Here is a 288358-nt window from a genome sequence, read left to right on the forward strand (position 1 = left end):
TTCCATTTGTATTGATAGTGTTTATGGTCCACCTTCAGGGAAAAAAAGTGCATTTGGAAATCTCCCTTGCACATCTTTCATTTACCACACTACAGTGACTTGGGAAACTGTCAAATGAGGTCAGATCCCTTGTTCATTTGATAATTTAGGTAGAAGACTCATGAATATATTTATGCAAATAGCCCTGGAGGCAGAATAAGGGCTCTATTAGAAATATTCAAGATTAGATGAGGATTCTTAAAATGTTTTTAAAAATCTATTACCTTGATTTAATGATTCATTGACTCCAAGGTATTCACTCTTAGGTGATCCCTAAAGGGAAGATCTGGAGAAAGGAAATGGCAACCCACTCCAGTATTCTTGCCTGGGAAATCCCATGGACAGAGGAGCATGGCAGGCCACAGTCCCTAGGGTCACAAAAGAGTCAGACACAACTTAGCAACTAAACAACAACAAAGGGAGGATACACAATGGAACAAGCACAGGTTTTTTGATTTACAGACCTCTCAAACCTCTGTTTTCTCATTTGTAAAATGAGGTGGTTTTGACTATTAAATGAGATATGTCCCAAATTTGCTAAGTGTGCTTATTGTTAGACATCTCTAGTGACCTTCACAACGAACTTGCACTTGGGAAATCAGGCTGGTTTAGAAATGGGCCCTGGTTCAGATTATAGTTAATACAGATGCCTTTTGGAGTCCAGAAGACCTGGATTTGTATTCTAGCTTTGTGAACTTAAGAAAATTACTTATTAGCTTCAATTTCCTTATCTGTAAAAATACTTCAGTGGTAGTATTTTGAGACTAAGTAAAAAAAAAAAAAAAAAAAAAACAAAACATAAAGGGCTTAGCACTGTGCCTGGCACATAGTAGGTTTGCTCATATAACAGTAACAACTCCTGAAGGGACCTTACATATCACTAAAGAGAAGAGGAAACAGTCATAGAGATGTAACAAAGCTGAACCCAATCTGCAAGTCAACAGGAAGTCGGCTGGGGAACGATTGAGTATTGGCTGCAATGATAGATGATGTAAAGTGAGGTTCAGAGATGAAAATATTTAAGTTGGGGGATAAAACACCATAAAACCCATTTAAAATGTGCCATCATTAATGAGCATTATATAAAAGAATGAGATGACATAATTAAGTCTGTGACTAAAGAATTTAGGAGGAGCTCAAGTAGTAGGAGTTGAAGAAATACAGAAGGTGGGTCTTAAGACAGGAGCTCAAGACACAAATGAAGTACAGCATAGATGATAGTCTGAATAGGAAGAGGACTTTGGGATAAATAGATGAAGAATTAGAAAAGACTAGCTCACATGCATGTTACAAATGAGGAAATAGACTCAGGAATTTAACCAGTATTTGTAAGATTTCTCCATTCCAGCTCAGAGGTTCTTATCCCTGTTTGCATATTAAAATCACCCCGGAGGTATTTTTAAAAATTAGTGCCTTGGTTGCACAACAAAGTGAATATACTTAACACTACTGAACTGTATGGCAAAAACCACTACAATATTGTGAAGTAATTAGCCTCCAATTAAGAGAAATAAATTAATTTTTTTAAATGGTTAAGATGGTAAATTTTGTGTTGTATTTTACCAGAATGTAAAAGAAAAATAGTGTCTGGGCCCCATCCCTCTATTTAGTATTGTTTTAAAAAGCTCCCCAGATAATATATTAGTATCATATTAACCTAACTAGGGTTGAGAACCACAGTCATTGTTTTCTTTACTAAGCAAATGACCTCCCTGCTATTATTGCTGGTTTAAGAAACAGAAGCCTCATTAGACCTTCTAATGAATTATTTCCTATTACCATTATAAGCTTACAGCCTCTCAAACAGCCCCAAAGATTTGGGTAATAAAGAAGGCTAAGTGGGGCCCTTACAGAAACTAAACAGCTAGTCAACTACTTAGGTGGAAGATAATAAGATTTAATCCAATGTGACCTCTCCATGCAACCTCTTTATGCTTCTCTCTACCTTTCACTTTAATGATTAAGATTTGTTAGGTGCTTACTGTGCCAAACACTTTATTATATCATTAAATCTTCACAAGCTTCTGAGGTAAGTATCATTAACATCTCCTTTGTAAGCTCCTTGACTGTCTTGAGAACTCTTTACTCCCAGCCTAGTGTTATTCCTGGCACATAGTGGGCTTCCCTCATGGCTCAGATGGTAAAGAATCTGCCTACAGTGTGGGAGACCCGGGTTCAATCCCTGGGTCGGGAAGGTCCCCTGGAGAAGGAAATAGCAACTGACTTCAGTATTCTTGCCTGGAGAATTCCATGGACAGAAGAGCCTGGTGGGCTAAAGTCCAGGGGTCACAAAGAGTCAGACACGACTGAGTGACTAACACTAACTTAACTAAAGTGTTATTCCTGGCACATAGTATGTACCAAATAAATCTGCTGAAAACTTAATGAGTCTATGTTTCACAGATACATTAAGGGCTCAAGAGGTTAAATAACTTGTTGATGTTATATAGCACGTAAGGGGTTGAACAGGTTTTGGAGCCCAGATCTCAGCTCCAAAGCACACACTTTAACCACTATTCTGTGACATTCACTGTCCCTTTTTATTTTCAGGGCTTTGGCCTCTGTTTACTGTACTCTCTCTATGGCCTATATTTAGCATAAAGTTTCTCTTGTGCTCTATGTTTCTTGTTTTTAAGTAACAGAAACCCAATTTGAACAAGCTTAAACAAAAAGAGGAATTTATTATAAAGTTGCTGGTATCTGACAAAACACAAGGATAATGCAGATGGCCCTTAGGAACAAATAAATTAGGTGCTGAAATGAAGCCAGGATTTATCATCTTTCCTCCTCCAGCTCAATCCCAAATTCTCTGGGAAGGTACATAAAGAATGGCTTCTGATGCAACCATGAGAGTAAGGTAGAGAAAAGGGTAGCAGAGGGGTATAGAAGAGACAAAATAGATGTTTACATACAGTCCTCCTTTTGATTGCCCTATAAACACATATGCCATTTCCCCCATATCTACAATTCCAAAATGCCCACACCTAACAATCTATGGACAACTGCCAATCACATGCAGCTACTGCATCCAGAGCAACAACATGGCATGGACATGCCCCTTCTTCATCTAGTTCAGTGCAATCTAAATGTGGATCCTGCAACCTCTTTATAACTTGACTGCCACCAATAGATCTAACATGCAATAATAGAGAAATATTTAGATTAACCACAAAGTTTCCTATTAGGAAAGCAAAGGGGCACACCTTTATCCAGTCACCGGTCCGAGTATACACCATTCCACCTGGATAGGAAAGAAGGAAGGAAATAAATTACAGGTGTAGAAAAACTTATGAGAGTCAGTTATACTGATGGTCCTTCTTGTTTTACCAGTCTGTACTTGGGCCTTGGGATTGCTCTAGAAGAGCAGTGATTCTCAAACTTAAGAGTACATAAGAATCATCTGGAGAACTAGTGCAACCTGCAAAAACACTCAACACAAACACTCCATTCAAACACCTGCACTAAAGAGACTAGACAAAACTTGGCTTCTAGCCTTTTAAGTCTCTCAGTTCAGTTCAGTCACTCAGTTGTGTTCAACTCTTTGTGACCCCATGGACTGCAGCACACCAGGCTTCCCTGTCCATCACCAAATCCCGGAGCTTGCTCAGACTCACATACATTGAGTCGGCGATGCCATCCAACCATCTCATCCTCTGTCATCCCCTTCTCCTCCTGCCTTCAATCTTGCCCATCATGAGGGTCTTTTCCAATGAGTCAGTTCTTTGCATCAGGGGGCCAAAATATTGGAGTTTCAGCTTCAACCTCAGTCCTTCCAATGAATATTCAGGACTGATTTCCTTTAGGATTGACTTGTTTGATCTCCTTGCAGTCCAAGGGACTCTCAAGAGTCTTCTCCACCACCACAGTTCAAAAGCATCAGTTCATCAGTGCTCAGCATTATGGTCCAAGTCTCACATCCATATATGACTTCTGGAAAAACCATAGCCTTGACTAGACGGACCTTTGTTGGCAAAGTAATGTCTCTGCTTTTTAATATGCTGTCTGGGTTGGTCATAGCTTTTCTTCCAAGGAGCAAGCATCTTTTAATTTCATGGCTACAGTCACCATCTGCAGAGATTTTGCAACCCAAGAAAATAAAGTCTGTTGCTGTTTCCATTGTTTCCCCATCTATTTGCCATGAAGTGATGGGAACAGATGCCATCATCTTAGTTATTTGAATGTTGAGTTTTAAGCCAACTTTTTCACTCTCCTCTTTCACTTTCATCAAGAGGCTCTTCAGTTCTTCTTCACTTTCTGCCATAAGGGTGGTATCATCTGCATATCTGAGGTTATTTATATTTCTCCTGGCAATCTTGAGTCTAGCTTGTGCTTCATCCGGCCCGGTATTCCACATGATGAGCTCTGCATATAGGTTAAATAAGCAGGGTGACAGTATACAGCCTTGACATACTCCTTTCCCAATTTGGAACCAGTCTGTTGTTCCATGTCTGGTTCTAACATGTTCTAATATGTTAACATGTCAGAGTCTCTGGGATGACCCAGTTTTCATCTGGAAAAGCTTGGGGCTGTAAAAAGAATGTGTAGCTTGTTCTAGCTGACATCTGACAATAGACTCCTGACCTCTCTTTCTTAAGAGTGTTTACCAAAAAGGGCTTACAATTATGAATTCTTCCCCTGTGTGTGTGTCTCAAGGACCAATCCTTTGAAATGTAATCATTATGAAGGCTAGGGCCTCTGTCTCTCAGGAACTGTGGGAGGATATAATACTGACTTCAATAATTGCCAATGAGCATACACAGCTAGCCTAATTGCATTTACACTGGCCAGCCCTTTGTAATTTTTCCCTTTCCTGCTTCTACTTGAGCCCCGCCTCACTCCTCCTCCCTCCTCCTCCCTTTAAAATGCTGTCACCTCTGCACAAATGGAATGGAGCTCTGCTCTTTCCCCTACTGTCAGTAACTGAATAAAATCTGTTCTCACTGCTTTAACTAATGTCAGCCTTTGTTTATCTTTGACACCACTTAAATCACAGATTGGCCTTCCTCAATGGCTCAGCAGGTAAAGAATCCACCTGCAAAACAGGCCACAGAGGATCGATCCCTGCGTCAGGAAGATCCCCTGGAGGAGGGCATGGCAACCCACTCCAGTATTCTTGCCAGGAAAATGCCATGGACAGAAGAGCCTGGCAGACTACAGTCCATGGGTTGCAAAGAGTTGAGACACAGCTGAAGCAACTGAGCACACAGACACAAACCACAGATTACTGGCCTCACCCCCAAGAGTTTCTGATTCAGGAGGTCTGGAATGAGGCCCAAGAACTTACATATCTAACAGATCCTAGGTGCAGATGTGCTAGTCCATGTACCATACTTTGAGAATCACTGCTGGCTCATGGTCGCTGTTCACTAAATATGATTTTCATCTTCAAAACCTCATAGGACTGCTTGTTGATTTCATTTGAGGGGACTCACAATGCTAATAAGTGCCAAGAATCTAATCAACTTATGCACTTTGAATCTTTAGATTTGCTAAACAGAGTAACCTGACTCATTCTGTTGCAGCTCTATTTCTTATATCTGTACCTAAGGACTTGCGTCCTTCTCCCTGGCATTCTGCTCAAGGTGTCCAGTTCAGAGCACAGATAGAAAACAGTAGGCTGATTTAAAGGACGTGACGCTTCTCTTTTTTGACCTGCTCTGGGAATGTTACACTTACCGACTTTCTCTTGTATTTCAGCTGAATGCATGTACAGAGGAAGAGATCTTCACATTTGGGGGCTTTGGCTTATATAGATGGCTTCCTTGGTGGCTTAGATGGTAAAGAATCTGCTTATATAAATAACCTCATTCCAACTGCCTGGATGCCAGTTTCCTAATTAGTGAAATATTTGAAGTGAGACAGAGTTCTACTACTATAAGTCAGCAAAGCCGATGAATATCTGAACGTCAACAGTTGCCAAACTCTTGATATATGCAGAAGGGCTGCTGTTTTTGAGTGTCAAGAGCAATAAGCAACTATTTCATTGCCAAATAACAGAATGCAAACTCCCAATTAATGATACGAGAGATCTCCAATCTCTGCCAGTCCTACAGTTTAGGGTTTGTAATTTGACATACCCCATTTCTGGTACCAGTTCTTGAATTAATATTTTTTGGTCATGAGTAGTTTCTAATTCAATTCTACCTTAAAAATAGTAAGGGTATGAGACTGCTTCAGAGAAACCAAGGACAAGAATATCTAAAGAATGATCTAAAACCTGGGACTTAAACATGATGAAGGCTTCCTATTTCCCATCTCTTTTCTGAGTCTGCATCTTTCTTCCCTTCCTTCAGACCAGCATCTTTTACTTTTGTTCATCTAATGGGAAAATTGACTGCTGATAGTGTCCAAGATTTAAATTTCAAGAAAAACTGGTCTCTTTGGTCCAGTTTCAAATTTCTAGAATGAGATTCTGATCGACCCAGCCTGAATTCATTATCTGCCTTTGACCCAGTCAGCTATGGTTATGGTTAACATGACAGTTTTTGTTATAACTGTAAATGGGGAGAGGGTTAATTCTTAGGAAAGGAGGGCTGAGTAAACAATCATTTAGGTATCCATTATACTAGAAAAACCTCTATTCTTTCCATCCGCCATCCTTTCAAGGCACTATTCTCTCTTTCACTGCTTGTTTTCTCAAGAGTTATTTATGTGCATTGCTTCAATATCTACTTATTCTTTGCCAACCTGGCTTGTTCTATCTCCATTAGTCTTTTATGATGACTTTCTTTATGGAGTTTGATGCTTTTTCAGCTTTTGCATCCCCATACACTTTTCTCAATGGGCTACTTGTCCACGGGGCTGCAAAGAGTCAGACACGACTGAGTGATTAACACTGTCACACTTTTCTTGGGCTTCCCAGGTGGCACTATTGGTAAAGAACCCGCCTTCCAATGGCAGGAAACGTGAGTTCCATCCCTGGGTCGGGAAGATCTCCTGGAGGCAGGCACAGGAACCCACTCCAGTGTTCTTGCCTGGAGAATCCCATGGACAGAGGAGCCTGGCAGGCTAGAGTCCATAGGGTCACAAAGAGTCAAACACAACTGAAGCAATGTAGCATGCACTCACACTAGTCTCAGACTTCATTTCACCTGGACTACTCTTGGGTTCTGCACTTTTGTGTTCTTATTTAGCCTGCTTTTATCTCCTGCCTTGTATTAAATTCCAAGACAGATCTGACTACTACTCACAGAACAGAATTAATCTTCTTTGCTACCCTCCTCCTATTGAAACAGTGGGCTCTAAAAGCCAGTCAGCCAGCCAGAAGACTGGCACAATATCATAATCAACCAAGGAGAATGCTAAAAATAGTTTTTTCAAAAGATGATTCTGTACTGTTAGGGGAAAAACTGAAACCGCCTGCCCTAGCCAGGCAAGATAGTAGCCACTTGCATGAGTTATCTTAACAACAGGAGATTCCTGGTAAGGACCATGAAACTAACAAGCTACCACCAACCAGAAGAATTCAGGAAAGGTCAAAAAGAGAAGATGCCAGTCCATATGTCCTACCAACCTCCCAGAATCCTAACTGCACTCCATCTTGGCTGAGCAATTCACACAACACCAGTAAGAGCCCAGAGTCAGAATGATTGGCCAGAGACAAACTGGAAACTAACCCCATCACCATAAACTCCAAGGCTGCGAGCTACGTGGCAGAGCACTTCTCCTGGGTTCCCTTACCCTATTGTTCTCTGCTCTGGTGCCCTTTCCTGATAAAGCCTCTTGTTCTGTCAGCACATGTCTCCTCAGACAATTCATTTCCAAGTGTTAAACAAGAGTCCACTCTCAGACCCTTCCTTCATTATGTCTGGAATTGGAGCCCTTACTGCTATTTTCTCAAGAGCTCCCCAACAAATTAATTCATAGTGGTTGCAAATAAATGTCCTAACTATATGACATTGTAGCTCAAAGAGTACCAGAAGGGTACAACTTGTAGTTTAATTTGTGTTGATGCTCATCTCCCTAAACAAAGAGATCCCGAGTACATTGGATATCCCATTTCACTTTGTCTCTGCATTACCTTGGGCAAATAAATAATATAAATCTCACTGTTCATAAACTGGGGCCAAAAAACTCTTCCTCAAAGAATTACCTTAGCTAAAAAGTTATGTGGCTTATTACAGAACTAAGGTTATTTTACAACCTAAGATTATATTGTTATTGTTATCCAGTGGCTCAGTCATGTCCAAATCTTTGCAACCCCATGGACTGCAGCACGCCAGGCTTCCCTTTTACTATCTCCCAGAGTTTGCTCAAATTCATGTCCATTGAAGTCGGTGATGCCATCCAACCATCTCATCCTCTGTCCTCCCCTTCTCCTGCCTTCAATCTTTCCCAGCATCAAGGTCTCACAGAAATGGTGGTGGTGATCACTTTTACCTTTCATATGTGTCCTTTTCAATAATGTGCTACCCACGTTATTCCTTCCCCCCAAAGGAAAATTCTTCCTTCGTGGGAATCTTATAATACTTAAGGTGAATTATAATAATCCACTTTACTTCCTTTCCCATGATGCATCACTATCCCCCAAACTCCTTTTCCTGGGAAAGGCGATGAACAGCCTGAAGCAACTCGGTGGATGTAGAGTTGGAGTGCAAATCCTAAATGCCTATCACGCCCCGCCCCTTGATACCTAGTGAATACAAGGGTAGACGAAGGTGGTAATTTAGTTCCAACTCTTTATCCTGAAGCCTTAGAAGAGAATACAACTCCCAGGATGCCCCGCTTCCCTGCCCCGCCCCCGCTACTCCCCCACCCCCGCCTCCGACTGGAAAGCGTGTACCACAGAGAAGAGGCAATATGGCTCCCGGAGGTGGCAGGAAAAGGCTTTACCCCTTTTGAAGCGGTGAAGAGCGGCGGCAGAGGAATACAAAAGTGACTAGAGCCTGTCATCGATTTTATCCTCCCAGCCTCTCCTGAGTCCGGTCGGCCTCTCCCCTTCTCTCCTCCCAAATCCAGTCAGCTGTCTCCTCTTCACCCCGCCCTCGTTCCCTCTCTAGCTCACCCTCCCCTCGGGAATCCTTTCCCCGCCCCCTCGCCCCCCGTGGAGTGCGCACGCGCCCGCCCCCAGCTTCGCGCCCAGATCGCCGCCTAGCTTGCTCGCGCAGCCGCCGTCTCATCTGCCCACCGACGAAGCATGGGCGTCCAGGGCTTCCAAGAGTTCCTGGAGAAGCGCTGTCCTGGGGCCGTGGTGCCCGTGGACCTCCTCAAACTCGCGCGCACGGTCTCGCGCCAGCAGCAGCAGCACCAGCATCGCCAACTGCCGCCTACGGCAGCCCTAGCGCCCGGGGCTCCACGCGCCGCCAGGGGCTCTGCGCCTCAGCAACCGCCATTCCCGCCCGCCGCCTTGGGCGCCTACTCCGGGGGCGCGGGGCCTACTCGGCACCATCACCCCGCTCACCACTTCCACCATCACGGCCAGGCGCACCCCGGCCTGCACCCGCCGCCGCCGCCGCCGCCGCCGCCCCCTCCGCTGCCCGGGGCCCGGGTGCTTGTGGACGCGGGCTCAGCGCTGCCGCGGCTTTATGGCGGCTACCAGACGGATTGGGTGTGTGGCGGCCAATGGAACGCCATGCTGGGCTACTTGTCAGCGCTCTGTCAGGCTTGTGCCTATCCCGGCGGCGACGGCCTGGAGCTGGTGGTCATGTTCCCCGGGGGCTTGGGTAAGGACCGGCTGGCCGAATGGGGCCGTCGGTGCCAGGCCGAGCGGCAGACAGCGCAACTGATCGTGGGACACGTGGGCAACAAGGGCACCCCTCCTCCTCGGGCCTGGTTCCTGCCACCGGCCTGCCTGAGCCACTGCGTGAGGCTAGCACTCATCCGCTTCCGGGTCAAGGTGAGGGAGGGGCCGGATCTTAAATAACTCGCCCCACACCTATTCCCTCAACTAAACACCTAACCACCCACCCACTTACCTTTCTCCCATTTACCCACTCACCGCCCAGTCAGCTAACCCACTTGCCTAAGCACCCTTGATCATTTTATCCATCTACCCAACCCTTCATACCACCCCCTACTGATTCGCTCACCTGCATAACCACATCTCTCTGCCCATGTCCTCCCAATAACCCCCTTTACCCAGTTGGCCTATCTCTGGATTTTAGCAGAATTTCTTTTGTAGCTCCATCTTTCTCCTGCTGTTTTCTGCCTCAGGCTGAAATGCCCTTTTCAAATTTTACAGTTGACATCCTTCTGTTTCTCTTTCCAACCCTGCAGCAGATCAGTTAAACATGTTAATTGAACACCTTTCTTCTACAACTTTTCCCCGAATTTTGAACCATTGCTTCTTTTGCACCCATCTGTCCATTCAACCATTTTCATTTCAACCTGTTTCTATCTCATCCTTCCTTAGCCTAAACAAACAAACAAACCGACTGGTTCACTTTACAACAAGTATTAACCCACTAAGAGTAAGGTGTTTAAAAGACATGTGAGACATGGTTCCTGCCCTTGGAAAATCAGAATATACACATGAAACATTTATTCAATGATATAAATGTGTTATGTGATTACGCTTTATGGTAAAGATTGTAAGTATAGTACTTGTTTGGTGTATGTGTGTTGGGGGGCAATATTTGGGCTAAAATGCTCAGAGGAGGCTTTCTTGAAGTTGGACCTCACCTGGATCTTTTAAGAATGAATTGGATTTGAATTACTTGCAGGCTTGGGAAGAGGCTTCTTTAAAGGAGAGAAAGAAAGTGAACAGAAGCAAATGGGAATATCAAGCATGTGAGGCCTCATGGGGGCCAGTCTAATCTCTGCATTGGGTCACTGCATATGGAGAGGCCTGGAGAACAGCTTGGCAGCACCCCCCAGTTCTTGGTACAACTGCTGTTGCTTTGTTTCTTTCCCATACTCTTAAGTTTCAAGTTCCTACGTGTAGGGAATAGCAAGGCTTGAGAATTAAAGGAGTTGGGCAGGAAAAAAAAAGTAGTACAGGGTTGAGTAGGACAGAACCACAAACCTATTCCCCAACCAAGGCTCTTGAGGATGTACACACAGTCAGAAGACGACATGGAACTGGAATCATAAACTAAGGAAATGGTGCTGGGTGGAGTAATGAGGAGGGGAAAATCTCAGCTGAGAGATTGAAAGACCCACGTAAAGAAACTTGCAGTGGTCATACAGCTTTTGGCTGAAGTCTAGTCATGCTAGACTTCTTGTGCTCAGCATCTAATACGTGCCTAGGCTGGGTAGATTATAGCTGTTTTTAATAATTTTTTTTTAAATTCAATCATAAGCTATCTCAATACAAAGTGGAAGAAATATATATATCAGACTCCATTTGCTTGCCTTCCTGACGGGGCATTTTTTCAGTAGTTTGTCCATTCATGGCCATTCTTTCCAGTTTGTTTTCACTGCTACCACTCCATCTTTAAGGACTTTTTACCTCATTGTCATTAACTTGGTTGCTGTCAACAGTGACTAAGGTTGATGGAATGCTCACTGTGTGCCAGCTGCTAATCTGGGTGCTTTATCAAATGAAAATTATATCATTTGATCCTCACAATAACCTGTGAAACAGTATTATCGTTTTTCAAACTAGGGAACTGAGGAACAGGAGGTTTAGGAACTTGCCCAGAGTCACCTGGCAATAAATGGCAGAGCTAGGATACATGCCCAGGTGATCTGGCTCCAAAGCTCATGCTCTTAGCAACAGTGCTCTAAGATGAAGCCTTCTAAAGTGCCAGATTAAATCATTTCCATATTGGACTAACATCTTCTCTGGCTTCTGGGTAAAGACAGGTTTGGGGCTGTTTGTTGTTATTTGTTGAGTACCTATAGGCTAGTAATATGTTGATTGCTGAGGATTCAGAGTGAGGTCAGGGGATCACTACCCTCAAGAAGGTTAGATTTTAGTAAACGAGACAAGCTGAAAACAAAGTTGCAGATACTGTGAGCTAATTGCTCATGATTGAAAAATATGGTCCCTGTAGGGAGTATTGGTTAATTCTGGTTGAGAGTGAAAATTGAGGGAGGTTTCACAGATTGGTACTGAGCCTTGAAGAGGTCTGGAAAGGGTGGTTCAGAGAGTGGACACAGATGTGGAGACATAAAATGGCCTTTAAGCTCTGAATAGATTTTGATTAGAGGTTGGCAGGGTAGTTGAACGCTGGGTTTGTGGTTTTCCAACTTCTTTGTTCATGCATATCATCAGCAAACATTTTTGAGAGGCAACCCTAAAATGACCTACTAAGATTCTTCAATACACATAGGCTCACTTTTAAAATCCCAGCAGTTCATAAAAAATATATCTTGGATTGGATAGATGGATTCCCTGGTGGCTTAGATGGTAAAGCGTCTGCCTACAATGCGGGAGACCCGGGTTCAATCCCTGGGTTGGGAAGATCTGGAGAAGGAAATGGCAAGTACTCCAGTACTCTTGCCTGGAGAATCCCATGGATGGAGGAGCCTGATAGGCTACAGTCCATGGGGTCGCAAAGAGTTGGACACGACTGAGCGACTTCATTTTCACTTTTTTTTTTTTTTGCAAAGCAAATGTAGTAAACATGGTAAAGTCTCAGTCGTGATTAGTTTAATGTTCACTATGAAATTGTTTGAACTTTGCTATATGTTTAAAGTTTTTTGTAACAAAATGTTGGGGGGAAAATTTCTCAGTAGTCATAAGCACTACTGTTTGCAAAATATGTCTTGTTTCCCATGCTAGATTATAAACAACTCTTTGATCTTTTCATAGTCTCCATAATAACTTGTTTATTTTAGGTGCAGGATATCTTTTTTTCCTTCAATGAAGAGGTTCAGTTCAGTTCAGTTGCTCAGTCGTGTCCGACTCTTTGCGACCCCATGAATCGCAGCACACCAGGCCTCCCTGTCCATCACCAACTCCCAGAGTTTACCCAAACTCACGTCCATTGAGTCAGTGATGCCATCCACCCATCTCATCCTCTGTCGTCCCCTTCTCCTCCTGCCCCCAGTCGCTCCCAGCATCAGGGTCTTTTCCATTGAGTCAACTCTTCGCATGAGGTGGTCAAAGTATTGGAGTTTCAGCTTCAGTTTCAGCTTCAGCATCAGTCCTTCCAATGAACACCCAGGACTGATCTCCTTTAGGATGGACTGGTTGGATCTCCTTGCAGTCCAAGGGACTCTCAAGAGTCTTCTCCAACATCAACGTTCAAAAGCCTCAATTCTTCAGCGCTCAGCTTTCTTCACAGTCAAACTCTCACATCCATACATGACCACTGGGAAAACCATAGCCTTGACTAGACGGACCTTTGTTGGCAAAGTAATGTCTCTGCTTTTTAATGTGCTATCTAGTTTTAACTTTCCTTCCAAGGAGTGAGTGTCTTTCAATTTCATGGCTGCAATCACCATCTGCAGTGGTTTTGGAGCCCAAAAAAATAAAGTCTGCCACTGCTTCCACTGTTTCTCTATTTCCCATGAAGTGATGGGACCAGATGCCATTATCTTTAAGCCAACTTTTTCACTCTCCTCTTTCACTTTCATCAAGAGGCTCTTTAGTTCCTCTTCACTTTCTGCCATAAGAGTGGTGTCATCTGCATATCTGAGATGAAATGAAGAGGTTAGTGATCTTAATAGAATGCATTGTGGGAATGACTTTTTAAAAGTGTGTAGTGTGGCTTTTAATATGGTGGATTTAAGACTGGCTCCAAACTGCATCTATAAAGTATCTGTAGATGTAATCAGTGACTGAAGTTTTCTCTCCTTGCTCTGGTCAGTGGTTGTTGTCGGAGTGATGGAGAACTTCTTGGTTTCTAACACAGACGTGAAAGGTGTTGGTTAATAACTGATTGTGGTTTGCATTTTCAGGGGGGGTGTTTCACTGTCTTGAAGATAACAGTTTTTCACTTGAATGATTTGCATGCTTTCCATTTCTTTTGACTGAAATGCTAGTGATTCAGTCCAAAACCCACTAGTGTATTTCTCCTTCCCTTGGTTCTGTTCTTGAGTCTAGGTCACAAGTTCAGCCTTTATTCCCAATCTGACTTTCATTTGTGATAGAGAAAATAGAGGGATTAAATAAAAGATAAATTGCCAGATTGTCTGTTTAGGTTTAAACAATTTAGGACTTCCCTTGAAAATATTCAGTGTTATATTTTACTGGGATGAATTTTTGTTATTTGGTTGGTTTCAATTGTATGTTCTGCAAACCTTTGTACGTGATCATTGCCAGTAGCACAAAAATTAAGTAAAACCACAAATCGCTACCTAATCTCTTCCCAAGGGTCTCAGAGCAACCATAAAGCAGTTTTAGAATGTGGTTTCAAAGGTGATGTAGTGTGGTTAATGGTACGAATACTTTGTTTTAATGGTTAGTATATATATATTACAAAAAATAGAACACATGAAACCCGTAGTTTCATAGGTATAACTCTTTAGAATGAGGCCAATTTTTAAAAAGTAAGTTGATTTAAATAAAAGTATTAAGGTACAGCACTTGGATATAGTACTTGGAGGGGCTTCCCTGGTGGCTTAGTGGTAAAGAATCCACCTGCTAATGCAGAAGATGTGGGTTTGATCTATGGGTCAGGAAGATCCCCTGGAGAAGAAAATGCCTAGCCACTCCAGTATTCTTGCCTGGCACATGCCATGGACAGAGGAGCCTGGTGGGCTGTAGTCCATGGAGTTGCAAAATAGTGAGACATGACCTTGCGACTAAACAACAACAGTACTTGGATGTTGCGGAAATCATGTTGATAGTAAATGAATAAAGTTTGAGAAATCTGACCAAGAGCATACACCATTTTGTGCTTCTGTTCTCTAGAATACAGTATAGCAGTGGCTGCTGTGGCTCCTGATTATTATTTTCTTTGCCACTTTATTTTTAATTGAAGGATAATTGCTTTACAGAATTTTGTTGTTTTCTGTAAAACATCAACAAGAATCAGCCATAGGTAAAACCATGTCCCCTCCCTCCCATCGCCCTCCCCATCCCACCCTTCTAGATTGTCACAGTTTGAGCCCCTGTTTGAGTTCCCTGAGTCATACAGAAAATTCCCATTGGCTGTCTATTTTACATATGGTATTGTACGTTTCCATGTTATTCTCTCCATACATCTCACTCCTTCTTCCCCTCTCCCCATGTCCAAGGTCTGTTCTCTATGTCTGTTTTTCCACTGCTGCCATGAAAATAAATTCATAAGTACCATCTTTCTAGACTCTGTATATATGTCAGTATATGGTATATATATTTCCTCTTACTACACTCTGTATAATAGGCTCTAGGTTTGTCCACTTCATTACAATGGACTCAAACGCATTCCTTTTAAGGCTGAGTAATATTTCATTGTATATATGTACCACAGCTTCCCCGTCCATTCATCTGTCAATTGATATCTAGATTGCTTCCATGTTCTAGCTATTGTAAATAGTGCTGCAATGAACATTGGGGTACAGGTGTCTTTTTCAGTGTTGGTTTCCTCAGGGTATATGCCTAGGACTGAGATTGCTGTGTCATATGGAGGTTTTATTCCTAGTTTAAGGAATCTCCATACCGTCTTCCATAGTGGCTGTATCAGTTTACATTCCCACCAGCAATGCAAGAGGGTTCACTTTTCTCCACTCCCTCTCCAGTGTTTATTGTTTGTAGACTTTTTGATGGCCATTCTGCCTGGTGTGAGGTGGTATCTCAGTATAGTTTTGATTTTCATGTCTCTAATAATGAGCAATGTTGAGCATCTTTTCATGTGTTTGTTAGCCATCTGTATGTCTTCTTGGAAAAATGTCTGTTTAAGTCTTTTCCCCCACTTTTTGATTGGGTTGGTTGTTCTTCTGCCATTGAATTGTATGAGCTGCTTGTATATTTTGGAAATTAATTCTTTGTCAGTTGTTTCCTTTGCTATTATTTTCTCCCATTCTGAGAGTTGTATTTTCACCTCACCTTGTTTGTAGTTTCCTTTGCTGTGCAAAAGCTTTCAAGTTTAATTAGGTCCCACTTGTTTATTTTTGTTTTATTTCCATTACTCTAAGAGGTGAGTCATAGAGGATCTTGCTTTGATTTATGTCATGAAGTGTTTTTCCTGTTTTCCTCTAAGAGTTTTATAGTTCTGGTCTTACATTTAGGTCTTTAATCCATTTTGAGTTTATCTTTGTGTATGGTGTTAGGAAGTGTTCTAATTTCATTCTTTTGCATGTAGCTGTCCAGGTTTCCTAGTACCACATACTGAAGAGGCTGTCTTTGCCCCATTCTTTATTCTTGCCTCCTTTGTCAAAAATAAGGTACCCATAGGTGCCTGGTTTTATCTCTGGACTCTCTATCTTGTTACATTGGTCCCTATTTCTGTTTTTGTGCCAGTGCCATACTGTCTTGATGACTGTAGCTTTGTAGTATAATCTGTAGTCAGGAAGGTTGATTCCTCCAGCTCCATTCTTCTTTCTCAAGACTGCTTTGGCTATTCAGGGTCTTTTCTGTTTCCATATGAATTGTGAAATTTTTTGTTCTAGTTCTGTGAAAAAATGCCATTGGTAATTTGATAGGGATTGCATTGAATCTGTAGATTGCATTTGGTAGTATAGTCATTTTCACAATACTGATTCTTCCTACCTAGGAATATGGACTGTCTCACGATCTGTTTATGTCATCCTTGATTTTTTTTCATCAGTGTCTCATAATTTTCTGTATACAGTTCTTTTGTTTCCTTAGGTAGGTTTATTCCTAGATATTTTTTGTTCTTGTTGCAATGGTGAATGGGATTGATTCCTTAATTTCTCTTTCTGATTTTTCATTGTTAGTATATAGGAACGCAGGTGATTTCTGTGTATTGACTTTGCTAAATTCCCTGATTAGATCTAGTGATTTTCTGATAGTATCTTTAGGGTTTTTATTTATAGTACCAGTCCATCCTAAAGGAGATCAGTCCTGGGTGTTCATTGGAAGAACTGATGTTGAAGCTGAAACTCCAGTACTTTGGCCACCTGATGCGAAGAGCTGACTCATTTGAAAAGACCCTGATGATGCTGGGAAAGATTGAGGGCAGGAGGAGAAGGGGACGACAGAGGATGAGATGGTTGGATGGCATCACCAATTCAATGGACATGGGTTTGGGTGGACTCCGGGAGTTGGTGATGGACAGGGAGGCCTGGCATGCTGGGGTTCATGGGGTCGCAAAGAGTTGGACACGACTGAGCAACTGAACTGAACTGATGTATTGTCATCTGCAAACAGTGAGAGTTTTACTTCTTTTCCGATCTGGATTCCTTTTATTTCTTTTCTCTAATTGCCATAACTAGGACCTCTCAAAACTGTGTTGAATACTAGTGGTGAGAGTGGACACGCTTGTCTTGTTCCTGATGTTAAAGGAAATGCTTTTATTTTTACATCATTGAGAAGTGTTTCCTGTGGGCTTATCATATATGGCCTTTTCTATGTTGAGGCAGGTTCTGTCTATGCCGATTTTTTGAAATGTTTTTATCATAAATGGTTGCTGAATTTTGTCAGAGGCTTTTTCTTCATCTATTGAGATGATCATATGGTTTTTATCTTTCAGTTTGTTAATATGGTGCATCACATTGAATGATTTGCATATATTGAAGAATCCTTGCATCCCTGTAATAAACCTGGCTTGATCATGGTGTTTGAGCCTTTTGTTGAATTCTGTTTGCTAGAATTTTGTTGAGGATTTTTGCATCTCTGTTCATCAGTGATATTTGCCTGTAGTTTGCTTTTTTTGTGTTGTCTTTGCCTGTTCTTGGTATCAGGGTGATTGTGGCCTTGTAGAATGAGTTTGGAAGTGTTCCTTTCTCTGCAATTTTTTGAAAGAGTTTCAGAAAAATATTCATTAGCTTTTCTCTAAATGCTTGATAGAATTCCCCTGTGAAGCCATCTGGCCCTGGTGTTTTGCTTTTGGGGAGATTTTTTATCACAGTTTTGATTTCATCGTTTGTAATTGGCCTGTTCATAATTTCTATTTCTTCCTGGTTCAGCCTTGGGAAGTTAAACTTTTCTAAGAATATGTCCATTTCCTCTTGGTTGTCCATTTTGTTAGCATATACTTGTTCATAATATTCTGTTATGATCCTTTGTATTTCTGTCTTGTCTGTTGTAACCTCTCCTTTTTCATCTCTAATTTTGTTAGTTTGATTTTTTTCTCGATGAATATGGCTAGTGGTTTGTCAGTTTTGTTTATCATCTCAAAGAACTAGCTTTAATTTTATTAATCTTTGCTATTGTTTTCTTCATTTCTTTTTCATTTATTTCTGCTCTGATATTTATGATTTTTTTCCTTCTGCTGACTTTGGGGACTTTTTGTTCTTCTTTTTCCAGCTGCTTTAGTTGTAGTTAGGTTGTCTATTCAGTGCTTTTCTTGGTTCTTGAGGTAGAATTGTATTGCCGTAAACTTCTTTCTTCGAACTACTTTTTCTGAGCCCCATAGGTTTTGGGTCATTGTATTTTTGTTGTCATATGTTTCTAGAAATCTTTTTATTTCCCTTGTTTCTTCAGTAACCTCTTCATTATTTAGTAGTGTATTATTTAATCTCCATGATTTTGTGTTCTGGGCAGTTTTTTCCCTGTAGTTGATAACTATTCTCATACCGTTGTGGTCAGAGAAAGACATTTGATACAATTTCAGTTTTCTTAAATTTCCTGAGGCTTGACTTGTGACTCAAGATGTGGTCTATTCTGGAAAATGTTCCATGTGCACTTGAGAAGAAATTGTATTCCTCTGCATTTGCATGGAAAGTCCTGAAGATACCAATTAGGTCCATTTGGTCTAATGATTCATTTAAGGTTTGTTTCTTTATTGATTCTCTGTTTTGATGATCTGTCCATTGGTAAACGGTGTGTTGAAGTCCCTTACTCTTATTGTGTTACTGTTGAGTTCCCCTCTTATGCGTGTTAGTGTTTGCCTTATGCGTTGAGGTTCTCCTATGTTGGGTACATAAATATTTGCAACTGTTACATCTTCTTGGATCAATCATTTGATTATTATGTAGTATCTGTCTTTGTCTCTTATAATATTCTTTATTTTGAAGTCTATTTTGTCTGAAATAAGGATTGCCACTCGGGCTTTCTTTTGGTTTCCATTCACATGGAATATCTTTTTCTATCCTTTTACTTTCAGTCTGTATATGTCTCTAGGTCTGAAGTGTGTCTCTTGTAGGCAACATATATATGGATCTTGTTTTTGTATCCATTCTGTCAGTCTGTATCTTTTGGTTGGTGCATTTAATACGTTTACATTTAAGGTAATTAGTGATATGTATGTTCCTTAATGTATGTCAATACATTAAGAGAATGTATTGACATTTTCTTAATTGTTTTGGGTTTGTTTTTGTAGGTCTTTTCTTTCTCTTGTGTTCACTGGCTATGTAATTCTCTTTAGTATTTGTTGTAAGGCTGGTTTGGTGGTGCTAAATTCTCTTAACTTTTGTTTGTCTGTAAAGCTTTTGATTTCTCCATCAATTTTGAATGAGGTCTTTGCTGGGTATCATAATCTTAGTTGTAGATTTTTTTTCTTTCTTTCAGTACTTTAAATATATCTTGCCATTCCCTTTTGGCCTGCCACATTTCTCCTGAAAGATCCACTGTTAATCATATCAGTTTTCCCTTGTATGTTAACTTGTTGCTTTTCTCTTGATGCTTTTAGTATTCTTTCTTTGTGCTTAATCTCTGTTAACTTAATTAATATGTGTCTCAATGTTTTTCTCCTTGGGTTTATCCTGTAAGGGATTCTCTGCGCTTCTTGGACTTGATTATTTCCTTTCCTGTGTTGGGGAAGATTTTAACTATAATTTCTTCAGAAATTTTCTCAGTGCCTTTCTTTTTGTTTTTCTTCCTCTGGGACCCTTATAACTCAAATGTTGGTGTGTTTAATATTGTCCCAAATGTCTCTGAGGCTATCCTCAATTCTTTTCATACTTTTTTCTTTATTCTGATCTTCAGCAGTTATTTCCACCTTTCTGTCTTCTAGCTCACCTATCCAGTCTGCCTCAGTTATTTTGCTATTGATTCCTTCTAGAGTATTTTTAATTTCAGTAATTGTGTTTTTCATCTCTGTTTGCTTATTCTTTATTTCTTCTATGTCCTGATGATTGTATTAACTGTGTTAATTGTTTCTTGCATTTTCTCCAATCTATTTTCAAGTCTTTGGGGCATCTTTACTGTCATTATTCTGAATTCTCTTTCAGGTAGATTGCTTATTTCCTCTTTGTGTATTTGGTCTTGTAAGTTTCTACCTTGTTCTTTCATTTGTACTGTATTTCTCTGTCTTTTCATTATTTTCCTAACTTGCTCCACTTGAGGTCTCCTTTTCCCAGGCTTTGGAGTTGTATTCCTTCTTCCTCTTGGTTTTTGCCCTTGGAGGGAAAGGTTGGTTGAGTGGTTTGTGTTGACTTCTTTTTAGGGGTGACGTCTGCCTGTGTTCTAGTCAGAGGAGACCAAGCTGATCAAGCAGATAATTACAGAAATACTGGGACATATACACACACTTCCACACATAAAGTTACAAGCAAAGTATTCTAAAGAAAAGAGTACAGGAGACTGACTTCGTGAAGAAGGGAAACGAAAAATGATATCAACCAATTAAAACCAGAGCTAGCTAATGCTCAATCTGAAAAACTGAGCCTGAGCAGAGTGCCAACTGGGGAATATAGCAAAGAGAGCTCAAGAATTTAATGTACTTGGTGAAAAAAAGAAAATGAAGGAAAATAGGGAAAAGAAAAAAAGAAAAGAAAAGGGTGGAAAAGAGGGTAAAAACAAGAGAAAAGAAAAATAGAAAAGCAAAGATAAATAGACATATGTGAAAGATTTATACATATTCAGGAATAGCTACAACTGGTAAGGAACTATAAGAAAAGCAGTCAAATATAGCAAAAACAAAATCCAAGAAATCCCCTAAAAAAGGGTTGAAAAAGGAAAAATAAATCTTAAAATGAGTTTTTTGTTTACAGGAAAAACAGAGGAAAACTCCACACCACCACAAAAGGCTAATGTGAAGGTAGAAATATGTAAGTGGAATAAACTGTGATTTATAAGAAAAAAAAAGTTTTCAAGGTCATAGTTCTTCTTGGCTGTGGATTCTGCCCCAGTGGATGGGGGCTGGATTAGTGTACTGTGATGCTTTCCTGGTTGGGGGAGCTTGTGCCTGTGTTCTCATTGATGTACCTATATCTCATCTCTCTGAAGGGCAATTCAGTTTCCACTAGTAGGTTTTGGGGTGTCTGGGTCCGGTATGTCTTTGGGCAGTCCGTCTAGCTTTAGCAGTGTTACACACATCTATTTCCACAGCTGTGTCAAAGCCCTCTCAGCATATCTTCATTGCCGCCAGCCCCCTACTTGTCCCTGGAATCTTTGCTGGTGCTTCTGTTCCCCAGTCCTGCCCTGCACTGCACTGCAAGACAAAGCTTGATAGATGGGGTCTTATGTGGATCTTTTCTCGGCTCCCAAACTGTGCACTCTGCTTTGCAGAGACCTGTGTGGGCTTCCCTCAGGCCCCTGAGGTCACCCTCTGCTTCGTGGGGCTTGTGTACACTTGTCTTGGCTCCCTGAGCCCACACTCTGCATTGTGCTCCTTGTGTTCACTTGTCTCAGCTCACCAGGTCTGCCCTCTATGTCTCAGGGCTTGTGTTCACTTGTTTCCGCAACCTGGGACCACCCTCTGCATCCTGGGGCTTATGTGCACTTGTCTCGGCTCCCTGGACCCGCTGTCTGGGTCTCGGGGCTTGTGTGCACTTGTTTTGTCTCATCAGTCAGCTCTCTATGTTGCAGGTCTTGTGTGCACTTGTCTTGGCTCTCCAGGCCTGCCCTCTGAGCTGCAAGGGTTGTGTGCGCTGGAGAGGTTTGTATGCTGCGCCTTGCTCGTCACCCCAGGCCCACCCTCTTCACTGGGGGACTTCTGTGGGCTTCTCTCAGTTCCCTGAGCCCACCATCTGCTCAGGGCCAGAGTCCGTGAGTTGTTTATGGGCTGAGTAGTGCAGCTTTTTCTGTTTTCTGCCCTCTAAGTCCTTGCTTTGCCAGTTTTCCCAGATTCTGCATCTCCCCCTTGGGCCTGCCTGTGAGGGAGGTTCCCAGCACACAGGAACTCTTCCTGCTTCAGGATTCCCTCCCTCCCTCGGGCACAAGCTCCCATCCAGAAGTTTTCTGTCTTTTCCCTTTTTATGTCTCCCGTTCTCTCTCCTACCTCATTCTAGGGAGCTTAACCTATCCCCCTGGAGGCCTGGAGTCTTCTGCTGTCACCTAGAAGTTGCTTTGTAGGCGTTGCTCTTTATCTTGATGAGTTTTTTGATGTATTAGTGGTAAGGCTGGCAATTTCCCTGTCTTACTCCTCTGCCGTCTTCTTGCCTCCTGATTATTTAGTTATCCTCAGTCATTGACACATCCTGAAATGTTAGTGACTCTTCTAGATGCACCAGTGGTAGGAAAAATTACCACAATAGTAATTACTTCTGTTCTTGAGCACCAGGTTGTATAGCAAGTGCTTTTTATCTTGTTTAATCCACATAAGCTCTCAAAATATGTGCTTTTCTGCCCATTTAACAGTTGAATAACAGATGCAAAGAAGTGAAATGATTTTTCTTTGGTCTAGATATTAGTACTGTTCATGGGGTTCAAGCAAAAGGCAAAGGAGAAAGGGAAAGATATACCCTCTGAATGCAGGGTTGCAAAGAATAACAAGGAGAGATAAGAAAGCCTTCTGAAGTGAACAATGCAAACAAATAGAGGAAAACAATAGACTGGGAAAGACTACAGATCTCTTCAAGAAAATTGAAGATACCAAGGGAACGCTTCATGCAAAGATGGGCACAGTAAAAGACAGAATCGAAAAGGGCCTAACAGAAGAGATTAAGAGGAGGTAGCAAGAATACACAGAAGAACTATACAAAACAGCTATTAATTACCTGGGTAACCCCAATGGTGTGGTCACTCATCTAGAGCCAGACATCCTGGAGTGTGAAGTCAAGTGGCCTGAGGAAGCATCGCTATTAATAAAGCTAGTGGAGGTGGTGGAATTCCAGCTGAGCTATTTCAAATCCTAAAAGATGATGCTGTTAAAGTGCTGCACTCAGTATGCCAGCAAATTGGTAAAACTGAGCAGTGGCCACAGGACTGGAAAAGATCAGTTTTCATTCCAATATCAAAGAAGGGCAATGTCAAAGAAAGTTCAAACTACCACACAATTGCACTCATTTCACATGCTAGCAAAGTAATGCTCAAAATCCTTCAAGCTAGGCTTCAACAGTATGTGAACTGAAAACTTTCAGATGTGCACGCTGGGTTTAGAAAAGGCAGAGGAACCAGAGATCAAATTACCAACATCCATTGATCATAGAAAAAGCAAGAGAATTCCTGCAAAACATCTGCTTCATTGAATATGCTAAGCCTTTGACTGTGTGGGTCACGACAAACTGTGGAAAATTCTTCAAGAGATGGGAATACCAGACCACCTTATCTGCCTCCTGAGAAACCTGTATGCAGGTCAAGAAGCAACAGTTAGAACCAGACATGAAACAATGGACTGGTTCAAACCTGGGAAAGGAGTATGTCAAGGCTGTATGTTGTCACTGTACTAATTTCACCTATATGCAAAGTACATTATGTACTTACATGCAGAGTACATCACGTGAAATGCTGGGCTGGATGAAGCACAAGGTGGAATGAAGATTGCCAGGAGAAATATCAGCAACCTCAGATATGCAGATGACACCACAGAAAGTGAAGAGGAACTAAAGAGCCTCTTGATGAATATGAAAGAGGAGAGTGAAAAAGCTGGCATAATACTCAGCATTCAAAAAATGAAGATCATGGCATCCGGTTCCATCACTTAATGGCAAGTAGACGGAGCAACAATTGAAACAGTGACAGATTTTATTTTCTTGAGCTCCAAAATCACTGCAGATGGTGTATGTAGCCATGAAATTAAAAGACGCTTGCTCCTTAGAAGAAAAGCTATAACAAACCTGAGAGGCATATTAAAAAGCAGAGATATCACTTTGTCAGCAAACATACATCTAGTCAAAGCTATGGTTTTTCCAGTAGTCGTTTAAAGATGTGAGAATTGGACCATAAGGAAGGCAGGGTGCCGAAGAATTGATTCTTTCGAACTGTGGTGCTAGAAAAGGCTATTGAGAATTCCCTGGACTGCAAGGAGATCAAACCAATCAATCATAAAGGAAATCAAACCTGAATATTTATTGGAAGGAGTGATGCTGAAGCTGAAGCTCCAATTCTTTGGCCACCTGATGCGATGAGCCCACTCATTGGAAGAGGCCCTGATGCTGGGAAAGATGGAGGGCAGGAGGAGAAGGAGTCGACAGAGAATGACGTGGTTGGATGACATCAGCAACTCAATGGACATGCATTTGAGCAAACTCTGAGAGATAGTGAAGGATAGGGAATCCTGGTATACTGCAGTCCATAGGGTTGCAAAGAGTCCGACATGATCGGGTGAGTGAACAACAACAAAATATACAGTAAATAGTGTGTAAAATTCTGTCCTGGATTTGTATTGCTTAAAGTCTGTTTCCACAGTTTCACATGGTTTCCTTTTTGTACATTCTTGTGTCAAATTGTACACTTTCTAGCCAGATAATATGCAATAAAATTTTGAAGAAGATTTATTGGGCACTTCTGTTCATTTGAGAAGGCAATGCCACCCCACTCCAGTACTCTTGCCTGGAAAATCCCATGGACAGAGGAGCCTGCTGGGCTGCAGTCTATGGGGTCGCTGAGGGTCGGACAGGACTGAGCGATTTGACTTTCACTTTTCACTTTCATGCGTTGGAGAAGGAAATGGCAACACGCTCCAGTGTTCTTGCCTGTAGAATCCCAGGGACGGGGGAGCTTGGTGGGCTGCCGTCTATGGGGTCACACAGAGTCGGACACGACTGAAGTGACTTAGCATTAGCATATGTTCATTTGCTAAGTGGACAGTACTGCCAGTACAAGCAAATGTGTAAGCTCAGTGCCAAATGAGTGACTCATATAATGATTTTATAGGAATTCAAAAGTAGCAGTCTCTCTTTTTTCCTACATTTTAAGTCTCTCCCTTTCTGGTTTCCTTCATTTATAAGTACATATGCATATATAAATAACCTTTAAAGAATAAAAACTTCCTCTTTGTTTTGTAATTCCCTTAATCCCTCTTCTTCCCTTTTAACCATCATTCTTGAAGATATAAGATTTTATTAATTTCCATTCCCTAGCCTATTGCCACTTGATTTGTGATGTCACCATTCTGAAGCCACCAAAACCATTTCCATTCTTACCCTTTATTAATGCTCTATAAGATATCCTTTCTTTGAATTTCCTTTCTTGGATTCCATAATGCAGCTTACTGCTGATTCTCCCATATAAGTCTCTAGTTGTTTCTCCTCCTCTTACTGCTTCCTTAAGCATTGGTGCTCTCATGATTTCTGCCCTAGCCCTATTTTTCTACATACATATTCTGAGCAATCTCATCTGTTATTATGGCTTTAAGTGTTAACTGTATTATGATTATTCCTATAGCTGTTTTTCTCTAGCCCAGCCTCTCTCATAAGCTTTCAACACACCTTTTCAATGTCTTGTAGGTCACTTATATTAAAAAATACCCAAGATGGAGTTCATTATTTTCCACCAAAACTTGTTCTACTTATGATGTTCTCTTTTTCTATGAATGTCATCTTTCATCCATTTCAAGCCAGAAACCATGGAGATCTTCTCAATTCTTCAGTCTTCCTGTCACTTCTCCTATCCACTTGGTCACCAGATCTTGTCACCTCTACCTCAAATATGTCTCCTGAATCCAGCTACTTCCACCCCCATTGCTGTAGTTCAGGCTGCCATCATTTCTTATCTGAACTGTGAAAATTGCCTCACTCTTTGTGCCATAGTCCATCTTATACATTTCTATCAGATAAGCTGACGTTTTCCTATGCCCAAAGATACCCAATGACTTTTTGCCTAACCTTACTAAACTCAGACTTGTGAGCATGGCAGACAATGCCATTCACACAGTCTGATCCCAAACTCTCTCCAGCTTACTTGGTGCTTACCTTTGCCCACACCTGTTCCAAACATTGGAAGGTCCCAACCATTCTGAACTTTCTTTTTTTAACATTCTAGACATACTATGTCTTCTCATATAGTGCTTTTCTTATTTAACTCTCACTCTTTGTGTAGCAGATTCCTACTTATTCTTGCTAAAATGTTGTCACTATGAAACCTTTCCCAGCCAAGGTAAATGATGCCTTCCCTAGTGCTATCAGAGTGCTTTAAAAAAAAAAATTCTCATTTTTTTTTCTCATAGTATTTTCATATCACATTATGATTCTCTTTTTTTTTTTCTCCCATGCCATGTACACTGTATCCCTAGAACTTACTTACCTTATGACTGGAAATTTGTATGTCACTCAGTTCAGTTGCTCAGTTGCGTCTGACTCTTTGTGATCCCATGGACTGCAGCACGCCAGTCTTCCCTGTCCATCACCAGCTCCCAGAGCTTGCTCAAACTCCTCTCCATTGAGTCGGTGATGCCATCCAACCATCTCATCCTCTATCATCCCCTTCTCCTCCCCACTTCAATCTTTCCCAGCATCAGGGTCTTTTCCAATGAGTCAGTTTTTTGAGTTAGGTGCCGAAGGTGTTGGAGCTTCAGTTTCAGCGTCCACCCTTCCAATGAATATTCAGGAGTGATTTCTTTAGGATTCACTGGTTTGATCTCCTTGCAGTCCAAGGAACTCTCAAGAGGCTTCTGCAACACCACAGTTCGAAAGCATCAGTTCTTCAGTCTCAGGTTTCTTTATGGTCCAACTCTCACATCCATACATGACTACTGGAAAAACCATAGCTTTGACTAGATGGACGTTTGTTGGCAAAGTAATGTCTCTACTATTTAATATGCTGTCTAGGTTGGTCATAGCTTTTCTTCCAAGTAGCAAGTGTCTTTTAATTTCATGGCTGCAGTCACCATCAGTGGTGATTTTAGAGCCCAAGAAAACAAACTCAGTCACTGTTTCCATTGTTCCCCATCTATTTGCCTGGATGCCATGATCTTAGTTTTCTGAATGTTGAGTTTTAAACAAGCTTTTTCACTCTCCTCTTTCACTTTCATCAAGAGGCTGTTTAGTTCCTCTTCACTTTCTACCATAAGGGTGGTGTCATCTGCATCTGAGGTAACTGATATTTTTCCTGGCAATCTTGATTCCAGCTTTTGCTTCATCCAGCCCAGCATTTTGCATGATATACTCTACATATAAGTTAAATAAGCAGGATGACAATATACAGCCATTAGGTACTCCTTTCCCAATTTGGAACCAGTCTGCTGTTCCATTTCCGGTTCTAACGGTTGGTTCTTTTTTTTTTTTTTAATTATTATTTTTTTTTACTTTACAACATTGTATTGGTTTTGCCATACATCAACATGCATCTGCCACAGGTGTACACGTGTTCCCCATCCTGAACCTCCCTCCCCATACCATCCCTCTGGGTCATCCCAGTGCACCAGCCCCAAGCTTCCTGTATCCTGCATCGAACCTGGACTGGTGATTCGTTTCTTATATGATATTATACATGTTTTAATGCCATTCTCCCAAATCATACCCCCCCCCCCAGCCATTAAAAAGAATACACTTGAATCAGTTCTAATGAGGTGGATGAAACTGGAGCCTATTATACAAAGTGAAGTAAGCCAGAAAGGAAAACACCACTACAGTATACTAACGCATATATATGGAATTTAGAAAGATGGTAATGGTTGGTTCTTAATGACTTGCATACAGATTTCTGAGGAGGCAGGTAAGGTGTTCTGATATTAGCATCTCTTGAAGAATTTTCCAAGTTTGTTGTGATCAATACTGTCAAAGGCTTTGGTATAGTCAGTAAAGACGAAGTAGATGTCTTTCTGGAACTCTCTTCCTTCTTCTATCATCCTATGGATGTTGGCAATTTGATCTCTGGTTCCTCTGCCTTTTCTAAATCCAGCTTGAATATCTGGAACTTTTTGATTCACATATTGTTGAAGCCTCACTTGGAGAATTTTGAGCATTACTTGGCTAGTGGGTGAGATGAGCACAATTGTGTATAGTTTGAACATTCTTTGGTATTGCCTTTCTTTGGGATTGGAATGAAAACACCTTTTCCAATCCTGTGGCCACTGCTGAGTTTTCCCAATTTGCTGGCATGTTGAGTGCAGCACTTTCAAAGCATCTTCTTTCAAGTTTGAAATGGCTCAACTGGAATTCCATCACCTATCAGAGATCAAATTGCCAACATCCACTGGATCATTGAAAAAGCAAGAGAGTTCCAGAAAAACATCTATTTCTGCTTTATTGACTATGCCAAAGCCTTTGACTGTGTGGATCACAATAAACTGTGGAAAATTCTGAAAGAGATGGGAATACCAGACCACCTGACCTGCCTCTTGAGAAACCTGTATGCAGGTCAGGAAGCAACAGTTAGAATTGGACATGGAACAACAGACTGGTTCCAAATAGGAAAAGGAGTACGTCAAGGCTGTATATTGTCACCCTGCTTATTTAACTTATATGCAGAGTACATCATGAGAAACGCTGGGCCGGAGGAAGCACAAGCTGGAATCAAGATTGCCAGGAGAAATATCAATAACCTCAGACATGCAGATGATAACACTCTTACGGCAGAAAGTGAAGAGGAACTAAAAAGCCTCTTGATGAAAGTGAAAGAGGAGAGTGAAAAAGTTGGTTTAAAGCTCAACATTCAGAAAACGAAGATCATAGCATCTGGTCCCATCACTTCATGGAAAATAGATGGGGAAACAGTGGAAATAGTGACAGACTTTATTTTGTGGGGCTCCAAAATCACTGCAGATGGTGACTGCAGCCATGAAATTAAAAGACGCTTACTCCTTGGAAGGAAAGTTATGACCAACCTAGATAGCATATTCAAAAGTAGAGACATTACTTTGCCAACAAAGGTCCGTCTAGTCAAGGCTATGGTTTTTCCAGTAGTCATGTATGGATGTGAGAGTTGGACTCTGAAGAAAGCTGAGCACCGAAGAATTGATACTTTTGAACTGTGGTGTTGGAGAAGACTCTTGAGAGTCCCTTGGACTGCAAGGAGATCCAACCAGTCCATTCTGAAGGAGATCAGCCCTGGGTGTTCTTTGGAAGTGTTGATGCTAAAGCTGAAACTCCAATACTTTGGCCACCTCATGTAAAGAGTTGACCCATTAGAAAAGACTCTGATGCTGGGAGGGATTGGGGGCAGGAGAAGAAGGGGACGACAGGATGAGATGGCTGGATGGCATCACCGACTCAATGAACGTGAATCTGAGTGAACTCCAGGAGTTGGGGATGGACAGGGAGGCCTGGCGAGTGGCAGAGAGTCGCAGAGAGTCGGACACGACTCAGCAACTGAACTGAACTGAACTGAACTGAACACTTGCTTTGTTCATAGTGATGCTTCCAAAGGCCCACTTGACTTCACACTTAGGATGTCTGGCTGTAGGTGAGTGATCAGACCATCATGGTTATCTGGGCCATGAAGATCTTTTTTGTGTAGTTCTTTGTGTTCTTGCCACCTCTTCTTAATATCTTCTGCTTCTGTCAGGTCCATACCACTTATGTCCTTTATTGTGCTTATCTTCACATGAAATGTTCCCTTGGATCTCTAATTTTGTTGAAGAGATCTCTAGTCTTTCACCTCTGTTTCCTTGCATTGTTCACTGAGGAAGGCTTTCTTATCTTTCCTTGCTAATCTTTGGAACTCTGCATTCAGATGTGTATATCTTTTTTTTTCTCCTTTGCCTTTAGCTTCTCTTTTCTCAGCTATTTGTAAGGCCTCCTCAGACAACCATTTTGCCTTTTCGCATTTCTTTTTCTTGGGGGTGGCCTTGATCACTGCCTCCTGTACAGTGTCATGAACCTCCGTCCATATTTCTTCAGGCACTCTATCAAATCTAATCCCTTGAATCTATTTGTCACTTCCACTGTATAATCATAAGGGATTTGATTTAGGTCATACCTGAATGGTCTAGTGGTTTTCCCTACTTTCTTCAATTTACGTCTATATTTGGCAATAAGCTGTTCATGATCTGAGTTGTTCATGATCTGAGTTTTTCATGATCTGAGCAACTGTCAGCTCCTGGTCTTGTTTGTGTTGACTATATAGAGCGTCTCCATCTTCAGCTGCAAAGAGTATAATCAGTCTGATTTCAGTAGTGACCATCTGGTGATGTCCATGTGTAGAGTCGTCTCTTGTATTATTGGAAGAGGGTGTTTGCTATGAGCAGTGCATTCTCTTCACAAAACTTTGCCCTGCTTCATTTTGTACTCCAAGGTCAAACTTGCCTGTTAACTCCAGGGATCTCTTGACTTCCTGCTTTTGCATTCCACTCCCCTGTGATGAAAAGAACATCTTTTATGTATGTTAGTTCTAGAAAGTCTTGTAGGTAGTCATAGAACCACTCAACTTCAGCTTCTTCTGCATTACTGATTGGGGCATAGACTTTGATTACTGTGATATTGCATGGTTTGCCTTGGAAATGAACAGAGATCATTCTGTCATTTTTGAGACTGCACCCAAGTACTGCATTTCAGACTCTTTTGTTGACTATGAGGGCTACTCCATTTCTTTTAAGGGATTCTTGCCCCAATAGTAGATACAATTGTCATCTGAATTAATTTTGCCCATTCCTGTCCATTTGAGTTTACTGATTCCTAAACTGTTGATGTTCACTCTTGCCATCTCTTGTTTGACCACTTCCAATTTACCTTGATTCGTGGACCTAACATTCCAGGTTCCTATGCATTAATGTTCTTTACAGCATCAGACTTGACTTCCATTACCAGTCACATCCAGAACTGGGCGTTGTTTTCACTTTGGCTTTTCATTCTTTCTGGAGTTATTTCTCCACTCTTCTCCAGTACCATACTGGGCACCTACCGACCAGGGTAGTTCATCTTTCAGTGTCATGTCTTTTTGCCTTTTAATGCTGTTCATGAAGTTCTCACGGCAAGACACTGAAGTGTTTTTGCCATTCCTTTCTCCAATGGACCACATTTTGTCAGAACTTTCCACTATGACCCATCCATATCGGGAGGCCCTATTATCTCTTAATTGTGTTCAAAGAGGGCAGAGATTTTGCTGCAGGGCTTGATGAATTGTGAATAATAATGGTTATTGAAAGAGAAAGAGGTAAGTTGATAGACTCATTTACTGTAGAAGGCTTTGAAAGGCAGATAAGGAAGAATGTAGAGCCAGTGTTTTATAATTTTATAGGTTCGTTCCATGAAACTTACTCAATTTCAAATGTAATTGCCACAATTTGTTAAGGAAAAGTAAGCTTTGTAGCTGTTTAGCAATGCATTTATGGAATAAATTTCCCCTTGGTCTTAGTAATGATAGCTACCACCTGTGCTAAGTAACTTATATAGATTCATTATGTTAATCTTATTTACAGACTTTATTCGGAGAAAGCAATGGCACCCCACTCCAGTACTCTTGACTGGAAAATCCCATGGATGGAGGAGCTTGGTAGGCTGCAGTCCTTGGGGTCGCTAAAAGTCAGACATGACTGAGCGACTTCACTTTCACTTTTCACTTTCATGCATTGGAGAAGGAAATGGCAACCCACTCCAGTATTCTTGCTTGGAGAATCCCAGGGACAGAGAAGCCTGGTGGGCTGCTGTCTGTGGGGTCGCACAGAGTCAGACACAACTGAAGCAGCTTAGCAGCAACAGACTTTATTGTGAGTATTAAATTAAGTTCAGTGCTTAGAACATTATATGCAACATAGTAAATGCCATATAAATGACAGCTTCAATTACTTTGACCAAAATATATTGTATGCCAAATAAGTTGGACATTGACATTTCACTCTCATGCCTTAAGCTTGACATGACATGGAGGGTACTTCTTGATCTGCCTACCATTCTCTGGCCTCATTTAACCCCATTTTTCTCATCAGAACAATGAATGCTTTTTAGCATTTTTTGAACACCTGTGTGAGACCCTGTGCTCTGCACTATGAACAGTGGAATTTATTCCTTAAACAAATGTTTAATGGGCTTCTACTGTGCTCTAGGCACAGTTTAATATTGAGAGGATAAAGCAGTGATCAAAACAGGTTTCTTACCTCATGAAGTTTATATTCTGGTAGGAAGGACAAACAATAAACCAGATAAAAAGACAAAGTGTATAGTGTTTTAGGTAGTATAGTAAGCGCTGTATGGAAAAATGAACTAGGAAAGTGAGATCAGGGAACACTGCAGTCAGTGGAGTGGTACTCTAATCCTCCAGGAGCTCATAGTCTAGTAGGAAAGACAAATAAGAAAATACTAACAGTAATAGCCCTGAGGATCTTTTCTCTGACCCTTGTCATAGGCCCAAGGACATAGTGAAGGTGGCAGGACCACAATTTGCATTTCAGATACCAAAACTTTTGTCTTTTCATCTGTACCACAAAGAAAATCACAAGGATTATGGCAAGGATGGCAAACTGGCAGCCCATAGCACCACACATTTTTTAAAAGAATTCCATTGATTTTCATTGATCAGTAGTGTTCATCAGGATCTAAAGTCACATTGTGGGTTTGGATTGAATATTAAGGCATCATCTAGTTGGATGGTTTTTCATTTCCCTCTATCATTTAACTTGCATTTTACAAACTCATTTCTTTTTTAATAAGTATGGATTTGTTGCCAACATTTTAAAAATTGTGAAATATTACCAAGAATTTTAACATTGTAGCTGCTCTTGAAATATCATCCTCATGCAACACTGACTTGTCCCTTTTATCAAGCCACATGGTCTTCATTTATTGGAGTCTGTACTACTCCATGGTGTCTGACCAAGTGCCACTTGCCTGTCATGATAGCCATTTTCTACATGGCTCCCAGTCCCATCAATTCACAGTAGGTAGGTGGGGAAACAGTGGAAGCAGTGGCTGCCTTTATTTTTCTGGGCTCCAAAATCACTGCAGATGGTGATTGCAGCCATGAAATTAAAAGACGCTTGCTCCTTGGAAGGAAAGTTACGACCAACCTAGACAACATATTCAAAAGCAGAGACATTACTTTGCCAACAAAGGTCTGTCTAGTCAAAGCTACAGTTTTTCCAGTAGTCATGTATGGATGTGAGAGTTGGACTGTAAAGAAAGCTGAGCACTGAAGAATTGATGCTTTTGAACTGTGGTGTTGGAGAAGACTCTCAAGAGTCCCTTGGACTGCAAGGAGATCCAACCAGTCCATCCTAAAGGAGATCAGTCCTGGGTGTTCATTGGAGGGACTGATGTTGAAGCTGAAACTCCAATACTTTGGCTACCTGATGGGGAGAGCTGACTCATTGGAAAAGACCCTGATGCTGGGAAAGATTGAGGGCAGGAGGAGAAGGGGACGACAGAGAATGAGATGGTTAGATGGCATCACTGACACAATGGACATGGATTTGGGTGGACTCCGGGAGTTGGTGATGGACAGGGAGGCCTGGCGTGCTGCAGTTCATGGGGTCTCAAAGAGTCAGACACGACTTAGTGACTGAACTGAACTGACATGGCTCCTAGTAATTCCCACTTCCTGGTATTCACACTCTTGTTTAATCTACCTCCACCTCCTGTGTGTGGGCTGGACTGTGACTTGCTTTTAATGAACAGAATATAACAAAAATGATGAGATGTCACTTCCAAAATTAGGTTATAAAAGACTGCAACTTCCATCTTGTTTGCACTCTGTCTCCCCCTTGGATTTTTTGCTTGATCACTCTGGTGAAGCAAACTACCATGTTTTGGGCTGCCCTATGAAGAAGCTCACGTTACAAGTAACTGAGGGCAGCCTCTGACCAACAACCAGTGAGGAACTGAGGTCCTCAGTGCAACAGCCCACAGGAACTAAATCATGCCAACAGCCACTTGAGTGAGCTTGTAAGCAGATCCTTTCCCAGTCGAGCCTTGAGATGACTGCAGCCTTAGCTGACACCTTGATTGCAGTCTGTGAGAGACCCTGAGCCAAAGAACCCAGTTAAGCCACATTCACAGACACTATGAGAAAATAAATGCTCTTTAAGCTACTAAATTTGGGGGGTAATTTGTTATATAAAAATAGAAAACTAAAACACCATTGATTGTTGTGCTTGTATTATTGTTTTGTTTTGTTTTCTTTTTTGCTTGTCCTTTTTTTATAGTAGTTTTGAAGAATATACAATATTTCTTCTACCCATATCTGAAAAGTGGAGAAAACATACAGAAGGACAAATATTTAAAGGAAAATTAAAGGGAGCCTATTTCCTAGTGGAAGTGATGATGTATCTAAACACAGTGTGTTTGTTGAAAGACTATAACTTAAGACACCATTTAAAAATAAACCATTGTAAGAAATATGACGAGTATACAAGAATAATAAGTGCTGAATCAAAAAGAATTTTTAAAAGGGATTGGAATTTCATTAGGTCGTTTTTTAATACAGACAGAATTAAATAATACTGCCATGAAATGTAACCCATTCCAGTGTTCTTACCTGGAGAATCCCATGGACGGAGAAGCCTGGTAGGCTGCCGTCCATTGGGTCACACAGAGTCGGACACGACTGAAGTGACTTAGCAGCAGCAGCAGCAGCAGCAGCAGCCGTGAAATGTGATTATATATTACATGAAAAAATTGCCAGGGCTTGAAAGCCTTTTGTAGGTAGTGATTTAAGAAAAGAGTGTTGAGTACAGCAGAATTTTACATCATGAATAAACATTTGCAAAAGTAGTAGATACTGTTGTTCAGGATGTTTAAGACTGGTGGCTGAACATTTTTGTGACAAATTGTGTCAAGCAGTTAAATTATAAAGTTTTAGATTACAGTTGGTTACAACAGATATAAACACTGTACATTTAAAAATACACTTAATTATGTGTCTAGCCAGTAGTTCTCAAAGTATGGTCCCTGATCAACAGCACTGTACCACTTGGGAACTTGTTATAAATACACATTATCAGGCCTTACCCCAGACCTACTGGAAATGAAGCTTGTCAATTTATTCTAATAAGCCCTCCAACAGATTCTGATACACTCTAAAGTTTGAGAACTGTACCTAGATATATAATTTATATGTTAATAATTTTGATGCAATCTAACTCTTTTGGAGTTGCTTGTGATGGGTTCATCTACAAATATCTGGATTTTGTATGTTGAGAAAAGTCTTGAAATTTTTAGTATAGATTGGTCAAAATTAATGAATATGACTACAGATGGTGCTTCTGCAATAATGTTAAACTGTTGGCCTTAGGAAGCTTCAATTCTTTTTCAGAAACATTTTACAAAGACTTAAGGCTGTTCATTGTATCACTCCTTTGGATTCCGTTTTTTATGCAGAAATGTTCAAAATGAATCATGTCAGTAACTGGTAATTAACATTTTGGTTTGCACCAAACATAGTTGAATACTTTGCTTGGTGAATTTTTAGATTCATGTCATGGAAATCTGCCCTATTATGGAGATTAATTGACCTAGTTGAGGTATGGTGCTGAAGATACTGGAGAAAAACAACTTACTTGGCCTCCAAAAGGCATTCAGCACACCAGCAAAGACTAAAATAAAATATTTGGCCTATTTGGTTGACATTACAGTTCAGTTTGAATAAAAGTAAGGTTGTTCAGAAATATGTTCCAAATGTGTGGCTGTATTTGCTCATTCCTAGCAAAACTATCAGAGAAGGCAATGGCACCCCACTCCAGTACTCTTGCCTGGAAAATCCCATGGGCGGAGGAGCCTGGTAGGCTGCAGTCCATGGGGTCGCTGAGGGTTGGACAGGACTGAGCAACTTCACTTTCACTTTTCACTTTCATGCATTGGAGAAGGAAACGGCAACCCACTCCAGTGTTCTTGCCTGGAGAATCCCAGGAACAGGGAGCCTGGTGGGCTGCCATCTATGGAGTCGCACAGAGTTGGACACAACTGAAGTGACTTAGCAGCAGCAGCAGCAAAATTATGCCTTAGGACCACTCATTTGGCAGAAGATAGACTGGCTCACTTTGCTGAAATTGGTTTCCAGTAAATGAACATGATGGCCTGAATTACATTCCCCAAATTGTGGAGTTGTCTACTGAATTCCAGTAAAAGTTTCTCTGACCTTATATTCTATGAAAATAACCTTTTCCAATTGATTTTCATGGTGTGAAAGAATAGCTACAGTTGTTTTTGGTCAGTCCCTCAGTTGGGTCTTACTCTTTGCCACCGTATAGACTGCAACATGCCAGGCTTCCCTGTCCTTCACTCTCTCATGTCCATCCATTGATGGATGAGTCGGTGATGCCATCCAACCATCTCATCTGTTGCCCTCTTCTCCTCCTGCCCTCAATCTTTCCCTCCTTCCCTCAGTCTTTCCCAGCATCTGGGTCTTTTCCAATGAGTTGGCACTTTACATCAGGTGGCCAAAATACTGGAGCTTTAGCTTCAGTCCTTCCAATGAATATTCAGCGACAGTGGAGATAACTGATGTAGTGTTCTGTGGTACTGAAATTGAAGCATGATGTCATTCAAATGCCAAAATTCTACAAATATCTGAGGAGTAGTAATCCTAAATATAAAAAACACTATGCAAGACATCTATTTATGTTTGGAAATTCCTACATTTCAAAGCAGCTGTTTTCCATTATGAAATAGGATAAAATTAATCATTCCCAGTAAAAGGATTCAAGGCTAAATTCTTTAGTACCCATGTAACACAAAAATATAAGACCTAACATTGACCTCTTGGTACATTAGAAAGGCATCAGACCTCCTGTTCTAAGTCAAAGGAGCAGATGCAAAAATGTAATGGTTAAATTTTCCTATGTTTAACTTTTTTTTTAAATTTTGAATTTATAAACTCTAGTATTTTAGTTGTTCATATTGTTAACACCCACAGTGTAGTTTAGGGAAAATTTTTTTCTGGTGGTTGATTTTCTTAACCATTTTCATTTATGTTAGCTGCAACCCCTAATTCAAGGACTGTTAGAAATTTCTCAGCATCATTGTCACCTCTCCAGTTCCTGTCCTTGCCAAGGTAACCCAAAAGCTACCTTGGACTGTTGTTCTTCTCTTATTTCTTTTTTTTTTTTTTTAATATTTTTTATTCTTTTTGGCTGCACTGGGTCTTTGTTGCTTTGGGCAGGCTTTCTTTAGTTGTGGTGAGCAGGGGCTACTCTTTGTTGGGTGCACAGGCTTCTCATTGCAGTAGTTCTCTTGTTGCAGAGCACAGGGTCTAGGCACATGGGCTCAGTAGTTGGGTCATGCAGGCTCTAGAGCATGTTGCCTTCTGTAGTTGTGGTGTACAGGCTCAGTAGTTATGGAGCACAGGCTTTGTTGCTTTACCACATGTGGAGTCTTCTGGACCAGGAATCGAACCCATGTCCCCTGCAGTGGCAGGCAGACTGTACCACCAGGGAAATCCCTGTTCTCCTCTTATTTCTAAGATTACCTTTCATCGGGCCTTCTGATTTTTCAATCCTAAAGATGTTGCTTTGGGTAGAACAAGTGCCTATTCTGGAATCTACTTGTTTCAAATATTCCTGAGGACCTGCAGAGAGTAATATGTACCATAGAATTCATCTTCGTAGAAGAAACGGACTGGGCTTTATTTCATAATGATAATTTCAAAGTCTTACAGTTAGGTAGGAATATAACAGAATCTCTACTTTATAGATGAAGAAGTTAAATGACTTGCCCATGATTTGCCCCACAACTTCAGTTTGAGCATAGGTCCATTGAATGCTGAAGTTTCTGCTGATTACAACAGTTATGCTCAAAATAGTCTCCAGCCCCCAGATGAGCCACAACAAATTAAATAAATCTAAGTTATTGTTCTTATATTTGATAGGCAGTTTCACCTACAGAAATGAGCTGGCTCTTGGCAGCCTAAGAGCAATTTAAGGGTACTAAAATTGAGTATTCACAAATTAAAATGACCATCTTTAATAGCCTTTGGTAACTCTGGATCAGTATTTACCACCTCTAGCTTGACTGCACTATTTAATGGCAAAGACTCTACCAGTGTGTGTGTGTAGATAACTGATATTCCTATAGTTGAGAGAGAGGACCACTTTTTGAATGTTGCCTTGAATTGGCTATGATTTTGATTGCTACTATTCTTACTTTTTAAAAGAAGATTGATTGATTGATATTTGGCTTCACTGGGTCTTCACTGCTGCATACAAACTTTCTCTAGTTGCAGTGAGTGGGGGCTACTTTTTGTTGCAGTACCCAGGCTTCTCATTGAGGTGTCTTCTCTTGTTGCAGAGCATGGGCTGGAGGGTGTGTAGGCTTCAGTAGTTGTAGCATGTGGACGCAGTAGTTGTGGCTCACAGGCTCTAGAGCTTGGGCTCAGTAGTTGTAGCACAGAGGCTTTGTTGCCCCATAGCATGTGGGATATTCCCGGAGTAGGGATTAAACCAGTGTCCCCTGTATTGGCAAGTGGATTCTTAACCACTGGACTCCAGGGAAGCCCTATTCCTACTTTTTAATTTGACATTATTCTTAGCTTTGTGATTATCAGTTTAGTTTTTTAATGGTTGTTGAACTCCACAGTATGCAGTGGCACAAATTTGCATCAACAGTAGTTTTAGTCTGTAATTTTAAGGTAATTAGACTTCAAGGCACATAGACCTTGCAGTTGAAGTATAAGGCCATCCATATTTCTCCCGATAAAGCACACTTACACATAATCCATACCTGCCCTTTACTTTTCTTATAAAGTGCTGCTTCCTTGTCATCTCTGATTTCTTCAGAATTGAGAACAGGTGGACCACAGAGCCCTGTCTGAGTCTGACACCAGTTTCATGTATTAAACATGGTAGGGAAATGAGGCTAGTATCCCAGCAGAATTTGGGATGAACTGGAGAAAGTCATATTGCAGAGGTCAGAAAGCAGTATTACCTCTGGATTAAACCTTCTGTGGTCAGGCAAGATTCTAGAGATAGGTATAATATAACCATTGTAACTAGCAAGCTTGGACTTCTCTGGTGACTCAGTGGTAAATAATCTGCCTGCCAATGCAGGAGGCAGGGGTTCGATCCATGGGTGGGAAGATCCCCTGGAGTAGGAATTGGTAACCCACTCCAGTATTTCTGCCTGGGAAATCCCATGAACTGAATCCCTGGCAGGCTACAGTCCATGGGATTACAAAAGAGACAGACACAACTTAGTGACTAAACAATTAACAGCTAGCAGGCTTACAATCTAGATATTCTCTATGGCTCTGTGCCTATTGTGAAATATTAGCACCATGCTCTACCAAACTGAGCTAACTGACCCCCCACTGTGAAATATTAATCACTAGAATGTCAGCTTCATGAGGACAGGAATGTGGGGCTCTTGTTCACTATTGTATCTTAACACCTAGGTCAGTGCCTGGCATGTTTCAGTGCTTGGCTCAGTAAATATTGGTTGAAGCCCTAAATGGTTCACTGATGTTCTATCCACTGGAGGTATACCAGTAAACAAAACAGACGAAGAAATCCTGGCTTTATTGGAGCATGCATTCTAGTGATAAATACTTACACTTGTTTTTAAATGCAAAATGTTGTTCAGTAAGATATTTTTTGAAAGAGCCAAAATACAAAATAGATAAGATGGAGAATATGAGCTCAGGTTGAAGAGAAAATAGGAGCACTTGCCCTGTCTGGTTATTTGGTCCACTTCTCCAAATCCTGGTTTGGGAAGCACAATTTGAAAGCCACTGCTGTAGAGTATGGACAAGGCAATGGCAACCCACTCCAATACTCTTGCCTGGAAAATCCCATGGAGAGAGGAGCCTGTTAGGCTGCAGTCCATGGGGTCGCTAAGAGTCGGACATGACTGAGCGACTTCACTTTCACTTTTCACTTTCATGCATTGGAGAAGGAAATGGCAACCCACTCCAATGTCCTTGCCTGGAGAATCCCAGGGATGGGGGAGCCTGGTGGGTTGCAGTCTATCGGGTCACACAGAGTCAGACACGACTGAAGTGACTTAGCAGCAGCAGCAGCTGTAGAGTAGGGGCTTCCTGGGTAGCTCAGCTGGTAAAGAATCCACCTGCAATGCAGAAGACCCCAGTTCAGTTCTTGGGTCGGAAAGTTCCCCTGGAGAAGGGATAGGCTACCCACTCTAGTATTCTTGGGCTTCCCAGGTGGCTCAAACAGTAAAAAAAATCTGCCTACAATGCGGGAGACCTGGATTGATCCCTGGGTTGGGAAGACCCTTGAAGGAGGGCATGGCAAACCACTCCAGTATGCTTGCCTGGAGAATCCCCATGGACAGAAGAGCCTGGCGAGCTACACTCTGTGGGGTCGCAGAGAGTCAAACACGACTGAGTGACTAAGTACAGTAAAGCTTTAGACTACATGTCTACATTGGAAAATGAGACATTAAACTTTTCTCAGGGAGCTGTTTTCCCTTGAATTTTATAAATAGGTGTGCTTCTTCTAGAAAGCATTACCTCACTGACTGGTTACGTGTCTTTCCTCTGTGTTCCAGTGGTACCGTGCTTATAGCTTTTTGTGTTCTTTTTAAGTGACTTACTCGGTGCTATCTGCATCTTGACATTTGTAGTCCCTCAATTCATGTTCGTTAGACTGAACAGTAAGCCAGCAATTAAAAGCTGTAGATAGTTGTTCAGAATCTCAACTCCTACTTTCTTTAAAGCTCAAATGTGCTCCTTTTCTGATTAGTTGTTTGCATATATTGTTGTTTAATCTCACCTAAATAATTTTAGTCTCCTGGAAAATTGTAAGGTTAACTGAACCGGCCCACTTTAGACTAGGAACTCATTGTGCTTCAGAGGGTAGTAGTCATCATCTTCTTTATTCATTTATCTGCTGGTGGACATTTAGGTTGCTTCCATGTCAGTTCAGTTCAGTCACTCAGTCGTGTCTGACTCTTTGCGACCTCATGAATCTCAGCAAGCCAGGCCTCCCTGTCCATCACCAACTCCCAGAGTTCACTCAGACTCACGTCCATCGAGTCAGTGATGCCATCCAGCCATCTCATCCTCTGTCGTCCCCTTCTCCTCCTGCCCCCAATCCCTCCCAGCATCAGAGTCTTTTCCAATGAGTCAACTCTTCGTATGAGGTGGCCAAAGTACTGGAGTTTCAGCTTCAGCATCATCCGTTCCAAAGAAATCCCAGGGCTGATCTCCTTCAGAATGGACTGGTTGGATCTCCTTGCAGTCCAAGGGACTCTCAAGAGTCTTCTCCAACTCCACAGTTCAAAAGCATCTGGCTATTGTAAACAGTGCTGCAATGAACACTCGGGTGCATGTATCCATTTAGACCATGCTTTTCTCTGGGTATAGGCCCAGGAGTGGGATTACATGGTCATATGGCAGCTCTATTTTTTAAGGAACCTACATACTGTTCTCCATAATGGCTTTACCAATTTACATCCCTACCAACTGTGTAGGAGGGTTCCCTTCTCTCCACACCCTCTCCAGCATTTACTGTTTGTGGATTCTTTGATGATAGCTGTTTTCGCTGGTGTGAGATGATGTCTCATTGTAGTTTTGATTTGCATTTCTCTAGTAATTAGCTATGTTGAAAATCTTTTCACATGCCTCTTGGCCATCTGTTTGTCTCCTTTGCAGAAATGTCTCTTTGGGTCTTCTGCTCATTTTTTGGTTGGGTTGTTGTTATATTAAGCTGCATGTTTGTAAATTTTGGAGACTAATCCCCTGTTTTAAAAGTAGAAAAGGAAATATATACCCATTTGAATGCAGCATTCGAAAGAACAGCAAGGAGAGATAAGAAAGCCTTCCTCAGTGATCAGTGCAAAGAAATAGAGGAAAACAGTAGAATGGGAAAGACTGCAGATCTCTTCACGAAAATTAGAGATACCAAGGGAATATTTCATGCAAAGATGGACTCGATAAAGGACAGAAATGGTATGGACCTAACAGAAGCAGAAGATATTAAGAAGAGGTGGCAAGAATACACAGAAGAACGATACAGGAAAGATCTTCATGACCCAGATAGGTGATCACTCACCTAGAGCCATACATCCTGGAATGTGAAGTCAAGTGGGCCTTAGGAAGCGTAACTACAAACAAAGCTAGTGGAGATGATGGATTTACAGTTGCACTATTTCAAATCCTAAAAGATGATGCTGTGGAAGTGCTGGACTCAGTATGCCAGCAAATTTGGAAAACTCAGCAGTGGCCATAGGACTGGAAAAGGTCAGTTTTCATTCCAATCCCTAAGAAAGGCAATGCCAAAAAATGCTCAAACTACTGCACAATTGCACTCATCTCACATGCTAGCAAAGTAATGCTAAAAATTCTACAAACCAGGCTTCAACAATATGTGAACCGAGAACTTCCAGATCTTCAAGCTGGTTTTAGAAAAGGCAGAAGAAGCAGAGATCAAATTGCCAACATCTGCTGGGTCATCGAAAAAGCAAGAGAGTTCCAGAAAAACAACTAGGTCTACTTTATTGATATGCCAAAGCCTTTGTGTGGATCACAATAAACTGTGGAAAATTCTGAAAGAGATGGGAATACCAGACCACCTGACATGCCTCTTGAGAAACCTGTATGCAGGTCAGGAAGCAACAGTTAGAACTGGACATGGAACAACAGACTGGTTCCAAATAGGAAAAGGAGTACGTCAAGGCTGTATATTGTCACCCTGCTTATTGAATTTATTTGCAGACTACATCATGAGAAAGACTGGGCTGGATGAAGCACAAGTTGGAATCAAGATTGCTGGGAGAAATATCAATAACCTCAGATATGCAGATGACACCACCCTTATGGCAGAAAGTGAAGAAGAACAAAAGAGCCTCTTAATGAAAGTGAAAGAGGAGAGTGAAAAAGTTGGCTTAAAGCTCAACATTCAGAAAACTAAGATCATGGCATCTGGTCCCATCAGTTCAAGGCAAATAGATGGGAAACAGTGGCAGACTTTTTTTTTGGGGGGGGGGGCTCCAAAATCACCACAGATGGTGACTGCAGCCATGAAATAAAAAGACACTAATTTCTTGGAAGAAAAGTTATGACCAACCTAGACAGCATATTCAAAAGCAGAGACATTACTTTGCCAACAAAGGTCCGTCTAGTCAAAGCTGTGGTTTTTCCAGTGGTCATGTATGGATGTGAGAGTTGGACTATAAAGAAAGCTGAGCACTGAAGAATTGATGCTTTTGAACTGTCGTGTTGGAGAAGATTCTTGAAAGTAGCTTGGACTGCAAGGAGATCCAACCAGTCCATCCTAAAGGAAATCAGTCCTAAATGTTCGTTGGAAGGACTGATGCTGAAGCTGAAACTCCAGTACTTTGGCCACCTGATGCAAAGGGCTGACTCATTTGAAAAGACCCTGATACATGGGAAAGATTGAGGGCAGGAGGAGAAGGGGACGACAGAGAATGAGATGGTTAGATGGTATCACCGACTCAGTGGACATGAGTTTCAGTGAACTCAGGGAGTTGGCAATGGACAGGGAGGCCTGGCGTGCTGCAGTCCATGGGTTCACAAAGAGTCAGACATGACTGAGCAACTGAACTGAATCCCCAGTTGGTTACCTCATTTATGAATATTTTCTCCCAGTCTGTGTTGTGTTCTTATTTTGTTTATGGTTTCCTTTGCTGTGCAAAAGCTTTTCTGTTTAATTAGGTTCCATTTGTTTAAGTTTGTTTTTATTTTCATTTCTCTGGGAGATGGATTGAAAAAATCTTGCTGCTATTTATGTCATAGAATGTTATGCCTATGTTTTCCTCTAATAGTTTTATAGTGTATGGTCTCACATTTAGGTCTTTATTCCATTTTCGGTTTACCTTTGTGTATTGTGTTAAAGTGTTCTAATTTCATTTTTACATACAGCTGTCCTGTTTTCCCCAGCACCATTTGTTGAAGAAATTGTCTTTCCCATTGTGCAGTCTGGCTCCCTTTGTCATAGATTACTGACCATGTGTGCTAGAGTTTATTTCTAGACTTTCAGTCTTCTTCCATTGATCTATATGTCTGTTTTTGTACCAGTGCCATACTGTTTTGATGACTATAGCTTTGTATTATAGCCTGATCTGGGGGAACCTGATTCCTCCAGCTCCATTTTTTGTATTCAAGACTACTTTGAGTATTCCGGGTCTTCTTTGTCTCCATACAGATCTTAAAGATTTTTCCTTCTAGTTCTGTGAAAAATGCCATTGATAATTTGATGGGGATTTAATTGAATCTGTAGATTGCCTTGTATAGTATAGTAATTTTGACAATGTTGATTCTTCCAAGCCAAGAACGTAGTATATCGTCTCATCTCTTTGTGTCCTCTTCAGTTTCTTTAATTAGCACCTTATAGTTTTGGGGGTACAGGTCTTTTGTCTGTTCAGTAGGTTTCAGATCAGATCAGTCGCTCAGTCGTGTCCGACTCTTTGCGATCCCATGAATTGCAGCAAGCCAGGCCTCCCTGTCCATCACCAACCCCTGGAGTTCACTGAGACTCATGTCCATCGAGTCAGTGATGCCATCCAGCCATCTCATCCTCTGTCGTCCCCTTCTCCTCTTGCCCCCAATCCCTCCCAGAATCTGAGTCTTTTCCAATGAGTCAGCTCTTCGCATGAGGTAGCCAAAGTACTGGAGTTTCAGCTTTAGCATCATTCCTTCCAAAGAAATCCCAGGGCTGATCTCCTTCAGAATGGACTGGTTGGATCTCCTTGCAGTCCAAGGGACTCTCAAGAGTCTTCTCCAACACCACAGTTCAAAAGCATCAATTCTTCGGCGCTCAGCCTTCTTCACAGTCCAACTTTCACATTCATACATGACCACAGGAAAAACCATAGCCTTGACTAGACAGACCTTTGTTGGCAAAGTAATGTCTCTGCTTTTGAATATGCTATCTAGGTTGGTCATAACTTTCCTTCCAAGGAGTAAGCGTCTTTTAATTTCATGGCTGCAGTCACCATCTGTAGTGATTTTGGAGCCCAGAAAAATAAAGTCTGACACTGTTTCCACTGTTTCCCCATCTATTTCCCATGAAGTGGTGGGATCGGATGCCATGATCTTCGTTTTCTGAATGTTGAGCTTTAAGCCAACTTTTTCATTCTCCACTTTCACTTTCATCAAGAGGCTTTTGAGTTCCTCTTCACTTTCTGCCATAAGGGTGGTGTCATCTGCATATCTGAGGTTATTGATATTTCTCCTGGCAGTCTTGATTCCAGCTTGTGTTTCTTCCAGCCCAGCATTTCTCATGATGTACTCTGCATATAAATTAAATAAACAGGGTGACAATATACAGCCTTGACGCACTCCTTTTCCTATTTGGAACCAGTCTGTTGTTCCATGTCCAGTTCTAACTGTTGCTTCCTGACCTGCATACAGATTTCTCAAGAGGCAGATCAGGTGGTCTGGTATTCCCATCTCTTTCAGAATTTTCCACAGTTTATTGTGATCCACACAGTCAAAGGCTTTGGCATAGTCCATAAAGCAGAAATAGATGTTTTTCTGGAACTCTCTTGCTTTTTCCATGATCCAGCGGATGTTGGCAAGTTGATCTCTGGTTCCTCTGCCTTTTCTAAAACCAGCTTGAACATAAGGAAGTTCACGGTTCACATATTGCTGAAGCCTGGCTTGCAGAATTTTGAGCATTACTTTACTAGCGTGTGAGATGAGTGCAATTGTGCGTTAGTTTTAGCATTCTTTGGCATTGCCTTTCTTTGGGATTGCAATGAAAACTGACCTTTTCCAGTCCTGTGGCCACTGCTGAGTTTTCCAAATTTGCTGGCATATTGAGTGTAGCACTTTCACAGCATCATGTTTCAGGATTTGGAATAGCTCAACTGGAATTCCATCACCTCCACTAGCTTTGTTCATAGTGATGCTTTCTAAGGCCCACTTGACTTCACATTCCAGGATGTCTGGCTCTAGGTGAGTGATCACACCATTGTGATTATCTGGGCCATGAAGATCTTTTTTGTACAGTTCTTCTGTGTATTCTTGCCATCTCTTCTTAATATCTTCTGCTTCTGTTAGGTCCATACCATTTCTGTCCTTTCTCGAGCCCATCTTTGCATGAAATGTTCCTTTGGTATCTCTGATTTTCTTGAAGAGATCCCTAGTCTTTCCCATTCTATTGTTTTCCTTTATTTCTTTGCATTGATCGCCAAAGAAGGCTTTCTTATATCTTCTTGCTATTCTTTGGATCTCTGCATTCAGATGTTTATATCTTTCCTTTTCTCCTTTGCTTTTCTCTTCTCTTCTTTTCACAGCTATTTGTAAGGCCTTCCCAGACAGCCATTTTGCTCTTTTGCATTTCTTTTCCATGGGGATGTTCTTGATCCCTGTCTCCTGTACAATGTCACGAACCTCATTCCATAGCTCATCAGGCACTCTATCTATCAGATCTAGGCCCTTAAATCTATTTCTCACTTCCACTGTATAATCATAAGGGATTTGATTTAGGTTATACCTGAATGATCTAGTGGTTTTCCCTACTTTCTTCAATTTAAGTCTGAATTCGGCAATAAGGAGTTCATGGTCTGAGCCACAGTCAGCTCCTGGTCTTGTTTTTGCTAACTGTATAGAGCTTCTCCATCTTTGGCTGCAAAGAATATAATCAATCTGATTTCGGTATTGGCCATCTGATGATGTCCATATGTAGAGTCTTCTCTTGTGTTTTTGGAAGAGGGTGTTTGCTATGACCAGTGCATTTTCTTAGCAAAACTCTATTATTAGTCTTTGCCCTGCTTCATTCCCTATTCCAAGGCCAAATTTGCCTGTTACTCCAGGTTTTTCTTCACTTCCTACTTTTGCATTCCAGTCCCCTGTAATGAAAAAAACATCTTTTTTGGGTGTTAGTTCTAAAAGGTCTTGTAGGTCTTCATAGAACCATTCAACTTCAGCTTCTTCAGTGTTGCTGGTTGGGGCATAGACTTGGATTACTGTGATATTGGATGGTTTGCCTTGGAAATGAACATAGATCATTCTGTCGTTTTTGAGATTCCATCCAAGTACTGCATTTCGAAGACTTTTGTTGACCATGATGGATACTGCATTTCTTCTGAGGGATTCCTGTCCACAGTAGTAGATATATGGTCATCTGAGTTAAATTCACCCATTCCAATCCATTTTAGTTCGCTGATTCCTAGAATGTCGATGTTCACTCTTGCCATCTCTTGTTTGACCACTTCAAATTTGCCTTGATTCATGGACCTGACATTCCAGGTTCCTATGCAATTTTGCTCTTTACAGCATTGGACCTTGCTTCTATCACCAGTCACATCCACAGCTTGGTATTGTTTTTGCTTTGGCTCCATCCCTTCATTCTTTCTGGAGTTATTTCTCCACTGATCTCCAGTAGCATATTGGGCACCTACTGATCTGGGGAGTTCCTCTTTCAGTATCCTATCATTTTGCCTTTTCATACTGTTCATGGGGTTCTCAAGGCAAGAATACTGAAACGATTTCCCATTCCCTTCTCCAGTGGACCACATTCTGTCAGACCTCTCCACCATGACCCACCCGTCTTGGGTGGCCCCATGGGCATGGCTTAGTTTCATTGAGTTAGACAAGGCTGTGGTCCTAGTGTGATTAGATTGACTAGTTTTATGTGAGTATGGTTTCAGTGTGTCTACCCTCTGATACCCTCTTGCAATACCTACCGTCTTATTTGGGTTTCTCTTACCTTGGGCGTGAGGTATCTCTTCATGGGTGCTCCAGCAAAGCGCAGCCACTGCTCCTTACCTTGGACGAGGGATATCTCCTCACCGCCGCCCCTTCTGACCTTGAACGTGGAATAGCTCCTCTAGGCCCTCCATGCTGCTTTTGGGAACTCAGTTCCCTGACCAGGGATTGAATCTCGGCCATGGCAGTGAAAGCCTGGAATCTTAACCACTAGGCCACCGGAGAACTCCTTGAGACAGGGTATTATTAAGAAACTCTTGTTAATTTTATTCAGTGAAATAATAGCATGTTTGTCATTTTTAAGTCTCTGTTACAGGTACATAATGAAGTATTTAGAGGTCATTTGATATCTGAAACTTGCTTTCAAGTGTACCAAAAATGACCAGTGATCATATGAAAGGATGATCAATATCACCAATCATTGGAAAAGTGCAAATCAAAACCACAGTGAGCTATTACTTCATACTCATTAAGATAACTACTATTTAAAAAAGGAAAATAAGTGTTGGTGACGTTGTAGAGAAATCGGAACCCTTGTGCACTGTTGACAGGCATCTAAAACAATGCAACCACTATGAAAAACAATATAGAGTTTCCTTTAAAAATTAAAAGTAGAATCGCCATATGATCCAGCAATTCCACTTCTAGGTCTTTATCCAGAACTGAAAGCAGAATCTCAAAGGTATATTTGCACACCCATGTTCATAGCAGCACTATTCACAATAGCCAAGAAATGGAAGCAACCTAAATGTCCATTGATAAAGAAAGAAGATGTATATACATACAATGGAATATTGTTCATCCTTAAAAGGAATAAAATCTTACTACATGCTACAACATGGATGAACCTTGAAAACATTAAGTTGAAATAAGCCAGTCACAAAAGGGCAAATACTGTTTGACTGCCCCCAAAAGTAGTAAAATTCATAGAAACAGAAAGTAGAAAGGCGATTGCCAGGGGCTGAGGCAGGGGGAATGGGAGTTGTTTAATGGGTATAAAGTTTCAGACTTTTAAGTTGAAAAAGTTCTAGAGCTCTGTCTCAAGATGAGTATATTTATCACTGAATTATACACTTCATAAAATGGTTTAAGATGGTAAATTTTATGTTGTGTGATTTTTCTTATCACAGTAAAAACTTATATTTAAAAAATGCCATACAAAAGAAAGCAGATGAAAGAAGAATGACTTAACATTGATATATGAAACTGGATAATGGTGTCATGAAGGTTCATTATGCTAGTCTCCTTACCTTTCTATTTTGAAATTTTCCATAATCAAAAGCTTTTAAAGTGCATTAGTGAGCTTAGGATTTGTGGGCAGAGCTAAATTTTAATCCTAACTCCACTTTTAAAAAACTGAGATAAAAAAAAAAAACTGAGATATAATTTACACACCATAAAACTCACCATTTTAAAGTATACGATTCAGTGTCATTTAGTTACTTCACAGAATTGTGCAACTATTACTACTATCAAATTCCAGGACTCTTTTTATCATCCCCAAAAGGAAACCCAGTATCTGCTAGCAGTCATTCTCCAATTTTCGTTCCTCCAGTCCCTGGCAACCACTATCTTTCCATCTTTGTATATTTCCAATACTGGACAATTTATTGGAAATAAGTCTGTTTGTGGGACTTCCCTGGTGGTCCAGTGGCTAAGATGCTACACTGAAAAAGTAGGGGACCAGGATTCAATACCCAGTCAGGGAAGTAGATCCCATATACCACAACTAAAGATTCCAAGTGTATTAACTAAGACCTGGAGCAACCAAATAAATTTTTTTTTAAATATGTATTTGGCTGCTTTCACTTTATAATTTTTTCAAGATGCATTCATGTTGTAGCATGAATCAGCATTTCATTCCTTTTTATGGTTGAATAACATTCCCTCTTATTAATATACTCTCTTTTGTTTATCTGTTTTTTAGTTGATGAACATTTGGGTTGTTTCCATTTTTTACTTTTGTGAATAATTCTTCAAACACTCATGTACAAGTTTTTGTGTGAATGTATGTTTCTAATTCTCTTGTATATATACATCTGTGAGTGCAATTATTGGATCGTGTAATAACCCCATGTTAGCCATTTGAGGAACTCCCAGACTGTTGTCCAAAGTGACTGCACCATTTTATGCTTCTACCAACAATGTATGGAGGATTCGTTTCTCCACACTGTTGTTATTTTACATTTTAAAAATTATAGCCATGTTAGTATGTCTTAATTGGTTTCTCATTGTGGTTTTTTGATTGGCATTTCTCTAATAACTAATGATGTTGAACATCTTTTCATGTGCATATTGGCTAGCTTCATTTTTTAGCTGTGTGACTTTGGTCGAGTTCTTCAACCTCTGAGCCTTGTTATTCTGTCATCTGTAAAAGGGAGATAATAATGCATCATGATGTTATTGGAAGGTTAATAGACATGAGGTATACTTGGAACAGTGCCTGGTACATAGTAGGTACTCAGTTGATACCTAATATTACTTTGCTACTTGATATCTAAATAACCTGCGGTCCAGGAAGACTTTTCCCAGTGACACTGGTACATCAATTGTTGAAGTCAAATACTCAGATGATAGTGCCCTATTATTTGCCAGAGCTGCTTTCCCTTTTTACAACCTGTGTAGGCCTTTCTTTGCTATTCTGTCAACCCCAGCTCTATGTCCTCTCTAAGTGTTGGTTAGGACTGTGGAGGATACACATGAGAGTACCAAGGAATCTGTGGTCTTACAACTTGGCAGGTGATGATATTGTTGAGTTACTTCTTGATGGTGTCAACTGTCTCGGTGCTGTAAGAGTTAAGAGGAAAGAAATGTAAGAGGGGGCCTATGGAAAGTATTTGGAACATTGGAAAAGAGAGGCAGTATGGTATTCTAGGCAGGGAAACCAAGGGAGCAAAGAAAAGGAAACAGTAATCTTAGAGAAGGGTAGCTAGGAAACTAGCCAGGTAGGACCAGGGTGCTGGGGAATTATGATATTATTGTTCTCTTGTTTTCCATTATTTACCCCAGAATATGCAGTGAAAGAAGTTTTATACCTGGCATCATGAGACTTTTGTTCTAATCTTGGTTCTGCTACAGATTAACTAGGTAACCATGTCAAGTCATCTATCTTTTCTAGGGGGCTAGTTGCTTAAGCAGCAAAATGAGTAATTGGGCATATGTATATCATATCACTTTGATGTGCACTTTAATTATAGCTCAGTTTTTAAAGAATCTGCCTGAAATGCAGGAGACCCCTGTTCAATTCCCAGGTCAGGAAGATCTGGGAATAGGCTACCCACTCCAGTATTCTTGGGCTTCCTTTGTGGCTCAGATGGTAAAGAATCCACCTGTAATGTGTGAACAGTTGTTGCTGAACCATGAAAAGATGCTGGGATTCTTGGCCTCCAGAAGAGAGGAATTCAATCCAGGGCCAGAGACGAGGCTTGATCACTCAGAGCATTTGCGTAATAAAGTTTTATTAAAGTATAAAAGAGATAGAGAAAGCTTCTGACATAGGCATCAGAAGGGGGCAGAAAGAGTACCCACTTGCTAGTGTTAGCAATGGAGTTATATACTTTACAGTGAATCAAAAGAATGTCTGGAGGTTGTAAAGACCAGACATCCTGGAATGTGAAGTCAAGTGGGCCTTAGAAAGCATCACTATGAACAAAGCTAGTGGAGGTGATGGAATTCGAGTTGAGCTATGTCAAATCCTGAAACATGATGCTGTGAAAGTGCTGCATTCAATATGCCAGCAAATTTGGAAAACTCAGCAGTGGCCACAGGACTGGAAAAGGTCAGTTTTCATTCCAATCCCAAAGAAAGGCAATCCCAAAGAATGTTCAAACTACCGCATAACTGCACTCATCTCACATGCTAATAAAGTAATGCTCAAAATCTCCAAGCCAGGCTTCAGCAATACGTGAACCGTGAACTTCCAGATGTTCAAGCTGGTTTTAGAAAAGGCAGAGGAACCAGAGATCAAATTGCCAACATCCGCTGGATCATGGAAAAAGCAAGAGAGTTCCAGAAAAAACATCTGTTTCTGCCTTATTGACTATTCCAAAGCCTTTGACTGTGTGGCTCACAATAAACTGGAAAATTCTTCAAGAGATGGGAATACCAGACCACCTGACCTGCCTCTTGAGAAACCTATATGCAGGTCAGGAAGCAACAGTTAGAACTGGACATGGAACAACAGACTGGTTCCAAATAGGAAAAGGACTACGTCAAGGCTGTATATTGTCACCCTGCTTATTTAACTTATATGCCGAGTACATCCGGAGAAGGCAATGGCACCCCACTCCAGTACTTTTGCCTAGAAAATCCCATGGAAGGAGGTGCCTGGTGGGCTGCAGTCCATGGGGTCGCTAGGAGTCGGACACGACTGAGCGACTTCACTTTCACTTTTCACTTTCATGCATTGGAGAAGGAAATGGCAACCCACTCCAGTGTTCTTGTCTGGAGAATCCCAGGGACGGGGAAGCCTGTTGGGCTGCCGTCTATGGGGTCGCACAGAGTCGGACACGACTGAAGCGACTTAGCAGCAGCAGCAGAGTATGTCATGAGAAATGCTGGGCTGGAAGAAGCACAAGCTGGAATCAAGATTGCCGGGAGAAATATCAATAACCTCAGATATGCAGATGACACCACCCTTATGGCAGAAAGTGAAGAGGAACTAAAAAGCCTCTTGATGAAGGTGAAGGAGGAGAGTGAAAAAGTTGGCTTAAAGCTCAACATTCAGAAAACTAAGATCATAGCATCCAGTCCCATCACTTCATGGAAAATAGATGGAGAAACAGTGGAAGCAGTAATCACTGCAGATGGTGATTGCAGCCATCAAATTAAAAGACGCTTACTCCTTGGAAGGAAAGCTATGACCAACCTAGATAGCATATTCAAAAGCAGAGACATTACTTTGCCGACAAAGGTCCATCTAGTCAAGGCTATGGTTTTCCAAGTAGTCATGTATGGATGTGAGAGTTGGACTGTGAACAAAGCTGAGCACTGAAGAATTGATGCTTTTGAACTGTGGTGTTGGAGAAGACTCTTGCGAGTCCCTTGGACTGTAAGGAGATCCAACCAGTCCATCCTAAAGGAGATCAGTCCTGGGTGTTCATTGGAAGGACTGATGCTAAAGCTGAAACTCCAATACTTTGGCCACCTCACACGAAGAGTTGACTCATTGGAAAAGACTCTGATGCTGGGAGGGATTGGGGGCAGGAGGAGAAGGGGACGACAGAGGATGAGTTGGCTGGATGGCATCACCGACTCGATGGACATGAGTTTGAGTGAACTCTGGGAGTTGGTGATGGACTGGGAGGCCTGGCTGTCCTGTGCTGGGATGCATGGGGTTGCAAAGAGTGGGACAGGACTGAGCAACTGAACTGAACTGTAAAAACCTCACCAGACCTACTCCCATAATTTACATTTTAAGATAACAGGATTAGCCAGAGGGTTTAATCCAGAGACTATCCTCAGGCAGGATACATTATTGTTATATAATCCTAAGGAATGTAGAGGAAAAAAAGTTTGTTCTTTCTTCCTCCTTGAGAATTCCAGACCCGTCCCTCCTTGGGGACCCCTAGACTTCTTATCAACCTGCCTAGGAAGTGACTCTCTCATTTGGGAGACCTGGGTTCAATCCCTGGGTTAGGAAGACCCCCTGCAGAAGGGAAAGGCTACCCACTCCAGTATTCTGGCCTAGAGAATTCCATGGACTGTTAGTCCATGGGGTCACAAAGAGTCGGATATGACTGAGTGACTCTCAGTTTCACTTTAAATGTGTAATAATTCTGTATGTCAGTTATACCTCAATACAACTTTTTTTTTAATGAGTAATTAGATTAGCTCAATGGTTCTTAATTAGGAGTGTGCATCAGAACCTACTGGAAGCTAATTTTGGAATATAGGCATTCCAGTCACCTTCAGGAGATTGTTTCAGCAGATCTGAGGTGAGGCACAGGTTTGTAGATTTTGAAAATGCTTTCCAGGTGATTGTGATTTATATTCCTTATGAGAGCCATCAAATTTGTTAAAGATCACTAGTCTTTGACTTTCTAGGGTTGAAATCACTTGGATGGTGGCATAATCAACTACATACCAGCTAAAGGTAATGTGATGTTGTAGAAAGACCATGGGCTTTGGTGTCAGTCTTATCTGGGTTCCTGTTTCCCAGCTCTGTAGCCCTGAACATACCACATCACTTCTCTGAGCCTCAGTTTCCTTACCAGAACCACAGGACTTATAATGCCAACATAGTCAGGTTTTGATGATGAGAAAGAATGTATCACAGTCAGCACTGTGCCTGGTACAATGTAGATAGATGCTCAGTCAGTGACTGGTATGAGAGGTATATGCTGGAAGAAACTGTCACCAGGGGATAGCCCAAAACTGTACCCCTACCCAGACCCATCTGGAGTTAATTGTAACTCTAGACATAAATATGTTGTGGCACAAAGTAAGGTTTTTTGCTTCCTTTGCCTGGATATCAAATAAATACAGACCTTGCTTTGTTATTTGCTTACAAGTGTCCCTCCTTCTGCTGTGACTTAATATGTGACATGGCTCTGTACTGCAACTAGAGCCTCTTTCCATAGCTTAGAGAAAGCTTAATGCATTGAAACTCCTGTCAGACTCCAGAAGAACTGCTGCTGCTGCTGCTAAGTCGCTTCAATCGTGTCCGGCTCTGTGTGACCCTATAGACGGCAGCCCAATAGGCTCCCCCGTCCCTGGGATTCTCCAGGCAAGAACACTGGAGTGGGTTGCCATTGCCTTCTCCGCCAGAAGAACTACCATTCCTCTAAAACTTAAATTAAAAATTAAGTCAATTGAGTTCAACAAAATTATTGAGGTCTGTAGGCTCTGGAGACAAACTCCAGGCTTTATTCCTTCCAGCTGTGTGACCTTAGAGATGTAAAATGGAGATAATAATAATAGTTATAGCCTCATTGGATTGTTTTGAGTATGAAATGAATTAATACATGTAAAATAATTGGAACATTACTTAGCACATAGTATATGTTCAGTATCTGTTAGTAACTATTATTCATACTGCAGTGCATCAGATCTTATGTGGGAGCCAGGAATACAGAGATTATAAAGTTTCTGCAGTCAAGGAACTTAGTATGGCAGAACCAGTATGCAAATCACTTTAGTATCCTTTATGTAGAGCAATAGATGTGTGCACAAGAAGGGCACTTAACAGTCTGCCTCTATTACATTAAAAATAGTGCTCTCCAGGAAGAAGCCTGGTAGAATGGGAAGTGTGCATTCTGGAGTCAGATCAGCTTAGGTTTGTATACCTGTGTATACACCCTCATTATGCAACTTTGGGGGCAGCCAACCTCTCACACCCTTAGTTTTTCCATTTCTAAAATAGAGTGAAGTTTCTGGCTTCTAACTGTTGGAAGCGCCCCATTTAGGTGCCCTGTGGGCCAAGGTGCTCCCAAGAAAGAGAGCAGGGATTTTTTAAAAAGAGTTAGATGAACTTAGATTCAGGCTCTAGTTATATGTTATTTAACCTTTCTATGTCTATTTCCACTTGTATGTTTTTTCATTTATATCTGCCTTGTCCTTGATTGTTCTGTTGATGAGATAATGTATGTAAAGCACACACAGTATATAGAAGGTACTAAGCAGTATATAATAGCTTTATTATCTTTCTAACAAAGTTCTCATCTATTATTATTTAAAGTAAAAACTTAAATACTATAAACCATGTTAATTTCAATATTCTTTTAAAGAGCTTCAGGCCATAGTTCCATGCAGGGAGTCAAAAAACTGGTCATTTGAATGAACAAATGGATAATGCTGCCTGTGTTTACAGGAATAATCCAGTTTAGGCTAGGAAAGGCTTTCTTTATTTTAAGAGTATTTTGTTCAGCCTTGTGTTGTGCTGTGCTTAGTAGTGTCTGACTCTTTGTGACACCATGGACTGTAGCCCGCCAGGGCTACTTGTAGTCTGTCCATGGGGATTCTCCAGGCAAGAGTACTGGAGTGGGTTACCATGCCCTACTCCAGGGGATCTCCCCAACCCAGGGATCCAACCCAGGTCTCCTGCATTGCAGGTAGATTCTTTACCAGCTGAGCCACTGGGGAAGCCCAAAAATACAGAAGTGGGTAGCCTATCCCTTCTCCAGGGAAACGTCCAACCCAGGAATCAAACTGGTGTCTCCTGCATTGCAGGCAGATTCTTTACCAGCTGAGTTACCAGGGAAGCCCTTTTTAGTTTTATATTTAGTTATATTATATTTAGTCTTAAATTTCAACAAACTATAAAATTCAGTTTCTAGCCTTTCTGACTTTTAAACAAATATAGGTCAGCTTTTGTTGCATGATGTGTTCTCTTTTTCCCTCCTAGGTCTTTCAGAGCCTTGAAGACCACCATTTGGAAGTGGTGGCTTTTTTCAGGGAAAATGGCTTCCATGGTCTTCTTGCCCATGACTCCGAGTATGCGCTCTACAATATTCCATCTTACTATAGTTCCCATGCTCTGAAGCTGAGCTGGAATGGAAAGAACCTCACCACCAACCAGTTTCTGATGCAGGAGGTAGCCAAGCAGCTAGGCCTGAAGCGGATGAATTTTCCCATATTTGCTGCACTGCTAGGTAGGTGGTCCAAAGAACAGACTCTAATGATCATGTAAGTTTCCTCTTTCAGTGTTAAGAGATGAAAACCAGAGCAATGGTTATCACTGTTGGATTTATCTTCTGAAAATTTGCACGCCAAACACTGTGCTTTGGGGCTTCTTACTAGAAACTCAGCATGTTTTATTATTTATTAATACAGGATATTCCAGAATATTATTTTGATTCTTGTAAAACTTTTTCTTCCATTACATTCTGTAAGTATTTTATGCAGAGTACCGTCTTAGGCCAAATATCTTATTAGCCCTAGGTAACTTTGGTTTCCCACTCAGAGCATTAGCATCTCTTCCCCACTGTTTAACTTTAGATCAAAAACACAAATCATTCTGCATATTTTTCTTTTTGTTTCTCTTGTGCTAACATTTTATTATGAAAAGTCCCAAAAGTACAGCAAAGCTGCAAGAATTTGCTCTGAAAATCCTGTTTCTACCACCTGTATTCTGCCAATAACATTTTACTAAACTTGCTTTATCGTATATCTGTCTTTATATCCATCCATCAGTTTTTCTTTAAAAAATGTATTTCAAAGTTACTGCAGACTGTTGATTATCTTTGATTTGGTTTTCCAAGTACTGACAGCATGAAAATTAATATCTTGTCTCAGGTGTGACCTCTGTTTATAATCCCAAAGGATTTGAGCTTGGATAATCTAGTGGAGTCTAGAGAAGGCAATGGCACCCCCACTCCAGTACTCTTGCCTGGAAAATCCCATGGACGGAGGAGCCTGGTAGGCTGCAGTCCATGGGTCACTAGGAGTCGGACACGACTGAGCAACTTCACTTTCACTTTTCACTTTCATGCATTGGAGAAGGAAATGGCAACCCACTCCAGTGTTCTTGCCTGGAGAATCCCAGGGACGGGGGAGCCTGGTGGGCCGCCGTCTATGGGGTCGCACAGAGTCGGACACGACTGAAGCGACTTAGCAGCAGTAGCAGCAGCAATCTAGTGGAGTCAGCACAAGTTTTGGCATTAGGCCTTGGACAAATCACTGAAGTTACACCTCCTGGTTTCAGTTTCCTCATCTGTGAAATGGAATAATAATACCTCACAGTGTTATTGATAAGATTAAATGAAATAAGATATATAAAATGCCCAGCACTTAGTAGGCAGTCAGCAGTTGGTGGCTATTATTATAAAAGGCAGCATAACCAGGTGACAGAAAATAGCATGTACTTTGGAGCCAGACAGTCCTAGATTCTTAGCCTGGTGTGGGCACTTATTAGATGTGACACCTTGGGTAAAGTCAAGAGACTTGCTCAAACCTGTTTTCCTATCTATAAAAATGGAGATAATATTACCATACACAGTTAGTATAAAGATGATATATATAATGTATGTGATTCATAGTAGATAATCAAACATACTGTAGTTGTTAAATTAAGAACATAGATATGTATGAATTATTTGATTGTCTTTTTTCCCCAAAGTCCATTCATGGCCTGGAGATTCTAAGAAAACATTTGTACAGTCAATAAATGACAGATATACTTTATAGGTAATCACATTCTCCCAGATGAGGACCTGGCTGCTTTTCACTGGAGCCTCTTGGGACCAGAACATCCCCTTGCATCACTTAAGGTAATGTGCCCCATTTCCTGCCTGTGCATCCATGCCTAGAGGACATCACGTTTTGATTGGAATTTTGATAGAGTAAATCTTTCATTAGGCTTAAATTATTTCAGATACTTAGAAAAAAATTATAATTATGGTTGAAATTATAATTATGGTTGAAAAGGAGAAACTGAGTTTCTACCTACTCTATAGGGAAAAATCTAGTTATCCCCCCCTGTGTCGTTCTTCCCTGTGTGTTCCTCTCTCTCACACTACTACCACTGTCACATAGAGTACTTCACTTTTGACACTTCTAGTCACTAAACATGTGGTGAGTTTTCCCCGCACCAAACAATCTTCTGTGATACCAGCTGGGTATCCTACAATTTAACTGAATTCTAACACTACTACCTGAAGATAGTGTCAGATTGCACAGGTTCAGGACTCAATTCCAAGGACCGCCCCACCCCTCACACACTTTCAGATGGCAGGTGCAAGCCCAGGTTATCACCTGTGCTTCTTACTAACCAACTAGCTATAGTTTTGAGGTTTCAACAACTCCCTTCTCGGGTTCAATAAATTTGTTAAAGCACCTCATAGAACTCAGGGAAATACATACTTACATGTATCAGTTTATTAAAGGGTATGATAAAGGATGCAGGTGAACAGCCAGATGAAGAGATACATAGGATGAGGTCTGGGAGGATCCTGAGCACAGGAGTGCTCTTACCACCTAGGAAATTACAAAGATTTTAGGTGCTCTATGCCAGGAACTGGAGAAGGCAATGGCAACCCACTCCAGTACTCTTGCCTGGAAAATCCCATGGATGGAGGAGCCTGGTAGGCTGCAGTCCATGGGGTTGCTAAGAGTGGGACACGATTGAGCAACTTCACTTTCACTTTTCACTTTCATGCATTGGAGAAGGAAATGGCAACCCACTCCAGTGTTCTTGTCTGGAGAATCCCAGGGATGGGGGAGCCTGGTGGGCTGCCGTCTGTGGGGTCGCACAGAGTCGGACACGACTGAAGCAACTTAGCAGCAGCAGCATGCCAGGAACTGCGGTCAGAGAACAATATATGTTTTCTACTATCTCACACCCTTATTATCTTAAGGATTCATACAAACCTATGAAGGAAAATATTAATACTAATATGCTATTAAATAAAAAAATGAGCAAAGGAAAGAAGCAGACAATTCACAAAAGAGGAACTAGAGTGGCCAATAATATGACTAGGTGTTAAACCTCACTAGTGATCAGAGATGCAAATTAAATGAGCAGTGTGATTTTTTTTTAACCTAACAGTTTAGAAAATATTGAAAGATTAGTCTACCCACTCCTGTCAAGGCTGTGTTGAGACTGGTGCTGTCATATACTTCTTGTGGTAGTATAAGTTGGTGGTGGTATTACACTTCCCTAATCCTTTCACTCTCCTAGATGTCTATTTCACATCTTTCCTTCTCTCCTCAAGCCTCTAATTCTCCTTCCTTGCTCATTCTCAGCTCATGACCTGGCTTCCTATTTCACTCAGAAAATTGAAGCAATGGGAGCAAAACTTCCACCAGGTCCCACCCTTTCAACTTCTCACCTGCATGCTCTGCCTGCCTTGGATGACTTATTGTTCCTGTCTTAGGCCAGCCCTTCTGCTCTTATGCTGAATCCATGCCTCCTTGCTAACTTAAGGACATCACTTCAGAAGTTCTCCCCTCTTTCTCCCACATCATTTTCCCTCTCTCATTGGCTCTTTCCCATCAGATGCATAAGCATGCATCCATCAGAAAAAATAAAACCTGCTCTTGATTTTACTCCCTCCACCCAAGCTACTGCTCCGTATTTCTTCTTCCCTTTTAGCAAACTCTTCTAGAGAGTTGCCTATGTTTGAGCTGTTTACTATCCCCTTTCCCTCTTCTCTCTTCACTTTGCTGTGCTGAAATTGCTTTCAACAGTAACCAGTGACTGTGATGTTAATAAATCTAATGACTAGCTCTCAGTTTTCATCTTGCTTGACTAATCAGCAGTATATGACCCACTTGCTCACTCTCTGAGAACATGTTATTCACTTGGCTTTAAGGACCCTATTCTCTTGTAATCCTACCTACTTCACTGGCTGCTGCTTCTATCTCCTTTGCTGTTTCCTTGTCTTATGTACTTAACTTTGGAGTGTCCCAGAGTTCTATCTTCAGTCCTTTCTCTCTTCTATCCACACACACTGCCTTGGTGATTGATCTCATCTGGGGTCATGACTTTAAATACTATATGTCCATTAATGACTCCTAAATATATGTCTCCAGCTTTGATCTCGCATTTGAACTCTAGCTCCCAATATCTAATGGCCTATTAAACATGTCAAAGAAACACATCCAAATGGAAACTCCTGATCTTTCCCCTAAACCTGTTCCTTTCCACAGCCTTCCCTAATTTTCATTAACAGCAACTTCATCCTTCTAGTTGCTCAGTCTGAAAGGCTTGACGTCATCCTTGACTTCTCTCTTACTCATGCTCCACCTCTCCTCTGGTCAGGAAATACTATCAGTTCTTCCTTCAAAATATATCCACTTCTCACCATTTTCATAGCTACTACCTTGGGCAAGCCATCATTCTTGCCTGGATTATTATACCACTTTACTAACTATTGGTCTTCTGCTTTCACTATTTCATGTCCCAATACCTCTCACCCCCAGCCCCAAATCTATTCCCAGTACAACAGCCAGAGTCATTTTAAAAACTGACTAAAATCATGTCACTTCTCTTTTTAAAATTCTCTAATGGCTCTTCATATCACTCACCTAATCTTTACCATGGCCTACAAAGCCCTATGCTGTCTGCCCTCTTGTACAGCTCTGATCAAATTGCCAACATCCACTGGGTCATCAAAAAAGCAAGAGAGTTCCAGAAAAACAACTAGTTCTGCTTTATTGACTATGCCAAAGCCTTTGACTGTGTGGATCACAATAAACTGTGGAAAATTCTGAAAGAGATGGGAATACCAGACCACCTGACCTGCCTCTTGAGAAACCTGTATGCAGGTCAGGAAGCAACAGTTAGAACTGGACGTGGAACAACAGACTGGTTCCAAATAGGAAAAGGAGTACATCAAGTCTGTATATTGTCACCCTGCTTATTTAACTTAAATGCAGAGTACATCATGAGAAACGCTGGGCTGGAAGAAGCACAGCTGGAATCAAGATTGCCGGGAGAAATATCAATAACCTCAGATATGCAGATGACATCACCTGTATGGCAGAAAGCAAAGAGGCGCTAAAGAGCCTCTTTGAAAGTGAACGACGAGAGTGAAAAAGCTGGCTTAAAACTCAACATTCAAAAAACTAAGATAATGGCATCCGGTCCCATTACTTCATGGCTAATAGATGGGGAAACAATGGAAACATGACAGACTATTTTCTTGGGCTCCAAAATCACTGCAGACGGTGACTGCAGCAATGAAATGAGAAGATGCTTGCTCCTTGAAAGAAAAGTTATGACAAACCTAGACAGCATATTAGAAAGCAGAGGCATTACTTTGCCGACAAAGGTCCATCTAGTCAAAGCTATGGTTTTTCCAGTAGTCATGTATGGATGTAAGAGTTGCACCATAAAGAAAGCTGAGTGCCAAAGAATTGATGCTTTTAAACTGTGGTGTTGGAGAAGACTCTTGAGAGTCCCTTGGACAGAAAGGAGATCAAACTAAAGGAAATCAGTCCTGAATATTCATTGGAAGGACTGATGGTGAACCTGAAGCTCCAATACTTTGGCCACCTGATGTGAAGAGCTGACTCATTTGAAGACACTGATGCTGGAAAAGATTGAAGGCGGGAGGAGAAGTGGACGACAGAGGATGAAATGGTTGGATGGCATCACTGACTTGATGGACATGAGTTTGAGTAAGCTCCGGGAGTTGGTGATGGATAGGAAAGCCTGGCATGCTGCAGTCCATGGGGTCACAAAAGCACGACATGGGTATTCAAGGACATGACTGAGCTACTGAAGTAAACTGAACTGAAAAGCTTTTAAGAAGTTGATAGCCTTTTACTCAGCAATTATCATTCTAGAAAACATGTAATTAGATAATTGGAAGGTGGACAACAAGTCATACCTACATTTCACCATAACATTTTAAATTTTCAAGCACCACAAAAATAGAAAAAGTAATATATAGTTAGCTGTCACTGTAACAACTTCCATAGCCAGTAGTTGTTAACATGTGGCCATGGTTGCTTGAGTTTTTGTTGTTGTTGTTGCTCTTACTCATATATTTTAAAACAGATGCCAGTCCTCAAGTTATTTCACTCTCATGTTCTTTGATATGCATCTGTAAAACATAAGCATTTTCTTACACAGGCACAATGCCATTATTACTCCTAAGAAAATTAATGATAATTTCTTGATATCATCTTAATATCTAATCCATTTTTAGATTTTCATGCTTGTCTTACAAAAGCTTTTTTGTGGTTACTTCAAATCAGGATCTAAACATGATTCATACATTACCTTTAATAGCAGAAGTTTGGAAACAGCTAAAATGTATCATGACAATTTATCATGATTAATTATGATAGTGCAATAAAACAGTAATCTTTGGTGTGGGATTATGCTGATATGGTTTTTTTTTCTTCCTTTATCCTTTTTAATCTTGATTCCAAGTCTTCTGTACTAAAAATTAGGGGGAAATTAATTTAAAGAAAAGATGATAACTATCTCTCAGTGGATTTACTGAATTTGAATTCTGTATCTCACCCCTGTCTCACCTTTTTTCTTAATGATCCATCTTAGACATCAATGTGCTTTGCTTATCTGCTTCTAGGTCAGAGCTCATCAGCTGGTTCTTCCTCCCTGTGATGTGGTAATCAAAGCTGTTTCTGAGTATGTTAGTTCCATCAAAGACCCCTCAAACCTGGATGTGGTTGGGAAGGATGTTTTCAAACAGTCTCAGGTAAGCTAGCCTTCACCTTCCTAAGAATGGCCAGTTTTCTTACTTCACAAGTAGCACCAGCAGATTTGATCATTTTTGTGCTGCCTGCCTTCTCTCCTCCTAGGTGCTTATCTTCTCCCTTCTTACAGACTAGAGCCCCAAAGTTTCTTTTAGAAAACATCACTAGGCCTGGATTTAAAGGATTTTTTTTTTTACCTTTTTTCTACTGATTATTAAAGTTATATGAACTCATTCTACAGAATTTAGAAAATGTCACTTATACTCTCATTACCCAGAAACAACTTGCCATAGTTATCACTCTGGCATATATCCCTCTCTTTTTTTTCAGTGTATATTTTAATATAAAGGAGGTCTTGCTTATTGGAGTAAAATGAGTGCTGAAAAAGGCTACTTAAGTATGTCCATATGAAACAACAGTGTTTCATTATTAATAGTGAAAAAAGGGCTCACCTAGGATTTTATCTTGTGAAATGAAACTAAAAGTTAGGAAAATAAGTTAGTTTTATTTTTGACAATTTCATTTATACTTATCCTCTGGGTTTTTCAGTTCTATTTTAAATTTAAAAGTCAATAAAACTGACTTGTATGGTTATATGGATTTTTAAAACATGTATAGATTTGTGTAGCCAATATCACAATCAGGATCAGAACAGTTGAACCTTCCCTGAAATTTCTCATGCTGTCCCTTCATAATTACACCCAAACTCATCCCTAATCCCTGGAAACTACCAGTCTATTCTCTGTCATACTTATATCTTTTAGAGAATAGTATGTGAATGGAATCATAGAGTGTGTAATCTTTTAAGAATGGCATTTTTCATGCAAAATAATGCCTTTGAGATTGTTTTAAGTTGTTGAATGTTGCATCTATAGATAATTCGTTCCTTTTTATTGCCATAGTATCTATTGTGTCACTCTATGTCATTTTCTTTATGCTTTCACCCCTAGAGAATATTTCAGTTGTTTCCAATTTTTGGTGGTTCAAATACAGCTTCTATAAACATTTCTGTACAAGTTTTTGTATGAATACGTTTTCATTTCCCTACTGTAATACCTAGCAATGGAAATTCTGGGTCATATGGTAAGTGTATGTTTAACTTAAACTTTATTTTTTTTTCATTTTTTTAAATTTATTTATTTTAATTGGAGACTGATTACTTTACAGTATTGTAGTGGTTTTTGCTATATACTGACATGAATCAGCCATCGGTGTACATCTGTTCCCCATCCTGAACCCCCCTCCCACCTCCCTCCCAATCCCATCCCTCTGAGTCATCCCAGTGCACCAGCCCTGAGCACCCTATCTCATGCATCAAACCTGGACTGGTGATCTGTTTCACATATGATAATATACATATTTCAATGCTATTCTCTCAAATCATCCCACCTTCACCTTCTCCCACAGTGTCCAAAAGACTGTTCTATACATCTGTGTCTCTTTTGCTGTCTCGCATATAGGGTCATCATTGCCATCTTTCTAAATTCTATATATATGCATTAATATACTGTATTGGTGTTTTTCTTTCTGACTTACTTCACTCTGTATAATCAGCTCCAGTTTCATCCACCTTATTAGAACCGATTCAGATGTGTTCCTTTTAACAGCTGAGTAATATTCCATTGTGTATATGTACCGCAGCTTTCTTATCCATTCGTCTGCTGATGGACATCTAGGTTGCTTCCGTGTCCTGGCTATTATAAACAGTGCTGCGATGAACATTGGGGTACATGCATCTCTTTCAATTCTGGTTTACTCAGTGTGTATGCCTACCCAGCAGTGGGATTGCTGGGTCATATGGCAGTTCTATTTACAGTTTTTTTAAGGAATCTCTACACTGTTCTCCATAGTGGCTGTACAAGTTTGCATTTCTACCAACAGTCTAAGAGGGTTCCCTTTTCTTCACACCCTCTCCAGCATTTACTGTTTGTAGATTTTAGGATAACAGCCATTCTGACCAGTGTGAGATGGCACCTCATTGTGGTTTTGATTTGCATTTCTCTGATAATGAATGATGTTGAGCATCTTTTCATGTGTTTGTTAGCCATCTGTATGTCTTCTTTGGAGAAATGTCTGTTTAGTTCTTTGGCCCATTTTTTGATTGGGTCATTTATTTTTCTGGAATTGAGCTGAAGGAGCTGCTTGAATATTTTTGATATTAATTCTTTGTCAGTTGCTTCGTTTGCTATTATTTTCTCCCATTCTGAAAGCTGTCTTTTCACCTTGCTTATAGTTTCCTTTGTTGTGAAAAAGCTTTTAACTTTAATTAGGTCCCATTTGTCTATTTTTGCTTTTATTTCTAATATTCTGGGAGGTGGGTCATAGAGGATCCTGCTGTGATTTATGTCAGAGTGTGTTTTGCCTATGTTGTCTTCTAGGAGTTTTATAGTTTCTGGTCTTAGGTTTAGATCTTTAATCCACTTTGAGTTTATTTTTGTGTATGGTATTAGAAAGTGTTCTAGTTTGATTCTTTTACAAGTGGTTGACCAGTTTTCCCAGCACCACTTGTTAAAGAGATCGCTTTTCCCCATTGTATATTCTTACCTCCTTTGTCAAAGATAAGGTGTCCATAGGTGCGTGGATTTATCTCTGGGCTTTATTCTTTTATTCTTCCCTTGAGAACCCCATGAACAATATGAACAGTATGAAAAGGCAAAAAGACGGGACACTGAAAGATGAACTCCCCAGGTCAGTAGGTGCCCAGTATGCTACTGGAGATCAGTGGTGAAATGATTCCAGAAAGAATGAAGAAATGGAGTCAAAGCAAAAACACCCAGTTGTGGATGTGACTGGTGATGGAAGTAAAGTCCAATGCTATAAAGAGCAATATTACATAGTAACCTGGAATGTTAGGTCAATGAAACAAGACAAATTGGAAGTGGTCAAACAGGAGATGGCAAGAGTGAATGTCGACATTCTAGGAATCAGCGAACTAAAATGGACTGGAATGGGTTAATTTAACTCAGATAACCATATTATCTACTACTGTGGGCAGGAATCCCTTAGAAGAAATGGAATAGCCATCATGGTCAACAAAAGAGTCCAAAATGCAGTACTTGGATGCAATCTCAAAAACGACAGAATGATCTCTGTTCGTTTTCAAGGCAAACCATTCAATATGACAGTAATCCAAGTCTGTGCCTCGACCAGTAATGCTGAAGAAGCTGAAGCTGAATGGTTCTATGAAGACCTACAAGACCTTCTAGTACTAACACCCAAAAAAGATGTCCTTTTCATTATAGGGGACTGGAATGCAAAAGGAGGAAGTCAAGAAATACCTGGAATAATGGGCAAATTTGACCTTGGAGTACAGAGTGAAGCATGGCAAAGGCTAACAGAGTTTGGCCAAGAGAATGTGCTGGTCATATCAAACACCCTCTTCCAACAACACAAGAGAAGACTCTGCACGTGAATATCACCAGATGGTCAATATCGAAATCAGACTGATTATATTCTTTGCAGCCAAAGAAGGAGAAGCTCTATACAGTCAGCAGAAATAAGACTGGGAACAGACTATGGCTCAGATCATGAATTCCTTATTGCCAAATTCAGAAAACCACTAGACCATTCAGGTATCAGTTCAGTTCAGTTCAGTTTAGTTGTTCAGTCGTGTCTGACTCTTTGCGACCCCATGAATCGCAGCACACCAGGCCTCCCTGTCCATCACCAACTCCCAGAGTTTACTCAAACTCATGTCCATCGAGTGGGTGATGCCATCCAGCCATCCCATCCTCTGTTGTCCCCTTCTCCTCCTGCTCTTCATCTTTCCCAGCATCAGGGTCTTTTCAAATGATTTCGTTTTCCACATCAGGTGACCAAAGTATTGGAGTTTCAGCCTCAGCATCAGTCCTTCCAAAGAACACAGAGGACTGATCACCTTTAGAATAGACTGGTTAGATCTCCTTGCAGTCCAAGGGACGCTCAACAGACTTCTCCAAAACCACAGTTCAAAAGCATCAATTCTTCGCCGGTCAGCTTTCTTTACAGTCCAACTCTCACATCCATACATGACTACTGGAAAAACCATAGCCTTGACTAGACGGACCTTTGTTGGCAAAGTAATGTCTCTGCATTTCAATGTGCTATCTAGGTTGGTCTTAACTTTCCTTCCAAGGAGTAAGCGTCTTTTAATTTCATGGCTGCAATCACCATCTGCAGTGATTTTCGAGCTCAGAAAAATTAAGTCTGACACTGTTTCCACTGTTTCGCCATCTATTTCCCATGAAGTGATGCGACCAGATGCCATGATCTTTGTTTTCTGAATGTTGAGCTTTAAGCCAACTTTTCACTCTCCTCTTTCACTTTCATCAAGAGGCTTTTGAGTTCCTCTTCACTTTCTGCCATAACGGTGGTGTCATCTGCATATCTGAGGTTATTCATCTTTCTCCCGGCAATCTTGATTCCAGCTTGTGCTTCTTCCAGCCCAGCGTTTCTCATATAAATTAATTTTCTGCATATAAATTAAACAAGCAGGGTGACAATATATAGCCTTGATGTACTCCTTTTCCTATTTGGAACCAATCTGTTGTTCCATGTCCAGTTCTAACTGTTGCTTCCTGACCTACACATAGGTTTCTCAAGAGGCAGGTCAGGTGGTCTGGTATTCCCATCTCTTTCAGAAATCCCTTAGGACAATACAGTGGAAGTGACAAATAGATGCAAGGGATTCAGTCTGACAGACAGAGTGCCTGAAGAACTATGGACGGAGATCCATGACATTGTATAGGAGGCAGTGATCAAGATCATCCCCAAGAAAAAGAAATGCAAACCGGCAAAATGGTTGTCTGAGGAGGCCTTACAAATAGCCGAGAAAAGAAAAGAAGCAAAAGGCAAAGCAGAAAAGGAAAGATATGCCCTTCTGAATGCAGAGTTCCAAAGAATAACAAGGAGAGATAAGAAAGCCTTCCTCAGTGATCAGTGCAAAGAAATAGTGGAAAACAATGGAATAGGAAAGACTAGAGATCTCTTCAAGAAAATTAGAGATACCAAGGGAACATTTCTTGCAAAGATGGGCTCAATAAAGGACAGAAATGGTATGGACCTAACAGAAGCAGAAGATATTAAGAAGAGGTGGGAAGAATACACAGAAGAACTATACAGAAAAGATCTTCATGACCCAGATAATCACAATGGTGTGATCACTCACCTAGAGCCAGACATCCTGGAATGCAAAGTCAAGTGGGCCTTAGGAAGCATCACTATGAACAGAGCTAATGGAGGTGATGGAATTCCAGTTGAGCTATTTCAAATCCTAAAAGATGATACTGTGAAAGTTCTGTACTCCATATGCCAGCAAATTTGGAAAGCTCCGCAGTGGCCGTAGGACTTGAAAACGTCAGTTTTCATTACCATCCCAAAGAAAGGCAATGCCAAAGAATGCTCAAACTACCTCACAGTTGCACTCACCTCACATGCTAGTAAAGTAATGCTCAAAATTCTCCAAGCCAGACCTTAACAGTACATGAACCGTGAACTTCCAGATGTTCAAGAAAAGTCAGAGGAACCAGAGATCAAATTGCCAGCATCCTTTGGATCATCAAACAAGCAAGAGAGTTCCAGAAAAACATCTATTTCTGCTTTATTGAATATGCCAAAGCCTTTGACTGTATGGATCACAACAAACTGTGGAAAATTCCTAAAGGGATGGGAATACCAGATCACCTGATCTGCCTCCTGAGAAATTTGTGCAGGTCAAGATGCAACAGTTAGAACTGGACATGGAACAACAGACTGGTTCCAAATCAGGAAAGGAGTTCATCAAGGCTGTATATTGTCACCCTGCTTATTCAACTTATATGCAGAGCACATCGCGAGAAACGTTGGGCAAGATGAAGCACAAGCTGGAATCAAGATTACCAAGAGAAATATCAATAGCCTCAGATATGCAGATGACACCACCCTTATGGCAAAAAGTGAAGAAGAACTAAAGTGCCTCTTGATGGAAGTGAAAGAGGAGAGTGAAAAAGTTGGCTTAAAACTCAACATTCAGAAAACTTAAGTTCATGGCATCTGGTCCCATCACTTTATGGCAAACAGATGGAGAAACAGTGGATATAGTGACCGACTTTTTTTGGGGGGGGCTCCAAAATCACCACAGATGGTGACTGCAGCCATTAAATTAGAAGACACTAGCTCCTTGGAAGAAAAGTTATGACCAAGTTAGACAGCGTATTAAGAAGCAGAGACATGCCTTTGTCGACAAAGGTCCGTGTAGTCAAAGCTATGGTTTTTCCAGTGGTCATGTATGGATGTGAGAGTTGGAGTATAAAGAAAGCTGAGTGCCAAAGAATTGATGCTTTTTAACTGTGGTATTGGAGAAGACTCTTGAGATTCTCTTGGACTGCAAGGAGATCCAACCAGTCCATTCTAAAGGAAATCAGTCCTGAATATTCTTTGGAAGGACTGATGCTGAACCTCCAATACTTTGGCCACGTGATAAGGTCAACTGACTCATTGGAAAAGACTCTGATGCTGAGAAAGATTGAAGATGGGAGGAGAAGGAGACGGCAGAGGATGAGATGGTTGAATGACATCACCGACTCAACGGACATGAGTTTGAGCAAGTTCAGGGAGATGGTGAAAGACAGGGGAGCCTGGCATTCTGCAGTCTTTGGGGTCACAGAAAGTTGGACATGACTGAGCAACTGAACAACAGCTAAAAAGTTTTTCCATGAATAAAGAATAAGTTTACCAAACAAAATTTTCTGATAGCTCTCATACCCACTAGGTCACGTTTAACTTTCTAGCATGATTTAAGTGCTGGGTTTGTTTTAATAAAAAGCATACTTGGGTTATATTTTCTTAAAATATTTACATTCTTTTGATATTCAAATCATTCTTTTTTCAAGTGCCTTTCCTGCCATGATCTTTCATAATTCTCTCTTACATCATTGTTGAAGACTAACTGTAACAGATCCTCATTGGTCTGTGACTTCTAGCATAATGTGAGCCATTTTTCATCATGTGTCTTTACTTTGGGAAATCCTGACTTTATGACAGATTTACCTGTTCGCTTTGTTACTTTGCGTTGCAGTTTCAGCTGTTTGTATGAGACAATTATGAAGAGATTGACCCACAAAAAAAGAAGTTGCCATGTTTGGTAGAGAGAGATCCTAGTATTTATTAAGAAGGGAATACTGTTTAAATGGAGAATACATTTTCCTGCTGATTTTTTATTGTGATAAAAATGCATATAAAATTTACCATCTTAAACATTGTAAATATATGTTCAGTGGTATTAATACATTCATAATATTGTGTAACCATCACCATCATTCATCCCTATAACTCTTATTATCTTGTAAAACTGAAAATCTACAACCATTAAAAGATAAGTCCCCATTCTCTCCTCCCTCTCTGCCTATTCTACTTTTGATCTCTGATTTGACTACTCTACATACTTCATATAAGTGGAATTATACTATATATAGGAAATTCCCAGTGGCTTAGTGGTAAAGAATCTGCCTTCAGTTCAATAGGCACAAGAGACACAGCTTCAGTCCCTGGGTGAGGAAGATCCCCTTGAGAAAGGAATGGCAACCGACTCCAGTATTCTTGCCTGGATGAACAGAGGAGCCTGATGGGGCTATAGCCCATGGGGTTGCAAAGAGTAGGACATGACTGAGCCTGCTTGCATGCCCATTTGCAATGGGCTGATTTCACTTAACGTAATGTACTTAAGATTTTTCCATGTTGTAGGATGTGTCAGAATAACCTTCCTTTTTAACATTGAATAATATTCTGTTGTCCCTTTCATGAATCACAGCCTTGTAATGGCAAAGGGGCTTGTATAACTCAGTGAAGCTGTAAGCCTTGCTGTGCACGGCCACCCAAGATTGACGTGGTCCACTGGATGAGGAAATGTCCACCCACTCCAGTATTCGTGCTTGAAGAACTCCATGAACAATATGAAAAGGCAAAAATATATGACACCAGAAGATGATGGTTATAGCAAACACCCTTTTCCAACAACCCAAGAGACAACTCTGCATGTGGACATCACCAGGTGGTCAAAACCAAAATCAGACTGATTATGTTCTTTGCAGCTAAAGATGGAGAAAGTCTATACAGTCAGCAAAAACAAGACCTGGAGATGACTGTGGCTCAGATCATGAGCTCCTTATTGCAAAATTCAGACTTAAATTCAAGAGAGTAGGGAAAACCACTAGGCCCATTCAGGTATGACCTAAATCAAATCCCTTATGATTATACAGTGGAGGTGGTAAATAGATTCAAGGGATTAAATCTGGTAGACAGAGTGCCTGAAGAACTATGGATGGAGGTTCATAACGTTTTACAGGAGGCAGTGACCAAAGTGTCTCAAAGAAAAAGAAATGCAAGAAGGCAAAGTGGTTGTCTGAGGAGACTTTACAAATAGCTGAAGAAAGAAGTGATGTGATAGGCAAGGGAGAAAGGGAAAGATACCCATCTGAATGCAGAGCTCCAGAGAATAGCAGGGAGAGATAAGACCTTCTTAAATGAACAATGCAAAGAAATAGAGGAAAACAATAGAATAGGAAAGACTAGAGATCTCTACAAGAAAATTGGAGATATTGAGGGAATATTTCATGCAAGGATGGCCATGATAAAGACAGAAACGGCAAGGACTTAACAGATTAAGAAGAGGTGGAAAAAATACACAAAACAACTATACAAAAAAGGTCTTAATGACCTGGATAATCACAATGGTGTGGTCACTCACCTAGAACCAGACATCCTGGAATATGAAGTCAAGTGGGCTTTAGGAAGCATTATTGTGAACAAAGCTAGTGGAGGTGACAAAATTCCAGCTGAGCTATTTAAAATCCTAAAAGATGATGCTATTTAAAGTGCTGCACTCAGTGTGCCAGCAAATTTGGAAAACTCAGCTGTGCCCATAGGACTGGAAATATCAGTTTCATTCCAATCCCAAAGAAAGGCAATGCCAAAGAGTGTTCAAACTACCATACAGTCATGCTCATTTCACATGCTAGCAAGGTAATACTTAAAATCCTTCAAGCTAGCCTGGGAAAATCCCATGGACAGAGGAGCCTGGTAGGCTGCAGTCCACAGGGTTGCAAGGAGTCGGGCACGATTGAGTGACTTCACTTTCACTTTTCACTTTCCTACATTAGAGAAGGAAATGGCAACCCATTCCAGTGTTCTTGCCTGGAGAATCCCAGGGAAGGGGGAGCCTGGTGGGCTTCTGTCTATAGGGTCACACAGAGTTGGACACAACTGAAGCGACTTAGCAGCAGCAGCAGCAGGCTTCAACAGTACAGGAACCAATAACTTCCACATGTATAAGCTGGGTTTCAAAGAGGGAGAGGAGCCAGAGATCAAATTGCCAACATTAATTGGATCGTGGAGAGAGCAAAGAAGCTCCAGAAAAAAAAAAATCTAGCATAGTCCGCTTCACTGACTATGCTAAAGCCTTGACTATGTAGATCACAACAAACTGGAAAATTCTTAAAGAGATGAAAGTACCAGACGACCTTACCTGTCTCCTGAGAAATTTGTATGCAGGTAAGAGACACGGGTTTGATCTCTGGGTAGGGAAGATCCCCTGGAGGAGGAAATGGCACCCATTTCCAGTGTACTTGGGACTTCCCTGGTGGCTCAGCCAGTAAAGAATCCGCCTGCAATGCAGGAGATGCAAGAGACATGGGTTCAGTCCCTGGGTTCGGAAGATCCCCTGGAGGAGGAAATGCAACCCACTCCAATATTCTTGCCTGAAAAATCTCATGGACAGAGGAGCCTGGTGGGCTACAGTCAGTTCAAACGGTTGCAAACAGTTGGACCTGACTGAGCGACTAAGAAAGCAAGAAGCAACAGTTAGAAACAGACATGCAACAACTGACTGGTTCAAAATTGGGAAAGGAGTACAACAAGGCTATATATTGTCACTCTGCTTATTTAATTATATGCAAAGCATCATGCAAAATGTGGGCTGGATGAATTATAAGCTGGAACCAAGATTGCTGGGAGAAATATCAATAACCTCAGATATGCAGATGATACCACTCCAGTAGCAGAAAGTGAAGAGGAACTGAAGAACCTCTTGATGAGGGTGAAAGAGGAGAGTGAAAAAACTGGCTTGAAACTCAGCATTAAAGAACTAAGATCATGGTATCTGGTCCCATCACTTCATGGCAAATGTAAGGGGGAAAAGTGGAAGCAGTGACAGATTTTATTTCCTTGGGCTCCAAAATCACTATGGACAGTGATTGCAGCCATGAAATTAAAAGACACTTGCTCCTTGGAAGGAAAGCTATGACCAACCTAGACAGCAAATTAAAAACCAGAGACATCACTTTGTAGACAAAGGTCTCTATAGTCAAAGCTATGTTTCCAGTAGTCATATACGGATTTGAGAGTTGGACCACAAATAAAGCTGAGTACCGAAGAATTGATGCTTTTGAATTGTGGTGTTGGAGAATACTCTTGAGAGTCCTTTGGACTGCAAGGAGATCAAACCTGTCAATCCGAAAGGAAATCAACCCTGATTATTCATTGGAAGGAGTGTTACTGAAACCTGATGCAAAGAGACAACTCATTGGAAAAGACCCTGATGCTGGGAAAGATTGAAGGCAAAATGAGACAGAGGTGGCAGAGGATGAGATGGTTAGATAGCATCAGCAACTCAATGGACATGAATTTGAGCAAACTCCTGGAGATAGTAGAGGACCGAGGAACCTGGCATGCTGCAGTCCATGGGATTGCAGACTCAGACATGACTTAGAGACTCAACAGCAACAACAATATTCCATTGTTTGTAAATGGAGGAAAATTTTTGTACATGCTCAATTGAGTGTTGAATATTTTTAATGTTATAGCTTTTGCTTGCCTTTGTAACTTAATAACAAGAATCCCCCTTTGACTAAACAAAATAAAATTGTTTAATAGTGACTTTGCTTCTAATTCCATCCTAAATGTTTTACAATATTTCCTAGTCCTCTTTATATGTCTAATGTGGTAGTCAGCTCAGTGTAGTCATCTTTAACTTGCTTTTTCCACTGAACATTATGTCTTAAACCATTCTTCATTGTTGCTATATAATTTTCACAAATATTTTTAACAGTTATAGAATTATCAGAACTGTTTTAAAAAAACATACAAAATCTGCTAGGTAACAGCATCAAATTATGAATTTCTACTCTGCTACTTGTGGCCTCTGTGGATCTATTAATGAAGAGGTTAGGGGCTTCCATGGTGGTCCAGTGATTAAGAATCCACCTGCTAACACAGGGGACATGGGTTCAATCCCTGGTTCAGCAAGATTCCACATACCACAGGGCAACTAAGCCCATGTGCCACAACTACTGAAGCCCTCGCACTCTAGAGCCTGTGCTCTGCAACAAGATTAGTCACCACAATGAGAAACTTGCACTCCACAACTAGGGAATGTCCGTGCAGCAATGAAGACCAGTGCAGCTGAAAAAGTTAATTAATTAAAAAATAAATATGTAAAACAAAAAGAAAATGGTAGGGCTTAATTAAATATGATCATGTGTAAAATATTGAGTAAACTTCTATAGATAAGTCCCATGTTAGCAGAATGTCAGTATGAATAAACCATTCTTTGTCCTCATAGAACTTGAGGTTAATGGGGAAGGTTGAAGCAAATAAATAAGTACAACAAAGGAAAAAACAATAAAGTTTTCATAGAATGAAAGATTTCATAGAATTGGTGCCCCTTGAAGGAAAAGTAAATGTTTAGCTTTCGGGAAACAGAGCAGAGTGGGACAGTGAGGGAAGTACGTGTGATTCAGTATTTCAGGGTATTGGGTCATAGATGTATACTCACTGACACATAATAATTTATAAGACATACTGTTAAGTGCAAAAGGCAATTTGAAAAACAATATACAATTCCACTTATGTGAAAAAAAAAAAACAAAGCTGTATTTATTTACATATGTGTGTGTGTGTATAAACAGCAAAAGTTATGACAGGACACATACCAAACTGGTTACATTGGTCACTTTGTGGAAGGGATGAGGGTACAGAGGTAGAGATATTAAGGAAGGTTCTGTGTATGGCTTGTGTGTCTAAAATGAGGCTAGATGACCTAGACATCTTAATATCTGTATTTGTGTGCCTGGTGGTTTAGTCGGTTAGTCATCTCCAACTCTTTGCAACCCCATGGACTGTAGCCCACCAGGCTTCTCTGTTACTTAGCACACATGCATTGATGATGAGAGTATAACTTGAGACATCTGCATCTGAAAGAGGTTTATATCATGTGTCAAGAGTCTATGAAAATAACTATATCCTTTGACCTAGTAATTCCACTTCTAAAAATATCTCCTATGAAATAACCTAAGAAACATGTAAAAATATGCTTATTAGAACATTATTTATAATTAGAAATGACTTTAATATCTTACATTCTATTTGATGAAATATTATAAAGGTCATAAATTATATTCAAGAGGATTTTAAAATTACATCGGAAAACCCCCTTCTCAATCATCCCCAATCCCACAGAGATAAGTGGTATTTTCTATTGCCATAAGTAAGTTTCACTTCTGTGCATGTGTGCTAAGTCGCTTCAGTAGTGTCTGACTCTGTGTGACCCTGTGGACTGTAGCCTGCCAGGCTCCTCTGTCCATTAGATTCTCCAGGCAAGAATACTGAAGTGGGTTGCCATGCCCTCCTCCAGGAGATCTTCCCAACCCAGGGATGGAACCCAGGTCTCTTATGTTTCCTGCATTGGCAGGCAGGTTCTTTACCACTAGTGCCACCTGGGAAGCCCAAGTTTCACTTCTACTTGGACTTTCAGTTCAGTCAATTCAGTCGCTCAGTCATTTCTGACTCTTTGCAATCCCATGGACTACAGCACGCCAGGCCTCCCTGTCCATTGCCAACTCGCAGAGTTTACTCAAACTCATGTCCATTGAGTCGGTGATGCCATCCAACCATTTCATCCTCCGTCATCCCCTTCTCCTGCCTTCAGTCTTTCCCAGCATCAGGGTCTTTTCCAGTGAGTCAGCTCTTTACATCAGGTGGCCAAAGTATTGGAGTTTCATCTTCAATATCAGTTCTTCCAATGAACACTCAGGGCTAATCTCCTTTAGGATGGACTGGTTGGATCTCCTTGCAGTCCAAGGGACTCTCAAGAGTCTGCTCCAACACCACAGTTCAAAAGCATCGATTCTTCGGTGCTCAGCTTTCTTATAGTCCAACTCTCACATCCATACATGACCACTGGAAAAACCATAGCTTTGACTAGACGGAATTTTGTTGGCAAAGTAATGTCTCTGCTTTATAATATGCTGTCTAGGTTGGTCATAACTTTCTTCCAAAGAGCAAGCGTCCTTTAATGTCATGGCTGTAGTCACCATCTGCAGTGATTTTGGAGCCCAAGAAAATAAAGTCTATCACTGTTTCCATTGTTTCCCCATCTATTTGCCATGAAGTGATGGGACCAGATGCCATGATCTTAGTTTTCTGAATGTTGAGTTTCAAGCCAACCTTTTAACTCTCGTCTTTCACTTTCATCAAGAGACTCTTTAGTTCTTCTTTGCTTTCTGCCATGAGTGTGTTGTCATCTGCATATCTGAGGTTATTGATATTTCTCCCAGAAATCTTGATTCCAGCTTGTGCTTCATCCAGCCCAGTGTTTCTCATGATGTACTCTGCATTTAAGTTAAATAAGTAGGGTGACAGTATACAGCCTTGACGTACTCCTTTCCCTATTTGGAACCAGTCTGTTGTTCCATGTCCAGTTCTAACTGTTGCTTCCTGACCTGCATACAGATTTCTCAAGAGGCAGGTCAGGTGGTCTGGTATTCCTATCTCTTTGAGAATTTTCCAGAGTTTGATGTGGTCCACACAATCAAAGGCTTTGGCATAGTCAATAAAGCAGAAGTTGATATTTTTCTGGAACTCTTTTGATGATCCAACAGATGTTGGCAATTTGATCTCTGCTTCCTCTGCCTTGTCTAAATCCACCTTGACCATCTAGAAGTTCATGGTTCACATACTGTTGAAGCCTGGCTTGCAGAATTTTGAGCATTACTTTACTAGTGTGTGAGATGAGTGCACTTGTGCATATGTACTCTTTTGTCTGCTTCTCCTTTCACTCATTATTATGTCTGAGATTAGTCCATATTGTTGCATATATCAGTCCTTTGTTCTTTATTACTGTACAGTTTTTTTATCATATGTATATATCATAATTTATCCATTCTTCTGTTGATAGAATTATTTCTAGTTTGGTGCTATTAAATAAAGCTGTTGTTAGTATTCTTGTTTATATTTTTGGTAGACATATGTACTTATTTTTCCTGGATAAATACTTAAGAGTAGGATTGCTGTGCCATATGGCAAATATATGTTTAGCATAATAAGAAACTCCCAAACTGTTTTCTCAGCTCTACCTATGTATATTCCTACAAGCAGTGTATTGGACTTCCAGTCAGTCCATATCCTTGCCAGGGCTAGATATTTATAATCTTAAATTTTAACCATTCTGGAGGATATATAGTGATTTCACATTATGGATTTTCTGTATGTTTAAGTGGTTTTGGTTGTAATGTTCATACTTTTTGAACCAGTAATTCCACTCTGGGGACATTTTCCTAAGGACATAATTTGAAATCCAGAAAAACTTTTATGTACATATATGTTCTTTGTTGTGTAACTTATAATAGCCAAATGTGAGAAATAAGTGAGACATTGGGTATTAGAGAAGTAGTTAAATAATTTATGATACACTTACAATGATAAGATATTCAGCCATTCAAAATTATCTTGTACTATAATAAAAGCAAGACATGAAATTTTACATAGAGTATGGTATCAACTATAGGAAAAAAATAAATGTTAGGTTGGTCAAAAAGTTTGTTCGAGTTTTTCCATAAGCTATTACAGAAATGTATTAAAATAGACTAGCTGTACTTCAACCCCCAAAAAAATGAATTTTAAAAATCAGTGGAAGGAAACACATCAAAATACCTTTGGGTGATGGTACCGTGTAGTTTTTTTCTATCTTTATGTATTTTTTCTAATGATCATGTAAGAATTTTAGAATAGCACAAAATGTAAGTAAACTTTTTAAACAATTTTTTTAAGTATTTGAGCTTTAATGTTCTATAATACTCTCTCCCTAACCTAATCTTTTCTGCAGTATAAAAAAAAAATTGCTCTCTTGGGTTTCTTGAAACATTTTATTTCTGTGACTATTTTGAATCTCAAATTATAAATTGCATGAAAAAGGCACACTCATGTTATTTCTCCTTCTGAACATCTGATATTCCTATATCCAGTCCAGGACAGAAGATAAAATAGAACGATTCAAGAAAGCAGTTGAGTACTATTCAGTTACAACCAAACTCTCTTCACTGCCAGTGGGGCCCTCCTTTCTAGGTAAGGCTTCCATTTGACCCTGGGCTGCTCTTTATGTAGAAGAAACTGAGTCTCTCAGAACTCCTGGGACAGAGTGTAATCACTTATTTGTATTGCACCCTCCTAGAAGTTATTCCTATTTGATAGACATTTGCCTTTTGATTTCCATGTAATAAGAGAGGTGACATGAAACGGGGCCCTCATTTCTTGAATTTATAGATGGGATCCAATGCCATTTCCTTAGCTTGGGCTTCTTCTGGTGCTAATCTCTGTTGTGGCCTGGTATATGTAAAATTGCCCCGTCTGTGGGGGTCAGGCCTGAATTTGAATTCTACCTCTGTTATGTACTCACTGTGTGATCTTTGCAAGTCACATTTACATGAAATGTGGTTCATGATACCTCCTTAATAGAGTTGTTATCAGAAGAAATAATTTTATGTAAGGTTCTTAGTGTAGCTTGTAGTAGCTATTCAATAAATTGTAACTCATATATTCATAATAATTTCTCAGATGATATGAGGTTACCAGAATGTAACAGAGTAGAATTATTAGGATTGACTAAAGGAGATAGCGCTTTCTCTTTGCTTCAGGTTTTCGAAATAATCGCCTTGGAAATCCTCCCATTCCACGAAATCAAATGGGCACTCTCTCTGCTGGGAAGCCGATGGTAAGTATCTTTTAAGAAGCTTGAGACCATTTGATAGCATTAGACTAGGATTGTTTCCTAATTTTTATAATCTTGAGTTAAGGAGTTCGGGTGATTCAGTATTATCAGAATGTCAAGGTTGTATATACCTATGTCACGTTCTCAACTTGAGGCTGGCAAACTCTAAAGAAAACATTCAAATCAGCAACCACTAGGTCATTGTGAATGTAGATTAGCTAATATTGAAAGAATGACTCTAGGAGACATAGATTGGTCTGTTGTCCTGCCTTTGAAGGATTCTGTCCATACATCACTGTTAGAATTATTTCTTGTTATTCTCAGTATGTTCTTTGTATCCCAACAATTCCAGCTACTGGCCTCATCCACTGTGTCACAACCTTTGGGGGAACCATCTTGGAGCCTGGTAAAATGTTAAATAAATAGCTTTTGTGTCTGTTTCATCCTTTAGTTTTCTCACCACGTGCCCCAGAAAATGAAATATCCACCACCATTCCCAGTGAGACCCAACTCCTCTCTTCTCTTCTCCCCCCATGCTTTGGGGGAATCCCATGCTTTTTCTGAGGATTCCATGCTGCAGGACAGCCCCTTTGCCAATTGGGCTATCTCTTATGATTCCTCTGCATCCCAGTTTCCCAATTACCTGACTTCCAAAGCCTCAACTCCTTTGGGACCAGACTCTTCCCACTCCTCTTCCTCTGATGGTGATGAGCCAGAAGGAGCCAGCTCTGAGTAAGTAGCTATACGGGCACCCCAGGGAATAGATTTCTGAAGTACTTTTAACCTAGGTAGGGAATGTGGGAAAGTGTATGTTCCTGGCTTTTTTTCTATGACTCTTTGCACTTAAGTGAAGTAGGAAAACTCTATGTTTTTGTCACTTCATGATCACTTGGACCCTGTACAGGTAATAATTTTCAGATACCCAGGCCACTGAGGTAGAAGACAGCATAGCAGATGGCTAGGGACGCCCTGGTAGGGGTGCGCTATGTATCATGTCTTTCATCTCTCAGTTTGTGAAGAACAGTAGATTGAACATTAAAAAAATTGAAAGTTTTATAGAGTTGAAATATTAGAACAGTTGAGTATGCAGTTATATTGCTTGGTAACTAAAAAAGTGTAGCTAAAAAGGTTCTGAGGATCAAAACAGTGGGATTTTGTATAATAACATTTTTCTTAGATTATTCTTCCAAGCAGATTATTCCTGGAAGACAGAGCCACTTTGAGGTTTTAATTGTAGTTATTTCCTTAGAACATAAGCAGACTTTAAACATGACTTTTATAAGGTATAAAGGACTCAGAATGGAGCCCATGACTTTTGATTGCTTTGGTTTATATCTGAAGAAAGAAGCTAGGAGGATAGTGATGGCCACTGAGAGGAATGATATCAGATCCAGTGCTAACCCAGTGTCCTGGCTTCTAGAGGGTTTGTAAGATTCCTTGTAATCAGAATAGACATCTTGAGTTGAAATATCTTTATTAACCTCCTTTCTGTTTTCCACACTTATCTTTTTAAACCTTTTAGTCGCATCACAGAAACACTTCAGCAGCAGCCTGGATGGGAGGATCCAAATAGTGACAGAGGGTCTTGGGTAGAGCCCATTGATGCTGGAGTTTCAAATGCCAGCCTGGGTGATGGTGAGCCCCACATCCCATCTCTGCTGTCTATGTCTACAAGGAACCATATGGACATCACCATTCCACCCTTACCTCCAGTAGCTCCAGAAGTCTTGCGGGTTGCTGAACACAGACATCGAAGGGGTCTTATGTACCCATATATCTACCATGTCCTCACTAAGGTAAGAGAACACATCGACACTTACCTCCCTGCTCTCTGCACTGTACTTCAACTTCCTAGGACTGTAGGTTACCAGAGAAAAGTCTGACCTTTGTATCTGAAAGGAGATTAAAAGAGACCAAGTATGCTAGGGCCCTTCATGTGTCGAGGGTCTCTAGTGAGGTGAGACCAGCAGAAGATGGGACTGTGCAGGAAATGAGGCCTAGAGGAGAAGGGTAATTGTGAGATTTTGGAGAAGACAATGTACCATGTTTGTAAAGTCTGGTCTAGGGATGAACACACTCTAAGAAGAGGCATTATACCCTTGGTCTTTACCTCTCCCTCTACTTCTCCTGAGCTATTTCCCTCCTCTAGCCTTACCATACAAATCCATTCCCCAGCAGAAGGTCTAAGATAAATTTTCCCCATTTAGTCAGCTGTAGTTAATCATAGCAGAGACTTTAAAAATGGAATAGCTTTAAGCTGTCTAATACTCAGCTGGGCTCTTACAACTTCTTTTTAGTCTGAAATTTTGTCTAAATAAAAGTAGAAAATTTAATAGCTAGGCTACAGTTCATTACTTGTTCTTCTCAGCTCAATTCCAAACCTTGAGGTAACTCATTCTCTCCTTTTTCCTGAACCATTTTCTTTTTAGGGTGAGATTAAGATTCCTGTATGTATTGAAGATGAGTGTAACATGGAGCTTCCTCCAGCTGCCATCCTGTTCCGGTCAGCTCGTCAATATGTATACGGGGTTCTTTTCAGTCTGGCAGAGACACAGCGGAAAATGGAACGCCTAGCCATACGGCGGCGGCTACCTGTAGAAGGTAAATGTGGTTCTAGCTTTGGTAGTTCTCTGAAAGCTTTGGCTCAGAACAAAAATGTCTATGCAAGCACATCATACTTTTGGCTGTGGAACAGTCTTTGAGAAAGTGCATAATTCACCAGAATACATATTGGTTCAGTTCAGTTCAGTCGCTCAGTCGTGTCGACTCTTTGCGACCCCATGAATCACAGCACACCAGGCCTCCCTGTCCATCACCAACTCCCGGAGTTCACCCAGACTCACGTCCATCAAGTCAGTGATGCCATCCAGCCATCTCATCCTCTGTCGTCCCCTTCTCCTCCTGCCCCCAATCCCTCCCAGCATCAGAGTCTTTTCCGATGAGTCAACTCTTCGCATGAGGTGGCCAAAGTGAAATACATTAACTTAAGCCCAAATTCTTTAATTGTTAAGCATTCAGAGTAACTATTACTTATAAGATCCGTGCTGAACTTTGGGAATGTGGAGATGTATCTGATGTAGTCTCTCCTCCTCAGTGTGGTTTTTGTTTTGAAATTCGATCTTGTAGGTAATTAGAGCCATTGAGATGTTTTAAGCTCCAGAGTAATATGGTCAAATTAATACATTCAAAAGAACCAACTAGATTTCTGCTTATGGGAAGATGGAGTAGATGTATTTTTACCTATTCCTCCTGCTAAATAAAACTAAAAGCTCAGGATATTCTATATTAAAAAGCACAAGATGCTCTAGAAGGTGAAGAGGTGACAGATTGGCTAAGGGCCTTGGGCTCCAAGGAATGAAGCAGTAGTAAGTTCCCTTGGTTTTCCCTGTGTTTTACATAGCCCATGCTGGGTACAGGACAACCTCACAGCCCAGAAGTGCCAACAGCTACAGACCAAGAAAACCAAGTATTTTGGTTTTCTCTAGCCAAAGTACCCAAAGGAACAACCTAGCAATACAGAAAGCGTTTAGATAATAACCATTCTACTCCAGCCAAACACTATAGAAAAACTATAACCTACTTTTGCCCCAACCAACAAAGGCCAAATGAAAAACCTGGAATTCTACCTTTGCCATACTATAAGAAGGTATGCCACCTACACCCACTGTGGAGGTGACAGACATAGCCAGGTGGGAAGCTAGGACTTCTTCTCCCACTTGCCAGTAAAGAGACAGCATCCTCCTTCACCCACCAGAATGTTAACAGAAAAGACCTGCTAAAACACAAAATTTAAATAAGATCCAGAGTCTCTTAAAATGATACCCAAATATCAAGGTTTGAATTGAAAATCCCCCTTTATACCAAAAACCAGAAAGATTTTAAACTGAGATCTCAAACTGAGTAAAGAAAATCAATAGATTTGTGTTATCAATAGAAAATGAAATCATTGTAACACAACTGATTAAATTACCTGCTAAGGATTTCAGAGCAGCCATGAGAGAGAAATGCTTTGACAAACAATTTTGAACATTGTTTTTCTTCTTTCTATTTATTTATTTTTAGCCACACTGCTTGGCTTGTGGGATCTTATTTCCCCAACCAGGGACTGAATCCAGACCCCTGGCAGTGAAAGCATCAAGTACTAACCACTGGACTGCTAGGGAATTCCCTGAACATTCTTCATGCAAATTAAAGACGGAAAGTCTTAGCAAAGAGATCTAATATACAAAGAAGAATAAATGGAAATTAAGAATTAAGAGATACAATAACTGAAATAAAGTACACAAAGGATGGGTTAAACTGCAGATTGGAGACAACAGAGAAAATAATTTTGAACCTAGAGAAAGAAAAACAGAAATTATCTAGTCTCAATAACAGAAAATAGACTGAAAAATGAACAGTGATCAGTGGAATTATAATAAAAGATCTAATATTTGTGTAAATCAGAGTCTCAGAAGGAGAAAAGAATTACTTAAAGAAATAATAGTTTAAATATTCTCAAATTTGGCAAAAACAAGCCTACAGAGTCAAGAAGCTGAAAGTGAAAGTTGCTTAGTCGTGTCCGACTCTTTGCGACCCCGTGGACTGTAGCCTACCAGGCTCCTCAATCCACGGAATTCTCCAGGTAAGAATACTGGAGTGGGTTGCCATTTCCTTCTCCAGGGGATCTTCCCGACCCAGAGATTGAACCTGGATCTCCCGCATTACAGGCAGACGCTTTACCATCTGAACCACCAGGGAAGCCCCAATGTATGTGTTTTACACATAGTAGTGTATATATGTAAATCCTAATCTCCCAATTCATCCCACCCTTCCCTTCCCCCCCATGTCCATAGGTCCATTCTCTATGTCTCTGTCTCTATTCCTGCCTTAGAAATAGGTTCATCTGTATCATTTTTCTAGATTCCATATATATGCATTGAGTTTTTAATGATGGCTATTCTGACTGGTGTGAGGTGATACATCATTGTAGTTTTGATTTGCATTTCTCTAATAATTAGCAGTGCTGAGCATTTTTTTTTCATGTGCCTTTTGGCCATCTTTATGTCTTCTTTAGAGAAATGTCTATTTAGATCTTCTGCCCACTTTTTGATTGGGTTGTTTGGTTTTTCAGTACTGAATTGTATGATCTGTTTGTGTAGTTTGGAAATGAAACCCTTGTCCATCCTAAGACAGAAAAATTATTGAAAGCAGCCAGAGAGAAATGATGCTTTACATATAGGGGAAAATAATACAAATAAAGGCTGATCTTTCATCAGAAGTCATGGAGTCCCTTCTGCCTTTATAAAAGTAAAGGCTCCACTGTTAAAGGATATACACAAAAAATCTCACACAGTCCAAGACTCAGGACAGAAACAATAATTTGTAAAGAGGCTGGATCAGGCCAAGTGCTAATTTAGAGAGCCTCCCAGAGAGACAAGAGGTAATTGAAACATCATCGTGCAGACATCAAGCCAGCAGTAGCCATTTTGAGGAGTTCATCCTGTCATGGGTATATTGGTGCTGATAAGTGCCATCTTGGAACCTTCCCTTTAGTTTATTAGTGCCTGGACCCAGCCCCACCCACCAGCCAATTAGCACCAGTCTTAGGACATTCCAAGCCAGACAGATAGCTGGGCAGATACACAGACCTACCCACCAGTACACTGGCTGCTGTACTGAGCTGCCAGCCACACCAGGACCCAGGCCCATCCAGCTACAGGCCAACATCAACTCCAACACACTGGGACCTATCTCCACCCACAAATGGGCCAGCACTAGCCCTAGGACCTGGCTTCACCTACTAGTGGATGGACAGCAGGCCCTGGACCCTCTGGGCTCCAGCCCCACCCATTAGCCTTTCAACACCAGCTCTAGGCCTAGAGAAAAAGGACATTACATAATGAACAAAGGATCCATCCAAGAATATACAAAATTATAAACATATATACAGCTAACATAGCAACTAAATACATAAAGCAGATATTAAGAGACCTAAAGGGAGAAGTTGACTGTAGCATATTAATATTAGGGAACTTGAACATCCCACTTATATCAGTTGACAAATTATCCAGACAGAATATAAATGATACACTGGCCTTAAATGACACATTAGTCCAAATGGACTTAGTAGATATATAGAAGTTACATCCAAAAGTAGCAGAATACACATTATTTTCAAGTGTACATGGAGCATTCTCCAGGATAGATCACATGCTGGGCCACAAGATAAGTCACAGTAACGTTAAGAAGATTGAAATCACATCAAGCATCTTTTCCAACCACAACAATATGAAGCTAGTTATTTACTACAAGGGGGAAAAAAAAGCCTGCAAAAAAAATCTCAAACATGGAGGTCAAAGGTTATGCTACTATAATAAATTGTAGCATAATAAATAATAATAGCATATATAAATAATCAATGGATCACTGAAGAATTCAAGAAGAAATCAAATAATACCTAGAAACAAATGCAAATAGAAACACAGTAATTGAGTATATACGGTGGGATGCACCAAAGCAGTTCTAAGAGGCATAGTAATGCAACCCAGCCTCAGGAAAAAGAAAAATCTGAAACAACATAACCTTACACCTAAAGAAACTAGAAAATAGGAGCAAAAACCCCAAACGTAGTAGAAGAAATGTTAAAAATCAGAACAGAAATAAATGCCATGGAGACTAAAAATAAGAAAGATCAATGAACTTAAGACCTTGTTCTTTGGTGTTTTTCCTTCTGGCTTACTTCACTCTGTATAATAGGCTCCAGTTTCATCCACCTCATTAGAACTGATTCAAATGAATTCTTTTTAATGGCTGAGTAATACTCCATTGTGTATATGTACCATAGCTTTCTTATCCATTGTTCTTTGAAGTGATAAAATTGGTAAATTTTTGGCTAGATTCATCAAGAAAAATAGAGGGCCCAAATCAATAAGATCAGAAATGAAAAAGGAGCAGCTACAACCAACACCACATAAATGAAAAAGATCATAAGAGATTACTATGGACAATTATGCATCAATAAAATGGACAACCTATATCAGGGGGAAGGTGGGAAGAGAGACTGGGAGTTTGGGATTGATATGTGCATACTGCTATACTTAAAATAGATAACCAACAAGAATCAGGGAACTCTGGTCAGTACTCTGTAAAATAACCTAAATGGGAAAAGAATTTGAAAAAGAATAGGTACATGTATAGGTATAGCTGAATGCTTGTATGCCTGAAACTAACACAACATTGTTAGTATGCCTGAAACTAACACAACATTGTTAACCAACTATATTCCAATATACAACAAAAATTTTTAAAATTAAAAAATGAATAAAATGGACAAATTAGAAGAAAGATAAATTCCTAGAGATGTATAATCTCCCAAGACTAAATCAGGAAGAAATAGAAAATATGAACAGGCCAATTTAATGAAATTGAATCAGTAATCGAAAACTCCCAACAAACAAGCATGTAAAGATTAAAATAAACCAGTAAAACACTGTAAAGCTATTATCCTCCAATTAAAAAAATTAAAATACCTGGGAATAAATCTAAACAAGGTGTTAAAGGACCTATATTCAGGAAATTATAAGACCTTGATGAAAGAGAGTGAAGATGGCACAAACAGAAAGGTATAATTGCTTGTTAATTTTGTTAATTATTGTTAATTAATATTGTCAAAAACCATACTATCAATGTCAAAAGTTAATATTGTCAAAAACCATACTAAGGTAATCTACAGATTCAATGCAATCCCTATCAAAAGAGCAACAATGTTTTCCACAGAACTAAAACAACTCTAAAATTTATATGGAAATACAGAAGACCCAAATAGCCATAAAGTCTTAAAAACAAAAAAACATTGATAACAGTATGGTGTTTTTCCTTAAAAAAACTAAAACTAGAACTACCATATGATCCAGTAATCCCACTCCTGTGCATATATCTGGAAAAGGTGAAAACTAATTTGAAAAGATATATGCAACCCAGTGGTTATAGCAACACTATATATAGTATCCAAGACATGAAAGCAGCCTAAATTTCTATCAACAGAGTAATGTATGAAGAAGATAATGGAATACACTCTCTCTCTCTCTCTCACACACACACACACTAGGATATTACTCAAGCCATTAAAAAAGAATGAAATAATGCCATTTGCAGCAGTACAGATGGAACTAAAGATTCTCATACTAAGTGAAGTAAGTCAGACAGAGAAAGACAAATATCGTATGATACTCCTTAGTGTGGAAAATCTGAAAAGTGGTTCAAAAGAACTTATTTACAAAACAGAAACAGACTTACACACTTCAAAAACAAACTTATGGTTACCAAAGGGGAAAGGCTGGGGAGAAGGGATAAATTAGGAGGTTGGGATTAACATAAACAGCGCTTGTGGTAAAGAACCTGCCTGCCAATGCAGGAGATAGAAGAGACATGGGTTTGATCCCTGGGTCAAGAAGATCCCCTGGAGGAGGAAATGGCAACCCACTCTGTATTCTTGCCTGGAAAATTCCATGGACAGAGGAGCCTGGTAGGTTACAGTCCTTGGGATCACAAAGAGTTGGACATGACTGAAGTGACTTAGCATGCATAGCATGCATGCATAAAGCAGATAATAAGGATCTACTGTGTAGCCCAGGGAACTCAACTTAATACTCTGTAATAACCTATATGAGAAAACAATCTGAAAAAGGACATATATATGTTATACATATTATATAGTTATAATTATATATCTTGTATATTCAAGTTCAGATTCTCTACTGCCTGGCTACCGGGGAAGCCTATATATAATGTGTATATATATATGTATAAAATGGAATCACTTTGCTGTACACCTGACACTAACACAGTGTTGTAAATTTTAAAGAAAAGAACAAAACAGGAGGCATCACAATCCCTAATTTCAAACTGTATTACACACAAAGCTTCAATAATCAAAACAGAATGGTACTGCCACATAAACAGATATATGGGTCAATGGAACTGAATGGAGAGCCCATAAATGAGCCCAAAAGAGGCAAAAATATGCAATGGTGAAAAGGACAGCCTCTTCAATAAATGGTGTTGGGAAAACTGGATAGCTACATGCAATGGATTAAACAGTTAAACATAACACCTGAAACCATAAAAACTTCTAAAAGAAACCTAAGCCCTATGTTCTTTGACATCAGTCTTGGGTTTTTTTTTTTTTTTTTTTTGATATGTCTCCTTATGTTAGGTAAACAAAAACAAAAATAAACAAATGGGACTCCATCAAACTGAAAACTGCATAGCATATGAAACTATCAACAAAACAGGAAGGCTATCCACTGAATTGGGAAAGATTTGTGAATGATCTATCCAACAATGGGTTAATATCCAAAATATACAAAGAATACTTACAACTCCACATCAAAAAGCCAACCCAATTAAATAATTGGCATAGGATCTGAATAGACATTTTTCTAAAGACATGGCCAACAGACATGTGAAAAAATGCTCAACTTCTCCAGTCATCAGGGAAATGCAAATCAAAACCACAGTGAGATACCACCTTACACCTTGCAGAATGGTTATTATCAAAAAGACAACAAATATTGGCAAAGGATGTGGAGGAAAGGGAACCCTTTTTTAAACTTTTATTTTATATTCAGGTATAGTTGATTTACAGTGTTGTGTTAGTTTCAGGCATACAGCAAAGTGAATCAGTTATCAGTTCAGTTCAATTCAGTCGCTCAGTCGTGTCCGACTCTTTGCGACCCCATGAATTGCAGCACGCCAGGCCTCCCTGTCCATTGCCAACTCCCGGGGTTCACTCAAACTCACGTCCATCGAGTCGGTGATGCCATCCAGCCATCTCATCCTTTGTCGTCCCCTTCTCCTCCTGCCCCCAATCCCTCCCAGCATCAGAGTCTTTTCCAATGAGTCAACTCTTCGCATGAGGTGGCCAAAGTACTGGAGTTTCAGCTTTAGCATCACTCCTTCCAAAGAACACCTGGGGCTGATCTCCTTTAGAATGGACTGGTTGGATCTCCTTGCAGTCCAAGGGACTCTCAAGAGTCTTCTCCAACACCACAGTTCAAAAGCATCAATTCTTCAGCGCTCAGCTTTCTTCACAGTCCAACTCTCACATCCATACATGACTACTGGAAAAACCATAGCCTTGACTAGACGGACCTTTGTTGGCAAAGTAATGTCTCTGCTTTTGAATATGCTATCTAGGTTGGTCATAACTTTCCTTCCAAGGAGTAAGCGTCTTTTAATTTCATCAGTTATACATATATCCACTCTTTTTCAGATGTTTTTCCCATAGAGGTTATTACAGAATATTGAATAGAGTTCCCACTGCTTTTCAGTAGGTCCTTGTTGCTTTATATCTTCTATGTATAGTAGTGTGTATGTTTTAATCCCAATCTCCTAGTTTATCCCTCCCTCCCAGCCCTTTCCTTTTTGCTTTGTTAACCATAAGTTTGTTTTTGAAGTCTGTGAGTCTGTTTCTGTTTTGTAAATAAGTTCATTTGTGTGTGTGTGTGTCTCTCTCTCTTTTTTTTTTTTTTTTGGCCTCACTACTCTGCTTGCAGGATCTTAGTTTCTCTGACCGGGGATTGGACCTGGGCCCTGGCAGTGAAAGTGCCCAGTCCTAACCACTGCACCATCAGGGAATCCCTTGTGTCATCTTTTTAGATTCCACAGTGTATTTAATTGGTGTCATTAGACCAATTTACTTTACTTTACCAAGTTACTTGTATTTAATGTAATTATTGGCATGTTAAAGCTTAAGTCTGGCATTTTATTTTTACTTGTTTGTTCTGTTTTTTATGTCTCTGTTTTCCTATCCTTCCAATCCTATAGATATGTGAACTTATTTTAGAATTTCATTTTTATTTATCTGTATGTTTTTGAATGTATCTCTTTGTATAACTACTTTAGTGTATTTAGTAGGTATTACATTGTATATACATAACTTATCATACTCTATACTGGTGTTGACATTTTACCAGTTCAGGTGAGGTGAACCTGACCTCTATTGCATCTTTTTATCTTTCTCCATTTATAATTGTCTTAATTATTTTCTCTACAGACATTGTTATAGTTTTTGCTTACTGTGAGATATAATTTAGAAAACTCAGAAGAAAGAAAATATATTGTATTTATCCATATATTTGTTCTTTTCATTGTTTTTTTTTTTCCTTCCTGATAATTCCAAAATTCCTTCTTTTATCATTTCCTTTTTGTGTAGAGAAATACCTGTAGTCATTCTTTTAGGATAGGTTTGCTTTTTTAAAAGTATCCTAGTTTTCCTTCATCTGAAAATGTCTTCATTTTCCCTGTATTCTTGAAGGATATTTTTGTTTTATATAGAATGAGTTTAGAGGCATTCCTCCCTCTTCAGTTGTTTTGGAATCATTTGAGAAGGATAGGTGGTAGCTCTCCTTTAAATTTTTGGTGAATTCACTATCAGATTATCTGGTGCTGGACTTTTGTTTGTTGGGAATTTTTTTCAAAATTAATTGTATATAGATTTAACAGAGTTTATATCTAATTCTATCAGGATTCTATATATATGAAGATAAGATTATTTTAATATTTATATGGAAAAAGAAAGGACCTAGCATAGCTAATACATTTTTGAGAAGGAATAATAATTTGAGAGCAATCACTCTACCTGATTATAAGACTTAATATGTCGCTACAGTGATTAAGACTGTGATCAACAGTGGTATAGACCAATGGGACAGAATAGAGAACCCAAAAATTGCCTCACACAAGTACAGCCAACTGATTTTTGACAGAGCTGCAGAAGCACTTCGTTGGAAGAAGGATTGTCTTTTTAACAAATAGTACTGGATCAATTGGAAATCCACAGGTGAACAAGTGCCACATATCTAAACTAGTATCTGAAATACTCTGAAAGAAAGTATCTGCAAGAACTCTCAAAACTGAACAATATAAAAATAATCCAATTAGAAAATCAGGAAAGACATTCACAGACATTTCACTGAACAAGATATATGTGTGAAATATAAAGACATGAAAATATGTTCGCCATCATTAGCCATTAGAGAAATGCAAATCAAAACCACAGTGAAGTATTACTATATACCTATCTATCAGAATGGCTAAAATGAATAATGGTGTTAATAGAGCATGCTAGATTGAGTGTGGGAAAACTGGATTACTCATGATTTGCTGATGGGAATGTAACATGATGCCACCACTCTGGAAAACAATTTGGCAGTTCCTTAAAACTAAAAGTAGACTGAAAATAAGCATGTAGCACTACATTTTTGGAGCATTTATGCTAGAGAATGAAGACGTATTTTCATGCAGGAACTTATACACAAATATTCATAACACCTTTATTCATAATAGCCCCAAACTGGACATAACCTAGATGTCCTTCAAAAGGTAAACCGTGTACATCTATACCATGGCATATTACTCAGCAAAGTAGGAATGAGCTATTGATATATGCATCAACATGAATAGATCTCAAGAGCATTATTCTGAGTGAAAATGCCAGTCTCAAAAGGTTGCATTCTGATTCAATTTATATAACATTCTCAAACTGACAAAATTATAGAGATAGAGAGCAGATTAGTGGTTGGCAGAGATCAAGGATGGTGCCAGAGATCATTGCATGTGACCATAAAAGGGGTAGCACAGGAGAAATCTTTGTGGTGATAGAATAGTTTTATATCTTGATTGCAGTGATAATTGCATGAATCTACACATGATGTAGAACTATACACACAGTTGTACCAATGTCTATTTCCTATCTTTGCTATTGTATTAAAATCATTTTGTTTTATTCATTTATTTTTTTGGCCACACAGTGAGGCATGCAGGATCTTAGTTCCCCAACCAGGGATTGAACCTGTGTCCACTACAGTGGAAGTGCAGAATATTAACTGCTGGACAGCCAGAGATGTCCCTATAATCAGTTGAAGTGCTTGTGTTCAAGTAATCATTATTTTACTTAATAATGGCCCCAAAGTGCAAGAGTAGTGATACTAGCAGTTCAAATATGTCAAAGAGAAACAAGAAAGTGCTTTCTTTAAGTGAAAAGGTAAAAGTTCTCAATAATTGATAATTAGTTAATTATTAAGTTCTCAATAATTAATAAGGGAAGGAAAAATGATATGCTGACATTGCTAACATCTGTACTAAGAACAAACAGATGTATGGTAAGAACAAGTCTTCTATCTGTGAAATTGTGAAGAAGAAAAAAGAAATTTATGCTAGTTTTGCTGTCACATCTTGAACTGCAAAAGTTATGGACACAGTACATGATAAGGGCTTAGTTAAGATGGAAAAGGCATTAAATTTGTACAGTAAGATATTTTGAGAGAGAGAGAGAACCACTTTCAGATAATTTTTATTACAGTATAATTGTTCTATTTTATTATTGTTGTTAATCTCTTGCATACCTTTATCATAGGTTTATAGGTATAGGAAAAACCATAGTATATACAGGATTCAGTACTATGCATGGTTTTGGGTGTCCACTGGGGGTCTTGGAATGTATTCCCTGTGAACAATGGAGGGACTACTATATGACTATAGAACTATGTGACAGTTGAGCTTTGATTGTTTTTCATTTATAAAATGGGTACTATATTTTGTGATAATATAATCATAATGCTTCTCTCTCAGGTTTGTCTAGAGAAATAAGATTTACATTTATATATAAAATACTTAATACATGCCAAGCATCTGATAAATGTTTGCTACTCTCGCCGTTACTGCTGCTAACAATAAAAATTATAGTGACAGAAAATATGAAGATGTTGAAGTGTGATGGATTCTGTCAGTTGTGACCAGCGGCGAAATGCTCAGAGTCTTTATAGCCTGTTTTTCCTCAATTTCTGTCTTTTAGTTCCTTCAGTGATTCTTAAAGAGTGGTCTGCCTATAAAGGGAAGTCACCTCAAACCCCAGAGCTGGTGTCTGCACTGACATTTCGGGAATGGACTTGCCCAAACCTCAAGAAGCTCTGGCTAGGCAAAGCAGTTGAGGACAAAAACAGAAGGATGCGTGCTTTCCTGGCCTGTATGAAGTCAGACACACCCAGTATGCTCAATCCAGCTAACGTCCCCACCCATCTGCTGCTCATGTGCTGTGTCCTCCGGTAAGCTATGTGACCCGGAAGCGGTCAGTTCATTTCTCTTTTACTTTTTTGACATTTCCCTTAAGCAAGTGGTTTTTATGATATTTTGAAGTGGGAAGGTTTTATGCTGACTTTAGACTTCAGAAACACTGGAATTGATTGCCATGACATATATATGGGCTTCCCCAGTAGCTCAGACAGAGAAGGCAATGGCAACCCACTCCAGTACTCTTGCCTGGAAAATCCCATGGACGGAGGAGCCTGGTAGGCTGCAGTCCACAGGGTCGCTAAGAGTCGGACTCGACTGAGCGACTTCACTTTCACTTTTCACTTTCATGCATTGGAGAAAGAAATGGCAACCCACTCCAGTGTTCTTGCCTGGAGAATCCCAGGGACGGGGGAGCCTGGTGGGCTGCCGTCTATGGGGTCGCACAGAGTCGGACACGACTGAAGCAATTTAGCAATAGCAGTAGCTCAGATGGTAAAAGAATCTGCCTGCAATGCAGGAGACCTGGGCTCTATCCCTGGGTTGGCAAGATCCATATCCATGTACAATCTCTAGTGATGTTTATTTGCATAGATTTTTTTTTTCTTTTTAAACACAAGAGATGTTGTACATCTCATTTCTATTTCTTAGTTTTTTCACTCAGTGTTCTTTTTTAGATCTATCCATATTCATATATGGTTCATTCCTGATGACTGCTGAATTATATTCCAACAAGTACTAATATCACAGTACTTTATTTGTTCTTTGATAGACAAGTTTCCAGTTCTTAGGTATTCCAAAGTGCTGCAGGGAATATCTTCACAGATGTCTCTGTCTCTTTGTGTTCCTGTGTCAGCTTATCAGAAGTATGCATTTTAGAGTAGAAGTCCTGGATCCTGTAAAATGTGCATATAAATTTTTCACCAAATATTGCCAGATTTCTCTAGAAATTTGTTCTAAATTATGAATAGTGCATAAGAGTTTCTATTTCTTCATATTATTGCCAGTTCTTATATAACTTCTTAATTTTTGCCAATCCATTGGGTTTCAAGTAGTATCTTCAGAGGAACAGTTCTATTAAGAAGCAGAAGATTCATTCATAGCAATAATAAAACATTTGAGTTAATCATGTACCATCCTGATATATAAAGATGCATAAGAAATAGTTTTTGTTCACCTGACAGAATAATTCTAAGGTATGTTGGAAAAGCAAATGAATAAGAATAGATTATAATTTTTTATTTTTTAATATAAATTTATTTATTTAAATTGGAGGCTAATTACTTTACAATATTGTATTGGTTTTGCCATACATCAACATGAATCCGCCACGGGTGTACACGTGTTCCCCATCCTGAACCCCCCTCACACCTCCTTCCCCATCCCATCCCTCTGGGTCATCCCAGTGCACCAGCCCTGAGCATCCTGTATCATGCATCAAACCTGGACTGACAATTCATTTCACATATGATACTTTACATGTTTCAGTGCCATTCTCCCAAATCATCCCACCCTCACCCTCTCCCACAGAGTCCAAAAGATTGTTGTATACATCTGTGTCTCTTTTGCTGTCTCGCATATAGGGTTATCATTACCATCTTTCTAAATTCCATATATATGCATTAGTATACTGTATTGGTGTTTTTCTTTCTGGCTTACGTCACTCTGTATAATGGGCTCCAGCTTCATCTACCTCATTAGAACTGATTCAAATGTATTTTTTTAATGCCTGAGTAATACTCCATTGTGTATATGTACCACAGCTTTTTTATCCATTCATCTGCCGATGGACATCTAGGTTCCTTCCATGTCCTGGCTATTAAAAACAGTGCTGCAATTTTTTAAAAGAGCAGTAAAAGGAGTCTTGGCTCAAACAACATCAACAAAAAAGCCAGGGTATATTATAAACATATACTAAAATGATGTGATACTGACACAAAAATTGACAGGTCATTGTTTTAGTGCAGCTAATACTGAGTTAGACTCTAGACACATGATAACTTAAAATATGCTAAAGAAACCTTCTCAAATCAATGAGGAATAGATGAATTGTTAATAATTGTTGAGAAAATTGGGTTGGTATTTGGGGAAAAAAACATCATGTTAGAGCCTTACCACACATAAATTCTAGACAAATTTATTATAGACATAAATGTAAAGGAAAAAATAACAGGTAGAATAAAAGGTGAGCAATGATTTACCCGATCTTGAGACAAGAAACACGTTTCTTCAATGAAAATATAGAGGCCTTCAAGCCCAGGGCATTGTCAAAAATAATAGCAAAATCAATGGCAAACAATCAGGTGGGACAAATACCTTAGTTGTCTGTGGTTGCAATACACCATACAAAAATTTAACTGGGACATCTGAGAAATAAAACAATCATAAATGGCTTGAATAAGCTCCCATATAGTCCTGGGAATCTGGAAGATTGTGTAGATATGCATGGCTACATATAGACTCAGGAGAGGCTTAGAAGAGCCCTGATTACATATTCATACCTGGTTGAACATGAGACCTGCACAAGGAAAACAATAAAAGCCAGACATAAATTGCTTGAATTTTTAATGTATGCCCTAACCTACACATTGATCCCTTTTGTAAAAATGAAAGCTTTATTGGCCCAAGATGTTTCTGCACAACCTTTGACTAATCATTGGCTGATGAATAAACTATGATGATCCTAGGGAGACTCCTAGGAAGCTAGACTTAAAAATGACATGAATTAAAAGTAAAAATCTGAGCAAGGACATCAGGCCACACATTGCAGGAGACACAGACTGTCCAGAATTAGCTCAGACATGTCACTAAACAAATAAACTAAAAAGCAGCAACTACAGTGCTTTGGGAAGGAGTCAAAAGTCCAGAGTTGCTATATTATCAAAACTGTCCAATGTCAAATAAAAAGTTAAAAAACTTGCAAAGAAATAATAATATGTGGCTTATACTCAGGACAAAAAACAGTCAATAGAAACTGCAGCCTACCAGTCTCCTCCGTCCATGGGATTTACCAGGCAAGAGTACTGGAGTGGGGTGCCATTGCCTTCTCCAGTAGCAGCAGCAGCAGAGGGCATATGTATATAGGACATAGTAAATAAACACTTTCAATCAGCTCCTATAAATACATTCAAAGAACTAAAGGAAAACATATCTAAAGAATTAAAGTATGCTGACAATGACCCATCAAATAGAGAACAGCAATAAGAAAATAGATCAAGATGGTCGAGTAGAAGGAGACGTGCAACTCACCTTGCCCCATGAACACATAACAATTCTCACTGAAAACTAATTGGAAACTGGCAAAGGACTCCTGTACAACCAAGACAACAAGAAAGGTTCATCCGTAATTAGGCAGGAAGGGAAGAAAAGCAATCAGGTCAGGCCTTGTACCCCTGGGAGGGAACTCAAAAGAACAGGGAGATTACACGGGTGGAGATTCACCCTGGGGAGTAAGTTGTTTGAGCCACAAATTGGGAAGCCCCAGGATCCGACGCAGGGGAGACAAGCTCTCTTGACTGATTGGAGGACTACAGGGACTAACAAGAGGGCTGTGGGAAGCCTGGATTGAGTATGAGAAGCATGTGTATACTAGCTCACCAGCAAGGCAGGGCAGAGTGAGGACTGCCTCAGTGACTGCCAGGTTTCCCACAACTGCCCCAGTGCCAACCCCAATCGAATGACTGCTCCAGACCCACTTATCCACAGTGCAGCACAGCATTGGATCTAGAATTGCCACAACCAGGTAGAAAGCTCAGATGTGGTACACAGAGGCTACTGAGTTCCAGGGGGGTGTCTGGGTGGGGCTGTGATGTCCATTGTTGGTGCTTATTCAAGATGAAAGTGAAAGAGGAGAGTGAAAAAGTTGGCTTAAAGCTCAACATTCAGAAAACTAAGATCATGGCATCTGGTCCCATCACTTCATGGCAAATAGATGGGGAAACAGTGGTTGACTTTATTTTCGGGGGCTCCAAAACCACTGCAGATGGTGATTGCAGCCATGAAATTAAAAGACTCTTACTACTTGGAAGGAAAGTTATGACCAACCTAGACAGCATATTAAAAAGCAGAGACATTACTTTATCCACAAAGGTCCATCTAGTCAAGGCTATGGTTTTTCCAGTAGTCATGTATGGGTGTGAGAGTTGGACTATAAAGAAAGCTGAACGCTGAAGAATTGATGCTTTTGAACTGTGGTGCTGGAAAAGACTCTTGAGCGTCCCTTGGACTTCAAGGAGATCCAACCAGCCCTAAAGGAGATCATCCCTGAATATTCATTGGAAGGACTGTTGTTGAAGCTGAAACTCCAATACTTTGGCCACCTGATGCGAAGAGCTGACTCATTTGAAAAGACCCTGATGCTGGGAAAGATTGAGGGCAGGAGGAGAAGGGGACGACAGAGGATGAGATGGTTAGATGGCATCACCGATTCAATGGACATGGATTTAGGTAGACTCCGGGAGTTGGTGATGGACAGGTAAGCCTGGCATGCTGCGGTTTATAGGGTTGCAAAGCGTTGGACACGACTGAGTGACTGAACTGAACTCAAGCAGTGTATTAGAAGTAGCCCAAAACTCTTGACAGTGGACACTCCAGCACAGCTCACCTCCTCGTAAGCACTACGAATCAGTGCAGGCCCCACCTGCCCTGAGTGTCACTCCAAAGCAGGGTTGGGGAAGTGGAGGCTGAGGGCAGTAATTGGATGTGAGAGACAATAGGGAGTTGAACTGAGGCTGCATCTGAGCAGAGCAAGGGAAACAGTTGCTGGCGCCTGCACAAGCAGTGCCTTGGAGACAGCTTGTACCTCCTACAGCTGACATGAGCTCTGAGCTCGCATGGGCCCCCCTTGCTTCAGCATGATCTCCCTCTGGGGCAAAAGTCCTAGTGCAGGAAGGGGGGAAACACATACTTAGAGGGAACAGAGCCAACTCAGCTAGATCCTAAGGGCTTCCATTTCAGTATCTTGGGACTTGATCCAAATCCCTGACAGGATGATGATGGCCACTGAGCAGAGAGGAAGCCCCGCCTCATACCAGACTCCGCCCCAGCACCTCCATCTCCAGCCCCACCTCCTACCACAGCAATAGCTTCCTGCACACCCTGAGGAAAGACAGTGACTTGCAACCACATCAAATCCAACCCCCCCACCAAAGGCATTAGGCACACGCAGTCTATATGGGACACTCCCATATAAAGACATCCCCGCAAGACCACAATAGGTAACTGTTTCACCTAATTTCATAGGCACAGAGCAAGTTTAGCAAAAATGAAAAGACAGAAGAACTGGTCTCAATTTAAACAGCAAGAGAAAACCCTTGGAAAAACAAATAATGAAAAGAAATAATAAAGAATTTGAAGCATAAGTAATAAGAATGTTAACTGAATTAAAGAACAGAGCAGATGAGCACAGTGAGAATTTTAACAAGAACTTGAAAATATAAGAAAGACCCAATCAGAAATGAAGAATTCACAAGAGTTGGATTCTGAATATACTCCCTTTGAAAGGTCATTTAGATATTTAAATAGAAATGTTCTGTAAACAGTAAATATATGTGTTTAGAATGATAAACTTCCAAGATTATAGATAAATCAAAATAACACTTGCAGTATTTATTTATTCATATGATAAAACACTTAGAGCTTAACTGATTCAAGTAGATTAAATAAGTATAGTAAGTATAATAAGATTGTGAAAAGTATGAAGATAGCTGAGAAAAAAGAGCTTACTATAAATAGCATACCAAAACAATAACTTTTAGAATAGGAAAAGGAAGAAATGAATAATTGATTAACTTAAATAAAAAACACACTAGAAAGAATGAATAGCAGACTAAGGGATTCAGAAGAAAGCATAAATGATCTGGAAGATAGAATAATGGAAATCACGCAGTCAGAAAAGCACAAATAAAAACAAATTTTTAAATATGAGAACAGTTTGAGATCTCTGAGATAACATTAAGCATACTAACATTCATATTATAGGGGCCACAGAAGGAAAAGAGAGAGAAGGGGATCAAAAATATATTTGATGAGATTATAGCTAGAAACTTCCCAAACCTGAAGAAGGAAACAGATATCCACATACAGGAAGCACTGGTACTACTAAGTCACTTCAGTCGTGTCCGACTCTGTGTGACCCCATAGACGGCAGCCCACCAGGCTCCCCCGTCCCTGGGATTCTCCAGGCAAGAACACTGGAGTGGGTTGCCATCTCCTTCTCCAATGCGTGAAAGTAAAAAGTGAAAGTGAAGTCGCTCAGTCGTGTCCGACCCTCAGCGACCCATGGACTGCAGCCTACCAGGCTCCTCCATCCATGGGATTTTCCAGGCAAGAGTACTGGAGTGGGGTGCCATTGCCTTCTCTGACAGGAAGCACAGAGGGTCTCAAAAAAGATGAACTCAAATAGACCCACACCAAGACATATTATAATTAAGATGACAGTCTGAGTGTAAATCAACAGATGAATGGATAAAATACATATGGTGTGTTTCTATCTGTGTCTGTGTGTGTACACACATACACATATATATATATACACACACACATATATATACACACATATATATAGTGGAACAATGCTGAGCTGTAAAAAAAGAATGAAATGCTTCCATTTACAGCAATATGGGTAGACCTAGAGAATATTAGGCATAATGAAATAATTCATACAGAGAAGGACAAATTACTGTATGATGTCACTTATTTGTGGAATCTAAAGTAAAACAAATTAATGTATATAGCAAAACAAAAACAGTTTCACAGATATAGAAAACAAACCAGTGGTTAACAGTGGGGAGAAGGAAGAGGGCAGTGGCAAGATATGGTTATGCAGTTAAGAGATACAAACTACTATGTATAAAATAGATAAGCAACAGGATATATTATATAGCACAGGAACTTATAGCCATCATTTTGTAATAACTCTATTAAGAGTTATAGAGTGTAATCTGTAAAACTACTGAATCATGGTCCTGTATACCTAAAACTAATATGATGTTTAAACCAACTGTGCTTCAATTAAAAAAAAGATAGAAATTACTAAAAGAAACAAAATAGATATTCTGAAGTGGAAAAGTATGTCTTCATTGAAGTGAAAAATTAACTCAAGGAGTTCAATACCAGATTTGAGCTGAGAGAAGAAAAAAAACATCAGAGAATTTGAAGGCAGATGAATAGAGATTATCAAATTTGAAGTTCAGTTCATTTCACTTGCTCAGTTGTGTCTGACTCTTTGCGACCCCATGGACTGCAGCATGCCAGGCTTCCCTGTCCATCACCAACTCCCAGAGCTTGCTCAAACTCATGTCCATCAAATCAGTGTTTTTTTTTTTTAATATAAATTTATTTATTTTAATTGGAGGCTAATTACTTTATAATATTGTAGTGGTTTTGCCATACATTGCCATGAATCTGCCACGGGTGTACATGTGTTCCCCATCCTGAACCCCCCTCCCACCTCCCTCCCCATCCCATCCCTCTGGGTCATCCCAGTGCACCAGCCCCGAGCATCCTGTCTCATGCATCGAAACTGGACTGGCGATCCAATTTCACATACGATAATATACATGTTTCAATCCCTTTCTTCCAAATCATCCCACCCCCACCCTATCCCACAGAGTCCAAAAGATTGTTCTATACATCTGTGTCTCTTTTGCTGTCTCGCATACAGGGTTATCGTTACCATCTTTCTAAATTTCATATATATGCGTTAGTATACTGTATTGGTGTCTTTCTTGCTGGCTTACTTCACTCTGTATAATAAGCTCCAGTTTTATCCACCTCATTAGAACTGATTCAAATGTATTCTTTTTAATGACTGAGTAGTATTCCATTGTGTATATGTACCACAGCTTTCTTATCCATTCGTCTGCTGATGGACATCTAGGTTGCTTCCATGTCCTGGCTATTATAAACAGTGCTCTGATGAACATTGGGGTATAACATTGGGGTTATGACCAACCTAGATAGCATATTGAAAAGCAGAGACATTCTTTGCCAACAAAGGTCCATCTAGTCAAGGCTATGGTTTTTCCAGTGATCGTGTATGGATGTGAGAGTTGGACTGTGAAGAAAGGTGAGCGCCGAAGAATTGATGCTTTTGAACTGTGGTGTTGGAGAAGACTCTTGAGAGTCCCTTGGACTGCAAGGAGGTCCAACCAGTCCATTCTGAAGGAGATCAGCCCTGGGATTTCTTTGGAAGGAATGATGCTGAAGCTGAAACTCCAGTACTTTGGCCACCTCATGCAAAGAGTTGACTCATTGGAAAAGACTCTGATGCTAGGAGGGATTGGGGGCAGGAGGAGAAGGGGACGACAGAGGATGAGATGGCTGGATGGCATCACTGACTCGATGGACATGATTCTGAGTGAACTCCGGGAGTTGGTGATGGACAGGGAGGCCTGGCGTGCTGCGATTCATGGGGTCACAAAGACTTGGACACAACTGAGCGACTGAACTGAACTGAAAATCCCAGATGGCTTCTTTGCAGAAATTAACAAACTGACACTAAAATTAATGTGTAAATGCAGTGGGCTCAGAGTAGCCAAAACAGTGTTGAATTTGAAAAAAAAAGGCAGAATGGCTGCGATCCAGAAGTCTACAAATAATAAATGCTGGAGAGGGTGTGGAGAAAAGGGAACCCTCTTACACTGTTGGTGGGAATGCAAACTAGTACAGCCACTATGGAGAACAGTGTGAAGATTCCTTAAAAAACTGGAAATAGAACTGCCTTATGATCCAGCAATCCCACTGCTGGGCATACACACTGAGGAAACCAGAAGGGAAAGAGACATGTGTACCCCAGTGTTCATCGCAGCACTGTTTTTAATAGCCAGGACATGGAAGCAAACTAGATGTCCATCAGCAGATGAATGGATAAGAAAGCTGTGGTACATATACACAATGGAGTATTATTCAGCCATTAAAAAGAATACATTTGAATCAGTTCTAATGAGGTGGATGAAACTGGAGCCTATTATACAGAGTGAAGTAAGCCAGAAGGAAAAACACCAATACAGTATACTAATGCATATATATGGAATTTAGAAAGATGGTAACAATAACCTGGTGTACGAGACAGCAAAAGAGACACTGATGTATAGAACAGTCTTATGAACTCTGTGGGAGAGGGAGAGGGTGGGAAGATTTGGGAGAATGACATTGAAACATGTAAAATATCATGTAAGAAACGAGTTGCCAGTCCAGGTTCGATGCACGATACTGGATGCTTGGGGCTAGTGCACTGGGACGACCCAGAGGGATGATATGGGGAGGGAGGAGGGAGGAGGGTTCAGGATGGGGAACACATGTATACCTGTGGCGGGTTCATTTTGATATTTGGCAAAACTAATACAATTATGTAAAGTTTAAAAATAAAATAAAATTAAAAACAAACAAACAAACAAAAAGCGTAATTGTAGATTCATACTTCTTAATTTAAAAATTTACTACAAAACTACAGTAATTGAGACAGTAGTATAAGGGTAGGCATATAAATGATGAAGTACATTTGAGTGCCCAGAAATAAACCCTTCCATTTATGGTCAACTGATTTTTGGCAAAGATACCACAATAATTCAATGGGGAAAGATAGTCATTTTAGCAAATAGTTTTGTGATAACTGGATAGCAAATAGTTGTGTGATAACTGGACATTCATATGCAAAAAAGTGAAGTTGGATCTCTACCTCACATAATATACAAAAATTAACTCAAAATGTATCATAAGCCTATATGTAAAAACCCAAATTATAAAACTTTTAGAAGAGAACACGTGTAAATCTTCATGATCTCAGATTAGGCAATGATTTCTTAGATATAGTGCCAGAAGCATGACAGAAAGAAAAGTACATAAATTGGAGTAGATCAGAACTAAAAGCTTAATCCACAGCAAACATTATTCTCAATGGTGAAGGACTGGAAATATTTCTTCTAAGACCAGGAAGAAAACAAGGATCCCCACTCTCAGCACTATTATTCAATATAATTTTGGAAGACCTCGCAATAGCAATTAAACAAGTAAAAGAAACACAAGGAATCCAGAAAGGAAAAGAAGTAAAACTATTAGTGTTTGCAGATGACATGATACCATACATAGAAAATCCTAAAGATGCCACCAGAAAACTACTGGAGCTAATCAATGAATTTAGTAAAGTCACATAATACAAAATTAATACACAGAAATCTCTTGCATTCCTATGCACTAACAGAAAAAAATCAGAGATTAATGAATCAATCTCACTCACCGTTGCACCCAAAAGAATAAAATACCTAGGAATAAACCTATCTAAGCAGACAAAAGACCTGTATGCAGAAAACTATAAGACACTTAATGAAAGAAATCAAAGACAACACAAATAGATGGAGAGATATACCATGTTCTTGGAATGAAAGAATCTATATTATAAAAATGACTGTACTATCCAAAGCAATCTGCAGGTTCAGTGCATTCCATATCAAATTCCCAATAGCATTTTTCACAGACTAGAACAAAAAATTTTAGTTTGTATGGATATGCAAAAGACCCCCAAATAGTTGATGCAGTCTTGAAAAAGAAAATGAAAAGGAAGGAATTGGACTCCCTGACTTCAGACTGTACTACAAAGCTGTAGTAATCAAAACACTATGGTACTGTCACAAAAACAGAAATATAGATCAATGGAACAGGATAGAAAGCCTGGAGATAAACCCACACACCTTATGGTCAACTTATCTTTGACAACAGAGACAAGAATATATGATGTAGGAAAGATAGTTTCTTCAATAAATGATGCTGGGAAAACTGGACAACTACATGTTAAAGAATGAAATTAGAACACTTCTTAGACCATACACAGAAATAAATTCAAAATGAGTTAAAGACCGAAATGTCACACTGAATACTATAAAGCTAGAGGAGAACATAGGGAGAACACTGTTTGCTATAAATCACAGCAAATCCTTTTTGACTCACCTCCTAGACCAGTGGAAATAAAAACATAAATAAACAAATGAGACCTAATTAAACTTAAAACTTTTGCACAGCAAAAGAAACTGTAAACAAGATGAAAAGACAACCCTTAGAATGGGAGAAAATAATTGCAAACAAAACAACTGACAAAGGATTGATCTCCAAAATTTATAAGGAGCTCATGCAGCTCAATATTTTTTTTTTAAAAAAGCCCAAACAGTGGGCAGAAGACCTAAACACACATTTCTCCAAAGAAGAAATACAGATGGCCAACAAACATATGAAAAAATGTTCAAAATTCCTCATTTATTAGAGAAATGCAAATCAAAACTACAATGAGGTATCACCTCACACCAGTTAGCATGGCCATAATCAAAACATCTGCACTCTGTAAAATAGGCTCCAGTTTCATCCATCTCATTAGAACTGATTCAAATGTATTCTTTTTAATGGCTGAGTAATACTCTATTGTGTATATGTACCATAGCTTTCTTATCCATTCATCTGCTGATGGACATCTAGGTTGCTTCCATGTCCTGGCTATTATAAACAGTGCTGCGATGAACATTGGAAGAGACACTGATGTATAGAACAGTCTTATGGACTCTGTGGGAGAGGGAGAGGGTGGAAAGATTTAGGAGAATGGCATTGAAACATCTAAAATATCATATAAGAAACGAGTTGCCAATCCAGGTTCGATGCACGATACTGGATGCTTGGGGCTAGTGCACTGGGATGACCCAGAGGGATGGTATGGGGAGGGAGGAGGGAGGAGGGTTCAGGATGGGGAACACATGTATACCTGTGGCGTATTCGTTTTGATATTTGGCAAAACTAATACAATGATGTAAAGTTTAAAAATAAAATTTAAAAAATTAAAAAAAAAAACATCTACAAACAATAAATGCAGTAGAGGATGTGGAGAAAAGGGTACCAACCCTCTTGCACTGGTGGTGGGAATATACATTGATGCAACCACTATGGAGAACAGTATGAAGGAAAGTAGGAATAAAATTACCATATGACACAGCAGCCCCACTACTGGGCATATAACCTGAGAAAGACCATAACTCAAAAGAACACATGTACCCCAATGTTCATTGCAGCACTATTTACAGTAGCCAGAACATGGAAGCAACCTAGATGTACATCAACAGATGAATGGATAAAGAAGTTTTGGTTCATATATACAATGGAATATTACTCAGCCATAAAAAGGAATGAAATTGGGTCATTTGTACCAATGTGGATGGACCTAGAATCAGTCATACAGAGTGAAGTAAGTCAGAAAGAGAAAAATAAATATCGTATATTAACACATATATATATGAAATCTGGAGAAATGGTACAGATGAACCTATTTGTAGGGCGGGAATAGAGACAGAGATGTATGGAACAGACTTATGGACACAGTAGGAGAAGGGGAGGTAGGATATGAATTGAGAGAATAGCATTGACATATATATGCATTGCCATGTGTAAAATAGATAGCTACAGGAAGTAGCTGTATAGCACAAGGATCCCAGCTCAGTGCTCTGTGATGACCTAGAAGAGTGGGATGCTGGGTGGTGAGGAGGGAGACTCACAAGGGAGGAGATATATGTGTACTTATAGCTGATTCACGTTGTTGTACATCAGAAACTAACACAACATTGTAAAGCAATTATACTCCAGTTAAGAAATTTAAAACTTATGCTCCAATCAAAAAAAAATTATACTACAATTAAAAAACAAACTAAAAGCTTGTGTGCTAGAGACAATGCCATGAAGAAAAGTGATAACAAAACTCAAAGAATGGGATAAAATGCAAATCATATATCTGATAAGTATCAAAAGCATCCAGAATGTATAAAGAATTCTTTCAACTCAATAATAAAGGAGAGATGATTTGATTTAAAAATCAAATGGGCAAAAAAATTCATTTGACATTTCTCCAAAGTAGATATCAGATCAGTCGCTCAGTTGTGTCTGACTCATTGCGACCCCATGAATCGCAACACACCAGGCCTCCCTGTCCATCACCAACTCCTGGAGTTGTGCCCAAACTCATGTCCATCCAGTTGGTGATGCCATCCAGCTATCTCATCCTCTGTCGTCCCCTTCTCCTCCTGCCCTCAGTCCCTCCCAGCATCAGGGTCTTTTCCAATGAGTCAACTCTTTACATGAGGTGGCCAAAGTATAGGAGCTTCAGCTTTAGCATCAGTCCTTCCAATGAACACCCAGGACTGATCTCCTTTAGGATAGACTGGTTGGACCTCCTTGCAGTCCAAGGGACTCTCAAGAGTCTTCTCCAACACCACAGTTCAAAAGCATCAATTCTTCGGCGCTCAGCTTTCTTCAGAGTCCAACTCTCACATCCATACATGACCACTGGAAAAACCATAGCCTTGACTAGACGGACCTTTGTTAGCCAAGTAATGTCTCTGCTTTTCAATATGCTATCTAGGTTGGTCATAACTTTCCTTCCAAGGAGTAAGCGTCTTTTAATTTCATGGCTGCAGTCACCATCTGCAGTGATTTTGGAGCCCAAAAAAATAAAGTCAGACACTGTTTCCACTGTTTCCCCATCTATTTCCCATGAAGTGATGGGAATGATGCCATGATGCCATGAAGATGCCATGATCTTCATCTTCTGAATGTTGAGCTTTAAGCCAGCATTTTCACTTTCCTCTTTCATTTTCATCAAGAGTTTCTTTAGTTCCTCTTAACTTTCTGCCATAAGGGTGGTGTCATCTGCATATCTGAGGTTATTGATATTTCTCCCGGCAATCTTGATTCCAGCTTGTGTTTCTTCCAGTCCAGCGTTTCTCATGATGTACTCTGCGTAGAAGTTAAATAAGCAGGGTGACAACATACAGCCTTGATGTACTCCTTTTCCTATTTGGAACCAGTCTGTTGTTCCATGTCCAGTTCTAACTGTTGCTTCCTGACCTGCATATAGGTTTCTCAAGAGGCAGGTCATGTGGTCTGGTATTCCCATCTCTTTCAGAATTTTCCAAAGTTTATTGTGATGCACACAGTCAAAGGCTTTGGCATAATCAATAAAGCAGAAATAGATGTTTTTCTGGAACTCTTTTGCTTTTTCAATGATCCAGCAGATGTTGGCAATTTGATCTCTGGTTCCTCTGCCTTTTCTAAAACCAGCTTGAACATCTGGAAGTTCACGGTTCACATACTGCTGCAGCCTGGCTTGCAGAATTTTGAGCATTACTTTACTAGTGTGTGAGATAAGTGCAATTGTGCAGTAGTTTGAGCATTCTTTGGCATTGCCTTTCTTTGGGATTGGAATGAAAACTGACCTTTTCCAGTCCTATGGCCACTGCTGAGTTTTCCAAACTTGCTGGCATATTGAGTGTAGCACTTTCACAGCATCATCTTTCAGGATTTGAAATAGCTCAACTGGAATTCCATCATCTCCACTAGCTTTGTTCATAGTGATGCTTTCTGAGGCCCACTTGACATACCAGGATATCTGGCTCTAGGTGAGTGATCACACCATCGTGATTATCTGGGTCGTGAAAATCTTTTTTGTACAGTTTTTCTTCTGTGTATTCTTGCCATCTCTTCTTAATATCTTCTGCTTCTGTTAGGTCCATACCATTTTTGTCCTTTATGGAGCCCATCTTTGCATGAAATGTTCACTTGGTGTCTCTAATTTTCTTGAAGTAATCTCTAGTCTTTCCCATTCTGTTGTTGGGTGGCTATAATTAAAAAGGCTGACAACAAGTGTTGGTGAGGATGTGCAGAAATTGGAACACTGCTGGTAAGAACATAAAATGAAGACACATATTCACACAGAAACATGTTCTTGAATATTCATATAGCATTACTCATAATACCCAAGAAGTAGAAATAACTCAGATGTCCATCAACTGATGAATGGGTGAACAAAATGTAGTATAGTCATACAATAGAATATTATTCAGTTATAAAAAGGAATTAACTGTTGATTTATGCTATAACGTGGATGAACCTTGAAAAACAGTAGGCTAAATAAAATTCACCAGTTACAATATGGCATATATTGTTCTGTTTATATGAAATGTTCAGAATAAGCAAATCTGTAGATATGGGATTACCAGGGGTCTGAGGGAGGGGCAAATGTAGAGTGAATGCTAATGGATATGAAGTTTCTTTTGAGGGTGATTTAAATGTAGTGGTGACGGTTACATAGCCCTGTGGATTAACAAAAATCAGTGACTTATACACTATTAATACATGAGTTGTATAATAATTTTATCTCAATAGAGCTGTAAAGTAGAAAGGAAAATGAAATAGATCCCCAGATAACCAAAGATTAAGAGAATTAGTGCTGTCAACTTGCCATATAAGAATTATTAAAAGATGTCCTTCACATTGAAAGGAAATGACACCAAATGAATAAATGAATAATAAGCACCTGTAGTGGTAGTTACATTGCTAAGTCACTTCAGTCATGTCCAACTCCGTGCAACCCCGTGGACGGCAGCCCACCAGGCTCCCCCATCCCCAGGATTCTCCAGGCAAGAACACTGGAGTGGGTTGCCATTTCCTTCTCCAATGCATGAAAGTGAAAAGTGAAAGTGAAGTCTCTGAGTCAGGTCCGACTCTTCGCAACCCCAGGGACTGCAGCCTACCAGGATCCTCCATCCATGGGATTTTCCAGGCAAGAGTACTGGAGTGGGGTGCCATTGCCTTCTCCGGGTAGTTACATAGGTATATGTAAAAAGTGGTATAAATATATTTTTTCTCATTTGTTCACTTAACCTATTTAAAAGACAACTGCATAAGTCAATAATTATAAAATTGTGCGTTGGTTTTAGAATAATAGCATAATACACACCACAATAATAACATAGTGGAGGGAGGAAAGGAGAGAACTGTATTGGAGTAACGTTTCTTCTACTGGAATTACTTAGTACTAATTTGATGTGGTGTGTCAGTTAAGATGTATTTTGTAATCTACACAGCAACCATTATGAAAATAACTAAAATATAGTAAAAAAAATAAAATAATTAAAATGCTATACTGGAGAGTATTTAATGCAGTAGAAGACAATAAAAGAAAAAACAAAAAAGCAAAAAAGGTATGAAACGTATAAATCTAAACTTATCAACAACTATATCAAATGTAACTGGACTAAACATTCCTATCAAAAGGCAGAGATTGTGAGATTCGATACAAAGCATGAGCTATCTACAGGAGATATACTTTGGATTCAAAGACACAAATAGGTTAAAAGACAAAGAATAGAAGAAAATATACCATGCAAGCAATAACCACATGAGATATAATAGCTGTACTAATATCAGACAAATAGACTCTAAGACAAGTAATGTTACAATAGACAAATAAGAAAATTTTATAGTAACAAAAGGGTCAATTCATCAGGAAAGTATAATAATTATAAACATATATTCCTAACAACAATATCCCTAAATACATGAAGCAAAAACTGGTAGAATTTAAGAATGAAATAGACACTTCAACAATGATAGTTGAAGGCTTCAATGCCCTACTCTCAATAATGGCTAGAACACCTAGACAAAAAGAAAAAATATGGAAGATTCACAAAACATCATCAACCAACTTGACGTGACCTGATAAAAATGATGAATATAGATCCTTCACACTATACACAAAAATGGATCATAGACTAAAATGTGATAGTTAAAACTATCTAACTTACAGGAGAAATTTTTCATGATTTTGAGTTAGGCGAAGATTTCTTAGATACAACAGCCAAAGCAAAATCAACCTAAAAAAATAGATTTCATCCAAATACAAAATTTGTACACTTCAAAAGGCACCATTACAAAACAGAAAAGAAAAGCCACAGACTAGAGAAAATATTTACAAATCATATATCTGATAAAGGACTTGTATCAGAATATATATAATAAACTCTTAAAACTTATAAGAAAACAGACAACTCAGTCTAAAAATGAATAAAAGATGTAAATAGACATTTCACCAGAGACAATATAGGGTTGTAATATAAGCACATGAAAAGATTCTCATCTTCAGTAATCACTGAGGAAATGTAAACCATACTGAAACATCACTTCACTCAGCTGAAATGATTATAATAATTTTTAAAAAATGACAATGACAAATGTAGGCCTGGCTGCAGAGAATTGGGATTCCCTCATACACTGATGTAAATTTAAAATGGTATAGCTACTTTGGACATTAGTTTGGTATTTTCTTAACAGGTTAAACATAAATATATAAATAGTCAGTTGTATCCAACTCTTGTGACCCCATCGACTATAGCCCATCAGGCTCGTCTGGCCATGGGATTCTCCAGGCAAGAGTACTAGAGTGGGTTGCCATTCCCTTCTCCAGGGAATCTTCCCAACCCAGAGATCGAACCTGGATTACCTGCATTGGCAGACAGATTCTTGACTGTCTGAGCCACCAAGGAAGCCCATTCAAGTAATCATATGACTCATTTATTTCACTCCTAGGTATCTGTTGAAAAAAATAGGTCCACACAGACTTGCACATGAATGTTCAAAGAAATATTATTCATAATAATCAAGAAGTAGGAACAACTCAAATATCTGTTAACTGGGAAGTGGATGTGATATGTCCATCAATAAAATATTAATCAGTAAAATAAAACTACTAATACATGCCAGAGCACTGAACCAACCTCAGAATCACTCTGCTTCATGCCAATGAAAATAATCAAAGAAGGAACGTTCATGGACTTACCATTGTAAAGCTGTCAATTGTTAGATTGATCTGTAGATTTAACACAATTCCTGTGGGCTTAATGCAAGGTTTTTTATGAATGAAGACAAACTTATTCTAAAGTTTATGTGTAAATTTATATAGGCCCTTACAATAGCTAAAACAATCTTGCAAAAAAGAAGTATAGGAATCACTCTACCTAATATTGTAGCCAAAATAATCAAGACTGGAGTTATTTGCAAAGGGATAAGCACATAGGTCAATGGAACAAAATTAAGAACCTAGAAATAGAACAACACAGGTATACTCAAAAGTGTAAAAACAATTCAATGGAGAAGGGATAGCCTTTCAACAAATGGTGCTGGAACAATCGGACATCCATAGGCCAAAGAAACAAACACTTCAATCTGAACCTCACACATTATACAAAAATTAACTCAACCCTGTCTAAAGAAGGCATCCTAGGAACTTGTTTAGAAAACTGGGAATTTTTGAAGAAAGCATTAACCATTCTGTCTCTAAACTGCTGTTCTAATCTACAGATCACAAACTTGAATTGTCACATTTCCTGCTTCCAGCCAACCCTGTTTGCTTCAGACTGGCGCCCCCATAATCGTAATTGGCTAGAGCCAATTCCTTAATACATATCTTGTTACTCCTGTTTGTCCTGAATTCAGTGGTTTCTGTGTACTGGCAGACTCCTTGGTTTGTCTCGAGGCTGAAGTCAAGGGGAAATTCTCTCAGCACCAAGAACCTCTCTGTTCAGTCCTGAATGGATTTTCCCTCCAATTGCAGGGCTTGTGCCTATACTTGTGCCACTAAATGTATAAAGGTATATAGTTATACCACCTCCAGATTCTCATTGTTGAATATATTGTGCAGTGTTAAATACATTGCACCCTTAAAGCCATGTGTCCATTTTAAAAATCTGAACGAAGGGCCAGCATGTTCTTGAGGTAAATTTAATAAAATAAAAATGATCAGCACTTCTAGAAGTCTATCTTGAATGAATAATCAGAAATACAGATGAGATTTAAATATGTGAATATCTTTATAGTAGTTTTATAATAAAAGAAAATGAATAGTATGTTTCTAATATTATAGGAATATTTATATAAATTGATAAAACACATGAGGAACGTGAAGTCATTTACAATCATGTTTTTGACAACTATTTAATGAATGAAAGGTTCTTACAATGCTGAATGAAAAAAGCAAGATAGAATATTCTATATGTAGTATGAAAAAGAGAAAAAACTGAGATTTGAGGTGCTAGGAAGAAAGAAGCCATAAACTTAACAGCAGTTATACGTGAACGGTGCCTGTCTCCTCTACCATCTAGATGAAGTAACCAAAGGCAGAGATTCTTTTACTTTATTTTAGAACCTAGCTAGCATCTGGGCCATGGTAGGTTACACTTAGCTTATTAAGTTTTTGTGAAATGAATAAATGAGCTTTTGTCACTTAACAATGATGCTTTTATCTTCTAGATACATGGTTCAATGGCCTGGCGGCCGAATCCTGCATCGCCATGAGCTAGACACCTTCCTGGCACAGGCAGTTTCTACTCAACTTTATGAACCAGATCAACTTCAAGAACTCAAGGTGATTTGAACTATCCTCATTTAAATTATTTTATGAGCTCATAGCTCTATTTTAGGTCTTTTTTTTCCTGCAGCTGGGGAGAAGAGCAAGTTCTTCAGGTAAATGTTTGGTTTACTTTAGCCAAATATTTATGTCTATTAATAAACCCAACACTGCTTACATACTGATGGGTGAGAATGGGTAGAAAAAATGGTATTGTGTAAGACTGGTAAGTTGTGGCCCATAGATCACAGTAAGGTTTCCAGCTCTTTCAAAAGATGCTACAGGGGACTTATCCTGGTGTTCTGTTTGTCTTTGAGTAAATATCTACCCTCTCTCCCTGGTGGCTCAGTGGTAAAGAATTCACCTGCAGTGCAGGAGGTGCAGGGGACATAGGTTCAATCCTTGGGATGGGAAGTTCGTCTGGAGGAGGAAATGGCAACCCACTCCATTATTCTTGCCTGGAGAATTCCATGGACAGAGGAGTCCATGGGCTACAGTCCATCAGGTCACAAAGAGACCGACACAACTGAGCACGTACACAATCCAATACTTGATTTACAATATTACATTAGGTTCAGGTGTTAGCACAGTGATTTGGTATTTTTTGAAGATTATATTCCATTGTAGACTATTATAAGTTAATGGATATAATTCCCTGTGCTACCCTCCTTTTAAAAAATAATACTGAGTGTTAGAGGGAAGTCTAGACAAGCAAGAGGAAGCAAGTAAATCCAACATAATAACTGAAGGCAGTAGAATATAGTAGGTTAGAGAGTAGGCTCTGAAGCCAGGCTGCCTTGGCTTTGAATCTTAGCTCATTAGGTTGCTTAACCTCTGTAGTTTCAGTTTCCTTACTTATAGTATTATGAGAATATTAAATAAAATAATCTATGCAAAACACTTACAAGAGTGGGTAGCATGTTCTAAGTATACAGTACTCAATTAGGTATTAATGCAGGACACTCCTCTTGTGACTTAAGTAGCCATGGTCCTTTGAGACCCTAGTATAAACTAGAAGAAAATCAAGTCTAGTAAGACTTAAAAATCTTGATGTGAGATCAACTAAGGAAAAGATGAAAACAGTCTTAGACAAACAGTGTTGGTTCCTTTCTACAGTAAATGTGATATTGCTTGGTACTAGAGCAGGTACTGACAACTCCACACCACACCTAGGAGGGGACCTGCATGTACTATCCCTTTTCCTATTAAAGCTATCTAACATGTCAACTTGAGATAACCGCTGTGTGTACATTTTTATGGTTTCTTCCAGCCTTTTGTCATGCATTTTCTACATGGTTGATATATTATGTATGTAATTATATATTATATTTTTAAACTTAGCATAGAACATAGTTTCTATGTCTGAAAATTTTATAGTAAATATTTTATCATATGGATGTATCATTTAATTATTCTTTTTTTGGCCATTTGGTTTCCAGATTTCACTTACTATATGTAATAATTAACATCTTTATGTATTAGAGCCTTATTCACATCTTAACTTCCTTAGAATAGATTCCTAAAAGTAGAATTTCTGAATCAACAAATGTGACCATTTTAAGGTTCTTGATGCATATTGCTTAATTTTAGTATACATTGCTCATTAGTTTTATTTGAGTGTGCCATTTATTTCACCATATCCTTGTCAGCATTGGACGTTCTTTTGGTCTTTTGTTTTGTTCTAATTTTTTTCTTATTTGACAGGCAGAAAAATTGGTATCTGAAGTGGGTATCTTTTTAAGATTTGAAAGTTGGTTTTTTTTTTATAATGAGTATCTTCCAAACCATCTCAGGGAAGGAAATGGATAGAGGCTGCTTATGTACTCAAATGTCCATATTGAAAAGTAACATGTTCTTATTTAACTGAAACAGGAATAAGAGCAAATGTAACCAATAACAGCAGTTTCTTAATGGTAGTTTTTCCTCTATGGTGGTTTCAGATTGAGAAACTGGATGCTCGAGGGATCCAGCTTGCTGCTCTCTTCATGAGCGGAGTTGATACAGCCCTGTTTGCCAATGATGCCTGTGGCCAGCCAGTTCCTTGGGAACACTGCTGCCCCTGGATTTACTTCGATGGCAAGCTGTTCCAGAGCAAGCTAATTAAAGCAGGCCGAGAGAGAGTATCCCTAGTTGAGCTCTGCGATGGCCAGGTACCAGCATGTTGGGTAGCTACTGAGATCAACTGTGATGTGCTGTGAAAGTGAATGGCAGAAAAGGGTAAAGGAGCAGAGAGACTGGCGAAGGAGGTAGCAGAAGTGGGAGAATGTGTTTGACCTTAAACTAACTTGGTCAGGGATGCTCCCAAAGGCCCAGGGTCTATGTACATGTTACAAAATCATGTTGGCATAGTTTTGTAAGTTTTGGCCATAGCAATCAGAGCAGAAAAAGAAAAAAGGAATCCAAATTGGAAAAGAAGAAGTAAAATTCTCACTGTTTGCAGATGACATGATCCTCTACATAGAAAACCCTGAAGACTCCACCAGAAAATTACTGCTACTGCTGCTAAGTCACTTCAGTCATGTCCAAGCTAATCAATGAATATAGCAAAGTTGCAGGATATAAAATCAACACAGAGAAATCCCTTGCATTCCTATACACTAATAATGAGAAAATAGAGAAATTAAGGAGACAATTCCATTCACGATTGCAATGAAAAGAATAAAATACTTAGGAATATATCTACCTAAAGAAACAAAACACCTATATATAGAAACTATAAAACACTGGTGAAAGAAATCAAAGAGGACACTAATAGATGGAGAAATATACCGTGTTCATGGATCGGAAGAATCAATATAGTGAAAATGAGTATACTACCCAAAGCAATATATAGATTCAATGCAATCCCTATCAAGCTACCAACAGTATTTTTCACAGAACTAGAACAAATAATTTCACAATTTGCATGGAAATGCAAAAAACCTCAAATAGCCAAAGCAATCTTGAGAAAGAAGAATGGAACTGGAGGAATCAACCTGCCTGACTTCAGGCTCTACTGCAAAGCCACAGTCATCAAGACAGTATGGTACTGGCACAAAGACAGAAATATAGATCAGTGGAACAAAAAAGAAAGCCCAGAGATAAATCCATGCACCTATGGACACCTTATCTTTGACAAAGGAGGTAAGAATATACAATGGAGAAAAGACAGTCTCCTTAACAAGAGATGGGAAAACAAGGTGCTAGGAAAACTGGTCAACCACTTGTAAAAGAATGAAACTAGAACACTTTGTAACACCATACACAAAAATAAACTCAAAATGGATTAAAGATCTAAACGTAAGACCAAAAACTATAAAATTCCTAGAGGAGAACATAGGCAAAACACTCTCCGACATAAATCACAGCAGGATCCTCTATGACCCACCTCCCAGAATATTGGAAATAGAAGCAAAAATAAACAAATGGGACCTAATTCAAATTAAAAGCTTCTGCACAACAAAGGAAACTCTAAGCAAGGTGAAAAGACAGCCTTCAGAATGGGAGAAAATAGCAAATGAAGCAACTGACAAAAAATTAATCTCAAAAATATACAAGCAACTCTTACAGCTCAATTCCAGAAAAATAAATGACCCAATCAAAAAATGGGCCAAAGACCTAAATAGACATTTCTCCAAAGAAGACATACAGATGGCTAACAAACACATGAAAAGATGCTCAACATCACTCATTATCAGAGAAATGCAAATCAAAACCACAATGAGGTACCATTTCACGCCAGTCAGAATGGCTGCTATCCAAAACTCTACAAGCAATAAATGCTGGAGGGGGTTGGAGAAAAGGGAACCCTCTTAAACTGTTGGTGGGAATGCAAACTAGTACAGCCACTATGGAGAACAGTGTGGAGATTCCTTAAAAAACTGGAAATAGAACTGCCATACGACCCAGCAATCCCATTGCTGGGCATACACACCGAGGAAACCAGAATTGAAAGAGACATGTGTACCCCAATGTTCATCGCAGCACTGTTTGTAATAGCCAGGACATGGAAGCAACCTAGATGTCCATCAGCAGACGAATGGATAAGAAAGCAGTGGTACATATACACGATGGAGTATTACTCAGCCATTAAAAAGAATACATTTGAATCAGTTCTAATGAGGTGGATGAAACTGGAGCCAATTATACAGAGTGAAGTAAGCCAGAAAGAAAACCACCAATACAGTATAGTAATGCATATATATGGAATTTAGAAAGATGGTCACGATAACCCTGTATGCGAGACAGCAAAAGAGACACAGATGTATAGAACAGTCTTTTGGACTCTGTGGGAGAGGGCGAGGGTGGGATGATTTGGGAGAATGGCACTGAAACATGTATATTATCATATATGAAACGAATCACCAATCCAGGTTCGATGCATGATACAGGATGCTCGGGGCTGGTGCGCTGGGATGACCCAGAGGGATGGTATGGGGAGGGAAGTAGGAGGAGGGTTCAGGATGGGAACACGTGTACACCCGTGGCGGATTCATGTTGATGTATGGCAAAACCAATACACTATTGTAAAGTAATTAGCCTCCAATTAAAATAAATAAATTTATATTAAAAAAAACAAAATCATGTTGGGAAGAGTTTGTTTTTTTTTTTATAATGGGGCTTCAAGTTTTCATATTCCTTTTTTTTGCCCTGAGTTATTTTTTCCCCATGAAATGAATGCTCAGATATATTATATGCCTTTCCCCTCATTCTTAGAATTTCATTTCACTTATTTACAAAAATTAAGTCATTTTTTCAAATGATATTTTTTGTAAAGGAACTATTTTATAAATAGAAGAGGGTATTAAAATAGCTCACAGAGTAAAAGCAGGGGATATTTTTTGCAATAAAGCCTTGGGAAAGATGAAAGAAGGCAAGGGAAAGGAGCCCTTACTTTCTTCTTTGTCCATTTTTGGGAAATACGCTGAGAGAGAAGAGGCTAGCAAACTACAGAAAGATTTTTTTAAATTTGAATTTTTATTCCACTAAAATTTTTTGAAACATGGCCACATTCATTCATTTACATATTGTCCATGACTGCTTTCATATTACAGTGGCAGAGTCAGGTAGTTGTGACAGAAACAGTATGGCCCTTTTCAGAACAAGCTTGCTGACCTCTTGATTAGAGGCATGGACTTCTCCTGGATAGAGGTCATGATCTCTGATCCTGAGTATGAGGGAGAAGGTTAAAAGGGTTTGTATGTGTCAAGTTTGTTCTCTCTTTACATAATTCTATTACCTCCCCCTTAAAAAATAACCTAGCCTATTGCTGGCTGTGTGATCGGGCATTACTAAATACTCGTTGTATTTGTCTTTCTTGACCTAATCATGGTGCCTCATAAGCCCTTGGTCAGAACTAGTATGATGGTAGTTTGGCATCATGCAAAGAATGGGAGCTTTGTTGTCAGGCAGGCTTCCCTGAGTATGTTACCTTGAGCCATTTAACTCCAGGTCATGATTCCATTCATGGGAATAGACTTGTGAGTTTCTACATAGACCGCCCAATACTGTGCCTGAAACATAGGAGAAGTTTTAAAAATTGCAGCTGCTATTATTACTCTGTTCTTCATTTGAAGGCTGACCTGGCAACCAAAGTGGAGAAGATGAGACAGAGCATACTTGAAGGAGTCAACATGAACCATCCACCGCCTTCTCTGCTTCCATCACCTACCTTCGTGCCTCCCATGGTGCCCTCTCTCTACCCTGTTTCACTTTACCCCCGAGCCATGGGCCCAGTGCCACCTCCCCCTCAAGGAAGGAGCCGGGGGTTTGCAGGTCAGTACCTAAGAATAAGGTGTGTGTCAGTGTCAATCTATTTCATAATAACCCATCCAGTAATTATTGCCAGTTACAAAATCAGCAGTTTCGTGTATATCTTATCTCATTTACGGTCTGTGCTGTAGTGTGGTTTGAAGAGTAGCTTATTGAAATGGAGGGGTGTAGCCTGGAGAAGAAAGCCCACTGACTTCCCAGACTACTCTCCATGGAAGTTATTAGTCCCTAAGGTTTTGACTTATGAAGTAACTGATGTAGAAACCAAGAGTCACATTTTACTTTTGAGAACTGCAGTTCATGTGAACTGGGTCTTCATGGTTGCTGGTTAGCTCACTCATTCCCCATAGACAGGTGTACACAGGAACTTGCAGAAAGAGCAGTGGGAAGTCAGTAAATGCCTAGTGTCAGCAAACAACCATAGCTTGATATGCCCATTTCCACTCTGAGAGTAGACCTAACACATTTCCAGAAGCATAGAGAGAAATAAGTCACAGTCTGTACCCTCTAGGGGGTTGCGTTTTAGTGAAGAAAGCAAATACATACATACACATGTGGATCCACATATAAATATACTGGGTTAGCCAAAAAGTTCCTTCATTTTTAAAGTTAAAAAACACAGTTTTCATTTTCACCATGAACTTCATTGAACAAGAATTCATCATTTTGTTCCATTACCTTCTGCCATTTTTCAGGCAACTTCATAATTGCATCTTCCCAAAACTTTTTTTTTTTTTGCAAAGAATAGTTCCAGGTGTCTTTGATAGTCTTCCAAAGAATTGAAATTTTTTCCATTAGGAGAATTTTGTAAAGACTAAAATAAGTGGAAATCTGAAGGTGCAGTGTCTGGTGAATACGGTGAATGAATCAGAACTTTGCAGCCAAGCTGTAACAGTTGTTGCCTGATCATCAAAAAACATATATCCTTGCACTATCCTGATGGAAGATTTTGCATTTTCTGTTGACTAATTCTGGATGCTTTTTATTGGGTGCTGCTTTCAGTTGATCTAATTGGGAGCAGTACTTGTTGGAATTAATTGTTTGGTTTCCCAGAAGGAGTTCATAATAGAAGACACCCTTCCAATCCCACCATATACACAACGTCACCTTCTTCAGATGAAGACTGAACTTTGATGTGGTTGGTGGTGGTTCATTTCACTTACTGCATGATCTCTTCCATTCCACATTATTGTCCAGTATCCACTTTTAATTATCCATCACAATGAAACGTTTTCATTACGTTTAAGTAGAGAATCATAAGCAGAATTATAGTCAAGAAGGTTTTCCCTTAACTTTTGTGGAAGCCCAACATCAAAGTGATGAACATAACCAAGCTGGTGCAAATGATTTTCAACATTTGATTTGAATATTTTGAGTATATCAGCTATCTCCCACATGGTGTAACATTGACTGTTCTCAATGTCTCAGTTTGATCCCAATCAACTTCAACTGGTCTACCTGACTCTGGAGCATTGTCCAGTGAGAAATCTCTAGTACAAAATTTCTCAAACCACTTCTGATGTGTTCGATCAGTCACAGCACCTTCTCCATACACTGCACAAAATTTTTTTTTTTTTTTTTGCATTTCAGTTGCGTTTTTACCTTTCTTTTTTAAATAAATGCACCCTGATAACCACCTGACCTGCCTCTTGAGAAACCTATATGCAGGTCAGGAAGCAACAGTTAGAACTGGACATGGAACAACAGACTGGTTCCAAATAGGAAAGGAGTATGTCAAGGCTATATATTGTCACCCTGCTTATTTAACTTATATGCAGAGTACATCATGAGAAACGCTGGGCTGGAAGAAGCACAAGCTGGAATCAAGATTGCTGGGAAAAATATCAATAATCTCAGATATGCAGGTAACTGCGCCCCTATGGCAGAAAGTGAAGAAAAACTAAAAAGCCTCTTGAGGAAAGTGAAAGAGGAGAGTGAAAAATTTAGCTTAAAGCTCAACATTCAGAAAACGAAGATCATGGCATCCAGTCCCATCACTTCATGGGAAATACATGGGGAAACGGTGGAAACAGTGTCAGACTTTATTTTTTTGGGCTCCAAAATCACTGCAGATGGTGATTGCAGCCATGAAATTAAAAGATGCTTACTCCTTGGAAGGAAAGATATGACCAAACTAGACAACATATTAAAAAGCAGAGACATTACTTTGCCAGTAAAGGTCTGTCTAGTCAAGGGTATGGTTTTTCCAGTGGTCATGTATGGATGTGAGAGTTGGACTCTGAAGAAAGCTGAGCGCCGAAGAATTGAGGCTTTTGAACTGTGGTGTTGGAGAAGACTCTTGAGAGTCCCTTGGACTGCAAGGAGATCCAACCAGTCCATCCTAAAGGAGATTAGCCCTGAGTGTTCATTGGAAGAACTGATATTGAAGATGAAACTCCAATACTTTGGCCACCTGATGTGAAGAGCTGACTCACTGGAAAAGACCCTGATGCTGGGAAAGACTGCAATTCATGGGGTCGCAAAGAGTCAGACACGACTGAGTGACTGAACTGAACTGAACTGAAGCGCTACTAGAGCCATCTTACAAAAAAAAAAAAAAAAACCTTTTGACCAACACAGTATATATACACACATGTATGAATAAATTATGGTGTGGCTTAATGACAAACAAGCACTCTTGCTTAGGTAGGTCAGGTACTGATCCTGATAATTCAAACAACCTTTTTCCCTGGTGAAACAGTATTTTAATGGGGACATTTTAACATGAAATGTCAAGATTCTGTGATGGGGTGAGAGTGGTATGGTTGAAGTGTGTGCTGTGTATTGCTCATCACTTTAAAAATAGTAAAGCTTGGAAGTTGAAATTTGTCTTAAATTTAGGGTCACAAAATTCAACATGGATGTTTTAGTTCAAGGATGTGCCTAGGTGAGCAGTGTAAATGTCTGCTCAGTTCACTTAGGTCATGATTAGGTCTCACAAACCAGGGAGCCAACCCTTCATTCCATCCTTTGAAGATGTTTTTACAGATGCCTGCTCTCATTCTTTACATGCTGATTTTATTGTGTCTCAGAAGACAGCTTTAATTAAGGCCAAGTTCTCAGAAGGTCCTCACCATTGTCCCAGCTCCCAGTGATAAAACTTAGTCTCCAGTTACTGGTGGCTCATGAGGAGCCTCCTGCCTTCTTAAAGGCCACAATAGGATCCCCAAATGCAAGTCTTTCTTGCCCTCTTAGGATTGGCTAGTCACCTAGTTCCTTAGACTCCCATTTTTATATAAATGAGGGGCTCTTTGCTAACAACCTGCTAAGTGAGTGAAGAGTTATTAATATTTGGGTTTTTCCATAAAATAAAGTTAAAGGCTTACTAACATTCCCTATCTTATGAAAGCTTTCTTTTGTGCCAAATTTCAGACCTGAGCTGTGCTTGTGAGCTCGCACACAGAGTTGGAATTTCCTGTTTTAAGATGATATGCTATCTTGTCTTTAATTGCTTCTGGTTTTAAACTGTTACTGTTCTTACTTTGTAATCATAAATCACTGTTAGTTTGTTGTTGTTTAGTCACTAAGTTGTGTCAGCTCTTTGCGACCCCATAAATTGCAGCACACCAGGCTTCCCTGTCCTTCAGTGTCCCCCAGAGTTTGCTCAGACTCATGCCCATTGAGTCAGTGATGCCCTCCAACCATCTCATTCTGTCTCCCCTTCTTCTGCCCTCAATCTTTCCCAGCATCAGGGTCTTTTCCAGTGAGTTGGCTGTTCGCATCAGGTGGCCAAAGTATTGGAGCTTCAGCATCAGTCTTTCCAATCAATATTCAGGACTGATGTCCTTTAGGATTGACTGGTTTGATCTCCTTGCTGTCCAAGAGACCCTCAAAAGTCTTCTCCAGCACAATTCGAAAGCATCAATTCTTCATTAAATTGTTAGTTTAATTTCATTATTTTTTGTTGTTTGGTTGTTTGACTAATCCTCCAGTGTGTAGTGACATGCATTTGAATCAAAAGTAGTTTTGGCCAGTTACATGAGGATGTATAAATTCATGTATCATTTCAGTTCAGTTCAGTTGGTCAGTCGTGTACAACTCTTTGCCACCCCATGGACTGCAGCATGCCAGGCCTCTCTGTAAATCACCAACTCCCAGAGTTGGTGACTCAAACTCGTGTCCATTGAGTCGGTGATGCCATCCAACCGTCTCATCCTCTGTCATCCCCTTCTCCTCCTGCCCCCAATCCCTCCCAGCATCAGGGTCTTTTCCAATGAGTCAAATCTTCCATGAGGTGGCCAAAGTATCAGAGTTTCAGCTTTAGCATCATTCCTTCCAAAGAACACCCAGGGCTGATCTCCTAATTTAGAATGGACTGGTTGGATCTCCTTGCAATCCAAGGAACTCTCAAGAGTCTTCTCCAACACCACAGTTCAAAAGCATCAATTCTTCGGCACTCAGCTTTCTTTATAGTCCAGCTCTCACATCCATACATGACTACTGGAAAAACCATAGCTTTGACTAGACGGACCTTTGTTGTCAAAGCAACGTCTCTGCTTTTTAATATCCTGTCTAGGTTGGTCATAACTTTTCTCCCAAGGAGTAAGCATCTTTTAATTTCATGGTTGCAGTCACCATGTGCAGTGATTTTGGAGCCCAAATAAATAAAGTATGCCACTGTTTCCACTGTTTCTTTATCTATTTGCCATGAAGTGATGGGACCAGATGCCATGGTCTTAGTTTTCTGAATGCTGAGCTTTAAGCCAACTTTTTCACTCTCCTCTTTTACTTTCATCAAGAGGCTTTTTAGTTCTTCACTTTCTGCCATAAGGGTGGTGTCATCTGCATATCTGAGGTTATTGATATTTCTCCCGGAAATACATGAATACATGTGTACATGAAATAAATTCATTTCCTGCTTTAAAAGGTAGTTTGGGCCTATAATTTTCCAATAGCTAGATCTTAAGACCTCATTCTCTCTCCACAAATATTGAATGCCTACTGTGTATAGGTTCTGTAGTTGAAAAATGAATTAGGCCCACCCCACTTGCTAAGTGGATGTATGTAGATTTTCAACCCCTTCCTCTGAAATTTGCTTCCACCATGACCCTTTGTTGTTATCACAGTCTTTTTATCATAGAGAAATGGAAAAATACATAGAGTAGGTGGGCTGTGGATCTTTTATTCCACCTCTTATCCTACCTTGCACTTGCCATTCACTGCTGCCATTGTTCCTCTCTTTCTAGGACTCCATCCAATCCCACCCCAAGGAGGAAAACTGGAGATTGCTGGGATGGTTGTAGGCCAGTGGGCTGGCAGCAGATCCTCCAGGGGGCGAGGCTCCTTTGGCATGCAAGTGGTTTCTGTCGGTGGGCCAGGAAAGGGGTATGTATTTGAATAGGTTGGTATAAGCTTGTATCAATCGAGGTGCTCTTGGGAAAATGCCCAGCTATTGAACCCTTTTATTAACGTAAGAGGCATGAACTAACTTTGCATTTTTAAAGCCAGTTTTCAGTTGAGTTCAGTAAACATATAATAAATGCCCTGCCTTGAAACAGTCTTTCCCCTAGAGGGGGACTTGGGACACAGGACAATTCAGTATAACATAGAAGTGACAGATATAGGTTTACACTGGTAACACAGAGGAGAGGCATCTAACCTAAGAGGGTCAAACTTGCTAGTGGAGGTGAGTAGTTAATTAAGTGAAAATGGAGGTATGGGCTTTATGTGTTCCTCATGATCACTTTCCCCCCTCCCCTAACTTTCTCAAGGCATGGAAAAGAACAGACTGGTAGAGGAGCCAAAGGACACAAAAAAGGAAATAAACAAGTAAGTACCTTTTTGAGATGATCTACCTCTTCTGTTTTTTTGTTGTTGTTGTTTGCAAGAGATCACATCAGGCATGGAAACCTGGGAGCTTTCGTAGCTTCTCCCAGCATTTGATTTCATCTGCCTACTCTCTAGCAGTCTTTTGAGGGTTAACCTGCCCAGGCTGTTCCCACAGGGCTGCAGAGTGTTATCCTTTTCCCTGAGTGAGGCCACAAAATAGAAACCTGGTACTGTGTCCTAAAGACCTGCACTTAGCAAAGCATTACTACATGAACCATAAGGAGGCCAAAGTGAAATTAACAGTGGGATTCCAACAGCACACCTCAGTTTCTGTGGTGCTACCAGAGATGCTTAGAAAATTGGACTTTTGCCTTTGCTGATGATGGGAGAGGAGGAGGCACTGCCATTCTGCTTATTCTTGATGGTTCAGAATGGTCTGAGACTCACTGGTCTTCAAATTCACTGGTCCCCCATCCCCCTGTAGAGATCCAAAATCTTGTACTGGCTTCAGACCGCTGGGCTCCTCATAGCATAGTAACTATCATGTCTTAAGTGCCTGCATTCTCCAAAGGCCTCTACTAGACATTTTACATGTGGTTTCTAATCCTCACAAAGGTCGTTGATGAGACCATACTGCAAGGCCATTTTATCATCAGTCCTCAATTCCAGCTCAGCTCTCATGTATATAGCCAGCACTCATTGCATCCATGTTACTCCCATTTTCTAATGTTTTCGCAAGGAATACAAATTTGCTTTAATGTTATTTTGAGTCCAATATGAAACTACAGTGATAAGTCCCCTACACAACGTATTTTGTAATGTACTCCAAAGCCAGAAAGCAATGACTTTGGGTTTTTCCAAAGCTTCTCAGCTTTTTCCAGAAACTGCTCAGTAAGGGAAAAGGGATTGCACTGTGCAGGAACAGATCACTCGGGTTGTCTCCCATAAGGTAGTACCCTATAAGATAGCCCTTTCATAAGGTTGGAGAAGGGAATGGCAAACCAATCCAGTATTCTTGCCTGGAAAATCCCATGGACAGAGGAGCCTGGTGGGCTACAGTCCATAGGGTCACAAAGAGTCGAACATGACTGAGCACACATACACATACACATACACATACACAAGGTAGTACAGCCTTGATGAATTCACCATGATTCAGGGACTGATCAGTAGGCATACAGCCTAAAAAACTTGATATCTTTGGTGCAATCATAGTGGATCCATCTTTCAGTAGTTGGCTCACATTAACCAACATCACAGAAATAGCTTTGTGGATATGGCTAAAGGAGTGGGGGAGGGGACGAGAAGGGAGAAGGTGAAAGGTAAAGTACTAATTTACAGTGGAAAGAAATAATTATCACAATATATTGTATACTTTTTCCTAGTCACTCTTATAAATACATGTATTTATTATTCCCATTTTAAACAGGAGAAAACTGAGGCTCAGAAGAATGAAGCATCTTGACCATCAAGTTAGTATTAGAGTTGGCATTCTAGCTTGAGCTGACTGATTCCAAAGCCCTGTACTGTGCTAATTCTGATACAGTATAACAACTGTAATTGTTAGACAAGATTCATACCTAGGCCTGCCTGACTCTTATATGCATGCTCTTAACCATGTCTAATCAGAGCTTTCTTTCTCTAAGAGCAAGCTGCCAAGGAGGCCATGGTATCAGAAGTTTGCCCGAGGGTGTGGAATCAGAACAATAATATTAGCTACCAATTATTGAGTTCTTACAGCATGCCAGACGCCACCATGCTTTACATGGTGTGTGTCATTGAATCCTTATATGAACCTGTGATATAGATATTATTCTCTCTTATTTATGGATACCTAGTTTATGGATATTCTCTCTGGTTTATTTGATATCTAGTTAATATATACTATTCAGTTCAGTCACTCAGTCGTGTCAGACTCTGCAACCCCATGGACTGCAGCATGCCAGACTTCCTTGTGCATTACCAACTCCTGGAGCTTGCTCAAACTCATGTCCATCGAGTCAGTGATACCATCCAACCATCTCATCCTCTGTCATATACTATTATTCTCTTCTAGATGGGGAAACTAGGGGTGAAAAAGGAATGATAGATGATCTTAAATTCCTCTTAGCTAAGATTTCTGGGGGTACTATTACCTACTTTAGAGGTACCCTGGCCAAGGAAATCCTTACATTGACTTTGTTTGTAGCTAAGGCATCTTCCCATCTGAGATAATTGTTCCAGTTTATTAAATATTCCATTACAGTCCTATCTTCATGAGATTATTTCTAGGTCAGTGGAGTTTTGTGTATTCTCAAATTCTTCAGTCCCGTATTTATTATGTTTTTATTTCTTTGTTGACTCACATGGCTAATTCCTTCCATTACTAGTTTCGTCTTATTTCCAGGTTCTTGAGAAGAACTTCACAGTAACCTCTATGTTGTATAGGTATTGGAGACAAATGATCTAGCATTGAATCTGGTAGTGCCACTTACCAGTTTTGTAACTTTGGGCAAGTTACTTACCCTCTCTGTGCCCTAGTTCCCTCATCTATAAAAATGAAAGAATTGGTATCTACTTCAGAATTATTCTGAGTGTTAAATGAGGTAATATAGTGAAGTATTTAACATAGAACCTGGTACATGGGAAGTGCTCAATAAATATTGGTAGTTATTATCTATAATGACCACATATTCAATGGGCATTAGATTTCCATTATGTATGGTGTCAGTGGAAAGAACATGTCTTTGGAATAAAACAGACTTGGATGCAAATCTGGGTATGCCAATGGCCTTGAGCAAGTCATTTTACTTTTTTGAGCCTCATTTGTCTTTCTTATCTGTGAAACCAACATCAGAATACCTGGCATGTCCAACCACTTAATAATCAGAAACTCCTATTATTCCTAATAATACTCATTGGGAGCCAATACTGTACTTCAAGGTCATGCAGTTCATGGCATTAGCATTTCAGGAGCAGTTACCATTGCTGAAATTAAAACCAAGTGATTGTTTTTAGTTATGAAAGATACTGTGAAATATTGCACATAGATCTTATTGTTTGTTTTCTTTTCCTTTCATTTACAAACCCAGCTGTCAGTATTGGATGGCTGCATGGAAGTTAAGAGAATAAACTTTAGAGACTGACTGACCTGGAGTGGAATCTTGGCCCCACTACTTTCTACTTGTATCTCCTTAAGCAAGTTACTTTAATCTTTTTGAGCCTCAGCTTCCTCATCTGTAAATGGGATGTCATAATATCTACCATTTAAGGTGCCTTTTAGCATTTGAAAAAATACATTGTAAAACTTGGTAAATAGTAGCTGGGCCATTATTGTGTTGTTGTCATTGCCATTAGATTCGAGTTAGATCCTTTTGTTGTCACCCTAAGTTCTCCAGACAGTGTCAGAGTGTACTAGGTGCTAACAAGCTTTGGGCTTTCTGGTGTTTTTTAAGAGCTGAAGCAGTTTCCACAGGCTAGCTTATAAACATGCTTGGGAAGGATCAGCTAGTTTTGGGATTACCATTCCTACTGACTATCTCTGTTTTTGACAGAGCTCTTCAGATGGAGTTTCTAAATCCCTGGAGCCTCAACAAGGTCGGTCTAGCTCACAGGTAGATGGAAACAGTGGCACATTGATCAAGGAAGAGAAGAATGATCATCTTCCATCTCCATCACAGTCTGCCTTATCCAGAGACAACAGTGTGTGTAATAACGGTAACCGGTACTTCCCTGGGAAGAATGGCGAGAAGAACCACTTACAAGAGCAAAAGCTAGGAACTGTGACACAACAGAAAGAGGAGTAACAAGCAAGAAGATGGCTTCAGCAGATCAGGAAGAGGGGAAAACCTATACTTCTCTGATTGTAGGCCTAAGTTAGAGGAGGACATGAAATGCTTATCCTAGTTTTGTTCAGGATTTTGATGAGGGTGTTCTTTGGTATCCATCTTTTCCCCTTCCCTGTCTTTTTCTGGGCTTCCAGACTCAGCAGTCTGTTTCTAGAGAAGCTCTGATCAAATATGAATGACAACAAGACTAGTTCCTATTCTCAAATTGAATATATAGTGCCAATATTGTCTTTACCTCCCCTGGGAGGCTATTAAGGCACAGACTATTGGGTATCATCACACAAGGACCTACAGAAAAGTCTAGCTTTGGTTTTCTGAGTCTTTATTATGATGTTCATTTACAAAACCCATGGGAAAGTGGATACAGCTACTTATGGCTTCCTAACGTGGTTTTTTCTTTATGAACTGGTAGGGCCTTCATATATAATCAGTATCCACATCCTTCTAACTCTTTTCCCCATTCACCTATGCCAGGGATTTGTACTACCGCCTCTAGCTCTGGCCTGACAATCAGATAGGTAGATGTTTTCAGGGAAGTGAGGTAGTATTGGTTATTTTTTTTATTCTTTTTTTAATTTTATACACTTAAAATAACTACCAATGGCCTTTGTACTGGGGGATTCAAGTGAGTCGAAAAAGTACTGGGCAGATTTTTCCTGCCTCTGAACTAAAGCATTATTTGTAAAATAGAAGATGTGGTGCAGTTCACCCACTCCCTGCAAGGGTGGGAATCAATGTAATTAAATGATGTTCTAAAGGGAACTCAAAAGACTGTGTGCGTGCGTGCGTGTGTGTGTGTGTGTGTCTGTGTTCGGATGTTTGGGTGGATGTATATATGAATGTGTGTATCTATATGCATACACATACCCTTTATATAAAGAGACAGATCTATTTATCTATATATATTTTATATATATATATATAAATATATGTGTATGTATGTATATATAAATATATATATGTTGTGTGTATGTGTATATATATATATATATATATATGCACACACATACATACATGATGATGTCCCAGAAGATTTACTGAATTTCCCAGAAATGCTTCCACTGCTATGGAGTGGTGGGTTTCAGAAGACCACATTTTAAAAATCCTTACTAAGTCGTAGCCCATCACAATTACAAGAAGATGGGCTTCTCTAAGCAGACAAAAAGTACTTTCCAGAGATTGCCTGTTCAGAACAACAAACAGTTGGATTGTTACAAGCTTAATCTTGATCAGAGTCCTCACATCCCCTATGGTAAAAACAGGAGATTGGAGTAGGATTGGGAAGAGTTGGGCATTTTCTTATGAAGGAGCAGCCTGGTTGGGAGAGAGAAGGGGGGTGGAAGGTAATTACCAGGGCTTGCAGCCAGTTTGGGGAAATCTTATCTGAAACTCTAGCATCAAACTGGCCTTAGGCTAGAATTGATTGCCATGCATCCCTGAAGGACAGTGGGTAGGGAAGTGTGAGGAAATCGACAATTTGATTTTACATGCCTAGATTGTTTCATTTATTCATTGACATTTTGACTACTGGATCTTTTCATTTGCTTTGCAAGGAAGACTTCAGAGGACTCTGGCCTGGGCCAACAGGGATGTTCTATGAAAGGTTCCCGGCCCCCAGGTAAGATCAGAATCTGCCCAGGACAAAGAGTCTGTTACTCTTTGCCAGAAATACTCTTGAGACAACCTTGCACTTCCAGTTTCCCTCCTCAGCAGCCTAAGTATAAGGGATGGGAACATGACTTGCAACAGATTAGCATGTGTCTTCATTCAGGAATTGAGGCTTTTAGCCTCATACACCTCCTTTTGGGCTTTGTAATATTCTTGCCCAAGAAGTACCATTTCTACAGGAACACAACTGACTAGACTTCTAGCAGGGTCCTCTCTCTTTTTGAAAAACCTCATGCGCCTTAACCCAGAGCAGGTCCTTGGTGACATTTTTCCAGACAACCAGAAAGGTGTTTGCTTACTGCCCACTTACAGTAAGTGTATCATCATGAAAGATTAAAGATGTCTCAGACTGTTTTATCCTAGTCTGGCCCAGTTTAAGAGAACCCACAGTTTGCAGAGGTGGGGAGGTCTAGAATGCCTCTTCCCCTACCCAGACACTTCTTACATAAGCCAGAGCAGGATGACAAGAATGCATACCCAGGCAAATGTAACCAGTGATAAAGTGTACAAAAGCTTCCTCTATGGAATTGGCTCCCCTAGTTTTCCCCGCTCTTCTCCTAGCCTGCCCAGCCTTTCACAACATCTTGACGGTTAGGACTTCTGTTTCCAGCAAGAGAAGGATTTAATAGCGAACTTACATGACTTGGAAATTTCTTTCTGGAACCACAGAGGGAGGAATCCTTTGGAGCTCTAAAGGTAACCAGAATCACCGAGCTGTGTTAACTAGCTAGCTAGCTCTATTTTCTATTAGGAACTACTTGGAGTTATATGGAAAGGTATTTTCTTCAGCTGCTGTTTCTGTGAATCTTGAATCTATTTGATACGATCAAATGACAGTATTGTTAACTCTCACAGCATTAAGAAGATATATTATTTTGTAGGCATTCACTGTGAGAAGTAAAACAGCTATTTGACAGGGATGATTCCAGTTTGCCAAAAGGCTTGCTTTTCTCCCTTCCACACACCTCCACTTTCTCCTAGCCTGGCCCAGGATGAAACAAGTGACTCACTTCCAACTTTGATTTTTATTTAGATTCAGAATTTTGGGTTTGTAAGGTTACAAGAAAGAACTATAAAGGGCCATAGTCCTATATTTTATCTGCCAAGACATATAATTTAGAAGTCAGAAAGACTAAGGTTTATCACTGGAAGGTTAAGTTTTTCTAGTTTCAAGATCAACTTTTTCTAATTTCTTTCAAATTAGGGAACTGAGTCTGCTCTTTGTTGTGAGTACCACTTGAAGAGACTGTCATCCTTCATTTAAGGTTCAATTTCTGACTATAATGTGGCCTTTCTTGAACAAAGTCATACATCATTTAGGAACCCCCAGGAATGACCCCTTTACTTTGTAAGGCCATAAGCAAAAGCACCCCGGATATATACAGCCACAGATCCTCAAGGACTTGCAGTTCTTGATTTCTGCTGGTGTATCTTGGGGTCAGCCTATAACTCCCACCCTTATTCAGTGGCCAGTCTAGTCTGGACCAGGCCTGATAAAACTTCTGCTCACTTGTACCATTTTCATTCTAAGCCAGTAGGACTTTGGGTAGATTTTAAAACCCAAGAAATGGCACTTGCTTTGGCTAGTGACATTTGATTTTTGTCTGCATCTTGATTTCCTGGCATCATTGGCCAAGTCACATTAACTTGTTTTAATCACTGAGAAAAACAGTCATGTAAGGCATTAGTGTGGTTAAGAAGGGGCTTGGGGAAAGAACGTTTATGTAGGGTAGAAAGAATGTGGAAGTAACTGCTTGGCTATAGAGATCCAGTCCACTGGAACCTTAGAAGGCTTCTGTAAGCATGTCAGTGCTACCCTTTCAGCCTTTAAGACTCCCCACCCCACATTGAAATGACAGTACAAGTAGACCACAGTTTAAGTAGTTAGTTAATTCTACTAAGGTTTAATCATTTTACTTGTTCAGTTCCTAATGCATATTTCCCAAATATGCTTGGGGTTTCAGGGGGTAAGTTCTCACTATTCCATTGTGTGTCACCCTATATTTTTCTCCCTCTTGTGACTTTGGCACCTTCTTTTATTTGACTTTCCATTTTCTTTTCCCTTAGCTTATTGCTATAGTCTGCTGGTGCAGGTAGAGCTCAGTGTACCTATTCCCCTATTACTGCTAATTATCTTCAGGATTGTCAGAGGTTATTTTGCTGTTCTAAGAAAAGAACTTCATATTTTTTTTACAAAACATTTTTTCCAAGGTAAAAGCAAAATAAAATACCCCCTGTGCTAGGGTGCCCACTGCAGCTTTTGACATTGCCCTTGTACTTTTTTATAGATGCTCTCTTTGTCCGTGTTGGTAGTAACTGATGACTAGTGGATTTTCATGTAAATGAAACAAATTACATATTTCAGTTTTTATTAATTGTTCATAACCCCGCCAAAGCTGATGAATTCATTTTAGTTACTTCCCAGAAGATACTTCCTCATCCACCTTTTATTTTATTCTATTCTATTTCTAGAATAACATACTAGGTAAAGAAACTTTAACTACAAGGATTCATTGATTTTTAGTGCTCCCTGATAAATGATGTTATTGACAAAAGTAAAATCTTTCATTGTTTTTTCCTGTGTTAATCTCTCTTCTCCTGTGCTCTTGACAGTGTGTTTAGTGGATGGATAATATGTATTTCTCTTCCAAATTCCCTGCCTTTTTGGCCCAACTCACCACAAAAGCTCCATAGTTTATTAATGTAAGTTTGAATGGATGCTTCTTAGGGGAAACTGCAGGAGTTAAGGAAAGTGTTTCAGAAAGGAATGAAAATGTCTCAGGAGTTGTTCTGTGATGGAAATTGGTCTGGTGTTCTGTTAATGCTGATGGAAAGAAACTTACAGTGCTTAATAAAAGTCTATTCTTTCAGTTAAAAAATGTGAAATAATTTTGGGTGTGTGAAGTTTAATTTCTTTTCCCATTTCTGGACTTTTTTCTGTAAATGGAGGATATACTTGTCTCAATTTAAAAGTGTTACACAGAGACTTAGAAGCCTGTTTGTAGTTGAACATTAGGGCAAGGGAGCCAGTACAAGAATCATTAAAAGGAAAGGCATATTTTTTCATATAAATTTATTTATTTTAATTGGAGGTTAATTACTTTACAATATTGTATTGGTTTTGCCATACATCAACATGAATCTGCCACAGGTGTATACGTGTTCCCCATCCTGAACCCCCCTCCCACCTTCCTCACTGTACCATCCCTCTGGGTCATATTTAGCTTCCTGCTGAACTTCTTTATTTGGATGTTCTAAAGGCACCTTTGACTTCACATTTCCCAAACTAAACCTATCTCTCTTCCAAAGCCTACTTCTCTCCATGAGTGACACTACCTTCTACTCAATTGTCTATGCCACAAACCAACCTGGGAGTTATCCTTGATGCATGCCTTTCCCTCATTTCTCAAGTCCAGTTTATGACAAGATCTGTTGGTAACACTCAACCATCTTTCTTTTTCTCACATCTGTCTCTTTTATCTCCCCACTTGCTGTGGTTTAGTTCAGGCCTCCTTATGTCTCACCTGAATTGGTGTAGTTGCTCCTCTGCCTTATTCCTAACCAGGCAACTGTGAGCAAATTTTATGTCTATGTGTATGTACCTTTTTCCAGTGAAAGGGTGTGTACCTTCTTCTATTGCTTAAAGAAGTCTTAAGAAGTTAAGAACCACTGCTTTAATCCATCATGCTTATCAGCTTCCAGAGGAATCTGTCCTGACATGCTACATGCTGCTTCCATGGTGCCTTCATGATCTGGCAGCCTTATTTCCTGCCACCCCAACTTACTCTAGCTACACTAAAGCGCATCCTACACATTACACTGTTAATATCCATTTCTTCTCATTTGCTTATATCATTTCCTAGAATCCCTCTCTCTCCTTGTCTCTGGTGCAGTGTCAACTTTTCCCTCCAGATTCAGCTCATGTCTTTTGGGTTCTTTTCCTGATCCCTTACTGGGGTCCCTGTACAGACTCACCATAGCCAGTCCCTGTAGCACTTCACTGCATCTCTGCCACTAGACTAAACTTGAACAACTTTGTCTTGGCATCTACCACCGTGCATGCACTTAGAAATGTTTGATGACTAAATTAAGGACAGCTAAAACACGTTTGAAAATGTTACATGGTGCAAAACAGATTGTAGATTTTTGAGGCAGAGGATGTGTTAGTGACAAAATGCAGGAAGATTGAATATGAATGTTCATCACTGAATGCTGTTCATTTAAATGTGCTTTTAAATGGGGCTCTTAAAAAAAAAAAAAAAAAGAATCCTGACTTCCCTGGTGGTTCAGTGGTAAAGAATCTACGTATCAATGCAGGACACAGATTCCATCCCTGATCGGGAAAATCCCACATGCTACAGAGCAACCAAGTTCATGCGCCACAACTATTGAGCCTGTGCTCTAGAGCCTGGGAGCTGCAACTACTGAAGCTCATGTACCCTAGAGCCAGTACTCCACAACAACAACAGAGACCACCGAAATGAGAAGCCTGCACACCTCAACTAAAGAGTATCCCCTGCTCACCGCAACTAGAGAAAAGCTTGCACAGCAGTGAAGACCCAGCACAGCCAAAAATAAAAATAAAATTTTAAAGAGTTAAAATAAAAAATAAAAAAATTAAAAAAGAGTTCTGAGTCATCTTTGAGCAATAGACTGATGCTTAAAGCAGAATCTGAAGCCAGGACTCTAGAGTAGATTCTTACTTTACTGCTTCTGCTAAGTGTTGCTAGCTAGGCTTGACCTCCATGACTGCTCTGTGCCCTGTGTGTACAGGTTGTAGAAGGAAACAGCTGAGCCTAAAGGCAAGCATTAGAGGTTACTGAAGTTTGTAAACACTTTCCCTTAAATGAAAACTCGTTTGTAAAACTTTGTTTTATAGTTGGTTCATTATGGCTATAGATGTCTTTTCCTAACCTTTGTTCTCTAGGTGTTGGGTCTCAGAATTTGATAGTGGGAGCCTTGATAATCTGTTCATCTTTTAAACCTTGCTAATAAAGATGAATAAATGTTTACATAGACATCAACTAGTCTAACCAGATGGGCCAAAGAGGTCACTTTTCAGAACCTGTTTTCATATCTAAACTGAGTCACTGCAGACTAATACAGAGCTCATCCTTTTCCCAAAAAAACCTACTATCTCTGCAATACTTTTAGGGTTTGACATCATTAGGAAGGCACAGTGCAATTTAAGAAATAGATTGTTACATCCACCATGGATAGAAGAGTACTTATTCATATAGTGATACATGTGCCTTTCCTTTTTCACTAGTTTCATATTCCTAGGCTTTCCTTTTGTTTTTGTGGTGCTTATAAGGAAAACAGGCAGAATCCAATAAGAAAGTTCTAGTCAGTTGAAAAGACTTTAAAATCAGAAAGTTTCTTGCTGTCATAGGATGAGCAAATGAGGGATTAACCGCAGAAACTGGACATTCAAAATACCTCTCCTAAAAACCAGTCCCACAATCCTATTTTGGCAGAATATGTGAAGAGGAGACCCAGTTTCTAAATGAAGAAACTTTGCCTTTTCTCTCTCATGTTGAAAAGTTGACATATAATGTAGGTAATACTCTGTCCCTTAACTATGCCTTTTTTGACTTTGTATATGTTGAGATATCTTTCGAGGAACATGTGTCAAGCAGGAACCTTGGCATGGATTTGGTTTCAGTTGTTTTAAGGCTTAAGGAAATGCCTTTATTAGCTTTCCAAACTTTTTTTTTTATATATGAATACAACAGACTGAGGAGCTGGATCTTCTGCTGTACTCACATGCCTAAAGCTATCATTACTGTCTTGGACAAAGTGGCAAAAGATAACATAAAATCTTTGTTGTGAATTAGTCAGTAGGGTCTGACACATGCTAACAAGGTTCCTGACTAGTGCCTCAGTATTTCAGCACCTTAAGCATGATAAGGGCTTCCCTGGTGGCTCAGACAGTAAAGCATCTGCCTGCAATACAGGAGACCTGGGTTCAATCCCTGGGTCGGGAAGATCCCCTGGAGAAGGAAATGGCAACCCACTCCAGTACTCTTGCCTGGAAAATTCCATGGACAGAGAAGCCTGGTAGGCTACAGTCCATGGGATCACAAAGAGTCAGACATGACTGAGCAACTCCACTTCAAGCATGATAAAATTCAGTCAACAATAAAGTGAGTGTTTCAACTAGAAAAAAGAATTTAATAGTGGGAAATCTTTACATTTGGCCTTTAAAAGTTACTGTTAACTGAGGACCTATTAGGTACCAAGCATAGGACTAGGTTTCTCAGGTGATGCTAGTGGTAAAGAACATGTCTGCCAACGTAGGAGACATAAGAGACGCGGGTTCAGTCCTTGGGTTGGGAAGATCCCCTGGAGGAGGGCATGGCAACCCACTCCAGTGTTCTTCCCTAGTGAATCCTATGGACAGAGAATCCTGGTGGGCTACAGTCCATGGGGTTGCAGAGTCAGACACTACTAAAGTGACTTAATACAGTACTGAGAGTTAACTTTGGCAGGTTGATAAGGAGTCCAAGCCTAAGGCCCCTTTATGGAGGAGGTAAGCATTCTTTTTCACATTCTTTTGCTATAGACAAATAGGCCTTGTAGGCAGCAGTATTTCTTGTTCAAGGACATGCCTCTTTTTGAGCTTTGGATGTATTTTATGGGGGAAAGTCTGGGTAAAAACTTCCACAGCCTTGGGCTCTGGATTAACCTGTTCCTTCTGACTAATCTAGTGCTGATGTCATCCCAGGATGTATGTTACAGGAAAGGGTCAGCAAAGTTCTCACAGCCTTAAGGTATTTTTTGTCTATTCTCAGATGTATATAAGGCCCTACTTAAATTAGTGAGGTGCGTACTCTTCTGCCCCCTTCTGATATCTATGTCAGAAGCTTTTTCTGTCACTTTCACTTTAAATAAAATCTACACAAAGCTCTGAGTGACTGAGACTGTCTTTGGTCCCAGAGTTAAATCTCCTTCGGAGACCATGAATCCAGCGGCACTGTTCACTGTTTACCAATAAGCTATCATCTTTGGTGCTCGTCCAGGATCTTCAAGACAAGGTAAGGACACTTGGAGTTCTAGTTCTTTTGTTGTCCTAGTAAACACGTTTTCTGCTTTGTTAACTCTACAGTGTGCCTGTGCAAGTGATTGACTGAAAGCCAGAAATGCACAAAACAAGTGCGAAGCGAGAGTAGAGCCCAGTTTGTGTTTCCGTGGCACCTCATAATGACTGAGGGCAGCCCCAAAAGGGGAGCCTGTCAGGGATTTATACTGAACTGGTGATACCCAGAGGCAGCCAACGTCCCTGTGAGGGGAGTAGCCTGAAATGGGTGAAGTGTGTGGACCAAACTTTCCTTTCTTGGTCACCTTTTCCTGGTCTTTTTGACCATTTTGTAACTGCCTGGAGAATTGAAACTACTAACCTAATCTGTCAAATCTAGACTTTCAAGGGACTTGCCATCTATTCTGTTACTGTGTACTATTACTTAGACCTCAAATTTGGATTGATAGTCACAAAGCACCTAGTCTTGCTAGAAGCCAAAAGTTACACCTGGATTGTCTTCATGCACTGCAGACAGGAGCACAGTTGGGAGCTGGGTGGAGCTCTGACTCCAGGAACATTTCTCAGGCTAGAGGTTGTTCCCTTAGCTGCCTGCCTCGGGCCAACAACCTGAAAATGAATCCTTGTTACAGCTGTGCATCTGGTCTATATGGATGGAGGCACTCCATCTGTGGCAACTGTGAGATTTCTGAGGACACAGATTGGGAATTCCAGGATCTGGTCAGATTGGAAGTGTGATGGGCTTCATTTGGTAAGGCTGGCTCTTAGCGGACCAGAGGAGGTTCTCCAGTGGCTTTTGTCTCAACTCCTTAGATATTCTTTCTGTGTAATCTGTGGAAATGAACTGGAAGGATTGGCCCTAATAGCTCAACAAAAATCACTTTTTCCTCGCTGGCTGGCCCTTCACCACCTATTTTTTTTCTTATCACCCCGGGTGGCATCAGAGGAGGAGCAGAAATCATGCAAAGGCATTAATAGTGAGGAACTGGACATCAATCTGGGATGCCATCAGGACTACCCTCGCTGCATCTCCACCCCACCTTGGTGGTAGAATGGGGAGGGATGGTAATAAGACACCTGCATCGGTAAGTTCAATTTAGTTCGGTTGCTCAGTATTGTCCGACTCTTTGTGACCCCATGGACTGCAGCACACCAGGCTTTCCTGTCTATCACCAACTCCTGGAGCTTGCTCAAACTCATGTCCATCGAGTCAGTGATGCCATCCAACCATCTCATCCTCTGTTGTCCCCTTTTCCTCCTGCCTTCAATCTTTCACAGCTTCAGGGTCTTTTCCAAAGAGTCAGTTCTTCCCATCAGGTAGCCAAAGTATTGGAGCTTCAGCTTCAGCATCAATCCTGCCAGTGAATATTCAGAACTGATTTCCATTAGGATTGACTGGTTTGATCTCCTTGCTGTCCAAGGGACTCTGAAGAGTCTTCTCCAAAGCATTGTTCAAAAACATTAATTCTTCAGTGCTCAGCTTTCTTTATGGTCCAATTCTCACATCCATACATGACTACTGGAAAAACCATAGGTTTGACTAGACAGACCTTTGTCAGCAAAGTAATGTCTCTGCTTTTTAATATGCTGTCTAGGTTTATCATAGCTTTTCTTCCAAGGAACAAGTGTCTTAATTTCATGGCTGCAGTCACCATCTGCAATGATTTTGGAGCACAAGAAAATAAAGTCTATCACTGTTTCCATTGTTTCCCCATCTATTTGCCATGAAGTGACGGAACCAGATGCCATTATCTTAGTTTATTGAATGTTGAAGTTTTAAGCCAGCTTTTTCACTTTCCTCTTTCACTTTCATCAAGGGGCTCTTTAGTTCCTCTTCACTTTCTGCCATAAGGGTGGTGTCATCTGCATATCTGAGGTTATTGATATTTCTCCCAGCAATCTTGATTTCAGCTTGTGCTTCATCCACCTTAGCATTTTGCATGATGTATTTGGCATATAAGTTTAAAAGCAGGGTGACAATATACAGCCTTGATGTACACCTTTCCCAATTTGGAACCATTCCACTGATCCATGTCCAGTTCTAGCTGTTGCTTCTTGACCTGCATACAGATTTCTCAGGAGGCAGGTAAGGTGGTCTGGTATTCCCATCTCTTTAAGAATGAATGTTCAACAGTTTGTTGTGATCCACATCGTCAAAGGCTTTAGCATACTCAATGAAGCAGAAGTAGATGTTCTTCTGGAATTCTCTTGCTTTCTCTATGATCTAACTGATGTTGGCAATTTGATCTCTGGTTCCTCTTTCTGCCTTTTCTAAATCCAACTTGAACATCTGGAACTTCTCAGTTCACGTATTGTGAAAGCCTCGCTTGGAAAATTTTGAATATTTGCTGGCGTATGAGATAAATGCAATTATACAGTAGTTTGAACATTCTTTGGCATTGCCTTTCTTTGGGATTGCAATGAAAACTGACCTTTTCCAGTCCTGTGGCCACTGCTGAGTTTTCCAAATTTGCTGGCATGTTGAGTGCAGCACTTTCATCATCTTTTAGGATTTGAAATGACTCAGCTGGAATTCCATCACCTCCACTAACTTTGTTCATAGTGATGCTTCCTAAGGCCCACTTGACTTTGTACTCCAGGATGTCTGGCTCTAGGTGAGTTACCATACCAGCATGGTTATCCAAGTCATTAAGTTCTGTTTTGTATAGTTCTTCTGTGTATTCCTACCACCTCTTCTTAATATCTTCTGCTTCTATTAGGTCCATACTGTTTCTGTCCTTTATTGTGTCCATCTTTGCATGAAGTTTTCCCTTGGTAGCTCTAATTTTCTTGAAGAGATCTCTAGTCATTCCCATTCTATTGTCTTCCTCTATTTCTTTGCATTGATCACTTAGGAAGGCTTGCTTATCTCTCCTTGCTATTCTTTGGAACTCTGCATTCAGATGGATATATCTTTCCTTTTCTCCTTTACCTTTCACTTCTTTTCTCAGCTATTTGTAAGGCCTCCTCAGACAACCATTTTGCCTTTTTGTGTTTCTTTTTCTTGGGGATGGTTTTGATCACCGCCTCCTGTACAATGTTACAAATCCCCATCCATAGTTCTTCATGCATCCTATCAGATCTAATTCCTTGAATCTATTTGTCACCTCCATGGTGTAATTGTAAGAGATTTGATTTAGGTCATACCTGAATGGTCTAGTGGTTTTCCCTACTTTCTTCAATTTACATTTGAATTTTGCAATAAGGCATTCATGATCTAAGCCACAGTCAGCTCCTGGTCTTCTTTTTGCTGACTGTATAGAACTGCTCCATCTTTGGCTATGAAGAATATAATCTATCTGATTTTGGTATTGGCCTTCGGGTGATATCCATGTGTATAGTCTTCTCTTGTGTTGTTGGAAAGGGTGTTTGCTATGACCAGTGTGGTCTGTTGGCAAAATTCTGTTAGCCTTTGCCCTGCTTCATTTTGTACTCCAAGGCCAAACTTGCCTGTTACTCCAGGGATCTCTTGACTTCCTCCTTTTGCATTCCAGTCCTCTATGGTGAAAAAGACATTTTTTTTTTTTTTTTTTGGTATTAGTTCTAGAAGGTCTTGTAGGTCTTCATAGAATTGTTCAGCTTCTTCAGCTTTAGTGGGGCATAGACTTGGATTACTGTTGGTAAGGGACAGTTTAACTCTGGCCAGGGAAGGAAGCTTAGGTGGAAGGCCTGTCTACACCCCTATCTAGAGCAGGGAGGGTCGCCTCCAGTAGAAAAAAGCCACGGCACTGGGCGCTGCTTTTTTCTCTTACAAATGGGAGCTAGCAGTCCTAAAACTACCCCCTTTGAATTGTATCTTGGAAAAACTGGGGTAAGTTTCATCCCCAGAGCCCAAAATGTCCCTTATATACAGGATTTCTTTAAGAGAAGACCTCACTTGCCCAGAGAGACAATCCCTGCTGGGACAACATCTTATCAATCAGTCTACCCCTGTCATCAGAGCCAATTTGAACACTCTGGTTTAAATTTTAGCTATGAAACTGTGACTACAAAAAGAAGAGATGACATTTTTGACACTGAATGGCCATGATATTTTTTAGACTCTGGAAAAAATAGGTTAAAATGAAATCTTTTTGAAATTGCAAAACCAGTTCTTCTAGCACATGCAATTAGGAAAAAGCTGACTTGTTAAAATACTTTTTTTGGAGCTCCGATCCTGCCTGAGAAACAGAAAACATGCCTGGGGAAGAAACTGAAGTTAACTCTTATCATGTCCTTGAGATACACAGCCCACTCTGTCTGGGACTCCAACCATGAGCAAGTTGGCAGAACTTCAAGCCAAGAAAAAAAAGGGGGGGAGCAAAGAGACATTTTATATTTCAAGTGGAAAACTGTGAGGTCTCTGTGTGTGTCTTTGTCCTTGGACAATATTGCTGAAGCCTAATTGGCCTAGAGAGAAGTAAGCACTTAGAAATCAAACAATTCTAAATTCAAAAAATTAAAATGAATTTCAGGCTTGTGTAAACTGGGAAATATTCACTATTGAATTAATATCTAGTGTTGATGTTTGCTTATTGACCTAATTAACATAGACATTGTGAAGATACTTTTGCAAATGACATAGCTTTGGGTGATTTATATTTACCAATCTACAAAATGATGATATAAAGTACAGTTCATGGTTACTGAAGGAAAGATGTGTGTTTTCAATAAAAAGGTATAAGAAATGAAATTACATTCTATTAAGAAAAAGAAAGTAAATCTGAACTTAGAGGTGGCTGTTCTCTGAATGGGCAAATAAAGTGATAAATACAGAAAATACAAAAAAGGTTTGTGACAAATGAAAAAAGATTTGTGGCAAGTGGAAGACAGTTTTGTGCAAGATACAAGTTTCTTAAGATATTAAACTGCCTTTGAGGTCTTTTATTGTTACTTTGACTAAGTGAACAACTATTGTTTCACAGTGAACGTAAGCTGGTACCAAACTGGAATTTGGTTTTCTCTCCCTGATTAAAAGAACAAAGTTTTCTTGAAATGTGGCTTTTAATAATGGACTATGATGCACATAGACAAAGCTCATTCTGCTTCTACAAAATTAACCCCTCATCAGGGAATTTAAAATGGATAAAGAATGGCTGTAAACCAAACAGTCAGGGCTATGGGAGGTCCAACACAGCCGCTTGGCTTTTTCCGGCTCCCTGACAAACCTCACTTTTATTTGATAGGCTAAAGCCTTTCCTGGCTGTGGGGTTAATATCTCACAATGGGAAAAAATGGTTAAAGTGTGTTTTCTGCAGTCTCCAGTGATTGGGGCACCCACTTTGCTGGACAGGTCATACAGACATTGGCAAAAACTTCATGAGCTTCTTGGAGACTATTGCTTTCGCTGATGTCCTTGGTCATCGAGCAGGAATGGCAGAATAAAGGGGTCAGTTGCATGGGATTGAGTAGACTGCAAAATATGACTACAATTTTCATGACTTTTTGTCTGATGTATTACTGTCTTCCAATCTTTGTTTTCAGATATAAAGAAGCTCTTCTTCTCAAGTTACTGATGGTTTAAAGCAATTTAATGATTTACATCTATGGGTAAAATTAAAACATTTTTCTTCTCTCTCTGCCTCGTCCCTCCGAAATTGGAGACACTTGGGTTCTGGACAGCCTTATCAAGGTAAAAAAGACTGTGTCCCAACATATACAGAAATCTCAAAGTGTTCTGGGGAGCTCTAAAAGAAAAATCCACCCAACTGATGTCAGGCCTATGGCATCTATCATGTTTCACTGAGTATTACATTCTAGTTTTATTAACTAAGGTCTGTATTTACTGACTCACTTCTGAGTTAGTTCCTTGTGGTTATATTACATTGCTAAGAGGTTTAATTAAGTTATTAAAAAGGACACTCTGAGTTTGTTTCTAAAGTTTATCCCAGTAACCAGTCTTTAAATAAAGATCCGATTAACCAGTCTTTAAATAAAGATCCGATGCTCCAGGATCTACAACCAGAAGATTAACAGCAGGCTATAGTCATTTAACAAACTCAGTCAGATGACCTGGAGATATCACTGGGCTATACCTAATTAAGTTCTTGACTTAAGGTCTTACTTGTGATTTTACTATTACTGCTAACTATATTGTTTTCTATATTGCCTGTTTCAAGAAGTGTTGTCCCTTACATTATCAAGTATGTGATGGAGCCACTGATATAATGATGGTGTACAGTTCTATATAAAATCCATAATTATAATGATATGACTCTGTATATGAAAAGAAGCAAGAGGGAATATTCTCCTGGACCAAGAGACTAGTGAGACAGGTGCAGTCTGGAGATTTTGCTACTCACAGGGCCTAGTCCAGTAACAGCACATTGAGTGGCCTATCAGTGAAATCTTCAACAGACCTGGTAATGAGTTTTCCAAGCACTGTGGGACAAGATGGCCATGAAACGCCCCCAAACCATGGTCAAACTCATGGCCATAAAGGGGCCCTGTGCCTGGAAACTGGCCCTTGCCATCTGCCTCTACAAAGATTAAATCATGGACACTACAGCTGCTGACCTTCGACATCCTCTTAAAGGAGTTCAGGGTGAAAATCAGAGATTAGACACTTGGTTTGTGCTCTGAAAAAAAATGGACAAAACAAGCCTTTGAATAGTCAGATATTTTCAGGTAAAAAAATTTTTGAGCCCAAATTCTTGCATTTTCTCATACCTAGAAAAACACTATCTACAATTGTTAATAGTGACAACTACTTTGGCTTATATGTTAATACCACAATAAGAGGCTAAAGCCTACTTGGACAAACTTAGACAACTAGCTCTGACCATAGTGAAAGTGAAAGTCACTCAGTCGTGTCCGACTCTTTGCAACCCCATGGACTATACAGCCCATGGAATTCTCTAGGCCAGAATACTGGAGTGGGTAACCTATGACTATAAATCTCCTTAAAACAGCTGTATACATAGGGGTTCAGACTCATTCTTCTAAAAAGAAATGGTAAGATTTATTTTGTCTGTTAAGCTTCAGGCTGTCACTCCTTCAACTACTTCTAACTGGGTTTGTTATACCCACATTCAAAATGTATATGAACATGCCAAATGGCTCCATTCTTATAAATAGGGCAGCCCAGGTGTTGACTATATCTAAACCAGGATCAAAGTTACTACCAAATGTAACCTGATTCTTACTCTTGCTTGGACTGCTGATTACAATAATTCTTTTACTGATTTTTGGTCTCTGCCTTTTAATCTACTTGTCTAGTTTGTTCTTTCTGAAGGATACAACAGCTTCCCATACAAAGTAATGGTGATACAGAGATTCTGGTCACTCTTCAAAACTGGACTTCCCTGATGTTCCACTCTGGTCATAGATATAATCTTGGTTTACAAGCTCTCCTTGGTGAAAAACTATCTTGACTGTAATACTTGTAATCATTCTGATTTTGCTGTTTTTTTCCTTACATCTGTAACTGTGTAATAAGATTTGTTTCCAACCGTCTGAAAACATTTAAATTACAAATAATTGTTCATGCTCCTACAATTTCTACTGCCTCCTCTAGCTATTACTTGGGATCCTTGGATCAGAAACCCTAAATAAAGGGGTAATGAGAATATGTTGCTTCAACAACTTAGGGTCTGCCCCCCCTCACCTGCAGGAAGCAGTTACTGACAGATTTCTCCTCCCCTTTCTCCTCAGCAACAATATTCTCCTAAAAGAAAAAGGGGAGAATAAGAGAGTTAATTTAGGCAGGTTGATAAGCAGTCCAAGCCTAAGGCCCCTTTATAGAGGAGATACACATTCTTTCTTTTTCACATTTTTTTGCCATGGACAAGTAGGCCTTTGTAGACAGCAGTATCTCTTGTTCAAGGACATGCCTTTTTTTGAGCTTTGGATGAATGGTATGAGAAAAGTTCTGGGTAAAAACTTTCACAGCCTTGAGCTCTGGGTTAACATGTTCCTTTTGGCTAATCTCATGCTGATGTCATCCCAGGATGTATGTTATGGGAAAAGGACAGGACAAAATTCTCATAGCCTTGAGGTATTTTTTATCTATTCTCAGCAGCTAGTTGAGAAGTATATAAGGCCCAGCTTAAACTAGTGAGGTGGGTATTCTCCTGCCCCCTTCTGTTGTCTATGTCAGAAGCTTTTTCTGTCACTTTTACTTTAAATAAAATCTACACAAAGCTCTGAGTGACTGAAACTGTCCTTCAGAGACCACAAATACAGCAGCATCACTCACCTCTAAGCTATCAGTACTAGGCTCTTGTACATTGTTTCTAAACCTTGAACAACTCTGCAAAGTAAATACTATCCTCACTTTACACATGGGCAAACTGGTTCAGTGTTACATAAGTTCACATACAACTAATAAGTGATTAAAAACCAGAGTTCTAAATCTAATTTTGTTTTGACTAAGTAGATAATACTGAACCCTGCTCAGCATTCCTTCCTCCTATGGCAGCAGTTAAGCCTAGATTTTTACCCCTTTGGGGAACTTCTCCTTCCAATCTTGGGATAGAGGTGGATTGACCATCAGTCACATGGCTTCACCTCCCCCAGTGCAGGGATGGGTATATGACCCAAGCAGTGCCAACTCTGTTATTTGCATGGACTTGAAGAACGTGACCAAGAAGGCAGATATCTCTCCTAAAATCACAAGCATTAAGAATAATGTGAGCCTGGAACATTGTCTTCTATTTATATCTTCAACTAATCTTTATTTGTGTGTAAGAAATAGGAAAATTCTGTGCTCATTTATTAGGAGCAGATGCAGAAAGTGATCTTTTTGAGGGATTACTATGTGCCAGGGAGAATTCTAGTCACTTTATACCTTTAAAAATTTTTCATTTTATTATTAAGTCCTTATACATTTATAATCTTTAATTCTAGAAAAGGGGAATGTATCAGTTGGATGGCCTAGATTTTGCTGCTATGCGTGTATGCATGCTCAGTTGCTCAGTTGTGTCTGACTCTTTGCGACCCTTTGGACTGTAGCCTGCCAGGCTACTCTGTCCATGGGATTTTTCAGGCAAGAATACTGGAGAGGGTTGCCATTTACTCCTCCATGAGATCTTCCTGACCCAAGGATCGAACCTGCATCTCCTGCATTGCAGGTGGATTCTTTATCTCTGAGCCATTGGGGAAGCCCTTTGCTGCTATAATAATACAAAATCTCACATAATAAAGGTATACTTCTTGCTCATTATGTCCAACATAGATTGGCAGGGGAGCTCTGTTCATCCAAAGCCACTTGAAAACTCAAACCAACAGAAGCCCCATCACTGAGTTAGGAAGGGATGTGACCAAAACACACACTGATCCTTACAGCTTAAAATGTCACCCATCACTTCTCTCTTCATTACCCAAGAAATGGCCCACATGGTTGCACCTAATTTCCTGGAGGTGGAAAGTACAAATCTACTATGTCCCTGAAACACGGAAGAAATAAGTTTGGTGAGTCAAAATAATAGCATCACAGGGAGAAATGACCCATTTCTGGGTAGATTTGATTCATTGCCTTTTTTCCCCCCCCTGGGTTGGCAGTTTATTTAAAAAAAAAAAAAACAATTATCTTATTTTCTTCCTTGCCCATCATTTTTCTTAACAGAAAAAGTTATAAAAAACTGGGGAGGGGAGTTATATTATCTTTGCAGACTGATATATTTGCGGAGGACTTATGAATAATAACAATGATTCAAAAGTTCCTAGGTTTACTCCTGAATCCTTTGCAAAGAGCAAAGGACAACACAAGAAAGAATTTTGTTTACAACAAGCTCGTAATACCACATTGATTATGACAGTGCAGTGGTTACGATTATGTTTACGATAGGATATTCCTTGCCCAAACACCAGACACGCTAAAGTCACTTGGCTGCTTACAAACTGGAGGAACCAGTGCAGTCATCTGTAGAGCAGGAACCAGAATGGGTAAGGCTTCTCTGGCGGTGAGACTCTGACATCAGCAGCTTCTCACCTGGGCCACCCTCCCTCACTTTGAGTCCTAGTCTTTGATTTCATCTAAGAGGGCTGAGTGGATCCCCAGCTTTTTGAGTTCTTCCACCAGGTCCTCATTCTGGTGCATCTGCAGGAGAATGTGACAGCCCCCCCACCCCCAAGCTCGCCGTTGAGGTACACTTGCAGGATGGTGGGCCAGTTGGAGTAGTCTTTAATGCCTTACTGGAGCTGGGGGTCATCCAGCACGTTGTAGGCCGCATAGTAGCAGATGCTGTGTAGCTGGAGAATCTGTACCACTGCGTTGCTGAAGCCACACTGGGGCTGCTCCAGCGTCCCCTTGAGGAAGACCACCACCTTGTCCTCCACCAACACATCCAGGTGCTCAGACGAGCCGCTGCCACCCTCAGGCCGGGGCCCCACCAGCCACCGCCACCAGGCCAAGGGAACCGCTCCAATTAATTGCCTTTTGATTGGTTGCCACTGCCTAACCACTTGAGTTATTATACCTAAAATTTGTAATGGAAGAGTAAAGCATTCATTCCCATTCTAGTGTCATAGGGCTTCTCTGCATGTGCACTGAAGTGGATATAATCTGGGGGTAAAGCAAGCATTGAGTTTAGCTCCCCCTAGACATAGTGTATGTAAAATGCCCGGCATATAATGCAGCCTCAATAAATGTTAGCTGTTACAGGTTTGGCCAGGGGGTGGGGGAAGAGTTGGTAGTAGATGAAAGACTTGTCTAAGCTCCAGGTCCTGATTTCCTCGTAATACAGTTCTCCCTAGCCTATAATCTGGCATCAGCCCTTCCTATTTGAATGTGGCTGCTTCCAAAGGTGACGTGTGCACCCTGTCACCAAGTCCACAGTTTTCATACAGGCATCTTGCTGAGGCCTTCCACAGCAATTGACATTGAAATACAACCCATTCATGAAACTCTCTGGCTTCCTTGACACTTCTCTGCTGTTTTGCTTTCCTTTTTTGACTATTTAAAAATATTATTATGTACTATTTAATAAGGGCTTCCTAAGGTGGTACCAGTGGTAAAGAACTCACTTGACAATGCAGGAGACTAAGAGATGCATGCTCGATCCCTGGGTTGAGAAGATCCCATGGAGGAGGGCATGGCAACCCACTTCAGTATTCTTGCCTGGAGAATCCCATGGATAGTGGAGCCTGGCGGGCTACAGTCCATAGGGTCACAAAGAGTCGGACATGACTGAAGCGACTAAGCACACTCACACATATTATTTGATAAATGCAAAAGGGTATGTAACATATGTTATAAAATTCAATAATAAACTGAACTCTCCTGAACCCGCTGCCCAACCTAAGAACTATCCCATCTCTCTGCCTTCCCCAGAGGTAACCAGTATTTTCACTTTCAGTTTTCATTCCCTAGATTTCTTCTTAAATAGTTATATCACATATGCAATTATTTTTTAACAACATAGTATTAGGTTGTACTTGCTTTCTAATTTTATAAAAATGTTATTTTATGTAGGTTCTGCAACTCCCTTTTCTCATCCAACTTTTTTTTTCCTCTAAGACACAAACACATTGCTGCTATGCTGCTGCTGCTGCTAAGTCGCTTCAGTCCTGTCCAACTCTGTGTGACCCCATAGATGGCAGCCCACCAGGCTCCCCTGTCCCTGGGATTCTCCAGGCAAGAACACTGGAGTGGGTTGCCATTTCCTTATCCAATGCGTGAAAGTGAAGTCGCTCAGTAAGTGTCCGACTCTTCGTGACCCCATGGACTGCAGCCTATCAGACTCCTCTGTTCATGGGGTTTTCCAGGCAAGAGTACTGGAGTGGGTTGCCATTGCCTTCTCCACATTGCTGCTATAGCTGTAGTTAATTTTTCACTTCTATATAGTAATACCACAGTTTATCTACCCATTCTTTTTTTTTTTTTGGAGTAAAAGTTTATTTGACCAAAATGTAGAAAAAGTGATACTATTACATATGATTCAGTTGCAAGAACCTAAATGAAAAGTGTGGGTTTTATTCAGTTGCACAATTTGCTAGTGTATTTCTTGCATAGTGTGGTGCTTAATAAATAGGAGTGAGGGCAGAGGATTCAGATAAGCTAGAAGCAGTGTGATTTTTTAGTCAGAATTGTAACCTTGAGTTGGCCCCCACACTGCTGGACAATGTGGAATGTTTCAGCTCTGAGATGTTAACTGAGAAAGCAGAAATATAACAAGGCTAAAATGTGCAGCCCTGTCTACAAAATACTGCATTTTCAGTTTAATCATGAGTTTCTTGTTTTTTTATTAACTTGGTCCTGAAGAAGGAATTAAAATTCTAAATAAGTAAATCTCCAATTTGCCATTCCCTCGAGTATAGAGGCGATGAAGTTGGGTCAATTACTTCTTTTATTTTTACTTTGTAGTCTGAGAGGGCCATTCTGTCCAATATTTGTTCATAGAAAAACAGTCTTTCTCAATTACTGATGGCTAAGCAGTCTTTATGAAAAAGACAGCTTCTCCTAATAGGACTGAATTCTCCAACATTCATTTCTCCTGAGTGAATGGCCTCATATCAAAGCAGATAAGCATGTGTCATTACTGGAATAAGACATCAGCTCCTCAGAGAACAACTTTAGAGTGAAAGAAACGTATAGAAGAATATATCAAGGATCAGTCCAGAAAACATTTGGGTGATTATTACGACTCTTTTCCAAGCATTCTTACACTGGCTGCTCAGATAATGTTCTGAATGGTGGAGTGTGGAAAAGAACCAGGATGATCAGGTTAACCTCTTGGTAGTTTATGACTTCCCACAGTAACCTCACCCGCCTTTTTTGCTCTGGTGGAAAATCACCACCCATTTTAATGTAGGGTTGGGAAGATCCACTTGAGATTTTAATATGATGATCCCTGGCCTCCTACAGTGTGACCAATGGTGGAATTCTTCAACCTTTTAAACTGACCCATGACCAGATGTCAGAATCTGTGTTTTGAAAGTGTGGGTTTGTCTATTCTCCCAGGAACCAAATGCCCTCAGTCTTAAAAGAGAGTATGCTCAATATGAAATACCCTGCCTACCTTAAGAATATATGCAAGGTAAGGATAAAAATAGAGCTGAAAAAACTGGTGCCACTTGAAAAAAAGAAAGGAGTAGATTTAACTGGTGCTCAAAGCTTCTCTGATACAAAATATTTTTCATGTATTCATAATTTCCTTGACATTTCCAGCAAGGCGAAGAGGCAATAACAAAAGAAACTTCTTACAAGAGAAGAGAAAGACATGGAGCTCTGGAGTTTCTGTTGGAACAAGACTCTTCTGTTTTGGTTATATACAGTTTAGTTCATTCAGTGTCTGATCCAGTGTCTGAGATAAGCCCCTGTTCTCTTCTTTGGCCTGGGCAAGTTTTTCTTCCAGGTCATCAATTGTCTTTTCCAGTTTCACAACTGTTCTCTGCAAATTTGGTATGGGTCTCAGCCTCTTTCAGTTTGTCATACTGAAGTTTAATTTCTTCTTCATATTTGTTCTCCTTTTCAGAATACTTTAAAGATGCAGCCTCTAGCAACTTCAGGTTGTTAGTGACATTCTTGAGTTCTTCCAGGTCACCACATTTTAGTTCAGACACCTCATACTCCTCCGCCCTCTCCAGCTCGCCCTCCAGGATGACCAACTTACGAGCAACCTCCTTGTATTTGTGGTCAGCGTCCTCAGCAATGTGCTTGGCCTCTTTAAGCTGCATCTCCTGAATCTCCATCTTCTCATTTTTCATGGCTGGGTTTTCTATCACCTTCATCCCTCTCTCAGTCTCATCTGCAGCCTTTTCTGCCTCCTCCAGCTTCGGCAGGGCTGTGGCCAGTCATCCCTGAGCCCTGTCCCACTCCTCCTCGACAAGCTGGATGTGTGGATTGAGAGCTGCCACGTCATCTTGGTCTTTCTCGTGCTGCTCATGCTGCAGGCCCTGTGTGCGGTCCTCCGCCTCATCTGCTTGCTGCTGCAGGGCCTACATCTTGCGTTTCACCGCCTCCAGGGAGTTGAGGCCAGCCATGGCACAGAGGTGTACACAGCAGGCAGTGGTGGGTGCTCAGCTCTGGTCAACTCTGGCAAGCTCTACCCATTATTATTTCCATCAATGTTGCCATGAATGCTTGTGTATATGTCTCCTGCTGGGACCTAAGGCAGGCAAATGCTCAGTTTTATAAGATAATGACAAAATTATTTTTAGAAGTAGTATTAAATGGGAATAGTAATGCCTGCTTTACCTCCCTTATAGGTAGTTGTAAGAGTAACACAAGCTAGTGGATGTGAAAACACGTTACACATTAATACATTAAGGTGGCACAATTGGCATGCTGGTTTTGAGTCCAAGCTCAGACTCCTGAAGGGTGTGTCCTGTGCATACTGATTTCAAGGACCAGAAAGACTGACTGTTCCATATCAATTTAAAGTATTTCTAGAATTTTCTCATGATAAAGACTAGACTCTTAGATTCTGAGGCAGATGTCTGTTTGTTTTCCTACCTGATCAGCAGCCTTTCCTCATTTCTTCCAATAACAGCACCTCAATTTTCCAAAGAACTACCTCTGTTCCATTGAGGACACTTGAGTGTCCTCAAGTGCCCTGCTCTCCCTAGCCAGCTTACTGGGGTTTATTACTGCTATTGTCATGGCTTTGTTTCTTTGCTTTATCTTGCTTGATCTTTAAAGACTTCTTTCACTTCTAAGTCCAGCATGATAAACTGATTACAAAAATGGTCACAGGTGTTTACACCTCTCTGTATGTACACCTTTTGCAGCTCTTCCCTTTAAGAGATGACATCTGTTTCTCTACCCTTCAAATCTAGAATAGTCTTGTGTTTTCCTTTGATCAATAGAATGTTGCAGAAGTGATATTATGTCAGTTCTAAGCCTTGCATGCTTCTGCTCACTCCATTGGACCCCTGGAGTTACCATGGGAATGAGCCTGGGCTAGTCTTCTGGAGGAGAGACCCATTTGTCTAGCTATATCCAGCCAGACCAGCTTAGACCTGTCAGTCCTCAACCAACCCACAAGCCACAGATACATAAGTGAGCCCAGCTAAGATCTGCCAAGCCTAGTGCAGATCAACAGAGCACTGACCTATAGACTCTTGAGCAACAATACATGGTTTGGTTTCAAGCTACTGAGTTTTGGATGGTTTATCATGCAGCAGTTGCTAACTCACACAATAAAAAATATGTTTTATGCCGAATCTGGTTGTTCTTTCGTAGGAACGCCCTGCTGCTGCTGCTGCTAAGTTGCTTCAGTCGTGTCTGACTCTGTGCGACCCCATAGATGGCAGCTCACCAGGCTTCCCCGTCCGTGGAATTCTCCAGGCAAGAACACTGGAGTGGGTTGCCATTTCCTTCTCCAATGCATGAAAGTGAAAAGTGAAAGTGAAGTTGCTCAATCGTGTCCCACTCTTAGCAACCCCATGGACTGCAGCCTACCAGGCTCCCCCATCCCTGGGGTTCTCCAGGCAAGAACACTGGAGTGGGTTGCCATTTCCTTCTCCAATGCATGAAAGTGAAAAGTGAAAGTGAAGTCGCTCAGTCGTGTCTGACTCTGGCGACCTCATGGACTGCAGCCTCCCAGGCTCCTCCGTCCGTAGGATTTTCCAGGCAAAAGTACTGGAGTGGGGTGCCATTGCCTTCTCCGAGGAACACCCTTCAAGATATTTATTCTTCTGTACTATCTCTCCCACTACTTCACCATTTTCTTCTTAGAATGTCTCTTAATGTCATTTCTGAGTTTCTATTTTCAGCTACCTTCTCACTATTCTCCCTGGTCAGTTTCATCCTATCACATGGCCTCAACTCTTACCTTTATACAGATGACTCCCAAATCTACCTCTGTGTGAACTTTACTGAGCAGAGTCAGAGTTCAAATGGTCTACTGGGCAAGTCTATATAATATTCTCCCAGAAAAATCATGACTCAATATGTTCAAATGTGAAGTCTTACTCACACTCCTTCATTGTTTCCTATATCTCCTCATCCTCTAGCTTGATTTCTCTATCTCTAGATAGTGTCACTACCATCCTCACATCACTCAGGCCAAAAAGTTCATCACCTAAAACTCTCCATATGCCCAGTAATTCTGCAATGTCTCATATCTGTCCCTTCTCTCTATCTTCATAGTCCCTCCTCCTTCTGCTTCTTTTTTTTCCTCTTTTCCTCTTTCTTTGTTCTTGCTATCAAAGTGTGACCAGTAGTCCAGCAACATCAGCATCATTTGGGGAGACTATTAGAATGCAGAATATTGGGCCCCATCTAAAGATCTATTCAATCAGAATCTGCATTTTAACAAAATCCGTGCTGCTGCTGCTAAGTCACTTCAGTCGTGTCCAACTCTGTGTGACCCCATAGACGGCAGCCACCAGGCTCCCCCATCCCTGGGATTCTCCAGGCAAGAACACTGGAGTGGGTTGCCATTTCCTTCTCCAATGCATGAAAGTGAAAAGTGAAAGTGAAGTCGCTCAGTCGTGTCCAACTCTTCGCGACCCCATGGACTGCAGCCTACCAGGCTCCTCCATCCATGGGATTTTCCAGGCAAGAGTACTGGAGTGGGGTTCCATTGCCTTCTCCAAACAAAATCCCTAGATAATTCATATGCACATTAAAGTACAGTTAGCAACTCCCTAGTTAAGTCTCAATCAGGATAGGTATAAGTCCTCACCAGTGTATAACCTATGCACCATGTTAGTGGCACTCAAGCCCAGCTGCACATCAGAATACCTGAGAAGTCTTCAATTTTCCATTTATCTTTTTATTATTTAATCTTTTTAAAAATAATACATTTATTAGTTGTTTCTTCAATAGAGAAATACAAAGAAGGAAATTACAGTTGAATTATGCCTTGCCCAGATAATGCCAAATGACTTTTCTTTTTTGACAAAAGGAAAATTTACCTAAGGTTAGGCAACTCAAACAGAATAAAATATACAAAATGAAGAACTGCTAGCACCACCTCAATTCCAACTCTTTTTCTCAAATATTGCTGTTCTTAATCAGAATTAACATCCTAGGAAATAATTAACCACATACCTGCATATATGTTTATTCTTTTGTTTAAAAAGTATAAATTACTCCCTTTTAATCATCATGATTTTTATATTTAATATATCTTATTTTTCTACAAGCATATACAGAGCATTTCATAATTGTTAAACCACATGGTATTCCATTAGATAGATGATTCCATCTGATGGATCAATTCCCTATTGACAAGTACTTTGACTGCTTCCAGTTTTAGCTATTACAAACAATGCTGCAGTTACCATGCATCAGCATATGTGTGTGTGTGTGTGTGCACACACGCGCCCGCGCTGTGTTTAGTCGTGTCCAACTCTTAGTGACTCTATGGACCGTAGCCTGCCAGGCTCCTCTGCCCATGGGATTTTTCAGGCAAGAATACTGGAGTGGGTAGACATTTCCTTCTCCAGGGGATCTTCCCGACCCAGAGATTGAACCTGCATCTCTTGCATTGCAGGCGGCTTCTTTACCTCTGAGCCACAAGGGTAGTCTATCCATCAGCATATATTTTGATAAAGTTCTGCAAGTATATCCATAGGGTAAATTTTTAGTCCAAAATTGCTGAATATATTGGTTAGGGTGATTTTGGTTACAAGTAACGAAACACAATTCCAGGGGTAGGGTGAGCTAGAGCTACCCAGTTTCTTTAAGTGTCTCTACTGTGCAGTCCCTACTTTATCCAAGTAGTTTTTTTCAGTGTGATCCCTGGACCAGCAGCATCAATCTCACCTGAGAATTTCTTAGAAAAGGAAATCCTTTGTCCCTACCACAGATCTGCAGAATTTGAAACTCTGAAAGTAGATAAAGATCAGCAATCTATGTTTTAACAGATTAGGTGATTCTGATGAACACTAAAGACTGAGAACCAGTGCTTTAAGCCAAGGTGCCAATGAAATCGCTGACAGTGGCAATGGAAGCTTTGAATCTCTTCATCAAGTCCAGCAGAGAAGAGAAAACTCTGACCCAACATTCCAAGTAAGTAGGACTCCCATGGTTCTCCCTCACTGACTTGCTTAGGTCACAAGTCCTCTGAACTAATGTTGTTTGTGGTCAGAAGAACTGAGAATAAAATCTGTTTACCCGCAAATACGTGGGCTATGAGTGGGAAGAATAGACACATAAATAAAAATCTACAACTTCTTGGGAAGGAAAAAAATGGGGAATGATTACTGAGAAGGCACGAGCAACACCTACAACATTCAAAGAATATCTGCATGTTTTATTTTGATATATTCTACCAAATTATACATCAAAAAAGTTGTAACAACGTCAAGCCCACCAGCAGCATATGAAAACATCTAGGATTTCTTCATACCCTGACTTACTCTGTTTAAATCATACTTTAAACATTTCCCAGTCTTATAGATAAAGATGGCATTTTATTGTTTTGATTTATATGCCTTTACTCATGGATGAAATTAAACATCTTTTCAAATCTCTATTGATGTGTGCATGTCTTTCTCTGTAGATTACTTGCTTATTCTTTAGCTCACTTTACTATTGGGTTTTGTCTTTTTCATGTTAGTTCTTCTGAATTTGTTGTAAATTAAATTAGCCTTTTATCATATATGATGCAAATATGTTTTCCCAGCTTTGTTGACCTTTTGAATTTGTTTATGGTATTCTCCCCCACCCTCCCGCCACCAAAGCTTTAACTTTTATGCAGTGAAATTCATCAGTATTTTTCTTTACTGGAATCTGTATTTGGGATTTTGCTTTAAAAGGGCCTTCCCCCATGTCCACCTTTCCAGGTGAACATCAGTCAAGTCTGTAAAGCTTTTAAAAATTAAGGATGCTGGGCCTCCACTCCAGACCTAATAAAGCAGATTTTTAAAATGTGACCCTCTGTACTGGGTTGAATAGTGTCCTCCCAAACTGTGATTGTGACCTTATTTGGAAATATGGTCTTTGCAAATATAACCATGTTAAAATGAAATCATATCACATTAGGGTGGACCTTAGTCCAATGACTGGGATCCTTACAAGACAGAAATTCAGGTACACACATGTGATGATGGAGGCAGAGAGATACACCTACAAGTCAAGGAATATCAAAGACTGCAATCACTAGAAGCTAGAAAGAGACAAGGAAGGATGCTTTGCTAGGGCTTTCAGAGTGAGCATGGCCCACCATCACCACTTCTAGCCTCCAGAACTGTAAGGCAATAAATTTCTGTTGTTTTAAGCCACACAGTTTGTGGTACTTTGTTGTGGCAGCCCTAGGAAACTATATACACTCTATTTGTCCAGTCGCTTAGTCACGTCTGACTCTGCAACCCCAAGGACTGCAGCACGCCAGGCCTCCCTGTCTTCCACCACCTCCCAGAGCCTACCCAAACTCATATTCATTGAGTCAGTGATGCCACCCAAACATCTCACTTTCTGTTGTCCCCTTCTCCTCCAGCTTTCAATCTTTCCCAGCATCAGGGTCTTTTCTAATAAGTCAGCTCTTTGTATCAGGTGGTCAAAGTATTGGAGCTTCAGCTTCAGCATTAGTCCTTCCAATGAATATTTAGGGTTCAGTATGAAAGGGAAAAAAGATATACACACTCTATATCTAAATTTAAAAATAAATCAAGTGTGATTCCAAAACACTACAGGTTGTGAAACACTGGACCAAATAATTGTCATAACCATCCTCGACTCACACAGTACTAAGAGTAGAAAAACAGGATGACTGAAATATTTCTCCTTTAGAAAAGGGAGTCCTAGGTATTGTGACAATCCTTTGAAAAAAATTAAGTTATCATTATCAAGTTCACTATAATAAACTCTAAATGTGTTCTAGAAGCTAGGGACAGGACAAAATCCCTACTTTCATGGAGTTTTCGATCTAAGGAGAGACAGACCATGAACATATAAACAAAAGTTGGGTAACTTCAGTAAGAGGTGATCTATGAGAAAATAAATTAAGGTAATGAACTAGGGCACATCTTAATGTAGAGAGGGTGGTTGATTTAGTTAAGGTGGTCAGGAAAGGCCTTTTGGAAGAAGTAATATTTGAGCTGAGCCCTGAGGGTGTCAGCCATAGGAACATCTTGGGGAAAAGAGTTCCAGATAGGGGAAATGCAAAGGTTTTGAGAAGGAAATGAGTTTAAGGTAGGTTATAGACCTAAATGGAAAGCACTATAACAGAATGAGAAAAAAAAATAATATGGTTGTTGCCTTGGATAAAAAAGGTCTTGCAAAGCAATAAACAAAACAGAAAATCCACAGAAGAAAAGACTGATATAAATATATCAAATGGCTACACAAACATCTAAAACTCCTGTATGATAACACAAACTATAAACATGGTACATACTATAGGAAAATATCAGCTATATATATATGTGTGTGTGTGTGTGTGTATATATATATATATATAATAGACAAAGGATTAATATCCTGAAATATAAATGACTTCAACAACTCAATATGGAAAAAAACAACCCTTTAAGAAAAACTAGGCAAAGGTTACAAACAGTTCACAAAGAACAGGCCAATAAACATCAGATAAAAAGATGCTCAACTGCACTAGTGAGGGAAAATGCAAAGTTAAAAACAAACACAAGTTACCATTTTTTTTCTCCATCAGATTGGCAAACAGTTTAAAGGTTGGAGTCTTAGGAAATGTGAAGCTACACTGCTGATGGGAGTGAAAATTGACATAATGGTTTTGAAAGGCAATTTGGCAGTATGTATTAAGATTGAAAATATCCATACCCCATGGCCCAGCAACTCGCTTGTGAGTGTCCACCTACAGAAACATGCCTGTGCACAAGGAGGCCCTTACTAGTATGTTCACTGCAGCTCTGTATTACTGAAAAATTAAACCATTGTAAATATCCATCAGGGGAATGGAGAAATAAATCAAGAGCCATCCAAATCATGGAATTCCCTGAACAAGAATTCAAAAAAGAACAGGGTTGATTATTTTGCTTGTAGAAAGATCTCCAAGATATTGCCAAGTGAAGAAAGCAGTTGGCCAGATGATACGGACAGTATGATCCTGTTCACATGAAAATGATTGATACCTACACTAACCTCCATTTTCTGTGTTGTCATCTTGTTTCTACCCACCCCCACCTCCTACTCCCAGTGAAAAGGAGTTTGGTTAGGGCGGTAACCATTTGAGTGGCTACAATTCCCTCAAATCATCTCACAATTACCATCCAGCAGGAGTGAGAGCCTGCTACATAATTTGTAGGGCCCAGTGCAAAATGAAAATGGAGGGTTCCTTGCTCAAAACCTAGGGGAGAGATGGGAAGTACAGTTAAAGGCATGAAAATAAAATGTTTTTTCTTTAAAAATATTTTACTTATAAAACATAATGGTGATAATAGTGATAGCTGAAAAATAATTTACAAATTGCAGAATATTTTTATAATTTATATAATAAATGTACTAATGTGATATCTTGATTGATCATAAGATTTTTCTGCCTCTCTTTTCTGCAAATTCAATTACTTAGTCATTTTAGCAAGCTCATTTTGAACCAACATGATTGAAGGCAACATCAGTCACAAGATTGTAAATGTTTGATAACTTTTCATTTTGATAAGGAGCTTTCTGCTGATGCATTAGCACTGTTTTTTGTAGGGTGTGAAAACAATGGGATAAATTCCTGATCAATTTTTCAAAATACAAATTTTCACACATCTAGACCTGATGATTCCTGTAGAACACTTCTAAAAAGATTTAACTCTTCACACAGATCAGTTTTGTCCAAGTCTAAATCTAATTTTAAATATAATTTTTACAATGGCATTTAATGTTTCCTCTAACATTTCCTGTAACTTGTGGAGGTATGCTATATAGACTGAATGCTTGTGTCCCTGACCCCCAAAGTCATATGTTAAAATACTAACCCCCATAATGTGATGGTATTAGGAGGGGGGAGCCTTTGGTAGGTGATTAGGTCTTGAGGGTGAGGCTCTAATAAATGAGATTAGTGCCCTTATAAAAGAACCTCCAGAGAGCTCTTTCACCCCTTCCCCCAAACAGCAAGATTACCATCTATGAGCCAGTGTCTGGCTCTCACTAGACACTAAATCAAGCCAGCACCTTGATTTTGAACTTCCCAGCCTTCAGAACCATGAGAAATAAATCTTTGTTCATTAGCCACCCAGTCTATGGCAATTTTATTATAGCAGCCTGAATAGACTAATACAAGGTCGTACAAGAAATGAAAATAGCTTCATAATTTATTTATAATTTAAAACATATTTGTATGCATTCTACCAATATACCTTCAATTATAAGGAAAACACTTTTAAATTATCTTCTTCATTAATAATTGGTTAATCCAAAGTTTTTATCTAATGTGTCTACTTTGATGATCTTTAAATTTAATTTTCACTTTCTAGCCTGTGGATATTTTCTTTGCAATTTTACACTAGTTTTCAAAATGAGATATTCTACACAGCTCAAAAAATTCTAACAACCACACCTCAAAGTAATTTACTTTGAAGGCAAACCATTCAATATCACAGTAATCCAAGTCTATGACCCAACCACTAATGCCGAAGAAGCTGAATGGTTCTATGAAGATCTACAAGACATTCTAGAACTAATACCAAAAACAAGATGTCCTTTTAATCATAGGGGACTGGAATGTAAAAGTAGGAAATCAAGAGATACCCAGAGTAACATGCAAATTTGGCAATGGAGTACAAAATGAAGCAGGGCAAAGGCTAACAGAGTTTTGCCAAAAGAACGCACTGGTCATAGCAAACACCCACTTGAAACAACACAAGAGATGATTCTACAAGTGGACATCACCAGATGGTCAATACCAAAATCAGATTGATTATATTCTTTGTAGCCAAAGATGGAGAAGCTCTATACAGTCAGCAAAAACAAGACCTGGAGCTGACTTTGGCTCAGATCATGAACTCCTTATTGCAAAATTCAGACTTAAATTGAAGAAAATAGGGAAAACCACTAGACCATTCAAGTATGACCTAAATCAAGTCCCTTATGATTATACAGTAGAAGTGACAAATAGATTCAAGGGATTAGATCTGATAGAAAGAGTGCCTGAAGAACTATGGATGGAGTACTGACATGTACAGGAGGCAGTGATCAAAAACCAATAAAAAGAAATGCAAAAAGGCAAAATGGTTGTCTGAGGAGGCCTTACAAATAGGTGAGAAAAAAGAAGCAAAAGGCAAAGGAGAAAAGGAAAGATATATCCATCTGAATGCAGAGTTCCAAAACCTAGCAAGGAGACATAAGAAGGCCTTCCTAAGTGATCAATGCAAAGAAATAGAGGAAAACAATAGAATGGGAAAGACTAGCAATCTCTTCAAGAAAATTAGAGATACCAAGGGAATATTTCATGCAAAGATGGGCACAATAAAGGACAGAAATAATATAAACCTAACAGAAGCAGAAGATACTAAAAGAAGTGGTAAGAATATACAGAAGAACTATGTAAAAAAGATCATAATGACCCAAATGATAATGATGGTATGAAAACTCACCTAGAGCCAGACATCCTGGAATGTGAAGTCAAGCGGGCCTTAGGAAGCATCACTATGAACAAAGCTAGTGGAGGTGATGGAATTCCAGCTGAGTAATTTCAAATCCTAAACGACAATGCTGTGAAACTGCTGCACTCAATACGCCAGCAAATTTGGAAAATGCAGCAGTGGCCACAGGACTGGAAAACTTCAGTTTTCATTGCAATCCCAAAGAAAGGCAATACCAAAGAATGTTCAAAGTACTGCACAATTGCATTCATCTCACATGCCAGCAAAGTAATGCTCAAAATTCTCCAAGCAAGGCTTCAACAGTATATGAACTGAGACCTTCCAGATGTTCAAGTTGGATTTAGAAAAGGCAGAGGAACAAGAGATCAAATTGCCAACATCGGTTGGGTCATAGAGAAAGCAAGAGAATTCCAGGAAAAACATCTACTTCTGCTTTATTGACTACACCAAAGCCTTTGACTGTGTGGATCACAACAAACTGTGGAACATTCATTCTTAAAGAGATGGTAATACCAGACCACCTTACCTGCTCCTGAGAAATCTGTATGCAGGTCAAGAAGCAACAGTTAGAACCAGACATGGAACAAAGGACTGGTTCCAAATTGGGAAAGGTGTACATCAAGGCTGTATATTGTCACCCTGCTTATTTAACTTAAATGCAGAGAACATCATGTGAAATGCCAGGCTGGATGAAGCACAAACTGGAATCAAGATTGCCAGGAGAAATATCAATAACCTCAGATATGCAGATGACACCACCTTTATGGCAGAAAGCAAAGTGGAACTAAAGACCGCTTGATGAAAGTGAAAGAGGAGAGTAGAAAAGCTGGCTTAAAACTTCAACATTCAAAAAATTAAGATCATGGCATCCAGTCCCATCACTTCATGGCAAACAGATGGGAAAACAATGGAAACAGTGACAGACTTTATTTTCTTGGGCTCCAGAATCATTGCAGATGGTGACTGCAGCCATGAAATTAAAAGATGCTTGCTCCTTGCAAGAAAAGCTATGATAAACAATCTAGACAGCATATTAAAAAGTAGAGACATTATTTTGCTGACAAAGGTCTATTTAGTCAAAGCTATGGATTTTCTAGTAGTCATGTATGGATGTGAGAATTGGACCATAAAGAAATCTGAGTGCTGAATAATGGATGCTTTTGAAGTGTGGTATTGGAGAAGCCTCTTAAGAGTCCCTTGGACTGCAAGGAGATCAAACCAGTCAATCCTAAGGGAAATCAGTCCTGATTCATTGGAAGGACTGTTGCTGAAGTTGAAGCTGCAATACTTAGGCCTCCTGATGTGAAGAACTGAATCCTTAGAAAAGATCCTGATGTTGGGAAAGATCGAAGGCAGGAGAAGTGGATGACAGGATGAGATGGTTGGATGGCATCACCAACTCGATGGACATGAGTTTGAGCAAGCTCTGGGAGTTAGTGATGGACAGAGAACCCTGGCTTGCTACAGTCCATGGGGTCGCAAAGAGTTGGACATGACTGAGCAAGCGAAATGAACTGAACTGAAAGTTGTTCTGCAATGTCCATGAGTACCTTTTTATTTTGTAATAATTTACTGACAAAGTTTACTGCCTGAATGCTAGCAGTTCCTGACCCAGTTCTCAGGCCAGAGTTAATATTTGTGTATAGTGGCAGGGACAGGTTCTGTGACAGAAGGGCAAGATTGCCTCTCACCACAGGTCCCATCACTACCCCCATGCAGAGGCTATCCTTTCTCTCAGGGCTACGGCTATTGCTACCTCTGCTGCTGCTGCTGCTGCTGCTGCTACTGCTGCCACCATTGTCATTGGCTCAATGTCCCCCACTCCAGGTCCCATAGTGTCCCAGACTGCCCCTGATTTGCTTATACATACCAGGCACTGCCATGTCCACAGGCTGTGCTCACTGCCACTCAGTATATCTCTTCTGCTCATGTGTATGCTCCATTGTCACGCTGGACCATACTTAAAAGACACAGATTCAAACATAAAATTAAGAATGTCAAGATAGTGCCAGGCGAGCATTAAATCAAGCCTGAAGTCTTTTCTGGGAGTATAGCTCTGTATATCTGGCGCACCCCAAGATGGCCATGGAGGAGTGGGCTGGTGTTTTTAGTTACCTAGTTCGGCACCTGGGGGACTATCTTGTTAGTTTTCATTCTAAGTGAGTGTAAACCCTATTTGCTTCTGTGATTCAAATTATGCAAAAAGCTGTTGATCGCCTTCTCCTATTACATGGATCTTAGAGTCACCAGTTACCGTTAGATTCACAAATGGAGTGGTGAAAAGCCTGGAGTCTGGTCCTGTATCACCAGGAACCCCAGCTTGCATACATACTAGCCATATGGCCTCGAGCAGGTGGTTTTAAGTGTCTACACTCAGCTTATCCATAAAATGGGGATAGTACAAGCACTAGTACTATCATTGGGTTAGTACCCAATGTACTAGTATCACTAGTACCTCATTGGGTTGCTGTAAGGATTGAGTTAATGCACTTAAAGAGGTTAGAACAGGTGCTTAGCACACCATAGCTTCTCAGATAATGTTATTTATTGTTATTTTGTCTGTTTTCACTGTCTTTGTACTTTCCAGTCTATTTTGGAGCAAGTCTGTTCTTATGTAATGCTTTCATTTTCCCCGTTTTTCTTCATAAATTTTATAGTTCACTTTGGCCCTCATAATTTTTATCTCAACAGTTATATGTATGTACATTTAGACAGATAAATCAGAAAAGAGCTCACTGAGGTTCCTTCTAGGAAAGCAAGCAGGGATTGAATGGTGGTCAGGGTGGATCTTCAGCCTGTTTGGATGTTAATCTACAATGGGAATGCATTTCCTATGGTTTATGTAGTTAAAAGTAAATGTTTACAGCTGTTAAGTAGAGGTGGGGTAGAGGAAGAAAGTTTCCAGGGCAGCCTTGTGCTATGGCGGCCAGTTCAGATCAAGCACTGATGTTGTAAGGCACAACTGGAGCACACATTTTCAGGGCATCAGCGGGCTGCCTCCCAACCAGGGCAGTGTGAGTTACTTTGTCAGCAAATCTAACTGGCTCGATTTAGCCCCCTTACAGCTTTGCTTTCCCCATTATCTTTTATCCCACCAACCTCACCACTCAAGATCACTGGGGATAATTTTAGGGATGGGTACCACTGTACCTAGGTCAAACACCACCTCCTGTGAAGCCTTTCTTGACACATCCACTGAATACATGTGAATTAATTGTGGTTCCCTTTCTGTTTATACATGTCATTCATACCTCTAGTTAGCACTTGAGAGGGTTTAACCTTTTAAGCCTTGTTATTGTTCATTGAATCTTGCCTTCCTAATTAGATTGTACAGGGTCTCTAATTCATGTCTGGAGACCCCACCCCCAAAACCCACCAGTCCATCATAAATGTTCAGGAGATGTTACTGAGAGAGAGCCCTGAAATGGCCCCCACAACCAAATTAGGGACTTTACACTTTTTATTCCTTTTATCCTGTCCCTGGCCAGCTCTTCCTGTTATTCAGGTCTTCTGCTCACATGTCAGCTTCTCTAAGAGGCCTTCCTTGACTATTTAAAATAGACTAGTGTCTATTTAAATCTTTGTCTCATAACTTGTTTTATTGTCCTCATTGCACTCACTGCAGTTTAAAATTCTCTTACTTAACTCAATTGTCTCGCTCTCTGGAATGTGAACCACAGGAGGGCAGGGACCTTGTCTGAATCCTCGGTGTCTAGAACAGTACCTTGTATATAGTTGTTGTTCAGTTGTTCAGTCATGTCTGATTCTTTGCAACCCCATGGACTGCAGCATGCCAGTCTTCCCTCTCCTTCGCCATCTCCCAGGGCTTGCTCAAATTCATGTCCATTGGGTTGGTGATGCCATCCAACCGTCTCATCCTCTGTTGTTCCCTTCTCCTCTTGCCTTCAATCTTTCCCAGCATCAGGGTTGTTTCTAATGAGTCAGCTCTTCACATCAGGTGGCCAAAGTACTGAAGTTTCAGCTTCAGCATCAGTCCTGCCTGCCAATGAATATTCAGGATTAATTTCCTTTAGGATTGACTGGCTTGATCATTTACAGTAGGTGTTCAGTAAATATATTAATGAATTGTACATGATTATTGACTGATCTCCATGAAGAATGTTAATATCACAAGGGCCAGGACCTTGTCTGGGTTACTACTACATCTTCACACCTAGTACAGTACCTAGTGAATAGTAGATGCTCAAGAATTATTGAGTGAGTGAATTAATGTTCCACACACTCTTTAACCCAGCATATTCAGAACTGAACTTAGTCTCTTCTGCACGAAACCTGCTTTTCCTTCTATGTACCCTGGCTCAGTCAATGGCATCATCATCCAGAAATGACACCCAATCCATAAATGAACTCATACTCCTTTCACTCATTCATCTACTATTTTCAGTTAGTCTCCTAGCCCTGCCTATTCAACCTCCAAAATACCCCACTTATCTGATCATGTTCTACCCCCTGCTGCAACTATTCTGATTCAGGCCTCATCTTTTTTTCATGACTATTGCAACTGCCTCCTCTCTGCCTTCCCCCTTTTCTGCCATTTATTATGGAATCCTTCATAAATTTGTATGTCATACTCATACAGGGACCATGCTTAATCTTCTTAGTGTCTTTTCAATCTTAATATATGTGCTGCTTAAGCAAACATCCTTCTGCCTTTGTGTGAAGTTAAGAAAGCTTAGCTGCAGGGTTTGTCACCTGCCATTTGGTTATGTGGTTATATGTTTTATAAAGTTTACAAAGTGTAATTAAACCACAATTGGTTAAAATTGCTGTCCCTTTCTACTGAGAGTTTTCCTGGTCACATTTTCCTTGTAGGTGATGTAGGAGCGCCTCAGACATTTTTGAGATTCAGCTAAGTAGAAGTTGATTTGCAGGATAAATTTAGTTTGGGTTTAGTGGGGACATCTGTATGTTTGTGCCATTTCCATTTATATGTTATTACCCAGGTATAAGAATGATTTCTAGAAAAAACTTTACCTTTTAATGTAATTTTGAATTTACAAGTCTATATTTTTTTTCCTAATGAAATGAACCTCACAAACTGTATAAGCTTCAGGTCCCACTAAACCTGGACTGTCATCTGCCTAAGCCACAAATGTGACGCTGTTGCTTCTGCTCAAAAACTATAGTGATTTCTTATTGCTTCCAGGATAAAATCTAATAGTCAACTTTTTTGTAAATGTTTTCCCATGTGCATCCATGCATTTGTACACAATGTTTGCTTGTGTGTGTGTGTGTCTGTGCATGTGCACGCACTCAGTGGTGTTTGACTCTTTGCAACCCCCATGGACTGTAGCCCACCAGGCTCTGTCCATGGGATTTTCCAAGCAAGAATACTGGAGTGGGTTGCCATTCCTTTCTCCAGGGGATCTTTCCCACCCAGGGATCCAACCTACATCTCCTATATCTCCTGCATTAGCAGGCAGATTCTTTATCACTGAGCTACCTGGGAATCCCGTTTGTACATCATAATCCTTTTACATACAATGTTCTTGTTAATTTAGTGAACTTTTATATACTCTCCAAGTCTCTCTGAAATCTTCCTTGACATCATCAAGCAGCTTCTGAGGCACTTTCTTAGCCTTATTGTACATTTTGCGAGAGGTATCTGTGTACTTATTGGATGCTGTATTCCAATCGTTTACTTGCAGCCTTGTCTCCTGCACTGGCTGGCAATTTCCCACTGCAGTGTCCCTCTTTTTCATTATTCTATCCCCAGGGCCTAACCCCCTCATCACTTAGGAAATCGGAGCGCACACACGCGTTTTCTTTTCTAAAGCAGTGGGACCGGTTAAGAAAATGAAATATTAAGCGGATTCCTAGAGAATTTTCTAGACTGTCTGAGAAAACCAGCGCCACCCTGAAGCATGCGTGTGGAGTTCCGTCCCTTCAACCTCTTCTACTCCATCCTCAGGCTGTAGTAAGAAAATCATGGGACAGGTGCATGGAAACCCTTCAGTTGTATCTGAACTGAACTGGGGGGGGGGGGGGGGCGGTGTGGGTGTGAAAGTGAAAGTTACTCCTTTGGGTCTGACTCTTTGCGACCAGTTCATGGAATTCTCCAGGCCATTAGACTGGAGTTCATAGTGTTTCCCTTCTCCAGGGGATCTTCCCAACCCAGAGTTTGAACCCAAGTCTCCCAAACTGCAGGCGGATTCTTTACCAGCTGAGCCACCAGGGAAGCCCACACGGGGTTGGGAAGTACCAAAGAAGAGAGATTTCAGAGGGAGCTGGGGAGTTGACAGAGGTTTTATGGAGGGACTGAGGGCAGGACCCCAGGGGTAGTAGAGGGTGCAAGGTTCAACTTTCTTGCTCTGAAACTCAAGCAACTTGGCTTCCCTAAGCCCGTGTCCTCACTCGGTGATGATAGATTCTCCTGCATTGTGTAGATTAAAGACCTGGAGACTCTGTGAAACAGGCCGACCTGCTGAAGGTGCTCAGTGAACAGGAGCCTCTGTGAGCACTCGCCCTCCCCCACCTCCCCCACGCCGCCACCTATTAAGTTTGCGGCGCACAGTCGCAGAGTTCACCTCCTCTCATAAGAAAAAGCTGGCGAGGAGTAGGAAGAGATAGTATGTGTGTGTGTCAGAGTCTGTTGGTGGTGGGTGCTTAACTCCCTGCTTGCCCGGAGGAGGGGGGAAGCAGGGAAGGCTCTGGCCCCACTCAAAATGGAGCCAAGTGCCCGCCTCGCCTAAGATGGCGGCCTCTCCGCCTCTTGGTTCCGGGTCCTCGGCGTCCACTGGGTACCTGGGGAGTCCAGCGGGTCCAAAGGTGGCTGAGCCCCGCCCTGCTTCTCAAGGTGATGCTCCGCCCCTCGTGGCGTCACGCGGGAGCCGGGGCCCGCCTCTGCCGCGGTTACCTCGCGAGTCTGGACCTCATAAGATGGCGGTTGGGTCGCCTCCCCACGGCGGTGCCGCCACTCTCAACATGGTAGCTGTTTACCCCGTGTTTCTCCTGCCCTCTCCGCCCCAACTTCCTCGTTGTTTTGAATAAACTTTATTGACTACTCCGAATTACCTACCACCCGCCGCTGAGCATCTCCCAGCGACTTTCCGGACTGCTTTTCTCCAACCCGGCCGCCGGTTCGTCTCTTTCTTCGTTGGTTTGCTCACGGCAATCTCCTTCCAGCCCAGCGACGCCGCCGCTAGCCCGTTCATTGGGCGGCCGCCGGACTAGGCCCGAGCCGAGGGCTCCAGTAGGCCCTAACGGCCGGGCCCGAGGCAGAGCTGTGGAGAAAGCTGCCCTGAAGCACCGCCGGGCGGCCAGCGAGACCCAGCGGGTGGTTCGAGGGTAAGGCGAGCGAGGTTCGCCGCGTTGCCGTGACGATCCCACAATTCGGCGCGCGCAGCCTGTGGGGCCGGAACTGCCGGCCGAGCCTCCCGCTGAGAGAGGCGCTGAGCCGCTCCAGAGCGAGCCTGGCCGCTGGCAGTTCGGTAGGACTGAGCTGCGCGGGCTTGAAGACTCTCTGCAGCTTTACGGATGAGGAGGTCCCTTTAGGGTTCGGGACCGAAGACGCTCTTGTCAGGTTTGGGGCATGAGGAGGTTCCTGTCAGTTTGGGAGGCGTGAGGAGATTCTCCTAAGTTTCTGGGGCTGGAAGGATATTCCTGTCACTTTGGGATCTGTGATGAGATAGATACCTGTCAGTTTTAAGGGGGCAGAGGAGTCTTGGTCAGTTTGAGGAGGCTGTGAGGATATGTCTGCCAATTTCAGAGCTGTGGGAGGAAAATCCTCACTTGGTTGCGGAGTGTGAGGAAATTCTAGTCAGTTTCAGGGGTTTTGAAGTGAACTATTTGAGTTTCTGGGGTGCAACAGAAGCCTGTCAGCTTTGAAGTAGTGGGTGAGCTGATCAGTTTTGGGGTTGAGATTTATTTCAGTTGTTGGGGTGATGAGACTCCCGTCTGGTCGTGGATGGAATAATTTTGAAAGTGAAGGAGCAGATAATTTAAACTCTCAGAACACGACCCCAGAACTGTGATTTTAGTTGGGCGCCTAGTCTTGTCTCCCTCGTTCTTGAAGGCATGGAGGTAATTTTCGAGTAATCTGAGGACTTCCAGGGATCCCTATTCTCTCTGTCTTGTTGCCTTTATTTTTGGAGTGAGAGAAGGGGCTTTTTCTATACCCCCAGCCTCATCCTCTAGGCTGTCGTTTGCGTCATAATAAAGAGAGCCCTGGGAAGCAGCGTTGCTAACAAGGAGAGGTTGCAGTGAGAGATTAAAGGAGCTTCCTGAAAAGGCGTCAGATCTTTCCCTGAAATCCGGAAAGAAGTTATCACTGACGCAGGGGGCTGAAGGAGGTAAGGAGGGGAAATAAAGCTACGAGAGCAGAGCGCTGTTCTTTATTTGTTAAAGCGGCCCATGGACTTTCTCCAGTTGCCCCCTACAGCCCCAACCAGCTGTGTTGCATCCCGGCGGCAGCGGTAACTGTCCATTTGAGAGCTGAGGGTTGGTACCCTGGGGGACCTGATTCACTCTGTAAAAGTGTCGTTTGTGCCCAGCTTTGGTCCAGAGGGGACGCGTGCTGCCGCCTCCTGCTCCTTTTGAAGCTAAGATCCTGGCCCACTGCAGAACACTCCAAGGCCTGGTGAAGATGGCTTCAGTACCAGTGTATTGCCTCTGTCGGCTGCCTTATGATGTGACCCGCTTCATGATCGAGTGTGACATGTGCCAGGACTGGTTTCATGGCAGGTAAGGAGGGCAGGGCATCCTGGACAGGGTGCAGTGGCCAGGTGCTCACTGGCTTGCTCCTTTCTCAACTCTGGTTCAGGTTCCTCCTCAGAAACTTAATTTCCCCTCTCTCCACTACAGTTAGGTCCAACCCACCCCAAGACACAGGTTCTTACATCCCTCCTTGTAGATTATGGCCTAGCTTAACATTGACATTTGGTTTCTCCTCTTTTTTCTTTTCCTATATATATTTCTATTTTGAACCCTTCTTCTATTTTGTATTTTTTTTCTTAGAAAAATACTTTCTTTTCAGTTACAAAGAATGTATCATCTTTGTATTCTGGTAATTTTGTTTTTCCTCAGAGGCTGGCTTTGGGAGAGACTGTACTGCATTTTTGAGATATTTGAGTCCAACAAACATGGATTTGAGTTGTGGTTTTGCAGCTTACTATCAGAGTGACCTTGGACAAGTTGCTTTGCTTCTCTGAGTCTCTTTGTCTTCAGGCAGACAGAGTGTTTTCTTTATCTATTAGATAAAATATATCTAATACAGCCTTCCTCTTTATTTAAAGCATTTTTGCACGCACCTAGTAAATGGAGGCAGAAATACAATAGCATTTTATTTCTACAGTTTTACCTGCAGAACCATCCAGGTAAATTGAATTAAGCAGAGGAGATATTGGGTAAAACAGTAGGAGTAAAACCACTAATGAAATCCCTCCAGGTAACCATGTGTGCACATAAGCACCTGTCACCCAGGATTCCAGAAAGGTTAGTGTCTGGAATAAACCTGTACTATTATCCCATTATTGGGACTTATGTCAGCTCTGGAAAGAAAACCATGCAAGGATTTGTACATTGGAGTACAACAAAACAGTGTATGGCGCCCTCCTGCTGTTGCATGTTGTTAGGTTCTAGAATTTTCAGTTATCAGTCTTTTTCAAAGGGAAGCTTCACAGAGGCTCTAGTGACCTGCCAATGCAGGAGACAGAGGAGACGTGGGTTCAATCCCTGGGTCAGGAAGATACCCTGGAGGAGGAAATGGTAACCCACTCCAGTATTCTTGCCTGGAAAATCCTATGGACAGAGGAGCCTGGCAGGGTACAGTCCATGGGGTCAAAAAGAGTCGGACATGACTTAGTGACTGACCACATGTGCACTTTCCGAAGGAGGTGTTTCTGTTACCACACCCAAGACCAAACTGAAGGTTTTGGTACTGGTAAAATTCTACTCTTAGCAAGGACTGTCCCATGCAGCACATCTAAATTCATATTCAGCTGATCTTTGTTGAGTATTTACTGTGTGCCAGGTGCAGAGTTCTATTTACTGCCTCATATTATTTCATTTAAGAGGGGACAGACCTAGATGATGGGGCATTTTTCTTTCCCCTGGAAATAAATGGGGATTAAGATGTCTTTCAGAAAAAAAAAAAAGATGTCTTTCAGGATTCCTGGTATCTTTGCTAGTGCTAATCAAGTCACTCCTCTGCTTAAAATTCTTTCAGTGATCCTCCTACATAATAAAAATCAGTCTCTTTTGTGTGACAGACAAAACCTTTTGTGATATACTTGTTCAGTCTCATTTACCACCACTCCTCCTCCCTTGTTCTTTATATCCCAGAAAGACTGAACTACTTATAGTTCTGGGGAAATTTTATACTTCCTTATGCCTCTTTGTCTTTGCACATGCTATTCCCACTAATGTCCTTCCATTTACAACTCATAGCATACCTCTTTTGTAGAAGGCCTCCTTTTGGGTTCCCATGGCACTTTATGTATATTCTTATTGAAAGTAATTATTTCATCATATCATAGTTATAAATGTATTTTTGTCACTCACTAGCAAGAGCTACCTGAGGGCAGAGATGCAATCTTTTCATATTTGGTATCCTCAGAACCTAGTTCAATGCTAAACTTGTAATAGATGCTGAGTACATTTTTCAATGAACGAATGAATCTTCTTGATTCATTGCCTGTGGGCCTTGCTTTGGATTGTGTAGGTTTAAACCTGAAAAGTGAACTTCTGCATGCAGTACAGAGACCCTAACTCTGCAGTGTGGGAACAGGAAATGGGAATGAATGCTTCCTGAGTGCTTATTGTGTGCCAGGCCCCATGACAGAGACTTGGCATACATTTATCTCATCTAATGCAAATCCAAGCCTGAAAGTTAGATATTTCGTTTTCAAATAATATTAAAAATTTTTCCCTGACTATATAAGTGAGACATGCTTTTTGTAGAAAATGCAGAAAAAGAATAAAAAAGGAAATAAAAATCATCCATGGGCCTTTTATCCAGCACAGTCTACTGTTTAATTTTTTGTTGCATTAACTCCCATTGTTTGACTTAGAATATAAATGTATATTTTATTGGGTTGGCCAAAAGATTCATTTGGGTTTTTCCATAACATCTTACAGAAAAACCTGAACCAATTTTTTTGGCCAACCCAATACAATGTGGGATTGTATTATAAACACCATTTTGTAACATGATTTTTATTCCTACTTAACATTATAAAGTTACGGTCATTAAATATTGATCTAAAGATGATTTCTGATATCCCATTATATATCTTTGTCATCAGTTACTCAGTCATTTCCTTTGAGGTTGGATACTTAGGTTGTTTCTACTTTTTTATATTATAAATAATACTATGATGTGAGGGAAACTTTAGGGTTTCTGGAAATGTTTGGCATTTTTATTTGGGTGCTCGTTGAAACAAAAGGGAAAACATTGTGGAAAGCATCTTTGCATGGTAGAGACCTGAAATTTATAAGGAATACCACTGAGACCTTTAAGAATTCCAAATTTACAATATGAAAATGTGTTTATGGGCCAGGCCCCTTCTTAATCACATTTCTGTGGTGAGTCCTGTGTTTCTGTGCACACCCTGACATAAGTTAACTGCCTTAATTTTTTTTTCCCATGAAAGAGACCAAAATTTTATCTCTTATCATGCTTTTCTATGGACTGCCAGAGAATAAGGAAGCCAGCTGAGAATCAGGTCCTTGGTGGGTGGCTGTTCTTGGTTACTAAGTGCATTGCACACATGCACACACATGCACACACAAACACATACATATACACACATCCTAGGCTCGTAATACTTTAGCATAATTGAAAATTACTAAATATTTTGCATTTTTCATGGTTGCCCACAATAGTTAAGCCCACAGATGCCTGTAGATGATATAAATCTGTTCATATCTCTGATGACTTACAAAGGCCAGATTTCTTAAAGTCTAGTTAGGGATTAGTAATGCCATGTTACTTCCTGGAAAGGTTATAACAAGGAAGATGACTATTCCATTTTGGTGGTGAGAATCTGGAACTCATGGAAGTTAAGTTACTCTTTGAGTCTGGATTTGAACTTAGAATTATCTGGCTTGAGACCAGGCTCTCAAAAGTGGAAAAAACAGTGGTATAGCTCCATTCCTCTATTGTAAGGGGCTGGATTTTGAAGAGCAGTTTGATTTGTAGAGAAGTGGTTCTCAAACTTTAGGGTGTATCAGAATCACTTGGAAGACCTCTAAAAAGATGAGATAGGTAGGCCCCACCCGCAGGATTTCTGATTCAGTATGTGAGTGGGAGCTACTCTCAGAACCACTGATTTAGAGCATTATTCTGTCTCAATTCTTTCCCATTCTGTGGAGTGTGACAGCTTCTGATATTGTGGGATGGGTGGGCTAACATATCATAACTGTACACTGTTGTTCTGAAAATGTGGTTCATTAACTGGAAATTTGTAAAAAATGTAAATTCTTGGGTTGGAAGCCAGCAGTCTATTTTTACAAACAGGTGGATTCTGATGTATCCTAACTTTGAGAAACCTTGCTGTACACTAGTGGAGGAAGTTGGTTGGCAAGCATATATCTGGGCTTTGACAAAACCTCACTCCTGTACAGTTTTCCTGTCTATAAAGGAAGTATTGGTTGGCACATCCCCAACATGGTGGCTGTGGTGTGGACTCTTAAACTCTAGGGAAATTGGCACTGGCTTCAGATCTGGGTTCAAATTCTGACTGTGTTACTTTTTAGCAAAGGATTTCATCTCTGTAAAGCCTCAGTTTCCCCAAGAGAAGTTGTGATGATTTAAATAAAATGGTAATGACTATTGTTTATTGAGTACTAGCTAGTCTGCCAGTCATTATGCTAAATACTTTACTTATGAAACTCCAATACTTTGACCACCTGATGCGAAGAGCTGACTCATTTAACAAGACCCTGATGCTGGGAAAGATTGAGGTTAGGAGGAGAAGGGGACGATAGAGGATGAGATGGAGGAAGGCATCACCAACTCAATGGACATGGGTTTGGGTGGACTCTGGGAGTTGGTGATGGACAGGGAGGCCTGGCGTGCTTCAGTTCATGGGGTCACAAAGAGTTGGACACGACTGAGCAACTGAACTATCTTTAATCTTTTTTTTGAGTTTTAAAATTATCAGTTCAATTCATTCAATAGTTACCAGATCAGATCAGATCAGTCGCTTAGTCGTGTCCGACTTTGCGACCCCATGAATCGCAGCACACCAGGCCTCCCTGTCCATCACCAACTCCCAGAGTTCACTGAGACTCACGTCCATCGAGTCACTGATGCCATCCAGCCATCTCATCCTCTGTTGTCCCCTTCTCCTTCTTCCCCCAATCCCTCCCAGCATCAGAGTCTTTTCCAGTGAGTCAACTCTTCGCATGTGGTGGCCAAAGTACTGGAGTTTCAGCTTTAGCATCATTCCTTCCAAAGAAATCCCAGGGCTGATCTCCTTCAGAATGGACTGGTTGGATCTCCTTGCAGTCCAAGGGACTCTCAAGAGTCTTCTCCAACTCCACAGTTCAAAAGCATCAATTCTTCAGCGCTCACCTTTCTTCACAGTCCAACTCTCACATCCATACATGACCACTGGAAACACCATAGCCTTGACTAGACGGACCTTTGTTGGCAAAGTAATGTCTCTGCTTTTGAATATGCTATCTAGGTTGGTCATAACTTTGCTTCCAAGGAGTAAGCGTCTTTTAATTTCATGGCTGCAGTCACGATCTGCAGTGATTTTGGAGCCCCAAAAATAAAGTCTGACACTGTTTCCACTGTTTCCCCATCTATTTCCCATGAAGTGATGGGACCAGATGCCATGATCTTCGTTTTCTGAATGTTGAGCTTTAAGCCAACTTTTTCACTCTCCACTTTCACTTTCATCAAGAGGCTTTTCAGTTCCTCTTCACTTTCTGCCATAAGGGTGATGTTATCTGCATATCTGAGGTTATTGATATTTCTCCCGGCAGTCTTGATTCCAGCTTGTGTTTCTTCCAGTCCAGCATTTCTCATGATGTACTCTGCATATAAATTAAATAAACAGGGTGACAATATACAGCCTTGATGAACTCCTTTTCCTATTTGGAACCAGTCTGTTGTTCCATGTCCAGTTCTAACTGTTGCTTCCTGACCTGCATACAGATTTCTCAAGAGGCAGATCAGGTGGTCTGGTATTCCCATCTCTTTGAGAATTTTCCACAGTTTATTGTGATCCACACAGTCAAAGGCTTTGGCATAGTCCATAAAGCAGAAATAGATGTTTTTCTGGAACTCTCTTGCTTTTTCCATGATCCAGCGGATGTTGGCAAGTTGATCTCTGGTTCCTCTGCCTTTTCTAAAACCAGCTTGAACATAAGGAAGTTCAGGGTTCACATATTGCTGAAGCCTGGCTTGCAGAATTTTGAGCATTACTTTACTAGCGTGTGAGATGAGTGCAATTGTGCGTTAGTTTTAGCATTCTTTGGCATTGCCTTTCTTTGGGATTGCAATGAAAACTGACCTTTTCCAGTCCTGTGGCCACTGCTGAGTTTTCCAAATTTGCTGGCATATTGAGTGCAGCACTTTCACAGCATCATGTTTCAGGATTTGGAATAGCTCAACTGGAATTCCATCACCTCCACTAGCTTTGTTCGTAGTGATGCTTTCTAAGGCCCACTTGACTTCACATTCCAGGATGTCTGGCTCTAGGTGAGTGATCACACCATTGTGATTATCTGGGCCATGAAGATCTTTTTTGTACAGTTCTTCTGTGTATTCTTCCCATCTCTTCTTAATATCTTCTGCTTCTGTTAGGTCCATACCATTTCTGTCCTTTCTCGAGCCCATCTTTGCATGAAATGTTCCTTTGGTATCTCTGATTTTCTTGAAGAGATCCCTAGTCTTTCCCATTCTGTTGTTTTCCTTTATTTCTGTGCATTGATCGCCGAAGAAGGCTTTCTTATATCTTCTTGCTATTCTTTGGATCTCTGCATTCAGATGTTTATATCTTTCCTTTTCTCCTTTGCTTTTCACTTCTCTTCTTTTCACAGCTATTTGTAAGGCCTCCCCAGACAGCCATTTTGCTCTTTTGCATTTCTTTTCCATGGGGATGTTCCTTTGGTATCTCTTTTAACAGTTAAAGGACTATTTAAATTATCTATTTTATATAGGATATGTTGTGGTAGTTTGTGCTTTCCAAGGAATTGATTCATTTCTTCTAAGTTGTCAAATTTAGTGTGTACCATGGTTCATAATATTCCCTTATTATCCTTTTGATGTCTGCAGGCTGGCTCTGTGGTGACATCTCATTTCATTTCTGATATTGAAAATTTTTATCTTCTTTTTTTCTTTTCAGACTTGCTATAGTTTTGTCAATTTTATTGATCTTTTCAGAGAGCAAGCTTTTTATTTCATTGAATTTCCCTATTATCTTTCTGTTTTCAGCTTTGCTGATTTCTACACTTTATTATTTCCTTCCTTCTGCTTGCTTTGGGTTCATTTTGCTCCTCTTAATGTCTTGAGGTGGGAGCTTAGGTTATTGATTTGAGACTTTTCCTGTATTCTAACATAAGTATTTAGTGCTATCAGTTTTCCTCTTAGTACTGATTTAGCCATGTCCCTCAAATTTTTAATGTTTTCCTTTTCATGTAGTTCACTCTAATTTTTAATTCGCTTAGGAACTTCGTGTTTGACCTGTGAATTGTATAGAAGTATGTTGTTTACTTTCCATGTGTTTGCAGATTTTCCTGTTATTCTGTTACTGATTTCTGGTTTGTTTCCACAGAATATACTCTGTACAATTTCAGTTCCTTTAAATTTACTGGATTTTGTTTTATGGCCCAGGATATGGTCTGTCTTGGTAGATGTTTCCATGGTCACTTGAGAAGAATGTATATCCTGCTGATGTTTGGAGGAGTTTTCTGTGAATGTTGATTTACCCCTGTTGGTTGATGTTGTTGCTAAATTCTCTGTCTTTGCTGATTTTATGTATAATTGTTCAGTCAGTTGTTGAGAAAGAGGTGAAGTGTCCAGGTATAACTGTCAAATTTTCTATTCTTCCTTTCAGTTTTTTCATTTGCCTCATATCTTACAGCTTTGTTGTTTGGTGCAGATGCATTTAGGAGTGCTGTGTCTTGGTGGATTGACCCTTTAATTATTATGTAATGTCCTCTGTCACTGGCAGTTTTCTTTGCATGGAAGTCCATTTTATAGGATATTAATATAGACATTAAAATAGCCACTCCTTTCTTTTGATTAATGGTTGCCTTATGTCTGTTTATATCCCTTTACTTTCACTTTACTTTTACTGACACCATTATATATAAAGTGAGTTTCTTGTAGACACATATAAGTTTGGAATTATTTTTTTCCACTCTGCTAATCTCTATAATTGGTATATTTAGACCATATATACTTAATGCAATTATTGATGTGTTAGGGCATAAGTTGGTAATTTTTTTGTTTTGTTTGTTTTCTCTGTTCATTCTGTTTTCTTTCTCCTGCCTTCCTTTGGGTTACTTAAATCTTTTCAATAATTCCGTTTTGATTTATCTATAATAAATTTAGATATAAATATATACATAAATAAATATAAATTTATCTATAATGTTTTTGAGTGGATCTCTTTGTATAGCTTTTTCAGTGCTTGTTCTAGGCATTGACATAATACATACATAACTTATCACAATCAACTGGTATAGACATTTTACTAGTTTGAGTGAAGAGTAGAAATCTTATTTTAAATTTCTTTATGCTCCCCTGCTATAGTTATCTTAAATATTTCATCTACATATGTTGAGAACCATATCATATAGTGGTATAATTTTTGCTTCAACTGTCAAATATGATGTAGAAAACTCAAGTGGAGAAGGAAAATACATTGTATGTACCCATATTTTCAGTCTTTCCCTTGTTCTGTCTTACTTCCTGGTGTTCTTAAGAGTCCTTTTATCATTTCCTTTCTGTTTAGAGAACATCCTTTACACATGCTTTTAGAATTGGCCTATTGGCAACAAATACTCTTAGTTTTCCTTCATATAAGAATGTCTTGATTTCCCTTGAATTGCTGAGGGGGTCTTTTCATTTGATATCAGATTCTAGGTTTCTAGTTCTTTTCAGCCCTTGAAAACTGTTGTGCTACTGTCTTTTGGCTGCCATGGTTTCTGATAAGAGAGCTTCTGTCATTTAAATTGGCATTCTCCTTTAGGAAATATCATTTTTCTCACTGATGTCAAGATTTTTTCTTTGTCTTTTTTATGTTCAGGAATTTGATTTTTTTTTTGGCTGTACCACATGGCTTGTGGGATCTTAGTTCCTGAACAAGGATCAAAGCTGGACCATGGCAATGAAAGCACTGAGTCCTAACCACTAAACCATCAAGGAGTTTCCTGATTATGCTATTTCTGAGTGTGGATTTCTTTGGGTTTGTTTTTTTAGTCTACAGGTTGCTAAAGCTCTGTTCATTTTTCTCTATTTTATTTCAGTTTTATTGAGATGTAATTGACATACAGTACTGTTTAAGGTATAGAGTATAATGATTACCACAATTAGGTATAGATACAATAACTATACCACAATAAGGTGTAGAATGAAATGATTACCACAATTAGTTTAGTTACCATCCACCATCTCATGTAAGTACAAAAAAGAAAGGAAAACTAAGCTTTTTGCTTGTGATGAGAACTTTTAGGAATTACTCTTAGCAATTTTCAAATATACCATGCAGCAGTGTTAACTATAGTCATCATGTTGTGCATTACGTCCTCAATACTTATATATCGTGTAACTGGAAGTTTGTACTTTTTGACTACCTTTATGCAATTCTCTTACCCCACCCCCGCCTCTGGAGGGTAACCACAAATCTCACTTTTTCTATGAGTTTGGGTTTTTTTTCCTAGATTTCATATATAATTGAGATCATAGAGTGGTCTTTGACTTATTTCACTTAGCATAATGCCTTCATGTATCTGTTGGCCATCTGTATGTCTTTGTGAAAATGTCTGTTCAGTTCGTCTGTTTACTTTTTCTTTTTTAACTGGATGATAGTTGCTTTACAATATTGTGTTGGTTTCTGCCATATATCAACATGAATCAGCCATAGGCATACACATGCCCCGTCCCTCCTACCTCCCACCCCATCCCAACCCTCTAGGTCATTACAAAACACCAGGTTTGAGCTCCCTGTGTCATACAGTAAATGCCCACTGGCTATCCATTTTACTTATGGTAAAGTACATATTTCAGTGCTCCTCTCCCAATTCATCCCACCCTCTCCTTTCCCACCTGTGTCCACAAGGCTGTTCTCTGTGTCTGCGTCTCTATGGCTGCACTACAAATAGGCTCATCAGTATCATCCTTCTAGATTCCATATATAGGCATTAATATACGATATTTGTTTTTCTCTTTCTGACTTCATTCTGTATAATATGCTCTAGGTTCATCCACCTCATTCAAACTGACTCAAATGTGTTCCTTTTTATGGCTAAGTAATATTCCATGGTATGTATATCCCAGAGCTTCTTTATCCATTCATCTGTCAGTGGACATCTAGGTTGCTTCCATGTCCTAGCTATTGTAAATAGAGCTGCAGTGAACATGTGGTTACATGTGTCTTTTTCAGTTTTGGTTTCCTCAGGGTATATGCCTAGTAGTAGGATTGCTAGGTTGTATGGTGGTTTTATTGCTACTTTTTTAAGGAATATCCATACTGTTCTCCATAGTGGCTATATCAGTTTACATTCCCACCAATAGTGCAAGAGGGTTCCCTTTTCTCCACACCATCTCCAGCATTTATTGTTTGTAGTTTTTGATGCTGGCCATTACAATGACATATTACCTCATTGTAGTTTTGATTTTCATTTCTCTAATAATGAGTGATGTTGAAAATCTTTTCATGTGTTTCATCTGCCCACTTTTTAACCAGGTTTTTTTTGCTATTGACCTGTAGTTCTTAATTTTTTTGAATAATAACCCCTTATTTAATATATAACATATGATTTGCAAGTATTTCTCCTGTTCCATAGGTTACCTTTTTATTTCTGCATAGCAGAAACTTTTTAGTTTGATGTGGCCAAACCAAATTTTTGATTTATTTTTGATATTACTTATTTTTGATTTTGTAACTTTGTGCTTTCAGTGTCACAGCCAAAAAATTATTGCCTAAGTTCCACATTAAAGACCTTTTTTCCTGTGTTTTCTTCTAGGAGTTACATGGTTTTTGATCTTACATTTAAATCTTTAATACATTTTGAGTTAATTTTTGTGAGTAATATAAGTCAGGGGTCTATTTTCATCCTTTTACATTTGGTTTTTTTTTTTTTCTTTTTTTCTAATATAAATTTATTTATTTTAATTGGAGGCTAATTACTTTACAATATTGTATTGGTTTTGCCATACATTGACATGAATCCACCACAGGTGTACCTGTGTTCCCCATCCTGAACCCCCCTCACACCTCCTTCCCCATCCCATCCCTCTGGGTCATCCCAGTGCACCAGCCCCAAGCACCCTGTATTATGCATTGAACCTAGACTGGTGATTGGTTTCACATATGATAATATACATGTTTCAATGCCATTCTCCCAAATCATCCCACCCTCGCCCTCTCCCACAGAGTCCAAAAGACTGTTGTATATATCTGTGTCTCTTTTGCTGTCTCGCATACAGGGTTATTGTTACCATCTTTCTAAATTCCATATATATGCGTTAGTATACTGTATTGGTGTTTTGCTTTCTGGCTTACTTCACTCTGTATAATAGGCTCTAGTTTCATCCACCTCATTAGAACTGATTCAAATGTATTCTTTTTAATGGCTGAGTAATACTCCATTGTGTATATGTACCACAGCTTTCTTATCCATTCATCTGCTGACGGACATCTAGGTTGCTTCCATGTCTTGGCTGTTATAAACAGTGCTGCGATGAAGATTGGCGTACACGTGTCTCTTTCAATTCTGGTTTCCTCAGTGTTGTATGCCCAGCAGTGGGATTGCTGGGTCATATGGCAGTTCTATTTCAGTTTTTTAAGGAATCTCCACACTGTTCTCCACAGTGGCTGTACTAGTTTGCACTCCAACAGTGTAAGAGGGTTTACACTGTTGGTAAGAGGGTTCCCTTTTCTCCAACCCTCTCTAGCATTTATTGCTTGTAGACTTTTGGATAGCAGCCATTCTGACTGGCATGAAATGGTACCTCATTGTGGTTTTGATTTGCATTTCTCTGATAATGAGTGATGTTGAGCATCTTTTCATGTGTTTGTTAGCCATCTGTATGTCTTCTTTGGAGAAATGTCTGTTTAGTTCTTTGGCCCATTTTTTGATTGGGTCGTTTATTTTTCTGGAATTGAGCTACAGGAGTCGCTTGTATATTTTTGAGATTAATTCTTTGTCAGTTGCTTCATTTGCTATTATTTTCTCCCATTCTGAAGGCTGTCTTTAAACCTTGCTTGTAGTTTCCTTCATTGTGTAAAAGCTTTTAAGTTTAATTAGGTCCCATTTGTTTATTTTTGCTTTTATTTCCAATATTCTGGGAGGTAGGTCATAGAGGATCCTGCTGTGATTTATGTTGGAGAGTGTTTTGCCTATGTTTTCCTCTAGGAGTTTTATAGTTTCTGGTCTTACATTTAGATCTTTAATCCATTTTATTTTTGTGTATGGTGTTAGAAAGTGTTCTAGTTTCATTTTTTTACAAGTGGTTGACCAGTTTTCCCAGCACTACTTGTTAAAAGAGATTGTCTTTTCTCCATTGTATATTCTTGCCTCTTTTGTCAAAGATAAGGTGTCCATAGGTGCGTGGATTTATCTCTGGGCTTTCTTTTTTGTTCCATTGATCTATATTTCTGTCTTTGTGCCAATACCATACTGTCTTGATGACTGTGGCTTTGTAGTAGAGTCTGAAGTCAGGCAGGTTGATGCCTCCAGTTCCATTCTTCTTTCTCAAGATTGCTTTGGCTACTCAAGGTTTTTTGTATTTCCATACAAATTGTGAAATTATTTGTTCTAGTTTCTGTGAAAAATACTGTTGGTGGCTTGATAGGGATTGCACTGAATCTCCACATTGCTTTGGATAGTATACTCATTTTCACTATATTGATTCTACCAATACATGAACACAGTATATTTCACCATCTATTTGTGTCCTCTTTGATTTCTTTCACCAGTGTTTTATAGTTTTCTATATATAGGTCTTTAGTTTCTTAGGTAGATATATTCCTAAGTATTTTATTCTTTTCGTTGCAATGGTGAATGGAATTGTTTCCTTAATTTCTTTTTCTGTTTTCTCATTGTTAGTGTATAGGAATGCAAGGGATTTCTGTGTGTTGATTTTATATCCTGCAACTTTACTATATTCATTGATTAGCTCTAGTAATTTTCTGGTGGAGTCTTTAGGGTTTTCTATGTCGAGGATCATGTCATCTGCAAACAGTGAGAGTTTTACTTCTTCTTTTCCAATCTGGATTCCTTTTATTTCTTTTTCTGCTCTGATTGCTGTGGCCAAAACTTCCTACACTATGTTGAATAGTAGTGGTGAGAGTGGGCACCCTTGTCTTGTTCCTAACTTTAGGGGAAATGCTTTCAGTTTTTCACCATTGAGGATAATGTTTGCTGTGGGTTTGTCATATATAGTGTTTATTATGTTGAGGTATGTTCCTTCTAGTCCTGCTTTCTGGAGGGTTTTTATCATAAATGGATGTTGAATTTTGTCAAAGGCTTTCTCTGCATCTATTGAGATAATCATATGGTTTTATTTTTCAATTTGTTAATGTTGTATATTACGTTGATTAATTTGCAGATATTGAAGAATCCTTGCATCCCTGGGATAAAGCCCACTTGGTCATGATGTATGATCTTTTAAATATGTTGTTGGATTCTGTTTGCTAGAATTTTGTTACAGATTTTTGCATCTATGTTCATCAGTGATACTGGCCTCTAGTTTTCTTTTTTTTGTGGCATCTTTGTCAGGTTTTGGTATCATGGTGATGGTGGCCTCATAGAATGAGTTTGGAAGTTTGCCTTCCTCTGCAATTTTCTGGAAGAGTTTGAGTAGGATAGGTGTTAGCTCTTCCCTAAATTTTTGGTAGAATTCAGCTGTGAAGCCGTCTGGTCCTGGGCTTTTGTTTGCTGGAAGGTTTCTGATTACAGTTTCAATTTCCGTGCTTGTGATGGGTCTGTTAAGATTTTCTATGTCTTCCTGGTTCAGTTTTAGAAAATTGTACTTTTCTAAGAATTTGTCCATTTCTTCCAAGTTGTCCGATTTATTGGCATATAATTGCTGATAGTAGTCTGTTATGATGCTTTGTATTTCTGTGTTGTCTGTTGTGATGTCTCCATTTTCATTTCTAATTTTGTTGACTTGATTTTTCTCCCTTTGTTTCTTGATGAGTCTGGCTAATGGTTTGTCAATTTTATTTATGTTCTCAAAGAACCAGCTTTAGGCTTTGTTGATTTTTGCTATGGTCTCTTTTGTTTCCTTTGCATTTATTTCTGCCTTAATTTTTAAGATTTCTTTCCTTCTAATAACCCTTTGGGTTCTTCATTTCTTCCTTTTCTAGTTGCTTTAGGTGTAAAGTTAGGTTATTTATTTGATTTTTTTCTTTTTTCTTGAGGTAAGCCTGTATTGCTATGAACCTTCCCCTTAGCACTGCTTTTACAGTGTCCCACAGGTTTTGGGTTGTAGTGTTTTCATTTTCATTTGTTTCTATGCATATTTTGATTTCGTTTTTGATTTCTTCTGTGATTTGTTGGTTATTCAGCAGCGTGTTGTTCAACCTCCATATGTTGGAATTTTTAATAGTTTTTCTCCTGTAATTGAGATCTAATCTGACTGCATTGTGGTCAGAAAAGATGCTTGGAATGATTTCAATTGTTTTGAATTTACCAAGGCTAGATTTATGGCCCAGGATGTGATCTATCCTGGAGAAGGTTCCGTGTGTGCTTGAGAAACAGGTGAAATTCATTGTTTTGGGGTGAAATGTCCTATAGATATCAATTAGGTCTAACTGGTCCATTGTATCATTTAAAGTTTGTGTTTCCTTGTTAAGTTTCTGTTTAGTTGATCTATCCATAGGTGTGAGTGGTGTATTAAAGTCTCCCACTATTACTGTGTTATTGTTAATTTCCCCTTTCATAGTTGTTAGCATTTGTCTTACATATTGTGGTGCTCCTATGTTGGTTACATATATATTTATAATTGTTATATCTTCTCTTGGATTGATCCTTTGATCATTACGTAGTGTCCTTCTTTGTCTCTTTTTACAGCCTTTGTTTTAAAGTCTATTTTATCTGATATGAGTATTGCTACTACCCCTGCTCTCTTTTGGTCTCTATTTATGTGGAATATCTTTTGCTAGCCCTTCACTTTCAGTCTGTATGTGTCCCTTGTTTTGAGGTGGGTTTCTTGTAGACAACACATATAGGGGTCTTGTTTTTCTATCCATTCAGCCAGTTTTTGTCTTTTTGTTGGGGCATTCAACCCATTTACGTTTAAGATGATTATTGATACATATGATCCCATTGCCATTTACTTTATTGTTTTGGGTTCCAATTTATACACCCTTTCTGTGTTTCCTGTCTAGAGAAGATCCTTTAGCACTTGTTGGAGAGCTGGTTTGGTGGTGCTGAATTCTCTCAGCTTTTGCTTTTCTGTAAAGCTTTTTATTTCTCCTTCATATTTGAATGAGATCCTTGCTGGGTACAGTAATCTGGGCTGTAGGTTATTTTCTTTCATCACTTTAAGTACGTCTTGCCATTCCCTCCTGGCTTGAAGAGTTTCTATTGAAAGATCAGCTGTTATCCTTATGGGAATCCCCTTGTGTGTGATTTGTTGTTTTTCCCTTGCTGCTTTTAATATTTGTTCTTTGTGTTTGATATTTGTTCCTTTGATTAATATGTGTCTTGGGGTGTTTAGCCTTGAGTTTATCGTGTTGGAACTCTCTGGGTTTCTTGGACTTAGGTGACTGTTTCCTTCCCCCTTTTAGGGAAGTTTTCAACTATTATCTCCTCAAGTATTTTCTCATGGCCTTTCTTTTTGTCGTCTTCTTCTGGGACTCCTATGATTCGAATGTTGGGGTGTTTAACATTGTCCCAGAGGTCTCTGAGATTGTCCTCATTTCTTTTCATTCAGTTTTCTTTTTTCCTCTCTGTTTCATTTATTTCTACCATTCTATCTTCTACCTCACTTATCCTATCTTCTGCCTCGGTTATTCTACTGTTGGTTCCCTCCAGAGTGTTTTTGATCTCATTTATTGACTCTTTTTTATTTCTTCTAGGTCCTTGTTAAACATTTCTTGCATCTTCTCGATCCTTGTCTCCAGGCTATTTATCTGTAACTCCATTTTGTTTTCAAGATTTTGGATCATTTTCACTATCATTATTCACAATTCTTTATCAAGTAGATTCCCTATCTCTTCCTCTTTTGTTTGGTTTGGTGGGCATTTATCCTCTTCTTTACTTGCTGAGTATTTCTCTGCCTTTTCATCATGTTTACATTGCTGTGTTTGCGGTGGCCTTTCTGTATTCTGGCAGTTTGTGGTTCCTCTTTATTGTGGAGGTTCCTCACTGTGGGTGGGGTTGGACAGGTGGCTTGTCAAGGTTTCCTGGTTAGGTAAGCTTGTGTCCGTGTTCTGGTGGGAGAAGCTGGGTTTCTTCTCTCTGGAGTGCGATGACGTTTCCAGTAATGACTTTTGAGATGTCAGTGGGTTTGGTGTGACTTTGGGCAGCCTGTATATTGAAGCTCAGGGCTATGTTCCTGTGTTGCTGGAGAATTTGAATGGTATGTCTTGCTCTGGAGCTTGTTGGCACTTGGGTGGTGCTTGGTTTCAGAGTGGGTATGGAGGCATTTGATGAGCTCCTATCGATTAATGTTCTCTGGAGTCAGGAGTTCTCTAGTGTTCTCAGGATTTGGACTTAAGCCTCCTGCCTCTGGTTTTCAGTCTTATTCTTACAGTAGCCTCAAGACTTCTGCATCTATACAGCGCTGATGATAAAACATCTAGGTTAATGATGAAAAGTTTCTCCACACTGAGGGCCACCCGGAGAGGTACACAGAGTTACATGGAGAAGAGAAGAGGGAGGAGGGAGATAGAGGTGACCAGGAGGAGAAGAAAGGGGAAACTAAAGGCGAGAGAGCAAGCTAGCCAGTGATCACTTCCTTATGTGCTCTGCACAGTCTGGATCCCTCAGCGATGTTCATGGAATTACACAGAGAAGAGAAGAGGGAGGAAGGAGACAGAGGTGGGCAGGAGGAGAAAAGAGAGAATCAAAAGGAGAGAGAAAGATCTAGCCAGTAATCAGTTCCGTAAGTGTTCTCCATGGCCCAGAACACACAAAGATTCACAGAGTTGGGTAGAGAAGAGAAGGGGGAGGGTGGAGATAGAGGCGACTTCGTGGAGAAAAAGGAGAGTCCAAAGGGGGAGAGAGCAATCAAGCCAACAATCTTGCTCCCAAGTAAAAATGGGTACTCAAGATTGGTGTCTTAAAGGTACAAAATTGATAACAAATATCAAAAACCGAAGATTAAAAATCTAGAGTAGAGGTTAGATTCTCAAAAAAACAAAGTCACAAAAATTATAAAATATATATAGATACATGAAGTTTGCTGGAAAAATAAGGTCTTTTTTTTGCAAAGTTATAGTAGGTTATAAAAATGAAAATTAAGAGAGTAATAGAGGACTTAAAAATTAAAAAAAAATCATAATAGCAAAAATACATCTAGGACTTTCTCTGGTGGTGTTGTGGGCAGTGTGGGGTCAGTTCATTTTCAGAATGTTCCTTGATCCAGCTTATACTTCTCAAGATCTATAGGCCCCTTCCTATGTAGTTGGTGCTAATTGCAGGATTTTAATCTATTGCACCTGTCACTTCCAAAGCATTTCCCTCTGTTTATTTTAATTTCTTCTGTTTGCTGGTCTCTTCGGTGTCTAATTTTCACCCTGACACGAGGGGGTGGTGGTGGTCACTTTTTTAGGCTTACTTGTTCAGTTGTGCTGTGGGGAGGGCAGAACACTGCAAGCAAATATCACTGGCTTGTGTGGGGAGTACTTGCAGTGCCTCGGCCACACTGGGTTTGCCCCCGCTCACAGTGTGTGTGCTTTCCCAGTCTACACTGTTCAGGCTCTAGGTTGCTCTGCCAGGAGCTGTCTGAGGTGAGCCCTGGGTTGCGTGCAGTTCTCAGGTCTAAGATGCTCAGGTTCAGGTTCTTGGGTACTCCACAAAGGCGCAGACTTGTTTGGGCCTGTGTTTTGTGCCCTTCACAGGTCCGAGCAGCTCAGGTGACCAGGTGCTTGGTAAGCGCAGTCGCCCCCAGTTGGGGGCTGTGTCTTATTGCCTCCCCGGTCCCAGCCGCTCAGTTTTCTGGGTGTACAACTGGCGTGCCTTCTCAGGTATGTGATATGTCTCTTCTGGGAGCTGATCTCTGGCTGTGACCCTTCTGGTGGATGTCGACCATCCAGAATCCCAAGAAGTCTTGGTTAGCAATGAAGCCTGCTTGCAGTTTGGTAGATGATGCCTCTCTGGGGCCGCGATTGCCCCCTTCTGGCTCTGGCTGCCCTCACCTGCCTGTCTCCAGCGGGGGATGGGCCGGTCTGCAGCCTGCTAGCTCTGCTTAGTCCTTTGTTCTATGAACAGGCCTGGCAGTGTCTTAGGTTAGGGATTTTCATGGGATAGCTATCCCACAGTCTGGATTGCTATCTTAAGTTAGTTCCCTCAGATTGCCCTCGGGCATTCATGCCCAGTCCTTATCCTAAGCAATGCAGCCTGGGCCTGCCTGTCCAGACCCCGCTTGCTAGTGGCAAATGCGGAGCATCTGTGCTGTTTCTCCACTGGGAGTTGCCATTAGGCACGTAATCTTTGGGTTTTAATTACTTACTTATTTTTCTTCCCGGTTATGTTGCCCTCTGAGGTTCGAAGGCTTGCCACAGACTCGTCGGTGAGAGTGTTTCCTGGTGTTTGAAACTTCTCTCTTTTTTAAGACTCCCTTCCCGGGATGGATATCCGTCCCTACCTCTTTTGTCTCTCTTTTTATCTTTTATATTTTTTCCTACCTCCTTTCGAAGACAATGGGCTGCCTTTCTGGGTGCCTGATGTCCTCTGCCAGCATTCAGAAGTTTTTTTATGGAATTTGCTCAGTGTTCAAATGTTCTTTCAATGAATTTGTGGGGGAGAAAGTGGTCTCCCTGTCCTATTCCTCTGCCATCTTAGGACCGCCCCTCCTTTTACATTTGAATATCCAATTTTCCCAGCACCATTTAAGAGACTTGTCTTTTCTGCACTGAGTATTCTTGACTCCTTTGTCCATTATTAGATGACTGTGTATGCAGGGTTTATTTCTGGGCTCTTGATACTGCTCCTTTGGTCTATGGGTCTGTTTTATGCCAGTACCACACTGTTTTGATTACCATAACTTTGTAATACAATTTGGAATCAGGAAATGTGATACTTCCCACTCTCTTCTTTATCCGAATTGCTTTAGCTATTCTGGGTCCTGTGTGGTTCCATATAAATTTGAATGTTGTTTTTTCTACTTCTTTAGAAAAATACCATTGGAATATTTTTAAAGATTTATTTTGAATTGGAGGATAATTGCTTCATAACGTTGTGTTGGTTTCTGCCATACATCAACATGAATCAGTCACAGGTATATGTATGTCCCCTCCCTCTTGAACCTTCCTCCTTTCTCCCACCCCATTCCACCCTTCTGTATTGTGACAGAGCACTGGGTCTAGCTCTGAGTCATATAACAAATTCCCACTGGCTACCTATTTTACATATGGTAGTGTATATGTTTCAGTGCTACTCTCTCAATTCAAAAATATGAAATGCTTCATGAATTTGCATGTCATCCTTATACTGAGCAGATGACCCACAAACTGGAAAACAATTATACCAAAGAAATTCTCATACTTTTGTGAAAATTCTAGGGCCCATAACAGATTTCCTAACCTGGGAATCTGGCATAGGGTCTGAGAACCCCCAGGGAATTTGACTTTGAAGGCCAGTGGGATTTGATTACAGACTTCCATAGGACTGAGGGAACAGACTTCTGGAGGGCACAAACAAAACCTTGTGTGTACAAGGATCTAGGAGAAAGTAGCAGTGACCTGACAAGAGCCTGAGCCAGACTTGCCTGTGAGTGTCCAGAAGTCTCTGGCAGAGGCATGGGTCGACAGTGACCTGCCGTGGGATTGGGGGCAATGAATGCAACAGTCTCATGAGAGAGATGAAATGCAACAGAGCCATGGCATGCTGGCATAAGTCCTTTTTAAGGAGGTCATCATTACTCGTGCCATAGTTTGGCCTGAACTACAGGGAGGGAATAGCCCCACCCATCAACAGAAAATTGGATTAAAGATTTACTGAGCATGGCCTTGCCCAGCAAAGCAAGACCCAGATTCCCCCACAGCCAGTCCACTACTCAGGAAGCTTCCACAAGCCTCTTATCTTTATCCATAAGAGGGCAGACAGAATGAAAACCACAATTACAGACAACTAATCAAACTGATCACATGGATGACAGCCTTGTCTAATTCAATGAAATTATGAACCATGCTGTGTAGGGCCACCCAAGATGGATGGGTCATGATGGAGAGTTCTGACAAAATGTGGTCCACTGGAGAAGGGAATGGCAAACCACTTCAGTATTCTTGCCTTGAAACCCCATGAACAGTATGTAAAGGCAAAAATATATGACACTGAAAGATGAGCTCCCCAGGTAAATAAGTGCCCAATATGCTACTGGAGAAGAGTAGAGAAATTAATGAAGAGGCTAAGCCATAGCGAAAACAGTACCCAGCTGTCGATACGACTGGTGATAGACATAAAGTCTGATGCTGTAAAGAACAATATTGCATAGGAACCTGGAATGTTAGGTCCACGAATCAAGATAAATTGGAAGTGGTCAAACAGGAGATGGCAAGAAAACATCGATATTTCAGGAATCAGTGAACTAAAATGGACCAGAATAGGCGAATTTAATTCAGATGACCATTATATCCACTATGTGGGCAAGAATCCCTTAGAAGAAATGGAGTAGCCATCATAGTCAACAGAAGAGTCCAAAATGCAGTACTTGGATGAAATCTCAAAAATGACAGAATGATTTCTATTTGTTTCCAACACAAACCATTGTATATGACAGTAACCCTAGTCTATGCCCAAACTTCTGGTGCCAAAGAAGCTGAAGGTGAATGGTTCTATGATGACTTACAAGACCTTCTAGGACTAACACCAAAAAAGATATCCTTTCCATTATAGGGGACCGGAGTGCAAAAGTAAGAAGTCAAGAGATCCCTGGAGTAACAGGCAAGTTTGGCCTTGGAGTACGAAATGAAGCAGGGCAAAGGCTAACAAAGTTTTGCCAAGAGAATGCACTGGTCATAGCAAACACCCTCTTCTTTTTTTTTTTTTTTCCCAAACACCCTCTTCTAACAACACAAGAAAAGACTCTACACATGGACATCACCAGATGGTCACCACCAAAAGCAGACTGATTATATTGTTTGCAGCTGAAGATGGAGATGCTCTATACAGTCATCAAAAACAAGACTGGGAGCTGACTGTGGGTCAGATCATGAACTCCTTATTGCAAAATTCAGACGTAAATTGAAGAAAGTAGGGAAAGCCACTAGACCATTCAGGTATGACCTAAATCAAATCCCTTACAGTGGAAGTGACAAATAGATTCAAGGGATTAGCTCTGATAGAGTGTCAGAAGAACTATAGATGGAGGTTAGTAACATGTACATGAGGCAGTGATCAAAACCATCCCCAGGAAAATGAAATGCAAAAAAGGCAAAATGGTTGTAAGGAGGCCTTACAAATAGCTAAGAAAAGAAGATATGTGAAAGGCAAAGGAGGAAAGGAAAGATACATCCATCTGAATGCAGAGTTCCAAAGAATAGCAAGAAGAGATAAGAAAGCCTTCCTGAGTGATCAATGCAAAGACATAGAGGAAGACAATAGAATGGGAAAGACTAGAGATCTCTTCAAGAAAATTAGAGATACCAAGGGAACATTTCGTGCAAAGATGGGCACTGTAAGGACAGAAACAGTATGGACCTAACAGAAGCAGAAGATATTAAGAAGAGGTGGCAAGAATACACAGAAGAACTACACAAAAAAGATCTTCATGACCCAGATAATAATGATGGTGTGATCACTCACCTTGAGCCAGACATCCTGGAATGCGAAGTCAAGTGGGCCTTAGGAAGCATCACTATGAACAGAGCTAGTGGAGGTGATGGAATTCCAGCTGAGCTATTTCAAATCCTGAAAGATGATGCTGTTGAAGTGCTGCACTCAATATGCCAGCAAATCTGGAAAACTCAACAGTGGCCACAGGACTGGAAAAGGTCAGTTTTCATTCCAGTGCCAAAGAACGTTCAAACTACTGCACAATTGCACTCATTTCACATGCTAGCAAAGTAATGCTCAAAATTCTCCAAGCCAAGCATCAATAGTACATAAACCTAGAACTTTTAGATGTACAAGCTGGGTTTAGAAAAAGCAGAGGAATGAGAGATCAAATTGCCAACATCCTGTGGATTATAGAAAAAGCAAGGGAATTCCAGAAATACATCTGCTTCGTAGACTATGTGAATGCCTTTAACTGTGTCGATCACAACAAAGTGTGGAAAATTCTTTAAGAGATGAGAATCCCAGACCACCTTACCTGCCTCCTGAGAAATCTGAATGCAGGTCAAGAAGCACCGGTTAGATCCAGACATGGAACAACAGACTGGTTTTGTATTAGGAAAGGAGTATGTCAAGACTGTATATTGTCACCCTGCTTATTTAACTTATATGCAGAGAACATTATGTGAAATGCCAGGCTGGATGAAGCACAAGCTGGAATTAAGATTGCCAGGAGAAATATCAATAACCTCACATATGCAGATGACACCACCTTTATGGCAGAAAGCAAAGAGAACTAAAGAGCCTCTTGATGAAAGTGAAAGAGGAGAGTAAAAAAGCTGGCTTAAAACTTCAGCATTGAAAAAACTAAGATCATGACATCTGGTCCCATCACTTCATGGCGAATAGATGGGGAAACAATGCAAACAGTGACAGACTTTATTTTCTTGGGCTCCAGAATCATTGCAGATGGTGACTGCAGCCATGAAATTAAAAGATGTTTGTTCCTTGGAAGAAAAGCTATAAGAAACAATCTAGACAACATATTAAAAAACGGACATTACTTTACCGACAAAGACCTGTCTAGTCAAAGCTATAGCTTTTCTAGTAGTCATATATGGATGTGGTAGTTGGGCCATAAAGAAAGCTGAGTGCTGCATAATTGATGCTTTTGAAGTGTGGTGTTGGACAAGACTCTTGAGAATCCCTTGGACTACAAGAAGATCAAACCAGTCAATCCTAAGGGAAAGAAGGACTGATGCTGAAGCTTCAACAATCTGGCTACCTGATGCGAAGAACTGACTCATTAGAAAAGACCTGATGCTGAGAAAGATTGAAGGCAGGAGGAAAAACGGACGACAGAGGATGAGATGGTTGGATGGCATCACTGACTCGATGGACTTGAGTTTGAACAAACTCCTGAAATTGATGATAGACAGGGAAGCCTAGAGTGCTGCATTCCATGGGGTTACAAAGAGTCAGACACAAGTGACCAACCAAACTGACTGACTTGCACAGGGGCCATGGTAATCTTCTCTGTATCATTACCATTGGAATCTTGATAAAGATTGTTTTGTATCTATAGATGGCTTTGGGCAATGTGGACTTTTCAACAAAATTGATTCTTCCAATCCATAAACCCAGGATATCCTTCCATTTCTTTGTGTTTTCTTCAATTTCTTTCACTGATGTCTTGTAGTTTTCAGTGTAGAGATCTTTCACCTTCTTGATTAAATTTATTCCTAAGTAGTTTATAGTTTTTGGCACTACTGTAAATGGAATTGTTTTATTTATTTTTCAGATAATGTTTTTGGTTTATAAACATACTACTGATTTTTTCATATTAATTTTTTAAATTAATTTTTTGTTTTTGGTTGTGCTAGGGCTTTGTTTCTGCGTGTGGGCTTTCTCTGTTGCAGTAAGCAGGGGCTCCTCTTTTATTGCAGTGTGTGGGTTTCTCATTATGGTGATTTCTCTTCTTGTGGAACATGGGCTCTAGGCCCATGGGCTTCAACAGTTTTGATGCATGGGCTTAGTTACCCCATGGCATTTGGGATCTTCCCAGATCAGAGGTTGAACCTGTGTCCCCTGCTTTGGCAGGTGGATTCTCAACCACCAGGGAAGTCCCGCATGTTAATCTTTTTATCCTATAACTTTACAGAATTTATTGATTAGCTGTAACAGTTTTGGGATGGAATTTTAGGATTTCTTATATATAAAATCATGTCACCTGCAAACAGATAATTGTGCTTCTTCCTTTCCAATTCTGATGCCTTTTCCCCCTCTCTTGCCTGATTGCTCTGGCTGGGATTTCTAGTACTCTATTGAATAGAAGTGGTGAGAGTGAGTATCCTTGTCTTGTTCCTGATCTTAGAGGAAAAGCTTTCAACCATATACCATTGAGTCTGATGTTAGCTATGGGCTTATCTTATATGGCCTTTATTATGTTGAAGTACATTTCTTTTCTACCCTACTGAGTGTTTATGAATCAGTGTTGAATTTTGTCAAATGCTTCTGTATCTTCTTTTGAGATCACTTTTTTCTTTCATTCTATTAATGTGATGTATCACCTTTATTAATTTGTTTATGTTGAACCAGCTTTGTGTTTCAAGGATAAATCCCATTTGATCCTGGGAAATGTTCCCTTTAGTTTGCTGCTGAATTTGGTTTGCTAGTATTTTATTGAGAATGTTTCTATGTGTATTCATCAGGGATACTGACCTGTAGTTTTCTTTTCTTGTAGTGTTCTTACCTGTCTTTGGTACCAGGGTAATCCTGGCCTCATAAAATGAGTTCTGGAGTGTTCCCTTCTCTTTGATTTTTTAAAAAAGAGTTTAAGAAAAATTGGTGGTAATTCTTCTTTAAATGTTTGATAAAATTTACCAATGAAGTCATCTGGTCCTGGGCTTCTCTTCTCTTTGGGAAATTTTTGTATTTATTACTGATTCAATCTCCTTATTAGTCTCTTCAGATTTTCTATTTCTTCCTGATGCAGTTTTTTCAGGTTGTATGTTTCTAAGAATTAATCTGTTTCTTCTAGGTTGTCCAATTTTTTGACTTATAGTTGTTCACAGTTCAATCTATTTTCTTTCTGTTGTTCAGATTGGATAGTTTCTGTTGTTCTGTCTTTAGGTTTACTATTTTTTTCCCTCTATTGTCTACATTCTGCTGTTGAGCCCATGCAGTGAGTTTTCATTTAAGTTGCTTTAGTTTTTTCTAAGGGCTTCCTTGGTGGCTCAGTGGTAAAGAATCTGCCTGCCAATACAGGAGACACAGATTTGATCTCGGTTGGGAAGAGTCCCATGGAGAAGGATATGGCAACCCACTCTGGTATTCTTGCCTGGGAAACCCCATGGACAGAGGAGCTGGTGGGCTACAGTCCATGGAGTCTCACAAGTGTCAGACATGACTTAGTGACTAAGCAACAACAGTTTTTTCTAAGAATGTCATTGGTTCTTTTCTATATTTTCCATTTCTTTGCAGAGATTCTAGTTTTTGCTTATACTTTTTATTTATTCATTTGTTTCTGGCATGTTTATAATTGTTATTGAAGCATTTTTGTGGTTGCTCTTTTAAAATTTGTCGGATAATTCCAGCATCTGTGTCATCTCATTAGTGAGATTACTGATTTTCTTTGTTCATTCAAGTTGTGATTTTTCTTGTTCTTGATAAGCTGAGTCATTATTTTCATTATATCCTGAATATTTGGGGTATTACGTTATGAGACTCTGGATGTTATTATATCTTGTTTTTGCAGACTTCTTCAGACACTGCACTTCATTGTCAGGGTAAGGGGTAGGTACTACTCTTTACTGCAGGTAGAAGTAGAAGTCCAGGTTCCCCCACTTGCTGTCTGTTGACACTCACTACCTCAGGTACTGCTGTCATCTGGTCAGGCTGCCTTCTCTCCATTTTTCAGAGTCATTTTACCTTTTATTTTTCTTACTGTCCTAGATTTTTAGCTGTACTTAGTGAGAGTAATAGGGAGAAGTACATTTACTCCATTATTCCTGAACCAGAAGTGACCGATTAATCTTTCAAATAGCTCTTTGGAGCTGTTATTTTCTCTCATGAGGTTAAATAGCTTGCTCAAAGCTACACACCCAGTTAGTTGTTCAACCACAAGTCAAACTTGGGTCCCTTGGACTCTTGCTATAGGATATAATACTGTAGATAGTATAAGGCACTGCTGGGTTAAACCATTTTCAAGTGGGAGATAGAGAAAATCAGGCTTATAAGCTCACACACACTCCACATTTTTGTTCCAAGTGAAATCAAGTTAAAGTGGATACCACTCTCTTTAAAGCAGCAGAAGGGTAATCCACAGCTTTCAGAGTGTGTAGCAAAGGGAAGAGAAAAGAGAAGGCTTAGCATTCATATTCAGAGTTTACTAGATGTAGTATATGGGCTGCTGAATCCCTGGTCTGGAGAAAGTCTTGTAGGGTGTGGAGTTAGAAGGATCAGAAGGACAGCCTGCTCTGTTAGGGCTCATAGGTTGTTTTTGGAGTGGCATATTTTTTTAATAAATTTTATTTTTTAATAATTATAGATTCATGAAAAGTGAAAGTGAAGTTGCTCAGTTGTGTCTGACTCTGCGACCCCATGGACTGTAGCCTACCATGCTCCTCCATCCATGGGATTTTCCAGGCAAGAGTACTGGAGCAGGTTGCCATTTCCTTCTCCAGAGGATCTTCCCAACCCAGGGATAGAACCTGGGTCTCCCACATTGTAGGCAGACGCTTTACCGTCTGAGCCACTAGGGAAGTCTCAGCCTTAGTCCTTTACATTCTATTCATCTCTCTTTGCCTGCCATCCCCTGGCAACCACTGATCTTTTTACTGTCCCCATTGTTTTGCCTTTTCCAGAATGTTATGTAGTTGGAATCATAAAATATGTAGCCTGATGGTGTTCTTTCAAAGTTTCTTTCATATCTATTCATGGCTTGATAGCTCTTTTATTTTTTTTCAGTGCTGAATAATATTCAGTTGTCTGAATGTACCACAGTTTATCCATTCACCTACTGAAGGACATCTTGGTTGCATCCAGATTTTGGCAATTATGAATGAAGTGGCCATAAACATCTGTGTGCAGATTTTTGTGTGGACATAGTTTTTAGTTACTTTCAATACAGAGAGTGCAATTGGTTTTGTAAGAAACTGCCAAATTGTATTCTAAAGTGGCTGTGTTTTGCATTCTCACCTGCAAAGGATGAGAATTCCTGTTGTTCCACCTCCTCGCCAACATTTGGTGCTGTCAGTGTTCTGAATTTTGGCTATTCTGTTATGTGTATAGTGATATCTCATTGTTTTAATTTGTATTGTCCTATTGATATATGAAGTGGAACACCTTTTCATATACTTATTTGCTATCTGTACGCCTTCTTTGGTGAGGTATTTCTTCAGATCTTATGCCCGTTTTTAATCGGGTTGTTCATTTTCTCACTGTTGAGTTTTAAGAGTTCTTTGTGTATTTTGGATAACAGTCCTTTATCAGATATGTCCTTTGCAAATATTTACTGTCAGTCTTTGGCTTATCTTTTCATTATCTACCTTTCATAGAGAGGGTTTTAATTATAATGCAGTCTGGCATATCAATTCTCATTTTTCATGGACTGTGCCTTTGGTATAACATCTAAAAAGTCATTGCCAAACTTAAATTTATCTAGATTTTCTCCTGTTATCTTCTAGAAGTTTTATAGCTTTGCATTTTGTATTTCAGTCTGTGATCCATTTTGAGTTCTTTTTTGTGGTGAGTATAAGGTCTGTGTGTAATTTCATTTGTTTGCATGTTCAGTTGTTCTGGCACCATTTGTTGAAAGGCTGTCTTTGCCGCATTGTATTACCTTTGCTCCTTTATCAAAGATCAGTTGACTCTATTTCTGTTGATCTGTTTCTGGGCACTCTTTCCTGTTCTATTGATCTGTTTATTCTTCCATCAGTACCATACTGTCTTGATTATTGTAGCTTTTTAAAATTTTTGCCACACCATGCAGCATGTGGGCTCTCAGTTCCCTGATAAGAATTGAACCTGCTACCCCTGCATTGGAAGCACAGAGTCTTTACTGCTGGACCACCAGGGAAGTTCTGATTACTGTAGCTTTACAATAAGTGTTTGAGTCAGGTAGCATTGGTCTTCCAACGTTGTTCTTCTCCTTCAATGTTGTGTTGGTTATTCTATGGCTTAGATATTTTGGACACTTAGTATATTGTGGCACCAATCCATTTAATGATTTTTTTTCTTCTAGCCATGTCCAGTGGTTCAGTGGATTGAGCCGGGGCTTGGATTTGCACATGGGAGTGATGTAAAGGCAGTGGGGCAAGTGAGTTGAGGGTATCTGTAAGAGAATGGTTGAAGTGAGGAATGATGGAATCTATAAACTAGATAGGGAATAAGGGTGAAGGCAATAGTAGTTGAACAGGTGAAAAGTAGAATCAAGAGATTTTGAGGGCAAAGAACAGGTGTAAAGAATGAGACCTGGATGGATGACCTTGTGGTCAGAGAGTAATGTGTGCATTTTATATTCCAGAGGTGTAGCAGTTGCAAGTATTGATAGGGTTTTGCGGGATGGCCATGAGAATTGGTAGCTGAAATTGGAGTGGAATCTCTGAAGATGAGAAGGTCAATGTGCTAAGAGGCTGGGATGTTAGGCCTCTATATCCTTTACTATGTCACGTGAGAGGTTGGCAGGACTTGAGATGGAGAGGAATCTGTGAGCAGGTTCCTCAATGAATGAAAAAGGTATGTTTGGGAGATGAGTAGCTGACAGTGAAGAGGAGTGGGAAGAGGTATGGATGAATGATACAAAACTCAGAAGAGTAGGAAATCTTATACAAAGATAGAGGAGAGATGATTTCAGAGTCTCACTGGAAAATGAGGGGGACGTCCACCCCTAGCCCAGCCCTGAGTTGTAAGGGTCTGGGAGAATGTACAGCTTCTACCTGACCAAGTTCTAACACAGTGCTTCTGAGACTTTCTGAGGTGAAGGACCAGGGTATTTTTTTTTTTAATTTCCAATCTGTAATGGACTAATGCTTTTATGAAATAAAATGTCCCCAATTTATTGATCTGCAACAGATTTACAGGGTTAGCAATGGGGAAGGTGATGGCGTCCTGATTCCAGGAAGTCAGTTCATGAGCATCGTCTTGAACCAAAATGGTTGGAGCTCTGCCTTATTTTTATGTTCCCTGTTCTGTGTGGCTGACCAAAGATTTTAAGAGTTAGATCTTAGCCAGAAGATTTTTAGAGGGCTGCTGATGACTTCTTTGGTGAGGAAGGGTTTACATTTTGTGAGATTACTAGCTCACGTACATGTAAACTGAGATTTCCAAAATTATGTCTTTCTCAGATATTATAATATGAAATTAATAATGCATGTTCATTGTAGAAAATTAGGAAATACAGATAAGGAAGAAAAAATGGTTACCATAATCCTTCACTGAGAGGGAAGCACTGTTTTCATTCCTTTTCATTTAATAAATTGCTCAAAAAAGTTTAGGAGAAGGCAATGGCAGCCCAATCCAGTACTCTTGCCTGGAAAATCCCATGGACGGAGGAGCCTGGTAGGCTGCAGTCCATGGGTTGCGAAGAGTCGGACACAACTGAGTGACTTCACTTTCACTTTCCACTTTCATGCACTGGAGAAGGAAATGGCAAACCACTCCAGTATTCTTGCTTGGAGAATCCCAGGGACAGGAGAGCCTGGTGGGCTGACGTCTATGGGGTCTCACAGAGTCGGACACAACTGATGCGACTTAGCAGCAGCAGCAATAAAGTTTAAATGTTTGATTTTATATAGGAATAATATTTTAGATATAGTGGTTAAATAAAATATTATTATTAAATTATTATTAAGATTAACTTCACTGTTTCTTTTTACCTTTTTAATGGGGCTATTAGAACATTTAAAATTATGTATTTGACTCACATTATATTTCTGTCAGACAGCACTGCTCTAGACTCTCTTCCAGCTTTGACCATTCTGAGTCTTAATGAAGCTTTATTGTCTGTACATTTTTAGCTCTGTCATAATTATTTTAGACCGTTGTGGTACAATAGAACTTTTTGCGTTGACAAAACAGTTTGATAATCTGCCCAATATGGTAACCACATGTGGCTATTGAGCACTTGAAATGTTCCTAGAGTGATGGAGGAACTACATTTAAAATTTTACTTAATTATGTATTGAACAACACAGTTCTAGACCTTATGAAAAATAAAATTTCCACAAACATTGGCTGATTTTCTCTTTTCTAGTTGTGTTGGTGTCGAAGAGGAGAAGGCTGCTGACATTGACCTCTACCACTGCCCCAACTGTGAGGTCTTACATGGGCCCTCCATTAGTAAGTAGATCTTGGGGTTTTAAAGAGAAGGCAATCCAGACAGACAAAGCAAAGGAAGCTTGGAAGGGAAATTGCCTTTGCCTGAGTGCTTCAGATTTGTCTCCCTTGGGAAATAGGAGAAGCTTATGTAGGCCCTGCAGGCCAGCAGCTGCTCCACTCAGAGGGCAGAAATGCAGTTTCACCTCCCTCCCTTATTTAGGGATTCCCCAAAGGAAGCACCTATCCTCACCAAGTGCTTTTCTGAGTCCATGAGGGCTTCCTTGACTCCAGATGCCCCAGTGCATTGTTAGATTGGAAGAGAAGCAAGATCTGCTGAGCCTTTTGCTTTTAGAACCATAGCCTGTAGCCATTTTGACTCAGTCTCTTGTCTTTTTCTGGCTTAGTGAAAAAACGCCGTGTATCTTCAAAAGGCCATGATACACACAAGGGGAAGCCAGTGAAGACGGGAAGCCCTACATTCATTCGAGAGCTCCGGAGTAGGACCTTTGACAGGTGAGGACCCCCTACTCCAAGGGCCAGTGAACGCTACTGCTCTGGGAAGCTGGGACCCATCTCTTCTCAGCTTTTCTACTGGCTGTCCCACTAGGTGCCTCCATCATTTGGGGATGTTTGCAGGGCTCTGTGAGTTCCCTTTGTGGGGAGATCTTCTGTTTTAGTCAGTTTCTGAGAAACATTGTTAGAGTTTCATTTGATGTACAGAGTACATTAAGGTCTACTTGTAGAAACTATGAGTAGATAGAGAGGCAGTTTTTGCCTCAGTCAGGAGAGGATATTTACATGTACCTAGGGAATGCTATAACTAGAAAGAGTCTTAAAAACCAGAAATTTTAATTCTCTCATTGTAGAGAAGCGGAAACTTTCTGGAAAAAAATTTTTTTGAGTAGTCATGTATTTCTTTTCCAATCAAGAAAATATTTGTTTCCTCAAAAAATTAAGATTGGCTTATTGAAAATAAACTACTTGAACAAAAATAATGAGTTAGAAAAATTAATGAATAAAAACACTCTTTTGCTTAGTTTTTAATTCATTTGACCATTTTCAGCTCTCCTGTAAATGAAGTGTTATTTAGGATTATAAGTATTTCTTCAACTTAATATTTGTTTTATTTAAAGGCAATGAGTCTCATTTTTACCCTACCCCCCTCAGGTCCCTTCTCCAAAGTCAACCAATTTCTTGTGCATTCTTTCAGAAATAGTTTTTGCTTATACAGACATATATGAATGTGTGTGTTGCCCCTTTTTTAAAATTAAAAAACACAAATAGAAACACTTACTGTTCTATATCTTGCTTTTTAAAAAATATAAATTCTGTATCTTAGAGGTCAATCCATAACAGCATATTCCGATGTTCTTCATTCCTTTTCATGGATATTTAGTACTCCATTGTATGAATGTATAGTTATTTAAGTAGTCCTCTTGATGAACATTTAAATCGATTCTAGTATTTTGCTATTAGGAAAAAAACGCTGCAGTTAATGTCTTTGTACTTAAGTGTTTGAATATGTGAGTGAGTGTACGTGTAGATTTACTACCTAAAAGTAAAACTGCTAGGTCAAAGGGTATGTGCTTTAAACATGTTTATAGATATTGCTAGGTTGTTTCTAATGTGACCACATCATTTCATACTCCCACTAAACAATGTGTGAGGGTCCCTATTTCCCTATTATCCTGGCTAACACTGCTGCTGCTGCTGCTAAGTCGCTTCAGTTGTATTCGCCTCTGTGCGACCCCATAGATGGCAGCCAACCAGGCTCCCCCATCCCCGGGCTAACACTATTTATTATCAAACTTTTTTTTGCCTTTCTAATAAGATAAAAAATGAGATTTCACTGTTTCCATGTGAAACATGATTAAGGAAGCATGTATATTATGATGCATTTATAAGTCATCTTTATTTTTCTTCTCTGTTAACTATCTGCTTACATTGTTTGACAGTTTTTCTGTTGGGTTACTGCCTATTTCTTATTGATTTTTAATAGCTTTCCATGCAGAAAATTTTAAATTTTAGGTAGTTTAATTTACTTATTACTATTTTTTATGGCTACTGGGCCTTGTCTTTTCCATAATTTTTTCTACCCTGTGGCTTTATTTTTTCTAATTTAATCTTTGTTCCATATAGAATTATGTAAATAATGAGCCAGACATTGATCTTAATATTTTTCCAGATGTTTATCCCAACACAATTTGTCAAATAGCCCATCTTTTTCTCCAACATGATTTTAAGAAAACCAGAAACCCCTGTTTTCTAGTTAACTAACTATATATGTGAAGAGAGTGGTTGTAAAAATTGTTTTTGTTTTCTAAATCAATCTTTTCTCTATTTTCCAGTATTTTAAAATGGGGTAGTACTGCTCTGAAAGTGAAAGTCACTCAGTCCTGTCTGACTCTTTGCGACCCCATGGACTGTATAGTCCATGGAATTCTCCAGGCCAGAATATTGGAGGGGGTAGCTGTTCCCTTCTCCAGGAGATCTTCCTAACTCAGGGATCAAACCCAGGTCTCCCGCATTGCAGGTGGATTCTTTACTAGCTGACCCACCAGGGAAGCCAAAGAATACTGGAGTGGGTAGCCTATCCCTTCTCCAGGGAATCTTCCTGACCCAGGAGTCAAACCAAGGTCTCCTGCATTGCAGGTGGATTCTTTACCAGCTGAGCTACCAGGGAAGCCCAAGGTGCTGCACTGGGTTAGTGTAAATCAGCTAAACTTGTCTGATACCTCTTTTCTTCTGGGGCAGGCTATTGACTGGTTTGTTCCTTTGTCATCTAAAGAAGAGCGTTATATTGACAGGATATCCTGGATTTAACTTCCCACCTCTGCCAGTGGCCTGGCTTCTTGCCTTCGATAGGTCATTTCTTAGCTGGGATGTGAAGTTTATGCCACTTATTAGTTGCCAGCCCACATTATGTCCCCTCAGGAAGACCCCACACCTTTGGTGAGTGAAAGCATCCAGTGAGGCCTTCAGTAGCAGAGCTTGTAGGGTTCATGCTTTCTCTTGTGTGGCCCACAGTTCAGATGAAGTGATTCTGAAGCCCACTGGAAGTCAGTTGACCGTGGAATTCCTGGAAGAGAATAGCTTCAGTGTGCCCATCCTGGTCTTGAAGAAAGATGGATTGGGGATGACGTTGCCCTCACCATCATTCACTGTGAGGGATGTGGAACACTATGTTGGTAAGCGCCACAGACCCTTTTAACTGTGACATTGTTCACTCCCATCAAAACATATGACCCTTCCCTTCCAGTTTTCATTTCTTTTCTAGCCATCTTGGAAATCTGAGGTGATGTACCTTGCCCAGAGTCATTCTTAGGCAAAGCTAGAACCAAAATCCTGGTCTTTTTTCCTTTTCCTCCTGCTGCTGTTGCTGCTAAGTCGCTTCAGTCATGTCCAACTCTGTACGACCCCATAGATGGCAGCCCACCAGGCTCCGCCATCCCTGGGATTCTCCAGGCAAGAACACTGGAGTGGGTTGCCATTTCCTTTTCCAGTGCATGAGAGTGAAAAGTGAAATTGAGGTTGCTCAGTTGTGTCCGACTCTTAGTGACCCCGAGGACTGTAGCCTACCAGGCTCCTCCGTCCACGGAATTTTCCAGGCAAGAGTACTGGAGTGGGGTGCCGTTGCCTTCTCTGCCTTTTCCTCCCACTGCTGCTAAATCACTTCAGTCATGTACGACTCTGTGTGACCCCATAGACGTCAGCCCACCAGGCTCCCCCATCCCTGGGATTCTCCAGGCAAGAGTACTGGAGTGGGGTGCCATTGCCTTCTCTACCTTTTCCTTCTAATAGACCACAAACTCCAGGCTGAGCCCCATCTTTTACCTGGGGAATTCCAAAGATTGTTATGACCTCTTTGTACTCTGTTGAAATGAGAAAGCCTTTGACTTTTGCCCTCATATGCTAGTTGTATTCTGGACATGAGTTTTAGGGGAGAGGAAGAGAAGTGAGGAAGCAGGACCCAGGCAGATGGATTGTACTGTGAGACTGTGTGTCAGGCATTTCTGTTGCCCTAGCATGTCTGGACCTGGCACATAGGTCTAAGGAGAGTGTGAGGAATACCTACCCCCACTTCCCATATGTGTCCGACTCTGCGACCCATGGACTGTAGCCTGCCAGGCTCCTCCGTCCATGGGATTTTCCAGGCAAGAATACTAGAGTAGGTTGCCATTTCCTTCTCCAGGGGATCTTTCCGACGCAGGGATTGAACCCGGGTCTTCTGCATTGCAGGCAGACTCTCTGCCATCTGAGCCACCAGGGAATAATTCCCCCACTTCCCATATATGTGTAGACAAATACATTGAGAGAAGTTTTCAGTGTAAGGTCACTCTAGGGACTGATTAGGGGATGAGTGTTCCCTGGTCCCTGAGGCCACTTGGTACAGAGCCTGTCTCTATTCCAGGTTCTGACAAAGAGATTGATGTGATTGATGTGGCCCGCCAGGCCGACTGCAAGATGAAGCTTGGTGATTTTGTGAAATATTATTATAGCGGGAAGAGGGAGAAAGTCCTCAATGTTATTAGTTTGGAATTCTCTGATACCAGGTAAGAGGGGCAGGGGTAAGTAAAAAGCTTCACAGAGTACCCAGGACTTGTATATACTGAGTATGTATTAGTGTTCCTCTCCCTTCCTTCGGGTGGTTTCTTCCTTTGGCATGGGGAGCTGGTTTATACTTTCTAGGGTAGTTGCTCACATTATAACAACCAAATCATGTTTCTCCTTTACAGTTTCTAGCATTGGATAGATTATTCAGTGGCTGTTTTAATTAATTTTTGTCTCTTTTAAGATCCAGGACAGCTTCCTTAGACCTTTTTTTCTGGTATGTAGATTGTGGCATGGTCACTGTTTAACTCCCAGGATAGCGCCACTGTCCCAGATAAACACTTCTTTACCTGAAACTGAGCTCTGACAGGTTTCTCTACTTGATCTTCATAAAGAAGACACTATGACATAGGGACAATACAATACTATTAAACACCACATGCCAAGTGAGTGGGCCTGGGTGTGGAGATTCTGAGCATTCAGTGGAGGAAATGATCACCTGTGACTGGGGATGGCTGTGGAGCTGGGACTTGGAACTTCCATAGCTGAGTAGAAAGAGAATGCTGACTTGTCTTACAAAAATAAGTGTACTATGTGCTCTTGGGGATTCTGTGGAGAGAACTTCTTTGTCTTCCCTGGTTCTCACTAGGATGGGGGGCATTTTATACTGGCTTCAACCTTCAATTCCCAATCAGCTGACATCTGCTCTCCACCCCTTCCTTGATAGGCTTTCTAACCTTGTGGAGACACCCAAGATTGTTCGGAAGCTCTCATGGGTGGAGAACTTGTGGCCAGAGGAGTGTATCTTTGAGAGGCCCAACGTGCAGAAGTACTGCCTCATGAGCGTGCGGGATAGCTATACAGACTTTCACATTGACTTTGGTGGCACCTCGGTCTGGTACCATGTGCTCAAGGTAAGGATGGGTATGGTTTCTGAAGACAGCCAGGCCTTGGGCCTCCCTGTTTGTTTCAAGTGGTAGCATAAAACAGGCTGCTAAGGCCTACCTGCATCCCAGATTCTATTTGGGTAACATTTACACATAACTACTCTTATCAAGGTTGGGTATTGAGTGGATATGCAGTATAAGTTGTCTCTGCTTCATAGTTTTGATGATTAACTTTTTTAAAAATAACAACAGATGTCTAAGGTTTTCTTTGTTATCTTAATTGAACCAATCTGTACTCCTACCTCTAGGTATGGAAATGTCCGTATTTACTGCAGAAATTTCTGGTAACATGAGACACTCAACCTCCTCCCAAGTTTATTATAATTTTTGTTACTATGACATTCATCGGTTTTAAGTTTATAGTTTAATGAATTTTGACAATTGTATAAATAGTTGCATGACTGCCACCACTGAAGATAGAGCATGTATGAAGTGTTTGGTTTTTTAAAAAAGTTTTATTTATTTATTTTTGGCTGCACTGGGTCTTCATTGTTGCACATAGGCTTTCTCTAGTTGCAGCAAGTGGGGGCTACTCTCCAGCTGTGGCGCATGGGCTTCTCATTGCACTGGCTTCTCTTGTTGCAGAACATGGGCTGTAGGGCACATGGGCTTCAGTAGTTGTGTCATACAGGCTCAGTAGTTGTGGCTCGCAGGCTCTAGAATGCAGTTCTGTAGTTGTGGCATATAGGCTTAGCTGCCCCAAGACATATGGAATCTTCCCGCATCAGCGATCAAACCTGTGTCCCCTGCATTGATAGGCAGATTCTTAACCACTGGACCATCAGGGAAGTCTGAGATGGTTTTTTTAAATGTCAGCCTTACTATAGTTTCCCTTTTCATGGTTGTTACAGTTTTGTAATTAGCATATTGATTGTCAATGACTAAAGGATTTTTGAGGTCTGGTAAACAAATTTCTTAAATAACTTATTGTTTTCTACCACTGTTCATGTTATTTAGTTTTCTTATCAGAAATGCCAAGAAAAGAGCAGAAACTTGGATATGGCTCTTGTACAAATGATCTCAAATCCTGAACTAGTTGTTTATCATGAAGAAATTGGAGTGTGTAAATTAAAGTGCTATTATGCAAATGTTATATTTAACTGTTTATTTTATTTTTTGACTTTTTATTTTGGAGTATAGGCCATTAACAATGTTGTGATAGTTTCAGGTGGACAGCAAATTGACTCAGCCATAAATATACATGTATCCATTCTCCCCCAAACTCCCCTCTGATTGAGGCTGCCATATAACATTGAGCAGAATTCCCTGTACTATACACTAGGACCTTGTTGGTTATCCGTTTTAAATATAGCAGGAGATCCCAAACTCCCTATCTCTTCCCCTATTAACGTTTTAATTTTTAAATAGTTTCATTTTTACAGAAAAATTGCTAATAGGAAGATTTCCTGTGTGCCCTTCACTCAAATTCCTATGTTACTATTTTATTATATTCTCTTTCTCTGAAGCAAACATAATAAAATAATCTTACATATATATTTTTTCTGAAACACTCAAAAGTATTTTCAGACATGATATCCCTTTATCTTATAATAATTCAGTGTGTATTTCTTAAAAACAAGGGTATTTTCTTATATCATCACAATATAGTTATCAGAATCAAAATTAATATTGATATAGTACTATTATCTAATCTACAGATCTGATTCAAATTTCTCCAGTTGTACAGTAGATATTTTCTAGTGTTGCTTTTCTACACTGAAATGTATTGTCATGAAATATTGGTTAAACTAATCAAGCTATGGGTTGGGGAGATTTTTGTGCTAGTGGGTTTTTCTTTCTTTTCTGCCAAACTACTTATGTGGTGATTATCCAGGCAAAGCATAATTAAGAAATAAAGTGTTCTTCCAACAGATAATCACCCAACATATAATCTTCCAGAAGTCCTTGGGCGATTACTGAACTTTTAAACTTTTATTAGCTGTGATTACAGGTGTGAGAAGAAACACTCTCTGCAAATGGCATTTAAAGGCAAATTCAATTTTCTTCTCATTAGTAATGTGGCCTTAAATTCTCCTGGGGCTGGTAGTATTGATCTGCTCATCTGTAGAGGACACTTTCATTTGGTATTGCAGGAGCCTTTGGTGTACATTTGTCTTAAGTTGACAATTTTGTTTGAAATGCCCTTTCCCGATTGTTTTTGTTAACCTTATAGAAGCTTAAAAGTACAAAGTGAAAAGGAACTTTTTAAGTTTTCCATATTTGTATATAAATGATCGTTGGACAGAAAGAATTCTAGCATACTACATGGTCCTGGAACATGAGAGAATATTCTTTTGGAGACTCCTGGAAGTCTTTACTGGAAACCCTTGATGTCTTTGGCCCTTCCATCTTTGTTTCAGGGTGAGAAGATCTTCTACCTGATCCGTCCAACAAATGCCAACCTGACTCTCTTTGAGTGCTGGAGCAGTTCCTCTAACCAGAATGAGATGTTCTTTGGGGACCAGGTGGACAAGTGCTACAAGTGTTCTGTGAAGCAAGGACAGACACTTTTCATTCCTACAGGTCTTCCCTGGGCCCCTCTGGGAGGGTTTGAGGAAGGTGGGAAGAAGAAGGGAACTTGTGGCACCAGAACCAACCCCTTCCCATAATGTTTTGACCTGAATGTGAGATACCCCTCTCGTATCAGTTAAAGACTCAGAATTGCACATCAGGAAAATTCAAGTGGTGACCAAAGTGGTGACCAGTGTGGTTGTTTGGGGAGGTCCAGAAGGAAGTTGATAGGCTTCTTTTGCACTGAACTGATGTCAACTTGGTGGACAGTTAGAAAACAGGACTCTCAGCCCCATGACTCTAGAGATAGTGACTGGAGAGACTGGCATTGTAAGCTGTAAGTCAGAATGACCTGGGTAGGGATAGGTTTTTTTTTTTTTCTGAAACAATAAGTGCCTAGGCTTTACCCCTAGAATTATGAATTCATAGGTCTGAAGTTTGGTCTGAGTGTGGCTATTTTGGGGGAAAAAACCTAGTTGTCTCAATTTGGGGAAAGTTGACATCTTTAGTATGTTGCATCTTCCATGAACACAGCATGTCTTTCCATTTATTTAGATTTTTCTTGAGTATCTAATTTCTTAATTCCTTGATTTCAGAATTAGTGTTAAATTTTCTCAAAATGTTCAGTATCATTCTCTATTGCAGCCACACGGACCTAGAGCTTTCCCTTTTGGGAAAGATTTTAATTAACATTCATTTTCCTTAAACTTTATTAGGCTATTCAAGTTATTTTATACTGGGTGAGTTGCAATAGTTTGTGCTTTTGGAGCAATTGACCCATCTTATCTAAGTTGTCAAATTTATATGTGAAGAGTTATTCATAGTATTTCTTATTATTCTTTTGATATCTTCTAAGTCTCTAGTGTACCCTCTTTTCATTCTTGATGTTAGTAATCTGTGAATTTCAATTTTGTTGAACGTTTAAAAGAATCATCTGTTGTTTCATTGTGATTTTCAATGTAGTCTTTCTGTTTTCAATTCCATTGATTTCTTCTTTTATCTTTTTTCCTTCTTTCTGCTTACTTTGGGTTTATTTTGCTCTCCTTTTTTTCAGTCTTGAGACAATAACTTAGATTATTGACTTAAGATTTTTCTTCACTTTTAATGTATTTAGTGCTATAAATTTCCCCCTCAGAACTGATTTAGGTATGTCACATATTTTGATATGTTGTAGTTTTCATTTTGTTAAATGTGCTTTTTTAAAAGAAATTTATTTATTCATTTGGCTGTGCTGGGTCTTAGTTGTGGCATGTGGGAATCTAGTTCCCTGACTGGGGATCAGCCCAGGTCCCCAGCAATGGGAGTGCAGAGTCTTAGCCACTGGACCACCAGGAAAGTCCCCTAAATGTGCTTTTTAAAAAGTTGAGATATAATGCACATACCATTAAAATTACCATATTGTTAAAGGATACAGTTCAGGTTTTCATCAAGTTGTACAAACATCAGCACTAATACCAGAAAGTTTTCATCACTTTAAAAAAAAAGAAACCTTGTACCTATTAGCAGTCACTCCTCATTCCTTCTCCTTCGCCAGCCCGTATCAGCCACTTTTGTACTTTTCTTTGTATATGAATTTTCCTTTTCTGAATAGTTCATGTAAATAGAATCATGCAGTATGTGGTCTTTTATGTCTGGATTCTGTCATGCAGCATATCAAGGTTCATCCATGTTATAGCATTTATCAATACTTCATTCTTTAAATGGCTGAAAAGTACTCCATTTGTAAGGATACACCACATTTTGTTTATCCATTCATCATTTTATAGACATCTGGGTTTTTTTCACCTTTTGCCTATTAAGAATAGTACTGTTACGAACATTCATGTACAAGTTATTGTGTTAACAGATATTATATTTTCAGTTCTCTTGGGTATATCTACTTAGGAAAGGGATTGCTGAGTCATATGGTAACTCTGTGTTTAACTTCTTAAGGAATTGCCAAACTATTTTCTAAAGCAGGTGCATTTTACTTTTCCACCAGTGATTTATGAGGGTCTCAGTTTTTCCACATCCTTCCTGACACTTGTTTTTGTTTATCTTTATGATTATAACCATTCTGGTGGTGTGAAGTAGTAGCTCACTGAGATTTTTATTTTGTGTTTCTTTAATGGCTACTGATCTTAAACATTTTTTCATGTGCTTATTGGATGTTTATATATCTTTTTTAAAAGAAATATCTATTCAAAACTTTTGCCCATTCTTTAGGTAATTTATCTTTCTATTGTTGACTTGTAAGAATTCTTTATGTATTTTGGATTAGACTTTTATTGGATGTATGATTTGCAAATACTTTTGCTTATTCTTGGGATTGTCTTTTCACTTTCTTGCAATTGGTCTGTGAGGCACAAAAATCCAGTTTATCTATTTTTTTTCTTTGCTTGTGCTTGGTATTATATCTAAGATACCATTGCCTAATTCAGAGTCATGAAGAGTAACACCTGTGTTTTCTTCTTAGTTCTTACGTTTATGCCTTTCATCCATTTCATTTTAATTTTTGTGTATGATGTGAGATATGGGTCCAATTTCATTCCTTTGCATGTGGATGTCCAGATGTCCTGGAACCATTTGAAAAGACCATTCTTTCCCCATTGAATTGTCTTGACACCTTTGTCAAAAATCAATTGACTGTAGACCATATGTTGGTTTGTTTCTGAACTTTGAATTCTATTCCGTTGATCTATATGTCTGTCTTTATGACAGTATCACACTGTCTCAGTTACTGTACATTTGTAGTAAGTTTGAAATTGAAAAGTATCAGCCTTCCAACTTTTTTTTCACCTTTAATTTCCATATAAATTTTTTAGCTTCAGATTTTATATAGTTTTTTTTAGTGTTGGCTCTAGTTTTATATGTGTGAATATATATGTGTACACATGTATACACATATGCATATGTACATGTATAGATAAATATGTACATGTGTTTACATGTGTAAATATGTCCATATCTATATATGTATATACATACATACATATATGAATCTTACCACAGTCTACTGGTATTGACGTTTTAATTGACATTTTACCAGTTTGAGCAAAGGGTTCAAACCTTACCTCTTTTCACATCTCTTTACCCTTTATAATGTATTTGCCTTAAATATTTCCTCTGCATACATTAGATCCACATCACATCGTGTTTTAATTTTTGTTTCAACTGTCAAACGTAATTTCAATACCCATATAGCAGGGAAGTCTGTTGTTTTTACCTGTATTTTTACTCTTCCATTGTTCTTCCTTCTTGGTGTTCCAGGATTCCTTCTCTTATTTCCCCTCTGTTTAGAGTTTCAGGGTAGGCCTGCTGCCAATAGATTCTCTTAGTTTTCCTTCATCTGTAAATGCCTTGATTTCCCTTTCACTCCTGAAAGATATTTTTGCTGGATGTAGAATTTTGGGTTGATAGTTATTTTCTTTCAGTACTTTAATGTTGTGCTGTTTCCTTCTAGATTCTATACAAAAACATTTTGACTATCCTTCAAATTATTTTTTCTCCTGTATGTGTTATTTCTTGCTACTTTCAATATTTTTTCTTTTTTATTTAGTTTCTCAGCAATTTGACAATAATATGTGGATTTCTTTGGGTTTATACTGTTATATGTTCACTGAGCTTCTTGAATGTGTAGGTTTATGTCTTTTGCCATATTAGTGAAGTTTTTAGATATTATTTCTTCAAATACTTTTTCAGCCCCACACTCTTTAACTTTTCTTCTGGGTCTTTGATGATACGAATATAACACATTTTGCTGTAGTCTCACAGGTTTCTGAGACTTTTTTTCTGTCCTATTGCATGGTTCTTTATTTTTTGGTCTTTTAAAAAAATTTTACTGACATATAGTTGATTTACAGTGTTTCAGGTATACAGCAAAATGATTCAGTTTTACATATATATATCTTTTTTAGATTATTTTCCTTTATAGGTTATTATAAGATATTGAATATAGTTCCCTGTGCTATACATATACAGTAGGTTCCTTGTTAGGTTCCTGAGTTTATTTTTCACTCAGTCTGTTTCCTTTCTCTTGTTCATGTTGGGTGCTTTCTGTTGCCCTCTTAAAATTCTCTGATTCTTTTCTTCATTGTCTCCATTCTTCTGTTGAATCCATTGTTTCATTATATATTTCAGATGAAGTAATTTTTTAGTTCTATAATTTTCATTTGTTTATTTATGGCTTCTCTCTCTACTTCTTTTGCTTGTTTCCAGCATGTTTGTAATTGTTAGTTGAAGCATTTTTATGATGATTCCTTTAAAATTCATGTCATATAATTCTAACATCTTTGTCTAACATTATATTGTATAATTCTGGACTTTTCTGTTACTCAGATCTATTTGTTTATTCTTATATTGATTTGATTACATTGGTTTTATAAAATGTTTAAGGCAAGTCACACACACCCACCCCCATACCCATCTGCTTTCCTCTTTTATAGTATTCTATTCCCAGGCATTTATTTACCCATCTTTAAATTCTTTGCTGAGTTTTACATGGTTGTTTTTTTTTTTTTTAACACTGGACACTTGGTAACTGGTAAATTGAACTTGTCTACCAGAGATTTGAGTTGGATTCATTTGTTTCTTGGTAGATACTCCCACAACTGGGGGCAATCTGCTTAGTTCTACAAGCATTTCATGTTTACTATCTGCCCCAACATTGTGCTAGGTGCTAGAGATTAAACATGTATAGGCCATTTCAGTATAATGTTCTAATAGACACAATAGAGGTATTCACCAGAAGTTTGGGGAGCACAGAGAAGAACACTTAGTCTGGCCAGAAGTTTGTGACAATCTTCTCAGAAGAGTGACACCTGAAGGGTAAGTGGCTACTGATAAAGGAAATAAAGGTATAAAAGACCTCTCAGATTAGGGAAAGGCATAAGCAAAGCAAAGATGTGTGAAGCAGTTTATGAATACTAGAGCCTAAAGACCAAAGGCTGGGAGCAGATGAAGCTGAAAAGATTGGCAGGCTGAACTTACTTCAGAGGCAACTGGGGACTATTAAAGATTTATTTGTTTAATTTCTCATGAAATATTTTAGATGAAGCAAAAGATATAAAGAATAATATAGTGAACATTTATGTGTTTATAACTTAACTAAAAATATAATATATTACAAACATATTTGAAGCCTTCTGTATATCTCTCCTCAATTTCCCATTCTGCCCTCTCAGAGCTAGCCATTGTCCTAAAGTTGATGATATCATTCTCCTGCATTTTTATCCCTTTATTACATAGGTAATGCCTTACTAAGCAACTAAGCACTGTATAGTATTGTTTTACATGTTTTTTTGGGGGGAGGGGTGTGGTCTTAACCTCCAGTCACTACAGAAGTCTCTGGTTTACATGTTTTTGTTATATAAATAGAATCATATTACATGTATTTTTCTCTGAACATTATAATTGTGAGATCCTGTTGATACGTGTCGCTATTGCTCATTCATTTTACTTGCTTTCTATTATTCCACTCTACAGCAATTTATGTATTCTCCCGTGTATATACATTTCATTTAAGAGTTTCAAGCAAGAGATGATATGGGCAGATTTGTATTTTGGATATATTACTTAGGATTGGGATTTGGAAGATAGACTTCAGAGATCAAGATTATTGTGGAGCAGTAGTTTACAAACACTTTGGACTCTAGCTGTCCTTATACCCTTAAATATTATTGAGGATCCCAAAGAACTTTTATTTATGTGGTTTATATATATTAATATTTACCAAATTATAAATTAAAACTGATAATTTAAAAATATTCATTGAGAGAAAACAAGAATAAACCCATTATATGTTAGCATAAGTAACCATTTTTATGAAAAATAACTATTTTAAAACTAAACATTTAGTTAAAAGGTTGACCTTTACATTTCTTCAAATCTTTTTAATGTTTGGGTTAATAGAAAACTTAAGGCCCTCAAATCTGCCTCTGCATGTTATGATATCATGTCCTATACCCTTTGAAAAACTCCACTGTATACCTATGAGAGAATGAGAGTTAAAAAGACAAATAACATCTTGGTATTATTATGAACATAGTTTTGACCTTGCATATGCTCTGAAAGAGGCTCTAGGAGCCCCAGGATTCCCTGTATCACCCCTTAAAGAACCATTGGTGTTAGAGGAGACAGTTTGGAGGCTGTTATAAGTAGCATAAGTAAGAAATAATGAGGGCTCTGAACCAAATCATTAGTAGGATGGATGGATGAAGAGGAGATGAATATGAAAGAGATTTAAGAAGGAAAATCAGGAGGTCCTAGAAAGCAGTATAGGGTCAAGGGCAAGGAAAATAATTTAGTTTCAGCTAGGTACATTCTTCACAACCTGTGAAGTGGATATTTAGCTAGAAAATGGCAGGATTTGAACCCATGTCTAACACAAAAGCTCTTTGTTTCACTTAGGGCAGAGTTTGAAGAGTTACGTAATCATAGCAAGTAGATGATGCCTTTCTTAGTGATAAGAGAGAAGATAGGTGAGGCACCAAAGAGATTTTGAAGTACAGACAGAGGGGGGGATGTAGAAGGAGTTTATTAACCCCATAGGTTGGTCCAGTACAGGGTTATAATGATGGCAGACTTGGCCAGGATGAGTGTTGGGAATATGGAGGAACCTAGAATATTCTGAGTTACTGCCAGACTGGATGCTCTAAGGTATTGTGTTTGAGCTGAGTGGGCAGTGGAGATGTCCAAAGAAAGAAAGGCCCGCTGCCAGCTATGATTTTTGCCTTGTTACACTGCAGGATGGATTCATGCTGTGCTGACCCCCGTGGACTGCCTTGCCTTTGGAGGGAATTTCTTACACAGCCTTAATATTGAAATGCAGCTCAAGTGAGTCCTGAAGCTCTGGTGATCCCAAGTTGGCCATTTCCATCTGCTGGAGTCCTTGAGTTCTCCCCTATAGTGAGGAGTACAGCATAGAAGGAGGCGAGATGATCATAAAGGAATGGATATTGGTTCCTGATGATGTTCAGTGGAGGATGAATACCTCTTCCTCACTTAGCCGTTATGTGACTATCAAGTCACATAATGTTTGAGCTCAAATTTCGTAACCCATAAAATAAAGTCTTAAAGGATAGTTGTGAGGATTAGAGATAATGGATACAAAGCATCCAGAACAATACCTGATATATAGTAGGTGCCCAGTAAACAGTATCCTCATCATTGTTATTGTAACTACTTCCTCCAGAGCCTATGAGATTGAGAAACGGTTGAGCACAGCAGACCTCTTCAAGTTCCCCAACTTTGAGACCATCTGTTGGTATGTGGGAAAGCACATCCTGGACATCTTTCGAGGTATGGAGCCCTTTGCCAACTGTCCTTTTTGCCCTGTTCTCATAACCAACACCTCAATCAAGATACAGTACTATTCCATCACCACAAAAATCTCTGTAGTGCTACCCCTTTATAATCTCACCCACTCTCTCCCGTTAAACTATCCATAACTTTAGGAAACCACTGATTTGTTTTTCATCTCTCTAATTTTGTCATTTCAAGAATGTTATAAAAATGGAACCAAATGTTGTGATCTTTTGAAATTGGCTTTTTTACTAAGTATAATGTAGGGTAAGGCATGGATTTTAAATATCATTTAATAAAAGGAGCTGAGAAAATTGGATCACAGTAAAATTATTCCTATTCTTAAAATAAGAAACTCAATCTGAATAGTGTTAGAGTTCTCTAGATATCCCTCCCCAGGGGACAAGACCCAGTCCTATGCTGACCTCATTGGTTTGGTCTTGGGTATCAGCCCAAGTGGAAGCCAACCTACTGGGTTTCTTCTTTCCTGGTTTGCTCTGAAATAGAGTGGCTCCCTTACTCAGACCTGAGATTTCCCAAGTGACTTGGCCAGGAAGAGTTACAAAGAACCTCAGAGGCCAATGAGTATAGTCTCTTATGCAATACCTCAAGCCCTTATTCTGCCACCTAGATAAGCCGTCATGTAAGTGTTCATTCAGGGGCTAGATGACTAACTGCTTATTATCTGTTCTGAACATCTTAGTTCAGTAGAAAATTCTTTATTGAGCCTAAATTTGGATGTTTGTTATAATCTCCTCCTGGAGTAACTCAGAACAAGGCGTTAATGGCTCTTCAGATCTGTGTAAGTGGCAATTGTGGTCCTCTTGAGTGTTCATATTTGGAAACCCAAGAGGCAGAGTAGTGTAGAAGGAAGACTGGTGTCAGATTCTGACAGACGTGGTTTCAGTCTTGGCTTTGTCACTTACCAGGTATGGCCTTTGTATTCTTTGCCTCTCTGGGCCTTACTTTCTGAACTATAAAATGAAGATGATATCTGGCTTACAGGGTTGGGTATAGGGTTCAATCAGATAGTAGATGTCAAGGTACTCATAAAATGAACACCATTATAAGAACTGAGATCTAGAGTTGTGCTCAGAACCTTGAACATTTTCTCTGGTTGTCTGAAAAAATTAAAAAGTCCTTCACTTCCCTGCATGGTTTCTTTGACACTCTACCTTCCTCGTTCCCCCTGTAGGTTTGCGAGAAAACAGGAGACACCCTGCCTCCTACCTGGTCCATGGTGGTAAAGCTCTGAACTTGGCCTTTAGAGCCTGGACAAAGAAAGAAGTAAATATACTTATTTCTCTATCTACTTTAGAGGTCTACTGTCAGTAGGGACTGGCTTTGGGAAGATCTTCTGGGGAGGTAGAAGATACCAGGGAGGTTTGTGGGCTCCTGGCATTAGAGTGGAGGACAGAAGAGTATTAAGAAAGAAAAACTTCACCTGTAATTTTAACACTCACACAGGGAATTAACATGCGGGTATATTTTGTTTTGTTTTTTTGTAATATGCATTTTTAAAACATGATTTCTATCACCCTGTACATATAATTTTGTATCTGAATTGATTGGTTTATCTTAATTTTTCTGTGTTACCAAGTTCTCCAGAAACATTGATAGTTACATGATATTCTTTTGCTGGGATGTACCATCCTTACCTAACCACTTGTTTATTGTTGCTTCCTTTTTATTTATTTATTTGGGGAATAGTTCTAGAAAATCATGCAGTAAATATCTATTTGCATTAGTCTTTGTCCTTCATTTCTTGATTGTTTCTTCAGGATAGATTCCTAGAAGAGCAATTGCTAAATCAAAGTATATGAAAAATTTAAGACTCTTGATGCATGCTGCCAAAATGGCTTTTTAGGAATATACCAATATCCATCTATCCAACTGAATACTAAACAGCGATAAAAGAGATTAAGGAAGCTGTCTATGTACTGATTTGGGAAGACTTCTAGAATTTATCATGTAAAGGTGTCTAACTGTGTGTATAGTGTGCTGCCTTATGTGTAAAGGCGGGGAGGGGATAAGAACTATATTTGTATGTGCTTGTATTTGCCTGAGGACACAATCTGGAGGGATTCAGAAGAAAGTAATAAAAGTGGTTACCTGTTGGGGTGGGCTAGAGGGGCTGATGGCAGGGACAAAGTTTTTTCAGTATATATCTTTTTATATTGTTTGATTTTTGAGCTATGTGAATGGATTACCTATTCAAAATGTTGGATTTATTAAAAAAAACAATTTTAAGAAATGCAAAAAAGGAAATATCAATATATTCTTTTATACTTCTGATATTCTTATAGATTCCTTCCCCTGCATACAGTAGCATGAGGAGACTCTTCAGCCACCGAAGGCTTGATTTGCTCAATTTCCCCTTTTCCTGTTGACAGCCTTCCCCTCAAATATTCTTGGACTTCATGTTTGGGGCCTTCTCTTGCTCCCTGGACTCACCTGCACCTGGGCTTTAGCCTTTGATTGTTTTGCCACATCCCTCAGGTGTGGCTGCCTTGGGTTTCATTTCTGACTGTGCATACCACCAGCCCCTTGTCTGAAGTGAACTTCTGATTGACTCTGCCTCAGGAACACCTTTAAGGGAGGGAGGTGGGTAGGTCCTAAGCACTCGTGTCCTGGGCCAGGATGGCCTCAAGGACCAAAGAATGGCCCCAGACAGTGTGACCAGAGGGAGCTGGAAGAGAGGAGGACATATAACTGAGGAGCCCGCACTCATGGAAGAAAACTTCTGTGAAGTGCAAATGGTTTCCATGAGAAGCACTTGCTCCTTCACCTTTCCAGAGCCCCTGGGCAGGGAGGAGAGAGCTGTCAGGGTTATCCAGTTGGGTCACATGGGTTCTCAGCCCCCATTGCTGCCCAGCCAACCAAAATAAATTCCAGATGATTAAAAGAGTTAAACCATGGGAAGCAAGGAAGAAGTGCTGAGGAATTTTTATCAGTACTCTCTGGATACAGAATTCAAGTCAAAACTGGTGGAAGAAATCACAGAGGAAAAGCTTGAGAGGTCTGTCTGCATAAAGATGTAAATAAAATTGTTAATGAATTAAAAAAGAGATAACCAACAGGTCCCTCCCTGGGTTGCTGTTGGGCTAGCTGTGGGCCTGCCTATAGCTGCTCAGCACTGAGTTCTGTGCTCACAAGTGAAGAGGCTGGGTTCTTCCTGAGGTTCTTGACTTTCTGAGGGGTGTGGTTCAAGCTCACAACTAAGTTCCTCACACCTCTTGACACTGTTTTGCAAATATTTCCTCCCAGTCAGTGGTTTGCCTTAACAGTGTTTTTTTAATAAGTCTAATTTATCAGTTTTTCTTTTATGATTCATACTTTTTATGTCCTAAGAAATCTTTGCCTAACCTAAAGTCACAAAGATTTTCTCCTCTGTTTCCTTCGAAAAGGTTTATAGTTTTAGTTATGGCATTTAGTTCTATAATCCATTTTGAGTCTGTGTATGTCTGATGCAAAATATAGAATGAAGGTATTGTCTTGCATGTGGATATCTGATCAGTCTAAGTACCCTTTCTCCATTGAATTGCCTTGGTAACTGTTGAAAATCAGTTGTTTCTTATGTGTGGATCTATTTCTCATGCCTTTTGTTTGACAGGCTCTGCCAGACCACGAGGATGAAATCCCAGAGACAGTGCGGACTGTTCAGCTCATTAAAGATCTGGCTAGGGAGATCCGCCTGGTGGAAGTAAGAAGCATGGGAACAGGGGAGGCATTGGAAAAGGGCTTAAGACTCAAGTGGCAGGTAGCTCAGCTACTCAGGCTTTTGTAGCTGGCGTGGGAGCTCAGGGGAAGGATTGAGAAGACCCCACCAAGGACCCTATTCATTCATTTAAATAATTATTCTGTGCCTCAAGTATGCCACATGTTGGGTTAAGTGCTTAGGACACATAAATAACTACAGTGCCTGCCCACAAAGAACTCACAATCTAGTAGAGTACCCTGGGCAAAGTTAACCTGTCTGAGCCTGTTCCTCATCCCTAAAGCGGCTATAGCTAATAACTACTGAGGGATTGTTAAGAGGATTGAATAAGGTAATATAGATTGAGCACAAAGTATAAGACTGGGCAGATAGTGGGTGCTCAATAAATTCTGATGGTGGGTCATGTGATTGTGGGTGGTGGAGGTCATAGTAGTAGTTGTTGTTATTAATATTTTGACTCAGTCTCTGCATTCTACAAAATGACAGTTCTCCTGGGTTGAAGATGATTACAAAGCCATGTTTCAACAGGTGGCATATACCACGAGGCAGTGAGGTGTAGTGGTAAGAGACTCAGAGAAACTTGGGTTCTGGTTCCTGCTCTGTCACTTGCTAGCCGTTCAGGGCCTCAGTATCCTTATCTGTAAAGTGAGGACAATACCACCTTTTCAGAGTTTTGTTATAATTAAGAGCTAATGTATGTAGAGCCCCTCGCACAGTGCCTGGCAGAGTAAGTACTCAATAAATGTGAGCCATTGTTGTTACTAGACTTTGCAGTGAAGAGAGAACTCAGTGTGGGCTGGTGAAGTAGCAGAGGCACCAGAGGAGAATTGGACTTGAAGTTTCAACTTTCCTTTAGCTCAGAAGCTGTAAGATTCCATTTAGCACCCAGAATATAGGCACTAAACATGCTAAAGGGTGGTCAGAGTGCGCTTATGGGAAGTTGGACTTCTAGCCTCACCTCTTGCAGCATGTTCCACTACCTGCACCATTACACCATGGCTTAACGTTGCCCGTCTCCTACCTCATTTTCTTCCACTTCCATCTGCCAGAATCTATCAGGGTTTAGTTAAAATGCCTGTCTTTTCTCTAACTATATAAGTTTTGTATACACGGAACTTTGGGCTGGTTGGAAGAGGACTTAGAGGTGGATCATATCTTTTTCACTGGCTTTCAAATGTTTTGAAGAAGTGAAATCCTTTTTTTCAAATGAAATCTTACATGGAATCTCAATATATGCAACCAATTGAAGCATAACTACTATGAATAAGTAGCAGTTACGAAGGTGGGAGGCTTAGAGCTCCACTTGCTTCTCTTATTTGCCTTCCACCTACCTCCAATCCTCAGGGCTCTTCCCAAGAAGTTCAAAGAAGCCACAGAGCATCTTTGAAAACCAGTCTGCTCCTTTACATTTACAGCTGAGAAAACAGATCCCCAGAGTGATCAGAGCACTTACCCTTGGTCACAGAGCTAATGAGTAAGCAGATTTAGAACTAGAAGCTCTCTTCTCTTAAATCCTGTAGTCCTTAGAGTTGGAACCACACATTTTAGTACTCATTTATTTTCTGTCTCATGTCAGCTGCTCTTGGAGTCTTTTCTCTCCAATTTTGATAGTAGTGCTGGGATTTTTCTCTGCTCGTCTTCTTACTCGTCAATGGCTGGGTAAAGAAATGCCACCCGGTAAATTCTTGATGACTTATTGTGCAAAAACTAGGGTGTGCATAAGTGCCTATGTGGAGCATCTTTAAACCCCTTCATGGCAGTACCACCAGTGCCATGAACAGACCTCTGCTCTTAGTGTAGAGAGAACCCTTGAGTAAGCTCTAACCCCTCGTGTCCTAACACTCTTGTAGGATATCTTCCAACAGAACGTTGGGAAGACGAGCAATATCTTTGGGCTGCAGAGGATCTTCCCAGCCGGCTCCATTCCCTTAACCAGGCCAGCCCATTCCACTTCAGTATCCATGTCCAGGCTGTCACTGCCCTCCAAAAGTGGTTCAAAGAAGAAAGGCCTGAAGCCCAAGGAATTCTTCAAGAAGGCAGAGCGAAAGGGCAAGGAGAGCTCAGCCTTGGGGCCTGCTGGCCAATTGAGCTATAATCTCATGGATACATACAATCATCAGGCACTGAAGACAGGCTCTTCCCAGAAAGCAAAGGTGGGTGCTGGCCAATGGGTTCAGCCCAACCCTTTCGGGTCCCTTGGAAGAGCAGAGTATCAAAAGGAAAGGCTCTCCTGTCCTCCCACCTCCCTTAGGGCCCCTGGTGTTTGGCTGCCAGTCCCACTCATTTAATAGGCATTTATTGAGACCTTGTCTATGCTGGGCACTGTGATAGCTGCTGCAGACAATAACCCTCAAGAGGCCAACAGGCTAGTGAGAAAGATAGGCATAAAAAGAAATGAGTGCAATGAGATGTTGTGGATGCCACAATTAAGGGTGAGTGTGGGACCCTGAGACACAGGGGAGGGGATGATTGTATCTGGGTAGGGATGATGGTCAGGAGCTCTTCTCAGAAAGCATGAAACTTGAGCTGATCTTGAAATACTAGGATAAGAATGATATTTGAGTACATGGTATATGAGTGGCAGGTTGGAGCCTTGAACAGATTTTTTAGAAAAGTCCTCCTCCAGGGCCCCACCTTGCTTAAAGATTGTGGTACCCTCCATGGGCATGTGAAGATGCTCCACCCTCCTTTTAGGGAACATGTTTTGCAAGATTGACAGGTTTCCCCTGAGCCAGCCATACATTCTCAACCTTCTGCTCTTGTGATCATTTGGGTTGGGGATGGGGGGACAGCATAGTTGAAGACCTTGGTTCAGGTGGTTTTGATAGTGAACTCCACCAGTAAAACCAGAGGGAACTGGTTATTCTGATTCACATGGGAGTTTCAGACAGGTGACAACTGAGCCTCCTCCTCCTGCAGTTCAACATCACTGGCACCTGCTTGAATGACTCAGATGATGACTCGCCAGACTTGGACCTTGATGGGAATGAGGGCCCGCTGGCCCTATTGATGTCTAATGGCAGGTGAGGTGGGAAGAAGAAGCAGAGATGCTGGGATTTTTGGTAGCAATATGCAAGGCATGGAATTGGGACCTGGGGCTGGGACATGGGTGAGGGAGGGACTGTACTTGGGGAAATACCCAGATATTATCAGAAAACATTGCTTAGTACAGAGAACCATGGTAGTGCTGGGAGTGGGTAAGGGGAGAGGTCTGGAACTAATTGGCAATTCTGAGAAAAATCTTGTATAAGTTCTAGAAATTTCAGCAAGTCAGTGGATCAGAACTGTTGGCAGGAATAGGAAGTAGTATAGTATACTGGTTAAGAGCAGTAGTTTTTTATATACCTTTTGCGATTCAATTTTTAGGAACTTATTTTGCAGAAGTATTTGCTAGGTGTGTGAAAGAGTATTTCTCTTTCACTATATTTATAGTGAAATATATTTCACTATATCATTGTAATAGTAAATAGTTGGAAGCGTTCATTAATAAGGGTTGGATAAATTATGGTACATCTATGGAATAGAATACTGTGTAACTTAGAATGAGTTTAGTATCTATTGATGTGAAAAGATTTCCAAGATACATTTTAAGTGGAAAAAATCAGGTTGCAAGATAATATATGGGAATAGTTCATTTTAATTTTTTAAAAAGGCATGTATGCATATGTGTGTGTGTAAAAAAGTAACATACAGTCTTTTACATTTATTTATTTGGCTGTATTGGATCTTAGTTGCAGCATGTGGGATCTCTGTTGCGTCATGTAGCATCTTTCATTGTGGAACAGGGACTCAGTAGTTATGATGCGCAGGCTCTATGGTTGTGTCATTTGGGCTCCAGAGCATGCGGGTATCAGTAGTTGCAGCATGTGTGCTGTCGAGTTGAGACACACAGGCTCCACAGCACATGGGCTCAGTAGTTACAGCATGTGGCTTTGTGGCATGTAGAATCTTAGTTCCTGACCAGGGATTGAATTCCCTGCATTGCAAGGTGGATTCTTAACCACTGGGCAACCAGGGAAGTCCCTTGCCTTTATTTTTAATTTAACTTTTTAAAAGAGGTTTAAAATTTATGCAGCTTAAAATTCAATAAGTGTGAAAGAATACATAGGAAAAAATTTTGCTCCCACCCTTCTCTGTTCTCCAGTTTTCCCCTCACACATGGAACACCAGTGTCAGTGCTTTCCTTCCAGAGATGTTTATACACATTCACTCAAATATATCAATATTTGTTATATATTTTATGTTTGTCACACCAAACTTGTAATAGTAGTTATCTCTGGAAAGTAGGATAGGGGAGGCAAGACAGGAAATTTTCACTTCAAAAGCATTTGAATTTTGTACAGTGAATATATATTAGTTTTCTTAAAATAATTTTTAGCAGACTGTTTTCTAAAAGAATAAAAGCACATCTTGACAAAAAGCTTGAGCTTGGGAATCAGACATTCCCGAATTTGAATCCCAGCTCTGACACATATCTGCATCTCTCTGTCTTCATTTTATCTGTTCTATAGATAAAACTTATCTTAGGGTTGTTGGAGGACTAAATGAAGTAATGTATGTAAAGTGCTTATTGCAGGTCCCGGCACATAGTAAATGTTTAATAAGTGGTTGCTTTTATAAATATAATAATGAAGTTGAAAATGAAAGATGACAGTGGTGGTGATGATGATGATAGTTGTGGGTATGGCCGGAAGCTAACTAGGTTGTCAGAAATCCTCAAACATGTAGGGAAGCAGAGGAAGACAGTAAAAGTTATTTTCTGGACACTCAGAACACCAGACAGGAGCAGTCAAGAGCTAAGTATAGAGTATGAACAGTGTAGGAACATGAGGGACAAGGATACTTTAACAGCCTTTTTTTAGGAAAAGATTGTTTTCAGATCTCAAGGGTGAGTATAGTAAGTCTACCTGGCTGGGAAATACAGGAAAAGGGAGTGTGAAGGCAGGGCAGATTCTGAAAGCAGCAGAGCTATCTTTGTGGTTTGAGAACATCGTTACTCAAGAATAAGATAGACTGAGCATTGCCTTTATCTAGAACCTATGGTTGGTCTGCTGGGGAAGAGAAAGTTGAGAGTCCTGAGGTTCCAGCCTGTAATGTTTATTAAGGACACGAGACGTTTTCCCTTTCCTCATCAGTCTTCCTTGTGCTGCTTCTAGTACTTCCTTCCACCTGCTAGAGGCTGCTGCTAAGTTAACCTAGGGAGTCCAGGTACAGTAATATTTACAGACGATATGATACTTATTATGTCTGATCTTTTCTCCAGAATAGTGCCATGTTTTGTGGAGGCTGAGGTGCAAATAAAACAAGATTGGCTGTATGTTGATAATTGCTGAAACTTAGCTGGGTCCTAGATACATGGAGTTTTTAATATTTTTTAAGTTTGTCATTTTTAATAATTAGAAGTTAATAAAAGATCAAGGTTGAATAGCTACCATTTATTGAGCACCTGCTTTGTGTCAGACTCTATGTTAGCAATTTACATACATTATTTAGCCCTTACAACAACCCTTAGGGGTAAGTGTTGTTATCCCTATTTTACTAATATGGGAAAGTGAGACCCAGAGAACTATAAGATTAGCTACTATTGGGTCACTTGTTATATGTCAGTCTCTACATTAGCTCATTTATCCTCCCAGCAACCCTTTGAGGTAGAAAACAGCTAATTCACTAAAAGCCAGTTCACCAAATGACTATTTGTTGAATGTATATTCACTTACCAAAAACTTGTTTCTCTTGATTTATAAGGCTTATTTGAGCAGTTTGTACTGGTTAACATTGTTTACCATGTGTGGTAGAATTATTAAGATTTAAGCTACTTTTGAATTCTTTCTACTTTATATATTTTAACACGTTTTTTGAGATATAATTTACATATCATATAATTAACCTTTTTTAAGTATATAATAAAATGACTCTTAGTAAATTTAAAGAATATGCAACTGTCACCACAATCCAATTTTGGAACATTTCTATCACATCAAATAGATCACTCATATCCACTTACATTCAGTCCTGGTTTTCTTCCCCAGACCCAGGCAACCAGTAATCTTCTTTCTATCACTATGAATTTGCCTTTTTAGATACTTCATATAAATGGAAGTCATTTAGTTCCTATGTAAATGTAGTCTCTTGTGTCTGGCTTCTTTCACTTAACGTGTTTCTGAAGTTCATCCATGATGTAGAATCTATCATTAATTGATTCCTTTTTATTGCTGAATAGTATTTCATTGTGTGGATCTACCACATTTACTTTATCCATTCTTTAGTTGATGGTCATTTGAATTGGTTATGCTTTTTGACTGTTATGAATAATGGTGCTTATGAGCATTTGTATGCTAGTTTATGTGTGGACATGTTTTTGTTTCTCACTTAGAAATAAAATTTAGGGTCATATGGTAACTCTGTTTAGCATTCTGAGTAACTGCCAAAATTTATCCCAAAGCATCTACCATTTTACACCTCCACCAGCAATTATGAGTTTTTCCATATATTATCTAATGCTTATTATTGCCCATCTTTTTTATTATAGCCATCTTGATGGATGTAAAGTGGTATCTTATTGTGGTTTTAATTTGCATTTCCCTAATGACTAATAATGTTGAGCATCTTTTGGTGTGATTATTGGACATTTATGTATCAACTTTAGAGAAATGTCTATTCAGATCTTTTACTTACTTTCTAATTCGTTTTGTCTTTGTTGTGTTCTAAGAGTTATTTAAATATTCTGGATACACATCCTTTTCTAGATAAATGATTTACAAATATTTTCTCCCAGTCTGTGGCTGGTCTTTTCTTTTTCTTAATGGCATCTTTTGAAGCACAAATGTTTTGAATTTTACCTAATCCAGGCCACAAGATATTTTCCTACATTTTCTTTTAGAAGTTTTATAGTTTTAGCTTTTACATTTAGATATATGATCCATTTTTAGTTAATTTTTGTGTGTGATATAAGGTTAAGAGTTCACATTCATTTTTTTGCATGTAATATCCACTTATTTCAGCATCATTTGTTAAAAAGACTGTTCTTTCTCCACTGAATTGCCTAAGCACCTTTGTCAGAAATCAATTGACTATAAATTTAAGGATTTAGGTCTAAATTCACAGTTCTGTTCCATTCATTTTTATCCTTATGCCAATATCATACTACCTTGATTACTGTAGCTTTATAGTAAATTTTTAAATTGAGTAGTGTAAGTCCTCCAACTTTGTTCTTTTTTGAAATTGTTTTGGCCATGTACATAGCCTTTGTATGCCCATATACATTTTAGTATCAGTTTATTAATCTCCACAAAACTAGATGCATTAGATAGGATTGCATTGAATCTATAGAACAATTTGGAGAGAATTGCCTTTGTGTGAGACTGTTTTTATGTTTTCCTTCACTCTCTCTCCAGTACCAAGAAGGTGAAGAGCTTATCTAAGTCTCGGCGAGCCAAGATCGTGAAGAAGGCAGACAAGACTAGGGTGGTGTCAGAACAGGTGATGGAGGATGAATTGGACTTGGATTCAGATGATGAACTGCAGATTGATGAGAGACTGGGAAAGGAGAAGGCGACCCTGTTAATAAGACCAAGTATGTATTTGTTCTTTTTCTTTCTTGCCCTGCCCATTTCAGTTTGGTTTTAGTCCCTTCAGTAGACTTAAGACCTTAGGCCTGAGCTTGTTGACTTTCTGATTTACCAGCTCTGTAGGCTTTCTTTGCTCTAGAGATTAATTTATGAACTAATTCCTTACCTCCCTAAATTACTTATCTGTGGTCATTACTTTCAGGAAAATTATAGTTTTATTCTCTTTCTCCTGGATATTTGGCTCAGATACTAACCTTAGCTTCATGGTAAGTACATTCTATTGCTTTCTAGAATTTCCCCGAAAGCTGCCTCGTGCGAAGCCTTGCTCGGACCCCAATCGAGTTCGTGAACCAGGAGAAGTTGAGTTTGACATTGAGGTAGGAGCCTTCCCTGTTTCTTATCTTCTGCTTGTTCTGGTTACAGAACCAGAATATGATTTGTCATTTTAGTTGAGGTTGGGGGAGACAGCCTATGCATTCAGTTCCTAAAATATTTATAAAGTGAAAGATTGTATGCTAAGTGCTCCTGAATATATAAATGGAAGATTATACTTTAGTTGAAATATTTAAAAAATCTTTAATATAGAGTAGACTAAAAGGCAGTGTGATGTAGGAGAAAGAGTATCTGATTTGGAATATCTGATTGTGACTTTGCATACATATTTAACTTCACTGAGCCTTAGTTTCCTTATCTGTAAAATGGGAGTTAGTACTTGCCTCACAAAGATGCTTCAAAGACTAAGATGAAAAAACAAATATTCTGCTTAGTACTTGGTAGATACTTGGTGCTCAGAAGATATTAGTGTCAACCATATATTAGGGCCTGGGCAGCTGAGGTGATATCCCTTTTCTCCAACAGGAGGACTATACAACAGATGAGGACCTTATAGAAGGGGTCGAAGGCAAGCTTGGAAATGGGAGTGGAGCCGGTGGAATTCTTGATCTGCTCAAGGCCAGCAGGCAGGTGGGGGGACCTGACTATGCTGCCCTCACGTGAGTACTGGCTTTGTTCTCCCCTTTCTAGGTGATCAGACAACACACACCCCCACCTGCCACCTTTGGCTAGGTCAGCCAATCAGTAGGTATTAATTGAGTCATTTAAAGGGACAAAGAATTATCCAGGGCATTTGGGCTGAAAGAATAAAGTAGACATGAAATCTGTCCTGAGATATTTAAGATATGACTTAGAAAGGATGTACAGATTTCAAGGGCAGTGAGTCTGGGTTCTTTGGAAGTCAGAAGAGGCATGAAAGGAGCACTGGGCCTTTTCTGGATCTTGTTTTTTTTTTTTTTTTTTCCTTTAAAAAAAAAGAATGCGGCCTGTGTGAATAGGAAGGGAGGTGCACCCTTTTTCTTGCCACTTTGCCTGCTGTCTATGGAGAGACTTCAGTCAAGAAGGACTGGCCTTTTTATGGAAATAGTCTTTGATACTATTTTGATCTTTAGTTTGGTTTCTAGTTTTTCACTTGGGATTATTCTCTTGTGCTTGTTCCTATCTTGACCCAGGCAGCTCTTGTCCCTCCTCCCTGACTATTCTGATGACTAGTTTCCTCTGACAACTAGAGAAACTCCTTCAGCATTTCTTTTCTGTCCCTTACAGTGAGGCTCCTGCCTCTCCCAGCACTCAGGAGGCTATCCAGGGCATGCTGTGCATGGCCAACCTGCAGTCCTCATCATCCTCACCAGCTACCTCCAGCCTGCAGGCCTGGTGGACCGGAGGGCAGGACCGAAGCAGCACGAGTTCCAACAGTGGGCTGGGCACAATGTCTAGCAGTCCTGCTTCCCAGCGCACCCCAGGGAAGCGGCCCATCAAGCGGCCAGCCTACTGGAAAACCGAAAGCGAGGAGGAAGAGGAGAACGCCAGTCTTGATGAACAGGACAGCTTGGGAGCATGCTTCAAGGATGCAGAGTATAGTAAGGGCAGCTGAGCACTGGAGTCAAGGCTAGGAGGGTTCCCCCTAGCCCCAATCTCAATCCCAAATCCAGTCCAGGACAGTCTGTAGTGAGCAAAGGCCTCACCATAAGCCTGATACTCAGTTTCTCTGTGCTGTATTTTCTTAATCTGTAAAATGGGAATATCTTACAAGTTGATGTACAGACTACCTGGCACAGTGTCTTGCTTATGGGAGGCCCTCAAAAAATGATAGCTATTATAAGGACTTCCCTGGTGGTTCAGTGGTTAAGGCTCTGTGCTCCCAATGCAGGGGGCCTGAGCTCAATCCCTGGTCAGGAAGTTAGATCTCGTCTGCCACAACGAAGATCCAGTGCAGCCAAATTTAAATAAATAATTTTTTTAATGGTAGCTATTATCCATTTTTATCATTGTCCAGTTATCACTGCAGGTGACTCTTTTTTCCCTCTTACCTATTATACTTCCACTTGTTGTTGTTTAGTTGCTCAGTCGTGTCCGACTCTTTGCGACCCCATGGAATGTAGCCTACCAGGCTTTTCTGTCTATGGGATTTCCCAGGCAAGAATACTGGAGTGGGTTGCCATTTCCTCCTCCAGCAGACTTTCCCTATCCAGGGATCGAATCCACATCTCCTGCATTGGCAGATGGATTCTTTATCACTGAGCCACAAGGGAAGCCCCTTTACTTCCATTACCTGTATCATTTGTGTTATGTGTTGTTCAGTTCATCTCTTGCAAAGGTATATGACTTTTTAGTGGGCTTTTCACATTTAATAGATGACTCCTTTTTTAAACTAAAATGTATTGAGTATGCAGTGTATAAAGCACTTTTTTTATAGTGCAACTGAGTTGTAGGTTTTCGTTTTAACATTATTTTAAAAAGTAATCCTTGATGACCAAAAGTAGGACAGAGAAAGGAAAAATTCCCTTTGACTAACATTCTCCCCTCTCTGAGGAAGTTATCCAAAGGTAACATTTATTATCAGTTTGAAGTATACCTTTTAATTTTTTGTGTTTATACCCGTTTGTAGACATAAATAGAGGTATAGTTTTGTTTTGTGTGTATGTGGTTCTACAACTTGCTTGGATTTCTTTCAACATCAGTATGTAGAGGTCTACTTCATCAATGCATTGGGATCTACCTGCTGCATAGTAGTCTGAAGCATAGGTGTACCATCATTTGTTTAACTGTCCCCTACTGGTTAACATTTAGGTTATTTCTAATTTTTAGTGTTATGAAAATTCTTGTAAATAACCTTTTGTTTTCATGTGCCAGTTAGCATTTCTCTAAAGTAGCTAGACCTGCTGAGTTGAAGGGTATATACAAAATAAATGTTAATGGTGCTGAATTCCCTCCACAAGGGTCAGTATATGAGCAGTGTATGAGAAATACCTGTTTCCCTACAGCCTTACCAACAGTGGTAATTTTTAATTTTTGCCAATCTGATGGCAAAAACTGGTGTCACAGTTTGTTTTATATGTTTATTGACTTGTGCTTATTCCTTTCCTGTGAATTAATTACTCAGTTATTCACTCATTTTTAGAATGTTAGTTTTTCTTATTGATTTATAAGAATTCTTTATATATTCTCAATTTGTTGGAGTGTTTTTTATATATTCTGAAAATGTTGAAAAATATTTTCTTTTAGTCTGTTGCTTGTATTTTAATTTTACTTATGGTATCTTAGTGTGTAGTAGATTTCAGTTTTTACATAGTCGTCTTTGTCAACATTTTGTATTTTATGTTTTGGTAAGAAAATTTCTTATATTTTCACCTAAAAAGTATATAGAAGTTAAAATTTTATTTTTTCTGGAATTAAGTTTTATGAATTGTGAGAGGTAAGAATCTAACTTATTATTTTCCACACGGATAGTCATTTGCCCCAATAACCATTTATTGACTAGTTCATCAATTATCCCCTGATTTGAAGCTCTTCTTCTGTCTTAAACGAAATTTCCTTATATGTGTGGATTTCTTTCCTTTTTTTTTTTTTTTTTTTTAATTAGGGGATGATATGCTGAGTGGCTTGTGGGATCTTAGTTCCCTGATCAGGGATTGAACCCATACCCTCATCAGTAAAAGCACAGAGTCCTAACCACTGGACTTCAAGGAATTCCCTGAATTTGTTTTTCTGCTCTATTCCCAGTTCTATTGCTAAATAGCTATATTACTTTGGGCAAGCTAATTAACTTCTCTGTGATAATAGTATTTACCTCTTAGATTGTTGTGAGGAATAAATGAATTATACGTAAAGCAATTAGAATATTGCCCAGCACATAATAAGTGCTGTGTGTTAGATGTTATTAATAATTAGTATTATTATACTAATTATTATATATTATATATATATTATTATTATTATATTATTATTATATATTATTATACTAATTATATTAATAATAAGTATTAATAATACTCTGTTCCATAAAACCAATTTGTCCATTCCTGTGGCACTACCTCATAGGTTAGTTACTACAGGCCTTGTGTCTGGTAGAGCAGATCCCCTCTGCAGAACTTGCTTTGGACCTAAGGAGAACAAGGATGTTCAGCAAGCCCATTATGTCTGGGTTGAACTGTGATTAGTCTTAATTTGTTACCAAGTTTCCCTGGCTACTCATCCTACCTTTAGCAATCACATTGACCAATAGGATTAGGGTTAGGGGAACTAACCTTAATAAGATTACCTTAAGTAATCCTTGCCCAGTTTGAACCCATTTGCATTTGCACCCAGTACTGTACTGGGTAATCAGTGGATCCTTTGTAGCCTTAAACTCTGCCTGGGCGGAAGTAGGTTCTTGAGGGTATTTGCTCAAGATAGATAGCAACTTCATTAAATTAAAATCTGATCTAGAGCCTAGTCATCAGCAGTCTTTGTTGTTGGTTTTAGACACAGGGAGAAGTGTCTTCACAACTTGCTTCATGTGCACTTTCCACCATCCTCCTCACCCACTGGCACTTAATTTTGTAGAAAACAAAGCCACCATTTGCCCTTCCTGATAGGAGGCACTGTTGTAGGATTTTTAGCTTTTATATGTAGATCTTCATATATAGGTTTTCTCTGAAATGTGAGAAAACTTACCACTAATTGGTTAAAAACAACATGCCAGGGAAAATTGCTTTTGAACCAGTGCAACTTCTAGATGACATTGCTGTCATTCTGCCATTTACCTTTGAATAGTCACAAAACAGGCCATCTTGTCCTTTTGTTTTCAAACACGGTCTGGCTCTATTCATGCTTTCTTGTATATCTCTTCTTCAGTTTATTACTATGTATTTTATTTTATAGTTTGGTTCCCATTGAAAATGGCACTTTTTATCTATCATATTTTCCAATTGGCTGTTGCTAGTATGCAGGAAAATAGTTGATTTTTCTATATTGTTCCTGTGTTACCTTACTATACTCTTGTTAGTTCTGTTAGTTTAGTTTTTTAGGTAATTGTCTTGGGCTCTTGAAGTAGGTGATCTATGTCCCCTATCTTAGTTTGCTAGGGCTGCCATAACAAAATACCACAGACTGGATGGCTGGAAGTGAAATGAAGTGAAAGTTGCTCAGTCATGTCCAACTCTTTGCAATCCCATGCACTGTAGCCTGCCAGGCTCCTCTCTCCATGGAATTCTCCAGGCAAGAATACTGGACTGGGTAGCCGTCCCCTTCTCCAGGGAATCTTTCCAACCCAGGGATCAAATCCAGGTCTCCCACATTACAGGTAGATTCTTTACCATCTGAGCCAACAAGGAAGCCCAAGAATACTGGAGTAGGTAACCTATCCCTTCTCCAGGAGATCTTCCTGACCCAAGAATTGAACCAGGGTCTCCTGCATTGCAGGTGGATTCTTCACCAGCTGAGCTACCAGGGAAGCCCACAGAACAATAGAAATTATTCTTTTCACAGTTCTTGAGGCTAGAAATTCAAGATCAAATTATTAGCAGAGTTGCTTTCTCCTGAAGACTCACCTTGGCTTGCAGATGATCTCCCTCTTGCTACATTTTCACGAGGTGATCCCCTATGCATACAGGCTCCTATTGTCCCTCTGTATATCCCAATCTCTTCTTAAAAAGGGAGCAGTCTGATTGGGTTAGGGCCCACCCTAGTGGCCTCATTTTAATCTAATTACCTCTTTCAAAGCCTTATCTCCAAATACAGTTATAGTCTGAAGTACTAAGAGTTAGAAATTCAACATACGAATTTTGGAGGGAGGACACAGTTATCCCATAACACCCCCTTTCTTTCTGGTATTTATACCTCTAGATTTTCCTAGTTTTATTACAGGTGGTAGAGGCATCCTTATGTTGTTTCTGACTTTACAGGTAATGTTGACAGTGTTTATCCAATCAATATACAGGGCTCTGTAGGTCTCTGGTAGACTACTCTCATGAAGTTCAGGGGAGTCTCTATCTAGTTAGAGAGGTTTTTGTTTGTTTTAAAAACTGGAGTGGAATTAGGTTTTATCAAATTTTGGGGGGGCACCTTTTGATATAAACACATAGTTTTTCTCTTAATTTGCTAATGGTGATTTGTATTAATAGAATTACTGATTTAGAATTGATATTTCTGTCTTAAAATTAACTGTATTTGGGGCTTCTCAGGTGGCGCTAGTAGTAAAGAACCCACCTGCCAGTGCAAGAGACAAAAGAGACCCAGGTTCAGTCCCTGGGTCAGGAAGATTGCCTGGAGGAGGGCACAGCAACCCACTCTAGTATTCTTGCTTGCAGAATGCTATGGACAGTGGAGCCTGTTGGGCTATAGCCCATAGGATAGCAAAGAGTCGGACATGACTGAAGCAACTTTGCACTCAATTTCTGGCTTTATTTTATTCCTTTTTCTTAATGTACTTTGTACAACATCTTGAGTTGAAAGCTCTGTTCATTTATTTTCAGTCTGCCCTTTTGATAAAATATTTTTTTAATTTTATTTTTTAAATTAACATTTAAATAAAATTGGCTTTGTTGATATACACATGCTTAGATTCTTGTAACCACCACAATCACCACTACTACCACAATGAGTAGAACACAACCCCTCCAAAGTCCTTTATATTATCCCTTAGTAGTCATGCCCTCCCTCTATCCCTAACTCCTGGCAACCACTGTTCTCCATCACTGTGATTTTGCCTTTACCAGAATGTCATATAAAGGAATTACACAGTATGTAATATTTTGAGACTGACCTCTTTTACTTAGCCTAATGCCTTTAAGATTTATCCATGTTGTCACATATCGATAGCTTGTTCTTTTTTTATTGAAGAATTGTATGGATCTACCACAGTTTCATTTTGTTTATTTTGGGTGAGCCATGTGGCATGCAGGATCTCAGTTCCTTGACCAGGGATCAAACCCCTGCCCCCTGCAGTAGAAGCACAGAGTCCTAACCACTGGACTGTCAGGGAAATTCCTCTACCACAGTTTATTAATTTACCCATTGAAGGACACTGGATTGTTTACAGCTTTGGGTGATTATGAATTGGGCTGCTGTGAACATTTGTGTGAGGCTTTTGGGTGAACATGAGTTTCCCTAGGGTAAAGACCTAGCAATAGCATTCCTGAACGGTGTGGGCAGTAGATGCTTTAACTTTATTGGAAACTGCCAAACTGTTTTCCAGTGATTGTGCCATTTTACATTCCCACCAGAAATATGTGAGAGTTCCAATTGTTCTGCATACTCACCAGCACTTGGTATTGTTAGTACACTTATTTTAGTCATCCTAATACGTGTGTGGTGATACCTCATTTTGTGGCTCATCTAATGGCTAATTATGTTGAGCATCTTTTCATGTATTTATTTGCTACTCATATACTCTTTTTGAAATGTCTTTAAACAGACACTTGGAACAACTACTGCCTTTTAAAAATTAGGTTGTTTAACTGTTGAGCTTTGAAAGTTCTTTGTATAGTCTGGATTCAAGTCTCTTGTCAGGTATGTGATTTGCAAATATTTTCTCCCACTCTGTGGCTTGTATTTCATTCTCTTATGGCTTTCTTAAACACGTTCACATTCTAGAAAGTCTAGTTTATCAGTTTTATCTTTCATGGCTTATGCTTCTTTTTAACAACTCTTTCTGTAAACTCAGGGTGCACTTTTCTCCTTTTTTAACCTAACAACTGTATGGTTTTAGGTTTTGCATTTCTATCTGTGTTCCATTTTGACTAAATTTTCACATAACATATGATGTTTAGGTTGGGTGAACCTTTTTTTGGCATATGGGTGTCCACTTGTTCCAACACCATTTCTTGAAAAGAAGATTTTTAATTTTTATTTTTCTATTAACTTGCATTTGTACCTTTGTCAAAAGTGGAATGACCATATTTGTGTGGTTCTTTCTCTGATTTGTTCTTTTCCATTGATCTGTGTTATCAATCCCTTTGTCAAAACTTCACTGTCTTGATTGCTGAAGCTTTATAGTAATTCTTTTTTTTTTTAAGATTTATTTATTTTTGGCTGCACTAGGTCTTCATTGCTGTATACAGGCTTTCTCCAGTTGTGGAGATTTGGGTCTACTCTTTGTTGTGGTGTGCTGGCTTCTCATTGAGGTGGCTTCTCTTGTTGCAGAGCACTGGCTCTAGGTGCACAGACTTCAATAGTTGTGGCACCTGGGCTTAGTTGCTCCGCGGCCTGTGGGATCTTCCCTAACCAGGGGTCAAACCTGTGTCCCCTGCATTGGTGGGCAGATTCTTAACCACTAGACCACCAGGGAAGCCCTATAGTAATTCTTAAAATCGAGTAATACAACGTCTTCAATTTTTTCTTTCCATAAAATTTAAGAGTCAGTTTGTCTGAATCTACAATAATTTCTGCTAGGGTTTTGGTTGGAATTATGTTAACTATATAGATCAATTCAGAGAGAATTGTGATCTTTATTTTTTATCAAGGTGAAATATATAGCTAAACATATATATATGTATATATAATTAAACATGAAATACATAATTATAAACATTTTAAAGTTTACAATTCAGTGATACTTAGTGCATTCACAGTGTGGTGCAACCACAGCCTCTCTCTGTTTCCAGTATATTTTCGTGGCCCCAGAAAAATATCCTGGATCCATTAAATAATTGTGTCCCATGTCCCCACTCATCTCATCCCCTGGTAACCACTAATCTGCTTTCTGTCCATATGGATTTGCCTGTTATGGATATATGATATAGTAGTAATCATATAGTATGTGATCTTTTGTGTCTGGCTTCTTTCACTTACCATAATGTTTTTAAGGTTTATCCAAGTTATAGGATGTATCAGTATTTTGTTCCTTTTTATGGTTAAGTAGTATTTCATTGTATGGATATACTACATTTGTTTATCCATTCATCTGCAGATAGGCATTTGAGTTATTTCCACCTTTTGGCTGTTATGAATAATGCTGCTATAGATGTTTGTGTGCATGTTTCTGTGTGGGCACATGTTTTCATTTCTCTTGGACATATACCCGGGAGTAGAATTACTCAGTCCTATGGTAATTCTGTGTTTAACTCTTTGAGGGACCACTGAAACATTTTACACAAGGACTGCAAGAGAATTGTCACCTTAGATATATTGAATCTTCTAATTTGTGTGCATGATATGTTCCTCCATATTTACTCTTTGAAAAATTTCATCAGCGTTTCATAGTTTTGAGCATACAGATCCTGCATATGCTTTTTTTATTAGATTTATCCCTGAGTTCTGTATTTTTTTTGCAAATACTGTAAATGGTACCTTTTTAAACCCTTGGTTTCTAATTGTTTATTGCTAGTGTAATGTGTGTGTGTGTGTGTGTGTGTGTGTATATGTATATAAAACACAAAGACATGACTTAGCAACTGAACAACAAGTGTATATAAATATGATTGATTTATATTGACTTTATATCCTGCAACCTTGGTAAACTCACTTATTCTAGGAATTTTTTTGGAATTGTTGTTCAGTCACTAAGTCATGTCTGACTCTTTGTGACCTCGTGGACTACTGCATGCCAGGCTTCCTCGTCCTTCACTGTCTCCCGGAGTTTGATCAGACTCATATCCATTGAATCAGTGATGCCATCCAGCCATCTCATCCTCTGTCGTCCCCTTTTTCTCCTGCCCCCAATCCCTCCCAGCATCAGAGTCTTTTCCAGTGAGTCAGCTCTTCACATGAGGTGGCCAAAGTATTGGAGTTTCAGCTTTAGCATCAGTCCTTTCAATGAACACCCAGGACAGATCTCCTTTAGGATGGACTGGTTGGATCTCCTTGCAGTCCATGGGACCCTCAAGAGTCTTCTCCAACACCACAGTTCAAAAGCATCATCAATTCTTCGGCACTCAGCTTTCTTCACAGTCCAACTCTCACATCCATACATGACTACTGGAAAAATCATAGCTTTGACTATGCAAACCTTTGTTGGCAAAGTGATGTCTCTCCTTTTTAATATGCTGTCTAGGTTTGTCATAGCTTCTTTTTTGGCATATTCTTTGTATTTTTTTGTCTAGATGATTGTGATCATGTCATGTGCAAGTAGGGACAATTTTATTCCTTTCTTTCCAATCTTTGTTTTCCTTCTTGCCTTTTTGCTCTGGCTACAATTTTCAAGCACAATGTGGTGAGGGTGAACTAACACCCTTGCCTTGTTTCCAATCTAAGGGAGAAATCATCTTTTTACTAATATGGTGTTATCTGTGTAGGTTATCAAGGTAAGGAAGTTCATTTCCATTCCTTTTTTGCTGAGTTTTTTTTTTTTTTTTAATGAATGAGTGTTGAATTTTCCCAATGTGTTTATTCCACCAATGGATATAATCATGTTGTTTTATTCATTTAATCTGTTAAGATTGTAGGTTACATTGATTGATTTTCAAATATCATAGAATTGAAATCACAGGATAGACCTTAATTGCTAATGATGTATTATTCTTTTTATATATTATTGGATTTGATTTACTAGTATTTCACTGAGGATTTTTGTGTCTTTGTTCATGAGGGATATTGGTCTATAATTTTTTTTTCTTATATTTTAGTTTTGGTATCAGGGCAATCAGTGCTGGCCTCAAAGAATGAGTTGGGAAATGTTCCTCCTCTATTTTCTAGAAGAGATAATGTAGAATTAGTGGGTTTTAAAAAATGTTTAGTAGAATTTTTGAGTGAAACCACCCAGGCCTAGGGATTTCTTTTTATGTTTTAACTATGGATTTATTTTCTTTGGTAGATATAGAATTATTCAGATTTTCTATTTTGTCTTGGGTAAGTTTTGATAGTTTGTGGTATTCAAGGAATTGGTCCATTTTAGCTAAGTTGTAGAATTTATGAGCATAGAGCTGTTTGTAGTTTTCCTCTATTATCCTTTTAGTGTCCGTGAGGTCTTTAGTGATATTTTTAATTTGATGTTATCTTTTTCATTTTTATACTTAATGTTAGTAATTTGTATCTTTTATTGTCATTCTTGTTGGCATCTTATCCATTTGATCTTTTCAAAGAACAGTTTTTGGTTTCACTTAAACTTCATTAAGATTTGTTTTTTTCACATAGGATTTAGTCTATCTTGATAATTTTGTGTTGTAAACTTGAGAAGAATGTATATTCTGCTACTGTTGGGTTGAATATTCTATCAGTTTCAATTTAATCTTGTTGATTAGTGATAATCTGTATCTTTGCTAATTTTTCATCTACTTATTTTCTTGATTACTGAGAGAGATGTGTTGAAGTCTCCAAGCATAATTGAGAATTTATCTGTTTCCCTTTTTAGTTCCATCGGTTTTTGCTTTGTACAGTTGGAAGCTCTGATGTTAGGTGCATCCACATTTAAAGATTGCTTTGTTTTCTTGTCATTATGTTTACCATCTTATCATTCTTTTCTATCCCTTTTCATCCCTGCTAATTTTCCTTGGTCTGAAGTTACTTTATACATTATTTATTTATAACTGGATGTTTGTGCCTTTGACCACCTTCATCCAATTCCCTTACTCCTCACCTGCTGCCTCTGGTAACCACAAATCTGATCTCTTTTTCTATCAGTTTGGGATTTCTTTTTCAGGTTCCACATATAAGTGAGATCATATATTATTTGTCCTTCTCTATCTGACTTATTTCACTTAGCATAATGCCCTTCAGTTCACATATGGTAGGATTTCTTTCTTTTTTTTTGGCTGAGTAGTATTCATTCATTTGTATGTGTATCATTTTCTTTATTCATTTGTCTATTGATGGACATTTAGGTTGTTTGATTTTCTTACGTTGAACCACTCTTGCATTCCTGGGATAAATCCCCCTTGGTCATAGCATATACTTATTTTAATAGGCTGCTGAATTTGGTTTGCTAGTATTTTGTTAAGGATTTTTACATCAGTATTCGTAAAGCATATTAATGTGTAGTTTCCCTTTCCTGTAGCATCTTTTTTCTGGCTTTGATATCAAGGTCGCATAGAATGAGTTAGCATGTGTTCTCTCCTCTTCTGTTTTTTGAAAGAGTTTGACAGGGATTGAAATCATTAAATGTCATGTATGGATGTGAGAGATGGACTATAAAGAAAGCTGAGCACTGAAGAATTGATGCTTTTCAACTGTGGTGTTAGAGAAGACTCTTGAGAGTCCCTTGGACTGCAAGGAGATCCAACCTGTCAATTCTAAAGGAAGTCAGTCCGGAATATTCATTGGAAGGACTGATGCTGAAGCTGACACCCCAATACTTTGACCACCTGATGCCAAGAACCGACTCATTGGAAAAGACCCTGATGCTGGGAAAGATTGAAGGTGGGAGGAGAAGGGGACGACAGAGGATGAGATGGTTGGATGGCATCCCTGACGCAATGGACATGAGTTTGAATAGGCTCCAGGAGTTGGTGATGGACAGGGAAGCCTGGAGTGCTGTAGTCCATAGGGTTGCAAAGAGTCAGACAGGACTGAGTGACTGAACTGAATTGAACTGAACTGAGAAACCACCAGTGAAACCATCAAATAACCTTAACTTTTCTTTGTTGGAAGCTTTTTGATTTTTTATTCAATCTCTGTACTTAATATACGTGAGTTCAGATTTTCCACTTCTTCAGTCAGTTTAGGTGATTTGTGTGCTTCTAGGAATTTGTCATTTTGTATAGTTTATCTAATTTGTTAGCATACAGTTCATAGTATTTTCTTATAATCCTTTTTATTTCTGTAAAGTTTGCAATAATGTCCCCACTTTCATTTCTCATTTCAAGTATCTTTGTCTTCTCTTTCTTCTTCTTTGTTAGTCTAGCTAAATATGTGCATATTTTGTTGATTATCTTTCAAGCAACCAAATTTTGATTTTGTTGATTCTGTTTTTCTTTTTTATTTCACTCATCTCTGCTCAGATCTTTATTATTCCCTTCCTTCTGTTAGTTTCAGATTTAGTTTGTTCTTTTTCTAGTTTCTTAAGGTGTAAAATTAGGTTACTGATTTGATATCTTTCTTCTTTTTTAATATTGTAAGCATTTGCACGCATAAATGTCTCTCTGAGCACTGCTTTTGCTGCATCCCATAAGTTTTGTGTTTTGGTTTTCCTTCCTCTTAGAGTTTTTAAAAATCAACTTTTGATTTTTTCCCTCTAATCTATTGATTTTTTTCAGAGTATATTGTTCAATTTTCACCAGTTTATAAATTTTCCAGTTCTGTTACTGATTCCTAGTTTTATTCCATTGCTTTTGGAGAACATACTTTATATGATTTTATTCTTTTAAATTATTGAGACTTGTAGGCTAAATTATGGTCTATCCTGGAGAATAATCCATGTATACTTGAGGAAAATGTATATTTTGCTGTTTTGGGGTGAAGTTTTCTGTATTTGTTGGTTAGGTCTAGTTGACTTATAGTGTTGTTCAAGTATTCCATTTCTTTATTGATCTTCTATCTGGATGTCTTATTCACTATTGAAAGTAAGGTATTGAAGTTGCCAACTATTATTATAGAACTGTTTCTCCCTTCAAGTATGTCAATATTTGCTTTATATGTTTTTGGTTGAATGACCTTTTTATTACTGTGTAATACCCTTCCTTATCTCCTGTAACAATTTTGTACTTAAATTCTATTTTGCCAGATATTAGTATAGCTACCCTAGCTCTCTTTTTGGTTACTGTTGGCATGGGATACCTTTTTCCATCCTTTCACTTTCAACCTAATTGTTTCTTTGGACCTAATGTGAATCTCTCATATGTAGTATACAGTTGAATCCTGTTTTTGACCGAGTCTATCTTTCTTTGCCTTTTGGAGGGTGAATTTTTTTTTTATTAATTTTATTTATTGGCTGCAGTGTGTCTTTGTTGCTTTGTGCGGGCTTTTTCCAGTTGCGGTGAGTGTGAGGCTACTTTTCATTGTGGTGTGTGGGCTTCTCATTGTGGTGGCTTATTTTGTTACAGATCATGGGCTCTAGGCATGCAGGCTTCAGTAGCTGCAGCATGCGGGCTCAATAGCTGTGACTTGCAGGCTCAGTATTTGTGGTGCAGGGTCTGTGGTGCATGGTCTTAGCCACACTGCAGCATGTAGAATCTTCCCAGACCAGGGAGCAAACCTGTGTCCCCTGCATTGGCAGGCAGATTCCTACCCAGTATGCCACCAGAGAAGTTCTGAAGAATGAGTTTAAACCATTTACAATTAAAGTGATTTCTGGTATGGAAGGACTTCAATTCAGTTCAGTCGCTCAGTCGTGTCCGACTCTTTGCGACCCCATGAATCGCAGCACGCCAGGCCTCCCTGTCCATCACCAACACCTGGAGTTCACTCAGACTCACGTCCATCGAGTCAGTGATGCCATCCAGCCATCTCATCCTCTGTCGTCCCCTTCTCCTCCTGCCTCCAATCCCTCCCAGCATCAGAGTCTTTTCCAGTGAGTCAACTCTTCGCATGAGGTGGCCAAAGTACTGGAGTTTCAGCTTTAGCATCATTCCTTCCAAAGAAATCCCAGGGCTGATCTCCTTCAGAATGGACTGGTTGGATCTCCTTGCAGTCCAAGGGACTCTCAAGAGTCTTCTCCAACACCACAGTTCAAAAGCAGCAATTCTTCAGCGCTCAGCCTTCTTCACAGTCCAACTCTCACATCCATACACAACCACAGGGAAAACCATAGCCTTGACTAGACAGACCTTTGTTGGCAAAGTAATGTCTCTGCTTTTGAAAATGCTATCTAGGTTGGTCATAACTTTCCTTCCAAGGAGTAAGCGTCTTTTAATTTCATGGCTACAGTCACCATCTGCAGTGATTTTGGAGCCCAGAAAAATAAAGTCTGACACTGTTTCCACTGTTTCCCCATCTATTTCCCATGAAGTGATGGGACCGGATGCCATGATCTTCGTTTTCTGAATGTTGAGCTTTAAGGCAACTTTTTCACTCTCCGCTTTCACTTTCATCAAGAGGCTTTTTAGTTCCTCTTGTTATCTGCATATCTGAGGTTATTGATATTTCTCCTGGCAATCTTGATTCCAGCTTGTGCTTCATCCAGCCCAGCGTTTCTCATGATGTACTCTGCATAGAAATTAAATAAGCAAGGTGACTAGATACAGCCTTGACGCACTCCTTTTCCTATTTGGAGCCAGTCTGTTGTTCCATGTCCAGTTCTAACTGTTGCTTCCTGACCTGCATATAGATTTCTCAAGAGGCAGATCAGGTGGTCTGGTATTCCCATCTCTTTCAGAATTTTCCACAGTTTATTGTGATGCACACAGTCAAAGGCTTTGGAACAGTCAATAAGGCAGAAATAGATGTTTTTCTGGAACTCTCTTGCTTTTTCCATGATCCAGCGGATGTTGGCAAGTTGATCTCTGGTTCCTCTGCCTTTTCTAAAACCAGCTTGAACATCAGGAAATTCACAGTTCACGTATTGCTGAAGCCTGGCTTGGAGAATTTTGAGCATTACTTTACTCATGTGTGAGATGAATCAATTGTGCGTTAGTTTGAGCATTCTTTGGCATTGCCTTTCTTTGGAATTGAAATGAAAACTGACCTTTTCCAGTCCTGTGGCCACTGCTGAGTTTTCCAAATTTGCTGGCATATTGAGTGCAGCACTTTCACAGCATCATCTTTCAGGATTTGAAATAGCTCAACTGGAATTCCATCACCTCCACTAGCTTTGTTCGTAGTGATGCTTTCTAAGGCCCACTTGACTTCACATTCCAGGATGTCTGGCTCTTGGTCAGTGATCACATCATTGTAATTATCTGGGCCTTGAAGATCTTTTTTGTACAGTTCTTCTGTGTATTCTTGCCACCTCTTCTTAATATCTTCTGCTTCTGTTAGGTCCCTACCATTTCTGTCCTTTCTCGAGCCCATCTTTGCATGAAATGTTCCCTTGGTATCTCTAATTTTCTTGAAGAGATCCCTAGTCTTTCCCATTCTGTTGTTTTCCTCTATTTCTTTGCATTGATCGCTGAGGAAGGCTTTCTTATCTCTTCTTGCTATTCTTTGGAACTATGCATTCAGATGCTTATATCTTTCCTTTTCGCCTTTGCTTTTCGCTTCTCTTCTTTTCACAGCTATTTGTAAGGCCTCCTCAGACAGCCATTTTGCTTTTTTGCATTTCTTTTCCATGGGGATGGTCTTGATCCCTGTCTCCTGTACAGTGTCACGAACCTCATTCCATAGTTCATCAGGCACTCTGTCTATCAGATCTAGGCCCTTACCTATGCTATTTTGTTATTTGTTTCAATATGTCTAAATTTTTTTGTTCCTCATTTCCTAAGTTACTGCTTTCTTTTATATTTAATTGATATTTGGAGGATGGTATACCAAATTGACTCACTGAGTTCCTTTTTTATGCTTTTTAGTTTTCAAAAGTGGTTACCCTGGGGATTACAACTAACATTCTAACTTTATAACAATCTAGTTTGAATTAATACAATCCAGCTTCTATAGCATACAAAGACTGCTTCTATATAGCTCTCCCACCCATGTATGTTATTTTTGTCACAAATCACATCTTTAAACATTGTGATCCTTTTGACATAGACTTATGGTTACTGTTTTATACATTGGAACTGTTAAATAATGTAGAAAAAAAGAGTTAGAAATCACAACTACAGCAATACTGACTTTTATATTTACCTCTGTAGTTGCTTTTATTGATGTTTTTCTATACTCTCAAATGTCCTTTTATTTCACTCTGAAGGACTTTGTTTAGCATTTCTTAAATGGCAGATTTATTAATGGACTACCCCAGCCTTTGTTTACTTGAGATGTCTTAATTTGCCTTCATTTTGGAAGAATTGTTTTTCCAGATATACTTTTGGTTGACAGTTTTTTCTTTCAGCACTTAAAATATATCATCTCACTGTCTTGTGGCCTTCATTGTTTATGATGAGAAATTGGTTGTTTTATTGTGCTGTCTTGCTGCTTTCAAGATCCTCTCCTTTGTCTTTCTTTTATTTTTTCTTACACAAAGCAGAACTCTAGTAAGTTCTCCTTTTTATTTCAAAATTAAAGTGCGTTTATCATTAAAAAAAAAAGTAAACAAAGTCCCCCATGTGGCACTGCCAGATAAACTACAGAACTTCCCATTAATTTAGGATTTCAGATAAACAACAAATAATTGCATGAACATGCTTGTTCTAAAAACAAATATTTGCCGTTTATCTAAAACTTAAATTTCATTGGATGTTTTGTATTTTTTATTTGCTAAATCTGGCAACTCTATACCATAACCCAGTTAACACTCTGGGTAACATGTTGAGGTGTATTTATACACTTTTAAAATCCCGTCTTTCTTTTGACAAAGTAGTTCTATATTTTCTTCTTCCTTGTCTTTGTCTATTGACCGTTTAAATATCATTCATCTCAGTGTGAATATCTGATATTATCCTACTTGGAATTTGTTGAGTTTCTTAGATGTGTATTTTCATGTATTTCATAAAACTTGGAAAGTTTTTGGTCATTGTATCTTCATGTAGTTGTTCTGCCTTTTTCATGCTTTCCTCTCCTTCTGACACTCCCATATGAATATGTTGGTTAAGCTTGATAGTGTCCCAACAGTCCCTTTACCTCTGTTCATTTTTCTTTTTTCTTTCTTTCTGCTCATCAGATTAGATAATTTTTTCTTCATGTTTGCTGAGTCTTTGCCTACTCAAAATCTGCTTTTGAATCCCTCTCGTGAATTGTTTATTCAAGCCATTGTACTTTTCAACTCCAAAACTTCTATTTGGTTTCTTTTTATATTTTCTATTTCCTGATTGATAGTCTCTTGTTAAATTGAGACATGGTTATTTTTTTAATCATATTTAAGACAATTGATTTAGTCTTTGTATAGTAAGTCTAATGTCCAGGCTTCCTCATGGATAAATTTTATCAATTTTTTTTCTATAAATGGGACATACTTTTCTGTTTCTCTGCATGCCTTATAAATTTTTTGTTGAAACCTGGACCTTTTGAATAATATAATGTGATAACTGGAAATCATACTTTCCTTTTTCCCTAGAGATTAACTGTTATTGCTTATTGTGAGCTACAATTATCTATTTACTTAATGAATTTACAAATGATTTTTTGCAAATACTGTGTTCTTGTTGTGTGTGGTCACTGAAGTATCCATTTCATTGCCTCAGCAGTCAGCTGAGGTTTCCTGAAAGAATTTTTATAAGTTCCTTAATTTAGCAGGTTTTTTCTTTGTTAAACATTCCTTTTGTTGTTGTAAGTTTTTGATTGGATTACAGAATCACCCAAAAGTTTATTATATAAGTTTTTGACACCCTAATGGTTGCTTCAATAAAAAACAGATCCTTGGAGCTCCCAATTCCATCATTTTTGGAGGGGGCATCACTCCTCCCACCCTCATATTTTTAATATGCATATTTTAACTTGTATTTTTTAAATGTCTGAAATGAATTATTATCTACATCTTATTTCATCTTGACTAAGACATGAACCTTAGAGTAGATTTCCTTTTGTATATTACTTTATACCTTATGATCTCTCAGTCCTCAGAACTTTGCAAGGCAGGTAGCATCTATTATTTCAATTTTATGGTTGAGGGTAGTGAGACTTACAGAAGTTCTTGGCTACAGAGCTAGTGTGTCAGTCCAAATTTCAAAGTAATTGTCTAATCCTGAAACTCGAGGTCTTTCTACCATACCACACTTCTACTTTCCTTTAGGTGGAAAAAACCTTTCAAACTCAATGAAATAATCGACAAACCCAACATTGACAGCCATTAGGCTAGTAGGGATGGAACCTTTGTCAAACAACTCTGTTACCGGTAGTCTTTTCTTTCTAGGGACAATTAATAAAATTTTTTAAAAATTTAATGAGTCAGGAGGCAGAGGTTTTACTTCTTTGCTCAAGGAAGAAGGCCTGAAAAACAGACTCATTTTCCTACAGAGAGGCCCATCTGGAAAGAACTGTGAGAGTGGATTCCTCTCTCTGATGAAGTAGAATTCTAGAGAAGTTTGAAGCTGATCCTTAGTAGGAATGGGAAAATTAGGAGGAAATTTTCACTAAGAAGAAATTTTCACTCTCATTTTGCTTTTCTTTTAGGTTTAGCAGCAGTAGAGTAACCTCATCAGTAGGACCTTTCTAGACTTTCTTCCTATTAAATCATATAGATGTTGTATATATATGATAAAACTAGGTTTTTGTATGTATTTGTATAGGATAAAATATATGTGTGTGTTTTGTCATTCACATCATTCAATTCCAGTTATCTTGTTCCCAGTTCAGCCTAAGTGGTCTTTTTGTTTCCTTTGCATGAATGTGTGAGGCACTTCTTTTTCCATTAATTTAACAAACACTTACTGAGCAGCTACTCTACACTGTGTTTGGCTCCCTTCGTTTAAAATCAGATAATACATATCCTTGCCCTCACAGTAAATTAGAGGTGGCAGATTTACTAATTATCTCTTAAATACTATGTAACAACTCCAATAGAGGTATACACAGGATACTATGGAGAGTTGAGGAGGCATCTGAAAGAGATTAAGAGGAGAGGGAAAGCTTATTTAGGAAGTGAATCTAAAGCTGAATTTTATAGGGTCATTAACTCATGAAGTTGGAGAAGGCAGTGGTACCCCACTCCAGTACTCTTGCCTGGAAAATCCCATGGACGGAGGAGCCTGGTAGGCTGCAGTCCATGGGGTCGCTGAGAGTCAGACACTACTGAGTGACTTCACTTTCACTTTCATGCATTGGAGAAGGAAATGGCAACCCGCTCCAGTATTCTTGCCTGGGGACTCCCAGGGACGGGGGAGCCTGGTGGGCTGCCGTCTCTGGGGTTGCACAGAGTTGGACACGACTGAAGCGACTTAGCAGCAGCAGCAGCAACTCATGAAGTTATTCATTAAATGGTTGTTGGACAAGTGAAATCAGAGTTAGATGATGCTGGGAGAAGAACATTTGCAGTAAGGGTGCACAAAGTAGAAAACACATGAAAAGTATGTGACATATTCAGGAGTTCCTACAGTTGAGTATGGATTAAGTAAAGGGTCCACTTGTAGGGGAGTGGGAGGAGCCCAGGTAGGTATCATTCTGTTGTCACTATTCTGGATGAGATCTCAGTTTATCCTGCTTTTCCTTCTCACGCAGTTTACCCTTCCCTGGAGTCTGATGATGATGACCCTGCTTTGAAATCTCGACACAAGAAAAAGAAGAATTCAGATGATGCTCCATGGAGTCCTAAAGGTGATCCAGTATTCTGTCCTTAAACTCTGTGGGGGCAGTTGGGAGGGAGATAGACTGGCTAGGTGGGACATTTAATATAGGAAGCCACTTATTTGATGAGTATCTGCTGTATGCCAGGTACTGTGTTAGGTACTGGAACAAAAATGATCAGTAAGACACAGAGTTCATGTACTCACATCAGCAAAGCCAGAGGTAATGGAGCATGTTGCTTTTGATATTATATGGCTTGAGATGAAAGGAGGAAGACCTTGAACAGACTTCAGCAAGCAGTCAAAGGCTCCTGAGAACATTCAGCTACCATCATCCAAGCCTTTTCGTAATAATATTGTTGTCAAAGGAGGAAAATTCTGCTGACTGTTGAGTTCTGCAAGGCCCAAGACTCCTTAGATTGTCACCTGTACTGGCTGAGAGTCCACCTCTGAGGAAGGAAGGAAAAATGATTGTTGAGTTGAATATGGAATTTAGAGGGTAATAAAACAATTGTATTCATCTCACTGGTTGGGTGGTTTTTACAGTGGATGGTATGTCAGTTAGCCAAACCACTCAAAACTTAGTGTCTTACAACAATAGTTGATTGTTTCTCATGATTCTGTACATTGATTGAACTATTATTCTAGTTCTGGACCAGATTGCCTGGGGCTGGATGGTCTAAAAAGATCTCCCTCAGGTGTCTGGGACCTAATTTGGGGTGGCTGGGGCCTTTCTCCAGGGGGTATTTCATCCATCAGGAGGAGGTCAGCTTAAGCTTTTTCACATGGTAGGAGAAGGGTATCCAGGAGCAAGAGAGGATAAGCCCAATGTGCGAGCACTCTGCAAGCCTCTGCTGTGTTGTTTTCTATTGTCCTATTAGTCAAAGCAAGTAACATGGCCAAGCTTTGATTCCAAAAGTGGAGAAGTAGATTCTGTTTCTTGGGAGTGGAAGCTGCAGTGTCTTCCTTGGCATACAAGGACATGTGAACAAATTGAGAGCCATTATTGCAACAGCCTGCCATAGAGGGTACTAACATTCCAGTATCCCTGTGGTTTTCTAGGAAATAAAGGGCCTTGTGTCCCCACCCAGCCTTATTTGACCTTTCTGGTAGTTGCTTAGGATTGGGGGAGTGGGCAGGCAGGACAGTCCTGGGAAGTGTTCTCTTAGTGAGTCAGTCAGCAAATGTTTCTTTTTTTCTTCCTTGAGGCCTCTTTTATGATTTTATTTTCTCCTATACTTTCTGGCTTTTAGCATAATAGAACATTTGGAAAATACAGTAAATCGAGGAAAGGGTAAAGAAGAAATCACCCATGATTCTGCTACCCAGAAGCAGCTATATTTCCTTCTAGTCTTTTTTTATGCATTTTTCTTTTTATGGTTGAAAGCACAATCATATATCCTGTTTTAAAATTTCTTTTGCCTTTTAATCAAAATAATGTCTATATTTAGTAGCAAATAATACAGAGGAGTTTAGGATGAAATGCAGTGGTCTGCCTCTGCTTTCCCTACTTCCAATCCCATGCCTGAGAGGCAACATTGTCATTTTCATTTTTCTGGTAGTTGAGTCCAAAACCCAAGATAATAGGGTTTATACTACCATTTCTTGATTTATTATCTTAATCTCTATTTCTCCTTCAATTGGCTTTTGTCAGTCTCTCTTGATTACCTACTGTCTAAGATGTGTATATTAATGCTGCTACTCTTTTTTTCTTTCTCCAACCTTCTATAAGCTGTATATTTTTGTTTATATTGTCACGGTTGTTAACACTGTCTTGTAATTAATACTCCATGTTGACTAGAAGTTGACTGTAAAAATTGAAAACCAGTAAATATATCTGGCCTTTTGGATATTATATCATAAACATATCCCTATGCCATTATTTATAAATAGTATTTTAATGGCTACAAAATATTCTATTCCATGAATATAATTTACCTAACCTCTCTAATATGGGACATTTAGCCAATTGCCAAATTTTTACAATTAGTGATAACATTTGGAGTGAACATTTTTCTCTGTAAGTGTGTCTCTATTTATATGCTTTAGGATAGATTCCCATGAAACTCTTGAAGGGCCAAGTCAAAAGTGATTCCCATGAAACTCTTGAAGGGCCAAGTCAAAAGTCTCCCTCCCACCCCTGTTCCACAGCCTTCCAATTCCCCACCTGGAGTCAACTGCTGTTATCAGTTTCATGTGTATCCTTTTAGACATAGTTTATACATATACACGTAAATGCGTGTATATATTTTCTTTCACCCCTTAACTCAATTGGAAGCATACTTTATATACTGTTATGTGCCTTTACTTTTCTCATTTAACAATTACATGTTGAACATTGTTTATACTCCCACAAGCAATACATGAGTGTGCCTGTTTCCCTACACTCTTGCCAATATAATTTGTTAATATGAATGTTTTAAAAGCTCTTGATGTGTATTACCAAATTGTTTTCCAGAAAGGTTTTACTGGTTTACACTCCCACCAGCCATGTGTGAGAGTATTTGTTTATGAATCCTCATAGGCATTGAGCATATAGCTAAGAATAGTCTTTGCCTATGAGTAATAGAAACCTCTCAGGCATCCTTAGTGAGTGCTTATCCCCTCCAGTGGAAGGGTCTGAGTTGCAGTTAGGAAGAAGAGGAAGAGCAAAAGGAGAAAGGAATAGGCCTGGTGGGCATTCCTCCCCAAGGAGTTTTAAGTTCTACTTAAAAAAAAAATCTCCTTGGCTGAAATTGTGTCATGGCCAATGTTATCTGCTAAAAAGGCCAGGAAGTATAGTTTTTAGTTAGATACCAATTAGCTAAGTTGTTCCACGAAGTTAAATTTTTTATTAGTAAACAAGAAAGAGAGAATGGTACTGAGTTGAAAACAAGCAGTCTCTATTATGGTATTTTTTTGACCTTTGGTGATTCACAGGCAAACAATAATATTTCACCAATTTAATTTCAATTTTTTGATTAGACATTTCCTATATGTTCATATTAGCATTAGAATTTCTTCTTTTGTAAATTACATGTCTGACTTTTTCTCATTTATTCATGTAGGTCTTCAAGATTTTCAGAGGCCCTCTTTATATATAAGAAGTAGTCAAATATATATAATTTATTTATGATACTTTTTCCTCATTCTACATAAAAAATATGAATATTTCTATGTCAAAATGTGATCTTATCCATTGTTTCCCTTTTCAGAGAGCAGATAATTAACACGACTGTATTTTTTATATAAATATGCATATATGCATGTATATTTCTCTAAAGAGAAAGCCAATAACTTTTATCACATTTTCAAAGTAGATTGACTCAGTCTACTAAAGATTTTCTCTTTAAAATGAGGAATAAGACAAATATACCCATCATCACTGCTGTTATTTAGCACTACTGTAGAAGTTCTAGACAGCGTAATTAGGAATGAAGCAGAAATAAGAACTATAATTATTAGAAATTAAGAGACCAAATTATGATATGAGGCACTGTAAGGGTGGCAATCCTGATCATTATATCTGTAGCAACTTGCAGAGTGCCTGGCACATGGGAAATAATAAGTATTTGACAAGTGAAAGAAATGATATGACTGTATAACTAGAAAAATGTAAGGGAATCAGCTGAAAAACAACTAAGACTAATATGAGAATTTAATAAATTAGGTAATCTCTGCATATAAGCCACATATCTAAGAATCAGGAATTGCCAGTATCAGTAATAACCATAATACACTGAGGGGGGAAAAAAGATCCTATTGACAATAACAACAATTATATAAAATACCCAAGAATAATCTTAAGATATGTGTGAGACTTATGTGAAGAAACTTCAAAACATTACTGAGGAACATATGCTAAGTCGCTTCAGTCGTGTCCAACTCTGTGCGACCCCATAGATGGCAGCCCACCAGGCTCCCCCGTCCCTGGGATTCTCCAGGCAAGAACACTGGAGTGGGTTGCCATTTCCTTCTCCAATGCATGAAAGTGAAAAGTGAAAGTGAAGTCGCTCAGTCATGTCCGGCCCTCAGCGACCCCGTGGACTGCAGCCTACCAGGCTCCTCCGTCCATGGGATTTTCCAGGCAAGAGTACTGGAGTGGGGTGCCATTGCCTTCTCTGGAGGAACATATAAGAAGACCTAAATAAATAGAGTTATAGCATGTGTCTGATTATAAAGACTGATTTTTATAAAGGGTCATTTAATTAATATATATACTTAACACTATCCTAAATCAAAATCCTAATGGAATTTTGTGGGGAACTCATTCTAAAATTAATTTAAGAGAGTAAACAGATATGATGAAAGGAAATTAGCCTTTTAAGATTTAAATATACTATATTTCTATAATAAATGGTTACAAGAATAGTGAATATTTTTTCCTTTGTTTTTAAAGAATTCTTGCTATGAAAAATTTCAAATATACACAGAATTAGAGAGGCTGGTATCATGAATACTCATATACTTATTACTGAGATTTAACAACTAATGTTTTACTATATTTGCTTCATCCTTTTTTTTAAGCATTTTATGGGAAATTTCAGACATCAGGACATTTCTGTTTCCTTGCTTACTTTATGTCTAATTGTTCTATCCATTAGAATATTGGAAGTAGGATATTGAAATCTTTAGCTATTGTTGTTGAATTATCTGTTTCTCCCTTCAATTCAGTCAGTTTTTGCCTCATGTATTTTGGGCTTCTGCTGTTAAGTGCATATGTGTTTATAGTTCTCATACCTTCTTGATCTACTGACCCTTTTATCATTATAAAATGTCCTTTGTTTCTAGTAACAGTCTTTTTCTTAAGCAATTAAGTCTATTTTTTCTGATATTAGTATAGTTTTGAATCTGAATTGTGTTTCTTGGAGACAGCATATAGTAATTATGGTTTTTTATCCATTCTGCCAATCTGTGCCTTTTAACTGGGAAATTTAGTTCATTTGTACTCAGTGTAATAACTGACAATGTAGGGTTCACATTTCTGTGTTTGTTTTCTCTATGTTTTATTTCTGTTTTGTTCCTCAATTCTTCATTTCTGCCTTCTTTTGTATTTACAAGCTACTTTCTAGTGTCCATTTTAATTTTTTTCTTTTCTATATATATTTGAGTTGTTTTTTTAGTGATTATTCTAGGGATTAACATTAATATCTTAATTGATACAGTTTGAATTCAGATTAACATCAACTTAATTTCAATGGTATATGAAATCTTTGCTGCTGTATATTAGTTCCATTCCTTTAACCTTTATGTTATTACTGTCACAAATTAAATATAACATTTTTCTAAATTGTGTGCCCAAAAGCATAGAGTTATAATAATTGTTTTATGCAACAGTCTTTAATTAGGAGGAAAAAATGAGATAAAACAAAAATATGTTTATACTTCCTTGTATATTTACATATATAGTTACCTTTACTAGTGCATTTTATTCATACGGATTTGACTTACTGTATAGTGTCCTTTCATTTTAAGCTGAAGAGCTCTCTTTAGTATTTCTTATAGGGCAGGCCTACTAGCAATGAACTCTGTGGAATTTTTTTGCCATTTTTTAAGAGTGATCATTTATTATTATTATTGGCCACACTGTGTGGCATGCAAAACTTCCTCAATCAGGGATTTAACTTGGACCCCCTACTTTGGAAGTGTCGAGTCTTTAACCACTGGACCACCAGAGAAGTCCTGTATTTGTTTATTTGGGAATATTCTGATTTCTCCTTTTTTGAAGGATAATTCTGCTGGATTTAGATTTCTTGGTTGACAGTGATTTTCTTTGAGCATTTTCATTATGTGATCCTACTGCTTTTTATCTAACTCCATGGTTTCTGATGATCAGTAAACTGTAAGTCTTTTATGAGTCACTTCTCTTTTGCTGATTTCAAGATCCTCTGTCTTTGGTTATGATATATAAATTCTTTGAGTTTATCTGTCATGAAGTTTGTTGAACTTCTTGGATATGTAGGTTAGTTTTTTTAATCATATTTGGGAATGTTTCAGCCATTATTTCTTCAAATAGTCTTTTCACTCCTTTTTGTCTCTCCTATATGCGTATGTTGATAAATTTGATCACATCCCACAGATCCCTTTGGCTCTGCTCATTTTCCTCATTCTTTTTTCTTTCTGCTCATTAGACTGGGTAATCTCAAATGACCTCTCTTTAAGATCACTGAATCTTCCTTCTGCCTACTCAAATCTATTGTTGAAACCTTCTAGTGAAACTCTCATTTCAGTTACTTTTCAACTCTAAAATATCCATTTGCTTCCTATTTATGTTTTGTCCCTTTCTTGGTATTCTTTATTTGGTGAAACATCATTCTCATATTCTCCTTTAGTTCTTTAGACATGATTTCCTTTACCTCTTTGAACATGTTTGAAATAGGTGGTATAAAGTCCTTGTCTAGTAGGTTGAACTTTGTTTAGAAAGTCATGGAGGGTTTTTTTTGGTTACTTTTTCCCTGTGTGTTGCTACCCTTTCTTGTTTCTTTGCATATCTTCTAAATATTTTTGAAAACTAAACGTTTAAGTTTAATGTGGCAGCAACTCTGGAAATCAGGTACTCCATACTTCAATCCCTAGGGTTTGTTTTGTTGCTACTTGTTATTTATTTACAGAATTTATTCAGAAAAATCACTAACGTACAAGTTTCTACTCACTTAGCTTAGTGGTCAGCTAATAATTGGATGGTGATTTCCTTAAATGCCTGGAACCAATAAATCTTCCAGGGCTTGACAAAGGGCTCTGTGTGCATGTTGGGACATACTTTCAGCACTCAGGCAGACAACTTACAACTCTGCCTTAGCCTTCACTTCCTGCTTTGCAGAGCCTCAAAGTCAGCCACATGTGAGTACTTAGTATTTCTCAAGTCTTTCCAGATTATGCTCACAGCCCCTGTGCATGCAGAAGTGAAATTTTGGAACCCCTTAACTGCTATTTTTGCTGATGTCATTCCATCATGACATACTAAATATCAATGGTACAGTATTCATCTCTATGAAAATGACTTTTTCTTCTATAATCATAGTACTATTATTTGACACCTGAGTAAAGTAACATTTATTTCCTAATATCATTTAATACCAAATGCTTATTCAAATTTCCCCCAATTATATCAAAAATATCTTATATAATTTGCTTATTTAAGCCAGGATCTGTTCAAGAACTATACATTTCATTTATTTTTTGTAACCACTTAATCTTATTCATTATTTGAAATTTTATGAGAATTTTCAAACGTGTAAATGTAGGAGAGAACATAAACACCCATATTCTCAATACTTTGATCCTACAGTTGTAATATTTTGCTGTATTTGCTTCATTATCTATATCTATCTGTCTATAGTTTTTGCTGAGCCACTTTAATGTGCAGCCACCGTAACATAGTATCTTACCCCTTAGTACTTCAGTATCTCCTAAGAATAAGAATGCCCTCCTGCATAACCACACTACCTTTGTTTTACTTAATAGTTAATAATTCCCTAAGATCTTTTAATAACCTAGCCCATGATCAGATTTCCTCAACTATCCCTACGAGATGTCTTTTATAGTTTTCCCCCCAAAATCCAGGTCTGGTCAGGAGGTTAATTTTTTTTTTCAGATTAAAATAACTTGCTCATGTGTTAACAGGTCAGGAATTTGGAAAGGACACAAAGGGGACAGCTTGTGTCTATTCTGTGATGTCTGGGACCTCAGCTGGAATAATTTGAAGACTGGATGATCAAGAGTTTGGATCATCTGAAGTTTCATTAACTCATGTTTGGTGCCTGGGCTGGGAAGACTCAAAGGCCAGAAGTACCAAGCAGAGTGCCATTATGTGACCTCTGCATGTGACGGTTAATAGCTTCCTCACTGCCTGATGGCCTCAAGGCAATCAGACTTCTTATGTGGCTGCTTAGGGCTCTTAAGTGTGAGTGTTCCAAGAAGCAACATAGAAACTAAAGTTGCTTTTTCTGACATAGTCTCAGAAGTCATGCAGTGTCACTTCTGTCACATTCTATAGGCTACAAATGAGTCTGCTCAGGTTCAGTGTGAGGAAACATAGACACCACCCCCACCTATTAATAGGAAAAATGTCAAAGAATTGGGGGTCTTGTTTTAAAACCACCACACATATAAAGCTATGTTGTTGTTTAGTTGCTAAGCTGTGTCCTGCTCTTTTGTAACACCATGGACCCCTCTAGGCTCCTCTGTCATTGGAATTTCCCAGGCAAGAATATTGGAGTGGGTTGCCATTTCCTTCTCCAGGGAATCTTCCTGACCCGAGAATCAAACCTGCATCTCCTATATTGCAGATGGGTTCTTTACCACTAAGCCACCAGGGAATCTCTACAAAACTATAGAGAACACTATAAAATACACCCAAGAATCCATGACTGAAAAGTATGCAGTAGCATTTTTGCTAGGTTGGCTCCAGATTATTTTTAAAACAAATAAAACATCACCTTTAAAAAAAGGACTTCACCCTCCTGAATTGCCTGTTCTAGAATTGGCATACTGCTTATACAGAAAGTCTCCTTTATAGTAATAACAATAGGTAACCAACCAAGGAATCTTTAAATATAGATCCAATAGTACCACCACTTCTTTTTTTCCTATGACATTTTTTTCATTAATTAAAAAAAGTGAAATCTGATATATCCACCACTGAGAATCAAGTTATAAAAATTTTGCTATATTTGACTCATCTATAACTTTCTTTTTTTAAAACTGTCTAAAGCAAATCCCAGATAGTGTCACTCCCTCCCTCTCCACTCCACCACATACTTCAGTATGCATCTCTAAAGTATACATTTGCTCACATAACCACTGTCCTGTAATCATACATAACAATATAATAATTTTATAATTTGCCTCAATGTTACTAATACTAACTCTGTAATCAAATTTCCTTAACTGTCTAACAAAAAAGCACTTTCATAGTGGATTTGTTTAAATCAGAGTCTAAACAGGGTCCATATGGCATTGGGCTGTCTTGTTTTTTGAATCTCTCTGAATCCAGAGAAAGCCCTTCCTTTCTTGTTTGATGCTGTTGAATTGTTACAAAAACTAGTGTAATTGTCCTGTAGCACATTCCACCTTCTAGATTTGTTTGCTTCCTTGTGACATTGTATCTTTAAAGAAACCAAGCCAGTTATCTTGTAGGATGATTGTTTGCCCTCAGTGTCATTTAATTTTTAAAAAGTCTCTGTGTTTCTTGAAAACTGGAAGTAATATGAACTGCTTACTTGACATCAGGTCTGTGGCAAAACTACCTCCCGGGTGATGCTGTAAATTTCCTATTACATTACACTTAGGAGGTGCATGAAGTTTGCCATCTTGCTGTTAGTGACAGTAAGAGGTGAACTCCTGATCTCACCATTGTAAAATTCTTTTTTTTTTTTTCTTTTGAGACTAGCAAGTAATCCGTAAGATAATACTTTGGTACCATCTGAATATCCAGTTCCCTAAAATCAGTTCATTCATTAGGGCTTGCAAACCTGTGGTTTTTTCTTTTTTAAAAAATATATTTTTAATTGGGGGAAATTGCTTTACAGTGTGTGTTGGTTTCTACCATACAATAACACAAATCAGCCATAATTATACATATATCCCCTCCCTCATGAGCCTCCCTCCCCTCCCTCCATCCCACCCCTTTAGGTCATCATCACAGAGCACCAGGCTGGGCTCCCTGTGTTATGTAGCAACTTCTCAGTAGCTATCTGTTTTACACATGGTAGTATATATATGTCAACACCACTTTCTCCATTCACCCCCCTCTCTCCTTCCCCCACTGTATCCACAAGTCCATTCTCTATATCTGAGTCTCTATTCTTCCTCTGCAAATAGTTTCCTCGGTATCATTTTTCTAGATTCCATATATATGTGTTAATATGTGATATTTGTTTTCCTCTTTCTGACTTACTTCAATCTGTATAATAGGCTCTAGGTTCATCTACCTCGCAGGAACTGACTAAAATTCATTCTTTTCTATGGCTAAGTAATATTCCATTATATACATATGTGCCACAGTTTCTTTATCCATTCATTTGTTGATGGACATCTAGGTTGGTTTCATGTCCTAGCTATTGTAAATAGTGCTGCTATGAACATTGAGGTCATGTGTCTTTTTCAGTTATGGTTTTCTCAGGGTATATGCCCAGTAGTGGTATTGCTGGGTCATATGGTAGTTCTTTCTATTCCTAGTTTTTTTAAAGTATCTCCATACTGTTCTCCATAGTGGCTGTATCAATTTACATTCCTATCTACAGTGCAAGAGGGTTCCTTTTTCTCCACATCCTCTCCAGCATCTATTGTTTGTAGATTTTTTGATGATAGCCATTTTGACTGGTGTGAAATGATACTTTATTGTAGTTTTGCTTTGCCTTTCTCTAATAATTAGTGATGTTGAACATCTTTCCATGTGTTTATTGGCCATCTGTATGTGTTTGGAGAAATGTCAAACCTGTGATTTTCCAATTTTGTTATTCCTTCTACATTTATTAGCTGCCATCTGTAAAGAGCTTTTGCTCATCATCTGGGGCTGTTTGGGTATCCTGAAATACAATTCCTATATAAAATGTGGGATGAATAACTATTTTTTCATTCAGGATTGTTAAGACATTATAAAAAAGGTTTTACAAGAAGATGATCTTCTTCAGGAATTCATAGCCTGGTTATTAGACAAAATAGCACACATTAACATTAGGGAATGAGACAGGATGGTATGTGCTGTGTATTAAGTGAGTTGTACTTAAGTTCAAAGGAGGGAGGGGTCAGTGTGAGCCAAAGAAGCCCTAGATGTTTTACATAGAAGATTGATTTTGGCTTGCCTTTGAATAATGGGCAGGTTTTAAAGAGGTGGACAAAAGGGAAGTGGGTACTCCAGGCAGTGTGGATGGTGAGGATGAGGGCACAGGGGGATAGGATGAGCTGTATGTGTTCTGGAGGTATATATAATAAGGAAACCATTCTGTCTGTAGAAGCTGAGGATATAGGAGAGGAAATAAGATTGGGGAGGTAGGTAGGGAGCAGAACATGGACAACTTTACATGCCAATTCAGGGAAATTAACTTTTATCTTTTAATCAATGTGTGGTTTGTGTACCTTGGGCATTTATGAATTAGCTTTTTACCCATTGGGAAGCAAAATCTGGCTTTGTAAAAAGCTAAATGGAGGAAAACTAAGGAGACACCTTTTGGGGGATCAGGGTTCAGGAATATGATTGGCATTCAGATAAATGTCTTCATCCTGTTCTCTCTGCAGCCCGTGTGACCCCAACTTTACCGAAGCAGGACCGTCCTGTGCGTGAGGGGACCCGGGTAGCTTCCATTGAGACAGGCTTGGCTGCAGCAGCTGCAAAGTTGGCCCAGCAGGTAGGTGCTGACACTTAGGCAATGGCTCTGCCACTGATCACAGTTTGACTTGGAGTCTCAAAACTCAGACCTTCAGGCTGATAGGATCCCACTGTTCTCATTGGGAAGTGGGTAAATTGTGATCTTTATCCATGTCAGTATTCCAGCTCTCTCCTATATCCTACATATCCCAAATGGCAAAGCTACTTCCATAGGTCACACAGTTGACATGATTTAGAGTGAAAGAAAATAAGGGGCCAGAGAAAAGCCCTTGCATATATCACTTGGGTGTGTAAAAACCTCTCATATGGGAAGGACCAGGTGTCCTTGGGTGAGAGCATTTGGCTTCAGATGAAGCTCTGAGGAGGTGACTCAGTTGAGTACACTCAATTTCTCAGTCTCCCATTAGTATTGGAATTTGTTTTTGTTTTTTCGGAAAGAGGCTTTTCTCATCCTCTATACCAGATCCTATTACCTTGATCTTCACCCTCTGCTTCCCAAGAAAGCTTCACCCACCAAGTTTTGCCCTAGAATCAAGTTGACTTCCTAGCATGTTATAGTTTTCAAAGTTCTTAAATGTGCTCCACCTGGAAGCAGTTGGAGGTGAGTCTTAATGGTTCTCTCCTTATCAACATCCCCTTATATCCCACATCGTATAGCTTAGAGCATTTATTCACCATCAGCTTTATGTTAAGTGCTTCCATGTACAATGTTTCATGTAATCTGTCCAATAGCCCTGTACAGTAGGTGACATTTTCATCATTTTGCAGGTGAAGAAAATGAGGCTCTCTTTAAGTGACTAGTCCAGGATAATACAGCCAGTAAATGGAGGAGACAAGATTCAAACTCATATCCTCTTACTTCAAATTTCATGTTACGTGCTATTTAAATAAAATTAAATAATTAAATGTCTATATGATTCAGTAATTACATCCTATTTAAATTAAATTTTAATAGAATGATGTTTTTTAATATGATGTTCTTTGAAGTTCTAGAGTTACTTGGAAATGTCTTGGAGACTTTTGATGGGAGCCAGCAGAAACCAACCAGGCCAAGTGGCCATTCTTTGTCCAGAACTTCTCTCTGTTATGTGTACCATGTAAGATGTAATTTGAAAAAAAAAAAAGAGAGAGAGAGATTTGATTGCTTTAAATAAACAAATTAATTAAAGTTGTAAAAACTACTCTTAGTCCCTTCTGAGGAGCTCACTTCTGGTTGAGTTCATCAGGGATGACCTCAAAGAAGAGGTTTTGAATTTGGGAAGGGTTTTGCAGGCTAAACTTTTGGAGGAGATAGGGAGGCATTCCAGTATAAGGGAATTCCTTGGTACAGCACACAAGGCCCTCTTGATTTGCTCTCTGATTACCTCTCCTCCCTGACCTTATATCAGCCCTTCATGTATGCCATTTATACCAGTCATACTGTTGCATTACAGTATTTATATTCATTCTGTGTATCAGATTGTCTCAGGCCTCTGTGCCTTTGCACAAACTGTTCCCTCTGCACATTGGGAATCATGCCCTTTTAGATGCCTTTACCTAACACCCCTTCACACCATCCACCACCAGTTTATTTCAGTGGCCTTCTGTGCTTCCATAGCATTCTCTCATGATACTTACAATGTGTACTTTTCTGTGTTTCTTATTAAACTGTAAGGGCCTCAAGGGTGGAGACATGTCTAATTTAACTTGGTATCCCTACTATGTTAAGCATGTGTTTAGTCATTGTTGACTAACAGAATGAATGAATGGATGAACAGATCTTTCTGGATTATAGACTTCTTGTTGGGGAAGGGAGTAAGATAGAGTTTAAAAAATGTGTTCCAGAGCCAGCTGCTTGAGTTCAAATCTTCACCCTTTCACTTAAGCAAGTAACTTAATTTCTCTGTGCCTCGGTTTCCTCATAGACTCTATTTGAGGATTAGATGAGGTAATATGTGTAAAAGCTCTGAGAACAGCACTTGCCACAGAGTAAGTACTATAGGCACATTAACTTTTCATCATTATCATTACGGGTTAGCTAGGTATAAGTGACCAGACTGTGGAAGACCATGAATGTCAGGCCATGGAGTTTGTACTTGGGTAATGGCCTTTTGAACAAAGGAATTGATAAGGTAAAAGTGGCCCTGTCATAAGATAGATTAGTCTTCTGTGGGGGAATCTGGATGAATATATGAGAAGGAGATTAGCAACAAAGGTAGAAAAATTTAAGTGACCTAGGTGTGAAGAGATAATTTCTGGATTCACATGAGAGAAATGGGATCAGAAACAGAGTTCTTGGTATTGATGGAGTAGCAAGCACTTTGGCTGAGAAAAGAGACTCTGAAGACAGGTGGTTCCCAATTTGGGATTATGTGACACAACTCTTTATTCATCCCTCCCATTATTGTTCCTGTATGTGTGTATGTTAGTTGCTCAGTCATGTCTGACTCTTTGCGACCCCATGGGCTATAGCCCACCAGGCTCCTCTGTCCATGGAGTTCTCTAGGCAAGAGAACTGGAAAATGACTTAATCTTTCTGTGCCAGTTTCTGCTCATAAAATTGAAATTATAATTCTTCTTTCTCATGTTTCATATGAGTATTAAATGAGTTAAATTATAGAACAGTGCTTGGCATGTATTACTAATATTATTATTCTTGTGCCCTAGAAATTCCTATGGTAGCCACAGCCTGTCAGATCTTCCAAAGGCAGGAATAGGCCTGTGTTGCCAAAAGAAGGCAAAGAAATGTAATCACTGAGTTGGTCTGTGTGGCTGTGTAGCATTTCAGAAGGTGAAGTTGTTCACAAGCTCCCAGTACCACTTTTCCAGGTTCTCAGGGGTCCGGGTACTCATTATAAAGGTACTCACTACACACTGGATAGTATATCTATAGTGGGATGGATGGGTGATACCTAATATATTGCAAGAAGTGACACAACTCCTTATTCATCCCTTCCATCCAAAATTGATATTTTAAGATCTAGTAACCTGGAAGGCTGCAGTCCATGGGATTGCTAAGAGTCAGACATGTCTGAGCAACTTCATTTTCATGCATTGGAGAAGGAAATGGCAACCCACTCCAGTGTTCTTGCCTGGAGAATCCCAGGCACGGGGGAGCCTGGTGGGCTACCGTCTATGGGGTCACACAGAGTCGGACACGACTGAAGTGACTTAGCAGCAGCAGCAGCAACCTGAAGGACTGTCCTTTATTTAAAAAAAAAAAGACCATCTAGGTTGCTTCCATGTCCTGGCTATTATAAACAGTGCTGCAATGAACATCGATGCAGGATACAGGATGTTTGGGGCTGGTGCACTGGGATGACCCAGAGGGATGGTATGGGGAGGGAGGTGGGAGCGGAGTTCAGGATGGGGAACACGTGTACACCCATGGTGGATTCATGTTGATGTATGGCAAAACCAATACAATATTGTGAAGTAATTAGCCTCTAATTAAATTAAATAAATTTAAAAAAAGACCAGAAAGAAGATGTAAGAGATGAAGATAAAATAATAGTTTACCACTTACTGAGTACCTATTATTTGCTATGTGTTTTTATATTTTTTGATGTTTCCAACAACCCTAAAAAACAGCTATTGTTTTGCTCATTTTACAGAGGCAATTGAATTTCAGAAAGGTTAGTAGCTTGACCAAGGTCATCCAAATTAGGGACTACAAGCATAGATTTAAACCCAAATTTATCTCATTCCAAAGCTGCTGCTCTTTCACTTGCAGATGTCCCATTTTGAGAAGTGTGCAGGGTGGGTGTTCTAATATACCTAGTTGAAACCTGAACCCAACAACTCTTTAGCTGTGAGGCTTTGGGCTTAAGTTACTTAATATCCTTGTACCTCAGTTTTCTCATGTGTAAACAGGAATTTTCCTTCTCAGGGCTGTTCTAAGGATTATATGAGGTCAAACATTCAAAATGCCTCAGCTGCTAGCATAAATTTAGCTATTATTATTAGGCATGTCCTTGGTCCACCTCATAAATGGCAATGCTAGGACCAAAACCCAAGTTTCTAAACTCATTTACCCTTCTGTTGCCACTGTACTAATTAGTAGCAGTGAAGAATGAAGAATGGATGGTACTAAAGGACCTGCAGTATTGGAAGGCCTGTGTGCTGTATGTAAATACATCCAAGCTAAGCAGGGTAGTTGGGGGGGAACCATACTGACCACTGTCTAGTTTACTTTCTGGGGAATTTTCTTCTCTTTTATTCATTCCTAAATTCTCCCCTCTTACTTGGCTTGTGTTTTAGGAGCTACAGAAGGCCCAAAAAAAGAAATATATCAAGAAGAAGCCTTTGTTGAAGGAGGTAGAACAGCCTCGCCCTCAAGAGCCCAATCTCAGCATGGCAGTACCAGCCCCAACTCTGGCTGCTACACCCCAGCTTCTCACCTCCTCATCACCCCTGCCTCCTCCTGAGCCTAAACAAGAAGCGCTCTCAGGAAGTCTTGCTGACCATGAGTATACTGCTCGTCCCAATGCCTTTGGCATGGCCCAAGCAAATCGCAGTACCACACCCATGGCCCCAGGTGTCTTCCTGACCCAGCGGCGCCCTTCAGTTGGCTCCCAGAGCAATCAAGCAGGACAAGGTATAACTGCCACATGGTTATAGAACTGAGAGAGATCTTAGGATCACCAGCTTCAAACCCTAAGCACTCTGGTAAATTAAAACACCCAGGAGGGACACTAATGGGCAACCTAAGATGCTTGGATTTGACCTCATAGTTCATGAAGAGACATTGGTGTTAAGCAGAGATTAACTCAGATATGAGTTTGGAAAGATCTTTCTGGTGTGCCAAAGTGGAGGGTGAGTTGAAGGTGGGAAGTCTAGGAAGGAGATGCATACACAAGTCCAAGCTGTAGTGAAGTGAAGCTAAGGGCTCTGGCAGAGGGAATGAAGGAGGGGATAAGTTGATCAAATATGGAAGAGTTCACATGGGACATAGGAGGTGGTTTGATGTGGGGGAAAAGGATGGGGAGGGTTCAAGCTCTCCTTTTCCTCACTTTGGCTCTGAGAGTACACAGCTCAAGGGTGATGAGATTGGTGTAGCATTGGGGTGATGAGGATAGGGGTTTCTAATGAAGCAAGGCCCTGGGAGTGGCAACTTCAGAGACACTAGCTATAATCTCTAACCAGGCACTTGTTCAATCCTGCTGGGCAGGATAAGAGGATGGGGAGGCACAATCACCTCCTTGCAGAATTTAGGAAGGAAAATGATTGGGACTAAAGAAATCAGTGGGGAAAAAGAATCAGACAGAGTAACCAGAAAGTCTGTAGCCACTGCAGGAGGTCAAAGAAGGAACAGCCAAAGCATGTGGTGTTGGATGGAAGTAACTAAGGAGGGCTTGTTGGCCCAAGATGGTCCTGGAGCCAGGCATAAGGATGGAGAGGCTCTGTGGGCAGAGGAACAGGATGGGGATGGCTCAAGGACAGTTGGTTCTGGAGCTGCTGCCATCACCCTTGCCATAGCCTTTGCTTACCTCTCCTTTCCCCCACAGGAAAGCGTCCCAAAAAGGGCCTGGCTACAGCAAAGCAGAGACTCGGCCGTATCCTGAAAATCCACAGAAATGGCAAACTGCTTCTGTGAGCTCCTTTGTGTTCTGCCCCTCACCCCTTCACCCCCATTGCCTTCTCCATTGTCAACTCTCGGGGCACTCCTGGATCCTACCTGCCCCGGACAAGGTGCTGAGGCGCATTGTCCTGCTTTCTTGGAACTGACCAAGGGCATGGACTCTCCCCATGGGCCCCTTCACCTACTCCCACGACTCCCTTCCCCACTTCCAGTAGAGCATCCTGCCTTTCTTTTCCATATCTCTGAGTAGCAGATAAATGGGAGAGGTTTCCAGCTGACTAGAATCCTCTCTCTGCTACTCCAATCCATTTCCCTTTCACCAGCCTTGTCTGCCCTTTACTCTCATCCCCACTTAAAGCTGGAAGGCAGAGTGAGAAGAAGCATGAGGTGAGCCTGGGCCCCTTGGTGTTTCCCTGGTCATGAAGTGGGAGGCCCAGCGCTCAACACTTTCTGCAGCTCTAGCCCTGTCTCCAGAAGCCTACCCATCTCTGCCCATTCTCCTTCATCCCCTCAGCCCAGTGGATGTGTCTCACTCAAGACTCATTCCTGGGAGAAGGCTCTGGCTTCAGCCCCCTCTTGCCAAATGCTTCATGGAAATAAAGAGGAGGGCCCAGAGTCTTCTTACTGCCCCATTTCCAGGGTGGCCTAGAAAGCCCATGGACTGACTTCATTCATCTTTGGAAAGAAGAAAGATTCCTGTCACTTTTCAAGGTGGGGACAGGACCAACACCCAAGACTTTGGTTGAGACTTTGTTGCCTGTTGGAGGAAGCTACTTTTGGGTGACTATAGACAAAGCCACCTCTCCCAAGGTGAGCTCCAGGGATTTGCCTGGAGTTTGAGGTCCTGCAGAACATTATCCACAAAGCTTTGGCTGGGCACCAGAAGGCAAAAACCATCTCCCAGAAGCTTGAAAGCATCTGCCACTGAAGCAGATAGCCCATGCTCAATGGCCTGATCCCTTCACCTAAACCACGGAGCACAGCCTGGACCTTCTGGAGAGGATGTGGCAGGACAGTTCATCTCGGGTTCTCCATCAGGAGCCTCCCTGCTTCTCTCCCCACCTTGAGGTCTTGGTCTAAAGAAGGCTACAGAACTCACACTTTTACTCCTGGGGCTCTGTACTCCCAGATGTCAGGTAGATGCTCAAACAGAGTGCTGACGGGTCACTCAGAACCCTGAGTGTAGGAGTGGTGATGCCCCTCTGTAAAGGAGCAGATCATCTGGTCCTCCCACCCTCTCTTCCCTTTGTGAATGTTTCTATTGTCCAGACAGAGCCCACCCCCTTCCTGGCCCTCCCCCAGCTCCCTCCACCTCCACCTGTCTTCCCTCCCTGGTGACCTGGACTGAATGGAGAATGTCTCCCTCTCTCCATTTTTGGCACTACCCAAGTGGAGTACTTCCTTGTCCTCTACCCCCCACTTTAATGTCACCTCAGTTTTCCCAGTGCTTCTGGGGAACCTAACAGCTACCATGCAGGCTGCAGGGAATATGTGAGGCTTCCTTAGTCATCTTCATGTCACCATTTTGTCTTTCTTTTCTCCACAGCCCCACATCTACTCTCCTTCATTGGAATCAGGGGTCCCTTAGCCCCATTTGCCTTTTCTGTCTTTTGGGACCCCGGGGCCAAGCAGTCCTCCATCTAGTCACACCAAAGGCAGAAAAGCCTGGCTACCTCCCCCCTAGCACTTGGGGTTACCACTCCCTTCCCCTCTGTTTCTGCCCAGCTTTGCTTTTCTTGGGGATTTCAGAGCAACAGAGGGTAGTGACGGGAGGAAAGGAGGGCAGCCTGTGTTCTTCTGTAGGCAACTGCCTGACTAGGCCCTGACTGCTGTAACCAAGACCAGGACCCCAGCCTTTCTGCCCATTAACAACCTCCTCCCCTTGCTCTTTCAAAGGCAGCTAATTACTAGCATATTCCCCCTGGTTCCAGGCCTCTTTCCCCTGTTTCTTTGTTAAAAGTTTCTGTGGAGCTGAAACCCAACCTCAGTTTGACTGGGTTTCTGTTTAATTTAGCTGGGCTCTCAGAGCCTGCTGTTTGTTGTTTTGTGTTTTAAATGAAAAGCAAGTTTACCCTCAGATTTATGCTTTTCCAAAGAGGCTAGTGTATTTTTTTTTTAATGTTTCAGGTTCTAAGTGAGTTGGGAAGGGATTGGGAGTGGCCATAACCAAGGTTTAGAACATGGTGAGAGAGTTACCTCTGGTCTCTAATCCCCAGCACAAAGCTGGGGGTTGGAAAGGGGGCAGGGAGAGAGGATTTCTATTTACCTTTAATATATTTTTACAGAAAAGCAATTTAAAAACAAACCCACCGCTTCTGTACATGTCTAAATATATTTTTAGAAGTGGGTAGGATTGTGAATTTCTGATGCAGGGCCTTTTTATAAACAGGTTAGAATAGCATCATACAGACATCTCTGTTGTTTTTTTTCCCCTGTTTTTTTCTTATGTTGTGTTACTAATGTAATTTATATTTTTTTTTTGATCCTTCTTTTCCTATAGAGATAAAAGTGATTTATCTTGGCAATTGCTTTGCTCGGCATTCTTTTTTTATTTTTATTTTTTTTTGGTGGTGGTGGTGGGAGTGGTGGTGTGTTGGGGCCCAGGAGTATTGCCTTCTCTTCACATTCCGTCTGTCTCTTCCATCAACTCAGCTCTTCCCTAGTGCCCAGCCTTATACCTGAGGTGGTGATGGGATAGGATCCCTGCCCTCACAGGAGACACAGTTCATACACCAAAAACAGATAATCAAAAGTACAGTGAGCAGAAAAGCGTGCAACAATTCAAAGGGGCCTGACAAGTTTGTTGGGAAGGCTTTCCATAGCTTCTATTTTTACTGGCTATACCTGTATCTTCTTTCTGTGAATGTGGAGTTGTGGGGGTTTTATTTTTTATTCCCCTTCTCTCTCTCTGACATGCTTCTCCAGACTGCACTTGATTACTGTGTTTAGGGCCACTGCAAAGGATATAATTATTAGAGCTAGCATATCATGCTTATTTCCTTGTGCTAGACATTGCTCTTAGCATTCTATTTATATTCATTTCATCGTCTCCAATAGCTTCATCCTACTGATGAAGGAATAGGCAAAAGAAACTTCTGGCATCACACATCTTACAAAGTGGAGCCAACCTGGTTCCACACTCTGTGTTCTTTTCCTATCACTCTGTTCTAGCACCTCTCACTGATAACTGCTACCATTTAAGTGCCTTTTCTGTGCCAAGGGTTGGGCTAGGGATTTTACCTGGGATATGTCATTTAATCTTCATTGACAACCCCAGGAGATAGTTATTAGCCCTATTTTACAGTGAAGGTGACTGAAGCTTGCCACTGGCCTTCCATAGCAGGATCTGCCTGACTTGAAAATCCATGTTCTTTCCTTTTATCATGTGAGAAGATCTTTAGCAGCTCAGTGACCCAGTAGATGTTTATTGAGCATTTGTGTGCACCATGTAGCATTGACAGTGTATCCTGAGGAGAGCCTCAGGGGTGATGTTGGAAGCCTCAGTTCCAAATTTACCACCACCTGGACTCTCTCTGTGACCAAAGGCAGGCTGCTTACTGTCTGAGGGTCACTGTAAAAGAAGTTTGAACCCAATCAAGATTTCTTTATCTTGGAGATTTTGCTTCTGTGTCGCTAGGGTATGGCTGGCTGGGTTTAGCACCTACTAGTTAAATGACTGTCCCCCCCTCCAGCTTTCCCAGTATGAATCTTGACATTGGGCAGGATTTAGATAGAGAAGGTTCTTGTCTGGAGCATGGGGAACTGTGTCTCCTGGTAGAAAGGCAACAGGGAAGAGGAGGGATTTTAGAGCCCTTGCAGGAATGGTGGGCTGGGTTCTTTTTGTCACCAACTCCCACCCCACCCTTTCCAGTAAGGGGACAGAGCACTGTCACTAGCCTCCGATTAGCAGATAAGAGTCTTGGTCACCTTACTCTCTCATAGGATAAGAGGTACCAGCAGATAAGAGGCTTCTGTCTGAAAAATGGAAAGAAAACAAGAGCACCCAACTTCAGTCTTCTCTCCAGTGTGAAGTGTAAAAGTGCACAGAACTTGTCACTAAGAGCCTGCCGTCTCAATGACTAACTGAGTAATTTGGGGGAGATTGCTTGTCTTGATACCAGTTTCTACATTTGTCAGATGGAATTATCTCAGCTCTGAAGCCCTCTAATGCATTGTCACTCCTAAACTTCCTGGATGCTGTGATGCCCAAACTGAATCTCTAGTCCTGACCTGTCCTTAGTACACACACACTTCTGCTTGCCTGTGTTGTATTCTCTGCCTCAAGTACATGGACTCCTCCCTTTCCATCAAGACCTTGTTCATACCAGAAAGTGAAAGAAAGTGAAGTTGCTCAGTCGTGTCCAGACTCTGAGACCCAATGGACTGTAGCCTACCAGGCTTTTCCATCCATGGGATTTTCCAGGCAAGAATACTGGAGTGGGTTGCCATTTCCTTCTCCAGGAGATCTTCCCGACCCAGGGATCGAACCCAGGTCTCCCGCATTGTAGGCACATGCTTTACCATCTGAGCCACCAGTTGACTGAAATGGCATTTGCTCTCCAGTAAACTGAGTGGAGGAGAAGAGCACTATATGGTACAGTGTGGTGATAGAGATGAGCACAGGATGCTGGTCAGCGAAGCTGGGAGTTCAGACAAGGCTTCCTTTCTGGGGGCAGAGTGGGGGGAGAGGTGGGCAGGGGGAGGGTGGGTGGGATGTTTGAAGCTGAAGGATGAAAATTAAGTAGCCAGTCAGGCAGAGAACAGTGGGAAGAATATTCCAAACTAAGGCAATACCATGAATAAAAAACAGAAGTGGAGGCAAAAAAAAAAGAAAACCCACATGCATATAGAGGACAGGCAATTTAGTATAACTGTAGCTGTGATTTTCATCTAGGGGAACATACAGAGTCTCCGTCTCCAAGAGGGAATGTGTAGTTTGAGAAGTCATATGATCAAAATTGATTAGTTTTTTGGCGCAATATTAATTTCAAAACCTCAGATAATGGAGGATATATAATTTGATGTTTGTCCAAAGACTTAACTGTATCCTGTGAATGACAGAGAACCATTAAAGGGTTTTAAGCAGAAAATGGCATGATTCAACTCGCCTTTTAAAAAGATCCTTTCTTTTTACTGAAAGAAGCATGGGGAGGGTACCATCTTCTAATGCCCTATCAAATGCCACTCCCCTAAGGAAGCCTTCACCCAATTCTGTAGTTGATTCTGACCTTTTTCTGGACTTTTGCATCTCATAAAGGGTGGATATTCCAGGTCATTTCCAGGAGGCTGACCCATGGAGTCAGCCACTCATACAACACAAGAGATAGAAGTTGCACTTCTTTATCCCAATTTTCAGCTTTAACTCAAGAAAGTTCTCCTTTCCTATAGGACCACAACATTTTGCCAGCACTCAACAATGAATGTGGTAAGAGAGATACAATATCCATTTTATATTTTCCTTGTCAGGAGTCCAGCAAGCCTCTGTCATATTCTATCTCATTCTGTCATACACAACTTTTCAGGGTTATCTCCCAAAAGTCCTCATTTTTTCATTTCTTCCTGCATAAAAACATCTATGGCTTTCCACTGCTCTTTACACATGAGTTTCAAGGTTTTTCATACCTGGCCCAACCTGAGACAATGGGCTATGATGGAAGGAGGATCTGCCTGGGAGTTGAGAAAACCAATGACTCAATTCCAACTCTGCCAGTTATGGGATCTTGAGCAGGTTGCTTCATGTTTCCTTGACTCGGTTTCATCATTTATAAAAATGAAGATAGAGGATTGTTGAGAGTGTTGTTAACCCTATCAGTGTCTTTAAACAACTTAATTCTATGCCTGACATTCAGGTAAATCAAGTTTAATTTTCCCCAATTAAAATGTGCCCAACAATGCCTGGGTATTTCCCAGGTAGCTTAGTGGTAAAGAATCCACCTACCAATGCAGGAGACATGGGTTTGATCCCTGGGTCAGGAAGGATCACCTGGAGGAGGAAATAGCAATCCACTCCAGTATTCTTGCCTGAAGAATCCCATGGACAGAGGAGCCTGACAAGTTACAGTCCATGGGGCCACAAAGAGTCAGACACAACTGAGTGACTGAGCACAACCACTACCAACAAGGCCTGTAATCTTAAAGATTACAGAGAAAGTAAGCCTTAAGGGAATTGGAGAGAATATTTCAACCTGCAGTGGGAAATCAAGTTGGCTTCATGAGGAACATATTTTAAGGACATAGAGAGATGACTGAGTTAATTAGTACAGTGAGCCTTACACTCTTTTAGAGGAAATACAACTAAATCTATGACAAAGTTGTTGGAAGGTGCTAGATTATCATCCATGCCAGTTCAATATCATTGGTTCCATTCTACAGTGATTTATCAAAGCTTTTGTGTCAGGCCCTGTACATGCCTTTGGAGGACTTGATCCTAAGGAGCATGTATGTGGTTTAGTACCCAGACTTGGAAATCCAAATATAGCAATGCTAGGATAAATACTATGTTACAAATTAGTATAGGATGATATGAGAGCATGAAGCAGACCAAACCCAGTCTGAGGATCAGGAAAGATTTCAAGAAAGAACACCTGAATTAACTATTGAAGGGTATTCACCTGGCAAGAGAAGGCAGAAGAATGAGTTGCAATAGCATTATAAACAAAAGGAGAAAATCAAAGCATCTTGGCGTGTAGGTGGAACTATAAGCTTTTGAGTTGGGTTGGTATACAGGCTGGGGTTAGATGGCACATGTTGGGGGATGAAACTGAAGAGGTTGGCAGGAACATGATCGTAGAGGTCCAGTTTATGCTTCAGGATGTTTTTTCTGGTGATCCTTGGAGTGGGGAGAGACAAAAGCACATAGTGTGGAGGCCAGTGTGAAGGTGGTTGCAAGATTCCAGTTAAGATGCAGTGAGGTCTAACCCAGGGCAGTGGTTATGAAGATACTAGAGGTGTTAACCCACCCCTCCCTTTTTTCCCCTTGATATTTTACTATAACATTTTCAAACGTTCAGAAAGTCAAAGTAATTGTACAGTGAACACCCGTATATCTACCATCTAGATTCTACAATTAGTGTTTTACTACACTTGCTTTGTCAAATATATCTATTATATCCATCCCTCTATCTGTCCATCAGCCCATCTTGTTTTTATGCATTTCAAAATTTGATACCTGTACACATTCTCTTAAACACTTCTGCATGCATGCCATAAACTAGAGTTCAATATGTTTGTGATTCTTTTTTAGCTAAAATATTCACACAATGAAGTGCATATAAATTGAGTATAATTTCATGTTTTGATAAATGTATATATACCCGTGTAATCAACACCCCTATCAAGACACAGAACATTACCATCCACCCAGAAAGTTCCCACATGTTTCTTTCCAGTCACAGCCCTTCTCCCTTCCACAGTAGGTAGGCCTTGTTTGAAAGGATAGGATTTGAAAATAGATGATCCAGGTGGAGAGAAACTGGATGGCTTCCCTTTTCAGCAAAATCACAAAGGCAGGTAGTCATGGGGGATACACAGGCTTTACTAAACAAGCTTGAATGGATAGATGCCTTTCAGCCTCCCTCCTTTCCCCTTCCTGGGCCTCATCAATGCATGAAATGGTGAGGCAGAGAGAAATTGAGTCAAGGGACTGCCAGGCCCCCAGGAACTAACAATCTTGTGAGGAAGACAGAAACAGTCACAATTCTATGTAACAGATGTTGCATGTTGTACCAGGGTCAGTGCTATAACAGAGGAAAGGATGGAAAATGAGATAAAACAGCACAAAAGTTCTGTGGGGGTTTGGAGTGTGTGTAGGTGGGTGGAGAAGGAAGAGATAAAGCAAGTGGCTCAGACTTTGGAGGGACTGGAGGAGCTCAAAGGAAAAAGGGAGGAAGAACCGTTAACAGCCATGAAAAATTTCCTGGAGGTGAGAGGACTTAAGTCTTGAATGATATTGACTTTGATAATGTGAATGGCAGACACAAAGATATTTTAAGTTCCAAGTAACAGAAAATGCAAGTCAAGCATGGGACATTGGCTTATGTAATGGAAAAGTTTAAAAGTATGTGGATTTTAGGCACAGTTTCATCAGAGCTTTGGTTCTGATTTTTTCAGATCTGCTCTCTTCTGTATGTGTTAGCTTTCTCTTTGGGATATTTCTTCATGGTTAAAAGATGGCTGCACACAACAGCAAAGGAAACCATTAAAAAAAAAAAAAGCGAGGAGATAACCTACAGAATGGGAGAAAATATTTGCAAATGGTATGAGAGACAAAGGCTTAATCTCCAAAATACACAAATAGCTCATACAACTCAGTAACAAAAAATGCTAAAAATCCAACTGAAAAATGAACAGATCTTAATAGACATTTTTCCAAAGAAGACATGCAGATGCCCAGTAGGCCCATGAAAAGATGCTCAATATCACTAATTATTAGAGATATGCAAATCAAAACTGTCAATACAATGAGATACCACCTCACACTGGTTAGAATGGCCATCACTGAAAAGTCCACAAATGATAAATGCTGGAGAGAATGTGGAGAAAAGGGAACCCTCCTACACTGTTGGTGGAAATGTAACTTGGTGCAGCCCCTGTGGGAAATAGTGTGGAGGTTCCTCGGAAAAGTAAAAATAGAATCACCATATGATCCAGCAGTCTCACCCCTGGATATATACCCAGAGCTATAATTCAAAAAGGTCAGAAAGAAAAACACCAATACGGTATATTAACGCATATATATGGAATCTAGAAAGATGGTGACGATGACCCTATATGCGAGACAGCAAAAGAGACACAGATGTAAAGAACAGACTTTTGGACACTGTGGGAGAAAGCAAAGGTGGGATGATTTGAGAGAATAGCATTGAAACATGTATATTATCATAAGTGAAATACATCACCAGTCTAGGTTTGATGCATGAGACAGGGTGGTCAGGGTTGGTGCACTGGGATGACCCTGAGGGATGGGATGGGGAGGGAGGTGGGAGGGGGGTTCAAGATGGGGAGCACATGTACACCCATGGCTGATTCATGTCAATGTATGGCAAAAACCACTACAATATTGTAAAGTGATTAGCCTCCAATTAAAATAAATAGTTAAAAAACAAAAAGATACATATCCACCTATGTTCATAGTAACAGTATTCACAGTAGCCAGAAAATGGAAACAACCTAAATGTCCATTGACAGATGAATAGATAAAAGAGATGTGGTACATATATATAATGAAATACTATTTAGTCATAAAAAACCAAAATAATGCCATTTGCAATAACATGGATACAACTAGAGGCTATCATACTAAGTAAGTCAGAAAAAGACAAATACTATATGGTATCACTTATGGAATCTAAAATATTGCACAGATGAACCTACCCACAAAACAGAAACAAACTCACAGACGTAGAGAACAACCTGTGGTTGCCAAGGGGGAGGGATGAGGGAGGGAAGGACTTTAGGATTAATAATGAGGAACAAAAGGGCTACTACACACAACACAGTGCTTCCATTTGTGCTCATTTGCCATCTTATACTTCCTCTTTGGTGAAGTGCCTGTTGAAATCATTTGACATTTTTTATTGGTTTGTTTGCTTACTATTGAGCTTTGAGAGCTTTTTATATGTTTAGGATACAAATTCTTTGTTGGATATGTGATTTGCAAATATTTTCTCCCAGTCTTAGCTTATCTTTTTATTATCAGTACCTTTTACTGAGCAACAGTTTTTAATTTTGATAAATTCCAATTTATCAATTTTACTTATTTTATGGATTGTTATGTTTAAGAATTCTTTGATTAACCCTAGTTCATGGAAATTTTCTCCTATGTTATCTTTTAAAAATGTTTTACATTTAGACCTATGATCCATTTTGAGATATTTTTGTATACTGTAAGAGGTTTAGGTCAAAGTTCTTTTTTTGCCTATGAAGTGTTCAATTGTACCAACATTGCTTGTTGAAAAAACTGTCCTTTCTCTGTTGAATTACCTTTGCCCTTTTGTAAAAATTCAAGTGGCCATACTTGTGTGGGTCTATTTATGCAATCTCTATTCTATTCCATTAATCTTATGCGTCTATACTTACACCAATACCACACTATTTTAATTGTTGTATATAGTAACCCTTAATATCAAATAGTTATTCCTCCCACCCCAGTCTTCTTTTTCAAAATTGTTTATCTATTCTAGGGCCTGTGCCTTTTCATACACATTTTAGAATAAGCTTTCCTGTGCCTGAACATATCTTGCTGGTATTTTGAAAGAAATTGCATTATATCTATAGACCAATTTGGAGAGAATTGACATGTTGTTGAGGGGTTTTATTCATTTATTTCTTCATTTTTTGTTGCACTAGGTGTTGGTTGCTGTGTGTGGGCTTTCTCTAGTTGCAGGGTGTGGGGGCTATTCTTCGTTGTGGTGCTCAGGCTTCTCATTGTGGTGGCTTCTCTTGTTGCCCAGCACAGGCTTTCGTCATGTGGGCTTCAGTAGTTGCAGCACACAGGCTCAGTAGTTGTGCATGGGCTTCAGTAATTGTGGTGCATGGGCTTAGTTGCTCTGTGGCATGTGGGATCTTCCCAAACCGGGGATGAAATCCATGTCCCCTGCATTGGCAGGAAGATTCTTATTCACTGAGCCACAAGGAAAGTCCTTATTGAGGGTCTTTAAATATTTTTAGCTTTTTATTTAATTTTAAACTGAAGCATAAAAAGTATAATATATATAGAGAAAGGCACAAACTGTAAATGTACAGATTAAGAAATTGTCATAAAGTGAACACATTCCTGACATGATGCCAAAAACAGAAAAAAATTTGACAAATTGAACTTCATTAACATCTTGTTCTAACACCCTGTTTAGAGGATTAAAAGGCAAACTAAAGACTGGGAGAAAATATTTGCAAACCACAAATCTGACAAAGGACTCATATCTACAATATATAAAGAACTATCAAAACTCAACATTAAAAAATCAGATGTCGTTGAAGAGGATATATAGATGGCAAATAAGCATGTGAAAAGATGTCTAATGTCATTAGCCATTGCTGCTGCTGCTGCTAAGTTGCTTCAGTCGTGTCTGACTCTGTGCAACCCCATAGACAGGAAATGCAAATTGTGCCTATGTTGGGACATCTACACACCTCTCAGCTAAAATAAAAAAATAATGAAAATGCCAAATGCTGACAAAACTGAGAAACTAGTTCTGTCATACATTGCCAGTGGGAATGTAAAAAGATACAGCCACTCTGGTAAACAGCTTTTCAGTTTCCTAAAAAACTTATCATATGACCCAGGAATTTGACTCCTAAACATTTACCCTAATTAAATGAAAATGTCTGCATAAAAACTTGTACACATACATTCATAACAGCCTTATTTATTATTTAATAGCCAAACACTGGAAATGAACTTTTGATATACACAACTTGTATGGGCCTTAAGGTCATTATGTTGAGGAAAAGCCGGTCATGTGCTGTATGTCAGTATGTAAATGGTTTAAACAAACTGATACATCTATGCCATTAAATACTATTCAGCAACCAAAAGTGGTAAACTATTGGTGCATACAACTTGAATGGGTTCCAGGGTCATTATGCTGAATGAAAAAAGTCAATCTTAAAATGTGATACACTGTTTGATTCCATTTATATGATGCTCTGGAAATGACAATTATAGAAATGGAAAAAAAAGATTATTAATGGTTGGTAAGGATTAGGGATGGTGACAGGGAAAGTGAGAAGTATAACTATAAAGGGGAAGCATGAGAGAGATCTATATGGCAATGGAATAGTTCCATATCTTGATTGTGGTGGTTATATGAATCTGCACATGATAAAATGACATACAACAATACAAAAATAAAGTTAAATTCCTGATTACACACACAGACTATGATATAATATTGTATTATAATTAAGATTCATCCATTATAGGAAGCTGTGTGAACATGAGATCTCCTGAACTATCTTTGCAACAGTCTTTATAATTTCAAAATAAAAGTTTAAAAATCTAAGTCAAACCATATGATTCCTCAGCTCAAAATCCTGCAATGATTCCTTTGTTGTTGTTGTTTAGTCACTAAGTCATGTCCAACTCTTTTGTGACCCCGTGGACTATAGCCTGCTAGGCTCCTCTGTCCATGGGATTTTTCAAGCAAGAATACTGGAGTTGGTTGCCATTTCCTCCTCCAGGGGGTCTTCCCGACCCACATTGAACTTGCTCTTCTGCATTGGCAGGCAGGTTCTTTACCACAGAGCCACCAGGGAAGACCACAATGATTCCTTATCTTAGAGTAAAAGTCCAAATCCTTAGCTTCCTTACATGTTGTCCCTGTCAACTCTCTGGCTTCTTCCACTCTCCCTTCATGCACTCTAGTCAAGCCCCACCAGCCTCCTTGCTGTTCCTTGAAAGTGCCAGGCATTCTTCTGCCCTTGCTCTAGCTAGAAATTTATAAACCTCAGTTCTGGGGATTTTTCTTTACTTTTTGATCACATCTTTCCTTTTTCTCCTGTAGTTTCTGGAATCTCTATTATTTGGAAATTAGCTCTTCTAGTCTGGAGCTCTTATTTTTTCTCATTTCTTTCCTATTCCTCCACCCCCTTCCTTTCCCTCAATCAATATTAATTATTTGGATTTATTTCCTCAAAGATTTCTTCAAACATATTGTCCACCCTTCTAGCAAGTTTTTCATTTCTGCTAAAGTATTTTTCCCCAAGAGTACATTTTTTGTTGTTTTAAAAATAGTATTCTGTTCTTGTTTCATGAATATATCTGGAAATCTTCTAAAGAATATTTCTTTCTTCTGAGAAACAGTTAATAGCTTTTAAAAAAGGTTTCCTCTTATTGCATAGTTTCCTTCAAGTTTCTTCTCATCCCTCATTATCTTTCATGTTAGACTTTCTTCAGGAGACTAATAATCTGTTTGAACATGTTCTCTCTTTTTTCAACTTTTTATTTTGTATTGGGGTATAGCTGATTAACAATGTTGTGATAGTTTCAGGTGCACAACAGAGCAACTCAGCCATACATATACATGTATCCATTTTCCCCCAAACTCCCCTCCAGTCCAGGCTGCCACATAACAATGGACAGAGTTCCCTGTGCTATACATTAGGTTCTTCTTGGTTATTCATTTTAAATATAGCAGTGTGTACATATCCATACCAAACTCTGTCACTGTCCCTTCCCCAGGTGACCATATGTTTGTTCATTCTACAAGTCTGTGAATCTCTGTTTTCTAAATCAGAAACATTATATCATTTCACTTGTATCATTTCTTTTTTTGATTCCACTGTAAAGGATATCACAATATCCCTTTGTCTGACTTACTTCACTCAGTATGAAAAACTCTAGGCCACAAAGCTATAGTCATCAAAACAATATGGTATTGGCACAAAAATAGAAATATAGACTAATGGAATAGGATAGAAAGCACAGAAATAAACCCACACACCTATGGTCAATTAATCTATGACAAAGGGGGCATGACAACACAATGATGCTGGGAAAACTGGACAGATACATGTAAAAAAATGAAATTAGATCATTCTTTAACACTACGCATAAAAATAAGCTTAAAATGGATTAAAGACCTAAATGTGAGACCAGACACTATAAAACTCTTAGAGGTAAATATGGACAAAACATTCTCTGACATAAATTGCAGCAGTATCTTTTTGGACCCAATTCCCAGAATAATGGAAACAAAAGCAAAAATAAATCAGACCTAATTACACTCAAAAGTTTATGCACAGCAAGGGAAACCATAAACAAATAGACAACCCATAGATTGAGAGAAAATATTTGCAAATGAGGTGACTGACAAAGGATTATTTTTTAGTTGTTCAGTCGTGTCTGACTTTTTGCAACCCCATGGCCAGACTTCCCTGTCCGTTACCATCTCCTAGAGCTGGCTCAAATTCACGTTCATTGAGTCAGTGATACCATCCAACTGTCTAATCCTCTGTCATCCCCTTATCCTCCTGCCTTCAATCTTTCCCAGCATTAGGGCCTTTTCCAATGAGTCGGCTCTTTGCATCAGGTGGCCAAAGTATGTTGGAGCTTCAGCTTCAACATCAGTCCTTCCAATGAATATTCAAGATTGATTTCCTTTAGGATTGACTGGTTTGATCTCCTTGCAGTCCAAGGGACTCTCAAAAGTCTTCTCCAACTCCACAGTTCAAAAGCATCAATTCTTTGGTGCTCAGCTTTCTTTATGGTCCAACTCTCACATCCATACATGACTACTGGGTAAACCATAACTTTGACTAGACAGACTTTTGTTGGCAGTGATGTCTCTGTTTTTTAATATGCTGTCTGGGTTTGTCATAGCTTTTCTTCCAAGGAGCAAACGTCTTTTAATTTCATGGCTGCAGTCACCATCTGTAGTGATTCTGGAGCCCAGGAAAATAAAGTCTCTCATTGTTTCCCCATCTATTTGCCATGAAATGATGGGACCAGATGCCATGATCTTTATTTTTTGAGTGTCGAATTTTAAGCCAGCTTTTTCTCTCTCCTTTTCACCTTCATCAAGAGGCTCTTTAGTTCCTCTTTGCTTTCCGCCATAAGGGTGGTGTCATCTGCATATCTGAGGTTATTGATATTTCTCTCTGAAATCTTGATTCCAGCTTGTGGTTCATCCAGCCCGGCATTTAGCATGATGTACTCTGCATATAAGTTAAATGAACAGGGTGACAATATACAGCCTTCATGTACTCCTTTCCCAAAGGATTAGTCTCCAAAATTTACAAACAGTTTATCAGGCTTAATATCATCAAAACAAACAGTCCAATCAAAAAAATGGGCAGAAGATATAAATAGACATTTCTCCAAAGAAGACATACAGATGGCCAAGAGGCATATGAAAAGATGCTCAACATAACTATTAGAGAAATGCAAATCAAAACTACAATAAAATATCACCTCACACCAGTCAAAATGGCTATCATCAAAAAATCCACGAACAATAAATACTGGAAAGGGTGTGGAGAGAAGGGAACCCTCCAAAATTTTTGGTGGGAATGTAAATTGGTATAGCCTCCATGGAGAACAGTATGGAGTTTCCCTCAGAGACTAAAAATAGAGCTACCATATGACCCTGCAATCTCACTCCTGAGCATAGACCTGGAGAAAAAGATGGTCTAAAATAATAGATGCACCTCAGTGTTCATTGTAGCACTGTTTACAATAGCCAAGACCTGGAAGCAATCTAAATGCCCATCAATGGAGGAATGGATTAAGAAGATGTGGTACATATATACAATGGAATATTACTCAGACATTAAAAAGAATGAAAATGCCATTTGCAGCAAGATGGATGGAGATTGAACATGTTGTCTTAATTCCCTGTTCTAATATAGGCTTCCTAATCTCAATTTTGTCTATGGTTTCCCATTCCAGAGACCCTGTTTCACCCTCTTCTAAAAATAATCCTTGAGTCTTTTGCCAGGAAACAAGAGGTAAATTGGCTAGTCCACAGAATTTGGAGGGGATCTGAAAATCTAAATACTTCTTAAACAGACTTTCATGCACTCCTTCTGTTTTTAGCTCCACTTTCATTACCACTTCCAGAAGTATCTGAAGTATCCCAATGGCCTTTTCTACAGAAATAAAAAAGTCAGTCATAAATTCATATGGAACTTCAGGGGACCACAAATAATTAAAACAATCTTGACAAGTGCAAAGTTGGAAATTTCCTATTTTAAAACATAATATAAAGCTAGAGTAATCAAAATAGTGTGGCAGTGGCATAAATATAGATAGGTAGACCAATGAAATAGATCTGAGATTCCAGAAATAAACCCATACATATATATGGTTAATTGATTTTTAACAAGTGTTACATGACCATTGAATTTTAAAAGAATACTCTCTTCAACAAATGGTGCTTAGCTAGCTGGAAATCTACAAGCAAAAAGATGAAGTTGGACCCATATCTCACACCATATACAAAATTTAAAATGAATCAAACAACTAAATGTAAGAACTAAAAATATAAAAATGTTAGAAGAAAATATAGAAGTAATTTTTTATGACCTGGGTTTGGCAATGGATGAATAGATAGGATATTAAAGGACAAGCATAAGAAGAAAAAAATAGATAAATTGGACCTCATCAAAATTTAAAACTTTTGTGCATCAAAGGACACTAAGCTGAAAGTGACAAGATAACCTACAGGAAGTTTTGGCAAACCATATCTCTGTAAGGATCTAATAACCAGAATATATAAAGAACTTTTACAATTTAACAATAAAAAGACAACGCAATTAAAATATAGGCTTGAATTGACTTTTTTCCAAAGAAGATATACAAATGGCCAATAAGCACATAAAAATATGTTCAGCATCATTAGTCATTAGGATAATAAAAATACAAACCACAGTGAGATGCCACTTCATACCCACTAAGATGGCTCTAACAATAATTTTAAGAAGCAGAAAATAACTACTGTTGGCAAGGATATGGAGAAATTGGAACTCTTGTATTTTGCTCATGGGACAGTAAAATGGTGTAGTCACTGAGAAAGAGAGTTTGGCAGTTCCTAAAAATAGTTAAACAGAATTACCATATGACCAAGCAAATTCACTTTTAGGTGTATACTCACCCAACTGAAAACAGATAAACAAATACTGGTACATGAATATTCATAGCAGGTCTATTCACAATTTCCATCAGCAGATGAATAGATTTTAAAAATTTGGTATACAATGGAATATTATTCAGCCATAAAAGGGATGAAGTAATAAAACATACTACAATCTAGATGAACATCACCTTCCACCACTAAATCTATAAACTGATTTCCATTTCCTCCAACCTTTTCTCTTTCCCTCCTGTTATCTAAACCTTACTCACTGTTCTGCACATAGTTCCTTTCCTGCACTTTCAGTGTCTTGCTTTAGTGATTATCTACTTTATGTGGCTGTATTATATTTCCATCTCTAAAGGACCCATCTCATAAGTATTAAAATACACTTAGGTATATTAAAAAGTAGTTTATGTAGCACTGTTCTTATTTACTCACTATTCATGCACTTCTCTACCCACATCAGTCAAGCTGGGCCTCCATCACTCATAAATGGTATTCTTCTAATACACTAATGACCAATACAGTAGATGCTAAACTCAATGGCCATTTTTAGTCTTTATCTCTTTGACATCTTGTCAGCATCGAAAGCTTATAACTCCCTCACATTCAAATCACTCCTGGCTTTATATTCCTTGATATAACACTCCTTGATATAACATTTTCCTCATATCCTCCAGTTATTCTACTGAGTCTTTTTTCCCAGATATTTTACTATACGCAACCATTAAAAATTCCTCAGAGGTATTTCCTAATGCTCTTCTGTATATTATGCTATCCTCCTAAGAGATCTCATGCATACATATGGATCTAAGTACCACCTGTGTGCTGATATTGGAGAAGGAAATGGCAACCCACTCCAGTATTCTTGCCTAGAGAATCCCATGGACAGTGGAACCTGGTGGGCTGCCATCTATGGGGTCGCACAGAGTCGGACATGACTGAAGCAACTTAACAGCAACAGCAGCAGTGTTAATACTTTTAATGTTTCTTATGACAAAATCAAGCAATACAGAAAAGTACAAAGAAAGAAAAAAACACACATTAAAATGCCACACTCCAAATCAGTCATCAACATTAGATGAACATTATTTCAGGCATCTCCCAATGCATGAGAAAATGCTATTTATTATGTTCTTCTATAAGATGATGCACCAGTGGGAAATTTTCTTCTTTCTGTTGGGTTGTGCTTTCCTTCAAGTTTTAACCCTGTCTTTGCATACTTTGTTCCTCTTTACTTTTTTGCTTTTCTATGTTTACATAATTGCCTTTCTTTTCATCTTGCTCATATTTAAAAGGAAAACTGTGTACAGTCTGCTGTTTTCTCTGATATGGGATGGATGAATATACTCACCTGATCTGAAAATTTTTGCCTTCTTCTCAGGATTATAGTCCTTGACATCTCCTCCCCTTCTATGTTGTGGCAATCACTGTCCTTGGCCTGAAAGTGAAGTCGCTCAGCCGTGTCCGACTCTTTGCGACCCCATGGCCTGTAGCCTACCAGGCTTCTCGGTCCATGGGATTTTCCAGGCAAGAATACTGGAGTGGGTTACCATTTCCTTCTCCAGGAGATCTTCCTGACCCAGGGATTGAACCCGGGTCTCCCGCATTGTAGGCAGACGCTTTACCATCTGAGCCACCAGGGGAATCCAACAACAATTTCCTGCCCCACCTTTCCCATGCATAGATCCCTTGACTTCAAGGAGGAAATAAGAATTGTTCTAAATGAGTGATGCGGTGCACAATCCTCTTAGTTATTGATTAGCCTAAGGGTGGGCATGCAAGGGAGGCTAATGTGCTACAAGAGGGATTCTACTAGGGAGAAGTTTCCCTTTCTGAACCAAATGACAAGGCCTCACAGGAAGAAAACTTTTTCCTGCTTTTCTCTTCTTCTTGCCTTGGACTTGAATGCATTTGAACAGCATTTGTGACCATGAGGGGGAAAGCCAAGAGAATTATGGAGATGTTGGCGTTGACATTTTAAATCACAGAACCAGCTCCAACAGCCACCCTCGTCTAGACCTTTTGTTTTATGAACGTTTAAGGCCCATTTGTTTAAACTATCCCTAATTGGGTATTCAGTTGGCATCTGCATTGGTGGTGGAGTTGCTCAGTCGTGTCCGACTCTTTGTGACCCCATGGACTATAGCCTACCAGGCGCCTCCATCCATGGGATTTTCCAGGCAATAGTACTAGAGTGGATAGCCATTTCCTTCTCCAGGGGATCTTCCCGACCCAGGGATCGAACCCAGGTCTCCCACATCATAGACAGACGCTTTACGGTCTGAGCCACCAGGGAAGTCTGCATTGGTAGCAGCAGCCAAAAGAATGACTAACCGTGACACATTTATTGCACACACCTCAAAATGAACATCATAAGTGAACTCAGGATCCTCTCCACTGAACTTGAGTCTCTTTCAGTCTCTTTCACTTTTGTAACTTTTACACCATCCACCCAGTAGTCTAAACAAGTCAAAAAACATGGGTTTCCCTTAAATCTCCCTGCCCTGCCATCCCCCATCCCCGCCACACACACCAACATTCTATCACCAAATACTGTCAATTCTATCTCATAAATATCTCTCCAATCGTTTCTTATCAGCTGTCACCAGTCCAGTCCAACCCAGCAGCACCTGTTGCCTGAACTACTGAAAAATGGTTCTTACCACATCTCCTCGGGCCCATCTCCAGTACGATCCCCCAAACCAGCAATCATGATGTCTTTAAAGAAGCATATCTGATTAAGTCCATCCTCTTCCTTAATATTCTGTAAGGATTTCCCACATAACTTGGAGTCTCCTTACAGGGACTATAAGACCTTAAGGGATGTGATCCTTGCCTGCCTCTCCAGCTTGCTCTCAGACTTGGTCCTCCTCAATCTCCAGACTGGCATTACTGGCCTTCTTTTACTTTTGCAGCCACTTTAAGCTCTATTTCATGTCTATTTCATTATACACACACACACACACACACACACACACACACACACACACACATGTATATATAGTATTTATTGTGTACAGCATGCTCAGTCATGTCTAACTCTCTGCAACCCCATGGACTGTAGTCCACCAGGCTCCTCTGTCCGTGGGATTTTTCAGACAAGAATACTGGAGTGGGTTGCCGTTGCCTACTCCAGGGGATCTTCCCAACCCAGGGATCGAACCCACGTCTCTTGCGTCTCCTGCGTCAGCAGGTGGATTCTTTACCACTGTGCCACTTGGGAAGCCCATAATATTTATTATATAATTATATATTCTATATAATATGTGCTATATGTTATATAATGCATAATTGTATAACATACAAAACATTATAATATCATGTTATATAATGTATATAATTCCCTCAGCCTAGTGTACTTTTCCCCCAATCTTTGCCTCAGTAACTCTTCCTCATCATTCGGGTCTCGGCTAAAATGGCATTTCCTTAGAGAGCCTTCTATGGACCCACGAGACTACATCAAATCCGTCATTGAATGCTACCACAGCACCATGTTCCCTTTCAGCATGTATAACTTCTAATCACTTACTCCGTTTTCCCGCTGGACTGGGAAGCTCCTTGTGCACAGGCACCGTGTCTGCTTTGAAACAAAAGCCTCATCCTTCCACAATGGATCTTTAAACCTATGTTAGTTCTGAACCCAGCCTCTTCCTCCTGTTGCAAGGGAGAAAATGTCTCTCCTCCTGTCCCTTCACTTGTACTTTGGATCCCATCATCCCCCGACTTTTCGAACACTTCGAACATATGACTCCAACCCCTGCCTCGCAAGCACACCCTCTTCAGAATCAGTAATCTGCCCATCTCCTTTGGGTCACTAACATTAGTATTTAAGCATGTTCTAGTAGATCCCATCTTAAAAAGAAGGGGGGAAAAACCCTTGCTTGAGTCCCCATCCACGTCCTGCTACTCTACTGCTTTTCTACTCTCCCTCATAGACCATTTCACACTGAAGAGATAGGCAAAACTTCGAGATTTAGACAATACTGAGTGTTCATAAGAATATGGAGCAAAGACGCAATCATTGTAGAGAGTAGAATGTAGATAGTTATTTAGAATAACTGAGTAAAGTCAGAGATACCCATAATCTACGATGCAGCAAATTCCACTTTTAGTTGTGTATCAAAGAGCAAAGCTTTTTCAAAATACTCACTATGAAACTTTAGTAAATACATTGTGAAATTAATGTAGTGGGTTGTGACTACCATTAAACAAGTGAACTAAAAGAAAACAGAATAGAAAATGTCAGATTGCATTGCCAGTAGTAAGGGTAGGAATTGCTTTATGAAAATTTCATTTACATGTACATGGTTGTGTCTGTATAAGTATGTGTATGCATACTTGTGTTTTAAGGCACAATATATTTCTTTCTGGGGTCCCTGTCCAAAAAATTTGAAAAGCACGGTCCTAGAGAATCTCTTGAACATGTATCAAAGGATATCTGTACAAGAGTGTTTGATGCAGTGTTGATTCAAGCCCTAGGAAATAGCCTGGCTGGCTTGCACAGACAGCTCCCTATAATTCACCTAATCATTAAGAACTTCCTTCACAGTAATGGCCCTTTAGTGAGCGTTCACATGAGACACAACTATTCTCAAATTCTGGGCCCGTTCAGAGAGCTCCATCCACACACCTCCTCCACAAATCTTATCGCCAGTCTGCCAGTCTTATTCCATCTCACAATCACCAACCACAGCCCCATATATGAGTGTAAACCCCCACATCAGTCCTCTGTACTTTTGGGGGAAATGGGCAGACGGTAAGTTTACCAATGTTCTTCTCACTGTGAGGATTTCGCTTTCCCCACTGTACTCCAGGGCCGCATCTCATCGGGACTATAGTATCGCAGCAGTTCATTTCCACGTGGTTCCAGCACATTCCATAGAACCCTTCATTAGACTACCGTCTTTCTCCCCAGTCACCAGGTTATAAGAAACTCCCAATGAACCCCTCTGTGTGAGTTGTGGAACAGGTGGCAGCAGGGAGGAATAAAAGCCCAATTTTGCATATACCATTTCCCTTTGATGATAGAGTTCTGCTTACGACATGAGACTTTATGGCTTAGGGTATTAGTCAACATCCAGTGCATGAAAGGCAGTTCAGGTCACATGGCCATCTGGTTTCTCAAGGTCAGTCTCTACCAGGGCCAGTAGCAAGCTAGGTTCAGTCTCTCAAAAAAGACAATAGCTACTTGCTTGTGGAGACATGGATTGGATTTGCTTCAACTGATTTGAAGGGTCCACTGATTTGATTATCTTATCAAGGATTACTGCAGACTCCCATATGGCATCATGATCTGTTACAAATACTTCAAGCACCATTGGATTTCCTGGGTCACAAGGGTTTGGTGGCAGGACTGCTTGAATTGCAGTGTGGGACAATCAGAGAGTCTTCATTTGCTCTGGGCCCTATTTGGTACTGGCTATTTTTCTTGTCATCTACAAAATGAGTTGGAGCAGGACACCCAAAGGTGGAAAATTTTATCTTCAACATCCAAATTGGCAGACCAAGTGTTGTGCCTCATTACTGGTAGAAGATGAAAGGAGGAACTATCATTGAGGACATTCTATCATAGTCCACACTGGAGGAACTATCTTGATGTATCTCAAGCCACTGACCCTCTAGCAATTTCACAGAAGTAGCAGGCTCCTGTAACTTCAAAGGATTTAACTCAAAGCCTCCAGAACCTCAAAAATGTTTCCAAGGCATCTAGAGGATATTGCTCCTTCCTCTCCTTTAGGTCCTGTCAGCAGGATGTCATCAACAGTGGACTAGCATAATTCCCACTGGATGGTGGTGTGGTTAAAATCTCCAAAGACTAAACTGAAGCTCTGACTTGGAGATATGCTAGATCTCTGGACAGGACGGGAAAGGTATAGAACTTTCTATGTCAGGAAAATCAAACTGCTTTTACTGTTCTCTGCTTCCTGGAATCTAGGAAAAAAAATACTGATTTGCTTCAGGAAAGAGGCCGCATCTGGGATGGCAACTGCTGTGGAGTTACCACCTGATTATATTTATGATACTCCAAGTCCATCCATCTCTTACATGGCTAAAATTGGAATGAGAATAAGATACAAATCATACCTCTGCATCTTTTAATAAATAGTTTTTCAGTGGCATGAAATTTCTGATATTTCCACAGGCATGTGATATTGCTTTTTTTAATTTTTATTTTTAAAATTAAGACAGTATGATAACACACTTGCAGGAGACTTGGAAAATACAGAACAAGGTTACACATAGTCCCACTATATATATTACAATAATTTTTAAGTAGATAAATTAAGATTTTTAGTTGGAGTTTCAATATCAAGCTCTCAAAAATTAACAGAATGAATATACAGAGAAGTAGAAGGATATAGTAGACCTGAAAAGCTCTGTGAACCAATTCAACATAACTAAGATTTATACAATTTTCACACAACAGTAGGATACAAACTCTATTCAAGTTCCCATAGATAAACTAGGAGACACTGGAACATATCCAGGGACATAAAAAAAGGTGCAAAGATTTCACGGTCTAAAGGTATTGAAATCATACAGAGTCTGTCTGTTCTCTTATCACTGTGGAATTATGTTAGAAATCAATGTGAAAAGATATTTGAAAATGACCCACATATTTTCAAGTTCCACCAAGGAAACTCAATAATTAGACTCATCATAGTAAAAGTACAGAACATCAGAAACAAAGCAGACAGTGAGATAATGCAGATTATCAATACAGAATGACCATTAGACTGACTGAAGACTTTGCAAGGAATAATGGAAGTCAGGAGATGATATGAAATTACCTACCCAGCTACAACTATATTTAAGAGTGAGATAAAAATAAAGATAATTACAGGCAAACATGCACTGCAAGAACTTTTAAACAGGCACCTCAACAGGAAGAAAGCTATACCCAGATGCAGGAACAAACATTAATCAAAGAAATTGACTGAAATAAAGCTGATATCAAACTAGCATATTTTATCTGTGTAAAGACAATTTTTAAAACTCTGGATGTCTGTTGAAGAGTCATCTGAATCATCATCCCCTAAACTTCAGTCCCTGACTTGAGTCGATTCATAGACCCAGAGCCCCTCAAATGAAGGGGAAGCCAGGGGACAAACACAAGTGTATAATATGAGCCAACATTCCATAGTAGCATTCCACCGAGGGGCTTGCAGCCTTTTAGTTAAGTATATATACGCTACAAAAAGGGAAATACCCAAACTTTTTAATGGTTATTGAGTATTAGCTCTAAGCTAATACTTTGCCTTGGAAAACAGAATGCCACTGTGGTCCATCAGCCAGAGGGAGACTTATGAGGGTCAGACAATGAATTTTGAACTGGAAGAAACTGGAAAAATCTCCACATTGTTTCTCTAACCGATGGAGTAAGAAGGGCTAAGAAGTCACTAGATTGTCCACCCTCTACCAAGATACCAAAGCAAAAGCAATATCGCTGTTATGGCTTCTTAGATACACCATCATTTAAAAGTGGACATTTAATTTCCAAATACATGGGATTTTGTTTCAAATACCTTTAATATTAATTTTTCATTTTGATACTAATTTCTCATTTAAATGCTCTCTTCTCTGCAATCACCCTCTGTGTTTTTTGTGCAAGTTTATTGAGCCTTTCGCTGCCTAAGTTGAAGATCCCTCTTGATAAATGTCATATTGCACTTGAAAATATGTGGGTCGGAGTAAGTGATTAGAAGTTATACATGCTGAAAGGGAACATGGTGCTGTGGTAGCATTCAATGACGGATTTGATGTAGTCTCGTGGGTCCATAGAAGGCTCTCTAAGGAAATGCCATTTTAGCCGAGACCCGAATGATGAGGAAGAGTTACTGAGGCAAAGATTGGGGGAAAAGTACACTAGGCTGAGGGAATTATATACATTATATAACATGATATTATAATGTTTTGTATGTTATACAATTATGCATTATATAACATATAGCACATATTATATAGAATATATAATTATATAATAAATATTATGGGCTTCCCAAGTGGCACAGTGGTAAAGAATCCACCTGCTGACGCAGGAGACGCAAGAGACGTGGGTTCGATCCCTGGGTTGGGAAGATCCCCTGGAGTAGGCAACGGCAACCCGCTCCAGTATTCTTGTCTGAAAAATCCCACGGACAGAGGAGCCTGGTGGACTACAGTCCATGGGGTTGCAGAGAGTTAGACATGACTGAGCATGCTGTACACAATAAATACTATATATACATGTGTGTGTGTGTGTGTGTGTGTGTGTGTGTGTGTGTGTGTGTGTGTATAATGAAATAGACATGAAATAGAGCTTAAAGTGGCTGCAAAAGTAAAAGAAGGCCAGTAATGCCAGTCTGGAGATTGAGGAGGACCAAGTCTGAGAGCAAGCTGGAGAGGCAGGCAAGGATCACATCCCTTAAGGTCTTATAGTCCCTGTAAGGAGACTCCAAGTTATGTGGGAAATCCTTACAGAATATTAAGGAAGAGGATGGACTTAATCAGATATGCTTCTTTAAAGACATCATGATTGCTGGTTTGGGGGATCGTACTGGAGATGGGCCCGAGGAGATGTGGTAAGAACCATTTTTCAGTAGTTCAGGCAACAGGTGCTGCTGGGTTGGACTGGACTGGTGACAGCTGATAAGAAACGATTGGAGAGATATTTATGAGATAGAATTGACAGTATTTGGTGATAGAATGTTGGTGTGTGTGGCGGGGATGGGGGATGGCAGGGCAGGGAGATTTAAGGGAAACCCATGTTTTTTGACTTGTTTAGACTACTGGGTGGATGGTGTAAAAGTTACAAAAGTGAAAGAGACTGAAAGAGACTCAAGTTCAGTGGAGAGGATCCTGAGTTCACTTATGATGTTCATTTTGAGGTGTGTGCAATAAATGTGTCACGGTTAGTCATTCTTTTGGCTGCTGCTACCAATGCAGACTTCCCTGGTGGCTCAGACCGTAAAGCGTCTGTCTATGATGTGGGAGACCTGGGTTCGATCCCTGGGTCGGGAAGATCCCCTGGAGAAGGAAATGGCTATCCACTCTAGTACTATTGCCTGGAAAATCCCATGGATGGAGGCGCCTGGTAGGCTACAGTCCATGGGGTCACAAAGAGTCGGACACGACTGAGCAACTCCACCACCAATGCAGATGCCAACTGAATACCCAATTAGGGATAGTTTAAACAAATGGGCCTTAAACGTTCATAAAACAAAAGGTCTAGACGAGGGTGGCTGTTGGAGCTGGTTCTGTGATTTAAAATGTCAACGCCAACATCTCCATAATTCTCTTGGCTTTCCCCCTCATGGTCACAAATGCTGTTCAAATGCATTCAAGTCCAAGGCAAGAAGAAGAGAAAAGCAGGAAAAAGTTTTCTTCCTGTGAGGCCTTGTCATTTGGTTCAGAAAGGGAAACTTCTCCCTAGTAGAATCCCTCTTGTAGCACATTAGCCTCCCTTGCATGCCCACCCTTAGGCTAATCAATAACTAAGAGGATTGTGCACCGCATCACTCATTTAGAACAATTCTTATTTCCTCCTTGAAGTCAAGGGATCTATGCATGGGAAAGGTGGGGCAGGAAATTGTTGTTGGATTCCCCTGGTGGCTCAGATGGTAAAGCGTCTGCCTACAATGCGGGAGACCCGGGTTCAATCCCTGGGTCAGGAAGATCTCCTGGAGAAGGAAATGGTAACCCACTCCAGTATTCTTGCCTGGAAAATCCCATGGACCGAGAAGCCTGGTAGGCTACAGGCCATGGGGTCGCAAAGAGTCGGACACGGCTGAGCGACTTCACTTTCAGGCCAAGGACAGTGATTGCCACAACATAGAAGGGGAGAGATGTCAAGGACTCTTTTGGTTACATGGATTTAGAGAACAAAAGGGAAGTCCAGACTTGAACTATGGAATTATGCTGTCAGCTGCCATGGAAAAGCATGGTGGCATACAGTCAAGTCACAGAATGTCATACCTCCAATATCTACTAAACTTGGAACCCAGAAGAAAGACTGCAAAAATCCAGCAAAAAGCACATCAAGTCACAACAAAACAATTTGAAAACTGGTTGAGGTCAGACCCTCCAAATGACTGTTCACCTCCATCACTATTCCCACTCTTCCTTAAGCTACAGTGACGTGGACAATTTGACACATGTAGGGCTTCCCTGGTGGCGCAGACTGAAAGAATCTGACTGCAATGCAGGAA

General features: G+C 39.7%; 3 protein-coding genes, 2 long non-coding RNA genes, 1 other non-coding gene and 1 pseudogene across 12 annotated transcripts; 3 read left to right on the forward strand and 4 right to left on the reverse strand.

Annotated features, from left to right (window-relative positions):
* Window positions 1–2700: 2700 nt before the first annotated feature.
* Window positions 2701–8275, reverse strand: LOC113887511. Its single transcript, XR_003509751.1, has 2 exons — window positions 5716–8275; window positions 2701–3280 (listed from the first exon to the last, which is right to left on the reverse strand). It is a non-coding gene; the product is annotated as an uncharacterized LOC113887511 (long non-coding RNA).
* Window positions 8276–9175: 900 nt separating this feature from the next.
* On the forward strand, window positions 9176–131774 carry FAM120C (family with sequence similarity 120C). The gene is made up of 16 exons (XM_027534683.1): window positions 9176–9874; window positions 55854–56100; window positions 57635–57717; window positions 62491–62619; window positions 77869–77968; window positions 78538–78614; window positions 79063–79343; window positions 80134–80407; window positions 81041–81212; window positions 92449–92698; window positions 111774–111888; window positions 113811–114020; window positions 117426–117624; window positions 122808–122946; window positions 123333–123390; window positions 126924–131774. The coding sequence occupies exons 1-16, from the start codon at window positions 9176–9178 to the stop codon at window positions 127173–127175; spliced, it is 3285 nt and encodes a 1094-aa protein (XP_027390484.1). The 3' UTR covers window positions 127176–131774.
* A 3494-nt stretch (window positions 131775–135268) lies between these two features.
* Window positions 135269–151068, forward strand: LOC113887222. The gene is made up of 3 exons (XR_003509672.1): window positions 135269–135922; window positions 141388–141535; window positions 151028–151068. It is a non-coding gene; the product is annotated as an uncharacterized LOC113887222 (long non-coding RNA).
* LOC113887221 lies at window positions 148912–151103 on the reverse strand (annotated as a pseudogene).
* A 12160-nt stretch (window positions 151104–163263) lies between these two features.
* Window positions 163264–167753, reverse strand: LOC113888042. Its single transcript, XM_027535389.1, has 4 exons — window positions 167706–167753; window positions 167515–167609; window positions 166346–166795; window positions 163264–163306 (listed from the first exon to the last, which is right to left on the reverse strand). The coding sequence occupies exons 1-4, from the start codon at window positions 167751–167753 to the stop codon at window positions 163297–163299; spliced, it is 603 nt and encodes a 200-aa protein (XP_027391190.1). The 3' UTR covers window positions 163264–163296.
* LOC113888265 lies at window positions 163862–163965 on the reverse strand. Its single transcript, XR_003509903.1, has one exon. It is a non-coding gene; the product is annotated as a U6 spliceosomal RNA (small nuclear RNA).
* On the forward strand, window positions 166526–264119 carry PHF8 (PHD finger protein 8). 7 transcript variants are annotated; one of them, XM_027535105.1, is made up of 22 exons: window positions 166526–166614; window positions 167820–168009; window positions 197651–197736; window positions 198120–198228; window positions 200743–200903; window positions 202127–202268; window positions 202994–203180; window positions 205574–205736; window positions 212450–212537; window positions 212896–213002; window positions 214201–214292; window positions 216619–216708; window positions 218574–218876; window positions 219643–219746; window positions 224118–224296; window positions 224583–224668; window positions 225150–225283; window positions 225891–226204; window positions 244662–244757; window positions 255944–256053; window positions 260274–260610; window positions 261521–264119. In XM_027535105.1, the coding sequence occupies exons 2-22, from the start codon at window positions 167912–167914 to the stop codon at window positions 261607–261609; spliced, it is 3075 nt and encodes a 1024-aa protein (XP_027390906.1). In that variant the 5' UTR covers window positions 166526–166614; window positions 167820–167911; the 3' UTR covers window positions 261610–264119. The 7 variants fall into 7 exon arrangements, with proteins under 7 accessions (XP_027390906.1, XP_027390903.1, XP_027390907.1 ...); XM_027535102.1 differs by lacking the exon at window positions 166526–166614 and adding an exon at window positions 166732–166849 and having other exon boundaries at window positions 167451–168009; XM_027535103.1 differs by lacking the exon at window positions 166526–166614 and adding an exon at window positions 166737–166849.
* The last annotated feature ends 24239 nt before the right edge of the window (window positions 264120–288358 follow it).

Source organism: Bos indicus x Bos taurus, chromosome X (genome assembly GCF_003369695.1).
Source record: "Bos indicus x Bos taurus breed Angus x Brahman F1 hybrid chromosome X, Bos_hybrid_MaternalHap_v2.0, whole genome shotgun sequence".
NCBI lineage: Eukaryota > Metazoa > Chordata > Mammalia > Artiodactyla > Bovidae > Bos > Bos indicus x Bos taurus.

Bases quoted from the DNA above. Each gene is read 5' to 3' on its own strand.
- PHF8 (XM_027535105.1), top strand. From the start codon at position 167,912: ATGGCTTCAGTACCAGTGTATTGCCTCTGTCGGCTGCCTTATGATGTG. The intron at 168,010-197,650 runs GTAAGGAGGGCA...TCTCTTTTCTAG, and splicing joins CAGGACTGGTTTCATGGCAG to TTGTGTTGGTGTCGAAGAGG. The intron at 202,269-202,993 runs GTAAGAGGGGCA...CTTCCTTGATAG, and splicing joins TTGGAATTCTCTGATACCAG to GCTTTCTAACCTTGTGGAGA.
- LOC113888042 (XM_027535389.1), bottom strand. From the start codon at position 167,753: ATGGACAGTTACCGCTGCCGCCGGGATGCAACACAGCTGGTTGGGGCT. The intron at 167,610-167,705 runs GTAGGGGGCAAC...TACCTCCTTCAG, and splicing joins CAACACAGCTGGTTGGGGCT to CCCCCTGCGTCAGTGATAAC. The intron at 166,796-167,514 runs GTTAGCAACGCT...TCATCCGTAAAG, and splicing joins TCTCACTGCAACCTCTCCTT to CTGCAGAGAGTCTTCAAGCC.
- FAM120C (XM_027534683.1), top strand. From the start codon at position 9,176: ATGGGCGTCCAGGGCTTCCAAGAGTTCCTGGAGAAGCGCTGTCCTGGG. The intron at 78,615-79,062 runs GTAAGTATCTTT...TTCATCCTTTAG, and splicing joins TCTCTGCTGGGAAGCCGATG to TTTTCTCACCACGTGCCCCA. The intron at 81,213-92,448 runs GTAAATGTGGTT...TCTGTCTTTTAG, and splicing joins GCGGCGGCTACCTGTAGAAG to TTCCTTCAGTGATTCTTAAA.